The following is a 288,358-nucleotide window of genomic DNA, read 5'->3' as shown; positions in this document are numbered from 1 at the left end:
GAGGGCAGGTCCTGGGTTGGACTTGTTAACTCTTTATCCCAGTATTTGAGTTAAGTACTGAGACCATAAGCATTCTGTAAATATTTGTTGGACAAATTAAAAACAATTTTGGATGGTCCATATAAAAACAGAAATATATTTGAAGAATCATACATTGTTGAACTCTGTTATAAAAGACAGCAATTCTGGGTGAAGACTATAGAGGCAAGAAGGGCCATTGTTTGAAGGGTGTTTTACTTTGCCGGGGCTGCTGAAACAAAGCGCCACATCACTTAACAACAGGAATTTATTGTCTCACAGCATCAGGGTTGAATCAAGCAGGATCATGTTTCCTCTGAACTCTATAGCAGGCTGGCGGTAGCTTGCCAGCAATCCAGAACTCAATTTTTGCTTCTGTCACTTGCCTATCTCTGTCTTCATCTATTATCTGATGTCTCTGTGTCAAATTTCCTTTGCTTATAAGGAGTCTAGTCATAATGGATTAAGGCCCAACCTCTTTCAATTTGGCCTGGTTAACAATATCTTCAAAGATTCTTTTAACAAATGGGTTAACATTGACCAAATGAAGGGTAACTTGAACATTATCTTTGTGGGAAACATAAATCAATGCATAGCAAAAAGTTGAATCAATGCCATGTTGAAGGGTATAGAATGGGGAGCAGTTCCCAGGGTCAGGAGAATAGACTTTCCAGGAAAAGTGAACAATGTATGCGAAGGCAATGAGTTGTAAACTAGGATGGTGTGTGCAGAAAAGAACAGTGGCTTAAAGGAGATGCAGAAAAAGATGTAAAAGGATTTAAATTGAAAAAAAAAAAGGCCCATAAACAGGATGGAGAATGACTTGCTCTGCAAAAACACGAGTGAAAACGGTAGCTCCTTCAACTTAAAAAATATTAGCTCTAGCAAATATAAAATATATCCTTATGTTAAGGCATCCTGAATTGGTTACCGCCGTTCATTCAATTAGGAATTCATAGATCTGGCATATGTATGTGACAGAAGACTCCTTATTTTAATACCTTTGAGAACTGGAGCATTTGCCATTCAGAAGCTGTATATCAATCAAGGGCTACTGCTTAAGAGTTTCCTCTACTCTCATCCTTTGCAGAATTTCTTTCTCTGGTAAGCAAATTTAGACATATCAAATTTATAGTCCAGGTAACATATCTGTGTTATTTTAGTGCCGCTTGTAGATCTTACTCCTTTGCTTTATTCTCTAGTGAAGCCCTAGAAAGAAAATAGATTCATCTTCCTTAGTATGAAAGAGTGTGTCTGAAATTCTACCACTGATTTTGAGTAAAAAAGAGGCTATTACTTTGGGTCACTTTATTGTCATGGTTATGTATTCAATTAGTATTTCCTTAGTGCCTACCACATGGCAGACAGTAGCAATAGAAAATCTGGTGGAAAGATATAAAAAATAACAAGTTAACTTTTAATAAGGATAACACCTATGAGGACAATACAATAGAGTAATGTGATTTAAACAGAAAAAAAAAAGTGTGGCACATGCGATGATCTCAGTTTAGAGGCAACATTTCAGCGGAGATGTGAATGATAAGAAGAAATCAACCAGAGAAAATGTGGGTAAGAATATTCCAAGTGGAAGAGAGCAGCAAAGACAAAAATTCCTAGAAGAAACAAGCCAAGCATGTTCTACAAACACAAGTAGATCAGTGGAGCCACTGTGTAGAGGAGGGGATTTTCTGGTATGAGATGAGATCATAGAGGGAAGAGAGAATCAGATTTGATAGGATCTTCTGATCCACAGTAAGAATTCAGGACATTATTATGAAAGTATAATCATTTTAGTTAACATTAAATACAAAATTTCTTAAGTGAAAATTGGCAGGCTTTTCCTAACACCATATAAGGAATGGGTTCATCAATGTGTTGCATCAGTAGAAGCAGTGATCCAATTAGGGCTTCCTAGTTGTACTGGGAACCCAGATATAGAGAGGAAAATCAAGGCGTGTGTAGGGGCTATGGGAGGAGAAGGGTGAGTGAAAATAGAGGACAGCACAAAGTTTTTCAGGTTCAGACTTAATAGTCCCAACTAAGTGAATTCATTTTTGAGCATTCATGATTTGTGGTCACCCAGTATCAGTGTTTCATTCTTTTGGAAATAGTAGCCAGAAGATCCTTCCGGGAATAATTCCTCACCCACCCTTAGTCCATGGACTTTGGCTGTTGTTGACTCCACCCCATATCTTTTGGAGGTGTGGGGAGGATGGCATGTGTGGTTTTTACCTGATTAGTACCGGCATTTCAATGCCCTGACTGGCCATACTGTTTGCTTCTGATTTGAGCACATGCTCCAGTCTGGGCTAAGGCATGACACTCCAAGACATTGGTTCTAATATCTGAGAAAGAAAATTCTTTTTCTTCTGGACTTCAACATAGAAGGTTGTAAGGCTGTAATAACTATCCAGACTAGTCACCATCTTGCTAGAAATGGAACCTGAAAACAGGCAAAGATGAAGGAGAGTAAAGCTGAGCAATAGAGAAAGACTAGATCTTAGAAATACAGTCTGTGGTCTCGATGAAGCAGACCTTAGCTTATGTTTGCCAGATTCCAAAAAAAAGGCAGAATTCACTCCAGATAGCTTAAATGAAAAGATCTTAATGAAAACTGATTATTTACAGAGGAGAAAGAAAAAAAATAGAAAATAAATAAAGAAGGATGGGGTGCTTAAAATCTAAGAAAAATGGAATGTTGTTACCATTTCCAGAGCTGAAGTTCTTAGGGAAAGAAATAGTGTTATTACCCAGTAAAGTTTCTAAGAGTAGAGAAGTGCTTTCTGGGGAATTTAGTGGTGGAGAGCTAGAGATTAAGCCCTGAAGGATGAAGGAGTAGAAGAATATTCTAATCTTTTTCTCAGCCAGATTTCCAATATCTGTCTGATACCTCCCACTGTCCTCATCCAACCGAAAGGAACCTGGCAAAAAAATCGGTAGGGAGCAGGGACTCATAGGTATCAGCCTCCAGTGTCATAGAGCTGGCTAAAGAAAGGTGGAGAATGCATGGAGAGTGGAGCAAAAAGAAAATAATCTGCACAAAATTAAATAGACTCTTATAACTTTTCATATATATGAGGTAAAACATTCCCACATAGCTCTCCCATTTTAATTGGAAGTGAGTGTTCTGTCTCTTGTAATTAAAAAGGTTCTCACTGGCAAATCCTTGGATCTTAAAAATTAGACCAGCCTTACCCATGCAGAAATCTTTTATTACAGTGTATCTTGCTCTGCAGAGGGTCAGCGTAATCTTGAAACATCTAGTAATACAATTAGGAAATGAAATGTATGTACACATTGTTTCAGTTTTTCTGCAGGGACCAGCAGGGAAAGAGATCATGAGTCAATGCTTCCTCCCTATCTGTTAGACTGAAATATTAAGAATGAGTGGAGTCGTTGGAATATTTTCATGTCTAGTTTAATGTGGTTGGGTAAATATTCATATGATAGCAGTTTCTTTTTACAGAGAGCTCAGTGGGAACTCTTCTCCATATTAAATGAGTCCAGTGGGCCATTTAAGGCTGCAAAACAAGAGATGGGAATGTTTCTGTGAGATGTAGATGAATGACTGCATAAACCTTAGGTCTCTAGACTCAGGAAAGTTTTTGCTTGACTTATTCAAGCTGGAATCTTGTATTACAATGTACAAGTGATAAAAGGTAGCAGATTAATTCTAAGCTTTCTCATCTGGAAAAGAGGTTGCAAAGTCTACCTCTCTCATTTTGCAGATGGGGGAAATGTGAGCCAGAGGGGTGAAGGCTCTTATTCAAGATCATACAGTTCATTAGTGGCAAACTAGGATTAGACCTCGAATTTTCTTAGTATTGTACATTTCTTTCTGCCATGTAATGTTATACTCAGAGGATAAAAATATGACCTGGGTTTAAATTCTAGCTCCATAGCTTTGTAGCTGAATTTGTAAGCAAGGCTCTTACCTTCTCTGTGAAGAAATATACCTAGTAGAGAGCTTGGAACCTAGTTGACTTTTCAGTCGTTAGTGTGCCTCCAGAACACACTCCATGATTCTACTGACAGATATACACTTTCTTTTCATATATATACTTTGTATAATCGTGTCCAATCAAGTTGTTCTTTTTATAATCAGATAACGATGTACCTAAATGAGGTCATTGTGGATATATACATCTGAATTCAGATGTAACACTTCTGTACAAATCACCAGAATCATTAATACAGTGCCTCTCTCTGCTGTCTGAAAATGTCAGCATGTAAAGATGAAACAAGCATAGCAGTGTCCACACTTGCTCATTATTGAACTTTTGTGGTTAAGGTAACTAGAACTTTATGGAAAACACTGAAAACTTCTCTGTTCAGAGTTAACAAGCAGGCTTTTCCCTTTGGTAATGAACTACAAACTGTCTTGGGTAATCCAATAAAGAAAAGCTGGCAGTATCTAGGGCCGCCTACTTTTTAGGATTGCAGCAGAATGGCTTGGTTCAGCCTTTATTTTCTGTTTTACGCCAACGTGGCAGTAAGGACTAGGCAGCCATTTGCCATTTTTAGTGGTTTGTTCTCTCCTGATATGACAGCAACATTGGGCCATCAGGTCGGGTTTGATTTACTCAGTAATGAGGCTTTAGGGACAGTTTTCTCTATTAATCTCTTATTCCACTTGAGCAGCAGCAAGGGAGGTTTATAAATGCTGCTATTCTGTTACTCCTCGAAAGACTTGCTGATCATGTGAAATGTCAATGTCACTGTTATTTCTTTGAACTTGAGTTATTTTAGTCTTGTTCCTTAAGCCCTAAATGAAGTTCTCAAACCATAAATAAATGTAGTAATTGGCCCAAATCACAGTGACACGGGCAAGACTTTGATACAGTGCTAAATAGTCATGTGCTCCTCTTACAATCAAAGCACTTCAAAGTTGAAACAAGGCCTTGGAGGTCATTTGCTCCAACTTGTTACTGTACCCTCTAGTTAATGCTGTGACATGAGTATCAAAGGTCACCTGGTACTTTGATATATTTTTTTAAATGGTTTGAACCGCCTTACCTCTCCTCCTGTGGAAGTACAGAGCTCTCAAGAGATTTTGCAAATTCCCCCAGGCTTACATTCACTTGTCACCACTCTTTTCAATGAATACATATCTTAATCCCATTACTTTTCCTTAAACATATTTATTATGAAATATAAATATATACAAAAAAGCAATATATTTCAAAGTATATTATAACAGGTAGTTATAGGACAGATTTCATAGTTTGATGTGGGTTACAGTTCCATAATTTTAGGTTTTTCCTTCTAGCTGTTCCAAGACACTGAAGACTAATAGAAATATCAGTATGATGATTCAGCAGTCATACTCATTTGTTAAATCCTGTCTTCTCCTTTGATCCTTCTCACAACCTTTAGAGGTATTTGGGCTACGCCCATTCTAACATTTTTATGTTGAGAAGGGTGTCAATAATATGAGATAGGGGGATGAAACTAGTTGATGTTCTTGGAGAGGCTGGCTCCTCTGGATTATGGGATTTACCTGCCCTAGGAACAAATCTGGAGGTTGTAGGTTTCTGAAAAGTAATCTTAGTGCATGAAACTTTTGTAGAATCTCAGATACAGTCCTAGGTGTTTGGTTTGAAAGGAATGGTTTTTGTTGGGGTTTGGCAAATCATGCTAATTAGCAATATTTAGCTGAAGTTAGCATAAGAGTAGCCTCAATAACAGCCTCTTGACTGTCTTTGAAATCTCTTATCCACTGATAACTTATTTTGTTACATTTCTTTTCCTCCTTTTGCTCAGGAAGGCATTGTCGATCCCATGGTGCTAGGGCCTGGCTCATCCCTGGGAGTCATATCCCATATTTCCAGAGAGACTTTAACCCCTGGATGTCACGTGCAACACAGGGGGAGTGTAATGATTTTCCTTTTAGAGTTGGACTTAGAGAGAGACAGGCCACATTTGAGCAACACAAGAGGTTTTCTGGAAGTAAATCTTAGGCATAACTATGCACAGATCTAGCTTCTCTGCTACAGAAATAAGATTCACTAAAGGAAGCCTCAAGATGAAGGGCTTGACTTATTGACTTGGGAGTTTCTGAAGTTTGAGACAGTATCCGGAGTTTTCCCAGTGGTAAAAGCACAGTCTCTCAAGGGATTTTGCCAGTACTTTGTAACTATCTGCCCAATATACTCTGGGATGTATCTGGTTATGACATTAAGTTATACAGAATTACAAGCCCTCATTCCCATTTTGGGCTCCATGTGTTTGGGTTGTTTAAGAAAGCTATCCAGATAGGTTGAGTTAGATTATATACTACATAAAATTTAGGTTTTAGATGACCTAAACCTCTCTTTCTTTGGTCTCATTTAGTAGATGAGGTTTTAAACTACTGACAATGTCATCCTTACCCTTGTATTTTGATTTACCTTGGTCATGACCCAATCGGCTTCATTTTTATCTTTGATGCCTGAGCTCTTTTTCAGTTTCTTTGACAGTTGTTGTATGTAGCAATTCTGATTTTCAGATACGCAAAACATCTACTCGGAGTCTTAGGTGTTGCTCAGGTACACAAAGTTCCAGGGAGATACCAGGTTATACATATACAGCACAGCATCTCATTTTCTAGAAATGACATTTACAGCTCCAGACCTAATGTGACTCTGTAAGAGCCTACAATCTAGGCGCTAATTTTCTTACAGGCATTTTCTAAAAAAGACCATACAATATATGTTCCTTTTTTTTCTGACTTATTTTGTACCATACCAGGTCCCTAAAGCTCATTCACCTCATTGCATGCTTCATGACTTCATTCATTTCTGTAGCTGCACAATAGTCTTTCATATGTATACACCACAGTTTGACAGTCTACTTCTCAATATATCCATTAGCCACCTCTATCCATTGGTCATCATGTATAATATCCACAGTCAATAATTCATGGCTCACATTATCCTCACTTAGTTGTACAATCATCAACATTCTCAATTTTAGACAATTTTTATTGCTCCAAAGAGAAAAAGTGGCTGATAAACACACCCTCACCAAATACAAAATCCAAGCCTCCCCATAACTCTTGTCTTTCATCCTGACTCAATTATTTACCCTGGTGTTGCTGTCGTACTGGTGACATCCTGTTAAATATCGACCATTGCCTGCAATACTGGTTTCCCATATACCCCTCTATTATTGACTCTTTGTACAAGATTCATACCTTTGATACAATTCATGGAAGAACTTATTTATATTTGTAGTGTTAATTTCTGCGATATATGACTCTATACAACCCCTTTCAATCATGTTCATCTTCAATGTGGCAATATTACTTAAAGAACTACCTTCAATTCTGTCCATTCCCTTACATTTAAGTTCAACCTCATTAGCTAACCATTCACCCATTTCTAGCTTCTGGGTATCTCTAGGTCCCCTATATTCCATACTATAAGCTTCTGAGTTTTCCTTTACCAAGGTCATAATAGCGAAATCAGACAATGTCTATCCTTTCGTGTCTGGCTTGTTTCAACAGCACTATGTCTTCAAGGTTCAGACATGTTGTCATGTGCTTCAGGACCTCATTTTGTCTTACTGCTGCATAATATTCCATCATATGTATATACCACAGTTTGTTTATACACTCTTTGTTTGACGGGCACTTGGACTGTTTCCATTTTTGGCAATTGTAAATAATGCTGCTATGAATATCAGTGTGAAAATGTCTGTTTTGTTTTGCTCCTTTCAGCTTTTCTGGGTATACACTGAGTTGCCATGGAAATATGGAAAGAATCAATAAAACTAAAAGTATGTTCTTTGAGAAAATCAATAAAATCAATGGACCTCTACCTAGGATGACTAAAAAGGAGGGAGGGCATAAATAAATATAATCAGAAATGAGAGACGCATAATTACCATAGACCCTAAAGAAATTAAAAAATGAACAACTATATGTCAAAAAACTAGAAAAGTTAGATGAAAGGAACAAATTCTTAGAAACATATGAACAGCCTACACTGTCTGATATTTTTCCAAAGAGCAAATAGAGATGGCTAAAAAGCACATGAATAGATGTTTACTTTCATTAGCTATAAGGGTAATGCAAATAAAGACTACAATGAGATATCACCTCACACCTATAAGAATGGCTGCTATTAAACAAACAGGAAATTACAAATGTTGGAGAGGATGTGGAGAAATTGGAACACTTATTCACTGCCAGTGAGAATGTATAATGGTACATTTGCTGTGAAAGGCAGTTTGGTGGTTCTTTAGAAAACTAAATATCTATCACTCCCTTCAGTTTTGCCAATGTTTGCCTCACATACTTTTGAGCTCCTTGATTGCAAGCATAAACATTTATGATTGTTATCTTATTGATGAATTCTCCTTTTTATCAATATTCAGTGTCATTTGTTGTCTCTTATGATGTCTTTATATTTTATGTCTATTTTGTCTGAAATTACTGTAGCTACTCTTGCTTTCTGTTGGTTACAGCTTGCATGGGACATATTTTTCCATCCTTTCACTTTCAATCTATTTGTATCCTTGGGTCCAAGATGAGTCTCTTGTAAGCAGCATAAAATTGGATCATATTTCTTGATCCATTCTGCCAATCTATATCTTTTAATTGGTAGTTGGTGAATTTAGTCCATCAATATTTAAAGTTACTACTGTAAATGCCTTTCTTAAATCTACCATCCTATCTTTTGTTTTTTGTCAGATCTGTATATCCTTTTTCCTCTATCTCTTCTTAGCCTTTACATTACCCTTATTGGTACTTTTCTTTGTCCTCTTCCAGACCTTCTTCTGTCTTTTTTTTTTTCAGTTGAAAGAACTATCTTTGGTATTTCTTGTAAAGCAGGTCTCTTGTTGACAAATTCTCTCAACCTTTGTCTGTGAAAATTTTCATCTCTCTCTCACGTTTGAAGGATAATTTGGGTAGATAAAGAAATCTTGGCTGGGAGTCTTTCTCTTCCAGAATCTTAAATATAGCATACCACTGCCTTCTTACCTCCATGGTAACTCCATTTGGGGTTCATTTAGATTCTCTGATGAGCATTTTTATGCCTTTTATAATGGTTGGGAAGGTTTTTCCCATTATCTCCTCAACTAATCTTTCTAGCCTTTTACTCTTCTCTTCTCCTTCTGGGACACTGATGATTCTTATATGTGTATGCTTCATGTTGTCCATCTTTTCCCTGAGATCCAATTCAAATTTTTCCATCTTTTTTTGCCATTTGTTCTTTTGGGTGATTGAATTCAATTGCCCTGTCCTCTAGTTTGCTTATTCTCTCTTCTGCCTCTTCAAATCTGCTGTTGTGTGTCTCCAGTATATTTTTAATGTGGTTTACAGTATCTTTAATCTCTGTGATATCTGCTATTTTTCTACTTATTCTTTCAAATTCCTCTTTATGGTCTTCTAGTGTCTTTTTTGTATCCTTTATGCAATTATCCAAACAATTGAAATTATTTAGGAGATTTTATGTACATCCTTGATTCGTTTTTCCAGAATCTGTATCTCCTCTCATGTTTTAATTTGGTCATTTGGCTGGGTCATATCTGCTGGTGTCTTTATATGCTTGTGATTTTCTGTTGACTTTGAGGCATTTGATTTATCTTAATAAAGTCATTTTGGATGTTGATTTCCCTCAGTCATCTCAGGCTTTGTATTTGCTTGGATTAGCATTGAAAGTCTCTTTTTGCACTTGGTTCACCAGTAATTCCCCACCAAACCAAGACCCAGACCTCATGCAGGGGATGTAACTCTACTTGACAATCTGTTTGAAACTGTACACATGCGAAGTTTGCCAGAGTGCACTTTCCATTCCTCCCAGAAGAGTGCCATCTGTACCTACTCTTCCCTTCAAGTCCACCCTCCCCTGACTGGGGCAGCCAGGTAAGCTGGAAGGAGCAACTCCGCCCAGGTCCACTGATCCCAGTGCATGCTGAAATCTGCCAACCCTGGGACTGTGGGGTGGACAGTGTGCACCACAATGGAGATTCTGTTTGTAGGCCTCATGGGACTTATGGCCCCCATATTCCCACTTGGAATGATTTTAAGTCATGGGACTGGGTATGTCAGGTGTCCCTGTCCACAACCTTCCTGGAAATGCTTGCTGGCTAGGCATGGTGTGGGGCACAGGGCATGGGGTGGGGCATGGCACATGGCATGGAGGCATGGGGTATGTGAATGGGGTATGGGGGGGGCAGGGTGCAAGTGTGTAAGAATACAGGTGGGTGGGGTATATGCAGGGCATGGCAAGCCAGTGCATAGGGTGGGGCCTGAGGTGCACAGGTGTGCATTATGAGGGTAAGGGCACATGGATGCAGGGCACAAGGGGCATGTGAGTGGAGTGCAGCGACATTAGGCATAGTGTACACAGTGGGTGGCATGCATGGACACTGCATGGTCATGGGGCATGTGGTGGGGGGGAGGGGAGCAGCATGGGGCAGTGCATGAGGGGCAGCACATTTGGGTGCATGGGATGCAGTACCTGTGGGCCCCAGAGCATGTGATGTTGGGGCTAAAGGCACAGCATGGTTTGCTTCCTTATCCCTGCCTCCCCAACCATGGACTGCTGAGAGCTTCATGTCTCCACAGGAAAAGGGGAGCAGTAGGCTCTGTGCACTAGTTGGATGGTCTTAGGAGCAGGGAAAGCAGGTTTCCTGGCTTCCAGGTTCCCCAAGGAAGTTCAGGGCTGAGGAGCTGAGGGATCTAGTATCCCAAGCTAGCTGTAGGGACAAGCACTTTGCTGGGCGTGCCTCTTGTGCCTGGTGGAGTCCCAGTAGAACCCACTCACCCTTTTCTTTTATTCTCAGTTCCTCAGCTTTTTCATCCAGGACTTCCCTAAATAGTGTAGAAGATCCTCTCAGGTTACTCGCATTGTGGAGCTGCTGTCCCAGTCATTTATCTGTCACTTTTCAAGTTCCCTGGAGCAGGGATGAATTCAGCCTATCCTATACAGCCATCTTTGTGGAAGTCTCCTCCATTGCTTTTTTTCTCTTGTCTCAGGCATGCACCAATGAGACCTGGTATTCTGCACTTTCTCTTGATTGTTTCCAAGTACTATTTAAATAAGGTATTTGTGAATATAGGAAACCTTTTTAAAGACTCTGTGAGAGTTGTGAAAACAGAGAAAACACCTTCTCTGTTGTGTAAACAGAGCAAACACCTTCAAATGAAAATTAAGATTTCATTAAGGGTCTCATCTGAAAAATTAGGCATACCCATTAAGGCAAGTTCCTAAATATACACCATTATTTCCCTGAAAAACATTCTGCTACTTCCTTTTCTATCCTTCCTCTTCCTCTTATCTCTTCCTTCTCTTTCACGTGTTCAAAAACTTAAAACTAGAAATGCAGAAACTTATTTTCCTCCTTAGGTTTTAATCAGATGAGAATATTGAATTTTTTAAGTTTAAAAGCACTACCCAGAGGCACTAAGATTAATAATCACAAAAAATGTAATAAGGTGGAACTAAAAGTCTTATCATTCCAATTTTTTGAGATCCAGTCTTAACCTGCTGAATCAAGAATGATATGGGGGTAATTCTCCATGTTATTATGCTAATAAAGGTATTTGTAATAAATGTAGATTATGAGAAACTTAAGCTAGATGTAAAGACTTTCATTTTCTAATGGGTTATGGATTTTGGAAAAAAGGAAGGATTAATATTTTTCCCTCAGTTTTTACCTGGTTATTTTTAATCTATATAATATTTTTGTTTTTTCTTTTAAAAAAAAAACTATTTTCTACCTCATCTCCCCTCCCAATTTCCTATGGAATTAATTTTTGTGTATGCTGTGAAGTAAGAGTCGAAGTTCATTTTTTTCGTGTGATATCTTATTGAGTAGCAGTGCTTCCTGAAAAGGACTATCCTTTTTGAGCTGAGTTTCAGTGGTGCACTGTATTGAATATCAACTGTTTTTATAGTGGTGTCCATTTCTGGGCCATTAACCGCTATGTCTATGTTTTCATGAATACCATGCTGTCTTAAATACTTCAGCTTTATAATGATTCTTGATATTTAGTACTTTAAGGCAGCTAGCTTTGCTCTGAATTTTGAAGATTACTTTGGCTATTATAGGTCATTTACTCTGCTGTTTAAAAATAAGCTTGCAATTTAGACTAAAAATCATCCTAGGATTTTTTTGAGATTGCATTAGGTCTATAGATGACATTTCGAGAATTGATGTCATCACAATCTTGTGTCTTCCAATCCATGAACATGAAATACTCCTCTGCTTCTCTCAACAATGCCTATAGTTTTCTCTGTATAAATCTTACACATTTTTCATTAGATATACCCTGAAGTCTTTTTTTTTAAATCCTTTTGGTATTACTGCAAATAGTATCTGTAAAAGTAATTTACAATTGTCTGATACTAATATCTAGAAAAAGAATTGTTTTCTATATATTGACACATTATTCAATAACCTTGAAAATTCCACTATTTCTAACAGTTTCTTTTTAGAACCATTTTGATAATTCCTGTGCATGAACATATCATCTCTAAATAATGGGAATTGTACTTCTCCTTTCTGATATTTATGACAGTTTTTCATTTTTGTTCCTCATTGCTTTTCTCTTGTTTCACTGACCACTGACTGCATTATTTTCAGTAACATGGTTAATAGAAGTTGAGGGACTAGCCGTTCTTGCTTTGTTTCTAGCAGACTCAGAAAGAAAATGTCCAGTGTCTTATTATTTGATGTTTCTGGTGGTATATGTGTGTGTGTGTGTGTGTGTGTGTGTGTGTAAATATGTCTTTTGTAAATACCACTTCACAGGCTGAGGAATTTCTCTCTTATCTCTACTTTGCCAGGAGTAATTTTGTTGCTGTTTAATGAGTATATTGGAATTTATCAAACACATTTTTTATATTTATTGTGAGAGTATTTTGGGCTTTTTTCCCCTTTTTTCTGTTAAGATGGCACATTTCATTGATGAGATTTTAATATAGCTACCAGTTGGTGATCCTATAATAAACCTCACTTTCCCAGATGAAATATAAAAATTTTTATGTAAGACTGAATTATAATTCCTTATATTATATTTAGGGTATGTTGTTCCTTAGTTCATGGGAGATATTGGGATATTGGCCTATAATTTTCCTTTCTTATAATTCCCAATGTCAGGTTTTAAATTCCAAATTGTGGTAGATAATAAAATGAGTTTTGAGCCATCTCCTCTTTTTCTATTCTCTGGAAAAATCTCGTGTAAGAGTATACTGTTTCATCCTTAAGCATTTAAAACCATCTGCTCTTGGAGCCTGCTTAATAAGAAAGGTTTTAAATTACATATTTAATTTATTAGTAAGTACAGAGTTATTCAAATTTTATTTTTTCTCATATCGATTTGGCAAATTTGTTTATTGTATCTGAATTGCCAAACATTTACGCATAAAGTTGTTAAAAATATTCTTTTATTACCTTTTGAAAATGTGTAGAATCTGAAATAGTGTCAACATTTCATTCTTGATATTATCTATGTATTTTATCTATTTTTTGTCCTAATTAGTCTAGTTAGGTTTTGTAAGTATAATTAATGTTTAAAAGAATGACCTTCAATTTTGCTGATTTTTTCTTCTACTGAATGTCAGGTTTCTATTCCTTTATTTAGTTCTTTCTTTATTTTCTTTGGATTTAATTAGATACTTTTTGCTAGCTTCCTGAAAAGAAAGGTTAGATCATTATTTTCAAACTTCCTGGTTTTACAGCATATACATTTCCTTCTGCATGTTATAACAGCTTTATCCAGTGGTGTCCTGGCCTGCAGGAGCCTGTCCAGCTGAAAGGCCAAAGAAAACACTAGGCACATACTGAGACATGAATTTTAGTATGTACAGGAGAAATTAAATATCTCTGGAGGCAGCGGTCTGGAGTGTCAAGTCAGTGACCCACAAATAGGCGATAATCAGCAGGGCCAGGCATAGGGGCCCAGACAGACATTCTATTGAGTATGAGAGCATGGGGAAAGTAGGGGGTTTCTTTAGTAGTTACATTTCAAGGTTTCTGGGAGCATGCAAGGTGTATACTGACCATTTGCACATTTGTTTTTGTTTTGTTTTTGCATGGGAATCAAACTCGGGTCTCTGGCATAGCAGGTGAGAGTTCTGCCACTGAGCCACTGTCACACTGTCATGCACATTTCTTTTTTTCTTTTGTCTTCCCTAGGGAGACTGGCTGAACTGTGACTAATTGTTTAAGGTCACACAGTCTGCTGCGTGCTCCAGTTTCACAGAATCTTAGGGAAGTGTTGGGGCCCTAGGCTCCCACAGACCACCGCTAGGTAGCAGTTTGTGCAGATCACAGGACAGACATTGCATCCACCCTCTTCAGCAAGATTACAATAGGCAACAGATTATGAACAGACTGGCACATAAAGAGAGAAGTCCTATTAATAAGCGGTGCCAGGGCCAGGACAAAGAATTAAATCATTTCGATGGAGAATCATTAGACAAATGTTCAATATTTTGTATATGATTTAAAACTTGTATATAATTTTTAAAAAATGATTAAGTATATATACACAACATTGGATAGTCACTTATATACTGTGGCCTAATACCTAAATTTTGAGTGACCCCAATACTCCATGGGCTTAAGTTTCTCAACCAGTGCAGCTGCATTGACCCATGGCCAGTTGACCTTATTTTCCTCAATTTTTAATGCTTGTGATGCAGGCAAGAGCAAGTTATTATCACTACCTTGTTGTGGTTGCAGCATTGCTGGTCTTTTAAGTGCATTAATAATGCTTGCATGGATCTCGCAGTTACGGCATGGAAGCAGTGGCTTGGGGCCTTGAGTTGAGGCTGGTGAGAATTGGATATAATGGATGGGTTCATTGTTCCAGACTGTTTATTATTATTTGTAATTGTTCTTTTAAAAACCAATTCATTGTTTTTAATTAACCTGGCCACTGTAGGGTTATAAGGTAAATGAAACGTCCATAAGATATCATATTCAGTGGCCCAGGCTTGGTTAATTGTCTAGTAAAAGGGGTGCCGTCATCGCTGCAACATGCATAGGGACCCTAAAGAAAGCACTCAATTTTTCAAGGCTTTTTATCACACACAGCTCTTTGGTTAGCCTTTTCCACATTTCCTTCCCCATATGTGGCAGCCAACAACAGTCCATTGTTTTTGCTTTCATATGGCCATTCACACTGCCAAATCTCAGTATACTGCCCAATTATCTATACAAATAGTTGGTGCATCTCCTGATTCATGAACAGTGACCATTTATATAGCCCTTAACTCAGTCCACTGGCTACTCTGCAGAGTTTCAGTCTTCCATTAGGTTGTGTTCACATTAGGCTGCATGGCTACTGCCATCCAGGTGGCAGGTTGCCCATGGACTGATCCGTCTGCATACCACGTCCGTCTGCTGCCACATCCGTCAGTGGTGGGCACACAGATAGACACCTTGGAAGGATGAGCAAGGAGGGACAAAGTCTTTCCCACATAGGGGACTGGTCCTAGAATATAATGCATTTCTGTACTTAAGGGGCTCTTGTTGCAGACACTATGTTGCAGCAGATAGGCTTTCTACTTGATTAATGTGCTAAGTTGAGCACTCCCTGAATGGAGTGGGCATCCATCTCCGAATGGGGAGGACAGTCTATAATGTTACAAGGCACTTCTGGGTTAGTCTTTCAACTTGTAATAAGCAAGTTGAAATAAACAGAAAGTTGAAATAAATAAACAGCAGCACACAGTTGTTTTTCTAAGGGGCCATATCATACTTTGGCTCTTTTCTGAAGTTGAGACCAAAAGCCAATGGGAACCCACTTTGCCTGCTGCCTTTGCCTCAAACCCCAGCCAAAGCCATTATTGGTACTGGCTACATTTAATTTACAGGGCACATCTGGATCCACCTTCCTTAGAGCTTGTGCTTGTGTGAAAGAAAGCTCAGTTAGCCTTTTCAAAGGAAGCCTGCTGTTTTCTCTTTTAATTATGGTATAAAAGGTTTCAGGATTTGTGGTAGATGGGGTACAAATGGTCTTCAATAACGTAATATGCTAAGGAAAGCCATTAACTGTTTAGGAGCATGTGGGGTGGGGTGATTTTGCACTTTATTAGCAACAACTGAGGGAACAGTTTTAGTCTTATCAGACTAGACAACACCCAAGAATTTGACAGAGCATTCAAGCTCTGGGCATTTGTCCTGATTTATTGCCCATCCTCAGCTTTCAAGGTTTCTAATTTCTAATTCTGCAAGAGAGTTACTAGTTAGCATATGAATATTAGTATAATGAAAAAGAATGACCTATGGTGGAGATTTTTACATTTTTAAATTTTGGGCTACTAAACTATGACAAATAGTGGGATTATCAAGGTTTCCTTGCAGTAGTACAGTTAATGTCCACTATTGGTTTTCCTTCAGTTAGGCTTGGTTTTTAAGGAGAAGATGATATTGTTTATCAGACTGTATCTTGACTTTCTTTGCATGGTCTGGCTGGCAATGCTGGGAGGGTTTCTGGGATCTTTTTTAATGTCTCTTTTGTTGAAGATGAAGTTTTGACCTGTAGCTGACTGCAAGTACTTTTAGAGTAAAACCATGTAACTGACAAAGAAATATGATTATTTCTGTAACATGTCACATTTTTAAATGGCTAAAACTATAATTAGCAGCACTAGATTGATGTTTAATACTTTGCAGATTAGTAACTAATAAAAGGTTAGAAAATTTATTTTAATTTTTATAACATTACTTAAACATTTTTTATGCAATTTACATCAAATGAATTTAACTGTGTTCGCACTTCATTTTTTACAAGAATGAACAATTTTTTTGTAACTGTTTGGAATAAAAGAATTTTCAGGGTTTGAACTTGAACAAGCAAAATATCAGAAGTTGTCAGATTTGAAACAATATTTGGTTTTGTGTTTAACTAAAGTTTAGGAAAAAACCTAACTTTTTTAAAAGTAAGACTTGATTTTTTAAATATCTAAGGACATGATAAAATTAACATAGAGTACAAGAAGCTGTTCAGATAAAACACAGACTTTCTGCCTTTTACACTGATTATTCAGAAAAAAAATATTTTTAACCTTCTACTAAAAAAAGACTAATAATCCAAGGAGACATCATTACTTTAATAGAGAGAAAATTGAACTTTAGTTTGCTTCAATAGATTATGTGATATTAAGGTGTGAAAAATTTTTGATGGACTCATTAAGTCTTACCTGACTTTGACAGTAAGAAATAAATTTCCTTTTCCATGAACACTCTGGAACTTTCTATATCTATTCAAGTTTTGTCCTACAATTTTTCCTTATTGCGTAATAACTAATTATCTAAGATAAACTTATTTTCTTTTTCCTTTTAATAAAAACACATCCTTTTATCTTTTAGACTCATTACCAAAATAATTATGGAAACTGTTTTCAGCAAACATTTCACAATATATAATTACCATCCAAATTAAACTTGTCAGAATAATGCTAAATAATTAAAATAGTTTAGTCAATGCATTTTTGAAACAGTAATATACAATTTTTAAACAAGAATTTGCCCTTCTCCAAAGTTTCACGATCATTACATATTTTTTAAAAGTCTGAACAAAAGACATCTAGTTTCATTTGTGATTTACAAAACAAATTTAATTGCAAGATGGTATTGACATTTAAAACCTCATTCTTAGGCTACTTCTCACAGTTATTTAATTTATTGCACAGCCAGGCAGCATCACAATGGGAAATCAATTTTTAGGGGACTCCTCAAAATTTAGACCAATTATTAAAAATATCACCCAAAGGAGACATAACCAGCACATCCTAGGAGTTTTCTATGGCTAGGCAACACTGACAAAAATCACGAAGACAAAACATTAAGACAGGAATTTTTCAAAGTCAATAAGATTTTAAAGTAAATACAGTGTTAACAGACAAAGTGAAAGCAATCACAGATTCATAGAAGACGAAATACCCTATAGTTACCTAGCACAGCGAAAGTCTTAACTTTAAAATTGCCATCATATAAATGTGCTTAGTTTCTGTCCACAGTAGAAGCCTTGCCAGAATCTCTAGCTTCAGTCCTCCAGGGAAATCCCTGGGCAGGCTAGGCATGGAGCTGAGGGATCCAGTAGGACATAGATTAAGGCTGAATTTCCGGGCAGCAAGGGGGTTCCAGTGGGGTCTCCAAGTTTATACTGCAATCATGTCTCTAGCCATACAGAGGCCTGACTGACCCAGCATTACAAAGGAGGAGACATGTCTCTCAATGTGAAGGTTTTATTGCAAGTGTACTTTTCAAGGAACTGGAGGAATTTTCCCAAAACCTCTCTTTGTCTAGCAAACTGGCAAGTTAATACTTCAAAATTCTCATTAACATGGCATGGCCTTTTATTTAATGCCTCTTTCAAGTCTGCTTGGGTTATCTGCCTGCTTCTAATTAATTTCCTCTTCTAGGTAGTGAACCACAGCTTTGGCTGTCAGAACCTCTACTGTAGCCAAATGCATGACCCCTAATGGGGCCATGTGATGCCGCAATGAATTGACAACTTGCATTTTTCTTTTGAAATCCTAACTGTCCTGCAGCCTCCTGCAGGATAATTAACAGTTCAGCCAGGAAGTTTGGACATCCCTTGGTGTTCCCACTCGTCCAGAAGGGCAACCTCTCTCCCCCACATGAAGGTTACAGGCCATCGCAGGATTCCCCTGGGGAGTTTCCTTTCCTGGAATCATGCTGTCAGTAACCAGAGCCTCCTTGGTCTCCTGGCTGGCTCACCAATTGTCCTGTATGGGAAGAGCCTGTCCAGCCACACAGGCACAGACTGAGACATGAATTTATTAAGGGAACTTATGCACAGGAAAAATCAAACAGCTCCAGGGGCAGCGGTCCTAAGTATGGAAGCTAGCACTAAGAAAACAGGTGATTATCAGCAGGACCAGTTATGGGGCCGGGACAAAGACATTCAATTGAGTATGAGAGCCTGAGTCAGGTAGCGGGCTTGTTTGGTAGGTAACAGTTACATTTCAAGGTTTCTGGGAACATGCAAGGAGTATACAGACTATTTCCACTTTCTTTTTCTTTTTTCTTCCCTAGGGAGGTTGGCTAAACTATGGCTAACTGTCCAAGGTCATGCAGGCTGGGGCATGCTCAAGTTTCAGAGAATCTAAAGTAAATGCCCAGGCCTAGGCTCTCACACATTTTGTTATGCCATAATATTGTCATCCAGTATAAAAATATTTCCACATTTTCATTTTTTATATTTTTCTTTGACCCATGGGATATTTAGGAGTAAGTTTCTTAAAGTCCAAACATTCAAGATTTTTGGTTATCATGCCATTTTGTAGTACCATTGTAATGGCACTGTGATTATAAGAATATACTCCCTATGCTTTCAATTGTTGACAATCATTGATACTTGATGTTTCCTATGCACTTGTGAAAAATATTGTGAAGTTTTACAGATCTTCTATTCTTTATTGATTTTTGCTGTGCTTTCTATCCTTTTCTTACAAAGATATGTTAAAAACTCCAAATATGACTGGGACTAGCTATTTTCACTTATAGCTCTTCTACTTTTACATCATATGATTTAAAGTTATATTATAAATGCAATAAGTTTAGGATTGTTGTTTCTATCTGTTTAATGGACACTTTAGTTATTATGAAATGTTGGTGTTTATCTCTGTTAATTTGTCTTGGCTTAAAGTAGCTTTTGCCTTATATTAATACAGTTATGTAAGGGTTCTTTTAGTTAATGTTTGCAAAGTATGTTCTTCTCATTGTTTTACTTTTAAGATATTTGGGTCCTTAGTTTTAAACTACACCTCTTTCAGAAGCTTATAGTTCCTTTTATATTTTAATCTATGGGTGATTTTACAGCTCTTTTGAGGCATAATTTACATGCAAATATTTGTGTTTTGACATTTTTATGCACCCATGAAACCAACACCACAATCAAGAAAGTGAACATAATAAGCACCTGCAAAAATGTCCTTTTGCACTTTGAAATTATTATTCCCCCTTCCAGATAACATAAATTAGTATTCTGGCATTGTAGAATAGTTTTCAACTTCTAGAATCTTATAGACAAGCAAAGTCTTTACATTATTTTTGAATCTGGCTTCTTTCACTCAGCAGAATTATTTTAAGATTCATCTATGTTTTTTGCATATATAACTAGTTCAGTCCTTTTCATTGGTGAGTAATATCCCATTGTATGGATATACCATAATTTCTTTAGCCATTTGCCTGTTGAAGGACATTTGGATTGTTTCCAGGTTTTGGATATTACAAACAAAGCTGCCATGAACATTTGTGCACAAGTCTTTCTGTGAACATGCATCTTCATTTCTCTGTTATAGAAGCCTAGGAATGGTAAAACTGGGTTGTGTGGTAGCTTTATGTTTAACTTTTTAGGAAACTGCCAAATTGCTTTCAAATGTGTTTCTATTTTGCCTTACCATGACAGAATGTAAAAGTTGCATTTTACATATCTTCATCATATTTGGGAAGGTCATTTTTTATTTATTGTAGCCATTCTGGTGGTATGTATTGATACTGATAACATATCGTGGTTTTAGTTTACATTTATCTAATAGCAAATGATGCTGAGCATCTTTTCATGGCCTTATTTTCCATTTTCATATCATTTTTGGTGAATATATGTTTAAATTTTTGCCTATTAAAAATTAACCTTGTTTTCTTATCATTGAGTTGTAGAAGTTATCAATATATTTTAGCTACAAATTCTTTTTTGGATATGTTTCAAATATGCTTTACTCCTAGGTGATTATAATAGTGACTTTGGAAGAGCAAAATATTTAAACTGTGCTGAAATTTAACGTATTGATTTTCATTTTATACTTTGTGCTTATATTCTTGTATTAAAGAAATCTTTGGCAAATTTAAGTTTACTAATACTTTTTCTATATTTTCTAATGAAAGTTTTAAAGCTGAAGATTTTACATGTAATCCTGTCCTATTTTGAGTTAATTTTTACATGTGATGTGAGGAAAGGGTCAAAGTTAATATTTTTATATATTTATCCAATATTTCCAACACCATTTGTTGAGAGATAATTCTTTTTTCATCACTGAATTGCTTTTGATACTTTGTCAAATCAATTAGTCACATGTATGTTCATTTCTGGAATCACCATCCAGTTCCATTTTATCTATAAATGTCTCTGTGTCAAAGTCTTGCTGTCTTGATTAGCGTAATTTTATAAGAAGTCTTAAAATCAGGTAATGTAAATACTGCAAATGTGTTCTCCTTTTTCAGGGTTGTTTGTGGCTATTCTATATCTTTTGAATTGCTGTATAAAATTTTAAATTATCTTAATTTTTACAAAAAAAGCCTGCTGACATTTTTGACTGAAATTGCATTAAATTTATAGAAAATTTGGGAGAGAGATGATGTTTTAATAATATTTAATCTTTTGATCCTTGGATACAAAATAATTATTTATATTTATAAATCTTCTCTAATTTCATTCAGCAATATATTTTCAGTTTTATGTGGCTTTCTTGCAGGCTTTTGCCAAATGTTCCTTAATAAATATTTCTTGTTTTCAGATGCTAATGTGTGATTTAATTTTTTAAAATAATCACTATTTTTTCCTAGAATATAATAAAATCAAGCATATGTTCTATAACCTTGCCATACTCACTTATTAGTTCCTTTATAAAACTTTCATATATATAAAAGTTTTTTTATGTAACCTTTATAGAGTTTCCTATGAAGATGATGTTATCTGAAAACAAAGAATTTTCCTTCTGCCTTTCCAACCCGGATTGTTTTTATGTCTTTATCCTGCTTATGGCATGAACTAAAACCTCAATAATACTGAATAGAAATGGTGAGACAGCAATTTTGGCTTTGTCCCAAATTTTAGGTTTTAGTCTCAATTTTAGGTAGAAAACATTTAATAATTAAATATTAACTATGATAGTATAGGTAGTTTTTGTACTGTTATCTAAATTCCCTTTATTAGATGAGTAAGTTCTTTTGCATCAGGAATGGATTCAGAATTTTGGAAAATTTTTTTCTGCTTCCAGTGATATGATCATGATTATGTGTTTGTTAATATGGTGCACTATAGTAACTTTTATTCAAGTGTTTATTTGCCCAGCATTTGGTATTTTCACTATTTGTTATTTTATCCATATCTATACTTGTATAATGATACCTCACTGTGGTTTCAATTTGCATATCCTTAAATGCTAATTATATTCATGGATATCATTCCCAGGAAAAATAAAACATGTTCATGCCAAAATGTTACACAATGGTCAAAGTGGTTTTATTCGTGATAGCCAAAACCAGAGAGCTACACAAATGTCCTGAAGTTGGCGAGTTGTTAAACAAGTGGTTGCATATCCATACCATGGGATACTACTTAGTAATTAAAAGGACTGAACTACTGATGCATACAAAATTTTGGGTAAACCTCAAGGGAATTATGTTGAGAGAAGAAGGCTGATCTCAAAAATTACATATGATACAATTCCATTTATATCACATTTTAAAAATAAAGATTTAGAGATGGAGAACTGATCAGTGGTTGCCTGAGTAAAGATGTGGGGATGGATTGGATGTGGCTACAAAGGGGTAGCATGAGGCAACCTTGTGTGAATGCTACAGTTCTCTATCTTGATTGTGGTCACAGACACATGAAGCCAGGTGTGTGGTAACATTGCTTAGAAATATACACACACACACACACACACACACACACACACACGAGTGCATGGATACCTGCTAAAATCTGAATAAGCCCATGGACTATACCAATGTCAGTTTCCTGGTTTCAATATTGTACTGTAGTTATTGAAGGTTTTACGCTCAGGGGAGGCTGGATAAAGGGTACATGGGACCATCCTATTCATTTCTTGGCAATTTCCTGAGAAACTATAATTATTTCAGAATAACATTTTTTAAATAAGAAAAACAAGTTGTCTTTTATATTCACTCACATGTTCAACCTTTCCAGTGCTCTTCATTATTTTTGTGTAGATGCCTATTTTCACCTGGTCATATACCTTGTGCCTGAAAATTTTCCTTTAATTTCTCTTATAGTGCATGTTTATTATCTATCAGTGAGGGGTACTTTCATTTTTGTAAGTCTGATAATTTTTTATGTTTGAAAGACATTCTCACTGGTTATTGAATTTTAGGTTAATAGATTTTTTTTCTTCTCTGATTTTAAATATGTTGCTCCATTATATTCTGGTTTTCATTGTCTCTACCAGGAAATCTTCTGTAATTCTTATCTCTGTTATATAAATAGTGTGTTTCTTCTGGTTGCTGTTAAGATAATCTCTTTGTTATTGATTTTGAGCAATTTGATGAAGCGGTACCTTGAAAAAGTTTTGATCATTTTTCTTTTGTCTGGTGTTCATTATGTTTCTTGGCTTACACTACAAGCTTTTTAGCATTATTATCATCATTTAATGTTTTTTCTGTCTCCTCACCCCTCTTTTCTAGAGATTCCAATTATATGTAAATTAACCTGCTTGAATTTGTCACTGAAACTCAGTACTTTCTTTTCAGTCTTGATTCTTTCTGCGGCTAATAAGAGCAAACGTTTTGTCCAGTAAAAAATAGTTCACTATGAAGCTATAGGTGCTTATGAAGTGACTGTAGTACTGGAAGAATGGGGCTCTCAATTGATTCTCCAGGAGTCCAGGTAAAGCATCATCTTAATTATTGCTCAGGGATCTAGAAACTGTCACTGTAACTCAACTCCTGAATCATTTGAGGAATATGTGTTTGCTCAATCCCCTTCTATATTGCCACTCACCCTCAATGATGCTAGGCGGAAGACAGCGGGGACTCTGCTACTTCTTCTGAAAAGCCAACAAATCCATAGGAAGAAAACAAAAACAAACAAGAACAAATGCAATGCCTCCACAACGACATTTTTCTAGAAGAATCAGCAGAAAAAGAAAACGTGGTGCCTGGACCTCATTTATACCTTTCATATAATACGCATGAGTGGCCCGGGTCACATCTGAAACGCTTGCCTTTATGGGATCCAGAAAGTGTACTTTTATCTTTTCATTGTTTGTGGCACAGGGATACACACTAGAAAAGTGGCTGTACAGGGTTTCCAAGTCCAGCACATTTTCATTCTTGACAGGTAATTCTAACACATTAGGAATTCTAGGTTGACAGTTATGCTTTTCAGTTCTTTGAAGATATTATTTCCTTCTCTTTTTCTGGTTTCTAAAATCCATGTAAGAATTCAGTCTTCAGTTAGATATCTATTTCTTGTAAATAATCTCTTTTCTCTGACTTCTTTTAAGATTTTTCAATATGTTATGCAGTTTCACTTTCTTGTGTCTAGAGGTTTATTTATTCTTACTTTTCCTTCTGTGGATTTGTTATGTATTTTAACTGATGATTAGTATCTTTCAACAGTTATGAATAATTCTCAGCCTGTACCTGCAATTATTGCCACTCTGTATTCTTTTCTCCTAGAACTCCAACTAGATGTACATTAGACTATCACATTTTCTTTTCTGTATCTCACAACCACGCTTTTGGATTTCTACTGTTTGTCTCTTAGTGATGAAATATGTGTGACATCTTTACATATTTCCTACAGTATACTAACATTCTCTTTAGTTGTGTCTAATCTATAATTTCATTTGGCCACTTAGCTTTTAATTGTTTAAGTTTTTCATTTATAGAAGTTTATTTGATTTAAAAAGAATACTTGTAGTTGGTCAATTTCAGTCATCTCTTGTTTCTTATTCATGATTTGTTCCCTCCTTTGATTCCTTTAAACATAATAAATATTCTTTTGTTTTGATTGTGTTTATCCAATAACTCTCTGAGGTGTGTGCATATGATTCTTTTATTTATTAGTTTGTTCCTAATTACTCCCCTAAAAATTCTGCAAATGTTTATTATAAGCCCTTGCCATTTATAAGTTACTTTTAGGGACTCTTTTGGCCTGGACCGAAGGTATGTTCTTCTAGAGAAGACTCTTGTTGTCAGTTTTCTGGGGATATTATCAAACTGGGACCATTCAAGTCACTTATTAGATGTGCCTTATTTTTTATTTACAATTCCAGCCTGGATCCCAGGCTTTCTTGCAGGTATTGAATCTTAAAATATTTCATTTATCTCTTTCCTGTAAATCCAGAGCTAAGTCTAAATCTCTCAGTTTTTTATTTTTATCCCTCTGTAAGAAGAAGAATTTTTCCCCTTGTTTAACCTTTAATGTGATTGTAGACCTCAGCGAATCCCAAATTTATGCAGATGTTATCTAACCAACTCTCCATTCTTCATATATTTAATATTTTCTCTCTTTACCATTATAACCTTTTAAACCTGAACACCTAGTTTCCCAGGAATGGCAAATGTCATTACAAAACCTTAATTTTAGCACTTGTTTATACCTATGAATAAAAGCTCATGCTTTTTGCCACTACAATTTTTATTATTTTGGCAATGATTTTGCCTATTATTTATATACCATTTTAAGTATTTCGTAACAAGACAGTTTCAGGAAACCTGAAATAAATTAAAATCACAATATTTATTATATATTCTTAGGTATGACCACACTTCAAAGACCATTTCTAAATAACCCTATTTGGGAAGATTTCACATTAAATCCTCTTTCAATGTTACAGCTATTTTAGGAATAGAAATAATTATTAAATTCATAACCACTAAAAAGAAGCAACCCTCTAAAGTTTCAGTGCGATAAATAAATGATTATAGTGACCCACTGATCTTTGGGAAATACTTGGTGGTTGTTGCTGTTGTTGTTTGTGCATGGGCAGCCACTGGGAAATGAACCCCATGAAATACTTTTTGAAGTGAATATTGTTGTATAAAAATATATGCTCATTAAAAAGAAACATAAGTACAATTGATACTTCAAGTGAACCAAGTCATTTTCTTGTGACATTAGATCTGGGTTTGATCATAATGATACAATTTAACACTTCTAAAAAAATTAGTCCCAGTACTGTTTCTTTTACTCTGCTATTAATGATATAGATGGACTAAAGAAAAATGAAAAATTGGAGAAAGTAACTTAAAGCTGTCTTATAAAAAATGAACAGTAATGATTGGTCATTTTGGAGGGATATCTAAAGAATTATTTTGAAGAGATAGATACCCACATATCTCCCTTAATTAGAGCTTGGTGTGTACTGAATATTCAATATTTACTTGTATGTTTTTATATTTTCACTATGTATTTTTTTAAATTACTTTTTAAATTCTTTAAAAATATATAACAAACAAACACAAAATTCTTAACATATGATCTTAACATATGATCTACATATAATCAATAATTCACAATATCATCACATAGTTGCATATTCATCATCATGCTCATTTCTTAGAACATTTACATCAATTCAGAAAAAGAAAAAGACAACAGAAAAAAATTCATACATACCACACCCTTTACCCCTTCTTTTCATTGATCACTAGCATTTCAATCTACTAAGTTTATTTTACCATTTGTTCCCTCTATTATTTAATTTTATTCCATATGTTCTACTCATCTGTTGATAAGGTAGATAAAAGGAGCATCAGACACAAGGTTTTCGCAATCACACAGTTGCATTTTGAAAGCTATATCATTATACAATGATCTTCAAGAAACACGGCTACTGGAACGCCAGCTCTACATTTTCAGGCAGTTCCCTCCAGCCTCTCTATTACTTCTTTTATTTTAAGTTGAACATTTTAATAATTTTTAAATGATTCTTTTCCTTAGGCATTCAAAGATTTACTGTACTACTTTTAATAATTTTCCTATATTTTTGCAGATTATAATAAAATTAAACGTCATCAGGGAACCATTGCTTTGTTTTGTTTTGTTCTCTTTAGGGAACCATTTTTTTTTATTGATTAAAGAAAAAAAAGGAATTATCACAACATTTAGAAATCATTCCATTCTACATATGCAATCAGTAATTCTTAACATCATCACATAGAGGCATGATCATCATTCCTTAGTACATTTGCATCGATTTAGGAAAAGAACTAGCAAAACAACAGAAAAAGATATAGAATGTTAATATAGAGAAAAAAAATAAAAATAATAATAATAGTAAAAAAGAAGAAAAAAGACAAACAAACAGACAGACAAAAAAAAAACCTATAGCTCAGATGCAGCTTCATTCAGTGTTTTAACATAATTACGTTACAAATAGGTAGTATTGTGCTGTTCATTTTTGAGTTTTTGTATCTAGTCCTGTTGCACAGTCTGTATCCCTTCAGCTCCAATTACCCATTATCTTACCCTATTTCTAACTCCTGATGGTCTCTGTTACCGATGACATATTCCAAGTTTATTGTCGAATGTCGATTCACATCATTGGGACCATACAGTATTTGTCTTTTAGTTTTTGGCTAGACTCACTCAGCAAAATGTTCTCTAGGTCCATCCATGTTATTACATGCTACATAAGTTTATTCTGTCTAAAAGCTGCATAATATTCCATCGTATGTATATACCACAGTTTGTTTAGCCATTCGTCTGTTGATGGACATTTTGGCTGTTTCCATCTCTTTGCAATTGTAAATAACACTGCTATAAACATTGGTGTGCAAATGTCCGTTTGTGTCTTTGCCCTTAAGTCCTTTGAGTAGATACCTAGCAATGGTATTGCTGGGTCATATGGCAATTCTATATTCAGCTTTTTGAGGAACCGCCAAACTGCCTTCCACAGTGGTTGCACCATTTGACATTCCCACCAACAGTGGATAAGTGTGCCTCTTTCTCCGCATCCTCTCCAGCACTTGTCATTTTCTGTTTTGTTGATAATGGCCATTCTGGTGGGTGTGAGATGATATCTCATTGTGGTTTTGATTTGCATTTCTCTAATGGCCAGGGACATTGAGCATCTCTTCATGTGCCTTTTGGCCATTTGTATTTCCTCTTCTGAGAAGTGTCTGTTCAAGTCTTTATCCCATTTTGTAATTGGGTTGGCTGTCTTTTTATTGTTGAGTTGGACAATCTCTTTATAAATTCTGGATACTAGACCTTTATCTGATATGTCATTTCCAAATATTGTCTCCCATTGTGTAGGCTGTCTTTCTACTTTCTTGATGAAGTTCTTTGATGCACAGAAGTGTTTAATTTTGAGGAGCTCCCATTTATTTATTTCCTTCTTCAGAGTTCTTGCTTTAGGTTTAAGGTCCATAAAACCGCCTCCAATTGTAAGTTTCATAAGATATCTCCCTACATTTTCCTCTAATTGTTTTATGGTCTCAGACCTAATGTTTAGATCTTTGATCCATTTTGAGTTAACTTTTGTATAGGGTGTGAGATACGGGTCTTCTTTCATTCTTTTGCATATGGATATCCAGTTCTCTAGGCACCATTTATTGAAGAGACTGTTCTGTCCCAGGTGGGTTGGCTTGACTGCCTTATCAAAGATCAAATGTCCATAGATGAGAGGGTCTATATCTGAGCACTCTATTCGATTCCATTGGTCGATATATCTATCTTTATGCCAATACCATGCTGTTTTGACCAATGTGGCTTCATAACATGCCTTAAAGCCAGGCAGCGCGAGACCTCCAGCTTTGTTTTTTTTCCTCAAGATGTTTTTAGCAATTCGGGGCACCCTGCCCTTCCAGATAAATTTGCTTATTGGTTTTTCTATTTCTGAAAAATAAGTTGTTGGGATTTTGATTGGTATTGCATTGAATCTGTAAATCAATTTAGGTAGGATTGACATCTTAACTATATTTAGTCTTCCAATCCATGAACACGGTATGCCCTTCCATCTATTTAGGTCTTCTGTGATTTCTTTTAACAGTTTTTTGTAGTTTTCTTTGTATAGGGTTTTTGTCTCTTTAGTTAAATTTATTTCTAGGTATTTTATTCTTTTAGTTGCAATTGTAAATGGAATTCGTTTCTTGATTTCCCCCTCAGCTTGTTCATTACTAGTGTATAGAAATGCTACAGATTTTTGAATGTTGATCTTGTAACCTGCTACTTTGCTGTACTCATTTATTAGCTCTGGTAGTTTTGTTGTGGATTTTTCTGGGTTTTCAATGTATAGTATCATATCATCTGCAAACAGTGATAGTTTTACTTCTTCCTTTCCAACTTTGATGCCTTGTATTTCTTTTTCTTGTCTAATTGCTCTGGCTAGAACCTCCAGCACAATGTTGAATAACAGTGGTGATAATGGACATCCTTGTCTTGTTCCTGATCTTAGGGGGAAAGTTTTCAATTTTTCCCCATTGAGGATGATATTAGCTGTGGGTTTTTCATATATTCCCTCTATCATTTTAAGGAAGTTCCCTTGTATTCCTATCTTTTGAAATGTTTTCAACAGGAAAGGATGTTGAATCTTGTCAAATGCCTTCTCTGCATCAATTGAGATGATCATGTGATTTTTCTGCTTTGATTTGTTGATATGGTGTATTACATTAATTGATTTTCTTATGTTGAACCACCCTTGCATACCTGGAATGAATCCTACTTGGTCATGATGTATAATTCTTTTAATGTGTTATTGGATTCGATTTGCTAGAATTTTATTGAGGATTTTTGCATCTATATTCATTAGAGAGATTGGTCTGTAGTTTTCTTTTTTTGTAATATCTTTGCCTGGTTTTGGTATGAGGGTGATGTTGGCTTCATAGAATGAATTAGGTAGTTTTCCCTCCACTTCGATTTTTTTGAAGAGTTTGATGAGAGTTGGTACTAATTCTTTCTGGAATGTTTGATAGAATTCACATGTGAAGCCATCTGGTCCTGGAATTTTCTTTTTAGGAAGCTTTGAATGATTGATTCAATTTCTTTACTTGTGATTGGCTTGTTGAGGTCATCTACTACTTCTTGAGTCAAAGTTGGTTGTTCATGTCTTTCCAGGAACCCATCCATTTCATCTAAATTTTTGTATTTATTAGTGTAAAGTTGTTCATAGTATCCTGTTATTACCTCCTTTATTTCTGTGAGGTCAGTGGTTATGTCTCCTCTTCCATTTCTGATCTTATTTATTTGCATCCTCTCTGTTCTTCTTTTTGTCAATTTGCTAAGGGCCCATCAATCTTATTGATTTTCTCATAGAACCAACTTCGGGTCTTATTGATTTTCTCTATTGTTTTCATGTCTTCTATTTCATTTATATATGCTCTAATCTTTGTTATTTCTTTCCTTTTGCGTGCTTTGGGATTAGTTTGCTGTTTCTCCAGTTCTTCCAAGTAGACAGTTAATTCCTGCATTTTTGCCATTTCTTCTTTTCTGGTATAGGCATTTAGGGCAATAAATTTCCCCCTTAGCACTGCCTTTGCTGCGTCCCATAAGTTTTGATATGTTGTGTTTTCGTTTTCATTCGCCTTGAGGTATTTACTAATTTCTCTTGCAATTTCTTCTTTGACCCCCTCATTGCTTAAGAGTGTGTTGTTGAGCCTCCCCATATTTGTGAATTTTCTGGCACTCTGCCTATTATTGATTTCCAACTTCATTCCTTTATGATCCGAGAAAGTGTTGTGTATGATTTCAATCTTTTTAAATTTTTTAAGACTTGCTTTGTGACCGAGCACATGGTCTATCTTTGAGAATGATCCATGAGGACTTGAGAAAAAGTTGTATTCTGCTGTTGTGGGATGTAATGTCCTATAAATGTCTGTTAAGTCTAGCTCATTTATAGTAGTATTCAGATTCTCTATTTCTTTATTGATCCTCTGTCTAGGTGTTCTGTCCATTGATGAGGGTGGTGAATTGAAGTCTCCAACTATTATGGTATATGTGTCTATTTCCCTTTTCAGTTTTTGCAGTGTATTCCTCATGTATTTTGGGGCGTTCTGGTTCGGTGCATAAATATTTATGATTGTTATGTCTTCTTGTTTAATTGTTCCTTTTATTAGTAGATAGTTTCCTTCTTTGTCTCTTTTAACTGTGTTACATTTGAAGTCTAATTTTTTGGATATTAGTATAGCTACTCCTGCTCTTTTCTGGTTTTATTTGCATGAAATATGTTTTCCCAACCTTTCACTTTCAACCTATGTTTATCTTTGGGTCTAAGATGTGTTTCCTGTAGACACCATATAGAAGGATCCTGTTTTGTAATGCATTCTGCCAGTCTATGTCTTTTGATTGGGGAATTCAGTCCATTAACATTTAGTGCTATTACTGTTTGCATAATATTTTCCTCTACCATTTTGTCTTTTGTATTATGTACATCATATCTGATTTTCCTTCTTTCTACAATCTTCTCCATACCTCTCTCTTCTGTCTTTTCGTATCTGACTCTAGTGCTCCCTTTAGTATTTCTTGCAGAGCCGGTCTCTTGGTCACAAATTCTCTCAGTGACTTTTTGTCTGACAGTGTTTTAATTTCTCCCTCATTTTTGAAGGACAATTTTGCTGGATATAGAAGTCTTGGTTGGCAGGTTTTCTCTTTTAGTAATTTAAATATATCATCCCACTGTCTTCTAGCTTCCATGCTTTCTGCTGAGAAATCTACACATAGTCTTATTGAGTTTCCCTTGTATGTGATGGATTGTTTTTCTCTTGCTGCTTTCAAGATCCTTTCTTTCTCTTTGACCTCTGACATTCTAATTAGTAAGTGTCTTGGAGAACACCTATTTGGGTCTATTCTCTTTGGGGTGCGCTTCAATTCTTGGATCTGTAATTTTAGGTCTTTCATAAGAGTTGGGAAATTTTCAGTGATAATTTCTTCCATTAGTTTTTCTCCTCCTTTTCCCTTCTTTTCTTCTGTAACACCCACAACACGTATATTTGTGCGCTTCATATTGTCCTTCAGTTCCCTGATCACCTGTTCAAATTTTTCCATTCTTTTCCCTATAGTTTCTGTTTCTTTTTGGAATTCAGATGTTCCATCCTCCAAATCACTAATTCTATCTTCTGTCTCTTTAAATCTATCATTGTAGGTATTCATTTTTTTTCCATCTTTTCTACTTTGTCCTTCACTTCCATAAGTTCTGTGATTTGTTTTTTCAGTTTTTATATTTCTTCCTTTTTTCAGCCCATATCTTCTTCATGTCCTCCCTCAATTTATCAATTTCGTTTTTGAAGAGGTTTTCCATTTCTGTTCATATATTCAGCATTAGTTGTCTCAGCTCCTGTATCTCATTTGAACTATTGGTTTGTTCCTTTGACTGGGCCATATTTTCAATTTTCTGAATGTGATCCATTATCTTCTGCTGGCATCTGGGCATTTAGTCAGATTTCCCTGGGTGTTGGACCCAACAGGTTGAAAGATTTTTCTGTGAAATCTCTGGGTTCTGTTTTTCTTTTCCTGCCCAGTAGGTGGCCATCATGGCACTCGTTTGTCAGCAGGTCCCACCAATAAAAGGTGCTGTGGGTCCTTTAACTTTGGAAAACTCTCGCCGTGGGGGAGGTTCACCAGCCGAAGCGGCTTGGAAGAGTGCCAATCCGAATCTCCCAGCCAGCCCGGGGATCCAAACGCAGGGAGGGTCGCCGGCCACCGCAGCCCGGGGGAGCGCCCATCTGAATCTCCTAGCCAGCCCGGGGCACCAAGCATGGTGGGAGGGCGCCAGCCGCCGTAGCCCGGGGGAGTGCACCGTTCCCAGCCGGACCGGAAGCCACGTGTTTGGAAGGGACCCCGGTCACTGTTCTTCGCGGCCTGGGGATCTTCGATCCTATTCTCCCAGCTGATCCGGGGAGCCACGCGTGGGGGGGCGCCAGCTGCTGCGGCTGAGGGGACCACCTGTCCAATTCTCCCAGCCAGCCCAGGATACAGGGAGGGAGGGACTCAGGCCACCTGCCTCCCCGGCCCGGGGAAGCCCACGCCCCTCGGCGATCTCACTGGAGCGGGTTCTCCCAGCCAGTCAGCTGTTCCAGAATGGGGTACGCTGTCTTCTTGATCTCTGTCGTGGCTCTGGAAGCTGTTCTGTATCGTTCCTACTCCCCTAGTAGCTGTTCTGGAGGAGGAACTAAGATCTGCGCGTCTCACTAAGCCGCCATCTTCTCCGGAAGTCTCTTTTCACTATACTTTTAATTATCCTACCTTTCAACATCCATATAAAGTTTGGTATAACAATAATTATTATAATTTTGCTCATTATTTTCCATTTTATGGACAAATAAACTAACATTTACAAATGCACATGGCATGTATAAGGTATTGAATTGCAGATGGCCTGGAATCTACGTCATTAATTTTTTTTTTTAATTTTTTTTATTAATCAAAAAAAGAAAAGAAATTAACACAACATTTAGAAATCATTCCATTCTACACATGCACTCAGTAATTCTTAGTATCATCACATAGATGTATGATCATCATTTCTTAGTACATTTGCATCAATTTAGGAAAAGAACTAGCAAAACAGCAGAAAAAGATATAGAATGTTAATATAAAGAAGAGAATTAAAATAATAATACTAATAAAATATATATATATATATATATATATATATATATATATATATATATATATATATATATATATATATAAAGGAAAAAGAAAAAAAACAAAAACAAAAGGTACAAACAAACAAAGAAACAAACAAAAAACTATATTTCAGGTGCAGCTTCATTCAGTGTTCCAACATAGTTACATTACACTTAGGTATTATTGTGCTGTCCATTTTTGAGTTTTTGTATCTAGTCCTGTTGCACAGTCTGTATCCCTTCAGCTCCAGTTACCCATTATCTTACCCTGTTTCTAACTCCTGCTGGTCTCTGTTACCAATGATATATTCCAAGCTGATTCTCAAACGTCGGTTCACATCAATGGGACCATACAGTATTTGTCCTTTAGTTTTTGGCTAGACTCACTCAGCATAATGTTCTCTAGGTCCATCCATGTTATTACATGCTTCATAAGTTTAGTCTTTCTTAAAGCTGCATAATATTCCATCGTAGGTATATGCCACAGTTTGTTTAGCCACTCGTCTGTTGATGGACATTTTGGCTATTTCCATCTCTTTGCAATTGTAGATAATGCTGCTATAAACACTGGTGTGCAAATGTCCGTCTGTGTCTTTGCCCTTAAGTCCTTTGAGTAGATACCTAGCAGTGGTATTGCTGGGTCGTAATCCATTCTGTCATTCTATGTCTTTTGATTGGGAAATTCAGTCCATTAACTTTTAGTGTTATTACTGTTTGGATAATATTTTCCTCTACCATTTTGGATTTTGTATTATATATATCATATCTGATTTTCCTTCTTTCTACACTTTACTCCATACCTCTGTCTTCTGTCTTTTCGTATCTGACTCTAGTGCTCCCTTTAGTATTTCTTGCAGAGCTGGTCTCTTGGTCAAAAATTCTCTCAGTGACTTTTTGTCTATAAATGTTTTAATTTCTCCTTCATTTTTGAAGGACAATTTTGCTGGATATAGGAGTCTTGGTTGGCAGTTTTACTCTTTTAGTAATTTAAATATATCATCCCACTGTCTTGCATCTTCCATGGTTTCTGCTGAGAAATCTACACATAGTCTTATTGGGTTTCCCTTGTATGTGACAGATTGTTTTTCTCTTGCTGCTTTCAAGATCCTCTCTTTCTCTTTGACCTCTGACATTCTAACTAGTAAGTGTCTTGGAGAACGCTTATTTGGGTCTATTCTCTTTGGGGTGCGCTGCACTTCTTGGATCTGCAAATTTAGGTCTTTCATAAGAGTTGGGAAATTTTCAGTGATAATTTCTTCCATTAGTTTTTCTCCTCCTTTTCCCTTCTCTTCTCCTTCTGGGACACCCACAACACGTATATTTGTGCGCTTCATATTGTCATTCAGTTCCCTGATCCCCTGCTCAAGTTTTTCCATTCTTTTCCCTATAGTTTCTGTTTCTTTTTGGGATTCAGATGTTCCATCCTCCAGTTCACTAATTGTAGCTTCTGTCTCTTTAGATCTATCATTGTAGGTATCCACTGTTTTTTCCATTTTTTCTTCTTTGTCCTTCACTCCCATAATTTCTGTGATTTGTTTTTTCAGATTTTCTATTTCTTCTTTTTGTTCAGCCCATGTCTTCTTCATGTCCTCCCTCAATTTATTGATTTGGTTTTTGAAGAATTTTTCCATTTCTGTTCGTATATTCAGCATTAGTTGTCTCAGCTCCTGTATCTCATTTGAACTATTGGTTTGTTCCTTTGACTGGGCCATATCTTCAATTTTCCGAGCATCATCCATTATTTTCTGCTGGTGTCTGGGCATTTGATCAGATTTTCCTTGGTGTGGGACCTGGCTGGTTGAAAGGTTTTTCTGTGAAATCTCTGGGCTCTGTCCCTCTTTTCCTGCCCAGTAGGTGGCGCTCGCGGCGCTCGTCTGTCTGCGGGGCTCACCAGTAAAAGATGCTGTGGCTCCTTTAACTTGCCAATCCGAATCCCGCAGTCGGCCCGGGAAACCGCGCATGGAGGGGGGGGTCGCCGGCCTCTGCGGCTTGGGGGAGTGCCGGTCCAAATTGCCCAGCTGGCCCGAGACGCCAAGCGTGGGAGGGCCCCACTATCCAACGTTCCCAGTCAGACCGGGGAGCCACGTGCGTGGAGGGGACCCCAGTCGCCAGCCGCCCCGGCCGGGAAAACACGCGCCCCTCAGGTATCTCACCGCAGCGGATTCTCCCTGCCCTTTCAGCCGTTCCAGAATGGGGTACGCTGTCTTTTTGGTCTATGTCGTGGCTCCGGGAGCTGTTTCATATTGTTTCTGTTTCTTTAGTTGCTTCTCTGGAGGAGGAACTAAGACCCTCACGTCTTACTAAGCCGCCATCTTCTCCGGAAGTCTAAGTCATTAATTTTAATTCTTTACAAAATATGATAGCATTGACTTGAAACTCTTAGGGAATAAGCTGAACTCTGTGAGCTTCTTAAACCACTCTTTATGCCTTTTAAAACATAGCTTGATTTCACAAGAGATGTCCTGCACTCCCCATTATCTCTGTTTAGCAATTTCAAGATTTAGTAGAAGAAGGTTAGACAGAGGCCAAATTGAACTTCCTGGGGTAAAGATATAGTATCTGATTAATAGGGCATGTCATAATTCAGAAAATTACAATTACACACATGAAAATAGACACAGTGGACACTCACAGTGAGACTGCTGATGTCAGTGTTTCTGTCTAGGGAGATGCAGACTCATGGCATTTATTTTGTGATTTTGAGTAGTGCGCATTGCTAATTCAAGGTACACATACTAAACTTATGGATTTATCTAACCCCTCCATGTGGAGGTAACAAAAACCATCGCATCCCAGGATGCATTCCAGAGAATTTTCATAGGGCATCTGTGTCCAGGGAGGATTTGGGGAAGAGTGTTTTGTCAGTGATAGGAGTGTTAGTGATGAGTGTATTTCCACTGAGAAGATGATTCAAGATCATGGCTTTATCAGAAACAAAATATTGGTGCTTTATCTAGGAATAAACCAATATGGTTCTCACTCATGAGAGGAATATTTGTTAATGAATGATAAATCACTGTAAGCATTGCAACTGCTGGATGGTACGGCCATTGCTCCTGGGTCAGGAAACAAACTGACTGCTTCCTGGAGGGAGATGTGGTAGAAAGGAAGAAGCTGTGATGGATAATTAGTGGCAGACAGCTGAGAGAAGGGAGAGAATCTCAGAGTTTAAAGTTTATAGCCTAACAGTAAGGAGGTGTGATACTTGGTCTGCTTTGATGCCAAATAATGTCTTTAATGTTGGTCATTGGAAACCTCTCTGATTTATAAAAGTACTTTGATGAAATATTACCTGATCATTTTTTTCTTTTAATAGAATTTTATGTTACTAATAAATTTGGAGTTTTAAAATATCCAATTTAAAAGACTTTTGCGGTCCCTAAAGAAATTCCTTTTCTTTCTCTAATTCCCTCTTAACTTTTCTTCCATATTTCGTATTTTTCCCAATTTTGCTACACAAATGGTCTTTTAATAAAGTACTTGAGAGGAGTCATGATTCAATAAATTAAGCAGGTGGGCACATGCAGCATGCATATCTGTATATTAAAGCTTCCCTTTTTACATTTTACTCTCTGACCCTCGGCCTCTGGATCGATTTTAGCTTTATTTTTATATTAGAAAATAGATTTTTAACACTACTTGACTTTTTTTGAAACAAGACCATGACCAAATTCATTACACATATTATGATTAAAATTACATATCCATATATATATATGTGTGTATATATATATATATAATTATCCTAAGTTTTCATGGTATTTTAAAGATAAAAATAGTCACTGAATAAATGAGCACATATTAAGTGCTCATTTCTAATCATAACAACTCTCTGAGGTAGCTGGAGATATTGTTTCTTTTTTGACAGTGTAAAAATATGAAAGTTAAATTGCCCGAATTTAATGACTAGTCAATAGTAGATCTTCTATTTGAACCCAATTTGAATGTCATTTCAGCATCCAAGCAAGTTTGTGCAGTTTTATTATCTCTGGCTTTTCTCCATTAAGGTAAGCGTATCTTATGAACATGACACTTACAGAAAAAGAGTAGCAATTTATAGAATGTTGGGATTAAAGGCAAGAAAGAGCAGGTGACAGATTCCAAGTTTCAATTACACCTAGTTTCCACTGGTACTGAAGATGGTCTGGGGGATTCCAGAAAAGTATATCTGAAACTATCTTTTAATTTTGTGCAGCATAAGTAGAAACAGAATAAAATAACATCAATAAAAATAAAAGGAGGTAGATGGCCAAAAATAATTTTACCAACATTAAATTAATGAAATTATATGTTTTTTGCTCTAAAATATTGCATTTTCTCTAATATGCTATTGTAGAAGGAAGGAAATTTAATTGATCATGGAATACTCTTTCCCATGATACATGTCACAAAGTGTTCATGGAACACATGTAAGAAAGCAATGCATTAAGCCGTGTGATGGTCAGGCTCAGGTGTCTCCTTGGCCAGGTAATGGTGCCCAGTTGTCTGGTCAAGCATCACTGGCCTGTTACTGCAACGACATTTCATAGACTTAAACCATCACTAAGCAGATTTCCTTTATGGCTGGTTACATCTTCAGTCAACTAAGGAGAGCTTCTTCAGCATTGAGAGACATTTAATCCAATCAATCAAAGGCTATTTAAAGGAGACGTGATGACTTCAGCAGTCAGAAGAGAGAACTTTCACCTCTACTTCAGCCAGCCAGCTCCCCTTCAGGAATTCATTGAGAACACTCAGCGGAGTTGCCAGCTTTCAGCCTGCCCCATGGAATTCGGACTCATGCATCCCTGCAGTTGCATGAGACACTTTTAGAAAATCTTATACTGTTTACAGACATCTCCTGTTGGTTCTGTTTCCCTAGAGAACCCTGACTAACACAAGCTATTATCCAACTATGCTAGGAAATGAGAAAAACAAAGATTTATGCAGGAAAAAATAAGAAAAAGGCATCTAAAATTTTATTCTAAATAGACTTTTGCAATATAACCAGAGTACTCTGTCATTTAGTCTTCTAATTATAAAGAACTCTGTGCCTAGAATCCCAGACAGAAAATCCATTCTATACCCTTATCCTCCATCAAAACTGGGTCACAGACCTTAAAGGAAATCACAAGATGGGTGACAGACTCTCCCCAGTTCTCAATCTCTCAGTGACTATGCTCAGCACGATACTGTTTGTGGAGTACCCTATAGATATATTTAGGAGAGTAAAATAAAATAGCTTAAGAAAAAAAATTCAAAGATCTATTTTTGTATAGCTTTCCAAGGTGGTCTCCTCCTTCAGGAGCAAGAGTTCTGGGAATTGGCAACAGAGGTCATGGTCCATGAAGAAACTTGACACTTCAGTTTAATTGAAGTCAGCACAAATAGACCAATAGTTGGATCCTTTCTGACCCCAGACGATTAAGTAGACAATGTTACCAATACATTGTGGAACCTTTGCCCTGACCTCTCTTTTGCTTCATCTACTGCTGTTTTATGACATCACTGTGTTTGAATTTTTGCCTAGGATGGAATGATTTTATTTCTCTGTATTTTTTTTTTCTTTTCCATACTGTAAGATTCCCCTCAAGGTAAGTAAAGACAATCTATGTCTTAGGTAATTAATGTTTAGCAATGCAGTTTTTAACAGCTTGTCCATAGTGAGGCTCATTTCTGCTTCTGGATCATTCCCAGGGAGGTTTAGGATGGAAGCAATGCGCAAATAAAGGAGGAATAAAAATATTAGCAGGATGGTGCTTGTGCCCACTCAGTTCCCTCGGATTCCTTTCACAATTCTCTCATGGCACCTATCCCCCAGCTGCTGCGGGTACTTCAATTGATAGCTCACCGCTGCAATGTTTCTTTGAAGATTGTCCTTGAGAGACTGAATCTGCCTCACCTAGAGATGCTTTGGTTTTACATCTCTCCCCACTTCTCTTGCTTCAAGTCAGGACAGGCTTTAGTGCAGTTTTGATTCCAGAAATTCCTGAGAGCTCATGCAGAATTTAAATACCATCTGAACTCCTATTCTTGCTTAGCTCCTTCAGCTTCCCTGTTGTTTTCCTCTCGCTCCCTCATTAGTTTCTCCCGAGCACCTTCCCTCAATAAATCACAGGCACATAAACCACTCAAGGTTCTGTTTTTAGATAATCTACCCTAGGATGGATGTCGGATAGAGAAGTGTAAGAAACAGAGAGGACAATGCATGCAACCCTGACACTATGAATTCTGGAACCAAGGAAGATCCAGTGTTCTGTTTTTCTAGCATATTGATTCAAACAGAGGGAAGCTTAGTCAGATGCTTGTAAGTCATCAATAAATGCATCAGACTGGACTGACAAGACTGAACTATTAAGTAACAGAAAATGGAGGTTAAAAGAACAATGTAGGACTGCTAAAATGAGTTTCACTTCAGGTTAGGATGTCAAAGGATATTTACTGCCCCCCACCTCCAAAAAACACTCAGTTTAATATAAGACATTGTTTTATATATGAAACTGTCAAAGAACAGTGGATGAAAGAAAGCCCAAAACTGATTCTGATTTCAAGAGAGAGGATCCCTTTATAAATAAGGAGAGAGGCCTGGTTTTCTTGGGGGGAAATTCTCCATGTAGGTATAGGATAGAGGAGATTTTCCAGAGACTTTGTAGAGTTCATTAGAAAAAACATCAAGATATTGTCAATGGTGAGGGAAGTTGGGAAAGTTTGGAATTGAGGTCCAATGAAAGCAAAAATAATCCACTTAATCTGGCAATTCGCAACTCCTCACCTAACTTGTCTGAGAATATGATTATGAAGGTGGGCTAAACAAAATAAAATACCCCTGCAGTCTTGAGTTTCCTCACCATGCTTGGAACAAAATGCCTTGCAGCTGTTGACTTTGAAGGTGGAACTATCATTCAATGCCCTCTTGGACCAAATTCTGATAAAACTGAAGAGAATAGCTCATCATAGGTAGAGGGCCAAGAGGCACATTAGTTAATGGTTGGGCTAACCAGAAATTACTTTAAAATATTAAAGCTGCAGCTCAGTTGCAAATCAACTTGAATCCATACCCTAGCTGCCAGGCATAGTAAACAGCTCACGATTTCTGGGAAAGCAAAATCTAACAAAGCAGATAAAAGCAGTAATATACATCAAATTCCACTATTATTCTACATGCAATATCCTGTTACAATACAAAAGTATGAAGTATGCATCAGATCTTGGAACTAGCAGTCAAGGACTTTAAAATAACTATTTTAAATATGTTCAAGGGCTAACAAAAAAAAAAGATGAAAAGAAAAGCTAAACAGATATAAATTACCAGTCAAAAAAGGGAATCTATAAAAAAAACAGTCAAAATTCTAGAAATAAATATAATATCTGAATTGAAAAAAGAAACAAAAACAAAATTAAACAAGCACCAATAAAAATCTTTAAATGGCCCAGGTTCGCTTCCCAGACCATGCACCCCGTCCCTCAAAAAAATATAATCTTTGAATGGACCAAATACAAGAATGGAAACTGCTACATAAAAGAAAAGTACACTTGAAAACAGGTCAATGAAAATTTACAGAAAAACTGAATAGAGTGAAACTAACCTGTGGGACAATGTCAAGCAGTTCAATATACATGTAATTAGGGACCAAGAAAAATTTAAAAGAGCTTCAGAATTTTGCTGACAGTATCATCTCTCTAAGGTCTTACCTATATGTGATTGTATTTAAAAGGTCACCCAACAATCTCCCTGGCGGCATGGGAGATGACCACCAGGGATGAGTCCAGCCCTGGTACCATGGATCAGCAATGCCATCCTGACCAAAAGGGGGCAAAGAAGTGTAACAGATAAGGTATCAGTGGCTGAGAGAGTTTAAATAGAGTTGAGAGGCTACTCTGTAGGTCACTCTTATGCAAACTTCAGTTAGATATTATTATAATCATAACTTGCCAAACCCCAACCAAACCCATTCCTGCCAATTCTAAAAAATACCTAGGGTGTTATATAAGATTCTACAAAGGTTCTATACACCACGGTAACTTTCCGAGAAACTTACTGTCTCCAGATGGGTCCCCGGATCAGATAAGTCCTAAAACCTAGAAGGCCCAACCTCTCCAGAACATCAACTAATTCCATCCCCTTATCCCATATTATCCACAGCCCCTTCCAACATGAAAAAGTTAGAATTGTCATAGTCCAAATACCCCTAAAGAGTAAGAGAAAGATCAAAGGTGAGGGTAGAGTTATATAGAGAAGGTCAGGTTTAACAAATGAGTATGATTGCTGAATGTTTATACTGATATTCCTTTTAGCCTCCAGTACCCGAAAGCAGCTAGAAATAAAAACTTAAAATTTTGGAACTGTAATCCATACCAAACCCCGAAATCTGTTCTATAACTAATTGTTGCAATGTACTTTGAAATTTATTGCTTTTTTTGTATATATGTTATATTATTTTCCACAAAAAAAAGAAATAAAAAGGAAAAGTGTAACAGAGAATATAGAATTAACAAATGAATATGATTGCTGAATCATTATATTGGTATTTCTTTTGGTCTCCAATGTCTTGGAGCAGCTAGAAGAAACAATGAAAATTCGTGAAACTGTAACTCATATCAAACTTTAAAATCTGCTCTGTAAATTACTTGTTAAGACATACTCGGAAAATTATTGTTTTTTTATATATATGTTATATTTCACAATAAAAAAAGTTAGAAAAAAAGAACACCCAAGGCATTACTACCAATCCTTCAAAAATAAAAATAACTCTAAAAAAAAAAAAAAAAAACTGTAAAAGGGCAGGTGACAGTGGCTCAGCAGGCATCAACAGGCAGAGTTCTCGCCTGCCATGCCGGAGACTTGGATTCGATTCCCGATGCCTGCCCACGCGAAAAAAAAAAGACTCTAAAGAATACTATGAGCAACTGTACACCAACAAATTAGATTACTTAGATGAAATGGACCAATTCCTAGAAGCACACAAACTACCTACACTGACTCAAGAAGAAATAGAAGATCCCAACAGACCAATAAAAAGTAAAGAGATTGAATCAATAATCAACACCCCCCAAATAAAGGAAAACCCAGGACCAGGTGTCTTCATAGTTAACTTTTACCAAACATTACAACAAGAATGAATGCCAATCCTGCTCAAACTCTTACAAAAAATTAAACAAGAGGGAACATTTCTTAATTCATTCTTTAGGCCATCACTCCCGTACAAAAGCAGATAACTATATCACAGGAAAGGAAAATCACAGACCCATATCTTTATGAATATAGATGCAAAAGTCCTCAACAAAATAATAGCAAACCAAATCCAACAGCAAAATAAAAGAATTATACACCAAGGTTAATTTGGATTTATCACAATTATGCAAGTTTGGTTCAACACAAGAAAATCAATTAGTGTGATACATTACATTCACAGAAGAAGGGAAAAAACAAATGTGATCATTTGTTTGAACAGATGCAGGGAAGAGTACTGGACACAATTTAGCACCCCTTCTTGACAAAACACATAAAAGATATATATGACATATATAAAAATTCCACAAGTTGTATCATACTCAATGGTGAAAAACTGAAACTTTCCCTCTATGATCAAGAACAAGACAAGGATGCCCACAGCCACCACTGTTATTCAAAATTGTGCTAAAGAGTCAAATAACTAAGATTAAATTTATCCAGGAATATAATGAACTTGCACATGGAAATCTACAAGACATTGTTAAAAGAAATCAAAGACCTAAGTAAATGAAGGATGTTCTGTGTTCATGGATTGGAAGCTTAAATATTAAGATGTCAATTTTATGTAAAGTGATGTACAGATTCACCACATCCCAATCAAAATTCCAACAGCCTTCTTTTCAGAAATGGAAAAAAAAGACATATCATCAAATTTACACAGAAGAGCAACTTGTTCCAAATAGATAAAACTATCTTGAAAAAGGAAGTTGGAGAATTTGTACTTCCCAATTTTAAAATTTATTATAAAGCTAAATTAATTAAAACAGCAAGGTACTGGCACAAGGACAGAAATATAGAGCAATGAAATCAAACTGAGAGTTCAGAAATAAGCCCTCATATTTATGGCCAATTGATTTTTGACAAGGGTGCCAAGTCCACTAATGATAAAGGAATACTTTATTCAACTACTGGTGCTGGGAAAATTGGATATCTATATGCAAAAGAATGAACGTTGCCCCCTGAACTCATATCATACTTAAAAATTCATTCAAGAAGGGCCAAAGACCTAAATATAAGAACCCCAAACTACAAAAGTCCAAGAAGAAAACAGAGGGAAGCACTTTCAGACATTTGTGTTAGGCCATGGTTTCCTAGATTTCACACCTGTGTTACCTTCACACAGGCAACAAAAGCAAGGCTAAATAAATGCAACTTCATCAAAATGAAAAACTTTTGTGCATCAGAGGACTTCATCATGAAAATAAAAAGACAACCTACCTAATGGGAGAAGATATTAATACCCCTATATACAAAGAAATCCTATAACTCAACAACAGAAAGACAAACAGCCATATCAAAAATGGGCAAAATATTTGAATAGACATTTGTCCAAAGATAAACAAATGGCCAGAAAAATACATGAAAATATGCTCAATATAATTAGCCATAAAGTAAAGGCAAATGCAAAACCACAATGAGATACTATTTCTCACCCATTAGAATGGTTACTATTAACAAAATGGAATACGAAGAGTGTTGAAAGTAGAGAAATAGAAATACTCATTCATTGTTGATAGAAATATAAAATGGTGGAGCTGCCATGGAAAACAGCTTGGCAATTTCTCAGAAATTTAATAATAGAATTATCATATGACTGACAATATCCAAAAATATTGAAAGCAGGGCTTTGAACAGATGTTTGCATGCTGATGTTCATAGCAGCATCAGTTATGACTGTCAAAAGATGGAATCAACCCAAGTGTCCATCAATGGATAAATGAAGAAGCCAGTTATAGTACATAAATAAAATGAACTATTACTTGGCTGTAAAAAGGAATGAAGTTCTAATACTTGCAACAACATGGGTGAGCTTTGAAGACACTTTGTTGAGTGAAATAAGCCAGGCACAAAAGTACCTGTATTGTACCTGATATGAAATAATTAGGACAAGCAAATTCATCAAGTCACAAAGTAGAATGCAGGCTGCCATGGATCAGGGCAGAGGTAGGGAATGGGAAACTAATGGTGAATTGGTACAGAGTTTGTTTGGGTTGATGGACATTTTGGGCAATACATGGTGAATATAATTAACACCACTGAATTATATATTTGAATGTGGTTAAGAGGGAAATTTTAGGGTGTCTGTTAACAGAATTTCTTTTTTTAAAAAGTAGGACTGTATAACACAAACAGTAAAAAGTTACGTAAACTATGGACTATAGTTAAAATATAACACTATTGTTTCATCAGTTGTAACAAAGACACCACACTAACGCAAAGTGTTTAATAATAATAATAATAAACTTTGCCAACCCCTGGCTTATCTGAATGGGAAGTGGACATCTTGCAACTTTCCCCAGGTTCCTATTCCAGCCTTTCCTTGCATGGCCCTGGGGCCCTGCAGCTCAGCTTCACTTAGTTGCATGCTACTGAGAACCACTCTCTTTGAAAGAGAGTGTCTTATTCAGAAACAATAAAGGGGTGTTTCAAAGTAAAAGCAATACTTAGTGCAGAGAAATTGATTTCTAAATGGAAAAATTGCATACAAATTGTTATCTGGAGAAGACATGATATGAAGAGATTTAATTAATGTAACTATTGTTGATAAATATTGTTTTCCTGTTTCCAGGCATATGGTAGTGTGGTGTGAAAACCAGGAACAAGGCCACAGGCCTCCAGGAAGTTTCTGCAAAGTTAGAACAGGCTGAGACTAAGGACCCATAGTTTCGGGAAGCAGGTTTTATTTGCTATGGCCATAGGGCTCAGCCCAGTAGCCTCTGAAAGTCTGAGCCCCGAACAAAAGGCAACCTTAGCTTTTATAGACTCTTTGACATGTTAAAGACAAGGTAAACAATTGGCTGATTTAAGTTGAGAATGGCCCAGAGCTGAACCATTGAGGGGCCCCCACCCCAGGAATGTCTTCTCTTGCCTAGGTGCATCTTCACCAGTTCCTGAAGGATAGGGGAGGGGGTGTCTATACCAGGAAATGTGGCTTATCTCCCTTGCCTGCAAGGAGAGGGGGTTTGGGGATTTTCCACAGAGAGCACAGCTAAACCAGAAAGAGGGGAAGGACTGCCTGCTACAGTAGGATTGCATGTCCCTACACCATCGAAGTCTGGCATTGCCACGTGAATTTTCTATTACTGTGTGACAGCTTACCACCATTTTACAGGTGGAAAACAATACTCATTTATCATCTCAAAGTTCTGTAGGTTAGAAAACTGGGTGGGGGGAGGCGGGGCCAAGATGGCGGCTTAGTAAGGTACGTGCGTCTTAGTTTCTCCTCCAGAGCAACTACTAGGTGAACAGAAACAGTGCAGAACAGCTCCCGGGGCCACGGCAGGGAATGGACACACAGCGTACCCCAGTCTGGACTGGCAAATCTGACTGCGAGACTCGGCTGCAGTGAGATCCCCGAGCGGCGCACGATTTCCCGGGCAGCGGCACCTGTGGCAGCCGGAGCTCCTCCCTCCCTCCTTCCCGGGCCGGCTGAGAGTCTCGGAGAGGCAAGTTTCCCAAGCTGCGGCGGCCGGCGCCCCTCTTTTACGGGCGGCTTCCTGGACCGGCTACGAGTCTCGGATCAGAGGGCTACCCAAGCCACGGTGGCCCTCTCCCCCTGATGGCTTCCTGGTCCGGTAGCGAATTCCCCGGGCCCGCTGCGGCCGGCGACCGACACCCCTCCAGGGAGAGGAGGGAATTTCCGACAGTGGCAGGGACTGGGTCCAACCAACCACCAATAGGGAAATTAATAAAGGAGCCACAGGGTCCCCTCAAGCCGCGGCAGCTGACGCCCCCACCACGCGCGGCCCCCCGGACCAACTGAGAGAATTGGATCGGAAATCCCCCAGGCCGCGGAGAACGGTGACTGGGGGGATCCCTTCCAAACACGTGAGACAAACGTGTGCCACGAGCGCCACCTACTGGGCAGGATAAGAAAAACAGAACCCAGAGATTTCACAGAAAAATCTTACAATCTTGTTGGGTCTGACACCCAGGGAAATCTGACTAAATGCCCAGACGCCAGCAACAGAAGATAACGGTCCATGCTCAGAAGATTGAGAATATGGCCCAGTCAAAGGAACAAACCAATAGTTCAAATGAGATACAAGAGCTGAGACAACTAATGCTGAATATACGAACAGAAATGGAAAACCTCTTCAAAAATGAAATCAATAAATTGAGGGAGGACATGAAGAAGACATGGGCTGAACAAAAAGAAGAACTAGAAAAACTGAAAAAACATATCACAGAACTTATGGAAGTGAAGGATAAAGTAGAAAAGATGGAAAAAACAATGGATACCTACAATGATAAATTTAAAGAGACAGAAGATAGAATTAGTGACTTGGAGGATGGAACATCTGAATTCCAAAAAGAAAGAGAAACTATAGGGAAAAGAATGGAAAAATTTGAACAGGGTATCAGGGAACTCAAGGACAATATGAACCGCACAAATATAGTGTTGTGGGTGTCCCAGAAGGAGAAGAGAAGGGAAAAGGAGGAGAAAAACTAATGGAAGAAATTATCACTGAAAATTTCCCAACTCTTATGAAAGACCTAAAATTACAGATCCAAGAAGTGCAGCGCACCCCACAGAGATTAGACCCAAATAGGCGTTCTCCAAGACACTTACTAATTAGAATGTCAGAGGTCAAAGAGAAAGAGAGGATCTTGAAAGCAGCAAGAGAAAAACAATCCATCACATACAAGGGAAACTCAATAAGACTATGTGTAGATTTCTCAGCAGAAAGCATGGAAGCTAGAAGACAGTGGGATGATATATTTAAATTACTAAAAGAGAAAACCTGCCAACCAAGACTTCTATATCCAGCAAAATTGTCCTTCAAAAATGAGGGAGAAATTAAAACACTGTCAGACAAAAAGTCACTGAGAGAATTTGTGACCAAGAGACCGGCTCTGCAAGAAATACTAAAGGGAGCACTAGAGTCAGATATGAAAAGACAGAAGAGAGAGGTATGGAGAACAGTGTAGAAAGAAGGAAAGTCAGATATGATATATATAATACAAAAGGCAAAATGGTAGAGGAAAATATTATGCAAACAGTAATAACACTAAATGTTAATGGACTGAATTCCCCAATCGAAAGACATAGACTGGCAGAATGGATTAAAAAACAGGATCCTTCTATATGGTGTCTACAGGAAGCACATCTTAGACCCAAAGATAAACATAGGTTGAAAGTGAAAGGTTGGGAAAAGATATTTCATGCAAATAACAACCAGAAAAGAGCAGGAGTGGCTATACTAATATCCAACAAGTTAGACTTCAAATGTAAAACAGTTAAAAGAGAAAAAGAAGGAAACTATATACTAATAAAAGGAACAATTAAACAAGAAGACATAACAATCATAAATATTTACGCACCGAACCAGAATGCCCCAAAATACGTGAGGAATACACTGCAAACACTGAACAGGGAAATAGACTCATATACCATAATAGTTGGAGACTTCAATTCACCACCCTCATCAATGGACAGAACATCTAGACAGAGGATCAATAAAGAAATAGAGAATCTGAATATTACTATAAATGAGCTAGACTTAACAGACATTTATAGGACATTACATCCCACATCAGCAGGATACACCTTTTCTCAAGTGCTCATGGATCATTCTCAAAGATAGACCATATGCTGGGTCACAAAGCAAGTCTTAAAAAATTTAAAAAGATTGAAATCATACACAACACTTTCTCGGATCATAAAGGAATGAAGTTGGAAATCAATAATAAGCGGAGTGCCAGAAAATTCACAAATACGTGGAGGCACAACAACACACTCTTAAACAACGACTGGGTCAAAGAAGAAATTGCTAGAGAAATTAGCAAATACCTCGAGGCGAATGAAAATGAAAACACAACATATCAAAACTTCTGGGACGCAGCAAAGGCAGTGCTAAGAGGGAAATTCATGCCCTAAATGCCTATATCAGAAAAGAAGAAAAGGCAAAAATGCAGGAATTAACTGTCCACTTGGAAGAACTGGAGAAAGAACTGCAAACTAATCCCAAAGCACGCAAAAGGAAAGAAATAACAAAGATTAGAGCAGAAATAAATGAAATAGAAGACATGAAAACAATAGAGAAAATCAATAAGACCCGAAGTTGGTTCTATGAGAAAATCAATAAGATTGATGGGCCCTTAGCAAGATTGACAAAAAGAAGAAGAGAGAGGATGCAAATAAATAAGATCAGAAATGGAAGAGGAGACATAATTACTGACCTCACAGAAATAAAGGAGGTAATAACAGGATACTATGAACAACTTTACGCTAATAAATACAACAATTTAGATGAAATAGACAGGTTCCTGGAAAGACATCAACAACCAACTTTGACTCAAGAAGACATAGATGACCTCAACAAACCAATCACAAGTAAAGAAACTGAATTAGTCATTCAAAAGCTTCCTAAAAAGAAAAGTCCAGGACCAGATGGCTTCACATGTGAATTCTATCAAACATTCCAGAAAGAATTAGTACCAACTCTCCTCAAACTCTTCAAAAAAACTGAAGTGGAGGGAAAACTACCTAATTCATTCTATGAAGCCAACATCACCCTCATACCAAAACCAGGCAAAGATATTACAAAAAAAGAAAACTACAGACCAATCTCTAATGAATACAGATGCAAAAATCCTCAATAAAATTCTAGCAAATCGTATCCAACAACACATTAAAAGAATTATACATCATGACCAAGTAGGATTCATCCCAGGTATGCAAGGATGGTTCAACATAAGAAAATCAATTAATGTAATACACCATATCAACAAATCAAAGCAGAAAAATCACATGATCATCTCAATTGATGCAGAGAAGGCATTTGACAAGATTCAACATCCTTTCCTGTTGAAAACACTTCCAAAGATAGGAATACAAGGGAACTTCCTTAAAATGATAGAGGGAATATATGAAAAACCCACAGCCAATATCATCCTCAATGGGGAAAAATTGAAAACTTTCCCCCTAAGATCAGGAACAAGACAAGGATGTCCACTATCACCACTATTATTCAACATCAGGTTGGAGGTTCTAGCCAGAGCAATTAGACAAGAAAAAGAAATACAAGGCATCAAAATTGGAAAGGAAGAAGTAAAACTATCACTGTTTGCAGACGATATGATACTATATGTCGAAAACCTGGAAAAATCCACAACAAAACTACTAGAGCTAATAAATGAGTACAGCAAAGTAGCAGGTTACAAGATCAACATTCAAAAATCTGTAGCATTTCTATACACTAGCAATGAACAAGCGGAGGGGGAAATCAAGAAACGAATCCCATTTACAATTGCAACTAAAAGAATAAAATACCTAGAAATAAATTTAACTAAAGAGACAAAAAACCTATATAAAGAAAACTACAAAAAACTGCTAAAAGAAATCACAGAAGACCTAAATAGATGGAAGGGCATACCGTGTTCATGGATTGGAAGACTAAATATAGTTAAGATGTTAATCCTACCTAAATTGATTTACAGATTCAATGCAATACCAATCAAAATCCCAACAACTTATTTTTCAGAAATAGAAAAACCAATAAGCAAATTTATCTGGAAGGGCAGGGTGCCCCGAATTGCTAAAAACATCTTGAGGAAAGAAAATGAAGCTGGAGGTCTTGCACTGCCTGACTTTAGCCATGTTATGAAGCCACAGTGATCAAAACAGCATGGTATTGGCATAAAGATAGATATATCGACCAATGGAATCGAATAGAGTGCTCAGATATAGACCCTCTCATCTATGGACATTTGATCTTTGATAAGGCAGTCAAGCCAACTCACCTGGGACAGAACAGTCTCTTCAATAAATGGTGCCTAGAGAACTGGATATCCATATGCAAAAGAATGAAAGAAGACCCGTATCTCATACCCTACACAAAAGTTAACTCAAAATGGATCAAAGATCTAAACATTAGGTCTAAGACCATAAAACTGTTAGAGGAAAATGTAGGGAGATATCTTATGAATCTTATAATTGGAGGCGGTTTTATGGACCTTTAACCTAAAGCAAGAACACTGAAGAAGGAAATAAATAAATGGGAACTCCTCAAAATTAAACACTTTTGTGCATCAAAGAACTTCATCAAGAAAGTAGAAAGACAGCCTACACAATGGGAGACAATATTTGGAAATGACATATCAAATAAAGGTCTAGTATCCAGAATTTATAAAGAGATTGTTCAACTCAACAACAAAAAGACAGCCAACCCAATTACAAAATGGGAAAAAGACTTGAATAGACACCTCTCAGAAGAGGAAATACAAATGGCCAAAAGGCACATGAAGAGATGCTCAATGTCCCTGGCCATTAGAGAAATGCAAATCAAAACCACAATGAGATATCATCTCACACCCACCAGAATGGCCATTATCAACAAAACAGAAAATGACAAGTGCTGGAGAGGATGCGGAGAAAGAGGCACACTTATCCACTGTTGGTGGGAATGTCAAATGGTGCAACCACTGTGGAAGGCAGTTTGGCGGTTCCTCAAAAAGCTGAATATAGAATTGCCATATGACCCAGCAATACCATTGCTGGGAATCTACTCAAAGGACTTAAGGGCAAAAACTCAAATGGACATTTGCACACCAATGTTTATAGCAGCATTATTCACAATTGCAAAGAGATGGAAACAGGCAAAATGTCCATCAACAGACGAGTGGCTAAACAAACTGTGGTATATACATATGATGGAATATTATGCAGCTTTAAGACAGGATAAATTTATGAAGCATGTAATAACATGGATGGACCTAGAGAACATTATGCTGAGTGAGTCTAGCCAAAAACTAAAAGACAAATACTGTATGGTCCCAATCATGTGAATCGACATTCGAGAATAAACTTGGAATATGTCATTGGTAACAGAGTTCAGCAGGAGTTAGAAACAGGGTAAGATAATGGGTAATTGTAGCTGATGGGATACAGACTGTGCAACAGGACTAGATACAAAAACTCAAAAATGGACAGCACAATAATACTTAATTGTAAAGTAATCATGTTAAAACACTGAATGAAGCTGCATCTGAGCTATAGGTTTTTGTTTTGTTTTGTTTTGTTTTTACTATTATTACTTTTATTTTTTTTCTCTGTATTAACATTCTGTATCTTTTTCGGTTGTGTTGCTAGTTCTTCTAAACCGATGCAAATGTACTAAGAAACGATGATCATACATCTATGCGATGATGTTAAGAATTACTGATTGCATATGTAGAATGGTATGATTTCTAAATGCTGGGTTAATTTCTTTTTTTCCGTTAATTAATATAAATAAATAAATAAATAAATAAATAAATAAATAAATAAATAAATAAATAATAGGGGGAACAAATGTTAAAATAATTTAGTTTGAAATGCTACTGATAAGGGATATGGTATGTACAATCTTTTTTTCTGTTATTGTTTTATTTCTTTTTCTGTTGTCTTATTTTTTTCTGAATTGATGCAAATGTAAGAAATGATGAATATGCAACCATGTGATGATATTGAGAATTACTGAATATATGTAGAATAGAATTAAAAAAAAAAAACTGGGTGGGCTCAACTGGGTTCTCTGCTTAGGGTCTCAAAAGGCAGAAATGAAGGTGTCAGTTAGCCTGGGTTTCTACCTGCAGACTCTGGAGTAGACTTTGCTTTCAGTCTCATTGAAGTTATTGGAAGAATTCTGCTCCTTGCAGTTGCAGAACTGAGGTCCCCAGTTCCTAGCCCGCATTTCACTGGTGGTTGTTCTCAGCTTGCAGAGGCTGTTCTCTGGTCCTTACATGTCCCCCCCACCCCCCACTCCCAACTTCCTTCTTCAAAGCCAACAAGGGCACATCAAATCCTGCTTTGAATTTCTCTGACTTCCCTTCTGCCTCCAGGGAAATTCTACTTTTAAAGGACTCCTGTGATTAGATTAGATCCATCCAAACAATCTCCCTTTGATTAACTCAAAGTCAACTGACTAGTAATCTTAATTGCACTTGAAAAATATCTCTGGCCATATAAAGTAAAATAATAGTGAGTGTGATATTTTATCATGTTTGCAGAATCAGAAATTAGGGTTGTGAAGTTTGGGGGACTGTATCATAAAATTCTGTCTACCATATTTAACTAATAAAATATGAAGCAAAATGGTATGGTTCACCTCCCCAGGGATGCCTTTATGAGCTGTGAAGTATTTGCTATCTCTTTTTACTTTGCCCCAGCTATGAGGAATACACTATTCTAATAGGAATGTCTATTCTATTAGCCTGTGTTTTGAAGTGAGATGACAGAGTAGAGATTCCAACCAACCTGTGTTTGATATGAATGGGAAATAGATATTTGATTGTAAGAAAAATTGAAGTTAAATTTACGTATAATAAAATTAACCGAACTTAAGAGTAAAGTTAAATGAGTTTTAACAAATATATACACCTGTACATCTGAATAATCAACATACCATTCAACATATATAGCATTTCCATCATGTTAGGATATGCCCTTACTATCCCCTTGAAGTCAATTCCCACCATTAGTTTTGCCTGTTCTTGAACTACATATAAATGTAGTCATAAGGTATGGATAATTTTCCATGTTGTTTCTTTCATGCAATATAATATTTTTTAAAATTTAGTCCCTGTTGTGGCATTTATGTGGTTCATTATTTCTTATTGCTAGGTAGTATTTTATTGTATGACTATATCATATTTATACTGTACTTCCATTGAATGGCATTTGTACATTTTCTCATTCCTTTGACTATTATGACTAAAGCTCCTGTAAAAATTATTGTACAGTATTTTCATTTCCTTTTGTTAAATATTAGGAATGGAATTGTTGGATAATATAGGGTACATGTACACTTACTTTATAATAAACTGTTAGTTTTCTAAACTAGGTGCACATGCAACGTATTTGGGGTACATTGTTCAGTTGCTCTACAACTTTGCCAACATTTGGTATTATCAATTTATAAAAATAGACCTTTTTAAATTTTATACCTTGTGTTCTGTTTCCTGACTAAATTCACTTATTAGTTCTAGAGATTTTTGTAGATCCGTTTTTTGTGCCATTCTATATTAATCAAAATAATGACAGTTTTACCATTTTATTCATTGTATGCTACTTATTTTTTTTCTTGTATGCTATATGGCAGAGTCAGCTTTCATTATTTTTACATGTGAGTATCCCATTATTGCAGCACCATTTGTTGAATTTTTGTTTGCTTTTTTTTTTAATTTTGTTATCTTGCTTGTTTGTTTATTTTTTGCGAAGAGCATGGGCCAGGAATCAAACCCGGGTCTCCAGCATGTAAGAATGTACCACAGATTGTTGTTCTGTTAAACAATAGAAATTTATTGTTTCACGGTTTTGTGGATAGAAGTCCAAAATCAAAGTGCCGCCTGCCTCCTGCTTCCTGAAAAGCCTGTGGCACGCTCGTGGTGGCTGGCCAGGAAACCATAACTCAAACTCTGCCACTGCCACATGGTTCTCTCCCCATTTCTGTCCTCCTGACTCTCTCCTACTACTTGTGTCTCAATTTCCTCTGTCTATAAGGACACAAGTCCTATTGGATTAAGGTCCACCCTGATTAAGTTTGGCCTCATTAACTAATGACAATTTCAAAGATCTTCCTTACAAATGGGTTCACATCCCCAGTGCCAGGGGTAGAATTCCACATGTCTTTGCAAGGAACATGAGTCAATCCATTACACTATCAACGCACTACTTCTCAAACTCACTTGCCTCATATGAACATGTGCCAACTAATATTATGTTGAAATATTTTCTTGAAATGAAGTGATAAAATATATAAAGTCAATGTCATCTGGTACTTACTATATTTTCATTTAGCGTTATTAGTCTCATAAACATCATGCTGACCACATTAATACACTAATTAAGGGAATGGTCTCCTTTTACCCCTCAGTTTATGGTAGTTAAATGCTTTGTTCTTCTCCTATTCCAAACATCAATTATTTTTACACCCAGACATGTCTATCATGAGGATGAACTTTCAGTGTATCATCTAGAACCCAACTATAGTAAAAATCTATTTTGTCAAAATTTTGATGTTACATGAAAATAATCAGGGAACCAGCCTAGTACCATAAGTTCATGACAAAAATTTCATTTTCCGTTTTCATTCACTGTGCCACAACCAAACTGAAGTCTTTGAATATTTGCCATTCAATATCATCTCTCTGAAATATACCATCCTCCTTTTTAGCATATCCCTAAAATGTAGTACCATCAAATTGTTGATGAACACATGCTGGGGATAGATAGATAAATGTACATTGGATAATGGGCCTCAATAAGCTCAGTTGGTGGAAAGAATCAGCATAAATGTTTTTCCATCTTCATTGTCTATCTCTTCTACATTAAACTTTTTTTGCAAGGAGACTAAGACAAATTTATATGCTAAAACTGAATAAGTCCTGTTGTGCTCAATGGACCCTGTAAATGGACTCTGTGGAAATTTAGAAAAAATGTACTATGGAAAATTTTACTTTCAAAAATAGCCACAACAATATCTTCCAATCCACTTCTTCAATGTGGTCAGGAAATTCCTCCTAACAAGAAGGGGTCCATGTGCCTCTCCTTGAATCTGGATGAACTTATAACCAGTAACATGTGGTGGAAGTGATGCTGCCTAATTCTCAAGTCTAGGTCACAAAGGGTGATGCAGCATCTTATCTCTTCTGGGATACCTATTTGGGGACCCCTAAACTCCATGTGAGACAACTTCCATGAGGTTGTCATGTTGTAAAGAAGCCCAAGTCATATGCACAAGCCACATAGAGGTGCTTCATTCAACATCCACAGCAGAAGTTTCAATCAATAACTAGGATCAATTTCCAAGTAAGTGCAAAACAAACTCTACACACGATTGCAGTTCTCAGCAGTTGAGCTGCTCCTGTCTTTGAGTCTTCCCACTTGAGCCCCCAGACAGCATGGATAAAGCCCACCCCCACGAGGTGTTTCCAAATCTCTGACCCACAGAATCTGTGAGCATAATACAATGGTTATTGTTTTACACCAGAATTTTGGGATCATGTGCTATGTAACAACAGTAATTAAAATAGGCTTCTTGGAAATAGATGCATTTCCATAGGTAACAATATTTTTCTTTCTCTATCCTTCCCTATCCAGCTTCTCAGAGTTGCAGTGGACTTTGAATAAAGGAAAAATGAAGTTCATGGTGTGAAGCCTCTGAGATTTTTGGATTGCTTTTACCACGGTAGAGCCTAGCTTACACTAATTGATGCACAGGGCAAAATATAAGGGAAAGAGAGGGGAGAATAAGTGCAAATGACAAAGAAAAATGGTAGGATAAGGAAGAAAATTATTATTATTTGTTATTAATGCTGGTTTCTAGAGGGAAGGCAACTTGATATTGGGTACATTTCAATCCAAAGGAACAGCTTAGCAAAATCACTCTGCAGTTTAGTCCACTGTTTGACTAGTCCAGACTGTACATAAAGCATTACTAATCAACTTTTCGGTTCCAATTTTAAATTAGAGCAGAGAGCTAAAAATCATGAAACATTTGAGATAATCCTGTAGCATTAAAGAAAGAAACTAAATAAAACAGAAAAACAGAATTCATAAGAAATGGGAAATGCAGAGAAAAGACAAGAGAGCTCAAAACCAAAGTATAACCCATTCTTTTTCTAGTTCTTGAAGACATAGTTGGCTTAGGCTCAGAACCTAGTGGCATCCCTAGAGAGGTGTTAAAATCCATAGTGATTATTATTATTGCAAGAAGCCCAGCAAGGGCATACTGAGCCAATCCCCTTCTATAAACATGTACATCTGAAGCAATATCTCATTCATGAAAAATATCAGAGTTTGTGCCACCATCAAAAAATTTAAAGGAAAAAAAAATTCTAGTCGTTTAAACATAAATCTGCATGATATATTGGCTACCAAAGGAACTTGTCTGCTAGCACATTTCATTCTCAACTAGGAATAGGCATGTAAATATATGGAAAAGGAAAATTCTTCCAGTGGCTTATGAATGCAATCTAATGGTTTGGATGGATGGTAAAGAACTTGACATAACAAATCATAACAAAGATACCTATGGAAAAAATGTGAATGGGTTTGTTGAAATGGATCCAACATTTGATATTTCTTTATCATATGAGCCTTTACCAAATATTCTTCCTAAGAATGAAGCAATTAAGAAGAGGTAGACAAGATTAACAATCAGCTTCCTTTCCCAGTCCTCTGGAGCTTATTCAATGGGCTTCTGAACTAAGCAGTCATGAAAACTATGCATGGATTCAATAATAAGGACTTTCCTATGCAAGATTGATTTTGTCTATTGCTATTCAACTTGCAAGCATCTACAAGCAACCTTTGGTTCCCAAAATGATAGTATGACTCAATGGAAGAAAAAAGCTGGGAGAGTGACAGGTTGACTACAGTGGACCTCTATCAATTACTTAGGAAATAATAATTTATCCTATCTGGAAAAACATCTGGGTTGGTGTTGTTTCTTCTCATCCATCATTCTTTTGCCTGAAACATCACCTGCAAACTTATTGTATGTCTTACACATCATAATGATGCAAAGTGAACCAACTTTACAGGGAAAGTATGGGGCAATGATACTAATGGCCTCGTCATGTACCTTATCAATCAAGGGGACACACTGATAGAATGGTGGAATCACAATGGAAACTCAGTTAAGCTGTAGCTGGGAGGTAATATCTTATAATGTTGGGATGCTGTGAAATAGGATATATAGCATACAATTTAGGATGGTGTGGTAATTTGAAGCTGAATGGATTATAGTAGATCATGTTCTTAAAGCTAATCCATTCCTGTATGTATAAACCTATCATCCCTGATTAGGAAATTTCCACTGAGGCATGCCCCAGGTGGGTCTTAACATTTTTACAGAAGTCTTTTATAAGAGGATGAAATTCAGAGAAAGACACAGAAGCTAAGAAAGAAAGCCCCAGAAACAGAGAAGAAGCCACTGAAGCCAGAAACTGGAAGCAATGAAACCCAGAAGAGAAGGGAGAGATCAGCAGACATCACCCATGCCTTACCTTGTGACAGAGGAGTCCCAGATCACCAGCAGCGTGTCTTCAAGAACAAAGTATTGTCCTGATGATGCCTAGATTTGGACATTTTCATGGCCCCAGAGCTGTAAGCTTGAAAACTAACAAATCCCCATTCTAAAGTCAACCCATTTTATGTTATCTGCATTTCAGCAGCTTTAGCAACCTAGAACAGATGTGTACATAAATCCAGGCACCAAAGGGCAGAAATAGAGCTCACTCCATTTATTACTACCGCTTGTTATCTATCGGTGAGGTTTTAGCTTTTAGACTACATGACTCTGAGTCTTGCAGGCTCAGATACCCTAATGCTTAATGTGGAAATGGTTTCACAAGAGGACTCAATACTGTTCCAGAACACATGTTCTATTTAACTGGAAGCTTGATGTTCTATTTGTCTATTTCAAGCTCCTCCTGTCAGTGGTAATGAGGAGAGGGGAAAATGAAGTTTCTCATAAGCAAACAAACATGTAGTAGCGTGGAAACCACTCAGATGATCCACAGAGATGTCACCTTGTACTACTCCATCCTATGTTAAAAGTTAATGTAAAAATGCAGCAAGCATATATGAACATGGCTTAGATCCCTCCAAAATGAAGTTGTGGATCCTTCAACCAGTTAAAAAATATATATATGCTACACTGGCTATGAATTAGCAACCACAGAAGGCTATCTGGCTATTTCTTCTTTTCTGGGTGCTGTGACTAAGTGGTGTGTATGGCTTTGCATATAAACAGACCAAGCAAGCACTATCCATCAAGTGGAATGTACTTGTTAAGGGCAAACAGCTTAGTTGGAAAGCCTTGACCATACTTAATTCTTGGAGGCAACAATACAATCATTTCTCACCTGCCTACATGACATGGTGCACTACATAGAGAGAGAGAGGCATGCTTTGACGCTAGGGATATTCTCTCACCCTTTTTTATTTATATGACTTGTCAAAAGGCTAAAGTGAAAAATGGACCAGCCAGCAATGGGGAAAAATGAGCTTGGGGATTATGAGTTTCAGTCAGCTTTGATAATGTCTGGAGACATTTTCATTAAGAAATAGCTGAATGGGGAATGATATTGCCTTAAAAAAAAGGCCTGGAATGTTTCTTTTTCTATTCCCTGAATAAGGTTCCAAGGCTCTTTCAATATGAGGCACTGCCTATGAAATCCATGGGGGTTATTAACTCTCCAATAAAACAGATCAGAGAGAAGCTCATTTTTTAGGTAAACAACTTCTGCCCTGGGATTTCTCCAGCAGGGAAGAGCATCAGGGGATTCCACCCATAGGGTTCTATGCAGCATAAAGCAAGTAACCAGTTTTAAGTCACTCTGTGCTTTCTACCGGATGCCAAAAAAAAAAAAAAAAAAGAAATTCTTGTAAATACCCGGTTCAATAAGCATCTATCCATTATTCCATCCATTCATCTCTCTATCCATCCAGAAAACCAACCACTATAATTCTAACTCACTTACTTATTAAGGGATTATAATACATCCATTATTATATGAAATTTTGTGGGAAATATAAGAAACATAATCAAAGGTCAAATAACAATATGAATTTTAGAAGAAGATAAATTCATCTAATCCAGCACCATCTTTGTGAAGATGGTAAATGAAAGCACCAAGTAATCAAGTGAAAGAAGTAAATTTTACAGGGGATACACACAATTTTGCTATTTCCAAGGGAGAAAAGCACACAGGGCTATTTGCCATAACCAAGCCTCGCAGCAAGTTAACTGTGGAGCCATGGCTAAGACCCAGGCCACCTATAGAGTAGGCAACTGCTCTTCCTGAAATTATAATCCAACTATGGAGAAAGAACCTACATACATGGGCCATTTCAAAACAACAGTGTGTGACACTAATATATACATATACACATGTACTTAAGTAGGTTGAATAAGGAAGTACTATTTGAACCATGGTGGTAAATAGGATTTAGACAAACGTAACGCAGAGTAAGAGATGTTAGGTTGAGGCCCATGGATAGAATAAGTGTGATATGTTGGTGGGGCTATCAGGGGTGGATGGTTTGAATTTTCTTGCTGCATCAGAAGGTGAGGGCTGGCAACATGAGAAAGGAATACCCATTTACTGATGACAAAGTTCACAACTGGTATGCTTGGGTAACTATTAGGTGTTTTCTTGCTGTTGTTTTTGTCCAGGGTCTTTCTTTTGATATGAAAACCTTGTCCTTCAAATGATTTATTGATTTTATCCAGCTGCTTTCCTTTTCGTGAGATGCAGGAAATCAAGGTGCCTTTGCATTCATTCTCCACTTAGCATCTATAGGGCACTGCAGGAAGTGGATATGTGTACTAAATGGAAAGGAATCTTAGTTCTTACAGCCTTACTGTATCGTTTCCTCCAGTACAACTGGTTACTCTCTCCTACTCAGCTTTCTTCAATCTCTTTTGGCAAATTTTAACCTTGCTGATCTACATGGCAGACCCCTACAAATTCCTAACCTGCAAATTAATGCTTGAGGCTGAACAGAGATCACATTAAAAACTTCACACTTCACAGAGTCCAGCTCAGCAGGAGTAGTCAGAATCTTTAAGCTATCCTGAAGAAATGGAAACAGGCTACTGTTGAATAGAAGCACATTAAAGCATGAGCTAGAGGAGCTGTAGTGTGATATTAAACTTAATTCCCCCAGGCTTAGAGATGTCTTGGATGCAATCAATAATAATAATAATATAATTATTATTTTACTGTCTTGTCAAAATATGCCTTGCATATGCATTAATATGGCATTATTTAGCAAGAAGAGTGTTAAGTTATAATCTCATTTTCATCTAACAGAGTGTTCTGAACCAGAATTAATATTACAATGGGATCATTTCCTAAGGGGCTTTGATGAAGCAAGACTCATTCATGTCAGAGTGTAAGTGGTCTTCAGATATAATTACTCATAGCACACTTCTTTTCTTGCAGTGCATCCTATTAGTAAAATCATGTCTCTGGGAAAATATAAAATAGATTAGAATTGGCAATTGGAGAGTCTAAAGAAATTTAACTTTTTTGAAATTTATTCATTCACTAAGTAATTTATCATAAAAAAGGATACAAAATAATTTTAATTGACTATATATGGGGTCCAATGCTCCTGTTCTCAATGCCTCACAGGCCTACCGTCTGAAATTATCTTCTCATACTCTCACTATATCATCCATTTACTCCTAGCGACTAGCTCCTGTTGATTGGAATTTGGTGGTGTTTTAACAGAGTTACCGCGAAGTTCAATAGTCAAGACTGAATATTTGGTCGACATATACTGCTAACACCTCACATCTAATTCCTAGTTCTCTTTGATATTCAATGCAGTGGGAGCTGTTGGTTGCTTCTTTGTCATATTCCTCTTCTGCATCAGTAACAGAAGCCTGACTTTTAAAAAAATCGGCATTAAGCCCAGCTTCATAGAATGAATTATTACTTGTTAATCAATGATGAGAATTCTGTTCCTTTCTTCCAATAGCAAGGCCAAAGGTGGTCTGAGACTCACTATAGCCATTGTGAAAGAAGAAATCATCTAGAGGCTTCCAGGAGAAAAAAATCTTCCTTATAAAAAGAGAGTGCCATAGAGGAGAGGAATCTTCCTCACCCTGACATCCCTAACCCCCAACACTTTTCTTCCTGCTTTAGATAACTGGCATAAGAAAGATGATGCTTGGTGTCACAGCAGCCTTGTTGTCAATATGTAAAATAGTATCACAAATACACTTTAATGGCAGACAAGCTAGCAGATGTCACAGTGATGAGACAAGGGACAATGACATCCTAGAATGGATAATGTCAGGACAGATGAAAATAAGTGAATGGAGTTGAGTGATTTTTAGTAGAAGAAATCAACAGAACTTGGTACATGTCTAGAAGTTGACACTGCAAGAGAAAGAAATAATGCAAGTTAGCAAGATGACTCAAGAAAACAAAATAGAATGAGAGATAAAAATGGACTTTGTAAATACATCTGATAACATCGATTTAAGATCCAGACAGAGGAGAGGAATCTATAAAGAAATCTGATGAGCATCCAGAGAGGAGGAGTTAAATTGGAGTGTGTGGTGGCATAGAGTTAATGGAAGAAATTGTTTCAAGTTTCTGGGACTGGTCAACATTAATAAATGCTGAGAGAGGTAAATAATTTCATTTTTTCAAAGTGCCAACAGATTCAGTAATGAAGAGGTTCTTGATGCCCTTGGTATGAACAATGACTTTGAGACTCTGATCCGGAGAGTTACACCAGAAACTTTGAGAGACAACTCTCTTCTTTTTTTCAATTGTCATCCAATTGTCTATTAGTAGTCACCCTATCTAGAGGATTCATTGAAGATAGCAGATGTCAGTACTGATGTTATGATTCGTCCTAGGAGCATAGGACCTGCATATGAAACAGGAAATATTAATATCTTTTATAGCAGATAGATATGGGAATGAGATCAGATATGAGAAGGAATCCAGACGCCAAGTTCCAAGGAAGAGCCATGGACTTGAAATCTGGGGGTAATTCAGAATAGAAGTTTGTTAGAATCAGAAACATCCATGGGGCTTGGGAAATAAGGCAGGTGCCTGCATTAATATTTCATCTCATTCCATGTTCTTTCCTTCGAAAACTCATCAACATACATGATTTTTTTGGTTATGATTCTCAAACTTTCCAATCATATTCTTTTTCCAAAAACGAACAACACTTAATGTTTTTCTTTGTTTTAGACAAAACTTAAATATTAATAAAGCTAAAATTAAAAATGTATTGACTGCATTTTTCTATACATTATATTTACAGAACGATTCTGACTTTACTTTTCTCAGTACTGTTGATCAGGAGGAAGGACTTGTCTACAAGACTTGCTTTTTCCTTCTCAGTACAGAGGACAAAGGAACTGAGGCAAAGAAGGAAGCTCCCCAATCCCTACACCTTTGTTTTCACTTGAAACATATCTAAACACAAATGGAAAGTTAGGCTTGGATATAAAAAATCAGACGGCCACCCTGCATTAGAATTTTGTTTCATTTGAGGAAAGCTGTCCCAGAAAGGCCAAGAATTACTCCTCATTTGCACGGATTCCAGGAACTTCCAGCTGGCTTCAAAGCACAGAATGTTCTGTCTGGAAGGACCTGCCCTCTTTACTGAGGTGGATGCAGAAATGAACTCAGTACTCGTGCAGCACCAGACTCATGATAGAAAGATCATGTTGGAATTAAAGTCTACCAACTAAGTGCAAAATTCCATACCTGTGGAATAAACTAAATAAATATTTAACGTATGAAATTTATGTATGCTACAGAACTAGGGCAAACCACAGTATTAATCAAATAGACCAAACACATTAATTTCTGTCGGGTATAGAATGTGTGCCTATGCCCAGGGAATAAGTCTTACATCCATTGTACCTCTCCATTCTACGTTTTCTCCAGGTCCAGAACACAAGAGCATCTCTTGTCCCCTGGAGGCTCTGAAATACCAGAAACTTTATTTTTTAAGCATCTAGAAATTATGATTGCAGGATCTGAAAGCTTAATGTTATAAGCAAAATGTCATTTTTATGGAATAATAAAAACACTGTTTCTTCCATTTCTAGTAACTCATCTAGGGAAGCCACCACCACATCCTCAATGATCACCACATGGGAGTGACGAGCTCCACATCCTTGAGCTCCATGTCTTGCACTTCCGTGTTCTGCCTTGGTTATTTAGGGTACTGCTGTAAGCTGTTCTCTCTCTTTTGGAGAAAGATAAGATTTTCCAGATTCTATCTTATCAGCCAGCTCTTCTGCTAATGTTTTGTTTCAGCAACTGAAGAGTCAGAGGTAATTCCTTCAGTGGTTCTGTTTGGGTCATGTAAAACGTTAATGACATCTTCTCACAACTCTTGTATTGATGTTGCCCCATTTCTAATTGCCTGTTTGTACAGCCCGATAACATCAGAGGTGCTTTTGCATGCCAGCATCTTTGCTTTGCAGATCCAAAAGTTTGAAAATTTTTCAGCCTCAGAAGTACTGGACAATATGATAAACATTTCTTTAGAAAGTATACCCCCCTTGATGACCCGCAGACATTCTGTCAGTGTTGTTCATTTTATTGCACAGTTCAAGCTGTGACTTCTCTTCCTCTTCTTTTTTGATGCTCTTCCAGGATAAGTATTCATTCTCTAATATTTTTCGTTTTGTTTCAAGTTTCATAAGAGGCTGTTTATAGATATTTCCTTCAAATTTCTTCCATTCTTATTTCTGTTCCCTTTGCTCCTCTGTTGCCTTCTTTTAAGTATCTGGGTTAGTTTGGATCCCATTTGGGACTTCTCTTTTATTTTGTACCACCAGCGTGAGTTTTGGAAGCTGTCTTGTTTGGAAAATGATTTGGGGGGAAGACACTTTTTCAATGTGGAGTCCAAAGTCTGCACATTTTGTTGAAAGCCATTGTTGGCTTTATAACCATTGATTCCATTTGCCCTTACATTAGGGGTGCCAACTGTCAAATGAGATGTCTGGTTTATGGCTTTTGATTTTTGCAGTACACATGATGCTCAAGGCCTAAAACAAGGCTGAGCAGACTTCTGATCTTACCTGATGTTTGCATGTGCATAATCATTTTCTCCCTGAAGTAAATTAGGGTATGCCCTTGTTTGGTATGTTTTAGTTTCTGATCAGTAACAGGATGTGACTATATGTTAGCTTCATTTGGCCTTTCATGTTTATCCCATTAACCTTTATGTCCTGGATCTTGGCCAATGGTTTCTTGGATGCCTGAGTCCTAAGAAGGGTCTGAACAAAGTAAGAGGGAACTGTCCTTGGGGGTTTTTCTACTGGTCTTGCAAGATCTGTTCCTCTAGAGGGTTGCTGTGACTTTTCTGGTGGAAAGCTAACTTGTGTTTTTCCAACAAATAGTTTAATAACTCTGTCTTTCAGAATGCCGCTATTCATAGAACTTGTGCCCAAGACTTGTTTAGGAGCCAAACTGTCCTTGGTTGGATAACAAGAGTTAGTCTTTGGCTCACTTATGTTTACAATTCAAGCTCTGGCTTCTTCTTGTAGTCTGATAAGGTCTGGGGCAGTTTGTCTTTGTTTGTCCCTTTTAGAAAGCTGCCCAAGGATTCATTTCCAATATGGATACAGTCCACAGAGTATGCAGTTAGCAGTTCCTTGGTCTGCTACCTGCTTTTTGGTGGTTTTTTTATTCCTGTACATTGTGATCCCACAAGTTTTCTTGACAGTTCTCCTATAATGGGTGGTTTCTCTTCATGCTGTTGCTGATTATTGCTGAAAGGCTTACAGTTTGGGTTAGAAGAAACACATCCTGAAGTTTGCCTTTTATCCAAAGGTTTTGGTAGACCCAGCTTTGGCTTCTAGGGCCCTATGATATTGGCAGGTCTTGGCAGGAGCTTAATGCTGATGGATCTTGTGGCTTTGGCAGGCAAAACATCAACATCAAGATTAATAACAACTTGTTTTGGTAATTTTAGAAGGTGCTGTATTTGGGCAGTTATTCTTGGCTTTTAGATAAGGCTTGGTGTTTTGGCACTTCAGCTTTCCCTTGGCTGGTAGGTGCTCCTGCAGCTTTCTCTGTCACCTGTCCAAGGAACCACCATGGCTTCTCCCTGGCAATTTCTCCCAACAGTATCTTGACTTTAAGCTTAAACCCATATATATAACTTCTTAGTGGGCATCTTCTCTTTGACTTTCTACAAACTCCAAAATTTCAATCTTCAATTTGAATCATTGTCTTTTATTTTCAAAGCTGCTTCTCATTTTCTTTATTTCAAAGTCATTTTTTTCTTATTAAACATTTTATTGAGAAATTTAACATACACACAAAAAAGCAATAAATTTCAAAATATATTGTACCAAATAGTTATAAAACAGATTTCAGAGTTTGCTATGGGTTACAGTTCCACAATTTTAGGTTTTTTCTTCAAGCTGCACCGAGACACTAGAGACTAAAAGAAATATCAATATAATGATTGAGCAGACATACCCAGTTGTTAAATCCTATCTCCTCTGTTATAACCGCTCCTTCTCCTTCGATCCTTCTCCCAATCTTTAGGAGTATTTGAGCTTTGACCATTCTAGCATTTTCATGTTGGAAAGGGGAATCAATAATATGGGGCATGGGTATGGAACTAGTTGATGTTCTTAGAGGGGCTAGCCCCTCTGAGTTTTAGAACTTATCTGGCCTAGGAACCATCTGAGGTTGTAGGTTTCTAGAAAGAAATTTAGTGTGTGAAACTTTCATAGAATCTCAGATAAAGCCCTAGGTGTTCTTTGAATTAACAGGAATGCTTTTGGTTGGGGTATGGCAAACCATGATAATTAGCAATATCTAGCTACTCTGTGCAAGAACAACTTCCAGAGTAGCCTCTCGACTCTATTTGAATTCTCTTAGTCACTGATATATTTCTTTTCCCTCTCCTGGTCAAGAAGGAAGGCATTGTCGATCTCACAGTGCTAGGGCCAGGCTCATCCCTGGAAATTATGTCCCACATTTCCAGGGAGACTTTCACCTCTGCATGCCATGTCCCACATAGGGGGAAGGGGACAGTGATTTTCCTTGCAGACTTGGGCTTAGAGAGAAAGAGAGGCCACATCTGAGCAACAAAAGAGGTTTTCTAGAAGTAACTCTTAGGCGTAACTATAGATCAAGAGCTTGGTCTATTGACTTGGGAATCTCTAATGTTTGAGACAGTATCAGGGGTTTCTTTGGTGGTAAAGTTTAATAGTTCCATACTGTTTCTCTAGTTCCTCATGGGATTTTGCCAATATTTTAAAATTATATGTCCAACATACTGTGGGATGTATCTGGGTATTACATTAAGCTATACAGAATTCCAAGCCCTCATTCCCATTCTGAGCTCCATGTGTTTCATTAGTTAAATGAGCTATCCAGACAGGCTGAGTTAGATTATGTGCTCTAGAATCAGGATTTGGACAATCTAAACCTTTCTTCCTTTGGTCTCATACAGTAGGTGAATTCTAAAATACTGACAATGCCATTGGTACCCCTGAATTCTGATTTACCTTAGTCATGAGCCAATCAGCTTTGTTCTTATCTCTAATTGAAGCCTGAGCTCTTTTGAAGTTCCTTTAATAGTTGTTGCATCTAGCAATGCTGACTTTCAGAGCTACAGAGCTCCTATTATGAGTCTTAGGTGTTGCACAGGTACCCAAAGTTCCAGGGAGATACCAGGTTCTCCATATATAGCACAGCATCTCAAAATCTAGAAATAACATTCACAGCTCTGGACTAAATGTGATTGCTATAAGAGCTTACAATTTAGGCCCAATTTTCTTATAAGTATTTTCTAAGATACCATATAATATTTGTTATTTTGTTTCTGGCTTACTTTGCACCACATCATGTCCTCAAGGTTCATTCACCTCCTTGCATGCTTCATGACTTAATTCATTTCTGTAGCCACACAACATTCCATCATGTTTATACACCACAGTTTTCCATTCTATTTCTCAAATCAGTGTATCCTTCAGCCACCTCCATCAATTGGGCATCATGGAAAATATCCAAAGTCAACAATCCATGTTTCACATTATCTTCACTTAGTAGTATATTCATCAACACTCTAAATTTTAGACAATTTTTTCATTGCTCCAAAGAGAAAAATAACCAATAAATACAACTTCACCAAATAGAAAATCCAAACCTCCCCTTAATTATTGTACTCCCCTGACCCCAGTTATTTATCCCTGGTATTACTGTAGTACTGTTGATGTCTTCCTGCTAAATACAGACCACATCATGCAACAGTAGTTTTTCTCCTAAATTTATTATTGACTATTAGTACAAGTTTCATACCTTTGAAGTAGTTAATGAAAGAACTTATTTATATTTGTAGTGTTAATCAATGGGATACATGACTTTGAACGACCCCTTTCATGTTCACATTCAATATGGCAACATTTCTTATAAACCCACTAATGAACTGCCTTCACTTCTATACATTCCCTTAAGTTCAACCTCATTAGATAACTATTCACCCATCTCTAGTTTCTATGTATCTGTAGGTCCCCTTATATTATAAGCCTCTGAGTTTACCGTTACCATAGGAAAATCAAACAGTGTGTATCCTTTTGTGTCTGGTTTATTTCAATCAGCATCATGTGCTCAATGTTCATGTTGTCATATGCTTCAGGACATAATTTTGCTTTACTGCTGCATAATATTTCATCATATGTATATACCACATCTTGTTTATGCACTTGTTTCTATCTTTTGGCAATGGTGAATAATGCTGCTATGAATATCAGTGTGAAAATCTATGTTTGTGCCACTGTTTTCAGCTCTTCTGGGTATACAACAAGTAGTGGTATTGATGGGTCACAGGGCAACTTGCTATTTAGTTATCTAAGGAACCACTAAACTGTCTTCCACAGTGGCTATATCATTACACATTCCCACCAGCAGTGCATGTGTTCCAGTTTCTTCACATCCTCTCCAACATTTGTAGTTTCCTGTTTAACAGCAGCCGTTCTTTTATGTGTGAGGTGATATCTCATCGTAGTCTTGATGCATTACCCTTACAGCTAATGAAAATGAGTATCACTTCATTAGCTTTTTAGCCATCTGTATTTGCTCTTTGGAAAAATGTCTATTCATATCTTTAGCCCATTTTACAATTGGGTTGTTTGTTCTGTTATTGTTGAGTTGTATGATTTCTTCATGTATACAGGATATCAAACCTTTATCTGATGTGTTATTTCCAAATATTTTCTCCTATTGAGTTGGCTGCCTCTTCACATTTTTGACAAAGTCCTTTGAGGCATAGAAGCATTTGATTTTGAGAAATTCTCATTAATCTATTTTTTTTATCAATGCTTGTGCTTTTGGTGTAGAGTTTAAGAAGCCACCTCCAATTTCTAGGTATTGAAGATGTTTCCCTATATTTTCTTCTAGGAGTTTTACTGGCTCTTATATTTAGGTGTTTGATCCACTTTGAGTTAATTTTTGTATAGGGTATAAGATAAGGTCCTCTTTCAAACTTTTGGCTATTGATACCCAGTTCTCCCATGCACATTTATTGAAGACTATTCTGTTGTTGTTGTTCAGTGGATTTGGTGACCTTGTCAAAGATCAATTGACCATAGATTTGTTATTCTATCTATTGCACTTTTGATTCAATTCTATTGGTCAATACTTCTATATGCCAGTAGCAGTTGTTTTGACCACCCTGGCTTTATAACAAGCTTTAGAATTATTAAATGTTAGTCCTCCCACTTTGTTCTTCATTTTCAGGACATTTTTAGTAATTTGATATCTCTTTCCCTTCCAAATGAATTTGATAAATAGCTTTTCCATGTCTTCAAAGTAGGTTGTTGGAATTTTTATTGGTGTTGCATTGAATCGATAGATCAATTTGAATAGAACTGACATCTTGATTACATTTAACCTTCCTATCTATGAGAAGGGACTGCCTTTCCACCTATTTAAATTATCTTTGAATTTTTATCAATGTTTTGTAGTTTACTGCATACAGGTCCTTTACATTCCTGGCTAAGTTTATTCCAGGTACTTGATTCTTTTAGTTGCTATTTTAAATGAAAGTATTCCTTGTCTCCTTAATTAGATCATTGCTTGTATAGAAAAACATTACTGATGTTTGCATATTAGTCTTATATCCCATCACTTTGCTGAATTTGTTTATTAGCTCAAGAAGCTTTCTCACAAATTTGTCAGGATTTTCCAAGTATAGTCTCATGCCATCTGCAAATAATGAAACTTTTACTTCTCCTTTCTGAGTTTAATGTCTTTTTTTAATTTTTCCTGCCTGATTAATCTAGGTAGAACTTCTAGTACAATGTCGAATAATAGTGGTGATAGAAGCCATCTTTGTTTCATTCCCATCTTAGGGGGAAGGTTTTCAGTCTCACACTGTTGAGGACGATGCTGGGTATGGGTTTTTTTTATACATGCCTTTTATCATATCAAGGAATTTCCTTTGATATCTACTGTTTGAAGTGTCTTTATCAGAAAAGGGTGCTGAATTTTGTCAAATGCTTTTTCAGCATCGGTTGAGATGACCATGCGATTTTTCCCTTTCAATGTGTTTATATACTATATTACATTGATTTTCTTTTGTTGAATCATCCTTGCACTCCTGGTATAAACCCCACTTGGTCGTGGTGTGTAATTATTTTAATGTGTCACTTGATTTGATTTGCTAGTATTTTGTTGAGAATTTTTTCATATATATTCATTAGGGAGATTGGCCTGCAGTTTTCCTTTCATGTAGCATCTTTATTCGGTTTCGTATTAGAGTAATGTTAACTTAAAAAAATGAGTTAGGTAGTGTTCTTTTTCCTCAATTTTTTTAAAGAGTTTGAGCAGGATTTGTGTTAGGTTCTTTTAGGAATGTTTGATAAAATTCCCCTGTGAAGCCATCTGGCCCTGAGCTTTTCTTTGTATGAAGATTTTTGATGACCGATTAGGTCTCTTTACTTGTGATTGGTTTGTTGAGATCTTCTATTTATTCTCAAGTCAGTGCAGGTTGTTCTTGGGTTTCTAGAAATTTTTTCATTTAATCTAAGTTGTCTAACTTGTTGGTGTATAGTTGTTCATAGTACCCTCTTATGATTTTTTATGTTTCTTCAGGTGATGTGGTAACAACACCCTCTCATTTCTGATTTTCTTTTTGTTTTTGTTTTTCTTTTTTTTTTTGCATCCTCTCTCTTTTTTTTCTTCATCTGCCTAGCAAGGGGTCAATCAATTTTACTGATTTTTCTCAAAGAACCAACTTTTTGCTTTACTGATTTTTTTCTATTTTTTTTCTCTAGTTCATTTATTTCTGCTTTAATTTTTTTTATGTCTCTTCTATTTGATTTGGGGTTAGTTTGCTGATCAACCTCTAATTCTATGAGGTGAGCAATTTATCTTCAATTCTTGCTCTTTCTTCTTTTTTAAATATAGACCTTAAGACAATAACTTTCCCTCTCAGCACTGTCTTTACTATATCACATAAGTCTGATACGTTGTATTCTCATTTTCATTTTTCTCCAGATATTTACATATTTCTCTAGCAATTTATTCTTTGACCACTGGTTGTTTAAGAGTGTGTTATTTAATCTCCATATATTTGTGAAAGTTCTGGGTTTTTGATGGCTATTGATTTCCAGCTTTATTCCATTGTAATTAGAGAAAATGCTTCAAATCATTTCAATTCTTTTAAATTTATAAAGGCCTGTGTTGTGTTGCAGCATATGATCTCTCCTAGAGAATATTCTATGAACACTAGAGGAGAATGTATATCCTGGTATTTTGGGGTGTATAAGATATGTATATGTCTGTTAGGTCTAATTAATTTATCTAATTCATTTATCAAAAAAGTGCTCTATTTCCTTGTTGATCCTCTGTCTGGTTGTTCTATCTATAGATGAGAGTGACATATTAAAGTCTCCCACTATTATTGTCGAAATGTTTATTGCTCCCTTCAGTTTTGCCAATGTTTCCCTCATGTACTTTGGAACTCTTTGATTGGGAGCATAAATATTTATGGTTCTTATTTCTTCTTGGAGAATTGTCCCTTTTATTAATATATAGTGTCCTTCTTTGCTTCTTATGATATCTTTACATTTAAAGTCTATTTTGTTTGATATTAGTGTAGTTACTCCTGCATTTTTTGTTACTGCTTGTCTGGAACAGCTTTTCCATCCTTCCACTTTCAATCTATTTGTATCCTCGGGTCTAAGATGAGTCTCTTGTAAGCAGCAGATGGATGGATCATACTTCTTAATCCATTTTGCCAATCTGTATCTTTTAATTCGTGGGTTTAGTCCATTAACATTCAGAGTTATTATGGTAAAATAATTTCTTGAATTTATCAGTGTATCATTTGGTTTTTATTTGTCAGATCTATATATTCTTTTCTTCCTTTCTGTTTTTATCCTTTAAGTTACCCTTACTGGTACTCTTCAGTTTTGTGCCTTTTTCTAGACCACCCTCTCCTGTCTTTTTTTCATCCATCAGAATGACCTTTTAATATTTCTGTAGGGTGGGTCTCTTGTTGAAAAATTATCTCAGCCTTTGTCTGTCTGTGAAAATTTTAATCTCTCTCTCACTTCTGAAGGACAACTTAGCTGGACGAGGAATTTTTGGTTGGATGTCTTTCTCTTTAAGGATCTTAAATATATCATACCGCTGTCTTCACATCTCCATGGTGCCTGTTGAGTTGTCTGAGCTCAGTCTTATGTGGTTTTCCTAGTATGTGGTGAGTCATTTTCCTCTTACCACTTTCAGGACTTTCTGCTTTTCTTCAACATTTGACAATCTTATTAATACATGTCTTGGGGCAGTCCTATTTCAATTTATTTCATTTGGGCTCATCAGATTTCTTTGATTTGCTTATTTATGTCTTTTATAAGGTTTGGGACATTTTCCTCCATTAAATCCTCAGTTAATCTTCCTAGCCCTTTACTTGTCTATTCTCCTTTTGGAACACTGATGAATCTTATATTTGTGTGCTTCATACTGTCCATCATTTCCCTGGTATCCAATTCAAATTTTCCATCTCTTTTCCCATTTGTCATTTTGTGTGTTTGAATTCAATTGTCCTGTCCTCTAGCTCAATTATTCTTTCTTCTGCCTCTTCAAATCTGCTGTTGTGTGTCTCTAGTATATTTTTAATTTGTCTACAATATCTTCCATGTCTGTGATAGCTACTATTTGTCTATTCATTGTTTCATTCTTCTTTATGCTTTTCCAGTGTCTTTGTGGTATCCTTTATGTCATTAGTCAACCCACTGAATTGATTTAGGAGATTTCTTTGAACATCTTTGATCAGTTATTCCAAAGTCTATATCTCCTCTGGTGTTTTAATTTGGTCATTTGGCTGGGCCATATTTGCCTGCACCTTCATATGCTTTATAATCTTCTGTTGGCATTGAGGCATTTGATTATCTTGATAGGATTATTTTAAAAGTGGTTTTCCCTCACTCACCAAATTTTTGTATTTGTTTGGGTTTCCGGTGAAGTTCTCTTTTTGTACTTGGTTTGTCATTATGTCCCTGCAAAAGCAAGGCCCCAGGCTTCATTTAGGAGATGCAACTCTACTTCAGGATCTGCTTGAAGCTACACAGATGGCATTTTGCCAGACTGCACTTTCCATTTCTTTCTAGCAGATGCTGCTTTTGGGCCTCCTCTTCCCCTCGGCCCCACCTCCCCCAGAATGCAGCAGCTAGATGAGCTGGATGGAGACCCTGTGCAATTCCAGCCAGGTCCACTGGTTGAAGTGCACACTGAAAGCTGCCAAGCATAGAGCTGGGGTGGGCAGTGTGCACCTCATGAAGATTCTGCTTTGGGACCTGATGGGTCTGATAGCTCTCAGGCTCCTGGTTGGAATGAACTTGGGTCATGGGACTGGGTATTTCAGCTGTCCCTGTCCACAGCCAGTGCAAAAATGCCTGCCAGTTTGGTGTAGCATGGAGCAGGGGACGTGGGATATGACACAGGTTTGTGGGGTGTGGCTTGAGGGCACAGGACAGGGTGCAGGGGCATGGGGTTGGGGACATGGGACACAGGGTGCAGTGTAAGGGTGTAGGGCAATGGGGTTCAGGGGCATGGGGCCATGGGGTGCCAGGCTATGAGGCAGGGTGTGGGACACAGGGATGTGGCATGGGCCACAGTGGCACAATGGCACAGAGCACAATGTGGTTTGCTTCCTCATTCCTGCCACCCCAACCATGCACTCCTGAGGGCTCCAGGTCTCCACATGGAAAGGGGAGCTGTAGGCTCTGTGCACTAGCTGGATGGTCTCTACAAGCAGGGAAAGCATGTTTGCTGGCTTCCAGATTCCCCAAAGGAGCTTTGGACTATGGAGCTGAGGGGGCTGATATCCCAGCTAGCTGCAAAGGGCCGTCACTCCCCTGGGCAAGGCCTCTTGTCCTTATTGGAATCACAACAGAGCCCACTCACCCTGTTCTTTGTGTCCAACTCCTCGGTTTTTTCATCCAGGACCTCCCTATATAGTATAGAAGACCCTTTCAGGTCACTTTGCAACCTGAAACTGCTGTCCCAGTCATTTTTCTGCACTTCTCTAGTTGTTCCATGAATCAGGGTGAACTTAGCCTTTCCTAATCAATGTCATTTTAGTTCATCTAGTTGACTGAACAGGAAACCAAAAAGCCATGTGTCTTTCCCTCTCATTGTCTGCTTCTAATAATGTACCAAGCCCTTTAATTTCACTTGTTATACACCACTCAACCCCATTCATTTATTTTCATCTTCATTGACATTATCCCATTCTTGGTCACCATCACTTCTTGTCTGATAATTGCAATATATGCTCACTTGTCTGCCTATCACCAGAACTGGTTCCTTACAATCGCTTTGCCAATTGTAGCCAGACTGATAAGTTCAACATGCATAATTAATGTTGTCATTATCTTTATTAAGATGCCTCAAAGACTTTTCAAGACCCTTAGCATAAGGTATTTTCTTAACACAACGTTTCCTACAATCTAAACCTAGCTTATTTCTGTATATTATTTCATACTGTTTTTCCCTTGCTTCTAACTCCAGCCTCACTATTGTTATTTCAGTTCCTTTCTACCTTAGGGCCTTTTAATATTGTCTCCCTCTGCCTAGAACACTCTTATCAGTATCTCAACCATACTTCTTTTTTCTTGGTTAACTTTATGTTTTATTTTCTATCTCAGAAGCTATTTCTTCAGACAAGGAGTTTTTGTCTTCCCTAATTTTGATTTAGGTGCTGGATATGTACCATACTATACCTTAAACTTCTCTTAAGAAACCACCCATGTTCTACTGTAATTAGACTTATTTTCTTGTCCTCTATAGACTTCAAGAAACCATGATGTATCCTGTCTAATTCATCAATGTGTTTTCAGTATATAGCATAATAAGCACAGAAATTCTTAATACATACTACTGAATAACTGATTAATTGAAAGCTAACAAACTTTGTCTTTGATTCAGCAAAAGCCCAACAATACTTTAACCCATATTTGGCTTTTCACAGCAGTCATGTCACCATCCATCAATGCTAAACACAATGTAGTTATCCTTGATTTATGAGGGAGCTCTTCCATTCTGAATCCAGGTAGAGCTTTGCAATCTCTAAACATGCAGCCACCACCAACCACCTGAAGTTGGCATGTGGGCTAAAACTTGTTTTCCATCTATTGGCTAGAACACTAAGTCAAAATCCAAATGGGTGATTATATGGCTTGGAATTGTGTACTCCTGAGAAAAAGATGTTCTCAATCTTAATTCCTATGGGTGTGAACCCATTATAAATAGGGTATTTAACGGGTTGCTACACCAACTGAATTAAGATAGGTCTTAACCCATTACTGGAGACCTAGCAGAGAAGGCCACAGGGAGAAAATGCCAGGAGTATCCAGAAGATGGAAGTCAGCAGAATGTGGAAGAGAGGGGAGACACCACCATGTGCACTAGTATGTAGCAGAAAAGCCAAGGAATCCCAAAGTTTGCTGGCCTACCAGAAGATACTGACCCAGGGAGAAAGCAAGCCTTCTAGTCCCTGAATCTATGAGTTAATAAATTCCTATTGCTATGCCAATTCATCATATGGTATCTCTTTTAGCAATAAGAAAACTAAAACAGTGACTTATTGTCCTTAAACCTGGCCTATGTTTATGGGTCTTGTTGTATGTTGGCATCTCAGTTCTACTTTCTAGGAGGCTTAAAATATCTGCTTCTCATAAAAGAGTATAACTCTAGATTCTAAAAAAATATTATTAAAAAAGCCATTTTTTTTCTCAACAAAGCTAGATGGTAAATCTTGGTAATCCATGTTTGGTTTCTGAGAGTCTTGACAACAAATGGAATTTAAAAAAAAAACAAAAAACTAGGTCACTGAAAAGTCACATTTGTTCCACAGAGACTTACTAATGATTTACTGTATGCTCAAACAGGGCTGTGGTTATTCTGGAGAATCAAGCATCACCTTTGCCCTTTAAGAGCTCACCCTCTACCCAGGGAAAAAGTCATGTTAGGAGATAATTAAAATAACAGGAGATGAGTGCTGTGAAAGGAAGGGCCAATAAATAGTGTCTAGGAAGAAAGGAAAGCTCCACTGAAACAGTGATATGGAGCAAGTCTCCAAGAATCAAATCTTAGTGCTTCTCTGCTTTACAATACTCTGGTCATCCATTCAGGTCCCCATTTCCTTCAAAGCTATTACACTCCACTTCCCTCTTTCCCTAAATCTCCAACACTTTCCCTTGCACTATTCACTTTCTGTTGATGGCTTTAATCCCTATTTCACTGAAAAAAGGAAAGCATCTAGAAAAGAACTGCTGAGAGCTCCCAACACCATTTCTGTGCTGCTCCAAGGCCTATGTCACATGATCCATTGATACCCACAGGATATCATTTCTTATCACTGCCCCTCTCCCAGCCACACTCCCACTGTGGACACTACAGTCCATTCACACTGGCCTTCTCCATATTCCTCCAAACCACTAGTCACATCTTCCTGCCTTCACACTTCTGCACTTGTTGCTTGTTCTGCCTGAAACTCCTGACATCTGAAGGGCTTTTCTATCAGTTCATTGAAATCTCATCTGCATTGCTATATTATGATTAACCTTCCCTGAACAAGCTGAAGAAAACACATCATCTCCCTACAATTTCATACCCCCCCCAACCCTGCTTTATTCATCTCCATAAACCCTTAAAGAGAGTCTGCATTCTCTATTCAGTTTATTTTCTCTGTCCCCCAACTAAAAATAAACTCTATGAGGGCAGAAATGCTGTCAGATTTCTTCACTGCTATCTTCTTATTGCTTAAACTGAGGCTTTGTATAATAAATGCGCAATAAACATTTTTGAATGAAAGAACGAGTGAATGGGGGTTAGTATACACATAAGTTAGGTTCAGTAAATAGCATTATCTAGATATATTAACATTAGATAAAGTAATAAATTGATATCAGATAAGTCAATGCAGGGTAGAGAATATCCAAAGTTTGTAAAACAATATTTAACAAAAACTTTGCCCTATTCATCTTTGTAGCTCCAGTATCTTCACCAGCATCTGGTAACTATTAGATAAGCAGTAAATGAACGAATGAAATATAAATTCAGTACATTAAATCCATTAAAATGGTGCATGGGTGGTTCAATGGTAGAATCCTTACCTTCCATGCAAGAGACCCCAGGTCCAACTCCTGGACCATGCACCACCCCCTCCAAAAAAAATCCATTAAGTCCATTCAAGTCTGTGAATCTATACTTGAATATTCACGAACAGGCGGGTGTATGTTCAATAAATAGTCGTATGAGGCATGTTTTAAATCTTTGGGTATAGTATGTTTCTAATATTTAAATAATATATTTTGGATAAGTGAAAGTATAGAAAGAATGACTGTAATGATAAATAAAATGGAGCAGTGGTTAGCTTTAGGTTATGATACAAATATGTGTTATCTATTACTTTTTATATTTTTATATTTTCTGCAATTCTAGCTTTTAAATAAAAGTCAAAATAATGTTCTGAATTCACATTATGCTTAAAAATGATAACTGAAGAAGGAAAAGGAAGGAAACAATTAGTGATTTGAGGCCTAAGATTACCTTTTCACTATTAGTGTAGCTTCGTGAGCCATTGGAACAGTTGGTATTTATGTGGCATACATAAAGCCTGAGCTGCCATCAGCAGTTTTCAGTATGTTGCTTGAACTCCTGTCAAGTAATGGGATATTCATTCACCTTCATCAGGTATAAATTTGGAATCTCAACTCAATTTAAAAATATTTATCAAGCTCTTAACATGAGCCAGGCACTCTGCCAGGCATTGAGTCACAAAGGTAAACAAGATACAATACATGACCTTGGAGCTTTCATTTAGACTGAAGAGAGACATTTAAAAAAGCAAAAGTGAAAGCGAAGACCACCAAAATTCAGTGTGATTACTATAATGAAATCTGAGTGAGGCAGGGACTGTGTTTGTCTTGTCCACTTTTGTATCCTTCACACAAAATGCAGAAGGCAATCAATAACTATTTGTTCAATTGCAAGTTAATGAATAAGTGAAGCCCTAGAAGTTATTCACCAGGTACACAGTATTGTGAAATGGAATGCCCTCTTTAATTGAAATATTGGTTCCTAGTCTTTCCTAAAGGCATTTCCATTAATGCTAATAATTAGGTCTGGCTTAAATGGAGTGATCTTATCATTAAAAAGAAGGATCTCACTAAACAAATGCTGCATTCAGGAGGCACTGGAGAGTAGCTGCTGATGGAGAACTTCTTCAGGAATCTCTGTATAACCTACAGATGGTTGTCCTTTTCATCTTATTTCATTATCTAGTCCATTAGGACACCAATAAGCTGCTGGATGAATATATGGGATAAATAGTATGTAAAGGGAAAGGAGTATGGATTTTGAAGTCAGAAAAGCATTAATTCTCATCATAGCTCCTTAATATGTAGCTGTGTGACCTAAAGGAAATTGCTTAATGTCTCTAAGCCTTAGTTTCTTCACTTTTAGAAATGAAGATAGTAGGTACATATCAGGATTTTTGTGGAAGTTAAATGATACAAGGAGTGACATTTTTCACCAAAATTAGAGATGATAAAAATGGATTTCCTTTCTTATTTTCTCATCACTATTTTGGATGGAAACTTGCTATTGTAACCCATCAAAAGTTACTGACCAATTAAACCCAAGAAAAAATAAGAAAAGATGTGGCTGTGGCTTGGTAGGATAAAGATGATTCATTTGGATCAGGATTCATTCTCAGCCGTAAAGGGTTTAAGGAGATGCCTTATAACATTGAAGACATGATAGGAAATGGACAACTTTATCAGCTACTTAAAAATACCAGGTATGTTCATACTCAGCCAAACTTTTAATTTGAAAGAAATTGGGGTTCATGAGCTTATTTGAGTACCCTTAAAACTCGATTCCACTAACATGCTATTATATAAACCAGAAACAGATGTAATAAAACTAAGTATATAGATGCTCCCTGTTGCAGAACTTACTGATTGTCCCAGCCATGCTCAGACAGGTGCAATATTACCAGCGTCATTTTCTGTGCATAGTAAAATTGATATAAACAGCAGCTCAATAGAAGAGATACAATTTGCAGTGAAGAGTTTATAACACTTGTCATAATGGATCTGTCAGAAGAAAAAATGTTTACAGTTCATTGCAGAATATAAAATGTTTGCTAAATCAGCAGTAAAAGTCGAAGCTCAGATAAATTTGCAGCAAGGGTAGGAACACAACACATCATAACATAAATACAGCCAGCAGGAGGGTAGGAGCAAAAAAAAAAAAAAAAGCAGCAACAACTTAGTTCTGAGCAGGATTTGATTTATGTCATAAATAAATATAAGGAATATTAGGAAGATTAGTGCATTAGAATGTTAATACAAATCAAGATGTCCAGTGCCATGTGGGATTGCTTGCACAACAGTAAACTGTGCCAACATCAGGTAAGTTGCTGCAGCTTCTTACTGAATTCATTTCAAGCTGGGAAGTTTCTGTATGAAGATAGCAATATAATAATAGATGGAGGTATTTGCAGTCAATTGGAATTCAACTGTGTGGACCATTGCCTGGCCATTGATTCAGTTCTTAGATAAGCAGGGTTCTGCTGGTTCTGAGTTTCAAAACAGGAAAAAAAAAGTCTATAGCAGAAAAAGTAATACTGTTTTAGGAATGATTCATCTTTGTTCATGAGAAGTTAAGAAATACATCTAAAGGTTCTTTGTCCTCAAGTTCACAGGCAAAGTCTGGCAGCCATGTTCTTCCTCTATGAATCTGCCTTCTTGGCTAAAGCTTTAGGCTTTAAGGATCAGGCAAATCATACTGTCTTTCAGACTATGGAATTGCTTGTGATTAAGGCAGTGTCTATGTGATGAGATCTGTAATACGTATGCTCCCTGGGGCACTGTCCTCTGAGGCTCACCACTGGACCTGGAGCTAGAGTACACACTCTCCCTGCTCCCAATTGCTACTTCCAGAACATTTTTCCTCTCATTTCCATAAAAGTTCTCACAACCCAGTTTTGTTGTCCTCACCTGCATACCGCTGGGTCACTCCCACATTCCTTGAACATTTTAGCCCATGGTTTGCTGTCTCCATCATTGCCCCACCATAACTGCTTGTGATTATAGATTGCCTAAATGATATTTCCATTATCTTGGACTTCCCATTCTTGGCCTTCTCTGATCCAATGTGCCCTCCACCCTACGTTAACCACTCATTGTCAGAGTCATTTACTAGCCCTATTTATTATCTGTAAATACAATCCCTTCATATTCTAAATTTCAGGTACCCCACCCTTAAACAATCACCACTTATCTTTCCAAGTCACTCCTCCAAGGACATGACTAGTAATTTTTCCACTGTAGCAGGACCTTCAATCTTTTGATTCTACCTCCTTTTCAATGTCCCCCATTTCCCCTACCTTCCATGTCCTCACTTTGATTTTTTTAAAGTTTGGATTTCATGACCCATCATTGTAATAACTGTCTTAATTCTCTTGCTAGTTTCTCACTTCATATAGTTACCTGACAATGTTCTAATGCTATTTATATGCAATTCTCTTCCCACACCCTTGATGAACCCCACAGCTCAACATGACTAGAGAAAAACACAACCATCTTGCCTGGTGTAACTTCAGTCTTGACCTCTTGTATTAGTCAGGGTTCTCTAGGGAAACAAGACTGACAGGAGATATCTGTAAATATTATGGAATCTTTAAAAAAAATGACCAGTATGACCAATCAGTACTGATGCTGCTGCTCTAGTATTAGGTGTTGCAATTTAGAATAACATTAAACTTTTTCCTTCTCTCCTTGTTCATATCTAATCATTCAGCACGTTCTATTGACTGTATATTCAAAATACATTCAGAACCAGATAAAATCTTACCCATTTGTACTGCTCTCTTCCTGATCCTAGCCACAGAAAATTCTTTCCTAGAAACTATAAAACCCTTGTAACTGTTCTTGCCCTGTGTGTTCAACTCTTTTCTAAATCACAGTGAATAGAATTCAGGTTTTGGAAATAAATGTTCAGAGCCAGAGCTAATCGACTTTTGACAAGAGGACTGTTTTAGTTTCCTATGCTGCTCAAGCAAATGCCAACGCAATGGTTCAGCTTAAACAATGGGAATTTATTAGCTTAGAATTTTACAGCTAAAAGAAAGTCCAAATCAAGGCATCATCAAGGCAATGCTTTCTCTACGAAGATGCTAGCATTTTAGGGTTGGCTTCCAGTGAGTCTTGGCTCCTCTGTCATATGGCAAGGCACATAGCAGTGTCTCCTGGTCCTTCCAGTTTCTTCTGGGTTCTGTCAATATGTAGCCTCTTTCTTTCTGTGACTTTTCTCTCTGTGTGTTGAATTTCATTCCATTTATAGAGAACTCCAGTGAAAGGTGAAGGCTCATCTGGATAGAAGTGGGACACATCTTCTTAACAGAAATAATCTCATCAAAAGTTCCTATTTACAGTGGATTCACGCCCACAAGAATGGATTAAATTAAAGAACATGTGTTTCATACAGCTTTATACCACCACACTCCATCCTCTGGACCCCCAAAACACATGATTTTCTCTAGGCAAAGGACATTAATTCCATAACAATAGCCCAAAAGCTTTAAGTCCTTTCAGAAATAATACTTAGTACAAAACTCATCAAAATCAGTTATGGGAGTGGTCTGACCTGGGGCACAATTCCCCTTCTTATGTGGACCTGTGAAATCGAAAGAACAAGTTATCTCCTTCTGATATAAAATGAAGGGACAGGTATAAGGTAAACATTCCCATTACCATAGAGAGAAGTTGGAAGGAAAATAAGTGTCATGGGTCCCCTGAAATTCTGAAACCCAGCAGGGTATGCTCAATATATTTCAAGGTCTACGGGTCATTGATGAAATGATGTCTTGCTCTCTAGGTCTGATGAAGCAGCAGCCCCATCTCTTCCAAGTGCCTACTCAGTGGTCACACTCTTTCCAAACATTGGGATGAAAACTCCACCTTCTCTGAGCATTGGGGCTGCAACCAGGTTCTTGGCAATCCCTGGGGCACAGGTTCCACCCTCTCCAAGCACTGGGGTGGCAGCACTCTTCCTGAACAATGGGGCAGAATGGTCACCCTCTCCAAGTGCCAACACATACTCACCCTTTCCACACACATGGGTGGACTCACTCTCGGCCTGAGAAGATGTCTTTGGTCCAGACCTCAGCTTCCATGGTTCTGCCCTTAAAGTGATTTTTCCTTCAATTTGTCCCTTCGCCAGCCTTTTTCATCCAGGCTGGTAGTAGTTACATTCATATAAATTCCATTAAAAACTTGTTGGTTTTTCATGTAGCTCACAGGGACTCAAGCCATCAAGACAGTAGAACTTTCCATATAGTCTTCCTGGTTAACTGCATTTCCAATCCTGACTTCCATGAAAATTGTTGACTGATTCCATGCTAAATTAAACCTTCAAATGGGGTATATTTTTCTGGGGCCTTGCTTTTCAGAAGCTCAGAATGTTCCAAACCATCAGTGTCTGGTTTCTTTGTACCTAGGGCTTCTGTGTTCAGCTTATTCCTTTCCTCTCTCATTTTCTTATAAGCTGCAAGGATAAACTAGGCTACATTTTTTATACTTAGCTTATAAATCTCCTCAGCTAAATATCCAAGTTCATTGCTTTCAAGTTCTGCCTTTCATCTGATATCAGAACTCAATTTCACTAAGTTCTCTGCTACACTGAAACAAAGATTGCCTTTCCTCCAGTTTCAGTGTCACATTCATCATTTCTGCTTAAGACCTCACTGGAAGTACGTTTAGCATTGATATTTCTATCAACAGTCTCTTTAAAGATATCTAGGCCTTTTCTGTCAAGCACCTCACAATTCTTCCAGCCTCTACCATTACCGAATTCCAAAGCCTTTGCTACATTTTTGGTATTTGTAGCAGTAGCACCCTACTCCTGGTATAAAAATCTGTTTTAGTTTCCTAGGATGCTCAAGCAAATACCAAGGCAATGGATCACCTTAAAAATGGGAATTTATTGCTTCTGGCTTTGGAGCTAAAAGAAAATCCAAATCAAAACAATGATTTCTCCCTGAAGACTGTGACATTCTAGGGTTGGCTATCATTGATCCTTGCCTCTTCTGTCATATGGCAAGATACATGGCAGTGTCTCCTAGTCTCACCCTTCTCTTTTGTCAGTATCTATCATCTTGCTTCTTGTGTTTTCCTTTGTCTCTCTTTCTCTTCTGAATTTCATTCAACTTATAAAGGCTTCAGTAAAAGGATTAAGACCATCTGGATTGAGGTGGGCCATAGCTTCTTACCTGAAGTAACCTCATCAAAAAGTCCTACTTACAGTGCATTCATACCCACAGGAACGGATCAAATTTAAGAACATCTTTTCTAGGGTACAACCAGCTAGAAACCATCACAAGAACCAAGAACATTCAATGGGAAAATAACAGTTTCTTCCACAGATGGTGCTGGCAAAATAGTATGGCCACATACAAAGGAATGAAAATGGACCCTTACTTCATACCATATACAAAAATTGACTCAACATGGACCAAAGATGTAAATATAAGAAATAAAACTATAAAACTCTAAGAAGAAAAAAAAAAAAAAAAAAAAAAAAAAAACTCCAAGAAGAAAACAGGAAAATATCTTTAGGATCTAGAATTAGGCAATGGATTCATAGACTCTATAACAAAAGCACAAGCCACAAAATTAAAATAGATGAATTTGCTGTCATCAAAATTACAAGCATTTTTACTTCAAGAGATATTATTAAGAAAGTGAAAAAAACCTCCAGAATGGGAGAGAATATTTGGAAGCTATATATTGATAAGGGTTTAATATCCATTACATATAAAAAAAAACCCTAGACACAACAACAAAATACAAACAACCCCTATAAAATAGGCGAAGGACTTGAACAGAAATTTCTCCAATGAAGACAGGCAAATGGCCAATAAACGCAAGTAACAATACATAGCATCATTAGCCATTAGGAAAATGCAAATCAAAACCACAATGAGATACCACTTCAAAACCACTAAAATGGCCCCTATTAAAAAATTGGAAAACAATAAATGTTGAAGAGGATATGAAGAAATAGGAACTCTCCTCCATTGTAGGTGGGAAGGTAAAATGGTACAGTTGCTGTGGAAAGCAGTTTGGTGGTTCCTTAGCAAATACAGAATTACCATATGACCTGGCAATTCCACTTCTAGGTATATATCCTAAAAAATTGAAAACATATTTGGACTCTGATATTCATAGTGGTATGATTCATAATGCCCAAAAGATAGAAGCAACCTAAATGTCCATCAAAGGATAAATGGATAAACAAAGCATGGTATATACATATAATGGAATACTACCCAGCCATAAAAAGGGATGAAATTCTGATACATGTGACAACATGGAAGAATGCTGAAGACATCATATTTAGTGAAATAAGCCAAACACAAAAGGATAAATATTATATAATCTCATTCATATGAAATAATTAGAAAATGTAATTTCATAGAGTCAGAAATTAGAATACAGGTTAACAGGGACAGGGTTAGGTAATAGGGAGTTACTGCTTTATTGATGCAGAATTTCTGTTCAACATGATGGAAATTTTTGGCAATGGATGTTGGTATTATATAATTCACATCACTGAATTATATATTTGAATGTGGTTAAGAAAGAATTTTTAGGGTATATGTATATATGTTACAGAATAATAATTTTTACAAAACTATGGAACTGTATAAAGAGTAAAGCCTAATGTAAATTATGACCTATGGCTAGTAATATAATTATATTGTTTCACCAATTGTTACAAAGACACCACACTAATGCAGAATGTTAATAATAAAGAAAACTACACGTCGGATGGGTGATGTGGGAGCTTTGTACCTTCTGCTTGATTTTTTTCTGTAAACCTATAACTGTTCTAATAAATAAAAATACCAGTAAAAAAACTACAGATAGAGTGTTCCTTTCAAGATACGAGTGAGATCATGTTACTTGTGCTGAGAGACCTCTCAACCGTTTTCTGTCTCATTCTCACACACTGTTCAGTCATTACATGTGGCCCACTATGGGAATTGGTGTGACCTTATCAAGGCAGTTTTTTGCAGCTGAGGCAGTTCTTGAAGGTGCTTGCAGTTCAGAACAATCCCAGTAGTTGCGGCATAAAGTTGAAGGAGAATCTGGGTGGCAAAAAACAATGGCCCAACAAGCCCTAATATATTTGAAGAAAATGAAACTTCTATACTTCCTCTTATTCTAGAAATATCTTTAAACTCATTATATATAGCATACAGTGCTAAATATTAGAGATATAATGAGAAAGAAAACTTGTTCTTTGACCTTGAAGAGGTAATAGCCAAATGAGGCTGAAGACTGGTACATACACAAATATATAGAAGCTGGTGAGTTTTAGTTCAGAAGTAAAAAGAAAGTGCTGTGGGAGCACAAAGGACAGAACAAACAACTCAGCCCGGCAATATGGGAAAACTTCACCTTGGCTTTACCACTCATTTGTACCTAAGTAGCTGAGCTGTTTTTACAGACAGCTAAAAGGAAATTGCTTGCATAATATATCATTTTCAATAGGTGCTCATTGAACCTTTTTAAATTGTTGTTTAGAGCAATGCTTTGTCTCCAGACAAAAGTGTGCCCCAAATTATCCATTTAGCTTACGGAATATAGCAAATCAATTTCTCATTTAAAAATTACAAAGATTTAAGTGCGTGTGTGTCAAGGGATAGTATATTCTTTGACTCAGAGATATTTGAAGATAAGAATCTTTAAGTAAAAAGGTTTATTATAGAAAAAAACCAACATAACATTTTCAAACTGATTCAACATAGTGGCATGAGTAAAAAGTAGTTATTCATGCAACTCAACAACATGTACGTTGAAAGTAGATAATGATGAAGCATTACTGAACTTGATACATCTTTATGCTCATAAAAAGCAGAAGTCAGACTGATGGTGTGTCTTGAAGCTCTGATTTGATCACTGTCTAAAGCACAAATACTTTAATTACTGATGTCAATGTATATTGCTGAACTCTTGCAGTTGCCTTCAAATACTTAAAGACAGACTACCTGAAAGTTAGCAGAAACTGAGTAAAAATAAAGCCTGATTTAGAAATTTGTGCCATGGGAAGCAGTAAAAGAGAGGCTTTAAGCCACAGGGTTGTGCAGCTTATTTATACTCTCTGAGCCTGTTCCCTATCTGACAGAAAAGAAAAATAATACTCTCTTTAAAATTTGTGATATTTATCACCCTAATACCAAAGCCAGAAAAAGATAACACAAGGTAAGAATATTACAGACCAATGTACCTTATGAATGTAGATGCAAAAATCCTCAAAAAAAAATTGCAAACTTAATCTAATAATACATTAAAGGGATTATACACAGAGATCAAGGGACATTTACCCCAGGTATGCAAAGGTGGTTTAACACAAAAAAATCAATTGATGACATACGCCGCATTAGTAAAATGAAGAGGGATAAAACACATGATGATTTGAATTGACACTGAACTACATTTGACAAAATCCAGCATACTTTCTAGAGAAAAACACTTAGAAAACAGGAAAAGAAGGAAAACTTCCTTCACATGATAAAGGTCATATAAGAGAAACTAACAACTAACATTATACTCAAAGGTAAAAGACTGAAAGCTTTCCCTCTAAGGTCAGGAACAACACAAGATACCCAATAACTGTGTTATTCAACATTGTACTTGACGTTCTAGACAGAGCAATTAGGTAAAAAAAAAAACAAAAAAAAACAAGAAGTATAAAACATCCAAATTGGAACAGAAAAAGTAAAAGTTTCCCTCTTTTCAGGTGGCATTATCCCATATAGCGAAAAGCCTAAAAAGTCAACAATGAAGTTACTAGAGCCAATAAATGAATTCAACCAAGTTGTGGGGCCCCAAAATCAAGATGTCAAAATCAGTATTGTTTCTATACACTAGCAATGAACAACCTGAAGAGGAATAAAAGAAGCTCCATTTATAATAGCAACTAAAAGTATCAGATATCCAGGGATAAATTTAACCAAACATGTAAAGGGGCATTACATAGAAAAGTGTAAAACATTGTTATAAGAAATCAAATCTGACCTCAATAAATGAAAGGACATTTCACATTCATGAATTGGAAGATTAAGTATTGCTAAGATGTCAGTTCTCCCTAAAGTGATTTAAAGATTCAATGTAGGGCAGGCCGCGGTGGCTCAGCGGGCAAGAGTGCTTGCCTGCCATGCCGGAGGACCTTGGTTCGATTCCCGGCCCCAGCCCATGTAACAAAACAAACCAAACAAATAAAAAATAAGAAAATGTTTAAAGATGTTTCCCTTTCTTCCTCCCTTCCATCCTTCCTTCCTTCTCTGTCTTTCCTTCCCTTCCTCCCTTTCTTTAAAAAAAAAAAGATTCAATGTAACAGCAATACAAATTCCAATGGCCTTCTTTACAAAAACAAAAAAATCTAATAATCAAATTTATGTGCAATGATAAGAGTCTTTGAATAGCCAAAAACCGCTTGAAAATGAAGAATGAAGTTGTTAGGACTCACATTTCCCAATTTTAAAATTTATTATAAAGCTACAATAATCAAAACAGTATGGTACCAGCATAAGGACAGACACAGACACAGAGAATAAAATGATGGAATAAATTGATCGAATTTAGAAATAAACCCTCACATCTATAATCAATGGATTTTTGAGAAGGGAACCGGGTCTACTCAATGGAGAAAGAATAGCCTCTTCAAGAAATGATCCTGAGGAAACTGGATATCCAATATACACACCACACTCAAAAATTAACTCAAAATGGATCAAAGACCTTAATATGAAAACCAAAACTATAACCTCCTAGAAGAAAATACAGGGTGTAACAATCTTCAGTACCTTATGTTAGGCAACGTTTCCTTGGACTTGACACGAAAAGCATGAGCAAGAAAAGAAAAAGTAGATAAATGGGGCTTTGTCAAAATGTAAAACTTTTGTACATCAAAGGACTTTATCATGAAAGTAAGAAAACAACCTACAGGATAGGAGAAAATATTTGCAAACCATATCTCTGATAAAGGATTAACATCAGAATATAAAAAGAAATCTTACAACTCAACAACAAAAAGACAAACAGACCAATTTAAAAATAAGTAAAAGACTTGAATAGAGAGATTGATCCAAAGAAGATATACAAATTGTTCAATAAGCATGTGAAAATATGCTCAGCATCACCAGCCATTAGGGAAGTGCAAATCAAAATTACAATGATGAATTAAGTATCAGCTCCCTATTCTCTTGTGTAGAATTTCTATTTAGATTGATTGTAAATTTTTGGAAATGGATAGTCATAATGGTAGCACATTATTGTGAGTTTAATTAGCAATGCTGAATTATATTTGTGAATGTGGTTGAAGAGGAAAGTTTTGGGTTGTGTATGTTACAGAAGAAAAGTCGGAAGATAAAACATGGGATTGTATAACACAATGACTCCTGTGTGGATAATGGATTGTGGTTAATAGTACAAATATAAGAATGTCTTTTCATGACTTATAGCAAGTGTACAACCTATTACAAGGTGTTAATGATAGGATGGTATATGGGAAAGATATACCTAATGTAAACTATGGCCTAGAGTTAACAGTAATACTTTAATATTCTTTTTTTTTTTTTTTCCTTTGCATAGGCAGGCACTGGGAATCGAACCCCGGTCTCCAGTATGGCAGGCGAGAATTCTACCACTGAGCCACCATCACACTGCCCTACTTTAATATTCTTTTATCATTTGTAACAAAGTTACCACACTAATGTGAACTTCCAACAATAGTATATATGGGAACATTGCATTTTTACATGACTTTTCTATAAGCTTGCAACTTCTCTAATTTAAAAAAAATAATGATAATTTACAAAAAGGCATGTTGAGTGAAAGAAACCAGACACAGAAGTACTACATATTATATTATCCCATTTATATAAATGAAACTATAAATAAAGCTATAGAGATAGAATTAGATTGGTGGCTATAGAGGGCTGGGGAAGGATAGAGGGATTGAAAGGTGACTGCTAAAGTATATGGGGTTTTTATTTTTGAAGTATTAAAATATTCTAAAATTGACTGTGATTGTATACTTTGGTTATATTTTGTGGTATGCGACTATATGTCAATAAACTTGCTTTCTTAAAAAAGAGGAATGGGAATGTATTATTAAAGCCATGAAAACAAGCTTAAACACCTCTAATCTAATCTACACAAATCCCTGGTTGCTTCTTACTTTGTTGAAAGTTCTAAAAAGAATTCCTCCAATGACATAATCCTTGTTCAAAACAGCTGGACATTCACATACTAAAGTCTACCCCAATTTATCAAAGAGTACTCAGTGTTGTGGTTAATAGTACAGAAAGGGAGTTTCAGAACATAAACCTTCATAGGATTGCCGGTTATTAGAACAGAAAGTTGCCTTAGATGTTTCTGAATATCTGCTCTGCCCGCTTCATTTTACAGGCGAGGAGACTGAGATGCCAGAGTTCTCCCTCTCCTGGTACTTAGACTAGCACTCAAGCAAGACATGGCACGTGGGCCACATACAAAGCACAACTGACATCAGCTGCACTGACTTGCTGAGTTCGGAGTCACCTTCAGTTCATAAGGTAACCTTTTTGCATTTTTCTATAGATTCTGAAATTGTTTACTTTAATGTTATCAGAAAGATGTTCTGTGCTCTGTGACTTCAGAAACATTTAAATATGTACATTTAATATGTATATATTAATATATGATTAATATTAATTATACTTAATTATACATATTAATTACACATATGTATTATACATAATTATAATTAATGTGTATAATATATAATGTGTATATGTATATATTAAATGTACATATTCAAATACATGTGTACATTTACATATTAATAGGTATATATATGTGTACTCTATATAGCCTACAGTACCTCCCATGCCCTCAGTTTTCTAACACTCATTTCAAAATGAGCACAGTCCCTACTATGTCACTGGACATACAGAGATTACTCCACAATTTAGTCAACATCATCATTCCCCCCTTCTTTATTTCTAAGAGATAATAGCTTCTTTGATGTCAGAGTCTGTGACTTGTCTTTGACATTCCAAATAACTCCATAAACGCTGATAGATTTAAGAATTGTAAAGGTTTAAAAGTTGACAAAATTTCAGTAACTGTTTTTCCCGATGATTACTGAATATCCCCCATTTATTGAACACTAATGTGGTCCCACCAAGCGCTGTCCTTTGTGCTACATGTTTATTTACTCTTCTAATCCACATATCAATCTATGAAGTAGGTACTATTATTATGACCATTTTATCTATAAGGAAAGGGAGTTACAGATACTAAACAGTTTGCAAAACTTCACATATGCAGTAAGCATGAATGTGAGGGTTTGAACTCAGGCCCGCTGGGTACCCCTGACTCTATAATAAATTACCTCTAAACTACAGAGAAATTAATAAATGTTTTACCCACAAGACTATCTTTAGAAGGATGGGAACAAAATAACCTGGATGCTTGCTCTTTAGTGTTTATCACTTCTTTTTTATTTCTTCCTCATTCTTGGATCTCTGTTTTCTATACCACATTATCAGAAACCATGACCATATAGACACATTAGCATCCTTGGCCCTTGTGTGATGCCGTTGAAGGTTCCTGTTCCGAGTGGGAACATTCTCCTCAGAGTCTTGCCTGCCCTGGTCAGCAGCAGAATCAGCAGCTATAGACAGGAGGGCCGGCGAAGAAGCTTGATTAAATATAAATGTCTGTGGAATCATATTTAAGGTAAGCTTTCTAGGTCACTGCCGTTGGGAATAGAAAATGATTTTGGGGTGAGTGTGAGATTAATTGCTAAATAAGTTAGGGTGAAAAATAGAGTACATGGCACCTATGGGCACAGTGAATTCAGCAACTGAGAATAATAATATTCAGAACAGTTTTAACAGTTTACCATGTAAAATATGCTATAATATCTTTTGTTTATTTTCTCTCATAAAAGAAAAAACATCTCAGCTAGGAAGACTGTAAGTGAAACATGTATAATAACTTCCACTAATGGCACCACTTAAAATGAAATAGAAATTTCCTTTTCCACTCACCTAACTCTGTAGCCATAGACATAAACAAATAAACAGAAGACAAGAGTTAAACTCATTGGAACTTATGCTTGAAACTTTCTATAAATTTTTGAGCCTTAAGGATAATTTGAAGGGATTTCCGGTTCCCACCAAAATGAAGTAGCACCATTCCCTCCCCTTACAGCTAAAGCCCTGGACATCAGGTAACTCCAAAGACGGGAAGGCTGCAAAAGATGGAAAGAAGGCTGTCTAGGGACCTTGGGACTTGATAAGCAACAAGCTGCTGAGGTGCCAGGGTTTCCTCATTGTCTCTTATATATATACAGGGCATTGTGGAAGCCACCAATTTGGAATCCATCAACAGACTGAAAAAAAAAAAAAACTGCGAGAAAGGTCTCTTTCCCTAAGCAAGTGACCAGGAAAAGGGCAGCCTAAGGGAGTAATCTTTTAGGCAACCTTTTAGGCAATCTCTACTCAAGCCAAATACCCAAGGAAAACTCTCCTCCAACTCCCTATCCCACCATAGCTAACTGAGGAGCTAATGTTTCATCTTAACTTGTCACCCTACGGAAGCAGGCAATGGGGCTATTATTCTCCTCCGCTTTGTGATGTCAGCACAAAGAGCTGACCTTTCATTCCCTGCACCATCGAAGCAGGCAGCACCCTGCTTTCCCATCAGAGTAGTGGCTGCAGGGTCCAGTGTTAGCTGAGCCTCCTCCCCCACCTAGCAGCAGAGGGGATTAACAAAGTGGTGTGAGGCCAAGAAAGTCCACACTCTACTTTCTTTCCACTGGTATCAGCCAAACCCCAGAAGTAGAGGTTGTTGGGGGATGGAGAGAGCTGATTGCCCACAAACCACCAGGTACCAATGAGGATGAAAGAAGGAGCTTGAGACGGGGCTGCCTAGTACTCCAGTCTCTGCCTCCCACTGGTGTCAGAGGAGCCAGAGGAGAGATGAGCCTTCACTGCTGTCTGGTATCTGTAGAGCAAAATACAGTGTGGTGAGGTGGGGCTAGTTGACACTCAGGTCCCCTCCCACAGTGATCTTAGGAGGGCACAGTGAGGAGCTTACCCTGACCTTTACCCAGCATCAAGGCAGAAGGAGGTGGTGGGAGTTGGGATAGTCAGCACTCTCCTTCCCCCAACTGCCCTGGTATCAGTAAGGAGCTGAGCTACCCTTGCCCTGCAGCAACAAGGCAGGGAGAGTCAGCATTTCATTTCCCCCCTCACTGTCAGAGAGTGCCAGTGGGATAGGAATCTACAGCTTCATTTGGAGGCAACAAGATGGTACAAGCTGATGCTATATTTTCTAATAACTGGAGCAACAACTAAGAAAATTATGCAAACTGGTATCCCCTAAACACTATTGAATAAATCAACATGGGATCCCAAAGATATTTTGAGCCAACAAGATAATGTTGTAAAAGTTTAACTGTTACTTGATTGCTAAAAAAGAAAATTTAAAAAGTAGAGATGGAGAATGGAGTTTGAGTTTGTGGAGGTGAAACAAATGAGAAAATTAAAGGGAAAGAATGAAAAAGGAGGAAAGTGATGTTACATGGATTGTTGTATAGGATTCTAAAAAGGCAGAAATATTACCTAATCTTTCTTCACCTAGCACAGGGTTGGGTCCACGATGTCCATTTATTCATTTCCAGCTGACATGGAGTATTCCCATTCCCATTTCCAGAAACACTTCCATGACTTTCAACTATTATCACCTGCATTTCTTTGAGGATTTTCTCTTATTTTCAAGTCCACTTTGTGCTTATGCAATAGTCTGGAAGTTTCAGGGTATTAAGGTAATGACCTCCCCTTAATCAAAGACCAAAGGGAGATGGTATATAAACACTTTAATTCATCCTTCTACCCTTAGGGTGAGAAAATTCTGATACTATGTTCTACATAGTTTCCTAAATTGTTCTCAGTGAGAGTAAGCTCCAATCCCTGTAGCTTCATATCAGCTATGTTTCCTTCCCTGTTTCAATTCCTTTCTCCGCTACGGGTGTTTCCTTTGCCTCCCCAAAAATGAATTGCACTTGAATCTGACTTTGGGTCAACTTCTAGAGGAACCCAAGCTATGGCATCATTCTACTAATATCTATTAAACATTTTCTAACTTCAGAGCATTACTGTATGAGTTGCTGCAGTTTTGGAAAGAACAGTATAAAATAGTCTTTTTACCCACAGAGTTGTCATTTTAGTGGAAGAGAATCATCTTGTTAGCAATGATGTGATTTTAATTGTGTTAAGTTCTGTAAAAGAGAAAAGAATTCTTTACAGAACTTAACACAATTAAAATCACATCATTTTAATTCTGTAAATTTTAATTTTACATCATGTTAAGTTCTGTAAAAGAGAAAAGAGATGAACATAAGGACAATCTAATGCTAGTGAAAATAAATAAAGCACCGTGGATTAAGCATAATCCCATTTGGAGTCATTAATCTAGGTTTGAATCCAATCTTATAAACAGTTGTTCTCTGCCACCCCAACTTTTCCTGGAAGGCCTGTCAGATGGAACATTAAAATAGCACATGTGTTCATTCATTCATTCATTCATTTAGACACAAATTTAAAATGTATTAAGTCTAATATGTGTTGGCACATGTAGGTATGACAGTATATTTTGAAGTGTTGACTCAAATAGGACATAATATCAGGCAAAAAAATTAGTGTTGACCTAAATAAATAGAACAAGAGAAGACAGTGAAGTCCCTGGTGACTGGAGGAATAGATTTCAGCATTGCAGGACTCATCCCCCCAACATAAGGAGGAAAATATCAGGATGAGAAGAAATATTATTCTCTCAGTTTCCAATAGAATATTAGAAAATCTGAAAGATTCGTAGAAAAAGAAAAAGAAAGTCGTAAAATATACTTGGCAAGTACATTTCAATTTATTTCACTTCATTGTTCTTTATCTATCTCATCTAAATAGTCCCTTTAACTTATCAGGATGGTTACCGTGAAGCATCCAAAGGGGGCTAAGGAAGCAGGGACTGTACTTTGCTCAATGACAGAATCAAACCTGATTCTTACTATGCCTCTGCAAATGTGCTTTTCTAAACCCCCAAATTGTAGCACCCTCATATTTCTGCTGTGATGAGTGAAATCCAAATCAATTTAAAAATCATTGCACTAAACAGCAAGAAGGAATTAAATCATCCCTTGGAGAGTGAGAAGAGATTCTAATATCTGTTTTATTGAATCACTTAATTATTTTTAAAGAGAGAGAGGAGCCTAATGTTTGAGAAAAGTCTTAAAGCAAGTAGAATAATTCCATAAGGCCTCCCCTTCTTGTGTGGGTCAACTAAGAAAATTCCTCCCTTAGCTTATACCAGCATCAAATGAAGCTTTTTTTTCTTTGTAACTCTTCCCTGGCATTCTTTTACCATATATATCATCACAATGCTGGGAGAGAGCAAAGACATCATTGGTTTCTTATCACAGGTTTTCATAATGCCCTGAATTCCCCTATTTCTAACATATTTACCACAACTGAAATGAAATAATTATTTAGAGAGATTATTGTTTAATATATTTCTCCACTGCTAAAATTTGGCCAGCCTCACTCATTAGGACATCTCAGAATGGTCATCGTAGAGTGTCCAATTTTTAAAAAGTGTTCTGTACAAAATAGAGTTCAAGAAATACTTGTTGAATGATGAGTAAAATGCAGAGAAAGTTGTTTATACTAATACATCTCTAATTTTAGCATATGTGAAAACCCTGGTTTCTTTCCCCCTCCCCCAGTCAGGCATTTTGATTAATTACTTTTGGACAGAGCTCATGATTTTCATTTCTAACAAGCTCAGGAGCGATGGTCAAGCTGCTGGTTTGGGCACCACTCTGAACAGCACTGATCTACATAATGGTAGATGACTGTAAGAAAGATAAGGTTCTGGATCTACACTTAAATTGCAATGGCCTCCTCAGCCGATTTGAGAAACTGAGCAAAATGATCAGGGATTTCTCATGGCCCATATAAAAATTGAAACACTGTATAAAATCGGCTTAGGCTAATGTTGTGGTCAGGTTCATGTGTCACCTTGGCCAGGTGGTGGTAAGTCTTTGTCTGGTTGGGCAAGTGCTGGCCTGTCTGTTGCTATGAGGACACTTCATAGAATTAAATCATGATCATGTTGGCTACATCCACAGCTGATTTCATTTGTAATCAGCCAAGGAGCGTGTCTTCTGCAATGAGTGATATTTAATCTAATCAATAGACGGCTTTTAAGGAGGATTCAGGATAGACAGCCTCTCATCTCTTCCTACTTCGGCCGGAGAGCCTCTCCTGTGATGTTCATCCAGACCCTTCATCGGAGTCATCAGTTTCACAGCCTTCCCTACAGATTTTGGAGTCTACATTCCCACAGTTACATGAGATACTTTTATAAATTTTACATTTATGGATATTTCCTGTTGATTTTGTTTCTCTAGAGACCCTAACTAATACAGCTAATAACAGACCCAGGTAGCACAAGGGATTATGAAATTCCCTGAATATTTTTATGCCAGACCTTATCTATCCATAGTGCACATCTCCTAGTATATCTCCAGTGGTAGAGGTATTTTCACCGAGATTTCATTTCTCATTCACTGCATCAGCTTCTGTCTTATGGGCCACAACCAAGTTGTTGTCCACCATTGTCTGCCTCCTAGGATTTCCAAACCACTGATTTGTTTCTGAGTTTTAGAGGACAGTTTCCAAAGAATCTGAAGTCTATGTTCACCTGCCTGATATCCATCATCTAGATACTGATGGCCAAATACCACATGCCAATTAAAATCTACGAGTATGTACAATCTTTTACACCACATCTGGTTAATATGTCTTTCTGCAAATTCCCTCACTATAATTCTCTGTTCACTTTATCCATTTTCAGAAAATTCTGGATTTAGTTCATACATCATACATTTACTGGGATCATACAATATTCCTGGCAGAATTGACACTCTAGTAGCTGTTCAGAACTGAATGCATTACAAGCTACTCCCTAAAGGATCAGAGACTCTCTCATAAGACTAATGTAATACAAGAACTGCAAAAAATACTAAAATACCAGAGAGACCACTAAACGGTTAACTTCAGAGTTTCTTTGTCCCCATTTTATTCTGTAACACAAAAGAGAACCTCTGTTGCTGTCAACAAGTGACCTTTCAACTCTAGTTGATTTGCTTCAATAGATTCTACCTTCTTTCCTTCTACCTCCCGGTTAAAACCCACTGACCCTGCTTTCTAGCTGGTGCTTCAATGTACTATCATAACAATCTAGGGCAAAGAATCAGAATGGATATTAAGAAGTTTCTGGACTTAAGATGGTTAGTTTTAACACCCAGTACACCAGGAACAGCAGAACTGAAGAAAAAACTTGTAGGGATTTCCTCATCTCAATTTTAAAATGGTTCCAAGAAGGTTTAACCATTCTATCAAATGAGCTCACAGTAGCCTTAGCTATGCTCTATCCATGAGGCTGTGATGGAACTTGTCATGCCCAGATGGGGTTGTAGCATTAACAGCTGCCTTCCTGGCCACAGGCCCAGCCACATAATCCACTAGAATATTTTATACCCAGTATTTTGCAGGAGTCATCTCCAACCCATGCTTGATCATCTCGCCTATTACATACTTTTAACTTCCATTCAAGTTCCTGGTTTTGTCCTATTCCCTTAAACTTGCACCGGAGATATTTACTTGCTTTCTGCTTCCTATCTTCCTTCCTGTATCCGAGGTTTAGACATCAGGCATATTTTGTTAGTAATTTATAGGCACCTCTATTAGATATGTTTCACAGTGCTTGTGTATTCACATTCCATTTCATGGAAAATCACCCTCCCTACTATTGTGTTGTCTTTTATACTATGTGTCTTTACTTTTGATGGACACCTCTGGTTGCACCACACAGTAGAAAAGTCCATCTGGGGGGTTGACTTTTGAACTGTGAACTGTTGTACATGGATAAAAATGATAAACTGGGTCAATTAGTTTCTTTCCTATTAGAATATACTAATTTGGAAAATCAGTGCCTGGAATTATTTAAAGAAAAGAAGCTGGACAAATTATTGATAGTTGCTGCAGTGTAGAGGAAGGAAATGAGAAAGTTTTGGGGGAGAAAAGCAATAAATAAGCTGAGGAAGTTGGAAAATAAAAGGTAATCGTGGGAAGATCACAGTGGCTTAGCAGGGAGAGTTCTTGCCTGCCATGCTGGAGACTCAGGTTCGATTCCTGGTGCCTGCCCATGTGGAAAAAAAAAAAATGTAATAGTGACACACAAGAATGCCATGCAATTGCTATGATTTCTGTTCCTGTTCTCAGAGACAAAAGGGGGCTGCAGTTCTAGCTTTTTGATTATCATAGAAACTCAGTTTAGTCTTGCAATAAGACTCCCTTTGCTGGAGCTGGACTTTGGGTAGATGTATGTTCCAGTAACCAAGGAAAACTGAATGGAGTAACCTTTTCTCACACTAATCTTTAGTCTTCAGCTCCAGAATGGTCTGGAGCACTACAATCAGCCACTCTTTTGACTGGGACATTATAGACATTACCTGGCCATCAACTGATTTTTCTGGACTACACAGAGCACATTTCATCCAAATGTCTCCAAGTTTCAAATCTTAAAAAAAAAAAACCTTCTAGCTGGGCTTTCCAAGTATCCTATCTGGCAAAGATGGGCAATTGAGGAAAAGTAGACTTGGGTTTTTTACTCCAATATTCTAGATTGCCTTTACTACTATCCTAAATTCTTTAGCCATCATAAATTTCTCAGCATTCTGATAGAACTGAAGAAGTATCTAAGTGTCAGAGACTGTCATACATCACAAATACCACATTAACAAAGTTCACCATCATCCTGAGTTCTGAACTGGGACTATCTATCCTCTCTTTGATTTGCACTTTATACTGGAAGTGGTCGCCTCTCCTTGTTATCTCCTCTTTCTCATTTTGTTCCAGATACTCATCTATCAGCAAATCACATTAGCCCTGCCTGCAGTCTTTAGTAAGTGGGATTTCTCTACATCAATTTTATGTTCACCTCCTGTGTTAGTCTTCTTACTTCTTTCCTTTATGGACATTGACAAAATGTTTCTTTTCCTCCTCCACATTCCTTTAAATGAGAAAAGTTACCACTTGTCTATATGCACCCCAAAGTATAGTCATAGAGAGTTGGAAGGGGAGGTGCTGAGTTGTCTTTATTTCTTCACTCTCACTATGTATAAGCAAAGAGGTCTGCCCTTCTTCATCTAATCTGGCTGCACTATAATTTTGGCAATGGTGTAAAGGAGATTGCTCTTTGAGGTGAGAGACCGCACTTCTAGCAGCTTGCCTGAACTGCAGTAGGTATATGAGGGACACTCCCTGTATAAGAGGAGCACTGGAGGAAAAAGAAAATGCAGAGCCTGCAAAGCCGTGGGGGAGTTCTCCAAATCACACCCTCTCCCTTCAAATATGCATGACCTGATGAGGCGGAGAAACTGTTCTGCTCTGCTACAATATCCGTCCCCATTCCCTTTTCTACACATGTAAGCAGCAAGCACTTATTGTCAGATTGTGACCCTGGGGAAGTCATTCATTTCCACTTGAACCAGCTGTTTCAAATAACGTGTGCATGTTGCATTTACCAAAGGAAAATTACACCTTTTTTTCCCTTCAATTCACTGAGGAATTTTTATTTGGAAAACATTTACTTGTATCTTTCAGCCATGGTGATAGATTTTGCAGCAAACTTCTCACTATGAAAAAGGAGCTCCAGCAAACTCCTAACCTTCTTCAAGTTCTACTGTGAGGCCAGGAGAAGAAGGCATGAAGAATGGTGGAAGGCTAGCAAAGTGTTCTTCTGAATGCGAGCTCATGAGGGCCAATTCTTAACACATATATTGAAACAGCATGTCGGAAGGAGAACATCATAGGGGTGGAAAAGTCAATGTAGGCTTCACATCTCGGATTTAACATTTTAAGTTACTAGGTCTTTCTAATCCATCTATGTCACAAACAAATAAAGCTACGCTTCAAGGAGGTGTATTAGTTTCTAATAATTAAAGTTGTTAGCTACAGATTTAAACATTCAGAAAAATAACTTATGCTCTTTTAATAAGACAATGAAGCTTAGAGATCATTAGGAGTGAGAGCACTAAAGATTGTTTTTCCAGTTCAGGAAATAGGATTGCATTAAGTGAGGCAGCAATATTCTATATTCCCACTCTCTTTTGCTAGATCAAACGTATCACAAGTAATCTACACTTCAAGGACACTTGTATTATGAGTACAGTGTCTTGAAATAGTCTTGGTGGGCAGTGGATATTCTATAAACATGTTGTTAGTAAGTAAATGCATGAATTAGGTCTAAAGAGAATGAAGATAAGCAAAGGTGCAGTATTCATTCAATAAGAGATGACTAGATGAACAGCTTTAGGTGCGTTGAAAGATGTAAATAAATGAAGGAGATACTGTCTTTGCCCTCCAGCATTATTTGGTAGTCAGAGCATATATAGGGCATTTTCCAGGAATCATGAGTCATCTTGTGACTGGACCATCAAATTTGGGGAGATGTGAGAATTAATGTTAAATACATTTGTAAATACAGAATGATATAATCTAATAAAAGACTGAAATCTCAGAACCATTGAGAATGTCTGATCCAGAGGAAAGGTTGATCAGATAGGAGAATTAGGAGGCTATACAATAGCCTCATTTCCTAATTTTCCAACTATAACCTACAGGACAGAAAGGAATGAATGGTAGGGTTCTGTGATCTATTTCCTTACTTGGACCAGAGTCACATGGGTTATATTAAAAAAATAAATAGACTAGTGTGTGGGTTTGTGTAGGTAGTGATGAGCTGTTCATCACCTAAAATAGCATGGGATAAAAGTGGTCAAATTTGGCTTTTTTTTTTTAACAATTGGAATTTACAGGATGAAAAGAAAGGAAAAAAAATGTTCATGAACTGCCAGTGCTGAAATGGAGAAGCACTTAACCTAGGTACACTGTGCAGGAAGAAGGGCAGGCTTAGATGAAAAGATGAAAATTTTATATATGGAATAAAATGAAATAAATTAGACTGAAAAGAAGAGAACAGGAAGCTTCATAATATGTTACTGAGTGAGAGGAGGCCAACTTCTATCAAGGTTATGGAGAAGAATGTCAAGAGGAAAATGTGACTTTCAGGAACTGTTCTGGGCAGATGGGCTTTTATGCTTCTTCTGCATAGGAAAGAGGGGATAGGATAAGTGCAACTTTCCTTCTTGGGAATTTGAGTGATGCTTAGTGATGGATTGACATTTATTGAGCTCTGACTCCCATTGCCTCTATTTAAAAGACTTTTTTATACATTTATTCAGTTATTCCCTGGCCATAGACCTTGTTCTAGTTTGCAAGCTGCCGGAATGTGATACACCAGAAATGGAATGGCTTTTATAAGAGGGAATTATTAAGTGGCAAGTTTGCAGTTCTAAGACCATGAAAATGTCCCAATTAAAGCAAGTCTATAAAAACATTCAAATTAAGGTACCAACAAGAGGTTACCTTCACTCGAGAAAGGCCAATGAAGTTCAGGGTTTCTCTCTCAACTGCAAAGGCACATGGCAAGCATGGCGACATCTTCTAGCTTCCTCTCCAGCCTCTTCCTTCATGAAGCTCCCTGGTGGTGTTCTCCTTCTTCATCTCCAAAGGTCACTGGCTAGTGAACTCTGTGGTTCTCTCGTCATTCTGTAGTAGTTCTGCAGCTCTCTCCTCATTCTCAAAAAAAGTTCTCCTCCAAAATGTCTCCTCTTTTTAATAGGATTCCAGTAAACTAGTCAAGACCTAAATAGAATGAGTGGAGACATGTCTCCATCTAATCAAGTTTAATACCCACTGCTGATTGAGTCACATCTCTGTGGAGATAACCCAATCATATTTCCAACCTATAGTACTGAATAGGGATTAGAGGAAACCATTGCTCTCACAAAATGGATTAGGATTAAAACATGATTTTTATCTAGGGTACATAAATCCTTTCAAACCATCACATCCACTAAAACTTTTCCTTAGTCACTCCTGTATTAGTTTCCCATGAGTGCTACAACAGATTATCACAATCCACACGGTTTAAGACAACAGGAACTTTTGAAGGTTAAAAGTCCAAAACCAAGATGCTGGCAGGGCCACAGTTCCTCTGGCGGCTCTAGGGAAAAACCCTTCCTTTGTCTCTCTTCTAGCTTCTGGTGATGGTCACATCAGTACAATTTATTGTTCTGTAGTCACATTGTATCCTCATTTTCCGTCTTCTCTTCTCTCTGCTTCTTATAGGGACAATTGCCATCACATTTAGGGTTCATCTAGATAATACAGGATGACCTCATCTTAAAATCCTTAACTTCATATTTCAAAGGCCTTTTTTTTTTTTCAAATAAATTTACATGTCAGATTTGGGGATGTGGACATTTTGCCAGTCACCATTTAACCTATTTATCTCTTAATAATGCTTAAGATAGATTCTGTCTGAAAAGCTGAAGAAGTGCTTTGATTAATCCCACCCTTTCAGCAAGAGAACAGATGCTTCTTTTTCTTCATAACCACCTCCCCTTCCTTGATTCCCAAGCCTGCTCAATCCTAGTCAAGATTATTACTTTTTTCCTGTAAAGAAAATCTCAAGGTAAAAATTAAATAAGATCTCACCATTTTAGCTTTTGAGGGAACCTTGCATATAATATCCAGGCATTCCATTTAGGGAAACTATAATGCCAAAGAAATTCTCTGATTTGTCCTCTAGTTTAAAGATGCTTAAAAGCTGGAACTATATTCTTATTTTATGATTGTATTTTCTATGCCTAGTTATTTCAGGTATTTAGTAAATGCCTTCAGTTTTATGTGCTGCATTGAATTATCCAAAATTTTTATTACTTCCTTCTCTCCCTTTCCACCTCTCCCTCTCTTTCTCTCTCTCTCCCCGCTGCCTCCCCTCTCTCTCTCTCCCTTCTCTCTCTTTATCTCTCTCTTCTAGCCCCTCATACACACATACACACACACACACCTACTTATATCTATGGTGATCTATGGTTTAGTTCCAAACAACATAATGTCAAGATCCATCACTTTCCAAAATAAAGTTTAATTAAGTGGAACAATCATCTTCCACAGCCTATTTTAAGAAATGGGTAACATAAGTAATGATTAATTCTTCACTAATTTGCCATTTCCAGAAAATTTTTTCACCCTTCCAGTTCTTTTTCGATATAGCCAACTCAGTAGTAAACTATGTCACTGTGGTAGTTAGGTTCAGGTGTCAACTTGGCCAGGTGATGGTGCTCAGTTCTGTTTTTATAGTCTTAAATCATCAATATGTGAAGTTCATCTATGGCTGACGAACTTCAGCTAAGGGGAAGTGCATTCCACAGTGAGTGAGGTTCAATTTAATTAGCTGGAGGCTTAAAAGAGAGAGGTCAGAAGAGAGCTCAGCAGCTCAGCATACCTAATCTCAGCACTCGCAGCTCAGCCCAGACATTTGGAGATGCAGAAAGGAACCACCCCTGGGAAAGCTGTGGGAACACAGAAGCCAGGAGAGAAGGCCAGCAGACATTGCCGTGTGCCTTCCCATGTAACAGAGAACCTCAGAGGAAAGCTAGCTGCCTTTCCTCTGAAGAACTATAAATATTTAACTAAAAAAATCCCCTTATTAAAAGCTTATCCATCTCTGGTGTGTTGCATTCTGGCAGCTTTAGCAAACTAAAAAAAACAGTTGCCTATTGGCTGGGATAGAAATTCAAAGGGTACAGAATACCACATAAAGTTGTCTATGATGTTTTGCTGATGTTTATGCTGAAACCACTATTCATTTCAAGACAGAAGTTGAGAGATTTCACATCTCAACTGAAATTAAAAGGTTAAAATGATCTAAGGGGGATTTAAAAAGAGTGAGAGAGGTTTCAAACTTTCCTTCAAACTTTGAAGGTATTTGGAGGGATGATTGAGGACAGTGAAAAATACAATAATCAATACATTTACAAAGGTATTTCCAATTTGCAAAGCACCATCAAAAACATTATCTCATTTTATTCTCAAAACAACACAGTGGGGTGGGCCATGGTAGCTCGGTGGCAGAATTCTCACCTGCCATGCTGGAGACTCAGGTTCAATTCCTGGTACCTACCCATGCAAAAAAAAAAAGGGGAGGGGGTGGAGGGAGAAAAACGACACAGTGTGGTCTTTCCAAAAGATAATAATTTCTTAAATTTGCAGATGACAATATTGAGACACTGAGGACTAGCCAGAGGCATTTGGGCTGAGTTTCTTCTCTTGCACTTAGGAAGCTTTTACATTATCCTTGGTTGCATTTAAAACTCAGTTGGAGGAAAGGTAGAAGGGATGTGATGTCATTTTTTTCTTAATAGCCAGGAAGGGTGACCTTTGAGAAGAGACCATGTGCTGGTGGTGCAAGCAGTTAACTGAGACCTGCATTGAAAGTGAATCTGGCTGAGCTAAAATGGACTTAAAGCAATTCTGTTTTGCTTTTGAAGTATGTTTTTATCTTGGCAAAGACAAAGATCCCAGATTTTCAATATGCTTTGGCAGGTCTTAGATCCATGATAGCCCAATCCAATTAAAGGATGTATTCACTTCTGCCATTACCTTTTTTCCATGAGGTTGCTCTGCAAAGATAAAAGCAAGGTGGCCTGTAGAAATCCCAACTGAAGATAAACAATTCTGCCTGCTGATTGACATCATCACTGTCTTTGGTGGGCTGGCTAGTTATTCATTTTCTAGGGCTTATAGGAGTGATTGTTTGCTGAACAAATGGAAGAAAAATTGAAAGTATCAATATTTATCTGACTCAAGACTTCCATGGAAAAAGTTAAGACCAAAGAGTAACTTAATGGACATATTGGTCCATCCCAAACCACAAAATGAATATATGAAGCACACATTACTTGAAGTCTTAGAAATTTCACAGTTATTTAATACTATTTGGGAAACAATTAAAAGCCTTGACCTTATCCCATAATGCTCTGGGGAAAAAAAGGGAAGGGAACTGAAATCTGAGTTACATGTGACCTGACAAACAATGTTACGTGTGCTAATGGGAAACTTTCATTTAAACTGACAAGGCAGAGTGGGATAATCCACGGAAAAGGGATAGAGAACATGAATTCTAGATGTTTCCAGTAGTTATTATTGTGTTTGTCCTAAATCATGTAATCTTTATGAATTTGATACAGAGGAACAAAAGAAAAGGATTACTTTGTTTAGGTTAGGATTCTAAAATCCATGAAGGGGCCCTTATCCTGTTGAAATTGGTTAAATAATATGCAACCCCAAAACACTGATATTATGCCTCTGACCTGAAGCTTAAACCACAAACTTCATTACTTGCCCTTTCTCTTAGGACTTTCCAGAACAAGCCAATTCACAATTGAGTGATAAGAGTAAATCCCATTTTTCATAGAGATTCTGACAACATGTAAAGCCTGGGTAATCCAGGAGGCCAGGAAAACTACAATTTCTAAGAAATTAAATCTCGCACTATGTCAAAAGTTCTTGCCTCAGTGCAGCCCCTGTTTCTTCACATTAGCCTACTCTCTGGAGACAAATGAAGAAGGAGTGGGACAATGTATGTATAGTAGGGATTACTGAAGCTTTACAAAAATATTTGACAAAGGAACAGGTATATAAAAATATTATATTTTAATTATCATTATTAGTAGCAGCAGTATCAGCAAAATCATCTTGAAGGGACTAATAGGTAGTCTTATTAAATAGTCCCTAGTTTAGCAACTTTGATAGCAGCTGTTCTAGTTTGCTAGCTGCCGGAATGCAATATACCAGAAACGGAATGGCTTTTAAATAGGTGGATTTAATAAGTTGCTAATTTACAGTTCTAAGGCTGAGAAAATGTCCCAATTAAAACAAGTCTGTAGGAATGTCCAATCTAAGGCATACAGGGAAAGATACCTTGGTTTAAGAAGGCTGATGAAGTTCAGGGTTTCTCTCTCAAGTGGAAGGAAACATGGCAAACAGAGTTTCTCTCTTATCTGGAAAGGCACATGGTAAACATGGTCAGGGTTCCTCTCTCACCTGGAAGGGAACATGGTGAACACAGCGTCATCTGCTAGCTTCTTCTCCTGGTTTCCTATTTCATGAAGCTCCCTGGGCGACATTTTCCTTCTTTATCTCCAAAAGTCGCCGGCTGGTAGACTCTGATTCTCGTGGCTATGTCGTTCTGCTCTGCTCTCTCTAAATATCTTTCATTCTCCAAAATGTTCCCTCTTTTATAGGACTCCAGAAACTAATCAAGACCCACCCAAATGGGTCGAGACACATTTCCCCCAATCCAGTTGACAACCACTCTTGATTGGGTTACATCTCCAGGGAGAGGATCTAATTACAGATTCAAACATACAGTATTGAATAGGGATTATTCTGCCTTTGTGAAATGCGATTTAGATTAAAATATGGCTTTTCTAGGGGACATACATCCTTTCAAACTAGCACAGCAGTCTCTATTCCAAAATGACTCAATATGAACTCTGAATCTATTAAGATCTTATAGCAAAGGTAGAATATATCTAGCTGGATATCCAGTGCAAATGATCCCATCAAACAAGACAGAAGATAGTACTGTTCTGTAGGCAAATATTAGACATAGGTTAATAATGCACAGAATTATTCAGGCTGACTATGATTTTGATCATCTTCCCCTTAAATCACATAGATGTCTACTGGAAACAGTAAAGATATAGTTCTAATCCTGTATTCCCTCATTCAAAATATTTGTATTAGGGACATTCATGTGTCTGTGTGATCCTCATTCTTTTTTAGTCTTTCTGAGGGGGAGACAAATGTCAACCAACTGGTCCTGTGAACAAGCAGGACAGGTTGAACTGACTGGCCCCAAGAAGTGCACTCAAAAGTTCAATTTTTCAAATTGAACTTGGTACCATAAGACCACAAGCTAGCTGGGAGGCTACATTGGTGGCACTGCCCACCTGTGCCCACCAACTGATGTAGGTCCCACTTGTGGGGAATCAACAATGGCAATAAATAAAACAAAACACATTTTTTCCAGGGCCACTACTGTATACGTCTTACACTGCAATTTTTGTCTGGAAACTAGGCATTAACTCGTTTTCCTCCTGAAAACATGGTGACATCACTTTAAGTGTCACTACAAAAACCTGCAAGTATTTAAGGAAATAGCACCAGTAGATCATTTAGCCCTCAAATCGCTCCACAATAAGGCTACCCTTGTTTACTTGGGAGGCTTAGAGGAAAAATTGATTTGTCATTTTTGTGCACCTTGAAGGCAGTTATCTCGAAGCTGGGAGTCATCCACTTAGAAAAGAAGGTCAGAATTTTTCCATGATTTTAGCAGTAGCAATCATTACATCACCCCAGCCATGAAATGCATATAAGTCAGCCTAAACTCAATGGACAGGGCTGTAATAGATGATCAAATAACCCTAGATTTCCTACTCATAAACTGAGGCAGATCACTAAGACATCCTTCCGTACCTGCATTAAAGCCATAAGTCAAATGGAAAAGTCAATACGGAAACTTAAGGAGAAAGCCACATTGCTTTCTAGGTTAGATACTTAAGTTTCTGGGATTTATTGAACTCCTGAGGATCCTGAGGTTTATCGTTGAGGTCACCACAGCAGGTTGACTTTGTGCTACTTGGAGTCCTAATAGAAACCTTTATTCAGTGCTCTCAAGGACAAATTGAACTGACTTAGTCAGATTATCAGTGGCCAGCATGGTGTTTTACTCATGGGAAAATTTAGCCAGAAGCCAAGACAATGTAAAAATGAGGAGTAGATATTTTAGGGATACAAATCTCCATGAGTTCTTCATATTTCTGTATGTCTTAACAATCAGAAATTCCTATGCTCTGGGTTGTCTTTTCATAGATATTTATGGAGCAAAAAGCTTTGGAAAATTAGATAATATCTTCCTCAGAGAAATGGGGTGGGTTGTTTACTGTATAATATAATAAACTTGACTTATCCCTTCTGGGCAAAGATTGGGGGTTCACTATTATCAAAGATTTGGGTTCCCTAAGCTTGGGGTTCATCTCCTGTGAACACACAGAGTATTTTGCTGTCACTTAGCCATCTTTATGTTACCTATGGGACTTGGGGCTCTGAGAACCAGTACAAATGTTAATACTCTGGATATTACTATTGCTGTGAGTAATAAAGTTCTTTGTCTCTGACCTAGGAATCTCATGTCTTTTGCTATTATCTGTGGACCTGTAACAGGTTACCTTTTAGCTTGCAAGTAGGGTAAAAGCTGACAAAGGATAGACAGGGTGGTGGAATTCTACCAGCAAATGTTCTTATCCTTGTACTTCATTTGCAACCTCAGTTTTGTGATAGCTAAGTTATTTTTAGTGAACACACACAATTACTCTTAAAAAATTCAGTCTCCAATGTGAAGGCTGATTTCCTCTGAGACCACAAAGCACAGTTTTATCTTCTTGTTAGGGAGATAGCTGTATTTATAGATTGTGACTGTTTTCTACTAATATTAGATAAATTGGATGACTGCCATGTGTCCTTTCCAGGAGTGGATTTATGAGAAAACTTGCAATGTTTGTGTTTAAGTTTTCTAGGCTGCTCAAGCAAATACCATGTAATGATTTGGCTTAAATAATGGGAATTTATTAACTTACAGTTTTAAAGTAAAGCCCAAATCATGATATCATCAAGGCGATGCTTTCTCCCCAAACACTACAGTGTTCTTGGGTTGGCTACTGGAAATCCTTGGCTCTCTGTCATATGGCAACCTGTCTCCTGGTCTCCCTTCTCTTCCAGGTTCCATTGATGTAGCTTCTTGCTTCTTGTGGCTTTCTCTGTGTCTGTCTGAATTTCATTATTTTATTGAGGACTCCAATAGGAGATTAAGACCCATCCTGATTGAGGCAGGACATATCTTAATTGAAGTAACCTCATCAACAGGTCCTACTTACAATGAATTTACATACACAGGAATGGATTAAGTTCGAGAGTGTATGTTTCTTGAGTACATACAGTTTCAAACCATCATAGTCTGCAAATATTATTAAAACTCTTTTATTTACAAAATATCCATATTCGTCAGGATGGTCTAGGTTTATGCTGACCTTAATCTTAGCGGCATAAAACATATAGCTTATTTCCTACTCAGATAAATTCTACTACAACTCCCCAGGACATAAGTCTTTTATGCAGTGGACTTAGTTACCCATGATGGATTTCAGGTTTCCATTTCTACTCCCTCCACACCTGCCTCAGGAAGGGGAAGAGAATGTTGAAAGATTGCATAGGGGCTTTTCAACATGAAAGTGACACATGCTACTTCCTCTTAGAGTCCATAGGCCAGAATTAGTCACATGAACTCATTAAACTTTAAAGATCCTGAGAAGTATAGTCGTCAATGTGTCTAAGAAAGGTAGTGGTTTATACTTTTCTACAAAAACTAGAAAAAAAATACTTTTATATTCCATAAGGCAAAGAAAGTCATGCTTGGGTCATTATTGGCTCCCAATGTCTACACATGAGAAAGAAATGAAAATGGCCATTAAACACCTTCCCCTTCAGCTAAAATAATCATCTGGTTATTCTTTGGCAAGGGTGGGCTGCAAGCATTGTTCAAAAACACTATGATATATTTCTCTGACAATATAGGAAGCATTACCAATTCTCAGCCTTGGGTATATTTAGGTAATTATTTCAGAGACTGTTTTAAGTATTTTCATATATATTATACTTATTCGATCATCCCCAGTTAGATTTAATTATTGTTCCCATTTTTTTTGTTCCCATTTTTAAAATGAAAATTAGTTAAGTTAAAGAAAGCTCAAGTGACTTGTCCATGGATTCAAAGTCAATGGATTGGGAGTCTAGATTCTTAACCACCTCAAAAGATCACGTTATAATTTCCACATATCACTAGTCATTCATTTGGTAGGTACTATAAGTAATTGATATCTCTTAGAATCCTACAAGGTCAGTCTCATTATTAAATAAATGAACCTAAGTGTGATCTGTTCCCACGTGTATAGTCAGACCCAAGTTCAGAAAATCTTAGAATAAGAAACTGGTTTTGGGATTCAAGGGAGTTGAAATCTATAGTCAATCTGGGCTACTTTTTTGCTTCATTCTTCTTCAGAATTTTCATCAAGAAGACTAGTGAAAGACTTTGGGGTCTTGGTTATTTGGCTTAATTTGCCTAATTTTCCAGAGTATACTGGAACCCAATCCATATTTTAAAATCAATCTTTCAGAACATAAATGGATTGGGTATGACTATATTTAAGGTAGTAATCATAAGATGATAAAATTAGATTAGCAGAAATTCTTAAGTTTGACTAGTATTAGATATACAAGACAATAAATTGGCTACTTGTTAAGTAATAATGATTTTTGTTAGCACATATTTTATCAAAGCAATTTAATACTATTTTCTGACAAGATTACAAACATCTGGTTAGCAAGGTAGAATATATATTTCTATCATCACAATATTTATGGGGAAACTGTGGCAGACGTTAAGCGGTTTATTTATTTTTAATGCAAATTAACCACACACCATATATGCCAGTTTCAGAACATAGAGGGAAATAAGATATTTCTTAGATGTCAAAGTACTTGCCCTCTCCACAGTCAAACAGCAAATAAGTGATGGACTAAAACTGACTTGAATATTATTTGATTAAGATTCCAGTAGGATAATATTTTGAAGCTCTGGTTCTGACCTACTAAAATTAATTATCCACACAAAGAAGAGTTACAGTTCATACTGGTTTGGTTCATGATTCAACTCATAGTTAATATTTCAAGACAATTAAATAAGTTCATTGACTTATTCCTATTATAGATGCATGGTTTGGTTGTGAGCAAGTTGCTAATTAAATTAGAGCACATTTAGGAAAGAAATAGTACTGTTATTTTTTCAGAGATTATTATGTGCATGCCTCCATCTCATTTAGTCTTTATAACTCTATGAGATACCAGTACTGTTCCCATTTTACAGATAAGAAAATTAAAACTTCAGCTTGATTAAAACCTTCCTATAGTTACCCAATCAGAATTGGTGAAGATCAAGGCTCTCCTGTTTTATAATTTTGATGCCCACAGATCTTTCATAGTACAGAGTCTGCATCCCATGTGTAAGATATTGTGGCCACTCTATATATGCAACTATTTCTGATTAACTCTGAACTTGTTCTCATTTAGAAAGAATATTCTCTGTGAAGAACTTCATGTTATGTTCCATCTTCCCAGATAAGACAGAGTGAAGTCTTCAACAAGAAACATCTTTTAAAATATATAGTTTGGCGTAAAATTTTAATGGCACCTTAAACTGTTCTCTATGATAACACATCTGTATACCCTGGTAAGATCTTTCTGATTGCATCTGTTTGCTGTCATACAAATATAGTCTGAATATTATAGAAGATGCCTTAAATCCCTAGGGAAAATCAGCTCAAATTCATGGAAATGTAATTTAGAATAAGAAAAGAGCACAGAATTCATAATTTTACATCTGGATTTGGGAGAATTACCACTTAGATTCAGTGCTGACCCTGTTTCAGGAGATTTATCTTGACATTGAGAGCTTTTTTTGTATCACTATCATTCCTTCAAGTTAGGATGTTATTGCATCTTTCAGAGAATTGCACACTAATAAAATTTAAGGGAATTCATCAGGTTTCTAGAGCGTTTAAATTCCACACGTACAAACTGTTAGCTTTAAATAAGTCATGTAAAACTCTATTTAAATGATTCAGCCTTTCCCTGAATATGGGAAATGGGAAATGTTATTTGGTAGTTACAATAAAATGGCTTGAATGGCAAGGAATAGATTAAACTTGTTCACAGACACTGAGCAGAGATAGTAAGAGGTGATTTGAAAGTGTAACAGTGACTTGTGATGGGCCATGCGTTTGCCACACTAGAATGTGCGAAGGTGTTAGTGAGCATGGGTGAAGCCAGCAAGTGTTTCTCCATCCCTGTGAACCAAGCACTCACCAGAGGTTCCTCCCTGCTGGACTTTCTCACAGCTGCCCTGTCTACAATTCCTCAGCCAGCCCACAAGGTGCACAGAATAGAAATACATCAAGGAATGTAAATTAGGAATCTTTGCGGAATAGGTACCTGGAAGACATACTGGCAAGATGGTTGCTAACCAACAACCAAGATTCATACAAGAACAGGCCAGAGGTTCAGAGTCTAGCTTTGGACTGACACAGGGCTGGATTCCATCCCTGGTTGTCTGTTGGTCCCTTATGTTATCCTGATTAGGCAAGCCCAGGTGCTTTGAGTTTCAGTGTCTTCATGTGTAAAAGAAGAAAAACAGTAGTATATATCTTACAGTGGATTAAATTAGGCCACATATGTAAAATGCTTAGCACAATGCCTGGTCCATTGTAAGTTCTCAATACATTTTATTTAAAAACCAATAAAAGTAACAATTTTTTTTTTTTTTTTTACTTCTTAGGCTACAGAAGCAATGCTTGCCAGCATTCTAAACACTTGATCAATCAGTTCTTGTTAAAGTTCAACTGTGCATCTGAGTCCGTCCTTCCATAGCTGAAGTCCTGATGCCCCCCACACTTGATGATCTGACAGACTTCTCAGGATACATATAATTTTACCTAGTCTCTAAAATTCATTGAGTTTTCCATACCTCTGGGCCTGTAATATGTTACTGCTTCCCAGACAACTCCCCACGCTACAAACCCCTGCCTGTACTGTGCTCTAGGGAGAGGGCTATTTCTAATTCTTCCTGTCTCCTTTAGACTGTTGTTTAGTGTAAAATTCTCCCTGTGACTGATAAACGTCTCCATCTATATGCTCTGTTAATTACTTTCTAAAACATCTGCTTCTTGTCAGGCAAACATGCCCCACGTGTTCCTAAGGATGACTTTCATTTCTAGAAAAAGCAGATAAATCATTCTGTAATACAGGGGATAAGAATATAAAGTATCTACCATTTGTTAGACAACTATTACCTGTCAGAAACTTCTCTAATAATCTGTTCTAATTCTTAGCAACACTATGGGATAGATATCATCTGATCCATTTACACATCAAGAAAAGTAAGGATTATAGAAATCCAATAATTTGCTGCATAAATTAAATTTGAATACAAGTCTGCATTACTCAAAAGATCTTAGGGCACTGGTTTCTGATTTAACATTTCAATGGTGGGAAGCTTATGATGGGACATATCACCTCTCTTTTATATCAACAATGGAAACCAACAGCCCCATCATTATCACAAACACCACATGAAATCCACACTGATTTTAGATTATAGGGCATCACTTTTCAGTAAAGGGTTCTTTATTCATTAAGCAGGAGGGCAAAATAAATGTGGTAGGCTATATCCTAAAATGGCCTACAAGATTTCTAGCACTTGATGCTCACACCCTGTATAATCTCCTCCTCTTGAGTAGAGTGGAATGTAATAGTATCACTTCCATGCTAATATGGTAAAAGGGCTATTGCAGATGTCATCAAGGTCCCTAATCCGTTGTCTTTGAGTTACTAAAAATGGATAATTTAAGTTGGGAGGCCCTGGCCTAAGGGTTAGTCCTTAAAAGTGGCCAGATGGATCCAAAATGAGAGATTTCTCTTGTTGGCTTGAAGAAGCAATCACCCATATTGGTGAATTGATTATAGAGAACAAAGACCTGAGGTTAGCCTCTAGGAGCTGAGAGTGGTCCTTGCCCAGGAGCAAGCAAAAAGGTGGGAACTTCAGTCCTATAACTACATGGAATTGAGTTCTGCCAACAACCAGAAAGCTTGAAATGTCCATAACCTCAGATGAAACAGAAATGCTGGTAGGACCCTGAGATAAGATCCGAGCTAAGCCATTCCCAGACTTAAGACCCATGTATATAGTTTTAAGCTGCTGACTTTGTGGTAATTTGATGCACAGTAATAAAAAGCTAATACAATAAGTTAAATGCAAAATGAGTGATAGATGGTAAGTGCTATAGGAGTTCAGCAAAGTAGAAATAAATCCATTTTGAGGGGAGAAATGGTAACATTGTTGCAGAATAAGAGTCCTCAACTCACTGGGGTTTGATGCTCTCCATGGAATTTTTTCATTCTATGTCTCCTTTGTTATTTTCCTAGGTTGGTTTCCCTGGAAGCAGATCCTAAGACAAGGATTTATGTGTGCAAAATTCATTATAGAAATGTTACCATGGGCAGCTGGAAAGAAAAAAAAGAAGCCAAGCAATGGGGTAGGGGAGAAAATTTTAGGCAAAATCCCAGCTGTAGCTAGGGAAATGTGGAGTACAAATTGTGCTGTAAAGTTTATCCTTATGTAAAGTAAGGAGGTAGGGATTTCATATTCTGGCAGCAACTCTAAGGGCCAACCCAGGGCAGACATTGCCAGCACTCTACATGTATGAGCAAATCACAATGCAGCTGCAATAACTCAAAGGTAATCTTTGGAAGATATTTGCAGGTGTGGATGGTTAGAAGAAAAGTCAGAAGGGTAGCATGAAAAATTTCCAGAAATTTATAAAATGATTCAAGTGAATCCTGATGAGGCACCAACAGGGTCTATTATGCTTTTGAACCTTTGAAATTATTACAATTAGCCTAATGACTCTAGAGTACTATTTATAAGACAAATAAGCAGCAAACTGATTAAGTAAATGTAACTTTTAATACTACTTTGACTGCCATTCACTAATTATGACCATGTCCCAGACATTCTTTCATTTAATACTTACCACCACCTTATAAAATTAGTTCTGCCAGAATCCTCCTTTTATACCTGAGATCATTTTGGTTCAAGGAGACTAAGTAACTTGTCCAAATGTAATTATCTTATAAGTAGATGAACTGGAATTTGAACTTTTTGAGTCAAAATTTTGTGCCACTCAACTATGGTAAACCACTACCACTTTCAGTAGGTTGGAATTAAGAAGCTGGCAAAATATTGGAATTAAGAAGCTGGCAAAATATCTCAAAATAATAATAATAAAATATGTTTCCTATGTGCCTTAATAACTCTTTCAAGTAGTTTATATAGATTAACTCCCTTAACACAGGCTTCAAAAAAAGTATCTTTATCACTTCTTGGGTATAGCGTGTCATTTACTTTGGTCTGACAATAGTCCATAATGAGGAGCTCTTGTGCTTATACTTGATTTTTCTCTCTCACATTCTCCCTCCTTTCCTTTCTCTTCATTCCATCTTATTTCAATTTATTCCTTGACAAACTTTCATTGAACACCAAATCTATGCCAAAAGCCCCATTGAGGTTAGTGAGTTATGAAAGATCAATTAAATATGAAACCTGCCCTCAGGGAATTTATAATATATTACTGAAAATCATATGAGTGCATAAATGCTAAAAACATAAGCTATAAAGGAAGGTTCGGAGAGATTACTCTGGATATTCAAAGTAGGAAGAAATTGTACTTGTTAGCAAGTTGTTGATGGTTGTGCTAGATTTTGAAGGGTACAAAGGAGTTAAGATTTTTTTGTGATGGAAGGGCAAACCATTATAGGTGGGAGGAAAGCTATGAACAAATTCATGAAGGTAGGAAGCAGCTTGAGTTTCCAGTATCCAGGTAATTCAGTTTGGTTGTAGCAAATAAAGCAAAGGATGGTGCTATGGAGTTCAGGACTAGACTGTGAATCCTTATTTCCCAGTTAGTAAATATAGGCTTTAATTTATGCTTAAAGTTCAAAATACCAGTTTATAAAACCTCGTTGGATGAGAAAATCATCAGAGTTTGAACAAAAATTAAATGCATAGCTTTATTCAAGATGACTGAGTCCCTTCCTTGATGCCAAACTTAAGGGATTTTGAAAGAGTTTTTATTTTTCTGTTTCACTAAACACCAGAGAAGAAGATATTATGAGTTGAAGTAGCTCTAAAATATTTTCAGATGGCCAGTGAATACCTGTCATGAGATTAGGTTTATTTTTTAAGTCTTTTTAATCTGCTTACCAATTTGCAGTTAGAAAACAACTAAAGCCACATTAAGTTTGAAAGCTCAATAATCTTTGCCTCCCTCTTAGATCAGCATCACTTCTACTGAACAAGTTCATTTTTGAGTCTATTCAAGGAGGAGATAAAAACCTTAATTTATAAAACATTCATTAATGACCTGAAATGCTACCACAGAAAAAGTGAGTTTTGCTTGTGGAATGTGGAATTGAGAATAGAAAACAATAGACCTATACTATTAGCAATTCCACTGTATGTCAGTAGCTATAAGAATACAGATTTAAGTCTCATCATCTCAAACTATAAAGCACCCAAAGAAGATAGATTTTTGACTGTTTCCCAGGATGGCAATTAAAAAATCCAAAGTCAAGCTTCCTTCATTTGAGAAGATCAAACACTAGAAACTGTTACCCACTCTACGCCTCTAAATGCTAATATGTAGGGTGAGCATGTAATTTATTGTCCAAACAGAGACAGATTTGACAAAGAAAGCTATTAATAAATACAACTGGGTGAGGTATACATTGAACTCTTATAGGAGAAGACTGGGACATGCTGCCACCCTATTTAGCAGCTAGAAGAGCAAGAATATATTTCTGACCCATTGCTGGGTTTGGCAATAGGCACTGTTTATAATTTCTGCCAACTCCCAGGACTTTGGAAAAGAAACTGAGTAGGGGTTGTGGGTGATGGAGAAGTTTGTGAGTGCTTCAAATTCTCTTTCTGGCCATACCTTATTTATACTGGCCTAGAGGGAAGTGTAGATAGATAGATAGCTCTCCCTTGGAACCCAAGGATCATGAGATATTATTGTTCCACAGAAGAAAAGATCATAGAAAGAAAAAGAATCACACAAATTCTTATCTTGATTAAGAAATATATTGATCGTGATTCCAAATATGTATGGAGGTAACTTAATTCCCTCCTCATGGTAGTTATGTAATTTATGAGAAACAGACCTTTGATAATAGTAGAAGAAATTTATATTCCAAGAAATGTATCAGTGTTTCTGACATCTCTATATCTTCTAACATTTGGGCTCTCAGAAAGGAAACATGGTATAACGGAGAGATCTTCGTGGAGAAATTTTATTTCAATCCTAGCTCTGCCACTCACTAGCTGAATGACTCTGGGTTCGAGTCTTAACTTATCTGGACCTTAGTTACTTCATCACTTCATCTCACTCTCAATGAGCCAAGCAATCTGAAAAGCACTTTTTATGGCTCATCTCATTTTAAATGTCATAAAAGCCCTTTGAAGGGTCAGTTTTATCTCCATTTTCAGATGATAAAACTGGTTATTCTATCTCTAACCTGTTTCCCTGCTTGTTTATGTAACTGATCATCTATATATTTATAATTTCCAAGGGCAGAGATTTTCTTTTTTCCTTTTTGGTTACTGTACACAATAAATCACCGTTGAATGAATAAAGCTGAAAAACTTGCTAAAAGTGACATAACTATTCAGAATTGGAATTAGGAGTTGAACTCCCATGTGAGGTTTAGAGCTGTATGTACCCCAGGAACACACACTCTTAAATGCAAACCATTACTGTTGGTGTGAACTCATCGCAAATAGGACTTTTTGATGAGTGACATCAGTTAAGGTGTGGCCCACCTTAATCAGGATAGACCTTAATCGTGTTACTGGAGTCTTTTATAAGCAGAATGAAATTCAGATAGAAAGCAAAAAGCTGAAATTCAGCAGAACCCAGAAAAGGAGGGACAGGCTAGGAGAGGCTCTATGATTGCCATATGACAGAGGAGTCAGACCAAGGATATCCAGCAGCCAGCCCCAGAGCACCAGGGTTTGGGGAGAAAGCACCACCCTGATGATGCCTTAATTTGGATTTTTTTCTAACCTCAAAACCAAGATTCATTAAATTCCCATTGTTTAAGTCAGTCCATTGCACAGTATTTGCTTCAGCCAAGGAAACTAAAATATCCCATAATATGAATTCTAATCTAGGTACTTAACTCTACACTGCCTCCCTAGCTGATAGTGCCATTCTGAAAATTACATGAGCCATATACCAGGAGTGCAACAAATGTTGAACTCGCTTCACTTTCTTCCCCTCAGATCTGTGCCTCGTGGATATACTGGGGAATCATACTGGGCAACCAGCATGCTAGAAAACAGACTCACATTACCCCACCCAATTCTCAAGGGACTCTTTCATACCAAAGAGCTCATGTAATGATTTACAATGGCTTAATATCTCTTTCCTTGGCAGGAAATCTATTTAGAAAAAAAAAAAACAAATTAAAATCAGTTGCCTGATGCATTTATGGGATCTGATCCAGGAAAATCTATAAAGAAATAACTTTGTCAGAAGCAGTTTCTATCAACAATCTAAACTACCCTTTCAATTTTTCTGATTAGATTAGACACTTGACATATTATTATCATTATCATTATTATTAATGACAATAACATTACCACCTTCAAAAGGCATCACCTTCAAAATGAGCAATGTTTGTAGTGTTTCCAAGATGTAAATTTGAATCTCACATGACAAAAAGCTAGTACGTATTGTGGCTACATAACTTTTCATTCCCTTCCAGTATTATATAAGTAACTCTTATGATGTGTCATAAAATGGTTTTGTAGAGGAAAAAAGACATTTTCTGATCTGGCCAAATTGGAAGGTGAATTGGACTATGACTTGGGAAGTACATGATTATCCATGGGATTTGATTTGGGAGAAAGCTTAGTTGGCATTTTTTACTCCAAAAGATAGATACTTTGAGGAATATTATGGTCTTCTGTGCCACAGAAGTTTCCAGAGTTGAAATAGTCTCTCTATAACAGCATATCACAGCATGTAAAGAGGTCTCAAAGTCAATAATTTAGGAAACTTGGCATTAGAGACCTCTTTATTGCAGTACTGTTCTTACACTGCTTAATAAATTAAGGTACATTGCAAATCACCATTAAAAGGATTCTGTCTTCAGCAGCTTCCAAACTTAACTGACCATAGAACTTTTTACGTTTTCAGTAAGTCAAATATTTCATGAAAGGTTGGCATTTATTATTGTATCCATAAAAAATAGCATTCCCTTTATTTGGGGGAATTATTCCTTCCCTAGCCCAAATTGCAGTATTGTTGGGGCTGCCAAATATAGACTCTACTCTCTTACTCAAATAGGAGGGCTGGCGTGATAAGCTATATTTTTGAAAAAAAAATTTCATCTCCTTCCCTGAATAGGTATTATTCTTCCCCATTCTCTTGTCATTAGACTTGCTGAGGTGACTTGCTTTGGTCAAGAAATATGAACAGAGTGTCCTGTGAGAACTTTTTTCAATTATTTTTAATTCAGTTTTACTGAGATATATTCACATACCATAAAATCATTCAAAGTGTACAAACAGTGGTTCACAGTATCATACAGTTGTGCACTCATCAACACAATCTATTTTTGAACATTTTCAATACTCCAAAATAAAAATAAAAATTAAAGTACAAGTAAAAAAGAACACCCAAAACACCAGATACCTTTTATCTCCTCCTGTTATTTATTTATTTCTGTCCTTATTTTTTATTCATCTGTCCATGCACTGAATAAAGCTCACATCAACCATAAGGTTTTATTTGTTTTTTTTTTTTTTTGGGGGGGGGTGCATGGTCTGAGAATCGAACCTGGATCTCCCACATAGAAGGTGGGCATTCTAACTACTGAACCACCTGTGCACCCAACCACAAGGTTCTCACAATTACACAGTCACACTGTAAAAGTCATATAGTTATATGATCATCTTCAAGAATCAAGGCTACTGGATTAAAGTTCAGCAGTTCCAGGTATTTAGTTTTAAAACACTAAAAACTAAAAAGGTATATCTATATAATGCATAAGATTACTCTCCAGAATGACTTCTCAACTGTATTTGAAATCTCTTAGCCACTGAAACTTCATTTTATTTCATTTCTCTTCTTCCTTTTAGTCAAGAAGATTTCTCAATCCCATATTGCCAGGTCCTGTTTCAACCTCAGGAGTCATGTCCCACATTGCAAGGAAAATTTACACCCTTGGTAGTCACACCCCACATATGGGGTGGGACAGTGAGTTTACCTGGATAGTTGGCTTAGAGAGAAAGGCCCCACCTGAGCAACAAAAGAAGTTCTCTGGGAGTGACTCCTAGGCATAATTATAAGTAGGCTTAGCTTCTCCTTTGCAAGTATAAGTTTCATAAGGGCAAACCCCAAGATTGAGGACTTAGCCTATTAAATTGGTAGTCCCCAATGCTTGTAAGAATATCAGGTCTTCTTCAGGTGGGGAAGTTTAGTATTTCCACATTTTTCTCTCAAAAGGGACTTTGCAAATAATTTTTAATCTTCTACCAAGCTTACTCTGAAATGTATCAGGACATCAAACTAACCTGTACAAACGAACAAGATCTCACTCCTTATTCGTGGTCCCATGTCCCATTATGGTGTTTGAATAGACTGACCATACAAGTTAGATAGTATAATACAGAAAATATAAACTTTGCACCAAATAAACATCCCTTTCTTTGGTCTCACATAGAAGTTAAAGTTTTAAAATACAGTCAATATCATTCTTTACCCTTTAGTCTGATTTACCTTAGTCCTACCCAGATCAGCTTCATTCATATCTCTAATTGAAGCTTGGCCACTTTTTCAGTGTTTGTTTTAAACAGTTGCTGTATGCTTATGCTGTATACAGTTGCTGCATGCTGTGCTGACCTTTATAGCTATAGAACTCTAGCTCTGTTTCTCAGGTGTTACACAAATACCCAATGTTCCAGGGAACAACAAGGTTATACACAAAGAGTTCAGGATTTCAGAATTTAGACATAACCATTATAACTTAGAAATAGACGTGACTGCTATAAGAGCATACAATCTGGGAACCCTTACAATAGCATTCCCCTGATAACTGTGCTCTCAGATTCAATTCTCAGAGTATGCACATTATAGTTAATCCATATTAGTGAGGTGTTTTAATGTTTGTTTTTTTTAATTTCTGGCTTATTTCACTCAACTGTCCCCAAAGTTCATTTACCTAATTGCATGCCTCACAACTTCATTCCTTCTTGCAGCCGGTAAATATTCCATTGTATGTATACACCACAGTTAACTTTTCATTCATCTGTCAATGTACCTTTAGGTCACCTTCATCCATTAAAATCATGAATACTGCCACCTTAAACATCCCTGTAAGAACTTTTAAGAACCAATGTGTGGTTCACCATTTTTCTGTTCCATCTTCCATGAGACAAGGATTGTATTATATAGAAGCTGCACTGTCAGCCAAATTAGAACATGTTCTAAATGAGGAAGAGGAAGAAGTGGGGATTTTTTTATCATAAAGTCATACTTTGGTAAATCTCATTATTGTTTAAAAATATTTCTCATAGGTATCTCAATTGAAAATAGGATATTTGAATAAGAGTATCTTGAACATATCTTCTTCTTGGCATCATTCGGTGATGCTAAATTAGCTTCTTCAGAGCTAAAGTTAGTTTACAATAGTTCAATTAGGGTAAAGTACAGGCTGAACTAACTAAACTAATAAATGCCTTTCATTTTTCACACTAAGGCATTGAGAACTGTATAAAAATACTTGAATTTGTCATCTGACTATTTAAAATATTGGGAGGCCAAATTTCTACATCACATCATATTGAAATGCACAGATTAATTCAATTCACAGCATGTTTGCCACTTAAAAGCAATGTGTTTTCTAATTTCCTTAATTGCTGAGTTTCAGAATCATTTGAGAAAAGGCGATATTAATGCCCGACTCACAGAATTGTCATGATATTAACTAAGTCCTGAATGTAAAGAGGATATTTCAATGCCTGTCATGCTGTAATTAACACATAAGTGATTAAGACATGGTATTGATTGTTAAATGAAATAATAATAATATTTCTGATTAGGAGTAACCATCTCTCTTCCTGGAATCACATAATCTTTTTCACTTTATCTTATATTGCTCATATAACCTCAGTCTATATATAATGTGGATATGTTTTCTCCATAGAATTACACTGGAAGTTCCTTCTGAACAAGTAGCATGGCTTTGAAAATAAATGCATGCCTCAGAGATATTGCAGATTCCATTGCAGACCACCACAATAAAGTGAATATCACAATAAAGTGAGTTACCCTAATTTTCTGGTTTGCAAGTATATATAAAAGTTATGTTTACACTATACTGTAGTCTATTAAGTATGCAAGAGCATAGTGCCTAAAAAATCTATGTCTATATCTTAATTTAAAAATACTTTATTGCTAGGCAGTGTGACGGTGGCTCAGTGGCAGAATTCTCGCCTGCCATGCCAGAGACCTGGGTTCTATTCCCAGTGCCTGCCCAAGCAAAAGAAAAAAACAAAAAAACTCTATTGGTAAGTTTCCTAGATTGTAAGCTCTACAGCAGACACATCTTTTCAGAGTTTCACTGGATATTTCTAAATTCTGAGATTCTGAGCTCTTCGTGTATAACCTGCTTGTTCCCTGAAACTTCAGCTATCTGTGTGACACCTGAGACACAGAACTGGAGTTCTGCAGCTTTGATAGTCAGCATTACCCTATATAATATAGCAACTGTTAAAAAAGGCTGAAAAAGTGGCCAGAATTCAATTCGAGATATGAATGAAGCTGATCTTGGTAGGACTAAGGTAAATCAGACTAAAGGGTAAAGGATGATACTGACTATATTTTAAAACTTTAACTTCTATGTGAGACCAAAGGAAGGGATGTTTATTTGGTACAAAATTTATATTTTCTGTATTACACTGTCTAATTTAACTCGTTTGGTCAGCTTATTCAAACACCATAATTACATGGAGCCAGGAATAAGCAGTGAGATCCTGTTGGTTTGTACAGGTTTAGTGTGATGTGCTGATACATCTCAGAGTAAGCTGGGCAAAAAAATAAAGTATTTGTAAAGTCCTCTTTGAGGGATAAATGTGGAAATATTAAACTTCCCTATCTAGGGAAGACCTGATATTTTTGCAAGTATTGGGGTCTGCCAATTTGATGGGACAAGCTTGCCATTATTAAACTTATTCTTGCAAAGGAGAAGCTAGGCTTACTTATGATTATGCCTGAGTCCCTGACAGAGACTTTTGTTGCTCAGGTGTGGCCTCTCTCTTTAAGCCAACTTGGCAGGTAAATTCACTGCTCTCTTCCCTCCCCACCTCCCACCACCCAGGACATGACTCCCAGGGGTGTAAATCTCCCTGGTAATGTGGGAAATGACAATAGGAGATAGGCCTGTCCCTGGAATCAAGGGCCTTGTTGATCAAAGGGGGACAAGAAATGAAATGTAATAAAGTTTCAGTGGCTGAGAGATTTCAAATAGAGTCAAGAGGTTATTCTGGAGATTATTCTTATGCAGTTTTTGGTGTATTGGTGTGGCTGGAGGGAAATATCTGAAACTGTTGAACTGTAATCCAATAGCCTTGATTCTTTTTCCTTTTTTTTCTCTCTAATAGCCTTGATTTTTGAAGATGATAGAATAATTGTAGAGCTTTAAGGCATGCAAGTGGGAGTGTGAAAACCTTGTGACTGACACACCCTTTATCCACGCCATGGACAGATGAGTAAAAAAATAAAAAAGATAAACAACCGTGGGTATGGGGGTTATGGGTGTTTTAGGTGTTCTTTTTCACTTTTATTTTTATTTTATTCTTATTTTTATTGTTTTTGGGGTAATGAAAATGTTCAAAAATTGTAATGATGAATGCATAGCTTTATGATGATATTGTGAACCACTGATTATACACTTTTCAGATGATTATATCTCAATAAAAAATCATTGAAGACAAACTACTTTATTGCTAAAAAATATGTTAACCAATATCTGATCCTTCAGAGAGTTCTCATTTTTTGCTAGTCTTGTCTTGCTGTTGATGACTGCTAACTGATCAGGGTGGTAGTTGCTGTAGATTAGGGTGGCTGTGACAATTTCTGGAAATAATGTATCAGTGAAGTTTACCATATTGATTGACTCTTTCTTTCATTGAAAATATCTCCGTAGCATGCAATGCTGTTTGATGGCATTTTACCCACAGTAGAGCTTCTTTCAAAATTGGAATCATAGCCTTAGAATTGTAAACTTTTGACTTACTAAATTCCCCTTTTTGAAAGTCATTCTGTTTCTGTTATATTGCAATTCTGCAGCTAGCAAACTAGAAAACTTCTAATTCTCCCGCAATTTCCATGATAGCTGTAGTTACGTCCTTCACTGAAGTTTTGAACCCCTCAAAATGTTCCATTAGGTATGGAATCAACTTCTTCCAAACTCCTGATAATGTTGATATTTTGGCCTCATCCCATAAATCAAAATGTTTTCAATCGAAAAGAAGGTTTTTAGTGTATTTTGTCCAGGCCATTCAGAGAAATCACTGTCCATGTCAGCTATAACCTTATGAAACATAGTTCTTAAATAATAAGACTTGAAATTTGAAATTACCTCTTTATCCATGGGCTGCAGAAGGGATGTTAGCAAGCATGAAAACAACATCAGTTTCATTGTACATCTCCATCAGAGTTCTTGGGTGACCATGTGCATGTCAATGGACAGTAATATTGTGAAAAAATCTTTTCTTCTGGGCAACAGATCTCAACAGTGGGTTTAAAATATTCAGTAAGCCATGTTGTGAACAGATGTGCTATCATCTAGGCTTTGTGTTTTTCCATTTACAGAGCCCAGGCAGAGTATATTTAGCATAATTTAAGGGCCCCAGGATTTTCAGCAATGCAAAGGAGCACTGGCTTCAACTTAATGTCACCAGCTGCATTAGCCCTTATCAAGAGAGTCAGTCTGTCCTTTGAAGCTGTGAACGCAGGTATTGACTTCTTCTCTCTAGCTATAAAAGCCCTGGATGGCAACTTCTTTCAATGGAAGACTGTTTCATCTACACTGAAAATCTGTTGTTTAGTGTCGCCACCATCATCAATTATCTTAGCAAGATTTTCTGGATCACCTGCCCCAGCTTCTACATCAGAAATTGCTACTTACCTTTTAATTTTATGTTATAGAAATGTTTTTTTTTATGTTATAGAAGCTCATGAACCAACCTCTGCTAGCTACAAATTTTTCTTCTGCAGCCTTCATAGAATTGAAGAAAGTTAGGGGATTGCTCCAGATTAGGCTGTGGTTTAAAGGAAGGTTGTGTCTGGCTTGATCATCTATTCAGACCACTAAAACTCTCTCCATATCAGCAATGATGCTGTTTTGCTTTCTTATCATTTGTTTGTGTTCATTGGAGTAGCACTTCTAATTTCCTTCAATAACTTTTCTTTTGTATTCCCAATTTGACTCACTGTTTGGCACAAGAGGCCCAGTTTTCAGCCTACCTTGGTTTTCAACATGCCTTCCTCAAGCTTAATCATTTCTAGTTTCACATTTAAAGTGAGATATGTGCAACTCTTCCTTTCACTTGAACACTTAGAGGCCATTGCAGGGTTATTAAGTGGCCTAATTTTAATACTGTTTTGACTTAGGATATAGGGAGACCCAAGGAGAGGAAGTGGGCAGAGTGGTCAGTACACATACTCATTTATCAGTTAAACTTTCTACCTTATATGGGTGTGGTTCATGGCACCTCACAGCAATTACAATAGCAACATCAAAGATCCCTGATCACAGAGCACCATATCAATATAATAATGAAAAACTTTGAAATATGGTGTTAATTACCAAAATGTGACACAGAGACATGAAATGAGCACATGACATTGGAAAAATGGCACCGATAGACTTGTTTGTTGGAGGGTTGTCACAAACCTTCAATTTGTAAAAAATAATAACAAAATTTTTTTTAAATGCAGTATCTGTGAAGTACAATAAAGCAAAACACAATAAAAGGATGTATGCCTGCAAATGCTTCATGTGCAGTTACTACAATCGCAGAAACAGATGAATTAACACCCTAAATATATGACAATATACTAAGTTTTGCTCAGTTCCACAACAGTGTCACCTTTAAAGGAAGTTGTTTATCACCTAAGCACAACATGGTGCCTTAGAGAATAATTTGGATATTTGATAAAAAACACTCAGCTTTTTTCTTTAATTTTTCTCTACCCTTTCCCTCTGCCTTAAATAAGCAAGCTGATTAACTGCAGAAAATTGAATGTTACTGGCTGTCCATATCTTTCTGTGTTGTGTACTTGTGTGTGTGTGTGCCTGTGTGTCTGTGTGGATAAGTCATGTTTAAAATAGACACCTAAAGATATGTGATATTACAAACGGAAAACATACAGGACCACTCTATTTCGCATCAAAATCACTAATGTATTTCTTCTCATTTCTGAAAAGGTGCATACATGCCTTGGGAAGAGGATTTGTTCTGACGGTTCTTTATAAAATCAGTATTTGTTAGGGGATGTTTGAAAACTTCAGAATAGTACCATTTACACTTCAAACATTTATATAAACAAATTTTTCTTCTCTCTGAAGAGAAAATCTCAAGTAATAGTTAAAGTTAGGGTACCTTTGATCCTTGGCTTTTTTTTTTTTTTTTTTGCCTTGAGAGTACACTGCATTTACAGCTGACATTTTTTATGTCTTCTTTGGAACTGCATTTCTTATAGACCCCCTGAATCACCACAGAGAATCACCATGATTAATCAATGAAGACCAGAGACTTGAAAAAGTCATCTGTGCTCAGTTTCCTTTGATGCAATACCTAAACTTTGGGTCTGATTTTTATGAATTTGATGTCTAAATTGGATTATAAGCAGAACTTTTTTATATAGAATATGTGGAGCATATTCCACATATGCAGTATATATGGTGCATTGTGGGGACACAGGCTCAGGTACAAGGGAAATCTTTACTTGAATGACTGCTTTTTACTTACCGTACAGCATAAAGGGTCCAGAGGAGCAAAGGAAGAGACCTAATCATGGCCAGTCTCCTAGGAATGTCAGTTCTCCAATCAGAGCAGATGGATGGCAGCTTCCCATGCCCCATTTTGCGTTGGAAAGGACAGACCCATCTGTGCTGCCAGGGATGGGTTATTTCTATGACCCTGGGAAAGGTAATAAGGTTTCCTGCCCTGATAAGCAACTGGAGCTGCTTTTTCCCGATTTTCAGGTTTAAGATCATGTCAGACCTTTTCATTAGAACTAATTCCCCAGCCCTGGAATGGAAACATACTGAAACATCTATACACAATTGAAAAGGTGGGGGGGGGGAGGGGGAGACAGGGGCTGGGAGTGGCTGCTAGGTGTGTCCTCAAATTCCCCAGCAGAATGCTGCATCTTTAGGGTTAGGCACTACCCAGATGAAATTTTTAAAAATTCTATGGCAAAGAACTAATTACAATTAATAACACAGCTATAAAATTTTAATGTTAGTGGGACACACAGCCTTTATAGAGATACCACTATTATTTTGGGGCAGTTTTTAATGAGTGGAGGTTTTGAATAACCTGTTATGACCATCTCAGTGACAGATGTTCAACGACTGGCAGTTTGGGGTTTCAGCAAATGAATCTAGAAAGACTTGTTCACTTCTGAAATGCTCAAACACATTTTCTCTTTTCAGTTAATGGAGTCTTTGCAACAGATGTATAGTTAAATTTTCCTTCCTGAATTCCCTATTATAATTAGAATACCTTTCAGGAAGCAAAGAACAGAGAGAGAGAGAGAGAGAGAAAGAGAGAGATCAGGCACATCATTGCATATAGAAAATCTTCTTCAGTTATGGCTAAGCTAATGTTTCATTCTTTACCTATTTGTGCTAGCCCTTTATGATCACTATTACCCATCTTTAGATGCCATCTGGACCCCTCTAGGAATGCAATAGTGGTAGCTTTTATAGAGTACTTAATAAGAGTTCCTGTAATAGATTGAAATCCAAGGAAGTTTTTTGTTTTTTGTTTTTAACTTTTCCCTTCATCAAAGATGTTCTCATATTACCACGTTTGAGTACAGCCTAAACTGCAAACTGCTTGGTCTCTCATTTGGGTCAGGATAATGTTCTTAATTAACCTCCCACATTGTGATACAATGCAATTCTGTAAAACACTGAAATAGGAATTCTTATTTTTAATTGAGTGAGGAATCATTTGGAGAATCCATAAAAGCTGTGAAATTTCTGTCTGGAAAAATACATGCTTTTTCACCAAGTTCAGGATAATAGATCCTCTGATACCCTTTCACTGATTCCAAGTTTTGAAAAAATCTCTTTGCAATACATCAATTTGGCAATAAGAAATTTCTAGGGCGACTTCTTAGGCTTGGTTTATATAATTCTAGGAATATTGATTTTCCATTTAGCTGTTATTAAAAAGTAAAAATACTTTCCAATAATAGTGGACAATCTCCATTTTCATTATAGTGCAAAGTATTTTAATTTGAAATCATTACAATTAAACCACCAGACTCAGATCATAAGGTCTAGTGGAGTCAGAAATATTTATCATGTAAATAACAACATGAAAAACTGAATACTGTTGATAAGTGCTTAGCATAATACAAATATGACTTTCCACTTACACTATTATATTCGTCAAGTTGTGATCCATAGATTGCAAGACTTGATAATATGGCATTATAAGGACTCAGCAGATTATATATTATTATACTTTAAAGTATTATTTTATATTTGGGCCTGATCCAGTTACTTGGGAAAGTGAACACCCAAATGAAATGATCTGAGGATTTATGGGTATATTAATTTTTCAACTACTTAAACAAATATCATACCATGGGTTGGCTGAACAACAGGAATTTACTGCCTCATGGTTTGAGAGGCACAAGGGTTGCTCAGGAGCATTCTGGCTGGCTGGCCATCCTTGGGTTCCTTGGCTTTCCTACCACATGGCAATATCCTCTCCTTTCTCTTCTGGGTTCTGCTGACTTCCAGCTTCTTGCATCTACCCTTGGCTTTTTTTTTCTCTTTATGTCTGAATTCTATTCTTCTTAAAAAGGACTACAGAAATCCATATTCAAGCCTAATCTAATTCAGTTGGCTATACCTGAACTTGAAATAGCATCCTCAAGAGTCCCTATTTACAATGAGTTCACAACTATAGGAATAGATTAAGATAAAGAACATGTTCTTTTTTTCCTGGGGTTCATAACTCAACCTGCCATTAATAGGTATTACAAATAAGACAAAATAATGTGTAACCAATTAAAGGATAATTTTGCATATCAAATTTTGGAGAAGTTAGAATAATATTTTTGAAAAAGGAAGTCATAGAATATCTTGGTGTAGATGATATTTGAGTAAATAGAAAGTAAAAGGAAGTATTATCTATACTATATTATAGCAGTTCCTCACTGAAACAGACAAGAGCTCAAATTAATTGAATTAAACCTTCAAGGCCTCTGTATCTGCACCTCTGGCCCCTGCTGTCATGTTTGCTCCCCATTTAATTTACTTAAGGTTATAAGGTTGTCTTTTTCTTAGCATATGATTTTTTCACCTGTATATTTTCAATTACTAGAATGTCATGATTAAATAAATTATATATTTTTAAGCAAATAATGCAAAAAAGGATAAAGGAGAGATAGAGATGAAATATATACAAAAACATTAAAACATTTAGAGAATAATAGGAATATCAAGTGTTTAATTTTCCAAAAGTAGAAAAACAAATTTAAATTAAAAGGAAAATAATATTTGAGGAAATAATGTTTCAGAATATCCTGGAATTAAAAAAAAATAACATGGGTGTTTTTCAGAAAAATGAAAAAAAGTTTTTAAATAAAACAGGCAATAATGATAAAATAAATAGAAATAATTTTTTTAATTAAAACTTCAAATCTTAAAAGTCTGAAAGAAGTAATACAGAGTAGATTAAAACACACCATCATACACAACCAGACAAAGTAAAACATTAAAACATCAGAAATAAATGAAGGTGTGCAAAGTTTCCAGAGAAAAGAACCAGATTACTTAGGCAGAAATGTGTATCATGTTAACATTTGCATTATCATCAACTATGCAGTTACAAGAAGAAAATTAAGTACATTTTTAAAGTATAAAGGGAAAAGAACTAATAATTTTGAATATAAAATTTTATATGCACCTAAATTATCATTTAAACTTGAAAATCAAATAACAATATTATAAGACATACAAGGCCTGTTACTGTGAAAATGCTTTTTGAAATTACTCTCAGAGGAAATAATCTAGAGGTCAGTAAAACTTTTTCTCCAGGTGTTAAGTATTTTAGGTTTTGTAGGCCACATACAGTTCTCATTGTTCTATTTACAACTCTTTATATATAAAAAGCATTCTTAGCTCAGGGATGTACCAAAAGATCTGTGGATCAGAAAATATAGTGTAAAGACCCTTGAAACAATCCAATGAAAAGAGAACAAAATTCCGGGAGATAGAGAAACTAAAGAGGATCTAATAACTTAAAAAGCATTGCAATAAAAATCTAAAAGCGGAATGAAAACTCTCCCAAACTTCTTCACACCATGGCACATATAAAACATGAGAAAAATGGAAACACAAGAATAAATGGATGACACTGTTCATGCACAAGGGGATCAGCCAGAAGACTTGGTCATATCTACACACATCCTAAGCCTTTGCTGATCAGTACTGAAGAGAACCTGTAATACGAGGGCACACTGACATACCAATTGGGACAGCTCTGCTCTGTATTTTACCACTATGCATTAATTGGGGAGGGGTCTAGTTTGAAAAAGAGCAGAGAATGCTTAAAGTCTTCCATGGCTTTTATTTGTTTTGGTGAAAGCTAAGCATGAGGAATTTATAGGGCACTTTACAATGTAAATATGTGTATCAATAGGTTAGCAAAAATCACCAAAACAATAAAAATTGAATATATAACTTCCAAGTCATTAGATTAAAAAATAACTCTTTATAGGGGAAGTAGGAAAGGATAACACAAAGAAAGTATAAAGAGAAAACATGAAATAAGATTTATAAAAAGTCTTGATAATACAAACTTGTGATAAAAAGATCAAGAAGATAAATAATTATGATCATATATACTAGTAGCAATATATTCTCATATGTATATGGCAAAAACTAATAAAACTGTAATTGAAGTAGGAAGAGAATAAATCAACATTTTAGTTAGCTATTTTAACACATTTCTCTCATAAATGTATAAAGCATAACCAAAATAAAGTCCAGACTATTTGTATAATGTGATTAATAAGATTTTCCTCTCTTTTCACCAAATAGACCACAAAGAGCCATCTTAGAATACTGAAGAGAATCAATCAATAAGACTATGATCTCAGGCCATAATGAAATAAGACTTGAAATAAATAGCAGAAAAGGGAATATTTAAAATTGTATTTCTGGAAATGTTAAAAATCTAAGACTAATTTTTGAATTAGAGAAGAAGTCATAAAGAAATACAAGTATGTAGAACTGAAAGGAAATAGTAAATAACAAGATTTGACCTATTTAGCCATTACAGCAAACACTGACTGATAGTCCTCACTTTCAGGTAAAGTATGTAAGGAAGCTGCTGTCATGGTACAGGATCTCTGAATATCAGAAAGACAAAGGCTTTGTTCTGGAATGGAGACACCCACATAGGAAATGTAGCTCTTTCCAGGGAGTATGTTCACGCTGATAAAGCAGTCTGGTATTCTGTGTGCTAGAGGGGTAAATGCATGTGTATAGGCATGTGTGTGAGAGTGCGCATGCATGTGTGTTTGGGTGAGAGAATAACCAAGTGGCTTAGTATAAAAGATAAATTAAGACTGTTTTTAATCTCACTTTTTCTTCCCATCTTTTCTTTGTAAGAGCTGACTCTACTTGGATAATTTTCCCAGTTTCCACCTTTATTTTAGCCCTGGGATTTATAATCTCAGCTGTGGCTTTTATGACAATGATACAATGATCAACACTGTTACCCACCTTCTGTAGTCCCAAAATTCAAAAACTCTCTCACCTGCTGATGGCCTTTCTCTGGTTAGTAACACAGTTACCAGAAAAACAAATGGTGATTCCCTTGACATGCACATCTACAACATAATTGCCATTCTCATTCATATTTAAAGATATTATTGTAATTGCTAGAATTTGATTTATTAGCATGGTTGTTTTAGAGTAATTTGGTTGACAATAGGAAAGAGTGAGAATGTGAGATTTAGAGAGAGAAAAAAAAAATAAGCTTGTGGGACAGTTGTTCAACTTGGCCAGAGAGATTAGGGAATACTACTTTGGGGAATATAAGGTCTGGCAAGAATTATGTCATGTTAGTAGCTTAAAATAAGCCATGATGGGAGTATTTAAACCTCAAAAATCAGCAAAAGCTATAAATCAGGGCTCCGCAAGATCCCTTTTTGAAGATCCATGTGTTAAATGTTTACCCGCATAGTACTGATTGTAGGAAAACTGTAACATGATATTAGAGAGTTTTCCTTTCATGAATAGATGTGTGTGTGTCGATTTGAAACTGCTATGTACCCCAGAAAAGCCTTGTTCTTTAACCCTGATTCAGTACTGGGTGGATCTTTTAATTAAGTTGTTTCCATGGAGATGTGACACACTCATTTGTGGGTGGGACCTTTTGATAAGGAGGCTTCCATGGAGATGCATCTCTACCCATTCATGGTGGGGTTGCTTACTGGAGTCCTTTAAGAGGGAACCATTTTAGAAAAAGCTACAGAGCCACTGGAACCAACAGAGCCCATACAGCCAGAGACCTTTGGAAATGCAGAAGGAAAACACCCCTGGGAAGTCTAATGAAATGAGAAGAGGAAGCTAGCAGACATTGCCATGTGCCTTTCCACCAGAGAGAGATAACCAGAAGACAAAAACCCCAGTTGACACTAGCTACATGCCTTCCCAGTTGACAGAGGTGCTCCAGACAGCATCAGCCTTTCTTGACTGAAGGAAACCTCTTGTTGGTGCCTTAATGTGGACATTTTCATCGTGTTAGAAGTGTAAACTTTCAGCTTAATATTGCAACTTAATAAATTCCTTTTTAAAAAGCTATTCCATTTCTGGTATATTGCATTCCAGCAGCTTTAGCAAACTAAAACAGTATGTATGAAAGGGAGAGAAAGCAAGAGAGAAACAAGAACAGAAACAAAATTTCATATTTTTCCACACTTATTCTACGATTTCACAATGCTAGATAAACTTAAAATATCAACTCAATCAACAATTTTATATATGTGACAAATTGTATTTTTCTCTTATTCCATAGTAGCCAGGCAGCCATATGCCACCTATGCTACAATTCTGAGCTTCCCTTGTCTTCATTCTGCCCATATGACTACATGTACATCAACAGGATTTGAGCTGAAGGATATGCACAACTTCCAGCCCATTCCATAAAGCTTTCCACATATCCTCCAATATGACTTTTTTCCCCTACCCATGGACTGGAATAGCAATGACAATAACCATATAAACCTAGGAAGCCAAATGGTGATATCTATTTCTGAATGAATGCCTGGAATAATCTGCTCCAGACCCTCAAGCCCTGACCCCCAACCTCACTCACCTGGAAATCTGCATGACTCTTATGTGTAAGAGAAATAATTTCTATTGTGCTTGATGCCTTATATTTCATATCAATTTGTTAGAACAGTTTAGCATATCCTAAATAATGGAGTATGTCATACACACCAAGCAAATGAAGGACACCTCAACAGACTGTTTTCCTCTAATTATTAATAGCTATGTAGAAGCAGCCAGGAATGATAAACTCAATCAATAGTTGTGAACAATAGCTGTGACTCTGTAAGACTGCCTTGCCTCATCAGCAGTGGCCAATTCTATTTCAATTATGGATGCAACTTTGCTTGTTGGGAGAAGAGAATGGGGATCTAGGAAGTGAGGTTAGAATTTGAAACTAAACTCTGCCTGCTACTAACCTCCCAGATACATAAATCAGAAGAGTAAAGGGATAGTGACAAAAGAGGAAAGGGAAAAACCTAGAGGGAGAAATCTAGGGGAAGATGTGGTTTTTTGAAAGACCAATGCTCCATGTTGATCCACTGTGCATCTTAAAGGTCAAAATCAAGACTCTTGAACTAATTGTATTAAAAACCGGGTTTGATTCCTGAACCATGCACCTAAAAAAGAAAAAAAAAAAAAAAAAAAGCAGACTCTCTCTGTGTCTGGGATGATTGCCACCTGCCATTTATGAACCATTGCTCCTTTCCTCTCCAGGAACTCATCTGGAAACTAGGAACACCAATAGGCAAAATAGGTAGCAGCATATTTGTAAATCATAGATTATTATGATTTAATGTGAATTAATGAAGCCAAAGGGAAGAAGCAGATATGTGGGAAGTGGTGGGGGTCAAATGCTATTGCAAAGCTACTACAATAGAATGAAAATAGCATGCTCCTTCCTGGTGGCTGTATCAGGTCTGCCAAACTGGACATCGACCTCACTGACTGGTAAAGAATTCTCACTCCCTCTAGCAGTTCATACTTTTTTTTTACTTTAAAGTTGGCATGCTCAAACTCACTTGTTATCAAAACATCCCTTCATTTGATTGCCATGATAATGATAATGACATGATAATATTAACAACAAAATAATTAATATTGGTATAGCATCTCACCACTTGCATGCACTCTCCTATAGTCCAATTTTGCACTCAAAATAATCTTCTCACTGGTTATTGTCATTTTGCTCTCCTTCCCCATCCATTCTTCACCCTCCCTGCTCTGTTCTTTGCCCTGGGTAGGGTGGAGAGGGGCTAATCCCTAAAAACTGTTTCATCTAACTCCACAGATTCTGGCTTACATTTGGGTAAGGCCAATGAGAGGCAGTAGTCAAGAGGCCAGGAGGAGAGAAGGGTCACATGGCTTATTTCCTCATTTCTTCCTACTTTTGTTGTGTTGGTTTTGGCCCGAGATGCAACCTTTTATGACCACAGCTTCTTCCTGGCTACGGATCCTCCAAGGCTTCAGTTTGCCCTGGACTCCAACACACAATGTTCTTTCTTAACCCTTTGGGTGTTGACGTGGTAGTAGATTCCAGCTGCAGCCAGCTTCCAGGAGTTTCAACATCCCTCAAAGTCTCCCTAATCCTCACCTCTGTAAATATTACCTTCATTAAGTTATCTTTGGATAAATGACTTAATGAAGTCATTTATTTAAATGACTGGAATTCTGTTTTCTACCAGGACTCTGAATGATACAATAGATTTTATTTTCTCTCTCTCTCTCTCTCTCTCTCTCTCCCTCTCATACACACACACTCATACATACATCACACTACACACACCCAGAATTTTTACAGTATTTCATCTTCGCTTCTATGCTTGCCACCCTGTTTTAGTTTGTGAAAGCTGACAAAATGCAGTATTCCACAAATGCGCTGGCTTTGACAATGAGGTGTTATACGATTTATATATTGTGAGGCCATGAAAATCTCCAGATCAAGGCATCAACAGGATAGTACCAGAACTCCGATGGCAGGCTGCCAGCATCCTCTGCTCCTCTGTGATATGGGAAGGCACAAAGCTAGTGTCAACTGGTCCTACTCTCCCAGGTTTGGTTGCTTTCGACTTCTGGCTGCTTCAGCTTCTCTGGTTTTTCTTTCTCAGCTTCCATGGTTTTCTTTGTATTTCATATCATATAAAGGACTCCAATGAGAGGACTAAGACATTATTGGGGCATGCATCAAATGTCCCAGCCACAATAGGTCTACACCCACAGGAATGGATTAGCTTTAAGAACATGATCTTTTCTGGGATACATGCACATTCAAACTATCACACACTTCAACTTCATTATCTATATCACTCACCCTCATTCACTAAACTCTAATTGTTCAACGTTTATTGATCATTTACTATATGTGAGAAACTGTTCTAGGTGATAGAGAAACAAAAGCATTTTGTTCTTTCATGTGATTTATATTTGGGAGGTAGAGAGAGAAGGGACTCAACAATAAACTGTAGCATCTAAGAGAATTAGATAATATTAGACAGTTAGTGCATTGAAAATAATAAAATTACATGACATATAGAAAGTGACAAGGTGGCCCAGTTGAGTTCTCTCTGAGGAGAGGACATTTGAGCTAATATCTGAATGATATGAGTTTATCATTTTAGACCTTGGGATATGATATGCCCAAGATTGTAATGAAGCTGTTGTGCACTAAGAAATAAAAAATAAGATCATGGTGGCAGGATCATACATAGCAAGAAGGGAAGTGACATGTGATTGTAGAATTTGGCAGAAGGGAGTAAATGTATGGTGCTTTTTGCCATGAGAAGAAGTTTGAACTTTATAAAGGGTTTTCTTTTTAAATTCTGAGGGTACCACTGGAAGTACTCAAATCACTTTTTCAAGTTTTAAAAGGACTGCCTATAAAAAAGGAGTTATACTCCAATCCCCTGTTTTATTCAAAGAAGGAAGGAAGATTTAGTATGAATGGCTAAGGATTCTTCTGCCTATGATTTTCAGGGATTATGCACTCTCTTTCGGGAAGAAAGACATCTAAGCAAGTGTTTTGAGGGCTCAAATGACAAAACCATATTCCCAGTCGCTTTGTGTAGGATTTTCCTCCCATACTCTCGCTTTGCTATCACTATTACTATCATCGAGTTCCTTGATACATATTGTACTATAAAGAGATGTTGTGAGTTATTCTGGGTTATTCCAACATGAAAATTTGTAAATCTGAAGTCTCTGCATGTAAGTGATACTCAGAGTGGTCACACATGACCCTTGGATATAGAACTCTGTTGTTGGTGTGGCCACTCAAATCTTCTCAACATACCCACAGCCCTCTTAGATGCCTGTTTCATAGTCAAAAGGTCTGTCGGGTTCGGGTCAGCCAAGGTCTACCCATATCATATTTTTTGCTTTACTTAGTTAATATCCTAATGCCACATCTGATGTTAAATAATTTCTAACCTAACATTTGGGATACTTATGACAGCCTCTCTCTTTTATGTCAACCAAAGCACTGCAATATAAATTAGTCCCTCTAAACTGCTTACCCCTGTAATTAACTCTGCGCTAGGAATAGCTGTTTTATAACTGCTAGAAATCAAAGCACTATGCCACTGAAGTATTCACTTGCCAGGAGACCATGACATTCATCCATTAAATGGATGATGCTTAAAACAAGCCTCTTCTCCTTTTCTCTTTGAAAGATTGCTTCACTGAATGGACATTGCCTTGAGTTGCATTAAGGGAAATGGGAGTTGAATCAGCAGCATTTGTGCAATGTTTAACTCCTATTACTCTGTTCCCATGAGCATAGGAATTTGCATGGTTAAGCAGACTAGAGGCCATAATGATAGAATTCAGAGTGGGTTGGCAGCACCAGAATGTCTAAGAATGTACTAAGCCCATAGGCTCCATTTTTCTGAATTCATCTCGTAAGAAATAGTCAGTGCTTTTGAGGACAAGGCTAATAGCCCCTAATTCCTTGGGTGTTCATTATGAAATGCTATTAGTCATGCCAAAGTAATTTGCTATTAATACGGATGTAATACACAATGCTATCAAAATTTCCACTGTAATGCAGCCTTCATAAATGTCTATTACCTTCTCAACAGCTTCTGTTTCCACAGTTTGTATTAACCTCTTTGAAGATGAGTGAACGTTATTCTGCACAGCACAGTGTAGCTGCAGATGGAGTAGGGGATGAGGGAGCATTGGTTACTCATATAGATCATGTCTTCAATTACACACATATGGTACATGATCAGATCATGGGGGTCACACAAATTATGTCTCTTAATTATCAGAAACTCAATAGAAAAAGAAAATATGTGTACCTAATGCTTACATTTTTTGGCACTAATGCTATCAATTTAATATGTTGAGGATAGCTGCTTGAATGTTCCTTGTTTTATGCCTCTGATGAAAGTACCATTATTTTTTGTACTTGAGACACAAGATCAAGTTAATGACAAATGCTAACAAATGTAAGGGATTTGAACATGGGGATTTGGAAGAGAAGAGTTCATACTTGAACAGAAACAATGTTGAAATGCAGACAATTAAAAGTTTATCTTCAGTCTTTTAGAAGACTATGAACAGCGTAGCAAATGCTTTTCCCAGTTTTTACTTTCTCAAATACCATTCTTACTCATTGCCCAGTTGACTTCTGTTCTTCTTATACAGAGGCCTATGTCTTATTTCCCTTGTTGGATTGTGAGTTTAAGGTCAAAAAGCAAGCCTCATTCATCTCTGTTTCACTGTCAGTGCCTAGCACACCATTTACAGATTAAGTGCTCAGAACTGTTTGTTGGATGAAACTATGAATAAGTGGTAAAGTAAAACTATATTTGAAATTATAGAATAGCCAACTATTTTGAACTTTAAAAATGGTGATTTATATTGGTTCATTATCATACACAGTCCTAAGACAAATAAGTTAACATACGCTCAGTTTCTCAAACAGATCTTCTATTTTCTTAAGTTGTATATTCAAAAATGTTATGCTTACTTCCTATAGTAAGTGATTCTGGGTACTCTTGGCCCTGTCAAACATTCAAGAAAGGAGTATAAAATTTTTTCTGCTGAGCTTGCAAAAATTGACTAATAAAACAGATGACACTTTGTACATATAATTTGAACATACCAACATTATCCAATTCTTAATATACAGAACATACTCATATCCTATTTTTTTGGCAAAAAAAACCACATACACATACACACAAAAAAAAGATTCTTGGCCTGAAAAGTAGTGCAAATAGATGTCCTAAATCTTGAAATATTTGCATGGCACTGACACTAGATTTATTTAATGCCATGACTTACACACATTTTAATAGATTCCCAACATGAAAAAGACAGTGAAAGAGTTTGGCCTGCTCAAATAAAATGATGAATAAATAAATATAGCAGCTAATAATAAAAAGAAATGTGACATAAATAACGGTAAGCTGAAAAGTAATTGTAGAAGTTTATGGTTATTGGGCTGAATCTAAGATGATATTAAATTTCTACTGGCATTTCAAGAGTTGCCCTAATTAATCAATTGGTAATTGCAACTGTGATTACTGGCCGTGATTATGATTAATTGCCAATACTGATTGATCCTCCAATAATTCTGTCATGTTCTTCTATATGGAATCTCTGCTGCATTAAGAGGATTTGTGAGACACAGTTATTAAAAGCAAATAATCAAACTCTTCTCATTTCTCATTATGGAACTGTTCTCATTATGGAACTGTTCTCATTATGGAACTGTCCTCAGGGGACAAGATTTGTGATGGTGGAATCATGGATAGCTTCACAGTAGGAGAAAGCCAGGAGAGGACAGCATTATGCCAGAGATGATTTTAATAAAAGAGCCTCATTATGGAGATCAAGTGTATATAATATTTCATTGATGATGGGCTTACATACATTACACCCCCTACTAGTTGAGCCTCCTTTCATTATAACAGTGTGATCTCTTCTGTCCACCCCAATCACTATCTTCTTCAGTCTCATGGGTGGTTAAAATAAATATCTCTGTACTTTTTCAACTGTCACATAAAAAGTGGTGCATTATCCAGTTCTTTAGGCAAATGCTATGAATGGAAGGTCACAAGCTGAGGTAATATTTCTGGGCTAACATAAAAAATAGAAAGACTGGAAAGATATTTGCCTTATATTTCATTAGCCTGAGCCAGGTGGAGGTAGACATAAGGGAGTGGTGGTGCATATACAGCCTAAAAGATTCACTTGCGAGAGTGACAGCTCCCCCCAGTCACTGATAGAATTTCTCTTAGAAGTAACTTGGGGGAAAAGTAAGCTCACTTAGAAAATACTGAAAATATGACTCATTTTCAATGAAGATGAGAACCAGAATATATCCTGTACATGCTACAGCCTGAATCATTTGAAAGTGCTTGATCCAGGTGGGTGGCCATTAAATAATCTCTGAATGAGTGAACAAGTGTACACACTTCCGCAGGCTAAGACCCAAAATGCATACATTTACATGTTGCACTACTTGCATTTCAATGTATTACATGTATTTAATCCTCCTAACAACCCTATTAGGTGGTGCTATATTGATGTTCATTTTACAAATGTGGAAACTTAGCAGAAAAGAAAGTAACCTAATCAAACCCACATAATTAGTAATTGACAGCTGAACTAAAGGACTGGAGCTTAGTTCACTACTGCACCAAAGCACGTGCTTTGAAACAACTGTGATATTTGCCTGATTTTCAGAATATTCCAGAAGGCAAAATACATTTTTCCTACATCATAAAACAATGGCTTAAACTACCTGAGGTTAAAGCAGAATTGGGTTTGAACCCATCTGTCTGTTGCCATTACCCTTTCCTCCCTCCTTTTTCCTGGGCCCTGTCTCCACTTTCTGTCTCCCCTCTTCCCCTGTGTGAATGTTCTACTCAGAGAGGTTGATCTCCCAGATCTGCCCCAGGCTGCCTTCATTCATAACTTCATGGCCCTGGATTTGGCCCTGGATTAGTTCCCTATTGCTGCTGTAACAAATTAGCACAAACTTTGTGGTTTAAAACAACACAAGGCTTATGATCTTACAGGGCTTATTATCTTACAGGGCTTATTATCTTACAGTTCTGGAGGACAGAAGTCCACAATCACCTTCAGCAGGCTGAAGTCAATGTATCAGCAGGGCTGGTTCATTCTACAAACTCTAGGGGAGAACCGGTGTCCTTGCCATTGTAAGCTCCTAGAGTCTGCACTGTTTCTTGGCTTGTGGCAAGAGCTAGCAGCATGGTGTCATCCCATCTCCTTCCCTGACTTGGCCTTCATCATTCCATCACTTTCTTTAAATCTGCTCTCTTAGCTCCCTTTATAAGGACCCTTGTGATTAATTGGCCCACCTAAATAATCCTTCATTATCTCCCCATGTCAAAATCCTGAATTTAATCATATCTGCAAAGTCCCTTGAGCCATATAAAGAAATAAGTTCACAAATCCCAAGGATAAGGATTTATCCTTTGGGGGGGGGGCATTATTCAGCTGTCACATGCCTGTATATGGTCTCCTCATCTGGAATGCCTTTGCTCTCCAATGCCTTCTGCCCTTCAGTTTATTCCAAGCACACCTGTTTGTCCATTCTTGGGATTGATCTTACATCTTTAACTTAAAAAAGACAAAGGGCCATGAATTGAAGGTTTTTCATGACAGTGTTCTCTATGCTTGGCAAATTTTGTAAGTCATTCAATATCATTCAATTAGAGACTATGTGACTCTTGCAATAATTATGAAAATGATAATGAAAGATTAAGACTTGCTTGTATTTTAAGTGAAAAAACAGGACATAAAATAATCTCAGCCTTTTAATATTTATGCATTTGAATGAGACTAGAAGAAAATATAGAAATGTGAAATTAATTTATGAGAAGTTACGAGTATTTTATTTTACTTTCTGCAGTATTATTATTTTACTTCCAACTTCTTATCTCCTCCATGCGACCTCTCATTAAACAGTCTGTCTTTGCTAATTTATACTTTATAAAGTGTATTTAAAAATTTATTTTACTTACAGCATTGCATTCAGGAATCATTTCTACACTACTGGAGTATAAGGTCTGGATTCCCAAATCACTTAGCATATAACTGAACAGTCAATGAAATAAGAGACCTATAAATTATATTAAATTCAAAAACTAGTTGAAGAACATACACCATGCGTAGTGCTACCTTGCCTGGACTAGTCCAATTTATGCCTGTCTTCCTCTTTCACTCTCGAAAGTATCCCTCTGTCATGGTTAGGGACAGGTGTCAACTTGGCCAAGTTGTGGTACCTGTTCATCTGATTGGGCAAGCGCTGGCCTGTCTGTTGCAATGAGGACATTTCATAGGATTAGGTCATGATCACGTCAGCTACATCCACAGCTGATTCCATTTGTAATCAGCCAAAGGGGAGTGTCTTCTGCAATTAGTGATGCTAAATCCAATCATGGGAAGCCTTTTAAGGAGGACTCAGAGGAGACAGGTTGCATTCCTGCTTTGGCTGGTGAGCCTCTCCTGTGGAGTTCATCCAGTCCATTGGAGTCGTCGGCTTCACAGCCTGCCCTGTGGATTTTGGACTCTGCATTCCTACGGTCACGTGAGACACTTTCATGAATTTTATATTTGCAAATGTTCCCTGTTGATTCTGTTTCTCTAGAGAACCCTAACTAATACATCTTGGTACCAGGAGTGGTTCTTAAGGAACAGAATCTTAAAAATGGGTTTTTATGAATGGTTTTCTACTCTGACTGGGCTCAGAGACACTAAGGACTCTGATTCCCGTAATCAGAATGACACTCCCAATCCATGGACTGAGTTGGCAAAGGAGATAGTCAAAATATCATCATTCGATTCTCCTAATGCTTCGCTTGTACGAAGCCAGACTCTGGGGGATAATGTTTTTGACACCTTTACAGAGTTTTGTAGAAATAAGAGTTATAGAGATGTTGGTTGGTTGTTGTTAGATACACTGTCTACATTAAAGGGTGAAAGGGATGGGCTTAAGGCTTCAAACAAGAAGCTTAAGTGCCGTCTGAAAGATGTAGAGGTTTCTATGAGTATCCTGAAGGAAAATTTTATTTCCTGTAGCCGTAGACTTGAGATCTCTGAAAATCAGACTCAGAATCTTATAGTTAGAGTAGCAACTTTACAACGTAAACTGAAATCTCAGTCTTGCATGGTGTCTGCCGTTAAAGTGAGGGCATTGATTGGAAAGGAGTGGGACCCTGAAAAATGGGATGGTGACATATGGATTGATAATGATGTTGGGGGTGAGGTTGAAACCCTAGACCATGCTGAGCCTTCTTTAGATAACCCTGTAATAGTCTGCCCTGAGGACATAGCCGCCCCACCTCCAGCCTGCCTTGAGGAATTGGCCACCCAACCTCCTCCTGAAGGGATGCTGCATCTGGCCCCTCCCACATCCAAAAAAGAGGCACAACGCCTAGTTGGCCTTTTTGGATTTTGGCGACAACACATTCCTCATTTGGGTGTGCTACTCCAGCCCATTTATTGAGTGACCAGAAAAGCTGCTAATTTTGAGTGGGGACCTGAACAAGAGGAGGCTCTGCGACAGGTCCAGGCTGCTGTGCAAGCTGCTCTGCCACTTGGGCCGTATGATCCAGCAGATCCAATGGTGCTGGAAGTGTCAGTGGCAAATAGAGATGCTGTCTGGAGTCTTTGGCAGGCCCCTATAGGAGAATCACAATGCAGACCCTTAGGATTTTGGAGCAAAGCCTTACCATCTGCTGCAGATAACTACTCTCCTTTTGAGAAACAGCTTTTGGCCTGCTACTGGGCCTTAGTAGAGACTGAACGCTTAACCAGGGGCCACCAAGTTACCATGAGACCTGAGTTGCCTATCATGAGGTGGGTGTTGTCTGACCCACCAAGCCATAAAGTTGGGCGTGCACAGCAGCACTCTATTGTAAAGTGGAAATGGTATATACGAGATAGAGCCAGAGCAGGTCCTGAAGGCACAAGTAAGTTACATGAAGAAGTGGCACAAATGCCCATGGTTTCCACTCCTGCTGCCACATTACCTTCTCTTTCCCAGACCAGAGCTATGGCCTCTTGGGGTGTTCCTTACAGTGAATTGACTGAGGAAGAGAAAACTCGGGCCTGGTTTACAGATGGTTCAGCACGATATGCAGGTACCACCCGAAAGTGGACAGCTGCAGCATTACATCCCCTTTCTGGGGTGTCCCTGAAGGACAGTGGTGAGGGGAAATCCTCCCAGTGGGCAAAACTTCGAGCAGTGCACCTGGTTGTTCATTTTGCTTGGAAGGAAAACTGGCCAGAGGTGCGTTTGTATACTGACTCATGGGCTGTTGCTAATGGTTTGGCTGGATGGTCAGGGACTTGGAAAGACCATAATTGGAAAATTGGTGACAAAGAGGTCTGGGGAAGAAGTATGTGGATAGACCTTTCTGAGTGGGCTAAAAACATGAAGATATTCGTGTCCCATGTGAATGCACACCAGAGGGTGACTTCAGCAGAGGAAGATTTTAATAATCAAGTGGATAAGATGACCCGTTCTATGGATACCAGTCAGCCTCTTTCCCCAGCAACTAGTGTTATTGCCCAATGGGCTCATGAACAAAGTGGTCATGGTGGTAGGGATGGAGGTTATGCATGGGCTCAGCAACATGGGCTTCCACTCACCAAGGCTGACCTGGCTACAGCCACTGCTGAGTGCCCAATCTGCCAGCAGCAGAGACCCACACTCAGCCCCCAATATGGCACCATTCCCCGAGGTGACCAGCCAGCTACATGGTGGCAGGTTGATTACATTGGACCACTCCCTTCATGGAAGGGGCAGCGATTTGTTCTAACTGGAATAGACACATACTCTGGATATGGGTTTGCTTTCCCTGCACGCAATGCTTCTGCCAAAACTACTATCCGTGGGCTTACAGAATGCCTTATCCATCATCATGGTATTCCACATAGCATTGCTTCAGATCAAGGAACACACTTCACAGCAAATGAAGTGCGGGAGTGGGCACATGCTCATGGAGTTCTCTGGTCTTACCATGTTCCCCATCATCCAGAAGCTGCTGGATTGATAGAACGGTGGAATGGCCTTTTGAAAACTCAATTACGGTGCCAACTAGGTGGCAAAAACTTGAAAGGCTGGGGTAATGTTCTCCAGGAAGCTGTGTATGCTCTGAATCAGCGTCTGCTGTATGGTGCTGTTTCTCCCATAGCCAGGATCCATGGGTCCAGGAACCAAGGGGTGGAAATGGGTGTGGTGCCACTCACTATTCCTCCTAGTGATCCACTAGGAAAATTTTTGCTTCCTGTCCCTGCTACCCTGAGTTCTGCTGGTCTACAGGTTTTAGTTCCAAAACAGGGTGTGCTTTCTCCAGGAGAAACAACAGTGATACCAATGAACTGGAAGTTAAGATTGCCACCTGGCCACTTTGGGCTACTTATGCCTCTGGATCAACACACCAAGAAGGGGATTACATTATTGTCTGGGGTAACTGACCCTGACTATCAGAAGGAAGTAGGACTGCAACTACATAATGGAGGTAAAGAAGAGTTTTCTTGGAATATAGGAGATCCCCTGGGGCGTCTATTAGTACTGCCATGCCCTGTGATTAAAATCAATGGAAAACTGCAACAACACAATCCAGGCAGGACCACTAATGGCTCTGAGACTTCAGGAATGAAGGTTTGGGTCACCCCACCAGGCAAAGAACCACGGCCAGCTGAAGTGCTTGCTGAGGGGAAAGGGAACATGGAATGGGTAGTGGAAGAAGGTAGTGATAAATATGAACTTCGACCACGTGATCAGTTACAGAAACGAGGACTGTAATGCTGTTTTGTTTGTGTTATACTATTTAAGTTGTAAGATATCAAGTTTAAGAATGAATGTTGCCCAAGGATTTGCACCCTATTCTGGAGAGATTTAATGTGTTTCCAGTTATATGCTGGACAGTTGAGTATTGTCAGGTAAAAGAAAAAATGTGTGCTTATTTGTTTTCATTTGGAAATTAAGTATGGTCTAAGGTGATACATACATATATATATATATATATATATATATATATATATATATATATATATATGCCAAGTTGACAAGGGGTGGACTGTCATGGTTAGGGACAGGTGTCAACTTGGCCAAGTTGTGGTACCTGTTCATCTGATTGGGCAAGCGCTGGCCTGTCTGTTGCAATGAGGACATTTCATAGGATTAGATCATGATCACGTCAGCTACATCCACAGCTGATTCCATTTGTAATCAGCCAAAGGGGAGTGTCTTCTGCAATTAGTGATGCTAAATCCAATCATGGGAAGCCTTTTAAGGAGGACTCAGAGGAGACAGGTTGCATTCCTGCTTTGGCTGGTGAGCCTCTCCTGTGGAGTTCATCCAGTCCATTGGAGTCGTCGGCTTCACAGCCTGCCCTGTGGATTTTGGACTCTGCATTCCTACGGTCACGTGAGACACTTTCATAAATTTTATATTTGCAAATGTTCCCTGTTGATTCTGTTTCTCTAGAGAACCCTAACTAATACACCCTCTTTGTACAATAAATTATGCAATTGCCCTAAATATATGCCAGCTGTTTGGCAATAACAGCGAGTCTTGGTTCCTAATCTCAGCAAATAACCAGTAGATAATTTAAGTCACAGAGTGGTGGGTAGAATAATCACCCTCAAACATGCCTGCAGACCTAATCCTTAGAACCTGTGGATATGTTACTTTGCACAGCAAAGGGGAATTAAGTTTGCAGACGCATTTAAGTTGGTTAATCAGCTGACTTTAAAACAGGTGGATTATCCTGATTATCTAGGTGGGTCCAATATAATAACAAGTATCCTTAAATCAGGAAGAGGGAGGGAAAGGAAGAGAATAAGAAGGAAATATGAATAAGGAAGAATGATCAGAGATGGGCCACTGCTGGCTTTGAGGTTAGAGATATGGGTGGGTGAGCCAAGACACGCTGGTGGCCTCTAGAATGTGGAAAAGGCAAAGAAACAGCTTCTCCCCTAGAGCCTCCACACAGGAAGGCAGCCCTGCCAACGTTCTCAGCCCAGTCTGTCAGACTTCAACCTCGGGAACTATAAGAGAATATTCTTGTTTTAAGCTATTAAATTTGTGATAATTACTAGAGCAGCAATAGAAAATGAACTCAGACTTATAATTCTACCTGGAGCAAAGGATCATGGTGTAGAAAGGGCAGGGTATAGTTGCGGCAGGGGAGCCAGCTGGAGGTGAGTAGTGGACTTGTGACAGCACCCACAGCGCTGAGGGTGAAGTGAGAGCACAGCTGGGTGCTGTAGCTGCATTACTGCAGCAGGACAGGAAAGGCGGCTGGGCTACTGTACCAGGTTCTCCAGTCAGTAGGTAGACAACTCTTTTCTTTGACAACGTCATCATCATTTTTAGTTACAAACCTGTCAGTCAATAAAAATTGCTTTCTATTTCTTTTTTCAACAGGATAACTGACACTAAGGGAGATGTCTCTGTTGGTTGCCCTGGACTGAGGGAGGTCCTGATGAGGACTTTTCAGTGATCCTGGGTGAACTGGGATCACTGATTACCCTAAATGCAGCATCAGATTTCAATCAATCCCCTAAAATAGACCCATAAGTGAGAATGTTTAGCATAAATAGCAATAAAAAGAAGATAGGCATTAGCAAAAACAGCCTTTAGATTATTCAGGACATTGTTTATGAAATTGGCTATTCGTCCTCCATATAAAAACAGAAATAGTATAAGCTTACTTTTGAGAAATAGTGCCATGTTAAAAATTTTAGTGGACTGCCTGTTACTAAGAGAGGACACAAGAAGGGGAATGACCGACATCAGCTGTTTACTCACGGGGTGATGGAAATGGCAAATGTGTCACTTGTCAAAATGTGTTTCTGAGAGGGCCTATTTTCTGTGGGATACCTCGGGGAAGGGCCAGAGTCAGGAATGGAGGAGGCTAAGTGAGTGAGGATTTCACCCTGCACTCTGCTTGGACCACAGAATCTCCATGGTCCCTATTATAAAAGTTCATTTGCACAGGGGCTCTTTGATTGAAATATATGTTTTTATTTAAGACTATTATGTTGCAAATAGGGAAACAAAGCGCCAGAGAGGAAACTGATCTGTTCAAAGTCATACATTAGGTTACATCCTAAGGCTCTTGACCAGACCCAGTTGCCTTTTTGTATTTACCCATAATTGTCTCAGGAAAATACAGCAGTGTGGTTCTTTTTTCAGAAGATCTTGTGTGATGTCTGAGTACTAAAAGAGGTAAACAAACACCATCTGCTTAATGACCCAGAAGGTTGGGTGTTCCACATGATTTGTTATTATGCAAAATCATAACATCATTAAATGTTAGAGCCAGAAGGGATCATTACCAATCTTCTCATTTTACAACTGGAGTCCAGGGAGATTAAGCATGATTTGTTGAGGTCACCCAGCTAATTAATGGCAGCATAAATACTAGAATTCCAAGGGAATTTCATTATACCACCCTTCTTTCTTTGGTGTCACTAGAAGTTTTTATTTTGCTTTCTTAAATGAACACCTTTCATAGTTATACAAGACCAGTTTTCTGGGGAGAAGGCAAGAATTACAATAAAGCATACTATAATATAACATACAAGTAGTAAAGCTGATCAAGTTAACCTGCAAGAGTTCTCTAAGACATCTGACGATTTCAGAAAGAAAAGTCTATTCCAAAGGCTATGGTGATTCAGTGAAGTCATTCCATGAATAGAAAGAGTCTAGGAGTCCGATTCACTCCTGAGGAAGTAAGAGCTGTACTATTCAGGATTGTGAGAGAGAAAATATAGCATGTGCTGGGTTGTCAGCAAAATCATATCTGATTTAAGAACCTACTTGCAAGTGGCAGTGGCTGAAGAAAGAAGTTGAGATTGCTGTTTTCCTGAGGAAAAAGGAACCACAGGGGGGGAAGGAACTGCCACTCATGGAGTAGTCTCTCTACTTTGAGCCTCTCCCAGATACACCAACTCTTCTTCTTAATGGAAACGTATGGAACAATTTGACCTACATCCTACAAGATAGATCCACCCACTTCTAACTGAACTTAGAACTTGATCAGTCGTTAAAAAGAATGAGTGTTTCAAATAAGACAAAGTAAGGAATACAATATGCAAAGTCTTGTGCTGGGTGCTTTATACCTTATCTCAGTCAATACATACAATAGCCTTTGGAACACATCTTGTATTAGGACTCTCTCTAATTGCTAGTGACAGAGTCATAGACAAGCCATGTTAAGTAAAGTAAATAAGGGATTGAGAGTCTCATATAGCTGAAAATTATAGAAGTGTTAAAGCCCTTAGGGAATGTGAATCTCAGATGCTTGCATTTTTCTTTCCCTCTATGTCTCTCCTGTCTCTCTCTAAGTGTCATGGCAAAATTAAATCAGGGCAGGATGGAAGAGGCCTCATGGCCTCTGAGAGGTCCTGGTTTAAATCACTGGAGTAACTCCAAGGATGCTGATTAGCCTGGCTTGGGTCATATGACCATTCCTAAGCCGATCACTATGTCTAGGTAAGTGGATTACATGATTGATCAAACCTAAGCATGTGAACAATCCTATGTGAACAATCCTATACCCAGTGTGGAGAAGAGGACTGGAATGGGCAAGCCCATAGAGAAGATGTAAATTGGGGAGGAACGGTTTTCAAAGAGAGTTCTCTTACAGAAGAAAGGACTTTATAAACCAGCAAAGATGAGTGCAATTTGTATAATTAGAGTAATTCTCCCCATTTAGAAATGAGTAAATGAAGTACCAGAATTTTGCTGTTAAAGTTTGTACAACTGTACATACTCAACAGACCAGAATTGGAACCCAGTTTTAACTGATTACAAAGCCTCTTCTCTTTCCTCTATAAGTTTGACACCACTACATTATTCATAGACCCTTGAAAGAGACAGCTTTCCTTCTCTAGCATTAGAAATATTATATTCAATTTAATAATAGCTCTCAAATAACACTATTGAATTGTAGAAATGATTGTCCTAGGGGGAAATAAAAAATTCTTGTTTCTCTGGAAATTGTTTAGCAAGGAGCGTGGCTTTCACTGTGTTTTAAATTTGTTTTTAAAGGGAAATAAAAATCTTTTAAGGACATTGGAAAGATCTTTTAGTAGCTTGAAACAGTTTTCTACATGGTCTGAAGGATTTTCTCACCTAACAGCTCAACATCAAAAAATTACTGTCTTAACTGCTCAGATGGAGTAAGACAAACTTTCACTCTTATATAACGTTGCTAAGATTGCAAATTGGTCTATCCTTTTTGAGAGGGGAAATTTGGCTGCTGAAATCAAAATTCTTTTAAAAACAGACTGCACCTTTACAATTCATTTTAAGAGATTTAACTTAAAGAAATAATTGAAAGCATGTTTGTTTGATTTTACAAGGATTCTTCAAGTGTTAAGAGATAATAAAGAAAAAGAGAAAGCAATTCAAACTGTTATAGTGGACATTCTAAATAATTTATGACAATGATAATAAAACTTATCATTTGTTCAGCCCATGCAATGGGCCAAATATTGTGCATACTATACTAGGTACTTATTTAACTAATTTCAAACTCACAATTGACAACCTACAAATCAGGCATTATTACTATTTCCATTAATTTCCTCTTTGGTTAAATAAAAAACAAAACAAAGCTGTGACACAGAGAGATTAAGTTAAATGTCAGAGATACTCAGCTTTCAATGAACAGAGCCCTAACTCAAATACAGTTTTATCTGACTTTAAAACACACTCTCTTAACTACTATGCAATATTGTTATTGATGCATTTAATGGAAAACTATCCCATGATTAAGGAATGATTTTATAGGTCTATATAAACACAAAAAGGTATTCATGAATATTATTCATTTAATAAAAGCAGGTAATATTTTACAATGCAAAATGGGGCCCGCATTTTATATTCTGAATTAACATTTATTTGTATGTATTTATATATACCAACTTGTTAAGCAATACTATCTTCATGTTATAAATACATTTATACTTTCCTCAGATTATTTTTCTATAACGAATGAATTATTTACAAAGAGTATAAATACTTTCCTAATTATAAGAGTAAATTTTTTCCCTTTATATAAATACTCTCCTCACTGTTTCTGATATTTTGTCAACTTTGATAATTCATTTATCAGATATTCTAGCCCTTGGGATTTAGATCATTCTCTATTTGTACCCAAAGCTTCCCAATAAGGAAGATCTGCTATCTAGAATATTAGGGATCTGCTTAATGGCATAACAAAATAGACTACCTAAGGTGGAAAACCCTTACTTCTAACTAAATTTTAATCCTTCCATCAGCAAATGCTAAGAATAAGTTTTTAAAAATGAGTTAATCAAATATTTTTCAACCTCCGGAAAGATCCAGGGTTCATTCCATTTTGGTAAATGATTAGGCTTTCTGCTTAATCCCCTGCTGAATTCACATTTTGCTAATCCTGTGCTGTTTTCTCAATGATTACAAAGCTCTGACTCACTAATGCTCCAATATAAAAAAAAATTATTATTATTATTCTCTTGACCAAGAATACTTTTGAAAAAACCTGCAAAATATTCCTCTGCAGTTTAAAGACATAGGAAAGACTATACAGCTAAAATTTTAAAAAGGGAAAGAAGCAGCTTTATGATTATTTTCTCAATCATAAGGCAATTTTGAAGGGTTTTCTGTCTTTCCTGTTACTGAAACCATAAAGAAGATCTAAACTGTTTCCAGCCTTCTTCTTCCAACTGCTGTACTTTAAGGAATACCAAGTAAGGGTCAAAATCCCATCCAAATTCAACACTCTCCATTGACAGACAACCGATGGACAGGAAACATGCTTTTTTCATGAAGGAGGCTTTCAAATTGGATGTTTAAATTAAATATGTGTCTTAGGTTGCACAATGACATTCTACAACACCCACCCTATAACTTCAATCCATTTTTCTCCTTCCTGATCTTGCAAGTCCACGGGGATTCTTGCCCCAAATCCTCGAATAACAAAGTAGCTTTTAAAACGCTCCTGAGGTTATTGGCCTAGTTGTTAAATCTGCTGCCATCATTTGGTGACAAGTGAATAGGAGAGTACAAGGGCATTCACAACTCTTAAAGTCTGGATTCTGATTATATTTTAAAGGTGCAGAAAAATCCCCTCTGCCTTTTCTCTAACACCTGTGCAACTCTCCAATACCCATATGGATACCTTTTCTTCTATAGAAATCTAAGCACTCCCACCAACAAAATTACAGAATGACTCACATTCTACTTTGAGATTCATGGTAAAATTTGAGATATGTTGATGTAAGAAAAGTGATGCACCACAGACTGAGTTGATAATTTTCTGATAAGATGAATCTAAGAACAGAGGTTAGATGAATGGGGTTATGGTTTTTAATATCTGAAGTGTTTGTAAGCACTCTCTCCACTCTGACTTCCTGTCCACCACAGTTTCCCCTACGACAGATGTTTCTGTGCTACCTAGAAATTTCCTGATTTTACATATGCACACTTGGAAAACACTTTCCTTGCTTTAAGGTCATTGTAATAGAGCTACACTATAATCAAATCACTAAATATAAAATCCAGAAGAAACTCTAGTGATTATCTATCCCATTTAAGAGTTGTCAAAATCTACAGATATAACAACCTGCCACCAATAACCCACTTTTCAGCCCTCCCTGTCCAGTTATTGCCCACGGCCCATACGGCGACACATACTACACTTCAGTTTATTAACCTGAAAATCCAGGTTCTATGAAGAAGTATCCTAAATGTAACCGGTGCCCTGTGGAATCTACTCTTTGTGTAGTGTTAGTCCAAAGAAAGAGCGAGACTATAACTGAAGCGATTCCAATGTTTACTTGGTCTCTGGAGAAAATGCCAAAAGATGGTGGCTGGTGGACAGTAATGGTCAACAGAAAGGAGAAGACATTTTAAAACAGTGGTTCTTAAAGGAGTGATATGTCCCAGTGAGTTCTGACAATGACTGAAGATATTTTGGGTTGTTACAGTTAGTGGGAAGAGGCCAGGAACACTACTAAACACACCATAATGCACAGTTCAGCCACTCACGACAAATATTTACCTAGTCAAAAATGTTAATTTGTTGCCAAGGTAAGAAAACCTATTTTTAAGTACATTAGAAACCTTCTCTCCATTTTTCTATCTGTATTGATTATTAGGTTCCCACAACTCCTCCTCCTTTCTCTCTCAACTCCTATTACTGATTCTCTTAATGCCATCTACACCAGCTTCAGATTCATCACTTTATTATTTCTGCAAGTTTCAGTACATCCTAAACATCTTAAATGACTGCACTAAACAGAGGACTCTCTATACTTTCATATCCTGACTCCTGGCATGATTGAAATTGCAGACTAACTCCAGAAGTTTCCATGCAAATAGATGAAAATAATTTTCCTTGCATATGTGACAGAAACCAGGACATGAAAAGAAAGCAAGAACAGGAATTTTAGTCTAGATTTATGGATGAATGTGAAGATTCAAAGGGATGTGAAATCATCTCACCAGTCCATAAAGGGACCCTTAACTGAGGCAGCTCTACCCTAAACTCTGCCCAAGCCAGAATTAAAGGTTAGAATTTGTAGGAACCAGGAAAAAAGAAACTCCTTGGTCCTACGGTCTTATATAGCGTGAAAGTACATAAGGAAGGGAATTCGATGCAAAAGGAAAATTAAGGGGAGAAATAAAACTTTATGTCTAGAAGATACATAGTATGTGTTATGTGCTATTAGTTTCAATACAAAAACCTATGAAACAAAGATCTTAAAATGTTTCTGTACCACAAGAACCTACCTATAGATAAGCAATCCTCAGCCACTTTAAGTATTTTTTAGAAAATGTGCTATAGAGCATTTGGTTTATACAGCAAAATGGTATTATAGGGAGACTGATATGATATGAATAAGTCCACTAACTTTAAACCTACTGATTTTTGATATATAAAAGATCCCAATGTGTACATTTACCCAAAGAACTGATATAATTTTAAAAGTTAAGGCTTCTCATTATTTTAATAACAACTTTGAAATCAGAATACCTTAAAATAAATTTTGGATTATTGGAGTGTGAGTACAGAAGTACTAATCATGGTCTAATATACAAAGTTACTTTTGAAAAACCTTTAAAAATAAACTACATATTAGACTATAGTAGAATGTTTAATAAATTATTCCACAAGTATTTAATTGAATATTTTTGCCATTAAAAATCACATTTTTGAAGAAGGGTAAAGAGTGTAGGAAAAGGCAGGGTATAAAACTTATCTGATTCCAATTTTATTAAAAATAAACATAACTATGCATACATACTTAGAGAACTTGTTAAAAATGTCAAAGATGGGGCGGGCCGCGGTGGCTCAGCGGGCAAAGTGCTTGCCTGCTATGCCGGAGGACCTCGGTTCGATTCCCGGCCCCAGCCCATGTAACAAATACGGAGAAACAGAATACAATAAAACAAGAAAATGTTTCCCTTTCTTCCTTCCTTCCTTCCTTCTATCCTTCCTTCCTTCTCTCTGTCTTTCCTTTAAAAAAAAAAAAAAAAAAAAAAAAAAAAAAAAAATGTCAAAGATGGTAATGTCTGTCATTAGGCTGTATAATTATAAATAGTTTTTCATTTTCTTTATTTCCATACTTCCAACAGTTTCTGCTATAGTAAGATTTTGCTTTTAAATAAGGAAAAGAAGTATTGTGTTTAAAAAGGCCCTACAGGTAAATTGCTCTTTATCTAATGGATTGTTGAATTTCCATATCAGTTCCATCTACTCTATCTTGGAAACAGGTAGGAAAATGGATCTGTAATAAATGAAGGAAGCACATAGCAAAAGGCGGCCAAATCCATAAATCCCTTTGCTTAGCAAAGCAAGTTTTGTGGCTGCAATGGTTGGAATCAATTACTGTAGACTTTCCTATTATAATGTTGACAGAGTCTCAACTTCTAGAATTAGAGCTTGGGAAGAAGTCACTTCTACTGGGCAGAGGGGCTAAGAAAAAAAGACAATTTGATCAGAAATGACTTCATTTCACGAGTCATTATGCTGTTACCTTAGACTTGAAGATAAGCAGTTTAGGCAGGGTCGTGAGTTAGCAGTCTCTTGGGACCCTGCTCTCTAATTAATGTGGCTCTCAAGAACTGAGCTTAGTTCATTGCTCTTTGGGACTGTTGGAAAGGAAGGCATGTTTTTCTCTATTATCAGCATTATTCTAGTTTTATTAGTCCTGTTGTATATGTGGTACAAATGGGAGTTTATTTTTGGCCAGGGGTTTGGCCAAGATAGAGAAATCTTCAGAAGAGTTGAGAATAGATCAATTTTCTAATGTAGGGAACCCCGGGTCAGGCCATCCCTCATGTTTTACTTATATAAAATGGTGTTTGCATTGTTTTTGTGAAGTAGTGCACCTATCAGAGGGGCCTTATCAAAGCCCTTCCAATTACAAAAGTTATCTGAACATTTGAACTTTGAAAAATGTTGCTCGTGATAGTAATTGTCTCATCATCCCTTGGAGCTAAGGAAAAATAGCTATATAAAGCTTTGCAAAGAACTGCTTATAATGTACCAACCCATATATGTGACTAATACAGCAGTCCAGACATTTCTTCTAACTTGCACATTCTTATATCTAATGGACTACTAGAAATCTCTACTTGAATGTCTCATACACAAGTCAACTAAAACTGACCTAGTCTAGATCTTCTCTTCTAGTATTTTATCTCTCCTAGTCAAAGCTACCCATTATCAATTAAGCAAGAAACTTTGGAATTCTGAACAACTACTTTTATGTCAATAGCAACAGCTGGTTTATCAGCAAGGCTTTTTGATTTTACCTCCAAATTAGATCCAGGGACTGTCCACTTCTATCTCCTCTTTCAGCCGCTTGGTACAGAGGCTGTACTGTAACCTCTCTAGCTCTTTAGTTGGTTGTGCATTCTTGCCCCACTCAGATCATTTCCCATAGAGCATCCAGAGTGTTTCTTACAAATTATAGCCCAGATTCAACCACTCTGTTGGTCATAGCCTGTCAATGTCTCCTTATTGCATCTGGACTACAACACAGAAACGTTAATAACAGCTTATCATGATTTGATCTTTGCTTGCCTTTAAAATTTCCCTTTGGCCACTTCACTCTTCAAGCATTACCCTCTAGCCACCTTGTGCTCCTTTAATTTCTTCAAATACAGTACTGTTTTCCCAGCAATAGGGCTCTTCTCTTTAAGTTTATGTCACTTAGTCTTTCCTGGCCAAATGCCAACTTGTTCTTCAAATCACACCTGAAATAGTACTTTCTTAGAGAGGCCTTCTCTGACCCTCCACTCTATAGCACATCTCCCACCTCAAGTTCCTCCTCCTTTTCTTTTGGAACACATAATCTGAGATGTACCTATGCTTAAATTTTATTTGTTGCTTCTATGAAAGTAAAATTTTATTGGGAATCCTGCTTTTTGTCATTGTTGTTTGTTTTCTTTAAAATGGCAACCTTAATCTGGAATAACTTCAGAGAATAGGGGAATTGAGAAGGAAATTAGTTCTGAACAATATAGGCTATGACTTCTTTTGAACAATGTCAGCTATGAGTTGGATGCCCTTCCCTCCCCAAGGAATTGCAAGATGACAAGTATTGAATGAGACTTTGAAAAATTCAGCACTGAGTTGCTGAGAGTCAATAGATTCTAATTTCAGTTGAAGACAACCTTTCTGCTACCAGATGAGGGTATGGCAGAGGGAACAATAATTGGAATTCAACCATAGCACCATCAAAAGAAGATGATGACTGAGTGCTCAGACCTGGAAAACTATTGTAGAGGGCCCTGATTCAGAAGCAGTAGAATGAAGTTCAGACTATTGGAAATGGTTAGAAGAGGTTTTGCTGGGGGCAAATCATAATCAAGATTTCTAAACCATGTTGAACTTTGTGGCAGCCAAGAGGGATTGCATGGATTCTCACTGCTGCTGATGATTATTAAGGCCTGAAGACAGGGTTCAGGGAAGGTTGAAGCTATGAATTTCCTATCTAAAATGCACAGGTAGAACAGGGGAGAAAGACATGTTGCTTGTGAAATATTATCATCTTGGGGAGGGTTGTCAATGACCATCTGAAGTCCTTTGTGGATGTGGATAAAAATTATTTCAGTCCTGATCAGTAACTCACCATTCAGATGATCCCCATGTGGGTTTCCTTTGTGTTCTCATCATTCTGGACGAATTAAATTGAATATATACCTCAGATAGTGCAAGACTTTAGAGGCTGGGCCCCTTGCTCAGTTTGCTGAGGGCCAATTAGTGATCTACTGTCCTCATAAAGTAAGGGTGTCTACGAATGTATTTTATTCCTCTTTTTGTCAGAAAACTTAGATCTTGTAGAAGAGATTAAGCCATACCATTGTGCTGGTTTGAAACTGTTATGTACCCCAGAAAAACCATGCTCTTTCAATCCAATCTTGTGAGTGCAGATCTTTATTGTAAGTGGGATCTTTTGATTAAGTTGTTACCATGGAGATGTGACCCACCAACTGTAGGTGGGATCTTTAGATTATTTCCATGGAAATGTGACCCCACCTAATCAAGGTACTCTTAATTATTTTCCTAGAGTCCTTAAAAGAGCTGACACAGAAAGCAAACACCTGGACACTGACATTTGCAGATGCTTGGAGAGCCAACATAGAAAGCCACTGGAATGAGAAGCTGAAAGAAGTGCAACCCAGGAGATACCAGCCATGTACCTTCCCAGCTGACAGAGAGACCCCAGACATGATGGGCCTTTCTTGAGTGAAGGTATTTTCTTGTTGATGCCTTAATTTTGACATTTTTATGGCCTTAGAACTGTAAACTTGTAACTTAATAAATCCCTTTTGTAAAAGCCAACCCATTTCTGGTAGCATGGGTTCTGGCAGCTTTAGCAAATCAAAACTACATCCAAAAGGGAAACTCTCTCTCCCCAGCTCCAAAGCTTGGAAGAAGACTTGTAAATGGGTATGGTCAGCCTGAACCAGAATTACTTCAGGTAAGCCCCAGAGCATTCCAGCACCCCTCAGAGGGAGGGGATTTGACAATAGAATGCTCCATGGAAAGGCAAATTTATATACTGGAATGTCTTTGTAGTGCTGTAATGAATGATAGAGAGGAAAGTATGAGAAGGAAAGGTGTAACAATGGGTGATCAGGTTTAATTTCTCTTTGTCCTCTTCCCTTTGTGTGGTCCCTCTACACACTGATTAAAGGAGTTTTTAACTTTGATTGTAATCTTTACCTCCTTCTCTCTCTAAGGAGAGTTCTATGTGGTTGCTGAATTTCAAGGTTGTTTGTTTTTGGTTTTGTTTATTTTCTTTTTGGTTTGTTCATGTTGCATAAACTGGAAATGGAGAGAAAGAAAGCCCCCAAAAGAAGCCAAATAAACTAAGTTAATCTATATTAAAAAAGAAAAAGAAAAATTAAGAGAAAGGAGGGAGTGGGGAGCAGGACAGAAAAATTATGTGTTGGAAATTAGGGAACTGCTGGTGGGGTACTGGGGTGTTAGGGGAGAGGATGAGAGTCCAGGATAAGCATGTGAACAAGAAAACTGGGGGAGAAAAAAGACCTTTTCAGAAATAGTGTAAGAACTTTTTCACTTATATCTGTGACATTTTGATTCCTTGAAGACGACTTGTTCAAAGATAAAAAGCAAATATAAAATGATAAAGATGACATTGTTATCCCCATTTACAGATGAGACAGCTGAGAGCAAGCGGGGTGGCATAGTAAATAGACCAGAATTCAAATCCAATTTTGTCTACAATCAAATCCAAAGTTTTTGTTCTTTCAACTATACCACACAGTTTCAAAACAATTTCAACAAGCCAACAAAAATTTGTGGAGAAAAGTTTTAAGGAAAGAAATTTAAAAACTGACCAGTTCTCTTGTATTTAGTTGTCCTCTTCATCTGTCAGACTTCAAGGCTAGTTTTAGGATTAGCAGCATCTGCATCACCTTGGGAACATGTTAGAAATGCAGAATTTTAGGTCCCAAACCAACTCAGTCAAAGATTACATTTTAACAATATCCCATATAATTTGCATGCAATTACATTTTCAGAAACTTGAGTCTTCATTATCCTTGGCCTCATTCTATTACTTTCAGACTGGACAATCCACATTAGTTCAAGACAGGAATTTCCACCTTAGAATATGTCTGTTAAAAAATTTTTAAAAATCATCTATATTGAGCCTAAAGCGCCCTCACTCTAACTCCACCTGCTGAGCCTGTAACTTCTACCTGGAAGCCATTTGAAAAAAGCTTAAGCCACAACTGTGAGTGAATAAGTGAGTACTCCAAGTTTGCAGTTTGCAGGGCTAGCTTGGCTAGTGCTGTTAAGGGGAGGTCCTCATAGATCTACATAAGGGAAATCAGGAGCTGAAACTTAGACTTGAAGCCTCTCTTGCTTTCCTGCATTAGCTGACCCAGTTTCCACCATGCAGACACAGATGCATGGTTTTGCTAATTTCTTGGACTCATGTCCCCACCAAGGTAATTCAAATATGTCTCCTCTTGCTACTAATAATAATTTAAGAGCTTTATTGCACCAGAAATCAAATCTGGTGGCCCAAGAAAAGTAGACTTCGGATACAAATATGGATTATATTTATAGGGGCCTTATTTTCTCAAAGGTAGGGTAGAGTGCTGTCTTAATGGCTCAGATACTACATTGAAGTATAAGAATAAATATAAAGTATGCTTTTTCACCTGCTGAAACCCAGGCCTTGGTGCTGTCTGATTATGTGTCTTCACCATAAGTCACCCTCAACAAAGAAGCCACTTTGTGTTACACAACCTGCAGAGACTTCTGTAGGCTGGGCTTACAGATGCAAACATATTTTTATAGTTTGTTTCCCTTCTGCATTATTTCAACTCCTACACTACTTACATATTTATAGAAGCCTCCGGTGATTCTAAATGATGTTGTTCAGTTTAGTTTCTTAATAATTTCCTTGGTTTTATGCTAACATTCCTGCTGTTGATTGTTCTCATTTTAATTATGCTACATTCTAAGCAGTTCTTCTGGGAGCGGGTTGATGTTTTCACTGCAAAGCCTTACAGGTAAAAATAATTTTTAAAATCCTGTTGGAGCAAAACTCCTGCCATTTGCCCTTTGGCAGGAGTAGGTGGATGGGTAGATCCCTTTAAATACTAGAAGAATCATGTTACTTGACTGTAGGAGCTGATGGCCAATTGTAGTGAGTTAGCAAATGAAAATTAGGGAAGCTAACACTTACTGGACACATACTTGATGCAGAGACTAAGTTAGGGGCTTACATTCATTTACGATCATTCATTTAACCATTATCATAACTTTATAAGGTTCTTAATATGAACAAAAACAAATGTACATCACTATTACAATGTATTAATAGGGTATTATATGGGAAAAATAGTTAATATAAACTAATGTTTATAGTTAAAAGTAACATAGTTATATACTTTTATTAATTGTAAAAAAGGCACTATGCCAAAGCTAAATGTCAATAATAGTGGGAATATAAGGTGTGTGAGGTTTTTTTTTCCATCAGAAGAAATGGAAATGTTCTCATATTGATCGCAATGGTGAATGCATATGATTATACCAAGAGCCACTGAATATACAGTTAGGATGGTTAATATGGTGTGTGAATAAAAGTGTTTTTTTATAAAGAATTTATGAGGTATATGTTATTAATATGTCTATTTGAGGAACACTGAAAAAGAAACTTAGAAAATCTCAGTACTGTCACTAATTAAAAAACATGTTGCAAATAAATACCCAAGCAGTGGTTAGGAAGGAGTCTTGTCTGACTCCACAGCAGATGGTAACCACCCCGCAAAGCTTTCTTTCAAGTGATAGTAAATTTGAATACCTTCATAAAAGTAGGAAACAAAAAAGCACATCTATTATTCCCAACTTTTCCTTGCTTATCAGCATCAGGGATATTTATTTAAGTATTTTTTAGTTTAATTTTTTCTCCTACTTGTCTGAAAAAAACATGGTGTCAAAAATAACTTCAGAATTAAGAGTACTGATTATGAATACTTAATTAGTTAATTAACTGTGCTACTGATGACCCTGAGCAAATTACTTAAGCTCTCCAATTCTCAGTTCCTACATCTGTAGGTGAAAATATCTGAGGATTGTAGGTATCACATGAAGTTAGCATATAAGACATCTGGCTAGTTTGAAATGATGTATGTACCCTAGAAAAGCCATGTTTTAATCCTAATCCTATTTTGTAAAGGCAGACATTTCTTCTAATCCCTATTCAGTATTGTATGTTTGAAACTGTAATTAGATCATCTCCCTGGAGATAACAATCAAGAGTGATTGTTAAATTGGATTAGGTGATGGCATGTCTCTACCCAATGTGGTGGGTCCTGATTAGTTTCTGAAGTCCTATAAAAGAGGAAACATTTTGGAGAATGAGAGAGATTCAGAAAGAGCAGAGAAGAACGATATAGCTGTGAGAAGCAGAGAGAATCAGCCAGTGACCTTTGGAGATGAAGAAGGAAAACACCTCCTGGGGAGCTTCATGAAACAGGAAGCCAGGAGAGAAAGCTAGCAGATGAAGCCGTGCTCGCGTGAGAGAGCTAAGCGAGAAATCATGACTGTGTTCACCATTTGCCTTCTCACTTGAGAGAGAAACCCTGAACTTCATTGGCCTTTGTGAACCAAGGTATCTTTCCCTGGATGCCTTTGATTGGACATTTCTATAGACTTGTTTCCATTGGGACATTTTCTTGGCCTTAGAACTATAAAGTAGCAACTTACTAAATTCCCCTTTTTAAAAACCATTCCATTTCTGGTATATTGCATTCTGGCAGCTAGCAAACTAGAACAATGTCTAACAGTACTTTTCTTTATTTGTGTAATCAATTTATTCTCCCTATTCTCTCTGTTTTTTACCTACACAGCAATAAGCAAAAACTTCCATAGTTTTTCCCTTGTGGATAACACCAATGGCCAATAGGTGCCCCTAAGACTGGCTAACAATCACTCCATGAACCCCATCTCTTGCCGAGAGGTCACCTTTAGATCCACAGGCCTCCTTGCTGCTCCTTTATCACATCAGAAACATTTCAGTAGGTGGGCTTTTGAGCTGTTTTTTCCCCTCTGCCTGGAATGATCTTTCATAGCCATCCTTCGACTTTCCCCTCATCATTATCAATTTGTTGCTCATATGCTACCTTTATAGTGAGGACTTTCCTGACCATCCCATTTTAAATTGTACATTACTAATATAAAAAATAACTTCAGAATTAAGAGTACTGATTATGAATACTTAATTAGTTAATTAACTGTGCTACTGATGACCCTGACTCTCCCTGCTCCATTCTCCATAATAAATTGTATGTTTTATGTATTTTGCTTATTGTATGTTTTCCTCATCCACTCTATGAGGGCAGAACTGTGTCTCTTTTTTTACTGGCTTATTCAGTGTCTAGGAAAGTGTCCAGTACATGTAAATGCTCAACAAATATTTATTGAATGAATGAATGAATGAATGAGCAAAAATGAATGACACCAAAATGACACTTTTAATTGAAAAATCAAAGTAAAGTTCACTCTAGAATATGTTGAACTGAAAGCTTCATGGAATTAGATGAAAGATTCCTGAAATATTACTAAAAGAAGAGGAACACTGGTATGATAATTTTTTCGGATGGCAGTGGGAAAGCAACACAGCATGCTTATATTTTAAATTTGTATGATAAATAAATTAAAATTCATTTCAAAGGAAAAGGAATTGAGTATGCACTATTTCTTATCTTTGAAATTCTGTAGCATCTGCTATGAATATGCATTGTTAAATTAATCCTATAATGCTTTATGGCCATTTTTTCCATTTTTGTTTGGGTTGTATATAGTAGTATAGCATGGAGTTAAAGAATTTGAGCTCTGGAGTCTAATAAAACTGAATCCAAACTCCAAGCCTCTCTTAGGTGTTTACACTGGGTCAAGTTAGCAAACAATATGGGTCCTTTATCTGTAAAATGGTGATAGCAGGAGTCCTACCTTTTAGAGGCATTGGGAGGGGTGAAAGTAGTGAATACATGGAATAAGTGACTGGCTCACAATATTTGCTCCACATAGAAGCTGTTCCAAAATATTATTCTTAATTGAACCTTTAATTGTTATCCCATTTTTCATATACTGGTGCTTTGATTCTCCTCCTATGCTACAAATTCCTTGAGAACACAGGTCACATCCAGTTCTTCTGTCATGCCTTCACCCTTAGTACATGACCTAGCAAACAGCAGACACCCAAATATAGCATATTTGACTGGCCATCATCTCCATGATTTTGTGAAGTACTTCTTGATTAGAAAAATGACTCTGTGATTTGAAATTATGATTTTGTGTGTGTGCATCTGGTAGAATTTTAACTGGGTTGAAATTCGAGACTTGGAGAATATCAAAGGACTTGGATCTGGCATTCTGCCACATTGTGATAGTTTTGACTTTGAGGGAATTACCCAGATGAACTACAGAGAGTGGCAGTCCAAGGCATATGATCTCTATCTGTTTTCCTGTTATGGATGAAGAGATGATAAAAACAGTGTCATCTTGAGCATAAAGTCTGTTTTCCTGTTATGGATGAATAGATGATAAAAATAGGGTCATCTTGAGGATAAAGTAAGATAATCTTAATAGAGTTCTAAATACATGTTTACTTACATGGTATATATCTAAAGTAAAACAAAAGTAAAAAGTAAGACAAAAGTAAAATTAAAAATAATAAACACATATTCAGAATTTTTAATTTTTAATAAATTTTCATTTTACTTTTGTCTTCAGCTTCCATCACCTCCCCTAAGAGACTCATCTTGACTTACAGGTGTCTCTGGACCCATCTTGCAATAGTGTTTTCTTACCACTAAAGACCTCTTTATCACATGGGAAGGGCCTTAGATATATACCATGTAAGGAGACAAAGAATAGAAATGACATGTTCACATCTGCCTAAAATGAAATGTCTTGAAACAATACAACCAAGAAGATGGTACTTAATATATTTCCCAAAGCTATAATCAGAGTCCCTGAACATGCCATGAAATAATGGGAAGAGTGATGACAAGACATGGAGAGAAATTCAAGAAAGATAAAAAATTCTTGCTCAGGGGTTTGTGGTCATGAGAAGTTGAACGCTGTCGGTTGTCAACCTCCAGAGGGATCCAAGTAAACAGGCAGCATTCTATAGGGATATTTGCATTTTTATATGAGCAATGTTTTAATGATGTCACAGAAAAAAGTTAACTAACTTCATTTTTAATTAGTTTCAGTGTGGAGGAGAATTAAAAGTGGTTGTATATAGAAATTACTTAATTAAAATGGATAAACGATATTTCAAGTGCATAATATAGATAATCTCACTAAATTCTACTCTTGGCTATATCACTGATTTAATTACTAGGAAGAGTTGCAACATATTATCCAGAAGAAAAAGAAAGCGTGACCTTCTCTTTTTATTATGATCATACAACAGCCATTCTGAGTCCTGGGTAAAAATGTGTAGTGGATATTGAAGGTAGGAAATGTTTATTATTCAATGCAGGAGGCTGCAGTGACATTTCTTATCATTTCAGCATAACTGTGCCTGAGGGTCTGTAAATAGTATTTGCCAAAGGCAATTTTACACATTCATAATACTCTTTGATGTCTGGGCTAGGGCCAGCTGACAGAGCCCCCAGGCTGTCTTTCTGCTTCTCCCGCAGGCTGGTAATCAAGTGTGGGGGTTTGTGGAGAAACAAAACAAGCCCAGGAATTGCATTTAGTAATTTCTGAATTAAATTTACCTTAAGGAAGCCGATGCCTAGCAGGTAATGGCCATTTAATATGTTACTGAGTGAGAGGAGGCCAACTTCTATCAAAGTTATGGAGAAGAATCTCAAGAGGAAAATGTGACTTTCAGGAACTGTTCTGGGCAGATGGGCTTTTATGCTTCTTCTGCATAGGAAAGAGGGGATAGGATAAGTGCAACTTTCCTTCTTGGGAATTTGAGTGATGCTTAGTGATGGATTGACATTTATTGAGCTCTGATTCCCATTGCCTCTATTTAAAAGACTTTTTTATGCATTTATTCAGTTATTCCCTGGCCATAGAGCTTGTTCTAGTTTGCAAGCTGCCGGAATGTGATACACCAGAGATGGAATGGCTTTTATAAGGGGGAATTATTAAGTTGCAAGTTTGCAGTTCTAAGACCATGAAAATGTCCCAATTAAAGCAAGTCTATAAAAATGTCCAAATTAAGGCACCAACAAGAAGTTACCTTCACTCAAGAAAGGCCGATGAAGTTCAGGGTTCCTCTCTCAACTGGAAAGGCACATGGTGAACACGATGATGTCTGCTAGTTTTCTCTACAGGCCTCTCGTTTCATGAGGCTCACCTGGGGGCGTTTTCCTTCTTCATGTCCAAAGGCCTCTGGCTGTGAGGGCTCTCAAGATTCTCACGGCTCTGAAGCTTTTTCCAAAATGTTTCCTCTTTCAAAGGATACTAGTAAACTAATCAAGACCCACCTGGAATGGGTAGAGTCACATCTTCCTCTAATCAAAGGTTAATACCCATAACTGGGTGAGTCACATCTCTGATGAGATCATCTAATCAAGCTTCCAACCTACAGTGCCAAATAGGGATTAAAAAAAAGGCTGCCTCCACAAGATGGATCAAGATTAAAATATGGCTTTTCTAGGGGACATAATCCTCTCAAATCAGCACAGATCTATATAAGGTTGGTGAGAAAACTGAGTCGCAATAGATTAACCAAGAGCACACAGCCTATAAGTGGTGGGTTGTTAAATAAAATGCTGCACTGATTTCCTGTCATTTACTGATATTGTACTGATATTGTAAAGCATTCAGGTACCAGATTACCCCTCCCACCTCCCCACTCCAATCACTCTACATAAAATTACTCTCTTGTATTTTTTTCCTAAAATGTATCATTTTCTGCAAATATTGTCTTTATGTAGTTAAATACTTATAATTTGTCTCTAGCTAGCAGAATGTTAAGTTTCACGACAGCAAAACTTTATTTCCTGCCTTCTCCAGCACACCAAAAATCTTTCTGGCACAGAATAAGGGGTCAGTAAGTATTTATGCAATCCATTAATTGATGACATAAGAACAATATGCTTCAGAAAGTGTTCTCAGAGGCAGAATGTGCACTCTTTCTTTTCCTAAGGGTAAAATTGTTAACCAGACATGAAATTTAATTCCCCAGTAACATCAAAATCTGAAAACTGCACTGTGCTCCAAGTCAGTTCCAACATTATGATCATCTTACTTTCTGAGCAATCCTAGGGAAGGAATCTGCCTAGCAGGTATGTTTCCTAATATCTTAGTGTGACATGGTGGTAAAACAGATACTTTGGAGATAGATGAGGTTTATTCACAGCTCCCGTAACTTTGGACAAATTATACGGTGTTACTTCTCTTTGAGTCCTGGTTTCTCTCTATGTGGCATGGAATTTTAGAGTCTACCTTTCCCATCCTCATATAATCAAGTAGATGGTTGCTTACACTCCCATCTTGTAAAACTTAGTCTTTGTCCTTCCACCAGATTAATTTGTCTAACATACAAACTTCCTTATATGACTTCCATTGCTCAAGTATGTTTTGAATGAAGTCTAGTCTCTTCAACCTGGCATTCAGGTAATTCTATCTTCTGATAGTCCTTTATCTATCCAAATTTGCCTCCCTTTCATGCCAGACAAAAGCCTTTCTGATCTTCCTTATATACAGATTAGTCTTTCCTCCAGTTGTTTTGTGCACCCAACTATCTCTCTTCTGCATCAGCAGTCCTATTCCCACCTGCCTGTCTTAACCTAAATCTACTTTCAAGATGCAACTCAGATTCTGGCCCTTGTCCCTATCCAGTTCATTAATTTTTCTCACTATCTGCCCAATGAGCTTGTGATACCAACTTTTTTTCCTTGGCTACAACTTCGTGGCATTGTGCCTTACTCTTTGGCAGTGCCTACAGAGTAAATTTATCTCTCATACTAATCATCATCCACTGACAGAATTTTCTTTCTGTTGTATTTCTTGCAGTATTAGACATACAATATTTTGTGAATAAATAACAGACTGATAGCTACCTGTGCGGCTTCATTCAATTCTCTGCTTTCTAACAACAACAACAAAAAAAAACAATTATTTTTCAGTGTGGAAACTGCAGTGATGTGCTGTCTACAACCTGCTTTGGGGGGTCTTATTCCACAGCTGCTGAGAGGGCAGGTAGCTGACTGCTATGACCTGTAAGCACCTTTCAGAGACTGCCTCTGAAGTGAGTCACCTTGACCCTTCCTGGGAGTAATCACCCATGACTAGTTTATACAGTAGTATAAAAGCTTCGCACCTTTCCCACCAGTCAGAACAACTCCGAAAGGTCACCCATGCTTCAGAGACCCTGTTGGTTGCCTATAACCTAAATTGACTTTGAGTGGCTGCCCAAATTCTCCCTCTCTCCAATCCTGATTTCTTCCTTCTCTTTCACTGGCAAGGGCACTCCCTAAAAAGCCTCCTGCACCCTAAACTTCTTCTCAAAGATTGTCTTCTGGGCAACCCAATCAGCAATACTCAGTATTCATACATTTCATTATAACATTATATTTTTCAGTCATGAGAAGAAAGGGGGATGTGGATAAGGATGGGATGAGATGTTGTAAGAAGAGATACAATCAAAAGTGATTATTAGTAGAAATCTGTGAACCTTACTGTGGTGAATTGAATCATGTGCCCCTGAAAGAAAAAATGTTCTTAATCTTAAATCTCATTCTTGTGGATGTGAACCCATGGCAAACAGGATCTCTTGAATATATTATTTTTAGTTAAGGTGTGGCCCAACTAAATGAGGTTGGGTCTTAATCTGGTTTACTGGAGTCCTTTATAAGCAGAAGAAACATAGAAATAGCTGGAGAAAGCCAGAGGAAGGAGCCAGAGGTCAGAAGTCAGCAGAAAGCAGAAGAGAAACAAGAGGCTATCAACACATCTAGACTTCCAGTGTCCAGACCAGAACACCACAGTTTTCAGGGAGAAAGCATTACCTTGCTGACACCTTGATTTTAGACTTCTAGCCTCAAATTCTCAGCCAATAAATTCCCAGGGTTTAAGCCAACCCACTGTTTGTTGGCTGGGAAACTTAAGACACTTGTTTTTATATCATTAGAGAGTTTTGTTTTGTTTTACTTGTTTTTTTGTTCGGTTGCCTTTGCTTAGATGTTTATCTGTTCTCCCTTCAGTCCTGTATAACCCTTATAAATGTAGACATCATCATTTAAAAAAGAGATAGATATGAATATAACAGAAGAAGAAAATTAAACTAAGAATTGTGGTTGAACTACACAATTGCAATAATGAAATGAGAACACATTTTTAAGCCTTTCCATATTACATGAAACCAATCTCCAGCCTGCAGGATAATTGATCCTATAATTTATTTCATCCAAGAGTATGCATGTAATGTGTCATAATTGCCTAAAAATGCCCTCCTATGTTTTTTTTTCAGCATACACAGGCACTGGGAATCTAACCTGGGTCTCCAGCATGGCAGGTGAAAACTCTGCCTGCTGAGCCACCATGGCCTGTCCCCTCTTAAGTGATTTTATTAATTCAACCTTGAACACTCAAAATGGTTTAGAATAGGAAGAGTACATGTTTTGGTTTGTTAAAGCTGCTGGTATATTTGGTGTATTACCAAAATGGATTGGCTTTTCTAAGGGTGATTTATTAAGTTACAATTCTAAGGCTATGAAAATGTCCAAATTAAGGTCCAAAAAGAGGATACCTTCACTGAAGAAAGGCTGATGGTGCCTGGCATTCCTCTGTCACAAGGGAAGGCACATGGCGACCTCTGTTGTCCTCCACTCCCAGCTTCTGGTTTCACAAGGCTCTCTCATTTCTTCTTGTCTTCTATCTTCTGCTGGGGCACTTCCTTTCCATATCTCCAGGCACCTGTGGCTTAGTTTCATCTCTGCTTTCTGTGTCGGCTTTGAGCTCACTCTCTCTCTCTCTCCCTGAGTACTATTTTTTAGGACTCCAGTAAACTAATTAAGGCCCACCTTGAATGGGTGGGGCCACATTTCCATAGAAACAACCTAATCAAAATGTCCCACGCAACAGTAGATCTGCCTAGACAAGATTGGATTAGAAGAATGTGGCTTTTCTGGGGTACATAACAGTTTCAAACCAGCACAGTACATCCTGCCTTTGTGTGAGATTTAAATTTATCTGTAGTTTTAAACACTCCAGCATTATGCACCATATACACTTGACCCCTCTGTGAAACCAACTGCATGCAGTCACTTTAGCTTTGCTGACTAATTGGCTCAGTTTGCCAATAAGTGCATTGCCAATGATGCCACTCTTTAGTTTTATAAACAGTCAGAAATATTCACTCAAAATAGATAGCTCCCTACCAACCATCTTTGTAAAGATGAACACCTTCAGTGGTGAGAACAAGCATTTCAATCCCTTGAAAATAACAACGGCGATGCTTTTCTTCTACTCTGCCTCCCTGATGAATATTAAGCCTCTTTTTCTTGAAAAGAAAGAACAAATCAAGCACAGAATTTTCATTTCTCAGCTTCATGTTAGTGGCAATGGCAGGTCTGAAAGTGTCTTTGGGGGCAGCCTTGATGCCTGTTTTTCTTTCTGAGAAAAACTGCATTAGACCAAAAAATGCCCCTGAGGTTTAATTATCTTTCTATATTATTTTCCACTACAAAGCCACTTACTCTTTTATTATGTTGCTATGTTGAAAAAAAATCTTTAGTGATGCATTTTTTTTCTATGGTAAAGGCAGTTTGACTTCAGAGATGGAATACTCAGCCTTTCTTGTCTTTGACAAAAAGGGCTGAGTGATCTGAATAGTTTCAAGGTTACATGGAGGCTTGGAGGTCAAGACGGGATGTAGAAAAAAAGAGTCTGGGGAGAAGAATTTGGGTTTTTGCCTCTTCGGATATTTTGTTCTCTTCCCTCAGTTTTTAGGCCTGTTTTGGTTGATTTTAATAGAAATTACATTCTTTTAGGTTATATAAAAATATTTTCTTTTCCATGAAGTTACAGGTTGTTTTCATGAACCTGAAAGGCAGGAATTCAACTGGATCTCAAGAATAGGCCAAAGTGAAAAATTATAAAATGATAAGGAGCCAAGTGAATTCTCTTGACCTTCCACCTTTGCTCCTCTTTACACATCTGTTGTTGTGTGTTTTAAGTTTTTATCTCTTCCCAGGTGACTCTTTACCAGTCCACCTTGTGGGGGACATGGCTACCACCAAGCATGGTTAGCTTTTTGTCTTGACCCCTCAGCTAGTCTGAGACTCTCGCAGTCCATTAATTTTAAATTTCCAAGGAAGGATACTGGTTTATCTAGTCTGTTGGGTCCATTGTCTCAATCGTCTATAAACTGTGACCAGGAGTTAGGATAAAGATGCCAAAGTATGGCTGCTCCCATTTCAATTTTATGAAAAACGAGAATGGAAAATGTAAAGAAAAATAATCAGAGAAGTTTCCTAAGAAAGAAGAAAGAAGGGGAAGAAACAAACACTAAGTATTTGTATTACTATTTGTATTACATTTGTTAATTATTAACCTGAAAAAGAAGAAAACATAGGAATGAAAGTTTCAGGCTTAAAGCTGAACAATAGAATTTTTATTTTGAGCAATATACGTCTGAATTGGCATTAGCCTGTCAGAGGAAATGTCTTGAAACTTATTCATACAGTTCACTTTCCCTCTGTCCATTTGTTCATGCACCACTTCTTCTATTCATTCATGCTAAGAGTCCTTTTATTTCTTTATTGATGGGATATAGAATTAGAAGCAGGTAGAAGCATACAACCAAGAAATGAATCCAAGATAATTTTCAAGAATATGTTTGTTAGGCAGGGTATGCTAAGTGATAACACACTGCCAAAAAAAAAAATGCACCAGATAGTGCCGAATGGGCAAGGATGACATTATTCACAGCTACTGTGGTAAAGGAGAGTAGAACTAACTCTGGACACAAAGGAGACCACACACTTCTTAAGGACTGGGAAATGGTTGGAAGATGATGGGCCTGGTGTTGGACTCTGGAATGGGCAAGTGATTTACTGAGGCTGCAATTAGGACCACTTAGTTCAGAATGCTTTCTTTTGTTGTAATGAGGTCATCTGGAGACTGTAATGGCCAGTGGGGAGGGAGGATAATGATAAAGAACTACCTTTTCAGGAGCCTCTCAGGTGCCTGGATATTCTAATTGCTGGAGTGAGGTAGATCAAGGGCCTGGAGTCAGGGAGAAGCATGTATAAAGCTTAAGCTAAAGGGAAGCTGAGTCAGTCTTAGTGAACACTTTTACAAACCCACAGTCACAATGGTTCAACAGAAACTGTTTGTCCTCATTTTGTCAGTGTCCTGTTTCGACTGGAGGTAGGGAAGAGTTCTGCAGCTATTCAGAGATCTCGACCCTTTCTATGTGAAAACGCTGTTATTCTCTAGACCCTCGGTGTTCTGCTGGATTTTCTGCATTTGACCAGATGATGAACAAAAAGAGAACTGGAGGATCTTGTGAAAAGTGTTAAAGACCAGACCTGGAGATAACAAGCTTCACCTACTCCCATATTGTTTTTCAGAACTCCCTCACACGGCTGAGCCCAAGTGCTACGGAAATGTGGTATAAAATCTGCCCATACAGGAAGAAAGAGGGCCAGTACTGCCTTTACACCCTGGGCAAGAGAGGCCCTTGTTCTGAGCCCAGCTGTCCAGGCAGAGCTGTCAGGCTTTCCTTCAGCTGCATCACTTCCTATGGGCTCAAGGGTCCACGGTTGCCTGAGATACTGGAATTCTCTGAACAAATGTCCTTGTGATCATTTCCAAAGACAGCTTGATGCTCTTCCCTGGGTTCTTCTTCCCAAGGTCAGTGTTTCCTGCTTTGTGAGCATCCCTGGGCCTCAGGAGTGGTCAAAAGCTTGCTGTGCATCAGGAATTTGAACAAAATTTGTATGTGCAGACTCGGTGCGCATGCTGCCTCTCACAGTTCAGAATGTTCCAGAGGGTGGAATGAGAAGGGGAAGTCATGTTACAAGGGTGGGGTCTTAGACCTAGGCCTTTCCACTTTGTGAAAAATGCTCCCCAGTTTTCAACATGAAACTCTGAGGAGTCCAAGAATTCTCAAGTCAATTTGAATTTTCCATGTTGCTACGAATGTTTTCGGAAAAGGTAGGAAAATAGAATGTATTTTATTTAGCAGGTTGTCAGTTTGGTTTATAACTCTTAAACATTGAGATGTATTGTATGTGGGTCTCTACCTGTACTCTTGTCCCAGGCCCCCAAATATTAGGGATGTTCCTTTGGTAAGCTCTAGCAGTCTCTGCTACAGTGGACAGCCAGTGTGATTTTATGCTCCATTTTACATGATTCTAGATGGAAGAGGAAACTTTAAATAACTAGTTTCTATTGGACAAAATCAAAATTTAATTGCTATATCTCTCCAAGTCTTACTCAGTTAACCATTTCTCTTCATATACCCTAAGCACTTTGACCTAATAGAATTTCTGATTTTATTTAATAATAATTACTATTTTTGAGCTCATAATATGTGTCAGTACTACACAAGTGAATTACACGCATTCTCCCATTTATTTCTAACAACTGTAAATTAGATATTATAACCATCTGACAGTTTAGGAGACAAGCTGGGGAAAAAAATTGTAGGTCTAGAATTCAAATCCAGGTTTAACTAATTAAAAGTTTGTGCTCTTTTTAAGCACCATTATCTTATATTGGATCGACTCTTGGTTGTAAAAAAGGCCAGAAACCACTAGGTTTTGATTCCTGAATAATCCTTTCACAGTCCAACAACGTAGTGTAAATAAACACTTCTAGTGATAAACTCCTCTATCTATATTAATAGACTATGAACACTAGCATATTAAAGCAGCAGTTTTAAAGTTATGAATAGTGAAGCATTTTTTTATTGTGTTCAGTAAGAAAGAAAGTGGGTGGCATTCAGCCAAGGGACTTGTACAGAAAACACTGTCCTTTTAATTTGATTTGATATGCTGAGTATCTGGATATTCAATATTAGTGGGTCATGCACATGAAAATCAAAGTGAGAAAAATAACTTCAAATGCAACTGTATTCAAAATTTAAAGACTCCAATTTGCTGAGTTGTTTTTGTATTTGTTTCACATTTCTCTATATGAAATGTTCAGGGAACATTTGAGTAGAGTATGGAGATATGTTTTCTCACAAGTACCTTCAAACCAGTCCCCTGTGGAGGTGTGGATGTGTTTCTGTAAATGGCATCACCCTCTAATTGATTATCCAGAAGGAGGCATTTCTGAGAATGAAGGGGAAGCTACTGATGAGTACACTCATAAACTGAGATAGTCCTAGACAAGTGGAGATTATGTTCACCCTCATCATAAATAAAAAAAAATAGACCAGGCTGTCTGTTGATGAGTTCATTTATATGACAGCCCCACAAAAAGGCAAAAATCAGTACAGAACACAGATCAGGAGTGGTCAGAAACTGAAGGAGGGGTGAAGGGCTGACTACAAAGGAGCATGAGGGATCTTTATGGGGTTGATGGAATTGTTCTATGCCTTGACCATGGTAGTAGCTACATGACTACATACACTTCTCAGCGCTCATATAACTGTGCACCAAAAAGGGTAAATTTTACTGTATATAAATTAAATCCCAATTAAAAAGATTATGTCAATTAAATTAAAAATTTCAGGAGGAGCCATTCTTCACTTTTGTGGCTTAAGCACTGCCCTTTCAAAAAAAAAGGAAATAACTATTAGATCCACTTCATGACAAAGTTTAAAAAAACAAACAAACAGTACCACTCTGGGATTAAAAGAGAAAAACTTGAAAAGAAGAAGAGTCCTCGTCCCCTACACCCCCTGGAGCTATGGGATTTTACAGACTACAGAATCACAGTTGTTCTGTTCAGTGGAGACAGCAGCAGTGAGGGAGCAATCAGGAGGATGTGACCGAGGCATGTGGCACAGGTGCTGAACCACAGAAGTGGACATGGTAAGATCTAGGAAAATTTGGCAAGGTTTGCCCAGTGGACTAGCCAACAACAATGCAGTTTTGTTCATGAGAATATTTGAGACATCTCTGGGTCATCTCATAAATATTTGTGGGGTTTAATTTATAGATGGCTAATTCACTGAGAATAAGAGTGAGTTAAATATGGGCTATTCATATAAATGTGATCACATTGCAACCCACAGACCAGGTCAGCAAAGCTGGAATTATATGAGAGGTGAGGTATATTAGGGATCATCTTAATCTTCTTCCATGACACCTTCCTATCTCAGTTTTATCTTTGTCATGTTGGCTTTAACATCACTATTACATTTATAGAACACTAAGCTCCCAAGGTCCTTTGAAAATGGGTTGGTCCACAATTGCTTTATTTTATTTCTGGTCCTAGCTTTTCCATTTCAAAAGGACAAATTCTTCAGTTTTCGCAGAGTACACTGAGACAGTAAGACTCATTATAGTCTAAAATCCAAGGACACTACAATTATATTTATATTTGAATGTCCAAACTAAGTGGTACCATTGTTAAACATTAATGGAAAACATGGAGAGGGGCTTCAAATCCTTGCTCAACTCTTTCCTGTGGGAACTTACACACTATTTCCACATGTGCATATGTAAAAACAAAGATTCATAGAACCTTCTCCTTGTAGTTATAGCGTTGTTGCCAGATTAAATGAGAAATACATTTTAAGCAGTTAGCACCAGCATTTAGCACATGATAAGCATCCAATAAGTGTCAGCTGTAACATGAATAACTAATAGTAACAGTACAGGTATTTCTAAGTTATACTACCAACTCTAGCAACATTAACGAGAAATATCATCAACCACATAAACTGTAGCACTGAGTCAATTAGTACAACTCTCTAAGGACTTAGGCATCAAAACTTCACAGTGACACGGTTCTCATTCTCATCCAAAAGATAAACAAAACATTGTGGTGTATATAGAACTGTAGGTGGCATAGACAGCAGCCTCGTTGCAGGGTTTGTTGCTAACTCCCTGAAGACTTTTGCAGAGAACGTGACAGAATTTTTACCCCCTCCCTAAGACTTGAATGCTTAGGGAGCATATATGAGATATGTACCTAACTGGGGATTTTTAGACATCCACTAACCAACCTAGGCTCAAAACCAATTAAAAGGAGATTAAAATGATAATAGTTGGAGAAATCTAGGAAGATGGGGGAAGTTGTGCCCCCAATAAGCGTGTACACAATCCAAATGCTCCTGGGCCATAGTAGCTGTGAATGGCAGTGATGTCATATAGTAACACACGTAAGTCACATTTCACTGGCATGGGTGCTGTTTGATTGACTCAGTTCTACCACTAATTCCCCAGTGACGCAGTTTAAGCATCTCCAGGGGGGTGTCTTACAGGGTTTTCTTCTCTGTTGTCATCCACTGTTTTCCCTGGTGCTGAACTTCTCGCTGCTGCTGCCATCCATGGCCTTGTGCATGCACATTACTAACTGCTGCTATCTCCAGCGCTTACCCAGCTGCTGCAGAAACAGCATTACATTCCCTTTAGTCTTCCTCTGATGGAGTCATGCGAAATCCTGCACAAAAACAGTATTTTTCTTTTTCCTCTCTTTGGAACAAAGGGCTGCTTATGGCCCATTATGCAATATCTTTTACAGCTTCTCTCAAAGGCCTCTCTTGCCACAGGTCTGGGTATCCCTGCGCTCTGCCTGATTTCACTCCTGCTTTCTATGCAAGAGATCACTTTCTTCACCAATTGACAAAAGTGTTCTAGGCAAAACAAATTCTAAATGCCTGCCCATTCATTTAATAGATATTCACTGGCATGTTTGAAATGTCAATTAGACTTAGGCCAGGATCCCTAGAATATACAGATGTAAAATCTGTGGAGCGAAAGAAGCTATGAAGCACTGTGTTCACTCCGATATTCATGCATTCTTTCGCTCATTCATTCATCCTTCAGGAAACAGAGTGATCCCCTTCTTTGAAACGTAATAGTGAACCAAATAGATGTTATACTTTTGTGTAATTTACAATCTAAGGAAATGGCTGTGTATTTGTCAGCAACAGATAAATGCAGGTAATGCATCTGTTAAAATACAGAATTTGAACCCCACGCTGACTTACTGAAGCAAAATCTCTGTGCTAGAGGTCTGAGGTCTAAATCTGTGTTCCATTATTGAAGGAAAAAGGCAGATGGAAAGCACCAGAAGTAGAACAGGTTCTGGTGCTCTTGGTCAGGAAAGTCACCTGACCATAGCAGAGGCCATAGCAGAAATAAGGAACTGTTGGAGAGGAGCTTTCCATCAGGTAAACATGTGGGTTGCAGGAGCCTAATGACTGAGGTAGTTCAGAAATTTCCCAACAGTTCAATCTTGAGATTTACGCTGATCTCAAGGTAAAGCAGGCCTTGCTGAGGCTTGACAGTCTTATTCTGATTATCTGGAGACTGCATGTTATGAAGAGTCCATTGTGAGGATGACAGAGGTGGGATTTATCAAAGTAGAGAGCAGCAGCCTCTTGCATGTTGTAAAAACTCTTTGAGACCCAATAGGTTGGGTAAGCTATGACTTTCCTGTTTGGGCCTGGGAAGGAATAGAAGCCCTAAGAAATGTACTCTACAGAGCCATCATCTCTAGCTTTTCTCCCTTCATTGGGATGGAGCTCTGGCTGCCTCTTAGGCAAGACACATGACTGATTTATCTATCACTCTTTAATAATAGTTAATTCCTACCTTGTCTGTTAAAATATTTCAGCAACTCCCTTAGGCCAGATAAATCTGAGCAAATTTGAATTAGATGCCTTAGCAACATCAGTCATTCAAAAAGCTTCCAGACAGAGCAATCCACACCATCTCTCTCATAATAGAGGAAGGGTCTTGAACAAAAATGCTTAATGGCCTTTCTCCTTGTCTCTGGGGCAGAATGGGATCCATCTGTATTATACCTCAGTGGGGATTTTTTTACAGCCCTTAGGAAGAATACATTTTATGCTAAAATGCAGTTGCAAGGTTTTTTAAGGTAGCTGTGTGAAGTTCAGCTTTTAACAGAAGCCTGTTAGAAAGGCAGAAATCTGATCATGTCACTCTTCTGCTAAAACACTTTAAAGGCCTCTCACCACCTACTGAATTGTAGCCTACCTTCTCTTGCTAAAATGTAGAATCTACTGCAATTTAATCAGACACACCTTTTCCAGTCTTACCTCCACTTCACATTCCAACTTCATTAAAGGGCTAGCTTTAATGAATCCTGAACCGTGCCTGAGATTACATTTTTTCTCTATTGAGAACACCTTCTTTCTCTGCTTCCAATTTTGCTTACTGAAATTCCACCCATCTGTAGTGGGTTGAATAATGGTTCCCCTTAAATCCTAATCCCTGGTCCCTATAACCATGACCTTGATTTGAAAAAGGGCTTTTGCAGATGTAATTAAATTAAGCATCTCAGGGTGAGACCATCCTGGCTAAGACGGGGGCTTAAATCCAATGACAAATCCTTAGAAAAGAAGAAAAGACACAGAGACCCAAGAAAGACTCAGAGAAGAAGACACTGTAAAGATGGAGGCAGAGATTGGCGTGCTGCATCTACAAGACAAAAAAAAAAAAAAAATGCCAAGGATTATCAGCATCTACAAGACAAAAAAAAAAAAAAAATGCCAAGGATTATCAGCAAACATAAGAAGCTAGGAGAGAAGTATGGAATGGATCATCTCTCAGGGCCGCTTGAAGGAAGCAACCCTATTGAAACGTTCCTGCTACTTTGTTACAGAAGCCCTTGGAAACTAAGACACCACACTTTGGAGCCATTCTCAAATGCCACCTTTCCTATTATGCCTTCCAAACCCAGAAATGTATACAATATTTCCACTTACAAATTCTCATAGAGCCCTGTACTTTCCTCATCCTATTACCATATGTACACAAAGTCTTTCAGCTTGGTCTCTGTCCCATCCATCTTTCTATTCGGCAACTATCTGGGTCAGTGTCCTAAACATAGGAAATTGTCAGCACATATCTCATTTCATTGAATAATGATCTCTATTTCTACTCCTCTCTTTTGGTGACTGTTTCAGTTTGTAAGCTGATGGAATAAAATACACCAGAAACAGAATGGCTTTCAAAAAGGGGAATTTATTAAGTTTCAAGTTTACAATCTAAGGCTGTGAAAATGTCCAAAACAAGGCATCCAGGAAGCCAATGGGTGTAGAATACCTCTGTCAGCTAAAAGGCACATGGTGACCTCTGCCAACTTTTTCTGCTCACTTCATAAGGCTTCTCCTGTATCTCCAAAGGTCTCCAGCTGTGTGAGTTGTATCACCACTAAAACTTTTTCCAAAAGGGCTCCAGTAAGCAACCCTACCTTGAATGGGTAGAGACACAACTCAATGGAAGCCATTTAATCAAAAGTTACCACCCACAACTGGTGGGGCACATCTCCATGGAAACAATAAAAAAGATTCCACCCAGCAATACTGAGAATTAAAGAACTTGGCTTTTCTGGGGTACACAATAGATTCAAACCAGCACAGTGACCCACATTCTTTTTTTTCTTCCTTGTTTGTCTCTTTTATATGTTGAGTAGCAAACTCCCTCCGATGCCAGTAAGAAATGAGATCTTCAAACAAATGCCAAACTTTACCGTAAATTTTAAGGGAATGAAGTTTGCTTTTAGCTTGTAGGAGTAGAGAATGTTTGTAAAGCACTTGGGAAAGGAAGATCTCACTATGCATGTTAATTACTATATATTATTAATGATTTCCATTCATGCAGGAAGTTTTGGAGTATTAACTAACACCCACAAGAGAATCCACGTGCCAGGTTCAGAAACTTAGTTAATGGAAACTTGTGATGAAATTTTAAATGTCATATTCTCTTTAGGTTCTAAAGTTAACTCTAAGGATAATGGATTTCCAGTTAGAAATCTGGCCAAAATAGCAATGACATATGGTTTGAAGAAGAGGAATAATTATATCACTTGTTCACATTTGGGCTCAATTTTTGTTTGCCCTCACAAGAAGAAAAACAATTAATTTACTTTTGCATTGATAACATTTCTTTATCCAAATTTACCAGCTTTTGGTGATTAATGAGCATTTTTTTTCCTAAAGCCAATTTTTTTAAATGCCTGGTGATAAATGAATGATGATAAAATCTTACCTCTGTCTTAAGACTTTTTGTAACTCCCCTCAGGAGACCATTTTCTGATATTGTGCAGCCAGTGTCAATTTGCAAAACTATGTAGCTTCCCATGAGCTTTTAACAGGATCAGTGCTGAAACAAGGGTTGAAGGTTCTTATTTATCTTTTGCAAAGACAGTTAAACAGTAGGTATCAAGATGTAGAGAATGTGACTGAAGAAAGGCAGGAAAATGTGCTTTCAGTTCTTGCAATCTCCCTAACTCAAGAGATTTAGGCTATTGAAAACAAAACAGTAATCTTTCTCAAAATGTGGTAATTCCTGTCAGCATCTATTTTACAGAAACATAAGAGCATAAACAAGTGAAAACACAAAACTTTAGGGACAACTCCTATCTAAACCACAGGAGAATTTTAGAGAAATTCAATTTTATTATTTTTCTAAGCATACACAGTTGGATTTAGAAACCGTAAAAAATATTTCTGATTCCAGATTCTATTTATTTGGAACCAGCCAAATAAATATGTTTCATTTAAAGTTAGGACATTTTTCCACACAGTAAACATATCTAAAATACTAGGCAAATGTTTTTCTTTTGAGTAGGATTTTCTCCTCCTCAATTTTCTTTTAACATTAATTATTAACTTGTGCTTGAAGTGCAAAATAAATAAATAAATAAATCTCAGACCAGAACCAATTCAATAAAATAGATATTTACATTTAGGAACTTAATCTAAATAGGTTCATATATTAAAGATTTCACTTAGTTACATTACTTCATTAATTCATTCAGCAAATATACTGTAAGCAATGTGCTGTGTGCTCAGATTGCCAGAAATTCAGCACTATAGTTTGCCTTCAAGAGAACCAATGTAACTTTAACCTTAAACATAACCCTAACCTTTTCCTGATCACACATAAACCATAAATCACAGTACACAATGGTAAAGTCTATGAAAGAAGAAAAAAAAAAGAATAAAAAATAACCCAAAGAGAATGACCCAGGAGAAAAGTTTGGATTTTATCCACTGATAGAATGATGCCCCACACACACACCAAAAAAAATGTAGACTACTTATCTTGGCATTGGGAAGTCACTGGATGATTTAAGATGGCGAGAACATAAAGTTGTTTATAATTTAGAAAGATTATTTGGAAACAATATGGAGAGTAAAATGAGGATAATGAACACTGACAATGATACAGATGAAAGATGACTCATTTCTGATCTAAAGTAGAGTGGAAATGAAGAGAAGTATGACTGAATGAATCAACAGGTCTTAACATGATATGTGGGGCACATGGAGTGTGAAGGAAAAGGGTGTTCTAGAGAGACTAGCTCTCAGAAATCTAGGTTTGGTGATAAAATGAATGATGGCATTATTAACTAGGATTTTTAATACAAAAACAGGTTAGAAAAAAAACGGATTGGGGCTGTTTAGGAAGGAGAGAAAGCATGTGTTCAGTTTGGTATCTGAATTGGAAATGTGTGTGGAACATCTTTCCAAGTAGAGATGTTCAGGTACTAGTTAAATAATTGGATCTTTTACTGAAGAGGGACCAGATGGTGATTCAGATTTATGAGTGTCTTTAAACATAGATTGTAATAGATTTGTTTGTCTTTTAAATGAGGAGGGCAAATTTAGATTTCTTAGAAGCACTAACAATCTCATGTATACATGGAGCAAAGAGTTGCTTACATAGTATCATTTCTTGCTTCCGGAAATTCTTCCTGATATAAGTTATTTGTTGCATAGCTCTGCGTTAACAGGTCTAAAGTTGGCAATCCTGGAGTACATCCTTATCCACATTTTATAGAATGAACAAGACTGACAATACCCAGCAGGATGGCTACAGAGACCAAAACTGGGACAAATGTAATCACAAGATGGCAGCAGAGGGCCAAAGGTCGGAAACCATTAGGCTGATCCTGAACTGAACTGAAGTCCAGTTCAGTTTGGGACTAAGAGAGATATAAGGGGTATATCTGAAAAATGAGAGAGAAGGGACAGGACTTGATCTTAAATGTCTGGTACCCATATTTTTCGGAAGGCTTGCTAAGGTGTGGATTTTGATTACTGTTGATTTAATGAAAGTTAAAAGAATTATACATAGAAGAAAAAAATGCAACAGGAAGTGAGAAACCGATTTGTTCTGACCACTATTAATCGAAGGTCACTGGGTTTTGAGTCGCAAGGTCAGTTACATTTCTTGAATCTTCTGCATTTTGAAATCAAACGATATACTAAGTTAGTAAGTACTATGGCAGATTCCAATAGCTTTATTTTTTTAATTTTGAAGCAATTAAGCTCCCATGGCTCATCACTGTCCACGGATTTATACAGTAACTCTTGGACCTGTATTTTTGTCTGTCTGTCTGTCTCTGTGTGTGTGTATGCACCAATAATTGAATAAGTTAAATGCAAGAATGTATGCCTGATATGTTTCCAGAGCTATATGAACTGGACATAAGATACAATTAAGTTGTCTACACAATACCTAATTCAAAAGACTTGAATTTGGAAAACATTTTATATCATTTAGAATTTTTCTTTGATGATATTGATAATCCAACTGACTATCTTAAACTATAAATAAAAACTTTTAACTCTAGGAATGAATTCAACTCAATTAGAGTTGAATCCTGATACTTGAAAAATAGCATCAGGCTCAGGTTTTAACTCAATTTTTTTTCTCAGGGAGACTTTCCCTTTGCAGTAAACAAAGCCTGACAAATAATTGGCACTTCATAAGTATTCACTGAAAGAATGAATGATGGTGAGCTGCATCTTACTAAGAAACTAAAGAAGATTCTTTTTGCCAACAATCCCAGCAAGAATCCCACAATTAGTTGTATTGTCCTGGTATAGGTCACTTGTCATCATTGCACCATATGTTGTGGTCAGGGGAGTGAAATGTATTGAAGGGTTGGGTGTTAGTACCTGAGGTATGAGACAGATAAGAGTGCAATTTGATAAAGCATATGTTTTTAGAGCACGGATTTTTGTGACTGATGACCTATTCAATACTCTGAAGGACTGAAAAGATTATATACTTCTCTGTTTTCAAAGAACCCACTCTCTACTAAAAAAAATTATCTTCACACTCATAATGGCCTGGTTTACTTGATATTATTCTCCCTTTTACTTCTGAGATTTCAAAAACCTTCCACTAAATAAGCATCATAAAACCTTCATGTGAAACTCCATCACTTTCTGTTGCATAATTATGTATACAACCTAATATTTCCCCTTTTAACCACACTCAGATACGTAATTCGGTGCTGCTAGTTATGTTCACAATGTTGTGCTACCATCACCACCATCCATATATGGTATTAGAAATTTATTTAAATCCCACATCAAATTTTCATTATTAAAAATAAATGTCTTGGTGCCTGCCCATGCAAATAAATAAACAAATAAATAAAATGTATTCTGGGCCATGGTGGCTCAGCAGGCAGAGCTCTCGCCTGCCATACCAGAGACCCGGGTTCACTTCCCAGTGCCTGCCCATGTAAAAAAAAAACTGTATTCTGTACTCAATAGTATCAAAAGTGTGTGTTTTATAAATTTTTTAAGATTAAATATTACATTTCTCTAAACAAAATTCTCTGAAGGGGAAGTTCTTCTGTAAGTCAATATTTATGACGTCCAGAAGAAAATACATATAAAAAGTGATAATTTGGAAGACATAAAAATAAAAGTAAAAATGTCAAATCTTAGTCTAATTGTGATCATGCACAGTGAACCATGTGTAGTTTATTTCTCATGGTAAAGTCAAATGTTCTGACTTACTAAGAATTACAAAGTGCTAACTCACAATGATGCCAAAAGTATGTAGTTATTTGAAAGCTAAGTGGAACTTTGTTCTAGTAACTTTCTCATCAGCCAAGGTCTTGGCTTAGGATGTTTTTAGTAATGATGTAAGAAAACAAAAGGATCAGTAACGTAGCACGGTTTGCCATCAACTGGAAAGAAATGACAGGTTTGTCTATCATAGATTTTACAATTGAAAAAATTAAAACAAGCCAGCAAGCCAGTTGATAAGTGACTCTTTAGACTGTGGCAAACATCACTAGACTTAATTTTGTGCAGAAGGACATTTAAAATTTACCTCAGTATTGATGTCTCAACAATTGTTACATTAGAAAATCAGTTTTTAATATTCAAATAGCAACTACAAAGTTTTGATAAGGGAAGGACCCATTGGGTCTGTATTTATCAAAATGTAGAGCTGATTTATGCTATTTGTGTTACATAATTTTATAGGGTGAATTTTTTTCTAAAAAAAATCATATTTCAACAAATGATTCAACTTAATATGTAGGCAAATAATAGCTATCAAAGTACAAGAATACAAGGTGAAATTTTTCATTGATATTGCTAGGTAAACTTTAACTCAGCCACAGCTGAAATATCACAAATATTTAATTAGTGTGACCCAAATTAATGAGGTCAAGTTCTGCTGCACTGTCTCTTCAAAATCAGACAGACTGACTTCTGCCAGCAGGAGGAGCTCTTTGCTCCCACCCTGTTACTCCAAACTCAAATAGTACTGGCATTAGCATCTCATCATGGGAAATTGACATAATTAAGCATCCTTCAAAGAAAAATAGACTCTGATGTCTCTAATGCTATTAAATATTTACTGTGCACATCATGGCAGTAAATTCCCTGACAGAAAGTGATTTTACCAAAGTAGATCAAATGAGAACATCACATCGCCTTGTAGCAAGTGTATCCAGCTCCATAAATTATTAAACACTATATATTTATATGCATAAAATATAAATGTAGTGGCTGCACAGCATGGAAGCTGAGGAGTCTATGAACGTATGTCGGGAATATGTTTCCCAGTGTTCCTTATTCTCAGGTCAGACACGAAGCATGCCATGCCTATATCAGCAGGCAGGGATTCCCTGACACTGAATGTTCACTCCAAGCTGCAATTACAATGAAGAAAGAGAAAAAAGTTATAGAGGTAAGTGGAGTCCTCTTGTACAGAAATCTCAAATCAAAGGAACCAAGAAATGATACTGAATTAGTGAGCCAAACCAAGTTATGTCAAGTACAAAATCGACCTCTTGACAGGTAACTCAACTCACGGGCAAAGAAGCAAACAAGTTTGGCCAATGCCTGTTGAAAAACTGAGGTCATTTGGAAGACTGAGCTGATCAGAGCAGCAAAGCTATATTTTCTTGAAATCTCATTAAATTTTAACTTATAAGTTCAATTCTGGGTTCTAGGAGAGCAGAGGTGCCAGACATTTACAAAATAATTTAATTTTTTAACTATCATTTTAAAAACCTAAAATTTTGGTGAAGACTAAGAGAAGGATTTGTAGTTTAACCTCCCATCAGAATTATGTACTGCAATTACTCAGCTGGATAAATACGATTCTAACCATTCTCAAATAGAACCTACTAGATTATGAAGTTAGCTAGACACAGGTATGGCAATTCAGAAAAAATCCTTCAGGGCACCATAAAATAAAAATATATGTGAAAGGAAGAAATGAAAAATACTACTATAGTTCAAAGTCTACCATATACTACCATAAGAATTTTACCTTTGTTGTATTATTTAATTGTTAAGAGAAATTTGAGGGAAATAATATTATGATCATTTTTAAATGAAGTTCATTTAAAATGAAGTTCATTTAAAAATAAAGGTAGATTATGTTCAAACTCAAAAAAAAGGTAGATTATGTTCAAACTCAATTCAAAGATCCATGCTCTATTCCTTTTTTAATGCTGCTTCTTTAAAAATAAGAAACTCTGCTATCTGAATGTGCAGATTTTTTTCCTTGTTACCTTAATTTTAAATTGGTTTATGAAACTTACTGTGAAAACACAGGTTTTACAATGATTATTTGAATATTTTATTTAAATATGCCTATGGTTAAACTAACTAAGATATCGAATTTTGGTGCTTCTAAGAGTATTGTTTGTTTTCTTAAATAAAAATAATTTTAAAAATAAATTGAAATAATACCCAAATAAGTAGCAAAATGAATAATATTTCAGACTTCAGATAGGAACGTGCAAAAGTAAAATAATAAAGCAATTTGCAGAATCTTCTTCTAAGAGATGTTTTATTATGGCACTGTTACACCCACTTGTCTACACCATTATCTCTAAGATCATTAGAAGTAAATAGAGGAAGAAACAAGGGGCAATAAACTTACGAGACTATGTATTTTTTTTTCCTTAGAGCTCTAACCTCAAAAAAGACACAGTATTTCCACTGATCACACCGAGATCAGCTCTGCTGTAACTTTCTCAATATAATCATGATCTGACAGGTTTATAAATTTAATTCTCTACAAATAAAAAGCGTGTCCTAATGATGATGCTTCAACAATCTGGGATTATCTCCAAGGATCTGAAGTGTTTTATAACTTCTTTGGGAGGTAGTTATATTTTTTCTGTAGCTTATTATTTAGCTTTTATAATAAGTAATTTTAAAGAAGGTGCAATTCCTAAAACAATTATAATCATTCCTCTACACACTGTTTGCTCTTTTTCCTGGTTAACACATAAATGTGTGCATGCTCACTACAGATATTTTGTTGAGTACAGACAAATGTAAATAATCAGAACCAAAAATCATTCAACATGAAAATAATTGTTAGCATTTTTGTATGCCTATTTCCCATTTTTTCTATTTTCATTTTTGTAGAATTTATATTACATACATTATATAAATATATATTTATATGTCATTTTGTCTGGTATTTCCAGCAAATATTTTTAGAATTTTTCCCATGTCACTGCAAATTCATGTAGGCACTATATTTCATGTTTCATTAATGTTCAATTACCTCGACGTGAATTAACACATTAAAGTCAGGTTTTTTTTTGTCCCCCGATGTAAATAATGCTTGGATTAATATATTTATTCAAAACTATTTATCCACATTTCTAGTGATTGTCAGAGCATTGCTTCCCAGAAAGGAAATACACTAAAAAAACTGAGGTGAAACAAATATTTAAGCATTTCATTTGGAAAATTTCCTGACATGTATAAGAGTAAAGAGAAATGCATAATAAATGCTCATCTAGCTCCTCACTTATTTGTCCCAATTATCAATATTGTGTCCCCTTAGGTTTGATCTATTCCTTCTCTTGCTCTTTTTTATTGTTGTTTTTATCACTTTGCAGAAGCATTTTCTAAAAAAAAAAAAAACAAAAAACAAGCACTTTACATAATGGTTAACTCATTATGTCATTTAAAAATTAATACCTAAAAATTTAAAAATTAACAATGATTTCTAAATGTCATCTAATGTCTAGCTCATATTAAAATTTTCCAGTCTTCCTAAAAAAAAATATTGATTTATCCAACTGGTCAAGTCAAATCAGGATTAAGCAAAGTTTCACCAATTGTATTTGGCAGTCATCTATTTGTGTTTCTTAAATCTCTTTTATGACAATTCCCACATTCCACCTTATTTTTCCATGCCACTAACTAGCTTCAGAAAACAAGTCAGTTTCCCAGCAGAATTTTTCACACTCTGGATCCATCTGACTGCTTATTCATGGTGTCATTTAACTTATCCCTTTATTTTTTGTTTTTCTTATAAACCAGAAGTTAAATGTGAAGGCTTGGCAAGATTACTTCCTAGGTGCTGCTGTATCCTTCATATTACATCACATCAGCAGGCACACAAAGTCCTGCTTCTAGTGATGGTAAGATTATTGGTTTTGTGGTTTCTGCCTAACCATCCCCTGATCCCCATTGAAAACTAACATGTTTTTCTTGATCAATAAGTCATCCATGGGGTAATACTTTCTCCAATCAGTTCTCTGTTAACTTTTCCTCTAGTGGCTTAAGCAATCATTGATGATCATTGCCTAAATCAGTTACTTCATTAAGGATGGCAAAATGGAAATACAAGATTTTTATTCATATTACCAAACTGCTTTCCTGAAAAATTTAATCACCCATATAAAGGTATAATTATAGCTTTCTCAGCATTTCCTTGCCAGCATTGGGTATTATTTTTTAGGAAAAGTTATTGTTTGACATATACATTTTAAAAATAGATTAAGTATGTTTTTATTCCCCACCCCACTCCGTCTTCTAATATCATATCAAAGTTTAATTAACATAAACTGACGTGATTGATGAGGCTTATAGAATTTTATTTGCAAATTACATAACAGATATCGTTTCAGATTTGTGTTTGTTGTTGCATATAATCTTTTAATCGAGATTACATAGGTTATTTATAATAAACTGTATACTCAGTACTATGTTACTTTGCTCTTAAGATTTTTGTTATGACTCATGACTTTCCAATATTGAAGTGCTTTTGTTTTTTCTTTGCTCTCTTAATAATAGCCAAAATATTCAGAACTTATTTTGCTTCATATATTGTTTTAAGTACCTTATATAGATAATCTATTTTAATATTCATGGCACCTTAATTATCAGCCACACATTGGAGATGGGGAAACTGAGGTATAGTAGAGCTGATACAGAGTAGACCTACACTTGAAGTCACATAATCCGTCTCTAGAACGTGCACATTTAACCATGATGCTATGCGGTTCCTTGGTTACCTATGGTATATCTTTGAGTTGTTTTTCACAGGGGATATCAAAATATCAGATATATAGAATATCAAATAATGACTTTTTTCTTTAACAAAAAGGTGACAACTGACCTCGGTATTGATTTCTTAAATCCCACCTTTACTTCCCTTAAAACCGTGTTGGTAAGGATTTTAAATAATGTTCTTTTTGGCAAAACAAATGTTAATAAAAAATAATGCATTTTATGATCAAGTAAGTAGAGAGTTAGTTTAAAGGAAGTTAAGCAAATCATTGTTTTTGTTTGGTTAGTTGGTTGGTTTTGTTTCATGTAGGAGTCAGCAAACGTTTTCTGCAAAAGGACAGATATTAAATATTTTCCACTTCAAGAGTCATGCAGTCTCAGTTGCAAGTACTCAATTCTGCAAGAAAGCAGTTATTGACAATCCTTAAATGAATGGGTATGGCTGTACTCCAATAAAACTTTATTTACAAAAACAGGCAGAGGGCATATTTGGTGTTGGGCTGCAGTGTACAGACCCCTGATTTTCTTTTTAACTGATAGGATTCTCAGAGCAGTTAATCTATTATTATACATTATTCCTTGTCAAGAGGGCCCATATACAGATGACATTTTATAAATTCCTTGGCCACAGGGTCTTTTCCTACAGAGTATCTCATTGAATTAATGTTTGCTAGAAGACATTTTGGAAAACACTGTACAGTCTTTTTTCCATTTTATTTCAGTTTAGCACTGAAGCACTGTTTAAGGCTAATCCCCTTGCTTCTTTAAGAAAATCCATTTTTTGGGTTTTCAAAAATAAAAAAATATATATATCTGCCTTGATACTTATGAAGTACATACAAATTTAAAATGTTTTCAGTATGGGCATTAGATAAGATATAGCAGTGTGCTAAAAACATGAACTCCTAAACATAGTGATTTATGAACTTAATAGCAGCCCATTTCTCACTCGCATAAAATCTGGTCAATAGGCATTGGTGAGGGGGCTCTGGTCTATGTAGTTTATTTAGAGATCCTGGATTTCCCACCTACAACATGAGTCATCCAAGGTCACTCAGCCAGAAAACAGGGCAAGAATGGGGGCGGAGAATGAAGGAGATTTTTATATACCAGGCCTGGAAGTAGTGTAAATTAACTCTCCAAAATCCCCATGGCTAACAGTCACATGCAGACCTAACTATAAGGGAGGCTTGGAAATACAGCATTGCTGTGTATGAAGAAGGTTTGATTAAAAAAAAAAATAGTTGGTCTCTTCCAAATTAATTGCAAGGCTATTTTTATTTCCTTGGCTGCTCAAGTAAAACATTTAAGCAATGGGCCAGTTTAAATGGAAATTTATTTGCTCATGATTTTGAGGTGAGGAAAAAATCCAAATTAAGGCATCATTAAAGCAATACTTTCAACCATGGCTTTCTGAGGCTGGTTGTCAGTGATCCCTGACCCTGGGCTTCTCTGTCACAAGGCAAGGCAAATGACAGCCTCTCTTGGCCTCTCCCTTCTCTTTTGGGTTCCACTGACTTTCAGATTCTTGCCTCCCTTCTCTTTTGGGTTCCACTGACTTTCAAATTCTTGACTCCACTGGCGTCCTGTCCTCCGTCTAAATTTTATTTTTCTTTTAAAGGATTCCAGTAACAGGATTGAGTCCCACCCTGATTGTGATGAGCCATACCTTAACTGAAGGAGCCGCATCAAAAGGTCCTACTTACAATGGGTTCATTCCCACAGAACAATTAAATTTAAGAATATCTTTTTCTGGGATGAAAACCACCACAAAGACAATAACCTATTTTCATACACTTTGATGGAATATTTTGAGTCTTTCTTCTACAGGTATGAATCTTTCCTAAGCTCAGTGAAATTTTCTCATGTTTATTATGTCTTCCGATAGTATTCTCATTTTGTAGTTCTGCATTGCAAATAATCATAAAATAAGTGGTTTAAAGCCATACACATTTATTATCTCAGAGTTTGGGTCAGGAGTCCAAACACAGCTTAACTGGGCTCTCTGTTCAGGGTTTCACAAAACTGTGATCAGGTTGTTGGGTGGGCACTATTTTCATCTGGAGGCTCAACTGGTGAGCAGTCTGTTTCTGGGCTTACTCAGGCTGCTGACAGAGTTCATTTCCTTCTGTAGTTGTGTAGCTCTAAGAGCTCCAGGATCTTTCTAGCTATTGGCTGGAATAGCAGCTCCTAGAGGCTAACTTACTACATGGGCTTACTCAAGATGGCACTTACTTCACCAAGCCAATTAGAATAATCTCTAGGCAGAGACTGCTAGCAAGGAGTCTTCTAAAATGTAATGCAATCACAGCAATAACTTCCCATTATGGTTGCCATATTCCATTGGTTAGAACCAAATCACATATCCTGTTCACAATCAAGGGCAAGAGATTATATAAGGGTGTTAATAATAGGTATCTGGAATCATGGGGACCACCCTAAACTCTGCCTGTCACCTCTTTTCCTGGTCTCTTAGTGAATATTTGAAATGTGCCTGTTTGCTCTCCATTCTCTGTCATTCACATAAATGCTATTTTTTCCTTCATCATTTCATTTTCTTCTGAAATTATAAAATTCTCAACGATATGTAGCATATTACTGATTTATTTTCTCTACTGTCAGTTTTTAACATACTTTTTTCTAGTGTGAATACTGATTCTTAAACATGCATCTTAAATTCCCTGGCAACTTCTCTTTTTTAAGCCTACCTTATTTCATTCAGCATTCATCCCAGGCGAGGGAGTATAGCATTGTGGTTAAGCTCACAGGCTCTAGAGTCAAACTTGCTATGTTACACTTTTGGAATCTTGGGCAAATTACTCTACTTCTCTGTGCCTCTGTTTCTTCATCTATATTATTATCTATAATCACAAGGCTTCTATGTAAATATTATTCAAGAAATCTGTCCCCAGCATGTTCTTCTCATATTTATCATTTAGACGCTTCTCTTAGGACATTTCATCTCCCAAACCCATTTCCTTATCAGGTGCCCAGACTATCAAGGATGCATTTTGTTTTCAACTATATTCTTTTACATCCACCTTTCTTGCATCGGGGGAGTTGTGATATCAGTGGATTACATAGGCTGCATCTGCTTCTTTTGGGTGTGGGTCCACTGTTGTTCAGATATGCATATATTCACAATCCAGAGATCTAAACTGAAGGTATGTCCCCTATTTGGGACATGCCATTTTTACAAAAAAGATAAAAAAGCAATATAAATGAGAAAAAACACCCGATGCTTCTTAAAGTTTTCTACTCAGAAACAGCATGCTGTCACTTGTGCTCACATTATATTGGCCAAAGTGAGTTACTTGCCAATTGCAACATCAATGGAACCAAGAAGTAAACTCCTGCAGGACGCACGCACATGTCAATGGATGGGAATATATAATCCTTTCAAAGGAATAATTTAATTTGTGAATATTGGAAGATTGGTAGTAACAACACAATCTGTCACAGTTTTCCCACCAAGTCACAAATATTCACTTCCCTCTATTCTGCTTTCAAATCTACTCATCTTTTTCCCAAGGAAAATATTTCAAAGACCTATTCAGTCACATTAGGCTAAAACCCAGGGTTTCTTTTTAATCTCTTCACTAAGTCTAGATATGATGTTCTAGATTCAGAAACCAGTAAAAGAAGATATTATGTTATCTGTCCCTACTCATCCAACGTAAAATGGTGAAACAAGGACAGAATAATATCAATAAACATTCCTATTATTAAAAAGAAAGAAAAGGAGGCAAAAATCAAGCAGTGACATAAAATAATTCTGAAATTTAACAGGTTCTACTGTCAGCTTGGCCAGGTGATGTGCCCCGTTGTCTGGTTTGGCAAGCACTCGCCTGACCATTGCTGCAATGATATTTCATGGCTGGCTGATGAACCAGAAGGCTGGTTTATTAAATCATCAATCAGTTGAATGTAACTGTGGCTGATCATATCCATGATCCACTAAGGGCACATCTCCCGCAAAAAAGATAATCCAATCAGCTGAAGATTATTAAGAAAGAAGAGAGACTCTTCAGTCAGAGAGCCTCTCCTGTGGAGTTCTTCAAGACCTTCATCAGAGCTGCCAGCTTCACAGCCTGCCCTATGGATTTTGGACTCTTCCATTCCCACAGTTGCATGAGACACCTTTATGAATCCTGTATTTACAGATATCTCCTGCTGGTTCTCTTTCCCTAGAGAACCCTGACTAATGCAGATGGGTTCTTCATTTCCCATTACTGCTGTTGATTGTATTTATAGAGGGCACTATAGGAAAGAGCCCCTTCTCAGGCTTCTTGCCCATAAAAAGTTGACCATCACAACTTATATTTGTTGTGATGACTCCATCTTATATTTTTAAAATCCACATTAGGGGCTCTTTAGTCTTTTGATCTATTAGGATCTGCAGATTCCAATCAATGCTGTATGCCAATAAGTCTACCTAAAATTATCTCAAGGATACATCTTGCTCTTTACACCTCATTAAAAGTACGATGAATGTATCCTGCTTCTGTGTCTGTAATCTCTTTCCAGAACCATTATGTACACCAAAGAGAATTTCCTGGAGTCCACCTTGTCCACTTTGAAAATGTAAGCAAATGCTTTATGGGCCTACACTTGATTTGGTCTTTGCCCTAGTTGGTGCCTTAATTGACCATTACTGCTCTGTTTTCAACTTCAACTTTGATTTACTGGTGGTGAGTACTAATTGCATCTTTCTATCCTTCAAGTGCACGAATTTCTATATTATCACTTTTACCAATAATATTTAGTACAATCCTGCCAGTTCTTCTCTTTGAAGTGCACCTAATAATGGAAACGGCAAACTGGTAAAATTCAGTTTGCCTTATTTGTTTGTCTAAAGTCATAAAGTATGTTGTTTGCCTTTCAACTTATCTCAGACAATAATTTCATCAGATGTTTTGCCATTGCATAACATTCCTATTTGGAAAGAAAAAGAAACAGAGGATAACAGAAGTGAATTTCTAATCTCTCTTAACAGTTTCATCACAACACAACACCTGGCCCTGAAACCCATGTAACATATTTTAGGACACTTTTTTGTTGCATATGTTTGTTTTTTAAGCGTGCCATATCTAGGTACACATTTGCACTTAGTCACTTTTGCAATATTAACAAATGAACTCAAAATCTCAGGGGAGTAAAAGAAAAACTATTTGTTTCTCATATGTCAGTTGAGGGTCAGTGCTGAATCTTCCCTACTCAACTCCTGCGCTTTTCCTATGCCAAAAGAGTATCTAGACTGGAGCTGCTCCTTCAGCAAGACTCCACCATCATGAAAATCCTTTGAACAGAGGTGGGTTGAAAAGAGTAGCAGCTGAGCGATCAACTTGCAGCTGACATATAACACATGTGAGAAATAAATCTTTGTTTCTGTAAGCCACTGGGATTTTGTGGCCATTTGTTATGATAACAAAGATGAATATATAGATGTACATAGTGAGAAAGAAATCTATGGGAAATGGAAAAGGGAATTTGGGCAAAGTGACAGAGAAACATACATCTGGTTGATCAGAAGTTGGTTTCCACATAATAGAAAAATGAATACATAACGAAGTATGTGTGTGTGTACATGTGCATATATATGAGTGTGCAGATAGATAATATTTTTAGGGAAGCTCCATATCCCAGAGTCAGGAGTATAACTGTTAAGTGAATCAAATTCTTTTTGGACCGTGTTCTAGCTATCTGTGCTATTCTGGGTGAGGGGAAGAAAAAAAATGTTGCATGTGTAATTTAAAACTGTTCTTCTCAATTAGTCTTCATTATGTCATTATTAGACCTTCCTTTATGGCCTTTTCTTTCATTCATAGTCTGGTTGTAAACATTTGCTCCCCTTTTTAAAATTTCCCATGAGAATTTTTAGGGAAATTTATTGGAGTGCACATTAAGCATTATTAGTGTGATTCCATTTTAAGATATATTAATTTTTAAAATTTTTTTGGCTGGTGTTTTCACCTTTATTTGTTCTTAATAGTGTAAGCAGGTCCTCTAGTTTGTTAGCTGCCAGAATGTGATATACCAGAAACAGAACAGCTTTTAAAAAGGGGAATTTATTAAGTTGCAAGTTTACAGTTCTAAGGCCATGAAAATTACAAATTAAGGCAAGGTTATAAAACCGTCAAAAATAAGGCATCCAGGGAAAGATACCTTGGTTTAAGAAGACAGATGATGTCCTCTCCAGGAATCTTCAATATCTTCCCTGGAAGCATCTTCCTTCTTCATCTTCAATAGTCTCTGGCTGTGTGGGCTCTGTTGGCTCTGTAGTTTTTTCCAAAATCGTTCCCTCTTAAAGGGCTCCAGTAAGCAACCGCACCTTGAATGGGTGGAGACACATCTCCATGGAAGCTACCTAATCAAAAGTTACCACCCAAAACTGGGTGGGTTACATTTCCATAGAAACAATCAAAAATATATCACCCAGCAATATTGAATGAGGATTAAAGGACATGGTTTTTCTGGGGTACGTAATAGCTTCAAAACTGCACATTCCACCCTTTGGAGCCCAAAAAGGCATGTTCTTTCCAAAATGCAAAATACATGCATTCCATAACAAAACAAAAAGCCTTAAAACATTTCAGTAACAATACAAATACAATGCAAAGTCAGAAACAGCACAAAATCTCATCAAAATCAGCTACAGGCATGGTTTGTCCTAAGAAAAAATTCTCCTCAAGTTCTGGACCTGTAAAACTCAGAACAAGTTATCTGCTGCCAATATACAAAAGAGGACAGTCATAGGATACGTATTCTCATTTCCATAGGGAGAAATAGAAGGAACACGGGGATCACTGGATCCATACAGTCCCTAAAACCTGCAGGGTAAACTCCACTGGATTTCAAAGTCAGACAGTCATTTGGGACTTTAGAAAGCAGCAGTTCCACCCTTTCTAAGGGCCTATGTAGCAGCCTTGCTCTCTCGATATGCTATCATGGATTTTGCAACACTGGGGCTCATTGGGGGGACCACCTTTTTCTCGGATCCACCTTCTCCATACATTGGGGCCACACTAGGGCTCTCTGCCATTTCTGGGCCACCACACACACAACCCCTTCAGAACAAGGGGGTGACAGCCAGGCTTCCCCCAATCTCTGGCTTGCGTGCTCCACCCTCTCTGAGGCCTGAGGTAGCATAACTTTTCCTGATCAATGAAGTGGAAGGCCCACCCTCTGCTTTGGGGGCAAATTCACCCTGTCTAGGTGTCTGGGTACACTTTCCTGGCCCAAGTTTTCCTCCAGACCTTAGCTTCCATGGTTCGGTCTCTGAAGTATTTTTCCTTCACTTTGTCCCTTTTCTGTTGCTATTGGTCCAGACTAGCAGTGGTTCCATTTATACAGCTCCCACAACACTCTTGTTGATTTTCTATGCAATGTGCTGGAATTATATCCATCAGATAATAGACTTTCCATACATCCCATCTTCATAGCTCGATCTCAAATCTTCACGTGTCCTATACTGGCTGACTACTTCCATGCTTGGTTAAATCCTTATGTGGGGCACTATTCTCTGGGGTCTCACTTTCTGGAAGCCCAGAATTTTCCAGAACACCAATTTCTGCTTTCTTTGTACCCAAGAGTTCAGTTCTCAACTTATCTCTTTCCTCTCACACTTTACTATAAGCTGCAAGGAGATGCCAGACTGCATTTTCCACATTACGTTTGGAAATTTCATTGGTTAAATATCCGGGTTCATCACTCTCAAATTCTGCCTTGCATTTACAAAGAATACCTTCCTTACAGTTTTCAATGACACATTCATCATTTCTGTCTAAAGCCCTATCAGAAGTATTTTTAGAGTCTACTTATCTACCAACAGTCTCTTCAAAGCAAGTCAGGCATTCTTTATCAAGATCCTCACAACTCATTCAGAATCTTCTCCTTATCCATTTAAAAAGCTGTTCAAACACGTTTGGTATTTGCAAACCACAGCAGTACCCCACTTCTCTGGAATCAAATTGTGTTCTAGTCTGTAAAATGCCAGAATGCACTATAGCAGACACAAAATGGCTTTTTAAATGGGGAATTTATTAAGTTGCAGGTTTACAGTTCTAAGGCTGTGAAAGTATCCAAATAAAGGCAAGACTATAAAAATGTCCAAATTAAGGCATTCAGGGAGTATCCAAATTAAGTTAGGACTATGAAAATGTCCAAATTAAGGCATCCAGGAAAGATATTTGGTTCAAGAAGGCCAATGATGTTTTGGGGGTTTCTCTTTCAGCTGGGAAGACAGGTGGCGACATCTGCTAGCTTTCTCTCCAGGAATCTTCAATGGCTTCCCTGGGGGCATTTTCTTTCTTCATCTTCAATGGTCTCCGGCAGTGTGGGCTCTCCCAGCTCCAAAGCTTTTTCCAAAATGGTTCCCTCTTAAAGGGTTCCAGTAAGCAACCCCACCTTGAATGGGTGGAGACACATCTCCATGGAAACCATCTAATCAAAAGTTATCACCCACAATTGGGTGGGTCACATCTCCAAAGAAACAATTAGAAAGATCCCACCCAGCAATATTGAATGAGGATTAAAGGACATGGCTTTTCTGGGGCACATAATAGCTTCAAATCAGCACAGCAGGGTATTGCATATTTTCTCCAATGATGTAGTTTTCTTACTTAGAAATAGAATTAATCTCTTGGGGACAGAGAACTGTAAGTTCAGGGCCACTGTCAGTGACTATAATCATCTTTCTTAAGTACTGGCATGTTGGGAACTACAAAGAAACTTGTTTCGGAAAGGACAGACTTGGTTCTTGGCACTGTAACATTTACTTTCCCTCCAACATGTGTTCCATTTATGATAGGGAAGAGCTCTGTGCCCCCTATGCCTTTGCTTACACCATGAGACACCATCATACCATATGTCAGGGGAGATTTATCGCCTGTTGAATTCACCTGGTTTTTTTTCCTTCCCCAAGAGCTAATATGAGCAATAAAGAACACAAGCTCATGAAAAGACATAACTCTTTTTGTCAGTTGTGTCACTCTGATTCAATACATTTATGTACAAGTAGACAGCAGTTTGCTATTGTGGTGCAGCTTCAGAAACTCTGAGTCCCCCTCACCCCGCCTTCCCAAAGGAATAACTGGAAAAACAGTCACTTTGTCATATTCAAATTTCACCAAAGCAGAGGACGCATAAGCTGAGAAGCTAAGTCTTTCACAAAATCCAGCACTGTCAGTTGATTTATAGTTTCATTTCAGTATCAAGCTCTTTTTCTGAAGGTTGAAGAGGAAAATTGGATCAACCTTTTTCTAACTCACTTTTTCTTCTTTTTAACATTTTTTTAGTTAGACAGGTTGGAAGCATCAGCTGCCTTGAAGAATCAGTTTTTTAGTGTAAAGGAGGAATGTTTGTTGCCACATTCTTCTTGGAATAAACAGGACTTTCCCTAGGCTTTGTTTGGCCCCCAATTTTTCCTACACTGGTATTACAGGCAATATGTCAGCAAGTATATGACATATATCGAGAATGAGGACTGCAAGATTTACCCAGAGCTAAAATAATTTCTTCTTGGTGGAAATGACCAGGTTTTATGGGTAAGATTTTATAGTGATATTCAGAATTAAATTCTTAAAAAATCTATGATAAAAGTAGATATATTTTAGATATTGTTTCCTTAGTATCCCCCAAGGAAGGAAAAGGTGTTAACTACTGCTTCTACCAAAGGCCGGGATTTGGAAATTCATAGAAATATTACGTAATAAAGATCAAGAAGAGAAAAGAGAAAGAGAAGGTGAAGAAACTGTACAGAAAGGAAGCTGACCTTCAATAAGTCAATATTTGTAAGATTCTTACTACAGTATAGTGCACATAGTAAATGTTATGCTTGTGTGTGCTAAATAAATAAGCTCTCTCTTGTCCCTCCGAGTTGAGTGGTTTACAAAAGTAAATCAACTACCAAAATTTAATTGATATTGGGAACATTTTCTCTTCAATCTTGGACACTGGTATCGTTAGCACATTGGAAGAAATTTATCATTTTTCCCCCTTTTCACTTCATCTTGACAGGTCCTATTGATGATGATGAATCATTTGTGCATCTGTTTCCCTTTTTCACCCTAATTGCATGCTGACACTGGCACACATTTTATGCCTTTTTAAAAATTTAGTGGCAGTAAGCAATGTCCTTGATGTTAGCACAGTTGCTTCATTTTTGAAATACCAAATAACACTGTGAGGCCCCAAGACTCACTGATGGCAGGAAGAAGAGATGAACTGGGGAGATGGCTCCATTTCCAGTGGAGCTAAAAAGTTCACTCAAGTCCATATTCTTATTGTTAATAGTAAAAATGCTGCTTAAGTGTTTCTTTCTGATTTCCCAGGGCTTGCACTGTGAACTAAGAGCAAGTTTGGCACTTTATAGGGTTTTTAAAGGGCAGGTGTAAGTGTCTAAGGCTGTAAACTAATTTGATATTTAGAAATGAAAATTGATCAGAGATGGATGGCTGGTAGAATGGGGAGGGGCTGGCAAAAACCATAGAAAAAAAATTTACAGTTTTGGGATTGCAGAATGAACTGTCAAGATATCAAAATGTAATTAAGTCTCTTACCTGTTACTAAATACAGGTACCTTTTCACAAGTCTAAACTGTTGCATCAGTGGATAAATATCCTGGAGCTGGCAACATGTCACATGAAAGTTTTCTTTCAGTGCCTACTATGTGGGGTTAATTCTGAAGAATTTTTTATTCCAACACATTAAAGAGGAAGAATATACATAGCTTACAACTAAAAATTTCACTCTAGTCCTTATTCTTCTTGTTTTTGGATAACCAGATTATTTTTCTAACATAAACTGTTAGACATTGCATATGAAGATGGAGAGATTCTAGCTGAGCTTAGTCCTGAGATACAGGCTGTTGAAGTTAAGAGTTAGCTCAGGAAGTAAGCACTGGAAAGGCATGTGCAGTAAACATGGCATAGGATCTTGGTGAGAGACAATCCAATTTAGTGTTTATATCCTACCTTTGTCACATTTAATTATGGCATCTTGGGCTGCTGTTGAACTTATTTGAGCCCCAGTCATCTATCTAATTTCTAAAGTGGATAAATAAGACCTTTTGGAGCTCCCTCTCAAGGTTATCATCAGAATCAAATGAGATAAATGTGAAAGCAATTGAATTGTCAACAGTGAAGTAGTTCAAATGTTAATCTTCATGATGCATTGATTTGGTTATCATTTATTGAATTTGTGTAAGATGTTAGGTTTTGTGATATAATCTGACAGTCAGGTACATAATTCACATATGTCATCTAAACTTTGCAATAATCTGAAGGTGTTGGTAAGATTATCTCCATTTTACAGATAAGGAATCGAAATTCAGATGTCAAGAAACTTGCGTAAGGCCAATAGTTGGCAAGTGGTGGATCAAGTTTTAGAATTCACATCTGTAGGAAACCAAAACCATTACTCTCTAAATCATCCCATGCTTCTTCTCTCTTCCACCTACTTCAAAATCATTGCATGGATCTGTCAATCCTCAAATAAATTCTTAAGATTGTAGGCCAGATGCTGGCACTGAAGAATCCCTTATTTGAACACTGGTATTGAGCCTCCTTGACACTAATAGGACTAAGGTCCTCATGTTTCAAATAAACCTGCATCAAAGAAGCCTATCAAAAGAGAGAGATCACGTTTTATTTCCCACAATAGGATTATGTTTAGGTTTAATGTTGATGCACCAGTTAAGTGCTCACTTGGAAAATCAATACAACACTGTGTGCTTGGCTGGCTCAATACCCCTTAGTCAACATTAACAAAAAATACCAACAAAACAGTGCATTGTGTCTTTTTATTGCTGTTGTTCCTACAGCTCCAGGCCTTTAATAACCATTAATCAATCACATTTACCCTTTCTACAAAGTAGCAAGTATTTAGTTGATTTAATAAGTGGGAAACTGAGGCAAGTTGGAAAATTACAAGATATACCCCTACACCTCTGTCCCCCAAAAAGGAAAACAAATGCTTCTGAGAGAATATTAGTATAGCTCATATAGCACTGAGCAGAAACCAGCTCCAGTAGTGCTTTTCTTCTCTCCTCTACAGGACCATGATTGTAGAGGTGATAAACATTAAGTCTACAGGTCTGTAAGCATTTACTTTAATTAGTAGCTATCTGCAATCCCCACAGAAAGCAAACATCAATTACAGCAGTTACATCAATAGAAAGTTGAGAACAGAGCTCCCTTGATGAACAAAGAAGAATTATGTTGCTATTTAATACAAGTGGAAGGTCAGCACAGGAAAGGGTTGAGAAAGTGAGATAACTACAACTGCTTTCTCCACAAAATGTGGATAAGAGTCTTAAAGGTTGAGAAAGGGTGCAATGAATGGGGACTGTGCTAGTCTGAAAATGTTACGTACCCCAAAAAGGTCTTGTTCTTCTAATCCTGATACAGTATAGTAGGATGGAAACTTCAATTAGACTGTTTCCATGTAGACTGACCCACTCAACTGTGGGTGCAACCTTTTGATTAGATTACTTCTATGGAGATATAACGCACTCATTTGTGGGTGTGACCACTTGATTAGATGGAGATGTGACTCCGCCTATTTAATGTGGTTCTTGATTAGCTTACTGAAATCCTTTAAAAAGGGAGATATTCTGGAGAAAGCACAGTTGCTTCAGAGCTGACACAGAGACATTTGGAGATGCTTGGAGTGCTGACAAAAAGAGCGGATGCCTAGACATTGGATGTCTGGAAATGCAGAGCCCTGCAGACATCTCCATGTGCCTTCCCTTGAGATGCTAAGCAATCCAGGACCCAAAGTTTTGGCCCAGAGAAGCCAAGTAAGGGCCCATAGATGCTTAGAGAGGAAGCTGGAATAAGAAGCTGGAAGCAAAACGGAACTAGGGACAAGAACAAGCAGATGCCAGTCATATGCCTTCCCATATGACAGACATCAACTTTGCTAGAGTCAAGGTATCTTCCTCTGGATGCCTTCATCTGAACTTTTTTACGGCCTTAGAATTATAAACTTGTAACTTAATCAATCCCCTTTTTAAAAGCCAACCATTTCTGGTATATTGCAATCCAACAGCTTTAAAAAATTAAAACAGGACAGCTCACACCATATTCTGTGCATGGCTGATTTATAGCCCATTCCTGTTAATTACCAGTCTTCCTAGTTTAGGATCTTATTGATTGTAAACTGCATCACCAATTTAATAAGAATTTTGTGAGGAGAAAATAAAAGGGACAAAAGAAAACTAACTCATTTTATGAAAATATTGACAATCAGGTGAATTTCAATTTAGGAAATGTTAAAAAAAAAAACTTTCTGCATTTTTAAATCAAGAAATGCAATACTGATGCCTGATTAACACTTCTGCAGAGGGCCTCAGTAGAAACTCTTGGTAGTTTTATATTTTAATTCTTTTTAGATTACAATATCCTGAAAATATTTTAATAAAGTAGTCATACAGCTATAACTTCCAAGGGGCAAACAAGGAGGCAGGCAACGGAGCATTAAGTCAAGTGAGGGGGAAAGTCAGGACATTGGTAGCAGAGTTTGTCTTGTTATATGTTGGTAAAATGACATGGTATAAAATTTAGGACTGAAGCAGACTACAGCCTTTTGGTTTTAATTTAAATTTGTCTCCTCCCATCTTTAGTACAATTTTGTTGTCTTTACAAGGATGCCTTACAACAAAGGCTATGTAGGATAGAGTCTTTTTACTTTTGAAATTCATATTAGCCTGTAACCATTTATCAAGTGTGTATTACATGTCTGAGGCTGCAACGACAGCACCATTTAATGTAATCCTCATGCCAACTCTATTTGTTAAGTTCTTTATCTCCATTTTGCAGGTAGGAAAACTAGAGCTTTGGTAGGGCAAGGGATGTGCTAAAGATCATGTGATCAGTAAGTGACAGAAAAAATATTTAAGTCAAGATAAAGGGATTCTAAAGCCCTCACCTTAAATCTCCACATGTGGCAAATGTTGAGCTCTGCATCAGTTAAAATTTCTTGATTGTTAAGCATCAGAAAGTGGTTATGACTAACATAAACAGAAAAGGAAAGCTACAGGGGCTGAAGAGAAAAGATGGATGGAGAAAAAAGATGCTTGGGGCACCCAAGTTGCAGAAATGATTGGACAATGTATTCATGTATTTACCTTTGCTATGAATGTACTTCAGTTTCAGTCTTTTGGTCGTTGTCAAATTTCTGAGAAAGGGTACACAAGTATCCAGGCTCGAACCCCCTCCCCACATCCTAGTTATGGATGGATAATGGACCATGATTGACCAGTCCTTCCAAACTGAATCCAACAGTGAGATGCAACTGACTCCCTAAGCAAACCATATATCGTCAACGGACGAGAGAATGGATGATAGACACTAAAGCGTCATATGACCTCTATAAAGTCTTTGTTGTAAGGCATCCTTGTAAAAACAACAAGATTATACTTAAGATGGGAGAAGACAAATTTAAATTAAAATCAAAAGGCTGTCGTTTGCTTTGGTCCGAAATTTTATACCATGTCATTTTACCAACATATAACAAGACAAACTCTGCTACCAATGTCCTGACTTTCTCCCTCATCTAACTTAATGCTCCATTGTCTGCCTCCTTGTTTGCCCCTTGGAAGTTATAGCTGTATGACTACTTTATTAAAATACCCAAATTTTCATTTAATTTCTTTAACCTGTAATTTTCCCTACATTTTATCAGATAATTATTGATGATCTACTAGGTGTTAGGCAATGCACTCAACAGTGAATACAGTTTGGTTACTATCGGACAAAAACCCACAAGTAAATATATCATTTTAAATTGTTTGAGTGTATCAAGTGACAAATTAATATCATCAGAACATATCATTATATCTCTTCTACTTGGAATATTAATGTTTTTTCTTTGCTCAAATAAAAGATTGTACTCCTTTAACATTCTATTAATCATAATTACAACCTCTGAATAATACACATACATACACACATACACACACACAAACACATATCTTTTGTCCATATAAAGACTTACCAATATTAAAGACAATTATAGGTACCTCCAAAGTCATATTTGATAAATGTACATATTTTTAAGCCAATGAAATATAATATCAATCCATTACCTGAACTAAGTAATTGGCATTTAATTCAGTTCCAGTGCAGAGAATGATTGCCATCTCTACTAAACCGTTTGGACAAACTTTTGACTAAGTGACCTATTGCGGGAACTGACATCCTAAAATCATCCTAAAAATTGGAAAATCAGGGTATTGAATCAGTGGAAATTTAAGGTACATTCAAGCCCCAGAATTCCATGTTTCATTATAATTATTTAATTATAGAGGGACTAAGCAAACTGAATTCCAGTAAGTCCACAAATAACAGAAAATTCCTTCATCTTACAAGCCAGGACAATGGAATGGCAGATTAATGTAAGTAAATTAATCCATCTGTTCATTCAGTTGAATCTCTATTGGTTGCATGAGTTCTCAGGATACACAGCATGAATGGACTTTACACAACATCAAGAGGAAATGATTCTTATCATGTTAAAACTATTCATTAGCCAATACTAAATACGATATTTCAGGAGAGATTTATATTTCACTGAGATGTGAATACCAAGTCTGGACATTGTTACTCTCTATCTGATCAAGTGATTTTGATTAATGTCGCTAATAGTTTTATTGCTCTTATCTGTTGGAGGTTTCCCAAGAAGTCTTCAGAAATACCTTGGGGATGATGTTCTCCTTCTTTTTAAAAAAATATATACTATAAAATTGAATTATTAGACTATTTATTTATGTTCCTGACTTGAGACTGATGACTAGTAAGAACAAAAAACTAAACATTACTATTCAAATTTCCAGTAAAGAAGGAACTGTCTTCAGAAAAAGAAAAAGAGAGAGCAGAGGAACTTTTCTTCTCTAAGAATGAGATCTTTAGACATGATATCCAATATTTTTGAAGTTTTGCTAATTCAATATAAAGTAAGATATTTTCTTTCTCTTGGAACTTAGAATGAAAACTTTCCCATGAGTATCAGCCTCGCTTTGAAAAAATTATTATACATATTTAATTTCTAACTTCTTAGTTTGTATTAATAATTCCATATTAGTCAGGATAAAAATAAACAAATCATCTATAAAATAACAAACTTTATCTGTCATGGGGTGCTGCTGCTACATCAGTTAACACCACCAAGTGGGGAACCCCTGGGTCCTGGATTCTAACCATTCCTTTTTGTTAAATCATGCTTGGCTCTGATGTGAGTAAAGATATTGGGCAGATGTTATCAAATATGCTTCAATGAGAGGGGATCATAAAGCTCTTAAGTCATTTATGCTTCTAAATGTCAAGTAACTAAATTGATATTCCCATCTGCTTGGAGCCTTACTGGGGAGAAAGGAAAATGAGGAATGGAAATTCTAATTTTCTTTCAAAATGACTTCAGTGTGTTATCACGCCAGGGACATCTATTTTTGATGTTTCAAGTTTAGAAAAGAGGGATGGATAACTTTAGAGGCTCTTTTAAATTTTATTTCTTTGAAATGCCAAATAATTGTGCGCATTCTCCACACCCTTGGTTGAAAGCAATGGGGTTGTTCTTTAAAAAAAAAGTGACAAAATCTTAGGTTAAAAATTGCAACCAGCCTGCCATTGTTGTGAGTTCTTTACATACATGCCTTTCTTTCTTCCTCATTATCACAGTTGAGGGCTCTTTTTTTCTTTGCCTCTGCCATCTCTACCAGCATGACCTCAACTTTCATCACAGGATGTGAGTTCAGTACTCTATTAACCATTCTTCAAGTTTATGCAACAAATAGTTTAGAAGTGTTGGAGCTTAAGACTCTATAGCATTAAAAAGAATGGAAAACCAAACTAATGAGACCATTATTGTTGGCCTCCAAAAAAGTGTTTGTAGCTAATATTTTCTAAGTACTTACCTTAAGCTAAGTGCTGCTGCAAGTGATTAAGATGTAAAATAATTCTTTAGTCCCCTAACATTGTGATGTAGCTAGCATTCTTATCCCAGATGAAGAAAATGTAATCTGGAGTGGTTTAAAAAAGTTCTTCAAGATCACAGAGCTAGTCAGTGACAGAGCAGAATTAGAACCTGGACACTCTGGCACTTAACGTTCATATTATTTTCCCATTGCTGCTATAACAAATTGCCATAAACTTAGTGGCCTTACCAATATAAATGTATTATCTTACAGTACTGGACGTCAGAAGTTGGAAATGGGACTCATTGTCCTAAAACCAAGGTGTCAACAGGGCTGCGTTCCTTTAGAGCATCTAGTAGAGAATCTCTTTCCCTATGCTTTCCATCTTCCATGGCATACTCACTTTCCTTGGCTCATGGTCCCCTCCCTCTGTCTTCAGAGCCCACAATATCAGCTTAATCCTTCTCATGCTGCCATCTTTCTGGATTTCTCTTCTTATTCAGTCTTCCACTCTTAAGGGCCTTTGGATCCACCCAGATAACCCAATACAATTTCCCTACTTTAATGTAACTGGGTTAACAATTTAAGTCCCTCCGCAACCTTAATTCCCCTTTGCCATGCAACCTAACATACTCATAGGTTAAAGGATTAGACAAGGATTAGGGTTACCTTTGGGGTCAATTGTTCTGCTTTTTACAGTTTAACCAATATGCCACACTGCCTCACTGGAGATTATCTAATAATATTCACTGACGTTTATGGTACCAGGTTAGCTTTCATTACATACATTTACATGTTGTCTTCACAGAAAGCAGGTAGTCTTCTCTCCTATTAACAGATGAGAAAATGAGCCCAGAGTTGAGCACTTTATCCACAGTGTATGACAGACAAAGAGTAGGGTTTGAATCTCCATCTACCTACTACAAAGCCTTGATTCTTTGCTGTACTGTGAACCTTTTTATTAATTTGCCTACTCTAGGATTAGAACTTTTAGTTAATAAAGTCATTGGAAGAGAAAGACAGAGAGAGAGAGAGAAAGAAAAAAAGAAGGGAGGGAGGGAGGGAAGGAAGGAAGGAGAGAGGGATGGAAGCAAGGAAGGAAGGATAAAGAAAGAAAGAAAGAGAGAGAGCAAGGAAGAGTGAGAGAAGGAAGGAAGGGAGGAGGGAGAAAGAGAAGAGAGAGAAAGAGAGAGAAGGAGAGGAAGGGAGGAAGGGAGGGAGGGAAAAACAGAAAGAGAGAGGAGAGGAACATCAAAAAGCACAAATTAACCCATGGCATGCCACTGACTATAAGGTACATCTTGATTTTAGAGATGTTAAAACATTGCAAAGCAATATACATTTTAGGATTAATGAAATATTTTAATACTAAATATACTAAGATTCTAATAATTGGTGGACTCAGGAACGTGGCTAGTTGGGGACCTTAGGTGGAAAGTGCTGGCCCTGCATTTACCCTGTCTCATAAAGCCAGCCAGGATCCGGTGAGAAATGGTGGTCATGAAAATTATCATATGCCTGAGAGAAAAATAAAGCTAAGGTAGGTTCATAAGAAATAGAGTGAAAGCAGATTGGAAATTCGGCAGTAGACCTCAGAGGTCGCCAGCTAGATAATCCATATCTATATAGAGGTATATTTAAAACACAAACACAGAAATGCATTTTATGGTATGCAACATGCACATAAGAAAATAATATTTTTACATAAGGAAATAATATTATTATACTTAAAATTTTTAAAGGATTTTGTAAGAAATATAAAAGAGGTGTTCATATAAAATTAAGAAAAGCTAAAGTCCTTACAAACTCTCATTATCATCTCTCCAGCAGTAATAACTACACTAACAATCATTTTTTAACACATATTTTAAACCTACTCACAGCATGGAGAGCTATGCAATTTGTGTGTGCATAACAAAAGTGGTATCCTACTATATGTCATTTTTCATAAATTGCTTCTTTCACACAATCATATATTATGAATCTTCTTCATAAGTACATTCAAATATATGTTGTTAAATAGTATGGATGGATTATTTTAACCAGCCTACATCATCTCATGTGTGTGTTTCACTGCATGTAATACACAACTGTTGCATAAATATTTGTTAACATATGCTTTTGTTTTCCATCTTTTCATTGTTTATTCATGATCTTTTAGAAAAAATTCTTAGTTGTAGATATTCAGAAAACTAAATTCTTAGTTGTGCCTTCTATCTTAATGTCCTGAGTTGACAGTGATAAACAATGCTAATTGTATACAAGGGGAAGTAGGCAGCAGCTGCAAATGTATGTTTGACTTGATAACAAGTTTTTTTTTACCATCATATTTTTATTTGATTATTTTACATTGATAAACCCCATGAAATAAAATCTTGGTTTTGAGAAAATTCTGAGATGTTATTCAGTCTGACTTCCACCCCCACCTCATGCAGCATCTTTTCCTGTAGACTTTTGTGCCTTTTACTAAGTTGCTTTCTCTGTTGGAGATATGCTTTGCCTGCTTCATCTAAGTCTCCCCTTTGCCCTTCAAAACTCACCTTGCTGCACCTCCAAGAAACTTTCCCTGATTGCCACGAGGAATTGAGATCTCTCTCATGCTCCCAGACCACCTCATTCGCTTCCTCATGCAGAGAAAATCTGTCTTCCTCATTCATCTCTTTGTTACCAGTGTGTCGCAGGTTGTCCAACACTTTTATGTGGAATGAATGAATGAATTAGTAAGTGCATTATTGTTTTTCTCTTTGGTTAATATGTATATCTGATATTTCAATAGACATATGTGCTGTAGAACTGTTGAGATTCTGGAGTGCTGGTTGAAAGAGTATTACTTAACTTTGGGTAACCTTAACCAGTAATGAAGAATCAAGGTTGTGAAAGAAGAGAGAGGTGGTCATCTGTGCAAAGCTGGCTCATTTGCTTCAGCAAATAGATGGAAATTTCATTCTGTTTGCTATCTTCATGTGAGACCACACAGCTCAGGTCTTCAGTATCTTTCTCTCAATAAAGAGTTGTCTTAAGGAAAGCACTCTGCAGCTGTCAGGAGAATGTCCAAATGAGTCACTGATTTACCATCAGGATGGCCAATTCCCCATGCTAATGGATTCACCAATTTTTTAGGGTCACTTAGAGTTCATCTTCCTGTCATACAGCATACACTTTGGCTAGGAGCTTTGAAACAAAGAATGTCCCTTCATCGTGACCTAAAGCCTCTCTGTCTCCAGGTTTTAGACTTTAGGAAAAATTAGTGTCTTTCACTCAAATGAGTTCCAATGGGGCTCAGGGTTAAAAAATTCACCTCGATATTTCCTCCAGATTAAGTTCTGATGGTAAAGACATTCTGTGAGGACAGCTGAGATTGCATTTATGTGTGAAAGTCTGAACTCATCTGACAAATTCCAGGTAGTACAATCTAATCCAGGATGATAATTATTCCTTGACATAAAATTTATAACCAGAGACTCCAAGAAGGTATCTCATCCTACTTCAGAGGAACCTAAAGGAATTGAACCTGGGTCTTCCACTTGGCAGGCCAGAATTCTATCACTAAACTACCCTTGTACCCTCCTGCCTGTTGATCTCAATAGGATTCCTTCTAAGGGATAAATACCTGTGGCCACCCAGCTAGAAAATGACAGGAGTCAAAGCTCAAATCCAAGCCTAATGCCCTTGCCACTTAATGAGAAATACATTTTTTCTTCTCTCTTCCAGACTGTGACTGGAGGTTTGTACAACTGCTCAGAATCATGGGCAGTCAGGATGCTGAATGGTTAGGGCAGTCCTTATAAAAAGCCATCCTGTATCTTGATTACCTTCTTTATTTTCAGAAGCAGTGCAGGGTAGCATTTAAGTATGAGGATTCTGAAAACAGGTTGTGTGGTTAGAATTCAGGTTTCATCTCCTTCTAGACAGATGATTTTAAAGGTAAGTGCTTAATCTCACTGTGCTTCAGACTGATATATTCAGTCAGCGGCTAGTTAGTTTGCCTTCTGAAAGCTCTCAATTTTAATTTATTAATTTGTACAGTGGTATAAAGTCCTGGTTCCTTTACCCCAACTTGTGATAGCCTGAAAGGCCACTAGAGCCCCAGAGCTGCTTGCAGGGTTGCCTGAAGCCTGCATGGACACTACATTGCAGCCCCAACTTCCCCTGCTTTCCCCCTCTTTCCATATGAGTGTTAATCTTAAAGCAGTCCCTAATACATTTTTGCATGTCAATCTTTAGCTGAGAACTCCTGGGGTTATCAACCTGAGATGTCAACTGAATGTACACCTACACAAGTAGGAAACAACATAGGCACCAGTTATTCATTTCAGCATTAGATACAAGAACAAAATTCTACACTCATTAAATAACACACAATGCAATATCACACAACCAACAGAAAGAATAAAAAAAGACTTCTGTGAAATAAGCATAGATACTTCCAGGATATATTTTAATAGAAAAAATGAAAACAAAAACCAAGGTGCAGAACACTGTGTGTAATTTGCTACTTTTGTGTATGAAAGAAGAGGAAATAAAAAAATAAAAATACGCATTTGCCAATAGTAAATTAAAACGTTTACATAGAAAGGATGGGTGTGAATGAGTGGAAAGGAACGAGATGAGACCAAGAACTCTCTGAATTTTATAATAATTTTGAACTTTGAAACATGTAAACATTTCACATAATAAAAAAAGAATATAAAATAAATTTAGAAGAAAAATAATAAACATCAGCTTCATTGTCACATGTAAGCCTAAATATATTTTAAATTGACAATATATACAGGAATCACTTAATTCAAGACTGTGCATCATAGCAGTCTGCCAGTTTAATCTCCTTTTTTTTTTGTATGTTCTATGGCGAGGTCACATTTCATTCTTTTCCCATGCAAGGATCCTGCTATTGCAGCATTATTTGTGGAATTTTTGGTTGTTTGGTTTTTTGTCTGTTTGCTTATTATTATTATTATTATTATTATTATTATTGGAAATGCATGGGCCAGGAATTGAACCTGGGTCTTCCACCTGGCAGGCCAGAATTCTACCACTAAACTACCCTTGCACCCCCCTGCCTGTTGATCTCAATAGGGTATCTTCTACGGATAAAAGAAATGGAAATGATTTCACTTTTACTTAGTGGAATCTTTGTTAACAACAATGTTGATATATTTTTGTCTGAGTATATTGTAAGATAGAGTAAAATAACAAAATGCTTTGGTATCATTAAGAGCAAAGAGAAAAAGATGTAAGTAAAATAACAGACAGTGTTTTGAAAAGCCTTGAAATGCTAATTTTGAATTAGGTATATTTGTGAGCTCAGAATTCAAATATATAAATATTTATGTTGCACACAAGCAAATGTATAATTCATATATTTTTAAATCTTATATAGACTTTTATAAGATGGAAGATGGCTGACTAGAACAGCATGAGATTAGCACTGCTCCACAGAAAAGTTAGGGAAGGAACAGGAGGGTGACTGAGGCAGCAATTCAGGAGTGTGGCTGACCTGGGAGAGCCTTCAGCACCACGTGGGGCAACCCTGGTTGCAGAGGCCGAGGAACTGAGAGACAGAAAGCTGGAGCCTGGCATGGAGGTGTAGAATGGCAGAGTCTGCAGGAGTGCATAGACGGGAGCCCGGGACTAGGAAGTAAGGCAGGCCATGCTTACTTAATTGGTGCTTAATTGGGCATGCTACCCACACCAGGGCAGCCCCATGACCAGCGGCTCACCTACACCCCATACATCTGAACCCCCTCACCCATTCCCATTCCCTATGCTCCAGGCACCCCCCCCCACCAGCTCCCAGTGCACGTACCTGTCCCCCACCCCCACCCCAAGTGCAGCCCAACCCACCTCTCCTGCACCCCTCCTGAGCACTACCTCCCCCTCTCTGTTCCCTGCAGGCTGTTGCCAGCGCATAAAGGTGGCAGGCACTAACCTCCATACTTAAGCTAGCCTTGTCCCCCATCCATAGTGTCGCACAGCCTCACCCCGCCCTCCTGGAGCTTAGCACATCCATTTATGGCACTCTCAGGCCCACGCATGCGTGTGGGCCCCCAATCACATCATTTATTCTGAGAACTGCACGTTACAGCAGTCCAAGAACTGCACATGCACACAGCCCTGAGGCTCACCTCCCAGCTCTGAGAAAGTGCTGACCTGCACAGCCAGGTCACATCTGCCCCCCAATCCATGAAAGAATAAAGCCAACCTGCTGCCACAGCTCTATGCATGCACACAAAGAGCCCCATGCCTTAGACCAGTGCACACCAGGATTATGTCCCCCAGACTTGTGCACCCACACAGCTACAACCTTCCCGGCTGCTGGGTGCCTACATTCACAAGCACCAGCATAACATCCCCAACCTGGAACAAGACCTGCCCTGAAACAAATCACCTTACTGAGTGCTCCACCCTGTGCTCTGCTCCCTGCTGTACATCCATCCTGCAAGCACAAAGCCTTAGACTACTGAAAGAAATCAACTCCCGAAGTAAATCAATCCAGCAAGTGAAAAAGACAGCAGAAGATCACTAAGCATATCACAATGCAGACATATACAGCCTTGCCTAACACCCAAATTAAAACACTTGAGGGACTTCCTGGAAGATGGCGGCTTAGTAAGACGCGCGGATCTTAGTTTCTTCTCCAGGACAGCTACTAGGGGAGTAGAAACGATATAGAAAGCGCCCAAAGCCACAACAGAGATAAAAAAGACAGCGTACCCCATCCTGGAACGGCTGGCTGGCTGAGAGAAGCAGCTCGGGTGAGATCGCCGAGGCGCACGGGCCTCACCAGGCGGGGTGGCAAGCGGCCGGAGTTACTCCCTTCCCCCTTCCTGGGCCGGCTGGGAGAATTGGAGAGGCGGTCCCCTGAAACCAAGGCGGCTGGCGCCCACACCACGCGCGGCCCCCCGGACCAACTGAGAGAATTGGATCGGAAATCCCCAGGCCGTGGAGAACGGTGACGGGTGGGGGAGGCCCCTTCCAAACCCGCGACTCCCGGGGAACGTGCACTCTCTTGGGCGGGCTGCTGCCGCTGGCACCCTCCCGCCACGCTTGTCGCCCAGGGCCGACTAGGAAATTCGGACGGGCTCTTTCCCGGGCTGCGGTGACCAGCAAACCTCCCTGCGTTCGGACCCCGGGCCGGCTCAAGCTGCTTCGGCTAGCGAACCCCCCGGACGGCGAGAGTTTTCCAAAGTTTAAGGTCCCGCAGCACCTTTTACTGGTGGGACCCGCAGACAAACGTGTGCCACGAGCGCCACCTACTGGGCAGGATAAGAAAAACAGAACCCAGAGATTTCACAGGAAAATCTTCCAAACTTTTGGATCCAATATCCAGGGAAATCTGTCTAAATGCGCAGACGCCAACAGAAGATAACGGATCACGCTCAAATAATTGAAAATATGGCCCAGTCAAAGGAACAAACCAATAGTTCAAATGAGATACAGGAGCTGAGACAACTAATGCTAAATATATGAACAGAAATGGAAAACCTCTTCAAAAACGAAATCGATAAATTGAGGGAGGACATGAAGAAGACATGGGCTGAACATAAAGAAGAAATAGAAAAACTGAAAAAACAAATCACAGAACTTATGGAAGTGAAGGACAAAGTAGAAAAGATAGAAAAAACAATGGATACCTACAATGATAGATTCAAAGAGACAGAAGATAGAATTAGTGATTTGGAGGATGGAACATCTGAATTCCAAAAACAAACAGAAACTATCGGGAAAAGAATGGAAAAATTTGAACAGGGTATCAGGGAACTCAAGGACAATATGAACCGCACAAATATACGTGTTGTGCGTGTCCCAGAAGGAGAAGAGAAGGGAAAAGGAGGAGAAAAACTAATGGAAGAAATTTTCACTGAAAATTTCCCAACTCTTACGAAAGACCTAAAATTACAGATCCAAGAAGTGCAGCGTACCCCAAAGAGATTAGACCCAAATAGGCGTTCTCCAAGACACTTACTAGTTAGAATGTCAAAGGTCAAAGAGAAAGAGAGGATCTTGAAAGCAGCAAGAGAAAAACAATCCATCACATACAAGGGAAACCCAATAAGACTATGTGTAGATTTCTCAGCAGAAACCATGGAGGCTAGAAGACAGTGGGATGATATATTTAAATTACTAAAAGAGAAAAACTGCCAACCAAGACTCCTATATCCAGCAAAATTGTCCTTCAAAAATGAGGGAGAAATTAAAACATTCTCAGACAAAAAGTCACTGAGAGAATTTGTGACCAAGAGACCAGCTCTGCAAGAAATACTAAAGGGAGCACTAGAGTCAGAACTGAAAAGACAGAAGAGAGAGGTATGGAGAAGAGTGTAGAAAGAAGGAAAGTCAGATATGATATATATAATACAAAAGGCAAAATGGCAGAGGAAAATATTATCCAAACAGTAATAACACTAAATGTTAATGGACTGAATTCCCCAATCAAAAGACACAGATTGGCAGAATGGATTAAAAAACAGGATCCTTCTATATGCTGTCTACAGGAAACACATCTTAGACCCAAAGATAAACATAGGTTGAAAGTGAAAGGTTGGGAAAAGATATTTCATGCATATAACAACCAGAAAAGAGCAGGAGTGGCTATACTAATATCCAACAAGTTAGACTTCAAATGTAAAACAGTTAAAAGAGAAAAAGAAGGACACTATATACTAATAAAAGGAACAATTAAACAAGAAGACATAACAATCATAAATATTTATGCACCGAACCAGAATGCCCCAAAATACATGAGGAATATACTGCAAACACTGAAAAGGGAAATAGACACAAATACCATAATAGTTGGAGACTTCAATTCCCCACTCTCATCAATGGACAGAACATCTAGACAGAGGATCAATAAAGAAATAGAGAATCTGAATATTACTATAAAGGAGCTAGACTTAACAGACATTTATAGGACATTACATCCCACAACAGCAGGATACACATTTTTCTCAAGTGCTCATGGATCATTCTCAAAGATAGACCATACGCTGGGTCACAAAGCAAGTCTTAACAAATTTAAAAAGATTGAAATCATACACAACACCTTCTCGGATCATAAAGGAATGAAGTTGGAAATCAATAATAGGCGGAATGCCAGAAAATTCACAAATATGTGGAGGCTCAACAACACACTCTTAAACAACGAGTGGGTCAAAGAAGAAATTGCAAGAGAAATTAGTAAATACCTCAAGGCGAATGAAAATGAAAACACAACATATCAAAACTTATGGGACGCAGCAAAGGCAGTGCTAAGAGGGAAATTTATTGTCTTAAATGCCTATATCAGAAAAGAAGAAAAGGCAAAAATGCAGGAATTAACTGTTCAATTGGAAGAACTGGAGAAAGAACAGCAAACTAATCCCAAAGCAAGCAAAAGGAAAGAAATAACAAAGATCAGAGCAGAAATAAATGAAATTGAAAATATGAAAACAGTAGAGAAAATCAATAAGACCAGAATTTGGTTCTTTGAGAAAATCAATAAGATTGATGGGCCCCTATCAAGATTGACAAAAAGAAGAAGAGAGAGGATGCAAATAAATAAGATCAGAAATGGAAGAGGAGACATAACTACTGACCTCACAGAAATAAAGGAGTTATTAACAGGATACTATGAACAACTTTACGCTAATAAATACAACAATTTAGATGAAATGGACGGGTTCCTGGAAAGACATGAACAACCAACTTTGACTCAAGAAGACATAGATGACCTCAACAAACCAATCACAAGTAAAGAAATTGAATTAGTCATTCAAAAGCTTCCTAAAAAGAAAAGTCCAGGACCAGATGGCTTCACATGTGAATTCTACCAAACGTTCCAGAAAGAATTAGTACCAATTCTCCTCAAACTCTTCAAAAAAAATCGAAGTGGAGGGAAAACTGCCTAATTCATTCTATGAAGCCAACATCACCCTCATACCAAAACCAGGCAAAGATATTACAAAAAAAGAAAACTACAGACCAATCTCTCTAATGAATACAGATGCAAAAATCCTCAATAAAATTCTAGCAAATCGTATCCAACAACACATTAAAAGAATTATACATCATGACCAAGTAGGATTCATCCCAGGTATGCAAGGATGGTTCAACATAAGAAAATCAATTAATGTAATACACCATATCAACAAATCAAAGCAGAAAAATCACATGATCATCTCAATTGATGCAGAGAAGGCATTCGACAAGATTCAACATCCTTTCCTGTTGAAAACACTTCAAAACATAGGAATACAAGGGAACTTACTTAAAATGATAGAGGGAATATATGAAAAACCCACAGCTAATATCATCCTCAATGGGGAAAAATTGAAAACTCCCCCTAAGATCAGGAACAAGACAAGGATGTCCACTATCACCACTATTATTCAACATTGTGTTGGAGGTTCTAGCCAGAGCAATTAGACAAGAAAAAGAAATTTTGATACAATGCATCAAAATTGGAAAGGAAGAAGTAAAACTATCACTGTTTGCAGACGATATGATACTATACGTCGAAAACCCGGAAAAATCCACAACAAAACTACTAGAGCTAATAAATGAGTACAGCAAAGTAGCAGGTTACAAGATCAACATTCAAAAATCTGTAGCATTTCTATACACTAGTAATGAACAAGCTGAGGGGGAAATCAAGAAAAAAATCCCATTTACAATTGCAACTAAAAGAATAAAATACCTAGGAATAAATTTAACTAAAGAGACAAAAAACCTATATAAAGAAAACTTAAAAAAACTGCTAAAAGAAATCACAGAAGACCTAAATAGATGGAAGGGCATACCGTGTTCATGGATTGGAAGACTAAATATAGTTAAGATGTCAATCCTACCTAAATTGATTTACAGATTCAATGCAATACCAATCAAAATCCCAACAACTTATTTTTCAGAAATAGAAAAACCAATAAGCAAATTTATCTGGAAGGGCAGGGTGCCCCAAATTGCTAAAAACATCTTGAGGAAAAAAAACGAAGCTGGAGGTCTCGCGCTGCCTGACTTTAAGGCATATTATGAAGCCACAGTGGTCAAAACAGCATGGTATTGGCATAAAGATAGATATATCGACCAATGGAATCGAATAGAGTACTCAGATATAGACCCTCTCATCTATGGACATTTGATCTTTGATAAGGCACTCAAGCCAACTCACCTGGGACAGAGCAGTCTCTTCAATAAATGGTGCCTAGAGAACTGGATATCCATATGCAAAAGAATGAAAGAAGACCCATCTCTCACACCCTATACAAAAGTTAACTCAAAATGGATCAAAGATCTAAACATTAGGTCTAAGACCATAAAACAGTTAGAGGAAAATGTTGGGAGATATCTTATGGATCTTACAACTGGAGGCGGTTTTATGGACCTTAAACCTAAAGCAAGAGCACTGAAGAAGGAAATAAATAAATGGGAACTCCTCAAAATTAAACACTTTTGTGCATCAAAGAACTTCATCAAGAAAGTAGAAAGACAGCCTTCACAATGGGAGACAATATTTGGAAATGGTATATCAGATAAAGGTCTAGTATCCAGAATTTATAAAGAGATTGTTCAACTCAACAACAAAAAGACAGCCAACCCAATTACAAAATGGGAAAAAGACTTGAACAGACACCTATCAGAAGAGGAAATACAAATGGCCAAAAGGCACATGAAGAGATGCTCAATGTCCCTGGCCATTAGAGAAATGCAAATCAAAACCACAATGAGATATCATCTCACACCCACCAGAATGGCCATTATCAACAAAACAGAAAATGACAAGTGCTGGAGAGGATGCGGAGAAAGAGGCACACTTATCCACTGTTGGTGGGAATGTCAAATGGTGCAACCACTGTGGAAGGCAGTTTGGCGGTTCCTCAAAAAGCTGAATATAGAATTGCCATACGACCCAGCAATACCATTGCTGGGAATATACTCAGAGGACTTAAGGGCAAAGACACAAACGGACATTTGCACACCAATGTTTATAGCAGCGTTATTTACAATTGCAAAGAGATGGAAACAGCCGAAACCTCCATCAACAGACTGTGGTATATACATACGATGGAATACTATGCAGCTTTAAGACAGGATAAACTTATGAAGCATGTAATAACATGGATGGACCTAGAGAACATTATGCTGAGTGAGTCTAGCCAAAAATTAAAGGACAAATACTGTATGGTCCCACTGATGTGAACAGACATTCGAGAATAAATTTGGAATATGTCCTTGATAACAGAGTCCAGCAGGAGGTAGAAACAGGGTAAGATAATGGCCAATTGGAGTTGAAGGGATACAGACGGTGTAACAGGACTAGATACCAAAACTCAAAAATAGACAGCACAATAATACCTAATTGTAAAGTAATCATGTTAAAACACTGAATGAAGCTGCATCTGAGCTATAGGTTTTTGTTTTGTTTTGTTTTGTTCTTACTATTATTACTTTTATTTTTTTCTCTATATTAACATTCTATATCTTTTTCGGTTATGTTGCTAGTTCTTCTAAACCAATGCGTATGTACTAAGAAATGATGATCATGCATCTATGTGATGATGTTAAGAATTAATGATTGCATATGTAGAATGGTATGATCTCTAAATGTTGGGTTAATTTCTTTTTTTCCGTTAATTAAAAAAAAAAAAAGAGAAGGGATAATTGGAGCTGAAGGGATACAGACTGTGCAACGGGACTGGATATAAAAACTCAGAAATGGACAGCACAATACTACCCAATTGTAATGCAATTATGTTAAAACACTGAATGAAGCTGCATGTGAGGTATAGGTTTTTTGTTTTTGTTTTGTTTTTTTGTTTTTTTTTTCTTTCTATTATTGTTTTAATTCTTATTCTGTTGTCTTTTTATTTCTTTTTCTAAATCGATGCAAATGTACTAAGAAATGATGAATATGCAACTATGTGATGTTATTAAGAATTACTGATTGTACATGTAGATTGGAATGATTTCTAATTGTTTTGTTAATTCTTTTTTTAATTAATAAAAAAAAAACACTTGAGGAGACACAGACATTGGAACAACTAATTAAAGATGTTCATACAACTCTATTTAATAAAATAAGTGGGATAGCAAATGACATAAAGGAGATCAGGAAGACAGTAGAAGTGCCCAAAGAGGAATTTGAAAGAATAAATAGAACAATAGCAGAAATCACAGAGATTAAAGACTCTGTTGACCAAATAAAAAACATACTAGAGGAACACAATACCAGATTTGAGAGATAGAAGAAAGAATAAGTGATATAGAGGACAGGATAATTGACTTCAAAGACTCAAAACAGGAAATGGCAAAAACGATGGAAAAAAACTGAATGGGAACTCAGGGAAATGATAGACAAAACAAACCACACAAATTTAAGAATCAATAGTGTCCCAGCAGGAAAAGAGAGGAGTAAAGGGGACGAGTAGTTGAGTATATATTGGGGGGAAACTTCCCAACCCTCATAAAGGACACAAATATACAAGTCAAAGAAACCCAAAGAACTCCAAACAGAATAAATCCAAATAGGCCTTTCCCAAGGCACATACTATACTGACCAGTCTGTCAAATGTTGAAGAGAAGCAGAAAATCCTGAAAGTGGTAAGAGAAAATCAATCTATTACATATAAGGGAAATCAAATAAAACTGAGTTCAGACTACACAATTAGCATCCTGCAGGTGAGAAGGCAATGGTATGATATATTCAAGATCCTGAAAGAGAAAGACTTCCAGCCAAGAATTCTATACACAGCCAAACTGAGAGATTAAAGCTTTCACAGGCAAAAAAAAGTCCTGAAAGAATTGATCAACAAGAGATTGGCCCTACAAGAAATACTAAAAGAAATTCTGCCAGCTGAAAAAAAAGACAGGAGAGGGAGGTCTGGAGGATGGCATGGAATTGAAGAGTATCACCAAGGGTAATTTAAAGAATACTAAGAGAAAGAGGGAAAAGAATATACAGATCTGACAAATAAAATAAAACAGGTAAGATGGTGGAATCCAGAAATGCCTTTTCAATAATAACTTTGAATGTTAATGGACTAAACTTACCAATTAAAAGATACAGATTGGCAGAATGGATTAAGAAACATAATTCAGCAATATACTGCTAACAAGAGACTCATCTTAGACACAAGGATACAAATAGATTGAAAGTGAAAGGATGGAAAAAGATCTTCCACACAAGTTGTAATCAAAAGAAAGCAGGAGTAGCTAGACTAATATCAGGCAAAATAGACTTTAAATGTAAAGACATCATAAGAGACAAAGAAGGACACTATATACTAATTAAAGGATCAATTCACCAAGAAGATATACCAATCATAAATTCTTATGCTCCCAATCAAGGAGCTCCAAATTACATGAGACAGACACTGGCAAAACTGAAGGGAGCAACAGATCTCTCAACAATAAATAGTAGGAGACTTAAATATACCACTTTCCTTTATAGATAGAACAACCAGATGGAAGATCAATAAGGAAATAGGTAAGTTAAATAACTTGATAAATGAATTAGACCTAACAGACATATAGGGGTTATTGCACCCCAAAGTACAACATAATACATTCTTCTCTAGTGCTCATGGAACATTCTCCAGGATAAATCATATGCTGGGACACAAAACAAGTCTTCATAAATTTTAAAATATTGAAATTATTCAAAGTACTTTCTCTGATCACAGTGGGATGAAGCTGGATCTCAATAACCACCAAAAAATGAGAACATTCACAAATATATGGAGATTAAATAACACACTCTTAAACAATCAGTGGGTCAAAGAAGAAATTGCTAGAGAAATCAGCAATTACCTGCATATGAATGAAAATGAGAACACAACTCATCAGAATTTATGGGACACAGCAAAGGCTATGCTGAGAGGGAAATTTATTGCCTTAAATGCCTATATTAAAAAAACAAGAAAGAGCAAAAGTTCAGGACTTAACAGCAAACCTGAAGGAACCTGAGAAAGAACAGCAAACTAACCCCAAAATCAAATAGGAGAGAAGAAATAACAAAGATTAAAGCAGAGATAAATGAATGGGAGAACAAAAGAATAATAGAAAGATTCAATAAAACCCAAAACTGGTTATCTGAGAAAATCAGTAAAATTGATGGGCCACTAGCAAGACTGACGAAGAAAAAAAGAGAGGATGCAAATAAACAAAATCAGAAATGAGAAGGGGTGCATTACCACAACCCTGAAGAAATAAAAGAAATCATAAAAGGATATTATGAACAACTATATGCCAACAAACTAGACAACTTAGATGAAATGGACAAATTCCTGGAGATGCACAAACAAGCTACACTGACTCAGAAAGAAATAGAAGATCTCAACAAACCAATCACAAGTAAAGAGATTCGATCAGTCATCAAAAATCTTCCTACAAAGAAAAGCCCAGGGCCAGATGGCTTCATAGGGGAATTTTATCAAGCATTTCAGAAAAAACTAACACCAATCCTGCCCAATTTTTTCCAAAAAAACTGAGGAAAAAAGCTCTACCTACCTAATTTTATGATGCTAATAACATTTTAATACCAAAACTGGGTAAAGATGCTGTAAGAAAGGAAAACTACAGGCCAATCTCCCTAATGAACATAGATGCAAAAATTCTCAATAAAATATTAGCAAATCGAATTCAACAACACATTAAAGGAATTATACACCATGACCAAGTGGGGTTTATACCAGGAATGCAAGGATGGTACAACACAAGAAAATCAATTAATATAATACAGCACATTAACAAACCGAAAGGGAAAAATCACATGATCATCCCAATTGATGCTGAAAAAGCATTCAACAAAATTCAGCATCCTTTTCTGATAAAAATATTCCAAAAGAAAGGAATCAAAGGTAACTACCTCAATATGATAAAGTGAATATATGAAAAACTGATAGCCAGCATTGCACTCAATGGAGAGAGACTGAAAGACTTCCCCCTAAGATCAGGTACAAAACAAGGATGCCCACTGTCACCACTATTATTCAACACTGTGCTACAAGTTGTGGCACAAAGACAGAAGCATTGACCAATGGAATCCAATTGAGAGTGCAGAAATAGACCACCAAATCTATGGTCAACTGATTTTTGACAAGGTCCCCAAATCCTCTGAAGAGGGACAAAATAGTCTTTTCAATAATTGGGCATGGAAGAACTGGATATCAATAGTCAAGAGAATAAAAGAGGACCCCTATCTTACACCCTACACAGAAATTAACTCAAAGTGCATCAAAAATCTAAATATAAGAACTAGCACCATAAAGCTTCTAGAAGAGAATGTAGGGAAACATCTTCAAGATTTATTATAGGAGGTAGCTTCCTAAACTTTACACTCAAAGCACAAGTAACAACAACAACAAAAATAGATAAATGGGGACTCTTCAAAATCAAATGCTTCTGCACCTCAAAAGACTTTGTCAAAAAGGTGAAGAGGCAGCCAACTCAATGGGAGAAAATATTTGGAAATCACATATCAAAGGTTTGATTTCCTGTATATACAAAGAAACCATACAGCTCAACAATAAAAGAACAAACAATCCATTTATAAAATGGGCTAAAGATATGAATAGGCATTTTTCTGAAGAGCAAATACAGAAGACTCAAAAGCACATGAAAAGATGCTCATTTTCACTGGCTATAAGGGAAATGTAGATGGAGACTACAATGAGATAGCACCCCACACCTATAAGAATGGGTGCTATTAAACAATCAGGAAACTATAAATGTTGGAGAGGATATGGAGAAATTGGGACGCTTATGCACTGCTGGTGGGAATGTACAATGGTGCAGCCACTATGGAAGACTGTTTGGCAGTTCCTTAGGAAACTAAATATCAAGCTGCCCTATGACCCAGCAATAGCACTACTTGGTATATACCCAGAAGAGCTGAAGCAATGGCACAGATATTTGCACACCGATGTTCATAGCAGCATTATTCACAATCACCAAGAGATGGAAACAAACCAAATGCCCATCAACAGATGAGTGGATCAACAAATGGGGTATATATATACAATGGAATATTATGCAGCAGAAAGAAAAAATGATGTCCTGAAGCACATGACAAGATGGATGAGCCTCAAGGACATATTTCTGAATGAAATTAGCCAGACACAAAAGGAGAGATACTGTATGATTCCACTTTTATGATCAGTATAAAGGTATAATCAGAGACTTATAGAAAACAGGGGACTTAGAGATACATAGAAGCTAGAGATGGGTGAACCATAAGCTAATAAGATTGACTTCCAATGTAAGGGAATAGATAGGAGTGAAGGAGATTCTCTAGTGGGTCTAGAAGTAATATTACCAGATTGAAGATGAACACGATTGAAAGGGGTTGTATATGCCTATGTGTCCCACTGACTCACACTAGAAATATAAATGAGTTCTTGTAAGAATTATTTCAAAGATATGATTCTTGTATAAAGAGTGTTTAAGTCCAGGGTACAGGGGGAAAACTGCTATTGCATGTTATGAACTATGTTCAAAAGGAAACCATCAACACTACCACAGCTACAGCAGATGTAAATAATGGGCTGAGGGACAAGAGATAAGAGGAGGTTTAGATTTCCTATTTGGTGAGGGTATGTTTATTGATCTTCTGTCTCTTGGGAACAATAAAATTATCTAAAATTGAGAATGTTGATGGACTGTAGACTTTGGGCCCTCTACATGATGCCTGATAAATGCAGGTGGCTGAAGGATGCACTGACAGAGAAGTAGAATGGTGAATGATGGTGAATACGTATGAACGAAGGCTGTGCTGCTACAAAAAGGAACATTGTTGTGAGGCAAGCAACGATGTAAATGAGCATTTGTGATATTTGGTGAGACAAAATAAGCCAGAAACAAAAAAACAACAATGGTATGGTCACCTTTAGAAAATGCTTACATGAAAAGAGGGGCCTAGATTGTAAGCTTTTAGAGTAGATGCATTAAGTCCGGAGTGCTGATTATTACTTTTGGATTTCTGAGCGGCTATTTTATGTATATGACCTGATATTTAGAGATACGAATGAAGCGGAACAGGTTGGGGTTAAAGTAATTCAGAACACAGGGGTAAGGAAGACAGTGTCTGTATTTTAGAACCACATATACTCTTTGAGACCAAGGGAAGAAAGGTTTATTTGATCTGGAACTGAAATTTTCTGTACTGTATAATCTAATTCAACCTATCTCTATAGTTCATTTGAACAACTGAAACACAGGGAGCACAGAATGAGAAAGAGGTCCTTTATCCTGTATAGATTATTGTAATACCTGGAAACATCCTAGAGTATATTAACCAGATAATCAAGAAGTATTGGAAAAGCCCCCTGAGGGAGGGGAGAAAGACTATGGATTGATTAAACCTTACCATCAGGGAAACCCCTGATACTGTGTCAAATTTTAGGGACACTCAAATCAGTAGGCCATGCCCTCAATTATGAGGCTTACTCTTCTGAAGCTTATGTAGGCAGTATAGAAGCTTACACTATCTATTAGGCGTGCTTAAGAGCTACTTCTGGAGGACCTCTGTTGTTGCTCAGATGCCGCCTCAGTCTCTCTAAGCCCAACTCTCCAAGTGAAATCATTGCCCTCCCTCCTACATGGGACATGACATTCAGGGGTGAAACTCTCACTGGTAACGTGGGCACTGTGGGATCAACAATTCCATCCCAGCCAAATGGGAGAATAGAAGCATAATTAAAGTATCAGTGGTACAGAGAGTTCAAATAGAAGCAAGAGGCTACTCTCTCTGGAGGTTGTTCTTCTGCAAGCTTCAGGTAGACCTTACTATCTATAATAACCTGCCAACCCCCAGCCAGGACCATTCCAGCCAATCCTAAAGAACACCTAGGGCAATTTATAAGATTCCACAAAGGTTCCAGGCACTAGAGTAACTTGCCAGAAACCTACAACCTCCAGATGGGTCCCTGGTCCAGATAAGTCCTGAAACCTAGGTCAGCCTCTCCAGAACATCAGATAGTTCCATTTCCCTACCCCATATTAGTGACAGACCCTTCCAATATCAAAAATTTAGAATTGCCATAGCCCAAACCCCAATGTGAGGTATAGAAAGATCAAAGGTGATGGTCGAATTACACACAGAAATGGGATTTAACAAATGAATATGAATGCTGAATCATTAAACTGATATCTCTTTTAGTCTCCAGTATTTTAGAGCAGCTAGAAGTAAAAACCTAAAATTCAATTAACATGGCTACTGGAACACAGCTCTACATTTTATGATTGTATAATGATAACAGCTTTTGCAATGTGACTGTGTGACTGTGAAAACCTTGTGTCTGATGCTCCCCTTGTCTACCTTATCAACAGATGAGTAAAAGATATGGATTAAAAATAAATAAACAATGGGGAAACAATTGTTAAAATAAATTTAGTAGACTGAAAGGCTAGTGATCAATGAAAGGGAGGGTTAAGGGATTTGATACGTACGATTTTTTTTCTTTTTCTTTCTTTTTCTGAATTGATGCAAATGTTCTAAGAAATGATCATCATGATAAATATACAACTAGGGATGATATTGTGAGTTACTGATTATATATGTAGAATGGAATGATCATATGGTAAGAATGTTTGTGCTTATATGCTGGTATGTTTAATAAATAAAATTAAAAAAAAAAAACAAACCTAAAATTGTGAAATTGTAAACCATGTCAAAGTCTGAAATATGTTCTACAACTAATTGTTGTGCTGTGCTTGGAAATCTATGGCTTTTTTGTATATATGTTATTATTCACAAAAAAAGAAGGGAAAAAAAGTCGATTGTGATGATAAAAAAGTATTTAAGACTGCTATCCTCCTATATTCTGGAGCAGCTAGAAGGAAAAATCTGAAAGGATCAGATGGTAGCCCATGACAAACTCTGGGATCTATCCTGTAACCACTTTTTAAGAGTGCTTTGAAAACTATTGCATTTTTATTTTTCTGCTTTGTTTATATGTTATACTATACAATAAAAAAGTTCAAAACCATATATAACATGTAAAAATATATTATAAGTATATCTAAATAAATACAGAGATAGAAATATAATAGGTGTTTATTATCTCAGTAATGTATATATTAAATTCAGAAATCACAAACATTCCCATTCAAAATTAACATTAATATAATAATTAATATTTTACAATATATATGTTGTATACATACATGGTGGCTTCTAACTATGCGCCCCAGAAAAACATCCTCTTCACCTTAATCCATTTCTGTGGTTGTGAACCCCTGTATTTACAAGGATTTTTAGATGAGGGTAGTTCAGGTAAGATGTGGCCCAGTTTAGGATTAGGACGGGACTTAATTCTATTACTGAAAGCCTACATGGAAGTCCACAGAGAGAGATAGAGAGCTAGAGGGAACAGTCAGTAGCTGAAAGGCCACAGAACATGGAAAGGAAAGCAGAAGCTAAGAAGTCTGCCATGTGCACTGCCATGGACAGAAAAGCCAAGGACCAGGGATCACTGGCAGCCAGCCACAGTATGCCACAGTTTTCTGGGAGAAAGCATCTACTTGATGATGCCTTGATTTTGGACTTCTATCCTCAAAATCGTGACCCAGTAGAATTCGTTGTTTAAGCCCAATCATTGCATGGTATTTGTTGTAGTAGCCAGGAAATGAAAACAACATGCATATATATTTGCATTCATATATCTTTATATATATCTATCTTTATATATATATATATATATATATATATACTATAAATTATATACTTCAAGAATTATTATATATAAAAATATAAATATATTATATGCATATTAAATATGTATATTAATTAAAATGTATTAAAATATATTAATACACAATATTAATATATTAATATATAATAATTATATGCATAATTATATAAAAATAACTCTGTCCTTTGAAGCAAAAACACATCAGAAGCAATGAACATACCTATCACAAAGATCTTGGTTAACAACTAGTGTGCCTTGTAGAAATGGCTATTTTTATTCTGGGTTAATGAGATGTAAAGGTGAGTTTGGCCAATTTGTTCTTTCATAAAGCAAAGGAACCCTCAAAAGGACTTAAGACCAACTTGAAGGGGGAAGTACTACTGATGAAATTTCAAATTTGGGTTAATTAAACCATAAAAATGTGGTGATTTATTACAACATACTATGATAAATGTATAATAAATAAATAACAAATTATAATAAATTATTTTTTAAATTCATGAAGCTATAGTGATTCTAAAATAAAAACAAATAAATGAATGAATGAGAAAAGAAAGGGAGATGTAAGGGAACCACTGCATTAAAAAAGACAATTAATATGAAAGATAGGAGAATTAGAAAAATATTACAACTTTGAGACCACTTATGTAATAATTCACACTGTCAAGGATTATTAATAGATGTAAAAATCACTGGGTCAAAGACTGTTTGGGGAATGTATACCATAGGATGTCAAAGTTTCATTCCACAGCCTGCTTTTTCATTACTAATTAGAAAGTATACTTTTTAAAATGAGTTGCTATCCCTTATGGCAGACAGATTCTAAGGTGGCCCCATGTCCCCTGCCTTTTGGTATCCAAGCCCTTGTGTGGTCCCCTCCCTATAAGCATGGGCAGGACTTGCTACTTGTTCTAAGTTATAAAATATGGCTAAGATGATATAACATACAGGAATGGTTACATGCATGTGATTACATAACTTTGTAATGTCTGTCTTGGTGAAAAACTCTCTCCCACTGCCTTTGAAGGAGCAAGCTACCATGCTGCAAGCTGGTCTGTGGTGAAAGCCACATAAAGAATAAATGAAAGCTGCTTCCAGTCAATAAGAAGCTGAGGCCCTCACTGTAACAGGCTTCAAGGAACTGAATATTGCCAACATGCACATGAACTTGGAAGTGGGTTGTTTCCCATTTGCACCTCAGTTGAGATCCTTGCCCTGGCCAAACATATTGATGAAGGCCTTCTGAAATACTGAATCAGAGAACCTAAATAAGCTATGCTCAAGCTTCAGACCACAGAAACTAGGAAATAACAAATGTTTGTTGTTTTAAGTCACTAAGTTTGTGGTACTATTGTGATGTCCCCTTGACCAAGTGATAAAACAACATCACTAATATTGACACATTATAACAATATGTGCTACATGTCATCTCAAGTGAGTTTTCAATATTACCTATTAAGAAAGTACCTTGCCAAAAGCATTTAATTCAAAGCTTAACTCCTTAGTCAACTTTCAGATTGTAGGAAACAGAGAGGATAGAAAGGCAAGGTAAATGAAAACATTAGGAACCTCAGAGTAGTCAGAGGGTTGAGAATTCTTTATGTCAAATAGCCTGAACTCTACAAAATGTCAGTGTCATAACAAAAAGGGAAGGGATACAGGGGGGCTATCTAGATTAAAGAGATGACAGAAACAGATGCACAAAATATAATGTGTGTGCTTTGATGTGCTTACAGGTTAAGAATTAATAAAAGTAGAAAATGACCCATAGAAAAAACTTTTGAGATAATTGGAGCAAGCTGGAATTTAAATGAGAGTAGGAAATGCTTGGTAATTTCCTTAGTTGCATTATTGTTGTTACATGAGAAAATGCTGTCATTATTATAACTTGGAACTAATTAAGCATAATATACATGATGTATTAGTCAGGGTTCTCTAACGAAACAGAACCAACAGGAGAGATCTGTAAATATGAGATTTATAAAGGTGTCTCACACAACCATGGGAATGTAAGAGTCCAAAATCCGTAGGGCAGGCTGTGAAGTTGGCAACTCTGATGATGGGTCCTGATGAACTCCACAGGAGAGGCTCGCTGGCTGAAGATACAGTGAAAAATTCTCTCTTCTACCTTAAAAGTCTTCAACTGATTGAATCAAATCCAACTGATTGGATTATCTCATTACATTTAAAATGGGAAAAGGGGGGACATGAATTGTTGGGGTTTGTCAGGTTAAGTCAGAAACTTTGGGAGCTAACTCTTTCTTGTATGTAATTTATTGCCTTAGATCAGTTCATAAACTTTGGGAGGCTAGCTTCGAGGTCAGTGATTTTTTTTTAATACTTAGCAACCTTTTTATTGACTGTAGTAATTATTAGATTCCATCTTGTATGGTAGGGTGAAAGACTTAAGTCTGCTGTTAACTTCCCAAATTATAGCCAAGTCTAGCAAGCTCATGTATTTTACTTCAGGCATTTGTTTAAGGAGAAACAAAGTTGATAGAAAAGCTAAGACCACTTGTTAGAGCATTTGTTGTGCCTGAGTAAGATGATCTTATGACATACCTGTAGAGGTTCTCCGCCAGTTCTTCATGGGAGAGGGATTTATGGGACTGCAGAGAAGCAAGGGGTTATAATAGATCAATAAAATACTGGGGTGTAGATAGGGTAGATCCTGAAAACTGGCAATTTTAATCACTACAAAGGTGTGGACTGTCAAAAATTTAAAAAGTGCTTTGTACTACTAAAAGATGGAATTCATCATTCCCACCCATGAAATAGAAGTCTCCTTCTCTCCCTCTCTCCCTCTCCCTCTCCCCCTCTCCCTCTCCCCCCCCCCCTCTCTCTCTGTGTATATATGTGTGTGTATGTGTGAGTGTCTCTCTCTCCCTTTTCCCTTCCCTCCAAAAAGCAGTCACAAGTTGATATTCTGATTGCAACCCTTAACATCCTTAGCATTTGTAGATTAAAGTGAAGTAAACTGATATTTTTACTTATTTTTGTTTGGAGGAGAAGAGGTGGCTTTCTCAATTGATTAGTTGTAGTTTACAGATTGAGGGATGATTGTAAAAGTATTATCGTTCAAAACTGGGCCAGTATAAGTATGTAAAGCGAGAAAATATTCATTAATCATAACAAATGTAAACCAGTTTTTAAATATAATCAGTTTCCAAGATTTGACCTTTTAAAATAAACTTTCAAACTTTGAATGGCCTAGGAGGAAAAACAGTCACAATTCTGGATTTTTCATCTTGGAATGGAAATACTTTGAAATAAGGTCATGTGATGAACTGGGATTGTGGAATGTCTATTTAGAAAAATGGAACATAGAAAAAGAAATGGGATTCATTTGAACACATTAAAAGAGAATTAATGTACTGTTAGCTTGGCTGGAATCTAGCTCCAAAGTAGTAACTGTTCAGTTCTACCAAGGTCTATCCTGCATTTCCCCAGATGTGACACTGTCTGACATGTACAAATATAGATGTCTCTACTTCAAGGAGGTATGCGTCTGAGAAGGCAGGCATGTAGGCAGCCTGAGACACATTGAGTAAAGTGCCTGGCATTTACTAATAGAATTGCAGATGGGGACAGAAGTGTTTTAATTCAATTATGCCTCAAGACCTAAGGAAGTGGCTTTTACTGATTCCCTCAAGTGGCATTTTAGGCTTTAGTAAATGAAAAAAAAAAAAAGCACTACCTTTTCACTCTATGTCTGGTTACTTTCATGATTCCTTTGTTCTGAATGCCTACTATGTGTCGGGTAGTTTATATTCCTTGAACTAACCGTTTCTTGTCATGCTAATGATATAGGCAATATGTTTTCCACTTTACAGACAGAAGAAATGGAAGATGTAATCAGTGAATTATCCTCTTATATTTCACAGACAGTAAATTGTGCAGTATGTAACAGTGAGACCTTACTCAAGACCACCTGACTCTTAAACATGTGATTCAGGCTTATTCAACAGAACGTCGTGAGGCAATGGGAAATTTTAACCCTAAATTCAACTCTGTTGGCTCCCTGTGATACAGGGCGTAAACATGAGCACATCACACATTACAGATAACATTATCACTCTGCATGTAATAGTGATGATGAGAAGCAGCAAATAAATATTGCATATGGTACTTATCATTAGAGTAGATTTACAAACAAGAAGTGAAGGAACTGTTACATATTTTGATAGTAGTAGTCATTGACTGTATGTTTTTATTAATAAAGAACTACTCAACAAATGGTATACGACATGTAAATTACATCTCATTTTAAAAATACAAAAGAATGATAGTAATCCTTTTGGAATTGGATGTCTTACCTTACAAGACTTTCACAGAAATCAAGTCAAAGTAATTCAATTCCTATCATAGAATTAAGAAATAAAAGGACTTGGGGGATAGTCTCTAGTTCAGTGGTTCAAAGATTTTTAGAGTAGGATGATCCTTTATTAATGTCAACCTGTTGACTTAATAGGATTTGTCCTTTTATCACACAGTTCCATGAAAGTGCCAAATTTAGGGAACTGACCTAATCCAAGTGGTCATGGAAGACTTTCTGGAGGAGGCATAATTGAGTTGGCATCTGTAAGAATAGTAAGAAGTAACCAGACAAAGCAGGGGTGGAGGTTAGGAATAGATTTCCAGATGATGAACAGAGGGCCCCCATGATGAGAGTTTCCACAAAATGTAAAATACCAAACAATTTAAGAGCTGCCAATGTGAAAACAAAGAAGATGGTTGCGACCTGATGCTTAATCCTAAATGGAATGGGAAGTCTTTGAAGTGTTAATAGTATGGAGAGGACAGGATTCGATCTGCATTTCAAAAACAGCACTCTGGTTAAGGTCCCAAGATTGAACTGAAGGAGGTCAATAATGAAAGCAGAGCAGGTATACCTCTAGTAAGTGAAAAATGGTCGAATATACTATAATCATTCTGAAAATTTTTACAATGTATTTTTTGCATTTGGTGTTGTACCGGTTTGAAGCTACTATGTAGTCCAGAAAAGTCATGCCCTTTAATCCTCATTCATTATTGCTGGGTAGGGTCTTTTTTTTTATTTCCATGGAGATGTGACTTACCCAATTGTGTGTGGTAACTTTTGATTAGATAGTTTCCATGGAGATGTGTCTCCACCCATTCAAGGTGGGGTTGCTTAGTAGAGCCATTTAAGAGGGAGCCATTTTGGAAAATGGTTTAGAGCTGGGAGAGCCCACAGGGCCAGAGACTTTTGGAGATAAAAGAAAATGTCCCTGGGGAAGCCACTGAATAATCTGGGGGAGAGAGCTAGCAGATGTCATCACATGCCCTTCCAGCTTTAAGAAGTGTTCAGGACCCATCGGCCTTTTTTGAGTCAAGGTATCTTTCCCTGGATGCCTTAGTTTAGACATTTTCATGGCCTTAGAATTGTAAACTAGCAATTTAATAAATTCCCCTTTTTAAAAGCCATTCCATTTCTGATATATTGCCTTCTGGCCGCTTTAGCAAACTAAAACAGTGTTTAATCAACTTCATTGAAGTATAACTTAAAGAAATTACACTGCACCCATTTTATAAGCTGTGATAATGTAGCCACCAACACAATGAAGATATAGGAACATTCCCATCATCTGGAAATTTTCCCTCACAATATTTGTAGTTAACCCGCCATCCCCAACCTGGCCAATCTCTTGCTTTCCACCACTACAGACTAGTTTTGTCTACAGTGTGATACACATACATACATTTATATATTTTGCATCTTGCTTCTTTTATTCATTATATCTTTTTAGAATATCATTCATAGTGTTCCACGTATCTGCAGGTTTGTTTTTTAATTTCTAGATGTTAGTACATGTTATGGATAGCCCATAATTTGTTTATTCATTCACTTGCTTCATGGAGAGTAGACTTATTTCCAGTCTTAGGCTATTATGAATAAAACTCCTATGAACATTTGGATATAATTCTTTTTATTGGTATATGTTTTCATTTTTCTTAAATATTTGAGTGGAACTGCTGGGCTGTATGGTAAGTATATATTTAGCTTTTCAGCTAATTATTATGAAATAATCAAACTGTTCCCCACACTCCTTAAACATTTTATATTCTAACTATGGTTGAGATTATACTTGCTCAATATCCTTCTCAACACTTAGTATTGTCAATCTTTTTATAGCCATTCAAGTGTGTGTGTGTGTGTGTATTGAATTTAATTGTGATTTTAATATGAATTTCTCTGGTGATTAGTGATGCTTACTATCTTTCCATGTGTTTACTGGCCTTTTGTGTATCTGTTTTTGTGCTGTTTGCCAATTTTCATAATTAGTTTTTTTGTCATTTTATTATTGAGTTGTAGGATTTCTTTATATATCCTAAATACAACCCCTTGTCAGATATATAAATCGCAAACATTTCCCCGTTCATAGCATATCTTTAGTTTGCTAAAGTTGTCTTATGAAGAGCAGATCTTAATTTCGGTAAAGTCCAATTTATCAATATTTCCTTTTCAGTTTTCATTCTTTACACTATGTAAGACATTTTTGTTTACCTCAGGGCTACTCTGAGTTTCTTCTACATTTTCTTCTATAAATATTATTTTAGCTTTTACATTTCAGTTTATCTATGAAAGTTTAATTTTTATGCTAACATGAAGTAAGGGGCTGGAAAGCTTTTTCTTTTCTACTTAAATAAACATAAAAAAAAAACACTATTAGTTGGAAAGACAATCTCTTATTAGTTGAATTTACCTTAGACTTTTTGTCAAAATTCATTTGGCCAAATGAGTTTGGGACCTATTTCTGGACTCTTAGTTCTATGCCATTGATTTGTATAAGTATCCATATGCCAAGATCATACCGCCTTAATTACTATAGATTTATATTAATTCTTAGAGCCAAGAATGTAAATTGTTATGTTTCCCAGCTGCTAAAAAAAAGTACCACAAGATGGACTGGCTTAAACAATGTAAATTTACTGGATCAGGATTATAAGGTTAGGAGAAATCCTAAATCAAGGCAATGCTTTCTCTCTGAAGATTATGGTATTCGGGGACCAGCTACTAGCAATTCTTGGCCCTTGGCTTTTCTTGTCACCTGGCAATAGATATGGCAGTGTCTACTCTTTTCTCCTTTGGGTTCTATTGACTTCCCACTTCATTCTATGGCTTTCTTTTTCTGTGTCCAGTCCCCTTTGCTTATAAAGACTTCAGCCATATTTGATTAAGGACCATCATCATTTAGTTTGGACATGCCTTAGCTAATAACATCTTTAAAGATCTTATTTTCAAATGGGTTCACACTCACAAGAACAGGGTTTGGGGCATAAATAAGTCTTTTGTGGAGTTCATGATTCTATCTTCTACAGTTGTCCATTTTTTTTTCATTTTATAAAATTCTTTGTCTAATCACTTTTGCTTTTCCATCAACTTCAGAATCAACTTTTTTTTTTAATCCTGTGGTAACTGTCACTGTGATTGCACTGAATCTACAAAACAATTTGGGAAGAATTGACACCCTAATATTACTGAGTCTTTAAATCTGAGAATTTTGAATAGATAGGTAGATAGATATTATAGGCTGTCTTTAACTATCCTCAGCAATGTTCTTTTTAATTTCAGTGTACATGTAATGCGCATATTTTCTTAAGTTTATCAGCATTTCATATATTTAAATCTTATTATACTGGTATTTTTTAAATGAGATGTAATTAACATGTCATATACCATTTGTTCAGTAGTTCTTTATTAATAAAAGCATACAGTCAAGTAATGACTACTACTATCAAGATATATAACAGTTGCTTCACCCCCAAAATTTCCCTCATGCCCTTTGTATCATTCCCTTTTTCCACCCATCAAAACTGGAAATAAGTAATCTCTTTTCTGTACCTACTATTAGCCTTTTAATGGATGACATATGAATGAAATCATACAATATGTAGTCTTCTGATTCTAATTTCTTTCACTTAGCATAATACATTTGAAACTGTAATGACTGAGATTGGTATTGAGATTTGAGATTGGATTGATATACTCCATGTTGCTGAATGTATCAGTAAGTTCATTTTTATATACTGCTTAATAGTATTCCATTTTATGGATGTACCACAATATTTTCAATGATTTACCATTTGAGGAATATTGGAGATATTTCCAGTTTTTTGTAATTATAGATAAATCCACAATAAACATTCACATACAGTTTTTGTGTCACTATACATTTACATTTCTCTTGGGTAATTATTTAGGGGTGAGATTTCTGGTCTATATTATAAGTATATAGTAAACTTGACAAAACACTGCCAAACATTGTTTTCAGAGTAGTTTTACTTTTATACATTTCTGCTAATAGTGGTCAAAAGTTAACAGTTCCTCCTTGTCTATGCAGCACATATCATTTAAAAAATATTCATCCATTTTAGTATGTGGATAATTGTACCTTATTGTGATTTTACTATTCATTTCTCTAATGGCTAATGATATTGAACATCTTTTCACATGCTTCTTTTCCAAACATCTCTTTTGATGAAGATTCTTTCCAAATTTTCCCCATTTTCTATCTGATTGTTTTCTTATTGAGTTTTGAGAATTCTTTTTATATTTGGCATACAAGGTATTTATCATATACGTATTTTGCAAATATTTTCTCCTAAGCTGTGGCTTTCCTTTCCATTCACTTAATGATGGTTTATCTCAACAGGAACTTTTAACTTTGATAAAGTGCAATTTATAAAATTTTATTGAACATGCATTTGGTGTTATATCTAATCATAATCCAATTTCACCAACATTGTATATTATTCATTATTTTAGATGCTTTGTGTTTTTAGGTTTTACATTTGAGTTGTTTTTTATAATGTGAGGTATATATATCACTAGTTCATTGTTTAAACACCACTAGTTCTTTCATTGAATGTCCTTTACATTTTTATTGAAAATTAAGTGAATATTTATTTATATCTACTATCTTTGTAAATGAACGTGTTCATATATATGTATTGTTTCTAGATTTCTAGATTATCTATTGTTTCATTGATCAATGGGTCCAAACTTGCACTAATACAACACTGCCTTGACTACTTTGTTATGAGTTCTGATGTCATGTAGTGTAAGTCCTCCAAGTTTGTCATATATCAAAACTGGTACTTCTAGGCCTTTTGTCTTTCCCTTTAAAATGAATAATCACACTATCAATTTCTGCAAAAAAATTATGTTGGGTATATATATATATATATAATTTTGGAGAGAACTGACATCACAAGCTTATTGAATCTTCCATGTCATCAACACCGTACAACTCCTGATTTAGATCTTCTTTGATTTATTTCATCAATACTCTGTCATTTTCAGTATAATGATCCTACACATATTTTGTTACATTTAAACCTATGTAAATTTTATTCATTAGTGCTATTGTGAATGACATTTTTATTTTCTCTCCCATTTGCTTACTGCTATTATACAGAACCACAACTCTATTTTGTGCTTTGACCACGCATCCTGCAACTTTGCTATCACTATTAGTCTAGTAACTTGTCTGTAAATACTCTGGGATTTTATGAGGTAATAATGTGGTCTTATTGTGTTGCTTTATCGTGTTAGCTGGGTGCTTCAGCGAATACTGGATAGGAGTGGTAAGAACAAACATCCTTTTTTAAAAAAGTATAATGTTAGCTGTAGGCTTTTAGGAACATACCCATTATCATATTAAAGGGATTTTCTTGTACTAATAGCATGCTCAGAATTTTTAACGTGAGTAGGTGTTTAATATTACAAAAGGCTTCTTTCGCATCTCTTAAGACTTTGGTAACTTTTCTTCTTTAATTTGTTGATAGGACAAACTACACTGATTTAATTTCAAAGTTGAACTAACCTTGCATTCACTCCCGCATGTACAGTTTAAGGACCTCATCAGAGGACTCAACACAGCTGGGGAAAGAACTTAAATGTCAATAGCAATTACCAAAACTGAAACACAAAGAGGAATGAGAGAAGAAAGAAAAGGACAGAGCACCCAAGAGTGGAACAATGGAAAATGATATAACATGTGTAATTAGAATTTAAGAATGAGAAAAGAGAGTGTATGTGTGTGGAAGGAGAAATATTTAGAGAGATAATGACTCAATTTTCCACAGACAATGAGTCATTAAATCAAAAATCTAAGAGGTTCAGTGAACCTCAAGCAGGAAAAAAAAAACAACAAGAAAATATACATTAAGACACATTATAGTCAAAATACAAGGAAACAAAGATATCTATAAACTTGGAAGAGAAAAACCCAAAGAAAAATTTTACATCACATATAAAAGAACAAAAATAATTATCATAAGAAATTTCCCAGAAGTTATATAAGCCAGAAAACAATGGAGTAACACCTTAAAAGTGTTGAAAGAGAAAAAAAGAAATTGTCAATCCAGAATTACATATCCAGTGAAACAGTTCTTAAAAATGAAGGAGACATAAAGACTTTTTAGGCTCACAAAATGTGAGATTATTCATATCCAGGAGACCTGAACTACAAGAAATGTTAAAGAAAGCTCATCACACAGAAAGAATAAGATAACACAAAAACTATTACTATTAAAAACTCCCATCTACTTTGTTTTTTTGCTGTCTTATTATTGAGTGATAGGAGCATTTTGTATTGTCTGGACACAACTCTCTGTGTGTAATCACAAATTCCACACACATTTATACTCGCATACACAGATACATATATGTAAGCATGTATATATTATATTATAATTTTTCTCATATAATGAATATGTTATATGCATATATAACATACAATTGAAATACACAATAAAAACAGTATGTAAGCCAGAGGAAGGGAAACAGAGTCACCATGTTCTGTTATGAAATACAAATACTAGTTAACATTAAGCTTTAATAAACCAGTGATGCATATTATAATTTGTACTGTTTTCATTCAAAGAAGAGTAAAATTGCTCAGAATTTCTCTTCTAGTGTAGAAAAATAAAGGTTAATAAAATATAATAAAAAGTAATAAACACAAAGTAAACAAGAAAAAACATAAAAAGAACAGAGAAAGTTTATATAATATGGCTTACTGAAACACAAACATAACAATATTTATATTACATATAAAAAGATCAAGTGCACTATCAAGTGCAAAGATTGCTAGACTATATCTAAAATTCATAACAGAAAAAATTAAAAGAAATTATAACCCAACAGTATGCTTCACATGCAAGAAAAATCTTAAACACAAGGATAAAGTTTAAAAAAGAAAAGTTGTCAAAAAAAAGATATACCATTTTAAAACTAACCAAATATAAACTAGCACAGCTATATTAAAGTCATACAAAATAGATTTTAGGAAAAAAACATTTTTAGATGTAATTCATCATAATGAATAAAAGATTTAATTCACTGGGAATTTACAACAATTCTATAAACAGATTTTCTAAATACACCATATAACAACATGAAAAAAGTAATGAGACATAAACAAATCTGCAATCAGTCAATAATTGATAGAATAAACATAAAAACAGTAGTGTAGATGTAGAAGTAACATAATTATAAGCTTAAAATAATGGACATGTATTAGTTAGGGTTCTCTAGAGAAACAGAATCAACAGGGAACACTTGCAAATATAAAATTTATGAAAGTGTCTCACATGACCGTAGGAATGCAGAGTCCAAAATCCACAGGGCAGGCTGCAAAGCCGACGACTCCAATGGATGGCCTGGATGAACTCCACAGGAGAGGCTCACCAGCCAAAGCAGGAATGCAACCTGTCTCCTCTGAGTCCTCCTTAAAAGGCTTCCCATGATTGGATTTAGCATCACTAATTGCAGAAGACACTCCCCTTTGGCTGATTACAAATGGAATCAGCTGTGGGTGTAGCTGACGTGATCATGACCTAATCCTATGAAATGTCCTCATTGCAACAGACAGGCCAGCACTTGCCCAATCAGATGAACAGGTACCACAACTTGGCCAAGTTGACACCTGTCCCTAACCATGACAGACATATATAGAGCAGTGCACAAGTAACTGCAAATTGCATTTTTTTTTAAAAGACATGGAATCTTTAAACGAACCATCTGCAGGAAGCTATAAAGCAAATCTCAACTCATTTAAAAGAACTGAAACAGTGACAACAGTGAAAGCTAGATATCATTCTTTTAAAAAAATTATATAATTAGAAAGTTTCCATGTGTTGGAAAATTTTCAATTGTGTATATACATATACACATATATAAATTCATATAGCTTATATTTCAAAATAAAATGAAAATAGTGTCATGTACAAAGTAACAGCATCATATATATACATATACACATCTAGTGTAATATATACACATCTCTCTATATATATATATACTATATATAATATTCAGAACTGAATGATTCTAAATATGCCAGATATCAAATTTGTGAGATTAAAACTGGAAATTCATAAATGAAATAGAAAACCAAACATTATGAAGGGTCAGCAAAGCTAAAGTTCATTCTTTGAAAAGACTGATATAATTAATAACCAGCTGGCATGATTAATCAGAATTGTGGAGAGATATTGTGACTGACACTAAAAAAGAGGGACAGAAAGAAAAAATTAAATAACCAATACAATAAATGAAAAAGGGGGGTTATCTCATGTCTCACAAACATTTAAAATATAATCACTGGGTGTTGTGAATAAATTTATTCCAAATAAATATGAAACTAGATATGAAATAGATATTTTGACAATAATGCAACTCATAAAAATTGACACAAGAAGAAATAGATATATGAATAGTCTATCTCTATTAAAGAAAAACAAAAAATTCAAAATATTCCCACAAAGAAAATCCAAGTCAAGTTGATTTGTTAATTAATATTCATGGATATGCAAAATAAAATCAAGATAAAATGTTATAACAGAACCACCAAAATAGCTAAAATTAAAATGACCAACAATTATAATCTGTCAAGGATATGGAGCAATGGAAACTTTCATGAACTAACTATAGGATTGTATTTTGGTAAAATCACTCTGGAAAATAGTTCAGTTATTTAAAGATGATGAATAGATGTATACCCCATAATTCAGTAATTCGACCCCCGGTATATAGCCCAGAGAAGCACATACATGTGTTCTCATGAACAAATACAAAATTATTTTTAGCTAGGTTACTATGATAGTCCAAAATGGAAACAACCCAAACGTCCATCAACGACATAGTGGAAAAATTGTGATGGATTCCTAAACAACATTTAAATGAATTAACTACAACTATGTACATTAACATGCTTTAATCTCACAAATACAATGTCGAGTAAAATAAGCCAGTCTCAAACTATACACATTGTATTATTACATTCCATGAAGTTCAATGACAAACATAACTAAATTATTTTGTTCAGGAGTACATATATAACTGCTAAAGGTTGGTTATATGTATGCTTGATTTTCAATAATTTATTTGAAAATAAATTAAATTTTATATTTCGAAATAGAATGGAAACATATCTCAAAATGAACATTAATAAATCAGCATTTATATAGCATGAAAACATTAAATTTCAACAAATGACTTGCAAGAATTCTACATATATACAATCAAAAAGAGCATGGAGAAAAATTTAAGAAAATACCTAAATAAATGGAGATTTATACCATGTTCATGGATTGGAACACTGAATTTTAAATGAAAGATAATTTTCTACAAAAGACTTATGCGTTCAATGCAATCTGGATAACATTTCAGAAGAAATTTTTGTGTAAAATTGGTGTACTGATCCAAAAATGCACATGACATTTACATATAATTGCCCCCAAAGCTAACCAGGTCCCAATTTCTAGAACCTACGAGTGTTACCCAATGTTAAAAAGTGATCTTTGTAAATTATATCACATTAAGACTCTTGAGATGGGGAGATTATCCTATCTTATCTGGATGAGCCTTACATGCAATTGCTACGATCCTTATGAGAGAGAAGCATAGGGAGATTTCACACAGAAGAGGAGACCATGGTGTGATGTGCTCATTCCAGTTGAATTCAAAGCACGCAACTCTAGAAGCAAGAAAATAATTCTCCCTAGAAACTCTAAAGGGAGAATGGTCCTGCTGATGACTAAATTTCAAACTGGTTAAACTGATTTTTTTGTTTTTTAACATGGGCAGGCACTGGGAATCGAATCCAGGTCTCCAGCATGGCAGGCAAGAATTCTGCCACTAAGCCACCATCGCAATGCCCAGGTTAAACTGATTTTAGACATCTGACCTTCAGAGTTGTGGCAGAATCTAGGTGGGTTGTTTAAAAAATTGAGACAACTTGTTACAGGAACCATAGGAAATGAGTATGTATGGAATTCCAATAGACCAAGAATAGCTAATATATATATTGAAGAACATGAACATATTGGAACAATTTAATTTACCAATTATCAAGACTTATGATAGAGTTAAAAATTTTAAAAATAGTATGATATTAGTGAAAGGATAGTCAAACAAGTGGCACAAGATATATAGCCCAAGAAAAGGCCCACCCATGTAAGGATATTTGATTTATGATAAATTTGTGCAATGCAAAACAATAAGGAAATGATAGTCTTTTCAATAAATGGCACTAGACTAATTGGGTATCAATATGGAAAATAATGAAATTTAACCCCTACATTTGCAAAATCAATTCTAGGTAGATTATAGAAATAAAAAAGACAAAACTCAAAATGATTTAAAAGGTATTAGGGGAAAATATCATTATGATCTTAGAGAAGGGAAAATTTCCTCTGCTATGACAGAAAAAGCACTAACCATAAAGAAAAAGGTGATAAATTCAACCATATTTAATTTAAGAATTTAGTTCATCAAAAGTTACTATTGAGAGTGAAAATATAAACTACAGAGAGAAGATATTTGCAATGAATAACCATTCAAAGCCTATATTTTATATATATATATATATATATATAAGAAAACAGGAATTCTTTCATATAGCTTATAAGACTATAAATTAGTACAGTCACTTTTTAACACAATTGGCATTATCTAATAAAACTTAAATTATGCATAACCTTCAATTATATACCTATGCATATAATCAATATATATATATGTTACATATATATGTAACATATATATATAATATCTACAAATTACTAAGAAAAAGAAAAGCAAGAAATTTAACAGACTTATGGGCAAATGTCCTGAAAAAACACTTCACAAAATAACACATTCGAACAAGCAGCAAACACATGAAAAAGTCCTCAACATTAGTCATCAAGAAATGCAAATTAAAATTCAAGAAACAATCACGCCACTACTTTAAACCCAGGAGAATGGTGACATTTTAGAAGACTGAAATCACCATTTATGGGAGAAAATATAGAGAAAGCAGGAATTCTTTTATATAGCTTCTAAGACTATAAATTAGTACAGCCACTTTTTAACACAATTGGCATTATCTAATAAAACTTAAATTATGAATAACCTTCAATTATATACCTATGCATATAATCAACAGCAATGGTTGCATGTGGGCACCAACGGGTAAGTCCAAAATATTTATCATAGCATCCTTTATGTTAGAACTACAGAAATTAAAAACAACTCAAATGTTCATCAAAAATAGAATGGATAAATACATTGTGATATAGTCAATTGAATCCTTCATGGTAATAAAATGAAAAAATCCCTATTCATAAATATGGATGAATTTTACAAGCATAATTGCTGAGCAAATATCCAAATATGAAATAATCCTGTTGAACAGCTTATTCTATACAAAGATCAATGAGGAACTAAGGACACATACGTTTGTGATAAAACAATTAGAAGAGCAAGATATTGATTACCTTGGATGACAAGATTAATGAGGTTGCAATGATGTGTTATAGGGAAGGAGTTGCAGGGGCAATATTGCTTAAGGGATGCTGGCATGTGCAATCTCTTAATCTCGGTAATAGGCATTACCTTTATTATAACATGACATGATTTACATTCACATATTCTTCTGTGTATGCGTAATATTTCATACATTAAACAATTATTCTTTATTAAAAAGTAAAATAAATACAGGAAGGCCAGTTAAGAGGCTACTGCATTTCACAAAGGGAGAGAAGAAAGTAAACTGAAGAGGATTCAAAGTAAAAGGATTCAAGTGATATTTACATACAGAAGGGATAGGGATGGGGAAAGTAAATTACTTTACCATGTTTCCCAGTCCAAGTAGCTAAAGTTTATGGAGGCTTACTGCCTGTATATGGTTCAATGTAGAGGCTGAGTTTCATTTTTTTTCCCATATGGAAACCAAATTAGCGTAGTATTATTTCATAAAAGTTATTTAAACTTTACAGCAATTCTATGGGGTTGGATTTATTGTTACCTTCATTGTACAAGTGAAGAAATTAAGATACAGAAGGGTTAAGCAAGTTGCCAAAGAGCAGCACAACATAATAGCCAGCTTGTATTTTCAATTGCAACTAAATGACTTATACTAAAGAGGTCAGCATTTACTGAATAACTGTGTCAATGCATGAGCTAAGTTCCTTCAACTCATAACCTTAGCTAAATCGTTCAACAAACTGCTGAGCAAGTCCTACAATTACCGCTATTTACACAGAAAGAAATGAGGAGGTTGAAAGCAAATAACTGGAGTAAGGGGTAAAGTCTTAAACACAGTTGTTACTCTCCAAAATCAAGACTCTAAACTATTAATCTCTGCTGCTTTGCAAATATATGCTAAAAGTGATCAGACATTTTAAATTATAACGTCTACTTCCCTACTGTAAATCATTGACAGGTTTTTCTTTGAGGGGGTAGGTTTCAATATAGCTAAACCTTGCTCGAAATATTCTAAATCATAAAAAGAGGTTAAAACAAACTGAAAGCCTCAAATTTGTAACATTTATTTCCTAATATCAGCTTTTTAAATACTATTTGTACATTGATACTTATAACCATAATGTGAATATTTTAATGTTCAATTTACCTCAGCCTTTTAATTCTGCTTTCTTGCTTTGCTATAGGATTCTCTGTTATGGCCCAAGATGCAGATTCAATTCAGATTCTGCAAACAGCTGCTGTGAACTCACTACATTCTCCAGCCACTACATACTTCAGCATGACTAGATTCTACTGTTTCATGACTCCTGTTTTACTGGTTTTGTTCTATGTCTCTGCTACTTTAGCTTTTAGTGTGTGGAATAAATCTCTGGCATTCGGATTTGCAGGTCTTAATTCTTTGGCATTAAAAAAGAATTATTGCCTAAGTGACGTGTCCTCCTGGCACTCTAACCTTTAAGGCCCTGCTGAGCTCATTATTATTTGAAGAAGCAGATACCCAACCTCATCAGAATGCTCTGACAGATGCTTTCGATTTTGCTTGACATCAGACACTTCACTTTCTGACATCCTTAGTTTCTGAGAATATCAGTGGCTGCCTCAAGCTTACATTTCATCCTCACTGATAGCATCAATGCGAAGCATGCAAAAATGCCTCTCTCAATATTGCATTCATCTGTCTACTACACACATCTTTGTTGGCAAAGTCTGATGAATCAAACGAACTGCACATAACTACTTACGATAGCAAACTCATTAGATTAGATCATTTTCCAAGAGGTGTGTTTATATTCAGTCTTCGCATTACAAATGTCCCCTCAACTTATATATCTATTTATTTATGTATTCATTCCTTCAACAAACACTCACTGAACACCTATTTTGTGCAACACACCATGGAATGTATAAGAATGGAAAATCAAAATCAACAGGAGCAAGAACAGTGCATGACCCATAGTAGGTCCTCAAAAAGCATTTGGTCAATGAATAAATAAATGAGTGAATTAACACAATAGCAACATAGATGCTGAATAACTGCATAACTTAATCAGGAATTTGCTTGACTTTTCTCATGGAGAAACCCTTCACTCTATCAACTCAGGGCCACTGGTTACTGAGATTTGCCTGTGATTATAGAATAAAAGTAAAGGGAATATCTGAAGCCCTGTTAAGAGTGAATGTCAATATCTAAGACTAAAGAAGTGGGAAAGTAAGGAAAGGATCTTTAGAAGAATCAACAAAAGAGAACAGAAAAGACGGAAAAAGACTAAAACTATCTCATGGTGTTAAGGTGTGCAGAGAGGGTATCAGCCGCTGAGCTGATGAAGAGGAGTAACTGGTAAGAGTATGGAACTGGTTCTGACAAGAGCAGCAAGTTCTACCAAACTCACAGTTTTCCAGTAGTTTTATGTGCTGTTTAGACCTTGCTTCTTGCTTAGTATTATTCCAGAGAGAATGAGCCAAAAAGCATTGTTGAGTAGTGTACTAACATAGTGACAAACATAACTTATACTTAAGGTACTTGAGGTCCATTCCCACTTTGATTCTTTCCAGAAGAAAGCCTAAGCAGAACATTCATTTCTGGAAAATAGAGCCAACTGCCAGTGAGATGATGAAAATGAAATTTCATATCAGCGTATTCCAGTATTTAATCAAAAGTCAAGGAGAATGTATACTCACTATTTGATATGTCCTCAAGTCACATTCAGTAAATTTACAACATTCAGCTTCTGATCCTAGCACTCTGCAGAAACAGCTTTCATAAAGGGTTTCAGTAACTTTCTATTTATACAAATCAAAAAGCATCTTCTGAGTTTTTACCTCATTTGGTCTCTGCAGTGTTCAACATCACTGACCATTTCATTTTTCTTAAAACATTTGCTTTCTTTGCATCTATGCCACAATGTATGTAATGTATGCTTGCCTCTATTTTTTTTTTTTTTTTTTTTTTTTTTTTGCTGCTTAGCATCTGAATTTCCTTCCTTTATTTGGAGAAACCTTTTTTTGAGGCAATGATCTTCCTCCATTTTGGAAAACTCTTTTTATCAGCCTTCCTGACAGCTAGGCAGAAGAATGCATCCAGCTCTCCCACTGAGACACATGTGCCCCACACTTGGAATTGTAATTGATGATGCAAACCAAAGACAAGGAATCATAATTGGTGATGCAAACTAAAAGCAGGAAATAAGCAGAATTCATCCAGGAAACAAAGGGCAGCAGAGGTGGCCTTTAACTGAAAGATCCAGGGGTAGCAATCACAGAGTTTCCACTGACGGAATCTGATGTCCAATGTTGGGATTTTTTTTTTTTGGTGCAAACCATGGTACCTATGGCCAGCAGAATTTCTGTTTTGTCATCGTTCAATTGTTTGTTTGTTTTTGGTATGCTATATGCCCGGGGTCACATTTCATTCTTTTTCCATGTAGGTATCCTGTTATTGCAGCACCATTTGTTGAATTTTTGTTTGTTTGTTTGGGGGGAAATGCATGGGCCAGGAATCAAACCTAGGTCTCTCACATGGGAGGGGAGAATTCTACCACTGAACTACCCTTGTACCCCCCATCACGAGATTTTAACGGTTCTTCAAAAGTGCACTTATTAAGTCATATACCATGCATCATGTCTGCTATCCTTACTGACTCCATGTCAATAATGCCAAATTATACACACTTAAAATAACTGCATATACAAATCTATATGGAGAGATCAAAGTTCTTCTTTCCTTCCCCTTCTCTGTGTTTTCCCACTCCCATTAAATATTTCAACTATAATTTTGTTAAGATTTAGATGACATGTGAAATGGTCAATCGTACTTTTACTGACATCTCATTAAGAAGGGACTGAGAATCTAATTTGGGTTAAATCAATTTAATTATAGAGTTAGAAAAATCTTAAAATAAACTTAATTCCATGTTATAGACAGACCTACATCACCTATAATATCTCTGACATGTGGTGGTTGTTCCTTCAAACCTCAAGTTTTACAAATACAATTAAAATTAAAAACTTAGATCCAGAAGTAACCATAAAAGCTATTTCAACTCTACACCTTTACAGAAGACCAAAACCAAGAGAGGTTAAATGCCCAGCCCACAGCTGCAAATTCATTAGTGGTTGATATTTGGCTCTAGATTCAGTGGTTTCTCCCTGACCTTTTTGCTCACTCTGGAGCTATCTATAGCTGACTCTAACTATTAAAACATTTTTGTTTATAATGAAACATCTAAGAAGGAGGTTAATACGTCTTTGAAAAGTGTGTTATTAGTTACTTTTCCCAGTTTCTGACAAGACTTCCCCAGAATGAGGATTTCCCTAGTTCCTCCAACTTGGTTCTTCTCTGTGGTCACACTCTACTCACTGTCACCATTCTTGGCAGTCTCCTGGACACATTCCAGTTTATTCTATCAAGCAGTAGTTAAAATTGTACATGACAGTTATGTTGTACTCTCTCCAGCTAAGAATTCGTCAGGAATAGGAATTCTCATGAATGATGAAATGGCTGAGTCTGAAGTGACTCATAAAAGCCTGGAAGGAATCTCAGTCTGTTGGGAGTAGTTTAATAAATATGGTGTTGGGACAACTGTCTCTGAAGGAGGATAGTGAATGCAGCCCTGTAAAATGCCAGCTGTCTGAGACACACAAGAAAATCTTTTCTAACAATTTGTGGGACTTTAGGGACATCGTTTAAAACCCTTTGTGCCTGTGTTTGCACATGTGTAAAATAAGCCATATGACTTAAATTGTCACTAAGGATTTAGTAAATTTGTAGTAGAACGAACAATGCGCTCTGATTCTAAAGAGCTGATCCACCCATGGCTTAACTCTATTATTCACTATCTGTGTAAATATGGGCAAGAAAATCATGTATCTGGCCTCTGTTTCTTGGTCTTTAAAATGAATATGCAGACATGGGAAGCAGAAGAGAAAGGGGTCATGGGAATTTTCTAAACCTATAAGATTATATCTCACATGACTCTGAATTACAGGTTGCTATTCTGTTATTTTTATTGTCATATTACATACTCTTCATTGCTCATTGTATTTCTCTGTGCCTTGTGTGGTGCCTGTTTCATAGGCTGTCAGCCATCATATTTACACTAACTATTAACAATCATGGAGGAACTAATGAATAATTATTCTAAAAGTCAAATAAGATAGACTCCAGATTTTTCAACCATCAGGATTTTCTACTGCTTTTTAAATATTATCTTCATCAAATATTATAATGCTCATCAGGATTGCAATGACATTAATTCTAGGTTTTAGTCATCTAAACAACAATGCACCCAAGACTTGGCAGCCCTCAAATTCAAGTGTAGTTCAGCTGATAATCTGTGGGAGCAGTGTAACTAGTATTGGCTTCTAGGTTCAATCCTTGGCAATGTATGGCCACTCCTATTACCTTTCTAATAGAAAGATACCACAACCTTACTAACAGTTGCCCTTATGTCCCTAACACAGTCCTTAGAATTTTTTCCATATGTTGTTTTCCCATTTTAGTTTAAAATATTCAAACCCATAGACAAAAAATGAAAGAAAAAAAATGAAAGAACTTTGCAATAAATATCCATATTTCCTTCACCTAGATTCATCAGTTGTTAACATTTTCCACATTTTCTCTTCTGTATACACACACACACACACACACACATACCAGCACACTTATCTTTAAAGAGCCTTTGGAAGTAAGCTGCAAGTATGCACACATCAGGACACTTCCTCCTTAAATACTTGAGCATGTATGGCCAAAAATTACAATACAATCATAAAACTACCATACATAATTGATCAAGAATATTTCCATATTAAATGCTCTTCTTGGCTCATATTAAAATTTATCTGTCTCCAAAATATCTCTCACAGATTTTTTTTTCCCCGATTTGGAATCCAATCAAGCGTCATGCTTTAAATTTGGCCTTTACGTCTCCCAAGTCTCCTTTAATCTACAACAGTCCCTGCCCTAATTTTTCTTATTAATTTTACTAATATTGTCATTGTTAGGTGCCAATGCCAGTAATCTTTTAGAATGCTCCATATTCTAGAATTGTCTTATTGTTTATTATTAATTCCAGGTTTGAAAAATTTGATAAGAATACTAATTAAGAGATACTGTACATTTCTTATTGCACTACATCAGGAGACACATGATGTCAGATTATACCACTGCTACTGCTGTTAAGTTTAATAACTCAGGAGAGTGCCCTCCAAGCCTCTCCACTGTACTAGCACTTACTTCCTTTTATAATTACTAAATAATTAAGGTGGGACATGTTACACCAAGACTGTATGAGCACTGTTTCCCAACAATATGGATTTAGAACCCACTGTTGATTTCTTCCTGAAACACTTAACACATTTGCAGTTGCAAAATATTCATTTTCATATTGTGCCATCCTTTCCAAGTATATTAGTTGGTACTTTTAAAAGAAGGGTTTTCTCTATTTAGTTGAGTTTTACTATGGGCCTATTTTTAATTTTTTTTTTAAATTCAGGGTATTATAACACTATTTTTTTTAAATATTTCAAAATTTCCACTCTGTACCCACCAAGCATGGTGGGTACCCTTCTTTCTTCCCACTATCCCCTGATAACCTTTCATCTGTTTTCTGACTGAATGAATTTGCTATTTCTAGATATCTCATAGAAGTGAAATCATTCATTATTTGTCCTTACATGCCTCAACATAATGTTTTCAAGGTTCATTCATGTCACGGCATGTTTCAGAGCTTCATCCTCTTCGTGGCTGAATAATCTTTCATTATTTGTATGCCTCTCATCTTGTTTGTCTATTCATTCACTGATACACAATTGGGTTGTGTCCAGCTTTTGGTTATGGTGAATAATGGTGTTTAGGAACTTTGTTTCATAGCAATGGATTGGAATTGGCAATGGATCTGTGTGAGTTCCTGTTTCATACTCTATGAATACCTACCAAGGAGTAAAATTGTGGAGTCATATGGTAATTTTATATTTTAACATTCTGAGGAACTGCCAAATGCTTTCCTTAGTGCCTGGACCACTTTACACTCCCACCATCAACGCATGAGGGTTCTAATTTTCCTGCATCCTCTCCAACACTTATTTTCCGATTTTTTTTAAATTTAATAATGGCTGTCCTTATGAGCATAATTTGCATTCTCAATTGCTAAGGATTTTGGACAGCTTTTCATGAATTTATTGGCCATTTGTACATCACCTTTGAAGAAATGTATGTTCAAATCATTTGCCTTTTCATAATTTGGGTTGATTTTTCGTTCTTGAGTTATATGAGTTCTTTATAAATCCTGGATATTAAATCCTTTTCAGATATTCAATCAGTAAATATTTTCTCTTATTCAGTGGATTATCTTTTCCCTTTCTTAATGTTCTTTGGTGAACAAAGGTTTTCAACTTTAACAAAGTTGAATTTATCTATTCTATCTTTTGTTGCTTATGCTTTGGGTGTCATATCTAAGAATTCACTGTGAAATCCAAGGCCTGCATGTTGTTTTCTAAAGTTTTTATGGTTTTAGCTTATTTTAGGTCTTTGATCTAAGTCCTTAGCCTTAACTTTAGTTTATGATGTAAGGTGGGGTTCTAACTTCATTCTTTTGCATGTGTACACTGTTTTCTCATAGCAATTTGTGGCAGAGACCATTAAGTCCCCACTAACCTACTTGATGCCAATTATCCACAGTTGACCAGCCAGGCCTGCAGATGGAAGGGAGGAAGCAGCCTACCTGGAGACACAGGTCTGAACACTGCAGCAGCTTGATCCGCGGTATCTCCCTGTTCCAGCTCTGGCTGGGGACTCACCTGGAGACCCCTTCACGAGCTGGGAGGCCAGGGAGGGCAAGTCCACGGATTACTGCTGCGGCTGGGCCGCGGCCATCAGGGGGCCAGCCCTACCAAGTCTTCTGCAAGGGGCTCTCCCGCATCCTGTTTGCCTTCTTTGAGTTGGTCTGGAAGCCGCACAAGAACTTTTCCTACTTCAGCGTCACAGACTCATGAGCCCCGGCATCTGCTTGCAGAAATAATTTCAACAGCTCGACTAAAACGCCTGCAAGATGGCAACCGAGGCCTGACAGCTAAGTGGGGCAGTAAACGAGAAGCCCGGCAGTCTCGCGAGATTTCCCAGGAGCCCCTGCTCCCCGCTCGGCGCGGACTGCTTACGCGAACGAGAATGGGTGTAAGCTCGAGGTTCTGGAAGCGGAGAATTTAAATTAAGACCGAGCGAAATATTTAAGAGGCCACGCAACAAAGCAAAAACAAGACTAAGTTAGGGGTGTGATAAAGGGCACAGGTTGTGTTATAAAAATGGGAGCCTCCTAAACTTTTTAGAATTTGTTTTTAAAACATATTTAAGAAACTCATGGCCAAAATTAAAATAGGAAGCCAGTAAACTTCAGCAATTTTAGATTGGACTGTAAACAGCAAGAAAGAAGAGAAAGAACCTGAACATATTAAGGATATTGTGAGATAGGAACACGTTTCTTTATCCCACAAGGGTACATGTTGACAACCGGAAACTTCAGGTGAAAAAACAATTGAAACTACACAGGAAAGGCATTCTCCAAATAGCAGACAACCTAAAATGATGCAGGATTTTGAGTGATTGTAGGAATATCAGAAAATGAGCTCTATTTCATTCCTACAGACTATTTCAAGGACAATGTCAAGACCTCAGAGCCAGAGAGGAGAAATGCTGTCACAGCACAAATGCTGTTCAATGAATCAGTTTCAAATAAATAATCATAATAATGTAGTGCTACTTAAGTTTTTTCTCTTTTAAGGAAATATTTAATTATGGTTAAAAAGTAGAATGCAAATGTTTCTTCGTTAGCTTTGATAGTATAAAAAATAGGGTTGACAAGTGAAGATAATGAAGGGGAAGGAGAAAAAGTAAATGGAATGATAACGGTGTTGTTGTGAAGTGGAAGAGGTATTGTGTGTTGCTGAAGGGAAAAAGAGGTATTACTTAGAGGATAGCGTCAAAGTCTAAAGGAGTATGTAATTATATTAAAGAAAGAGGGGAGTAAGGAAGAATTGCATGAAGTCAATAGGAAATGTGTAAAGATGAAGAGTTCACGTGGGATGTCTCAAAAAGAGAAACCAAGAGTATTTGAATGTATAAATAAGAGATTTTTAGTTTGTTAAAGAGTTTGGAAGTGAATTCATAATATGTAGAGTTGAAATGAAGCAAACGAAACTGAGGCATTTATAAACCTGGGAAAAACGAAAACTTCTTAATGAACTATACTGTAGACATCAGTGTGAATAATACGCATCATGTAAGGCTGGTTATTATTTTGTAAACACTGACCACTGATTCAACAAGAAAGGATTATATAACATTGGAGGAATGGGAGAGGGAGAGGTGTGTGTGTGTGTGTAACTGGGGAGACGGAATCGAAATCTAATATTTAAAAAGTCCAGAAAGAGCAACATTAAACATGGTATCTGGAAAAATGGAGGTAACTACAATAAGAATTAACTAAGATAAGCACGATTGGTTCTGGAGAAAGGAAATCAGGGGTAGTTAGAGGAAAAGCAGAGGAGTACTGTATTTCACTACAGTCTAATGGTATTTGATTTTTTTTAAAACTTTTTATAAGTATTTTCTTTAAGCAAAGTTAACTTAAATACATTTAATTTTAAAACATCAATTGGTCATAAATAACTAGGTTTATTTCTAGACTCCAATTCTATTCTATTGGTTTATATGTCTATCACTATGTAGGTACAATAGTGCTTTGAGTATTGTGGCTTTATGGTAATTTTTGAAATCACAAAGCAAGACTTCGAACTTTGTTCTTCTTTTCCTAGATCGATTTGGTTATTGAGGACCCTTGGTGATTCCAAATCAATTTTAGGGTCAGTTTTCCCATTTCTGATAAAAACGCTGCTGAGCTTTTGATAGGGGTTGTGTTGAATCTGTAAATAGCATTGGGCAGTATTAACATCTTAAGAATATTTAGTCTTCCAGGCTATAACCTTGAACGTCTTGTCATTTCTTTAGGTCATCTTTAATTTCTCTTAGCAGTGTTTTATAGTTTTCAGTGTACAATTCTTGCATCTCCTTGGTTAAATTTATTCCTAGATTCTTTATTCTTTTAGATGCTATTGTAAATGGCATTCTTTTCTTAATTTTCTCGTCTGATTGTTCATTGCTAGCATATAGAAATCCTCATATTATTATCAAGAGGAATTTGATTTCTTGAAACTTATGGTAGTGATCATCATTCATTGTTTTTCATAACCATGTAATTACTGCACTCTTGTCTATGACATTCCTTCAGAATGATTTCTCCTTATCTCCAGCTCCACATTCTGAGCACTTAGTAATGTGGTCCCAAGCCATATTACTGCTTAAGTGTCCATTGATTTTCATGACTATTGCTGCTCTTTAGTGGCCTTCATTGTCTTTTGGTGACCACTCATTTGGCTAAATGTATAGATACAACTATAGTGCAACGTTGTTACAATTTCTAATTGGACAATTCCTCTTCTCAAATTACCTAGAACACCACAGAATGTAATACTAAGCTGATCAACATTCAAACAACTTGGTTTTACTTTATGTTGTCTTTGTATCCTTACTGGTCAAGCTAGTATGTTTTAAAATGTTTTGACCATGACTTATGGTATGATTGTACATCATAAATCTGTACACACACACATATTTGAAATTAAATTATCACTCATTATGAAATGATACTTTCTCTATAGATATTTCTATTCTGTTTCTCCTATCTGATTTTATTGTTAAAATGCTGCTAGAAACCACAACTTGATTTCTCATATTATTTATTGGTCCCGACAGGCAGCTTCCAAACCACAGAACTAATTATAAAGATTTGTTTCTTCATGGTGTCATGTATATGTGAGATATTTATGGATAGACCTCCAAACAGATTTTGTCTTTTTTTTCCTTGGTAAACCAGGATTCAGTATAAAGGACTGCTTATGTTATTTCAATTCTCCCTTTAATAGGGAAAAGAGGCCAAGTGGACTGGTTCAAGTATGGCTTACAAGTTTACTATAATAGTTATTGAATCTCATTAAAAGGCATATCACTTCTTAAAATATATATTTATTAAAAATTGAATAAACAAGGACCTCCTTTTGATTATATTATTTCGCAATCTTCATAACTTTACTCAACTTTGGCATTTTGAAAGTCAGAGCCTCCACCTCATGCAGAATAACTGAGGTCCTGTTTTATGAGAAGACATAATTTATTTCACAGGTATTCTCTTCTTCCTTGGTGCAATTAGTCCTTGATTGGGACTGATGGCATCATATATTATGTAACATTTCAGCAAACTTGGAAAGAGATTCCTTCTGAGTTACTGTCATAAAAAGCCAGTGACCAAGATTTCTCAACGTGATCTCTTCTAGTAATGAGTTGTTTCAAACTCTAAGCACATCACAGGTATTCAACCCATTAGCTCATTTTGAAGAACAGGTTAGGATATTAAAGACCATTGTGTGATCACTGCTTTCTTCTAAAAGTTGTGTCTGTAGGTTATCAATTCAACAAGCAACAACAGACAAACACAGGACATCTTTCTTCAGTTAAATATCAAGATAACCAAGCTTGTGGTGGACTCCATCAGCTATAAATGGGTATCTTTGTATTTTTTAACCTCCCAACCACCTCAAAGTAGCTGACACACCAGAAAATGGTTCATGAATTCCTTACAAAAAAGCACACATTCATGCTCATCTTTTTTTTCAGCTAAGGCTTGCCATGCTCCTTCCAAGAAAAAGTCAGAGGATGAGCAGATTCAATAATTTTGTGTAATAATGTCCTCCAGGGACTTTTCTTTGTGTGTGTGTGTATGTGTGTGTATACCTTGAGAAAATGGACAGGCAGCCAAAGGGAGCAAATATTCCTTGTTCTAGATGCCAGAAAATGCTTAATAAGGCAGTAGATTCACTGATGCCTAGGACAGTTAATGTTTCTTTGAATCAAAGATAGACTTTAAAAAAATTTTAAATAAATCTCTAATGGAGACATATGTATGTGTGCACATTCAAAAGCACCAATTTTTCAATAGTCACAATCAAATCAAGATGAGAACTGATATTAATTGAGTGGAGATGAGGTGTCTGGCACAGTGGTGGGTGAATCACATGTTACTTGTCCAATACTCATGACCCCAACTTCACAACCACACATTTTTTTTTTCCATTTTGCAGATGATGGAACAGTATTAGAGAAAGTTGTCAGTATTCCAACAGAACCAGGCATTTGACAAAGTACTTTAAAACAAATTATCAACTGTGTTTCTTTTAAGTGGTATATAATGTGGGTCTTTATGGTCCCATTTTATAAATGAACAAACTGAGACAGAGACCTATGGCCTTGGATAGCAAGCCTAGGTACCTTTGACACAACAGCTTTGAGGACATTTGTTGAGGATCTGATATTTATCATAAATTATTCTAAGCCCCTTATCTATCTTATTCCATTACCTTTCACACCAAGCTTGTAAAGTAGGTATCATTATATCCGTTATTATAAATAAGGAAACTAAGTCTTAGATTAGATAATTTGCTCAAGATTTTATAACTAGTGTATAGTGGAACCAGGATTGCAATTTAAGTCGACTGGCCAATGGTCTTCTCTAAAATCCTTGCCTTTCGATGTAGGTAATGATGCATTCTTTGGCCTCAACCATGAATCAATTCTCTTGAAGTTAATGGCAATTTCATTCTTACCATGTGCCTTTTTCTCCTTGTGTTTAGAATGGGTATAATAACAATAATATCTACTGCATGTGGCTATTGTGAGGTTTAAGTGAGTTAACCTGCCTAAAACATTTAAAACACAGTCTAGCACGTAAGAATTACAGAATGAATGCTACCTATTAAAGCAATCTAGGCTATGATGAACATCTCATTTGCTAAAACTCTTTCTTGACTCTGGCAAGTGTTTTTGGTGTACATGTTTTATCTCTGGTATTGAACTCATTATATCCATGGACAAGTGCTAGAAATACAAACCAAATCATCCAACTTTTTTTGTGATATTCGCAGGTGCTCAAGGCATAGGTCTCCCCAAGATGGCTTTGTTATCTGTTGCTCCTCATATCTGCAGGCTCCTTCCTGAGAGCCCAGTTGTCACAGTGACACTGACAAGCACTGACAGGTTTGAAGGCTTCCCCTGGGAGTTTCTCTGTCCAGCTGGGTTCTGCCATTAGCAATCACAGTGTGAGTGCTGTGTGTTGGCTCTTGCCTGCTGGTTACAAGTCAATCAGGTCCTTCCCTTGCAGCCAGCTATACTCTGGAGCCTGCAAACTGACAGAATAGAACAGAACTTCTTTCTCTTGGAATAGCCCAATCAAGCCAAAGGTCCTAACTATCAGTTAAGATTCTTTAACCTTTAGCAGTAGAACTTATTTTACCCCTCTCACTCTAGGGCATTTTCTGAACTGTCACATGCATCTGCATATGAGGTTTTCACATGTGTCAGGCAGATTCTTAGGGGAGAGCTGAGTCAAACTGAGGGAAAAGAGGATGAGACTTTGGGATGGTAGTCAGTGGAGGTGGATTTTCACTTAACTAGGTGAGCAGCTGGTTTTGCTCCTAAAATCATGGTGTATCCTATCTACACTGGTAATTGTTGATGGCATCTAGAACTTGATGCATTATTACCTTGGTGACATAAAGTCTCAAACTATGTGGGTCTAAAAAAAACTCCAGTGTTGTCACTAGGGATAGTTGAAAAAACTTTTTGTGATATTCTAATCCATCCCACGCAATTACTCTTTCTACCTGTACTTTACATGGAAAAAGTTTAAGTTTAGCATAGACCAGTCTGAATTTGAATCCCATTTCTACCACTTAAACCATATAATGTTGGGTCAGATATTATAGCTCTTCTCTAAGCCTTTGTTTTTTTTTCTTTTTGTGATCTCTAAAATATTCATGACTCTAATTATATTTACTGCAGAAGTTGTTTTGAGACTAAAAAGTGATAATGATTATGAAGAAGTTAGAAAATACTATATTATCACATGACTGGCTTCTGTATATCATTCAGAACATAGTTCAAATGTCTCCATCTCAGAAGAGTATTCCGTAATCCCACCCCATGTTTTCCCTTCTTCCTTATCATGCTCTTTCTGATTTCTCTGTTGATGGCTATTATAACACTTACTGCCTGAAATAATTTTATCTCATTATTTATACATTTATTTAAGGCTGGTTACATGTTTCTTGCGCTTACCTCTTTGTGTTGTTCAGAGCAGCACTTGATATTGATAGGCATTAAATAAAAATTGTGAATGACTAAACGACTGTTTTAGCTTCCTGTGGTTCCATAATAAATTTGTATAAACTTGGTGGCTCAAAATTACAGAAATGTATTGTCCTAGAGTTCTGGAGATCTCAAGTCCAAAATCAGTATCCCAGAGGCAAAATTAAGGTGTCAGCAGGATCATGTCCTCTCCAGGAGCTCCATTCTTGGTTGCTTCCAGCTTCTGGTAGAATCTTACTAAATCTTTGGGAAGTTATATTGACCTTCTTTCCTTTCCTTTCTTTTTCTTTCTTTTTTTTTTTTTTTTCTTTTAATTTTAGCGCTATGATTGCCATTTGCTCTGAGCCTTTTTCAGGCCTCTTCTTAATAATGCTCAGTGAATCCATAAGTAATTATCAAGCACAGGCTGTGTTTTGGTGAAGAGGGCCAAAATAATTATAACACTAATCTAAAATGCCAATTGCTAGGTAATTATTCAGCTACCACCTGATAATTAACCTGTATTTTCTGTATGATCTACCAGCTAACATTTCAATTAGAACCTAATGTAGGTTACTTAGTGTCCTTGAAGGCTAGAAAAAAATATATAACTCACTTACCCCAAAGAGGGTTTGCTAATATTTAATTGATTAATCATATTGAATTTGATTTATAGGACTCTAGGTCATTAGGATGGCAGGTATCTCAGCTAATTTCAATTAATTTAGCACTTTCTTAACATTGGGTAAACAACACAGAAGTGGAATGTAATCAACACTGTAGGTGGAAATATAATTCGTACGCTTTTTATAATAGCAAGCTCTGAACTGTGTTTTACACTTAGAATGCTGAAGTAATTTCCTTTTACAGAAGAATGTCAAGGAACTCCTACATAATAATCTGAATCATCCCAATATGGAGTGTTGGCCACAAGTTTATAGGCCTTCCAGTTGGGATTTCTGGGAAGGTATATCACTTGATGGCAGATAATTAAGTCTGCAAAACTTTCAGAAAGGCAGTTCAATGTCATTCAACAGGACTAAGCTGAAATTGGATTTGTCTGTCTAAACAAGGCGCTTAAAATGAAATTGTTAATCAAGTATCTTTTAGCTAAGCCCCTCTTTCACCTGTTCATTTTTGTCTGTGGGAAGATAGAATTGCAAAAATCAAAACTGAAGAACTGTCATTCCTTAGTGCAATTTCGGGTATCTCAAAGCTGCTTTCTTGTTAATCCAGCGGACTTATTTCCTTGGAACAGTAGGCAGTGAGAATGGGTTGCATGAAAACTAAGCTTTAGCCTAAGACAGTTTGATTCAACATTGAAGAGATGGAGGCTTTGGGTGTTTGCTGGGACAGAAATCTGGGAAGGATAAAGAAGCCAAGTTTTCCCTTTTTCCTGCTTATTGCCTTTGATCAAAAGAAAATGCAATGATAAAGTCACAGAGTGTTCTAAGGAAAATGTGATTTGACATTGTTATCTAAGCAGTTCAGGAATATTTCCTGTTGAATAAAATAAATTAAATCTGTTTAATTGCATTTCTCTCATTTGCCCCCTGAGATGGTTAGGTTCTGGTGTCAACTTGGTGAAATGGCCATCCCCAGTTGTCCGGTCAGGCAAGCACTGGCCTGACCATTGCTGCAAGGATATTTTGTGGCTGGTTGATAAACTAGAAGTCTGGTATATTAAGTCATCAGTCATTCGATTGCATCTGTGGCTGGTTAAATCTACAATCAATAAGGCGTGTCTCCCACAATGAGATAATCCAATCTGTTGAAGTCTTTTAAGGAGAAAGAGAGACTCTTTCAACTGCTTCTTCAGCCAGCGAGCCTCTCCTTTGGAGTTCATCCAGATCCTTCATTGGTGCTGCTAACTTCACAGCCTGCCCTATGGATTTTGGACTCTTCCATTCCCATGGTTGCATGAGACACCTTTATAAATATCAATTTTACAGATCTCTCTGTTGGTTCTCTTTCTCTAGAGAACCTGACTAACACACGTCCCTTTTATTGTTAACCCAAATAACAGTATCTAGCATGGTAAGCAGAAAAAAAACAAAACAAATGACATCAATAACATAATTCATATGACTATAGTTAAACATATCAGAATTCTAGACTGAGCAGGGAAATTTTGTGCATATTGCCCAACATCTCTGAACCTTTGTTTCCCAAGCATGAATTCTAGAGCCAGGCCACATGGGTCCAAATACCAGCTCTGCCTCTTGCCAACTTTGTGACCTTGGATAAATTGTTCAATCTTGCTGTTTCTCTATTTGTAAAATGTAGATAACAATAGTATTTATTTCACAAATTACTGTCTGGAGTAAATCAGTAATGCATAAAACATTAATAAAAAAAGAATCTGGCATACAGTAAGTACTCAATAAATGTTAGCTGCTATTGTAGCTGTCTTTGTTGTCAAAGAGGAACAATTATTTCAACCTCCATGAACTGTGGATTATTAATCCCAGTGTCCATCATACAGTAAACATTTAATCCATCATATGTGCTGTTCCTCCTACAAATGGATTCAGCTGTCCCTTCCCTTTCTCCTCAATTCTGTGCTTCCAAAGAAGTCACCTCTCAGAGACTATGAAGCATTTCTATGATCGAAAGCATACATATGGCTTTACTGTGTTTCTAGTTCTCATCCTCTTTCTTGAAAGAGTTTCTTTATATATGCTTCTTGGGAAAAGTCAACTTAAAACAGTGATCTGGAGCCACTTTAAAATGCCTGAAGCCATAATACTATATATTGCATCATACACATTTTAAGGAAGATAAAATAAAATAAAACCTTCCTCCAAATTGGAGATGACTTAGAGGATATTATTATACTGACTGCTGAGACTTCCAGCTCCTTCTTCAGCAGCTACAGTTCAAAGTGTGCACTACTTCCCCCATTTATCCCCAAAAGACGCTGATGGATTGGAAAAGGGAATTTGAAAGAAAAAATACAGAAGTGTCCTCTCTCTCTCTCTCTCTCTCTCTCTCTCTTTCTCTCTTTCTCTCTCTCTCCTGTAGTCCCAAAAGCATGATGACTTCTCCAGCTCTAAGGACTGATTCCAAAAGGCACCAAAGAGCTGTGAGTACCCAGAGGAGATTCTGGCTAAGTCTGCTGGGGAGAGTAAGAGAAGAGATGATGTCCGAAATAGTCTTTTGATAAATCAACATTCAGGAGAGGGGGAGGATATAATAGTTTGGTAGTGAGAATAAAGTATTCAGAGCATGGAGGTACAATAGTGCTTTCTCACGTGACATCTTGATCTTGGAAAAATTTTTATTATATATTTCAATAAAGTGAGAAGATGAGACGCAGACAGATGTTCCTGAAAGGAAATGCCTTTGGATTATGTGGATGCCTTAAGACACAATTTCTACAAGCCTCACCCTCAAGGTGCTTGTGTTTGAACACTGGATACAGACAAAGAAGCAAATACAGTTATGGGTGATGAGTTTAAGAGAAGGAAAATACAGGATAGCAGAAGAACTAATCTAGTCTAAAAATCAGGGAAAGGCTTTCTGAGAAATTTGTCATTTAAGCTGAGTCCTGAAGAAAGAGTTAAAGAAAAACTTGGTCTCCTATTTATCAACTTGGAAGGTAATTCTAAGTATTTAGGCATAATGGGCATGTGTGTATGAATGTCATATATGAATATATTCATCTCCTTTTCAAAATTAGGAAAATTAATTCTCACTTGATAAATCCAGTCTTACTAGACCAAACTAAAAATATGACATTCATAGAGATCTACAAAGTAAACATGGACCTTACTGATGTATCAATAATAATCCCTGCAATAAGTTTTTTCTAACACTAAAATTCTACAAATCTTTAATAGGTACATAAAATGCTATAATCAGTTATGTGCATTTATGTATCATTTATAAGTTTTCTTGGAATACTTACTGAAATCCTCACACTGTTAGTTCACATAAGAATTCCTGCTAAGTTTTGGGAAAAGAAAAAACAAAAATTGTTCACCTAAACAAATATAGATAATACTGCAGAACAGTTCAGCATATCACTCTAGAACCATGCTGCCTGGGTTTGAATCCAAGCTCAAGTCTCACATTATTATAAGTGTCTTTCTTAGTTTGCCAGAGCTTCTATGACAAATACTCCAGTTTGGCTGGCTTAAACAACAGAGAGTTATTGTATCACAGTTTTGGAGGCTCAGCCAGTGATTTCTCCAAAGTCTGTGGCATTCTGGTGGTGGCTTTCCAGAGATCCAATAATTTAATCTCTGCCTCCATCACATGTCAATCTGTCTTCTTTTGTTTCCTCCTCTAGCTTCTACTGAATTCTGCACTTGCTCAGTAGTCTGCTGATAACTACTCTAATCAAAACAGAGTCTCAGCTGGGCCTCAGCTTAACTAATAACGCCTTCATAGGTCCTGCTTACTTATGGGTTCACACCCAGAGAACTGGTGTGTTAGGACTGGAACATGCTTCTTGTAAGGGACATGATTCAATTCCCAACAGTCTTTAAGCCTCAGTTTCTTCATCTGTGTAAAAGGAATATATAATAAACAGTAAGAAAAATCCCTATAAAGCTCTAGGGCTAGTGATGAGCATATAGTTACCTATTATTCAGTCCCCATTCCAATTCTGAGCTATATAGTATTCACCCCTAGAAATGGGGACACTGGAGGTCATGAAGTTCAGTAACTTGTGCAGGGTCACAGAGTGGAAGAACAAGGCTGCCAAGTCAGATCTTTGGATCCAAGTGCAAGGCTCCTTCCATAGAAGAACATCTCTGCCTATCACTAAACGATGCTGTGGGGTCTGATAACATGAGGCCTGTGAGAGCATCCAGCAAGGTGTTTGCCGCATCCTCCTCACTCAGGAGTGGTTTACTGAATTGAATGGGAAGAAGAATCTATCTTCTTGCCTTGAAACATTAAAAACCCAAAAGTTCTCATTGACAGAATCATGACACAACACTAAGCCATGATCTATTGTGAGCTGAGTCCAAATAATTTGTTACCGATTGCAGCCAGAGTATCAAAGTGTGTGAACATAATGCATTTTTTTTTAATGAAGCACATTCAAGGTTATTTTCATTATATCTTTCTCTTCCTCATTTGCATTCTGATACACTTTCTTGATTGGTTGCAGAAGGGGTGGTGCTATTCCGGAAATTGCAAATAAGAGAGTACTGATGTCATCTGTCAGGTATGTCTGGTGGTGAAAAAAAAAATAAGTACAGCTGCTCTAAATGATGGGGAGAGTATGGTCAGCCTCTTAGCAACTCTGCTTAACACCCAAGCAGTACTTTTCAGTACTTTTCTTTGCTCTTTGGGATTAATACTCCCCGCCTTCATGTTTGTTGGGTTAATGTGAACCCTCAGAGGAGTCATGGCCCAGAGCTGTTTACTCTGATCAAACTTCTGCGGCAGCCTACCAGAATGATGTTCCTGCCGGGACTCAGCAAGACCGACTCTCCCCAAGGACTCACAAGCCTGGCACCCCTTGGTTCTTTCAAGCCTGACCTGCAATGGCAGAAGCCACTGGAAAAACAGCAGGGTGCAAAGGGGAAAAAACATAATGTTATACAATCTGCACCAACTCAACTCCTTGAAAACCCATTCCTAGGTCTCCAGAACTAGATTGAAGTGACAAGGAGGGGAGGCTACTCTGACATGTATCAGGAAGGTGCCTTGATGGTGACTGACAGCTGGTTAAACAGAGGCCTAATTGAACCCTATGGTCTCATAAATAAAAGACAAGTTCTCTAAGCCAAAGGCAAAGGAAGTGGCTGCTGGACTTACTGTCTTCATTTCCCCAACAGTGGCCGACAGATTGCCATTTTACAGGGGCACCCACTGCCAAAGGGTTTTCTGGGTTTTGTTGTTCCTATAATTAATTCCTGACCCTAGAGCCTCCAGCAAGAGGCAGATCACGTTAAATAAGGCACATAAATAAGGCAGTGCATTGACTGCCACTGTTTTTAAGGAACTGCACATAAAGAATAAGGATAATGCAAATCAATGAGGCATTCCAATATCTTGAATCAGAAATTTCCTGTAGAGGGAGCTCTCACAAATTAGAAGCCTGCAGGAAATAATCCCTTCTTCTTTAACCCTGCTTAATAAATGCTACTCAGTATTTGTTAAATAATTGCTGGAATTGTGACAGGTGCTTTACATAAACTATCTTTCCTCACCATCACAAAACTGGCACCTGGTCATTATCATCCCCATTTTGGAGATGAGTAAACTCAGACATTACTTAGATGCTGTGCTGGTTTGAAAATATTATATAATCCAGAAAAGCCATGCTTTAATCCTGACCCAGTCTTGTGGAGGCAATACTGTAGGTTGGAAACTTTTGATTTGACTATCTCCATGGAGATGTGACATGCCCAATTGTGGGTGTGACTTTTGATTAGATGGAGATGTGACTCCACCCATTCCAGGTGGGTCTTGATTAGTTTACTGGAATCTTTTAAAAGGGGAAACATTTCGGAGAGAGTCAGAAATGACTGAGCCAACAGAAATTTCAGAGCAGAGCTGATACAGATGCGGGCCCGCGAAGAACAGAGACATGGATGTTTGGAGATGCTTGGAGCCCAGCAAATACTGCCATGGGATGTTAAGCAAGCCAGAACCTGGGGAGAGCCAAGGGAAGCTAAGAGAAGAAGGCCAGTCCTGGAGAAGCAAAATGAGGAACCCCCACAGGAACAGAGGCTGAAAGCAGTGGAGCCCAGGAGCAAAGGACCAGCAGATGCCAGCCATGTGACTCCCCAGCTATAGAGGTGTTCTAGACCCATCGGCCTTCCTTGAATTAAGGTATCTTTCCCTGGATGCCTTAGCTTGGACAGTTTTACAACTTATTAAATTCCCTTTATAAAAGGCTTTCCAGTTCTGGTATATTGCATTCCGTGTTTACTATCTAAAACAGATGCCTGAGGAGATTTACCCTAGGATAGTGAGTAGTGGGGTGGAGGCTTGAATTCATATCTGTTTGAGTTCCATAGCTATATACTTTCTGCTGTAACAAATTGGCAACATTTATGCCACACTTTCTCTGTACTACAGTTTCTGAAAGTGCATGCTATTAACAGGGACTCAGGGACTCCAGTGGTCATATCAGTATCAATAATTATAACAATGATGGTAAGGGCGAGGCTGAGGTGAACGATGACAGTTTCGGCAGTAGCATAATGTTACAAGGTATCATCTCTAGTTCGTTTGCTTTTCTTTTCCTGAATCTCCCTTTCATTTACCCTCATTCCAGCAGAGTAACCTCTGTGCTTTTTCCCCAGTTCAAAGGAAGCTCCAGTGCCAAAAGCAGAAATCTTTGCACCTTAGATTTTAACAGGCAAGCGTGGAACAGGAAGAAGATTCAGGATATAGTCAAAATATCTTAGAGAGAAATGGGCAGTAAAAAAAAAAATCCCCTAAAAGAAGAAATGGCTCCTTGGTACACTTAAGCGGTGGGAAAAGGGGCAGTCATAGAAAATAGGCTCATGTACTCAAGACTAACCTGGAAGCTGTAGACAGTCATATAAATGGAAGTGTTCATGTCTCGGTGAAAAATGAGTAACCAATGACCTGAGACAAGAAGGGAGGCCTCACCTGAACTTCCCCAACTGCTGGTTAACAATTAAGGTTTGGAACCATGGCACAGCCCGGGAACAGAGTGGTGAATACTCCTGTGGTTGGGCTTGGCCATGTGACTGTCTTCGGTCGGTGGGATGTGAGCAGACAGAAGATTATGGGGTTGGGCTTCTACTCCAGTGATCTCCCAGGAAGAACTTCCCTGGGGAAGCCACTGCCCCTTGGACCTGGGCCCCGAATGAACAAAAGCAGAATGAGCCAACATCTAGTTCAGTGAGATATGCATACCTAGATGCACATCGAAATATTAAACCCCAGGTCTAAATGCAGAGCCACCCAAGATGACCCATAGACATATGGGCAAGAAATGAATGCTTGTTGTTTTAACATTGAGATTTTGTGGTGTTTGTTACATGGTGAGAGCTAACTGATACGAAGAAAGATTATCCAGCTGATCATCTCTTCACTTTTAGATTATATCTCAGGAACCAAAGATTGGAGGAATGGATTATGAGAGTGAAGTCTTCTAATATGATGGTATAGCTGGCTATTTCTGAGGTGTACATAAATCAGGAACTAGAAGATGAAAGGAAACGTTTAACTTAGAAGCCTAACACTGTATGGGAAGCTATACTTTCCTGAGTAAAGTTCCATGGAATAAAAGAGCGAAGACATCTCTACTGAGCAATAATTGTAGGCATTGATTTGATTTGGGAGATGGACATTCAGAACAGTAAGAATTTGGGAAGCAGTGTTAATTAATGTAAAGATTTGAAGGAATAAACGAATAAGAATCTGTATGTGCTTCAATTCCTTCCCCTGCAAAATACAGAGAATCATAATATCTCCTTTATAGAGAATTACTTATTCCTTCATTTCACAAATGTTTATTAATTATCCATATTTGTTGATATTATATGTCAACATGGTGGAAAAAAGAGAGAAACCCCTGATCTCATGAAGCATATTATCTGGGAAGCTAGACAATATTCCTAAAACAAAATAGTTACAATAACTACAGTAAATATAATTATAAACTGCAAAATTTGTTATAAAAATGAAAATACATGGTGCTTATAATGTACTTAGCCTGGTGCTTGACATATTGTTGCTCAACAAATGATGGTGTTAGTAGGTGGTATGGCAATTATGATAGGGCAAAAACGATCAGATAGGCCCAGGTCTTCCAGGGATGTGGGATTTTTTTTCTCTCTTTTTAAGTTTGCTGAAGGTAGGCATAAAGCCACTGAGAAAGATTTAAATTGGTGTAAATTAATGACGAAGCATGTGTGCCAGTTTGAAAATGTTGTGTACACCAGAAAAGCTGTGTCCTTTGATCCTGATACAATATCATAGGGTGGAAACCCTTTTGGTTAGATTATCTCCACACAGATGTGACACTCCCGATTGTGGGTGTAACTTTGTAATATGATTATCTCCACGCAGATGTGGCATGCCCAACTGTGGGCGTGGCCTTTTGGTTAGCTGGAGATGCGACTCTGCCCATTCAGGGTAGGTCTTGATTAGTTTACTGGAGTCCTTTAAAAGAGGAAGCATTTTTGAGAAAGCTCAGAGTGGCTGCAGATGCTTGGAGAACAGTTGCTTCCTTGCTGACAGAGACACTGAAGTTTGGAGATGCTTGGAGTGAGGGGATCCAGTCATTAAGTGAGGGGATCAGTTAGGAAGAAATGTCTCTGAAATATTCCTGACATTTCCTGTGTATTGGAACCTAGGGGACTCACAACAGATGCTTACAGCTGCTTCATGAATTATACAGTACTGTCTTGGGCCTGATAAATTAATATAGTATAATGAAGGCATTGATAAAGAACAGTAGGATGGTTAAATTTCAGGGTACTGTTTCTATTTCTACTTTTCATACCTATCTTTCTCTTTGCTCAAGTCACTTAATATTGCCGGGTTCCATTTTTCTATTCTATAAAATAATGAGGGTTAAGCTAGATTTACAGTTAGGTCTTACATACCTTCAACCATCTATGATTATCTAACCATATTTCTTTTATTTTTATTAGAGAAGTTTCAGGTTTATAGAAATTCATGCATAAAATATAAGTTTCCAATATTATTATTAACATCTTATTAACACCTTATTATTAATGTCTTACATTAGTGTGTTATATTTGTGGCAATTGATGAAAGAACATTTTTATAATTGTAGCTCTTAACAACAGCCCATGGTTAACCTTAGGGTTCAGTGCTTGTTTTGTAAAGTCCTTCTGATTTTCTTTTTCTTGAAATAATTTTTATTCTAGCAGCATTTATGAAACCCAAAATTTCCCCTTTTATCCACATTCAAATACATATTTCAGTGTTGTTAATTACATTTACAATATTGGACTACCATACCACTATTCATTACCAAAATTTTCCAGTATCCCAAATAGAAACTGTACAGTTTAAGCATTAAATCCCCATTCCTTCTCCTTACCATGCCCCTGGTAACCAATATTCTAGTATCTGACTATGAATCTGTGAATTCTAATTATTTCATATCAATGAAATCATGCAATACTTGTCATTTTTTGCCAAGCTTATTTCACTTAACATGGTGTTGTCAGGGTTAATCCATATTGTTGCATGTTATACAATTTCATTCCTTTTTATGGCTGAATAATATTTCTCTATGTTTTAATGCCACATTTTGTTTGTCCATTCTTCACTGGATGGGCACATGTTGCTTCCATCTTTTGGCCATGATGAATAATGCTGCTATGAACAACCATGTGCAAATACATATTTGAATCACCACTTCCAGTTTTTTAGATATATAATTAGAAGTGGGATTGCCAGGTCATATGATAATTCTATACTTAACTTTCTAAGCAACTGCCAAACTATCTTCTACAGCTGCTGCACCATTTTGCATTCCCACCAACAATGAATGAGTGGTCCAATTTCTCCACATCCTATTCAACACTTATTATTTCTCATTCCTTTAATATTAACCATTCTAGTGGGTGTGAAGTTGTGTCACATGGTGGTTTTGATTTGCGTTTCCTAAAGGCTAATAATGTTGAGCATATTTTCATGTGCTTTTGACCATTTTTATATCTGTGGAGAGATGTCTATTCAAGTCTTTTGCCCATTTTTAAATTGAGTTTGTCTTTTTGTTGAAGAGTTTCTTTATATATTCTGGATATTAAACCCTTATCAGATAAGTGGTTTCCAAATATTTTCTCCCATTGTGTAGGTTGTCATTTTAGTTCCATAACAAAGTCCTTTGATACACAAAAGTTTTTCATTTCGATGTGGTCCTATTTATCTATTTTTTCTTTCAGTGGCCGTGCTTTGGGTATAAAGTCTATAATACGATTTCATAAAGCAGGTTCTGAAAATGCTTACCTATGTTTTCTTCTACAAGTTTATAGTTCTGGTCCTTATAATTAGATTTTTTTTTATCCATTTTGAGTTGATTTTCGTATATTGTTTGAAGTAAAGATCTACCTTCATTTTTATTTTTCTTATTCTCTAGTCCCTCGAGGGACTTTGCCAATATTTTTTAATTATCTAGCCCAACATCTCTTGGATGTATCTAGGTGCTACAGTAAACTATCCAGAATTCCAAGCCCTCATCCCCATTCTGGGCTCCATGTGTTTGAGTTGTTCAAATGAGCTATCCAAACAGGTTGAGTTAGATTACATGCCACAGAAAATTTAGGTTTTAAACAAAATAAACCTCTTTTTTCTTTGTTCTCATACAGTAGGTGAAGTTCTAAACTACAAACAATGTCATCCTTACTCCTGTTTTCTGATTTACCTTAGTTCCCACCAGATGAGCTTTGTTGTTATTTCTCATTGAAGCCTGATGTCTTTTTTCAGTTTCTTTAATAGTTGTTGTATATAGCGATGCTGACTTTCAGAGATGCAGAACTCCAATTCTGAGTCCTAGGCATCACACAGGTAGCCAATGTTCCAAGGAAATAGCAGGTTATATATATATATTGCACAGTATCTCAAAATCCAGAAATAACATTCACAGCTCTAGACTAAATATGATTGCTATGGTAGCTTACAGTATTGGCCCCAATTTTCTTACAAGTATTTTCTAACAGACAATACAATATTTTTTCTTTTGTTTCTGCCTTATTTTGCACCACATAATGTCCCTAAGCTTCATTCACCTCATTGCATGCCTCATGACTTCTTCCCTTCAGTAACTGCACAATATTCCATCATATGTATGTTGTTCACCATTCTGCTTCTCAGCCAATGTATTTTTCAGCCACCTCCATCCATTGGGCTTTGTGTATAATGTCCACAGTCAACAATCCATGTCTCACATTATTCTTACTTGGTTGTACAATCATCAACGCTCTCTATTTTAGACAATTTCCATTGCTCCAAAGAGAAAAATAACTAACTGATAAACACACCAAACTCCAACCTCACTTTAACTCTTGTCCTTTCCCCCAGTTATTTTCCCCTAGTACTCTTGATGTCTTCCTGTTAAATATAGACCATAGCATGCAATAGTTTTAGCCTCTATACCCTGTCTATTATTGACTTTTTGTACAAGATTCATACCTTTGAAGTATTTCATGTAAGAACTTATTTATATTTGTAGTGTTAATCACTGGAATACATTGTTCTAAACAGTTGTGTTCACCTTCAATATGGCAATCTCAGTTATAAATCCACTAATGAACTGCCTTCACTTCCATCCATTCCCTTACATTTTCCAAACTCATTAGCTAACCAATCACCCATCTCTAGTTTTTGTGTATCTATAGATCCCCTATATTCTATATTATAAGCCTCTGAGTTTATCATTATCAAGGTTATAATACCAAAATCATACAGTATCTATCCTTTTGTGTCTGGCTTATATTAATCAGCGTTATGTCCTCAAGGATCATCCCTGTTGTAATATACTTCAGGACCTCATTTCGTTTTACTGCTGCATAATAATCCATCATATGCAATCAATACATTTTGTTTACTTGTCTGTTGATGAGTAGGAAACTTAGATTGCTTCTATCTCTTGGCAATTGTGAATAATGCTATTATGAACGTTGGTGTGCAACTACCTGTTTGTGTCAATGCTTTTAGCTTTTCTGGGTATAAACTGAGTAGAGGTGTTGCTGGGTTATAGGGCAACTCGATATTTAGTTTTCTAAGGAACTGCTAAACTGTCTTCCACAATGGCTGTACCATTATACATTCCCACCGGCAGTGCGTAAGTGTTCCAATTTCTCTAATTCCTTTTCAGCATTTGTACTTTCCTGTTTCTTTAATAGCAATCTAGTCTTGATCTGCATTTCCCTTATAGATAATGAAAATGAACATCTGTTTATGTGCTTTTTAGCAATCTGTATGTACTGTTCAGAAAAATGTCCATTCATATATTTAGCCCATTTCATAATTCGGTTGTTTTTATTTTGCTGTTGAATTGTCTGATATCTTTATGTATACAGGATATCAAAACTCAATCTGATACTTATTTCCAAATATTTTCTCCCATTGAGTTGGCTGTCTCTTCAACATTTTGACAAAGTTCTTTATGGCACAAAAGCATCTTATTTTGAGGACTACCTATTTATATATATTTTCTTTCATTGTTTGTGCTTTTGGTATAAAGTTTAAGAAGCTACCTATTAATAGGACTTGAAGATGTTTCCTTTATTTTCTTCAAGGAGTTTTATGGTACTAACTCTTATATTCAGGTCTTTGATCCATTTTGAGTTAGTTAATTTTTGCATAAGATGTAAAGCAAGGGTGTTTTTTCATTCTTTTGGCTGTTGATATAAAGTTCCCACATGGCCACTTATGAAAAGACTATTCTGTCCCAGTTCAGTAGATTTGAGGAATTTGTCGAAGATCAATTGACCATAGATTTGGTGGTCTATCTCTGTACTTTTAATTTGATTCTATTAGTCAATATTCCTGTCTTTGTACCAGTACCATGCTGTTTTGACCACTGTGGCTTTATAATAAGCTTTAAAATCAGGAGGTGCTAGTCCTCCCACTTTGTTCTTCTTTTTTAGGATTTTTTTTTAACTGTTTGAGGCCTCTTTCACTTCCAAATGAATCTGATAACTAGCTTGCCAGGTCTTCAAAGTAAGTTTTTGGGATTTTGATTGGTATTCCATTGAATCTGTAGATCAATTTGGGTAGAAATGACATCTTAACTACATTTAATCTTCCTGTCCACAAGCACAGAATGTCTTTCTATCTATTTTGATCTTTGATTTTTTTAGCCATGTTTTGTAGTTTTCTGAGTACAGGCTTAAGTTTAAATTTATTCCTAGATACTTGATTCTTTTAGTTTCTACTTTGAATGGAAATTTTTCCTTAATTGTCTCCTCAATTAAGTCATTGCTTGTAAATAGAAACATTACTGATTTTTGCACATAAATCTTGTATCCCACCACTTTGCTGAATTTATTAGCTCAAGAAGCATTGTCATACATTTTTCACAATTTTCTTTTAGTATTGTGTCTGCAAATAACAAAAATTTTACTTCTTCTTGTCTGATTTGGATTTTTTTATTTCTGTTTCCTGCCTGATTGCTCTAGCTAGAACTTCTAATGCAATGTTGAATAGTGCTGAATAAGAGCATCCTTGTCTTGTTCCCAATCTTAGGCAGACGGTTTTCATTCGCTCACCATTGATTTTGATGCTGGCTATGGGTTTTTCATATATGTCTCATATCATATTGAGGAAGTTTCCTGTGACTCCTACCAGCTGAAGTCTTTTTATCATAAAAGGATGCTAAATTTTGTCGAATGGTTTTTCAGCATCAATTGAGATAATCATGTGACTTTTTCCTTTCAGTTTGTGTGCCAGTTTGAATCCATTGTGTATCTCAGAGAAGACAAGTTTTTAAATCTTCATTCAGTATTGTTGAGTGGGAGCCTCTTAATTATTTCCATGGAGATAGGACCCACTCAGTTGTGATTGATCACTTTTGATTAAATGGTTTCTGTGGAGGCGTGGCTCCCCTCAAGCAAAGTGAGGTTGTTTCCTGGAGAATTTTAAGATGAAATCATTGGAAAAAGCTTTAGAGCCCATGCAGACAGAGACCTTTGAAGATGAAGAAGGAAAATTCCCCCAAGTGAGCTTCATGAAACAAGAAGCCTGGAGAGAAAGCTAGGAGACATTGTCATGTTCACCATATGCCTATCCAGGTGAGAGAGAAACCCTGAACATCACTGGCCTTCTTGAACCAAGGTATCTTTCCTTGGATGCCTTAGATTGGACATTTTCATAACCTTGCCTTGATTTGGACATTTTTACAATCTTAGCACTGCAAAGTTCCAGCTTAGTAAATTCCACTTTCAGAAAGTCCTATCATTTCTGGTATATCACATTCTGGAAGCTTGCAAATTAGAATAGTTTGTTAATGTGCTGTAATACACTGATTGATTTTCTTGTGCTGAACCACCCTTGCATTCTTGATATAAATCCTACTTGGTTGTATGGTATAATTCTTTTAAAGTGTTCTTAGATTCAATTTGCTAGCATTTTGTTGAGAATTTTTTGTATCTATATTCATTAAGGAGTTTGGCTTGTAGTTTTCCTTTCTCATAGCAACTTTACCCAGGTTTGGTTTTAGAGTGATATTAGCTTCATAAAGTGAGTTAGGGTGTGTTCCTTTTTCCTCAAATTTTCTAATATTAGTATTGCTATTCCTGCTTTCATTTAGGAACAGCTTGTTTGGAACATCTTTCTCCATCTTTTCACTTTCAATCTAGTTGTAACCTTATGTCTAAGATGAGACTCTTATAGGCAGCATATTTCTTAATCCATTCTGCCAATCTGTATCTTTTAATTGGGTAGTTTAGTCCTGTTATCATTCAAATTATTACTGTGATGGCATTTCATTAATCTACCATCTTATCCTTTGGTTTTTGCTTGTCAGATCTGTATATCTGTAAGAATTCGAGAGCTTTGCCACACAAAGGAGGACTCCAAGAGACGTTCTCTCATGGAACATGCAAGGGGTTTATTTACCACACATGCATGGGGCTCACTGAACATGCAGGAACAGAGAGCCCCGAGCCTGAGTTTGGAAAAGCTTTTAAGGGGTAAGATGAGGGGGGTGGGGGTCGAACATGGGTCACAGGTGCTGTTTTGCAAAAAGCAGATAACGAACAGTTTTACAACAAGCACTTCTAACAGTTTTACAGCAAGCATTTCTTGAGCATGAGTCATGGGAGTTGCTTTCTGCATGAAGCAGATAGCCGCAGTTTTACAACAAGTAATTTTGGCGCAAGGAGTCATGGGGGTGGCGAGAAGCAGATAACCGCCCTGGAAAAGTCCCGGATTGTTTATCTTCAGCCTGATGGGGCCCATAATTCTTTTCTTTACAATTCTTAACTCACACCAAATGCATAGCCGTGAATATAAAATGACACAAATGCTTTTGCTGGATATTTCAGAAGCTAAAATATATGTAAATAGCTAAATTAAGCAGGAAAAATTAGCTACTGTTAAGCTTTATAAAATCCTTCTTTACATATCCTTTGTACTTTATCTCTTTTTACCCTTTCAGTTATCCTTCTGTTACTCTTCAGTCCTGTGCTTTCTTCCAGACTTCCCGCTCCTGCTTGTTTTTTCAACTGACAGAACTCCCGTCAGTGTTTCTTCTGGGGCCTGAACTTGTTCTTGTGAACAAATTCTCTCAACCTTCGTCTGTCTGTGAAAATTTTCATCTCTCCCTCAACTTTCCAAGGGCAACTTACCCAAATAAAGAATTTTTGGCTCAAGGCCCCTCTTTTTCAGGATCTTAAATATATCATACCAATGCCTTCTTGCTTCCATGGTGCCTTTTGAGTACTCTGAATTCAGTCTTACGTGGTTTCCCTTATATGTGTGAGTTGCTTTTCTCCTGCCACATTCAGGACTTTCTGTTTCTCCTCGAAAGAGAATGGTGTATATGTCTTGATTAGCAGGTGTCTTGGAGCATCTGATTTTGATTTATTTTATTTTGGGTTCATTGGGATTCTTTGATTTGCATATTTATGTCCTTTATAAGATTTGGGAGGTTTTCTCCCATAATCTCCTCAACTAATCTTCCTAACCCTTTACTCATCTCTTCTTTTTCTGGGGCACTGTTGATTCTTACATTTGTGCACTTCATGTTGCTTATTATTGCCCTGAAGTCCGATTCAAGGTTGTCCAACATTTTTGCCATTTATTCTTTTGTGCATTCATATTCCATCACCCTGTCTTCCAGTTCACTTATTCTTTCTCCTACCTCTTCAAATCTCCTGTTGTGTGTCTCAAGTATATGTTTTACTTTGGTCTACAGTTTCTTTCATTTCTGTTATACCTGCTATTTTTCTTTTTATTCTCTCAAATTTTTCTTTATGCTCTTCTAATGTCTTCTTGATATCCTTTATGCAATTTAACCAACCCATTGAATTTATTTAGGAGATTTGTATGAACATCTTTGATTAGTTGGTCAAAGTCTGTGTCTTCTCCAGAGCTTTAACTTGGTCATTTGGCTGTGCCATATCTGTCTGTATCTTCATGTGCTTTGTGATTTTCTGTTGGCTTTGAGGCATTTGGTTATTTTAATAGAGTTATTTTGAAAGTTGATTTTCCTCTGTAGTCTAAGGTTTTGTTTTTGCTTGGGTTTGCATTGAAGGTCTCCTTTTGCACTTAGTTTGTCAGTAATTCTCTAAAAAACCAAGCCCCATACCTCACGCAGGGGACACAGCTGTACTTGAGGATCTGTTTGAAGCTAGACAGGTAGGCAGTTTGCCAGAAAGCACTTTCCATTTCTTCCCAGCAGGCAGCACTCATGGGCCTCTTCTTTCCCTCAGGCCCACCTCTCCCTGACTGTTGCAATCAGGTGAGCTGGATGAAGACCTGGCACAATTTCAGCCACATCTGCTGGTTTCAGTGTGTGCTGAAATGCCAACCCCAGGGCTTGGGAGTAGACACTGTGCATCTCATCAGAGCTTCTGCTTGTGGGCCCCATGGGTCTAGTGCCCCACAGACAGCCACTTGGAAAGAACTTGGGCTATGGAACTGAGTTTTTCACCTGCACCTGTCCAAAACCAATCAGTAAATGCCTGTTGGCCAGGTGGGGCACATGGTGTAGGGACATGAGGAACAGGGCATGGCACAGAGGTGCAGGGCACAGCGCAGTGGTGTGAAGTGCAGGACAGGACATGGGGCTACAGGGTAGGAGTGGGGATGGAGGTGCAGGGCATGGGGCGGGGAGGTGTGGGGGAATGCAGGGTCAAAATGTGTTGCACAGGGGCCTGGGGTGTGGGCTCCGGGGCATGGGACCTTGAGGTGTGAGGTTGGGTCATATATCACAGGCTCGCATGGCATGGAGCAGGCAAATGGATGTGTGACTTGGCACAGCACAGAGTTGTGGGGTACAGGGTGTTGTGTGGGGATGTTTGGCACATGGCTCTGTGTTGCAGGGCCACAGGGCACAGTATGGGGACTCTGCATGATGTGGGTACATGGAGTGGGGCACTGTGCTAGGGCATGAGGGAATGGTGTGCGGTACATGGGTGTATAGGACTCAGGGGTGTGGGGTTGTGCAGTGCCAGGGTGCAGGGTGTGGTGTGGCTTACTTCCTTGTCCTCCCTGTCTGTGCACTCCTGAGGGCTCCAGTCTTCCATACGGAAAGAGGATAGTTCACTCTGTGCACTAGCTGGATAGTCTCTATTAGCTTGGAAAGCAACTTAGTTGGCTTCTGGGTTCCCCAAGGGAGATGTGGATTACAGAGCTGAGAAGGTTGATCTCTCAAGCTAGCTGTGAGAACAGTCACTTTTCTGGGCATGTCCTCTTGTCCCTGGTGGCATCACGACTGAGCCCACTCACCCTATTCTCTGTATACCAGTTCCTTGGCTTTTTTCATCTAGTGAAAAAGACACTCCCTATATTGTGTCAAAAACCATCTCATGTCACTTGTGCCCTGGAACTGCTGTCCCAGTCATTTTTCTGTCACTTCTCTATTTCTTTCATGGATCAGGGCTGAACTCCTCCTCTCCTATTCCATCTTCATTCTTTTGCATATGGTCACCCAGTTTTTCCAACACCCTTTGTTGAAGAAAGGAAGTATCCATTGAGTGGACTTAGAACTCTTATCAAATACAAGTTGGCCACATATGTGAGGATTGATTCTTGAACTCTCAGTTGAATTCTGTTTGTTTATATGTCTGCATTTGTGTGAGCACAATGGTGTTTTCATTACTGTGTGTCATGGTGTGGTAGTTAGAGTCAGTTGTCAACTTGGCCAGGTGAAGTTCTGTTGCTATGGACATGAGCCAATGGTACATGAACCTTATCTGTTGCTGATTACATCTGCAGTCGGCTAGGAATGACGTTTGACTTAATTGGCTGGTGCTTAATGAGAGAGCAAAACGTAGCACAGCCAAAGCAGCTCAGCATACTTCATCTCAGCATTCGCATTTCAGCCCAGGCCTTTGGAGATGCAGAAAGGAATCACCCCAGGGAAAGTTGTTGGAAACCAGAGGCCTGTAGAGAAGTCCAGCAGAGATTACCCTGTGCCTTCCCACATAAGAAAGAACCTCAGTGGAAAGTTAGCTACCTTTCCTCTGAAGAACTAACAAAATAAATCCCCTTTTATTAAAAGCCAATCCATCTCTGGTGTGTTGCATTCTGGCAGCTAGCAAACTAGGACACATGGTAAGATTCATGTGTCAACTTGGTCAAGTGGTGGTACCTGTTTGTCTGGTTGTGCAAGTGCTGGCCTGTCTGTTGCAATGAGGACAATTCATAGAATTAAATCATGATCATGTCAGCTGCATCCACAGCTGATTCCATTGGTAATCAGCCAAAGGGAGTGTCTTCTGCAATGACTGATGCTTAATCTAATCACTGGAAGCCTTTTAAGGAGGATTCAGAAGAGACAGACTCTCTTCCTGCTTCAGCCAGTGAGCATCTCCTGTGGAGTTCGTCCAGACCCTCCATTGGAATCGTCGGTTTCACAGCCTGCCCTGCGGATTTTGAACTCTGCATTCCTACGGTTACGTGAGACACTTCTATAAATTTTATATTTGTGACTGTTTCCTGTTGATTCTGATTCTCTAGAGAACCCTAACTAATACACTGTGGGTTTGTAATAAGTCTTTTAGATCATAAAGCAAGAGTCCTCCAACTTTGTTCTTATTTATCAAGATGGCTCTAACTCCTTGGCACCCCTTACCCTTCTACATAAATTTGATGGATTGGTTTTTCCATTTCTGCCTAAAAGGCTGCTGGGATTTATATTGAGATTGAATTAAATCTGAAAATTACTTTTGGTAGAATTGATATTTTAACAATAGTTAGTCTTCAATGAACACAGCAGGTCCTATTTCTTTAGCTCTTCTTTGAGGTCTTTTAGCAATGTTTTATAGTTTCCTGTGTATAAAACCTTTCCATCTTTGGTTAGATTTATTGCTATATATTTTATTCTTATAGTAGCTGTTGAAAATTGATTTTTTTCTTGATTTCTTTTTCAGATTGTTCTTTAACAGTGTATAGAAGCACTGCTAAGTTTCGCATGTTCATCTGGTTCCTAGTCACTTTGCTGAATTTATTTATTGGCTCAAGTACCTTTGTTGTGGAAATTTCAGGATTTGGTGTATATAGGACTCTGTCATCTGCAATAGGGGAGAGGTTTACTTCTTCCTTTCCAATTCTGATGCATTTTATTTTTTTCTTGTGTAGTTGCTCTGTCTATAACTTCTAGTACAATGCTGAATAATAGTGGTGAAAGTGAGCATCCTTGTCTTCTACCTGATCTTAAAGGGAGAGCTTTCAGTGTTTAACCATTAAGATTGCTGTGGGTTTTTCATATATGCCTTTTATTATACAGGAGATATGACTGCCCATTCAAGGTGGGTTTTAGTTTTAAGTTGCAGTCCTTAAAAGAGCTCACAGAGAGAAAGAGAGCCCAGAGCCGATACAGAGATCAGATACCTAGACACAGACATTTGGAGATGGTTGGGGAAGACAGAAGAAACTTAGAGAGGAGGCCACTGGAACCAGAAGCTGAAAGCAACACAACCCAGGAGCAGAAGACAAGGAGATGCCAACCATGTGCATTCTCAGCTGACAGAGAAACCCCAGATGTGATTGGCCTTTTTTGAGTGTATGTAACCTCTTTTTGGTGCCTCAATTTGGACATTTTTGCAGCCATAGAAATGTAACTTGTAACTTAATAAACACCCTTTGTAAAAGTCAATCCATTTCTGGTATATTACATTCTGGCAGCTTTAGCAAACCAAAACAGATTTTAGTACCAAAGAAGTACGGATTGCAAATACCAAACATGTAAGAATAGCTTTTTACATCAATAAGGGTACAATTCTGGATGAATTGTGAGGAGGTGAATAAGAAATGCTTGGAGTGCTTTGAAGAGATTGTTGGTAGAAACATGGATGCTAAATGTTCTTCCAGTAAGGCCTTAGATAGTAATGATGAATATGTCATTGCAAACTGGAAGAAGGGATATCCGTGTTTTAAAGTGGCAGATAATTTGGCAAAATTGAGTCCTGGGTTTGGATGCAAGATAGAATACTTAGCTAAAGAGATTTCCAAACTAATCATGGAAAATGCAGCCTGGTTTCTTCTTGCAGCTTATAGTAAAATGTGTCAGGAAAGGAATAAGCTGAGAACTGAACTCTTGGGTATAAAGAAACCAGAAAGCGATAGTTTGGAAAATTCTGAGCTTTTGGAAAACAAGACCTCAGATAATATTGTCCCACACGAGGATTTAACCAAACATGTAATCAGTCGGCCATGTCAGGAAAAGCCAGGATTGGAGACGGCATTATCCAGAAAGGATCTGTGAAAAGCCCTGTTGTCTTATGGTTGATTCCTATTTGCTGTATGCTAAGTCAACACTTTTTTTGTTGAGACCTGTATGAACAGAATCACTAGCATTCTGGACTAAAAGGGACAGGAAAAGGACAGATTGAAAGAAAAATGACTTCAAAGGCAGAACCATGGGAGCTAAGGTCTGGAGTCTGGAAATCTTGAGCCAGGAGGGCAGATGTAGCCATACACATGCAGTGGAGAAGTTTGTCCCTGAAGACCAAGGGTGGGCCCTCCATGTTGACGTTTTAGAAGAGTTGAGTGTGCCATGCCTCAGAAAGGATGGAGCACATTCCCTGGTGACTGAGGAGAGCCTGGCACCCACCCCATTATTTTAAGGGGGTTGAGCATGTGCTCCAGAGATGGCAGAGAGCCCAGGTGCTCCCCCAATGCTTAAAGAGAGTGGAGCTGTGAACAAGGTGGTCTCCTCAGCGTTACCTAATATTTCAACCCTCATCCCAGTGTTTGGAGATAATAGGACTGCTGCATAAAGCCCTTGGAAAGGGTGGGACTTCCACTTTCTCAAGCCCTGAGGAGGAAGCGTCATTCTATAAATGATTCTTAGACTTAAATTTAATGGATTACCCCCTGCAGGTTTTAGGAACTGTTTGAAAACTTTGACCCCTGTTTTACTTTCAGTTCCTCTCTATGGCAATGGAAGTGTTTCTCCTGTGTCTGTCCCTCCTTTCTACATTGGCAGCAGATAACCTGTTCTGAGCAGTACATGTCCACAGCCAAAGGAGAATTTTGCCTTAGAATAGAACATACCTGTAACTGAATTTTATGAGATTTTGTACTGCTTTTGCCTTTCTACTGTATTTGTATTTTTATTGAAGTGATTTAAGGCTTTTGCGATATCATGATGGAATGAATATATTTTGTATATAGAAAGCACATGTTGTTTTGGGGTCCAGAGGAGAGAATGTGCTGGTTTGAAACTTGTGATGTACCCCAGAAAAGCCATTTTCTTTCAATCCCAATCCAATCTTGTTGGGGCAGACCTATTGTTTGTGTGGGACCCTTTAATTAGGTTATTTCCATGGAGATGTGACTCACCCAGTTGTGTGTGGGACATTTTTATTAGATGGACATGTGACCTTGCCCATTCAAGGAGCATCTCAGTTAGTTTATTGGAGTTCTTAAAAGAGCTCATGGAGAGAAAGAGAGCTCAGAGCCAATATAGAGGGCAGATGCCTAGACACAGACATTTGGAGATGCTTGGTTAGACAGAAGCTCAAAGAGGAGGCCACTGGAACTAGGAGCTGAAAATACTGCAACCCAGGAACATAGATCCAGGAAAGGCCATCCACATGACTTCCCAGATAACAGAGAAGCCTTGGATGTGAGCAGCCTTTCTTGAGTGTAGGTATCCTCTTCTTGGTGCCTCAATTTGGACATTTTCACTGCCTTGGAATTGTAACTTGTAACTTAATAAATCCCCTTTGTAAAAGCCAATCCATTTTTGGTATATTGCATTCTAGCAGCTCTAGCAAACCAAAACAACTTGCTAATATTTTGTTGAAGATTTTTCTATCTATGATTCATAAAGAATGATGGTCTCTAATTTTCTTTTCATGTGATTACTTTGTCTAGCTTTGGTATGAGGATGCTGTTGGAGAGTATTCCCTCCTCTTTAATTTTGTTAATGAGATTTAACAGGATTGTCTTGAATTCTTCTTGAAATATTTGGTAAAATTCATCAGTGATACCATCTGATTCTTGGCCTTTCTTTGCTGGGAGGTTTTTGATGGCTGATTTGATCTCTTTACTAGTTATTGGTTTGTTGAGATCTATTTCTCCTTGAGTCAGTGCAGGTAGTTGGTTTGTTTCTAGGAACCTGTCTGTTTCATCTTGGTTGTCTCATTTGTTAGTACATAGTTGTTCATAGTATCCTCATATAGTCCTTTTTATTTCTGTGGCATCTTTAGTAATCCCCTTTATCAGTTCTGATTTTAGTTATTTGTGTCATTTCTCTTTTTTGTCAGTCCTACCTAAGGTTTGTCTATTTATTAATCTTTTCAAAGAAACACTTTTGGTTTTGTTAATTTTCTCTATTGATTTTTATTCTCTAAAACATTCATATCAACTCTAATCATTGTTATTTCCTTCCTTCTCCTTGCTTTGGGTTAAGTCTACTCTTCTTTTTTTACATCTTCTAGTTTTAAGGTTAGGATAAGGTTTGTGATCTTTTTTTCTTTTTTAATATGTGCATTTAGAGCTACAAATTGCCTTCTCAGTAACAACTTTGCTACATCCCATAGGTTTTTGTATGTTGTGTTTTTCTCTTTTCCTGGAGATAGTTCCTAATCTCCCTTGTGATTTCATTTTCGATCTACTGGTTGTTTGAGTATGTTCAATTTCCACATATTTATGAATTTTCCCTTTCTTCCTCTGCTATTGATTTCTAATTTCATTCCATTTTGGTCATAGATGGTACATTTTATGATTTCAATATCTTTGAAATTTAATGCAACTTGTTTTGTAAGCTAACATAAGGTTTACCCTGGAGAATGATTCATGTGCACTAGTGTATTTTGCTGCTAATGAGTGAAGTGTTCTCTATATGTCTTTTAGGTCTAGTTAGTTTAGAGTACCATTCAAATCTTCTATATACTGATCTGATGTCTAGATGTTCTATCCGTTATTGAAAGTGGTGTATTAAAGACTCATACTATTAATGTAGAACTGTTTATTTCTCTCTTCAAATCTGTAAATATTTTATTTATATACTTTGAGGTTCTGCTTTTAGATTTTGAATTTACCCCTTTACCAGTATATAATGTCTTTATTCCTTGTAATAGTTTTTTATTTGAAGCATATTTTAGCAGATATTACTATAATATATTAATTTACATCCAACTCATGATGTGACTGAAATTTTCTTGAATGCCAGGAGCTAACTAAACCAAGACAACTAATGCACAAATACCTTTTACAGTCTTTGCAAATTGTCTTTCCCTTGGCTGATGCTCTCCTTCAGAGTAAAGCCCCCCTATCAAGAAAGTCAGCCCAAGGCAGATGTAAAGCTCATGCTTGTGCTTGCTAGTGACCTGGAGTTCCTCTGTTTAAAAGAATTTGAGTGCCCCAACTACTCCCCAGGAAACAGAACTTCTTCCTCTCCTGGGTGTATACCACCAGGACTTAAAACAGCTAAATCTTTTCGCTAAGCTGCCCCATTAAGTTGGTTCTTACCCTACTTTCTCTGTCTCAAGTTGCTTTTGCCTGGAAGGTAAACTCTGGAAGGGGAGTACACGGAAAGGCTGTTTCTCAAGTCAGTCTTTCCCAGCTAGATCAACATTGGGACCCACAAAAGGAGCAGCACTGGTTGGCTCCAAACTGCCCTAGGGAGGAGAAGGGAAAAGGATCGGGAAGGATGCCAGGAGCCTCTCCTATGGCCCTTTGAAGCTGGTTTCCCTGATCTCTGCTTGCCCACTAAATGCAGCTCTCTGTTTTCTGTAGTTTTGAAGAAGCATAATATATTTAAGTCTACGCTGCCCCTTTTGCCTGGGGTGGATTGGAACAATGATTGCCTCCAGAGTTTTGAAATAGCTAATCAAAAGCAGTGATTGCCTACCAGACCACACACCCCTGGATCTTGTTGAACTAGCTCTTTACACACTACTCTGGTACCAGCAACTTACACCAGGGGCCAGGGTTTGAGAGCCTCACCTGTTTGCCATGAGGCTGGGGGATGGACAATGGTAGATGCCAGGTGGAGAGGACAGTTTCTGGTATTTAACACAATTTGACAGCTTCTTCCTCCTGCCTTTCCCTGGATGCTGCACACTATTCTACTAGATTCCAGACTTTCAAAATAGTTGTTTCAGACCATCCTGTCTGCTTACTAATTGTTGTGGTGGAGGGACTGATTCCTGGAACCTCCTACTCTGCCATCTACCCATAATCCTCCTCCTGTCTGACCCTATCCCATTGACCTCTGAAATGGCTATGTATGTATCAGTTACACATTCAAAAAAAAATGTTTGAGAATTTAAGATAGGCTTGGGCCTACAGATTCATCTTTGCTCTTGTACCCATATCACATCCTCAGAGGTACTTTTTGTGAGATCACATACCAAAGCTTCAGAATGTATTTCAGGGGCAAGATGGTGGCATAGTGAGGTGTGGACTTCAGTTCATCCCCCAGAGCAGCTAGTAAATATCCAGGAATGGTATAGAACAACTGCTGGGTGAACATCAGTGACAGGATGCACAGAGTATACCAGTCTGGACCAGGTGGCACATCTGAGATCCCACACAGAACTGTAAGGCTGGTGCCCCTCGGTTCCCCAAGGGGAAAGGAAACAGACTTTACTAGCAGCAAGGCTTAGCTCAACCAAGCTTCAACTGTGGAATTAATTAACAAATTCTGACTACTGAAAACATGCTCCAGTACAGATAAACTTGGAATTAGAACTCAAGGAACCAGGGGTTTTCACCCCAGCAGAGAGGGGTCAGAGCTGATGGGAAAAAAAAAAAATTAAAAAACAGAGTATATTTGAGTTGGACAGCACAAGATATTGGAACAGGGATGGTCGCCCATAAACGGGGGCACATAGAGCCATGTACCAACTTAAACTCTTGATTGACAAACCCAAGGAGCAGGGGTCTGGCTCTAAAAAGCCTTTTGTTTTTTGCTTTTTTTCTACCTTTTAACAGCTCATTAGATAGAACTGGAAGACTTCTCAGGCTCCAGCACTATCCCAGGTGAGGGCAGAATTAAGCTTGCCTGAGAGAAAAAAAACAAGTCAGTTGAAAAGATTTAATTCCCTAAAAGGGGATAATACCCCCAAGAGAAAGGTGGGGCCCAGTTCAAGTGAAATCCCTCCTTAAGAAATTCAGGCTGCAAGGACTGGAAAACTGAAGCAATTAAAGCCAACTTACTACCAAACTCTGTCTTAACCACACCCAGGGCAGGGAAAGTCTGCTGAAGTTAAAGGCACCACATCACTTTATGCTGGTGGGAAGTTGCAGGAAGATAAGCACCACGTGCTGGGTAGGATAGGAAAAGTAGAGAGTCTAGAGGCTTCATAGGAAAGTCTATCAACCTGCTGGGTCTCACACTCAGGGAAAACCGATGCTGGCTACAATCTCTTCCTGAGATGTGGGCTTGTTGGTCTGGGAAAATATGATTGGGGTCTGTAATATCTGAGGAGAACCTCCTCAAAGGAGAAAAAAGGCTCCATATAGGCAGAGCCAATAATTGAAAAACAAGAAGTAAAATCTATGATCAGTTAAGCAGAATCTATGCTAGAGGTCTAATACAACTTGAATTGAATGTCAAAGAACAGAAACAGAACAAAGCCATCCAGCAAGAACATCATAGGTAAAAGTGTGAAACCAATTCCAGAACAAACTAATTAAGGAAGTCAAATGCCTAGATGCCTGCAAAAATTAATGAGTCATAGTAGGAAAATTGAAGATTTTCCAGTCAAAGGAACAAATCAATAACTCATGTGAGATACAAGAGTTGAAACAATTAATTCAGGATGTTTGAAGAAACATGGAAAATGTCATCAAAAATCAAATAAATGAGCTGATAGATGTTATAAAGAATATATTGGTGCTATAAAGAAGAAATAAAAGTTTTAAAAAACAAATCACTGAACTTATGGGAATGAAAGGCACAGAAGAAGAGGTGAAAGAAAAAAATGTAAACCTACGACAATTGGTTGGCACAAGAAAGGATTCATGAACTAGAGGACTGGGCATCTGAAATCCAACACACAAAAGAAAATAGAGGGAAAAGAATCAAAAGATATGAGCAGGGTCTCAGGGAATAGACTGATAACATGAAGTGCGTGAATATATGTGTTGTGGCTCTTCCAGGGGGAGAAGAAAAGGGAAAAGTAGGAGAAAGTCTAATGGAGGAGATAATCACTGAAAATTTTCCATCTCTTATGAAAGACATAAAATTACAGATCCAAGAAGTGCAGCATGCACCAAACATGAACAGATCCAAATAGACATACTCCAAGACATTTACTAATCAGATTGTCAAATGTCAAAGAAAAAGAGAGAATTTTGAAAGCAGGAAGAGAAAAGAAATCCATCACATACAAGGGAAACATACTAAGACAATATGTGGATTTCTCAGTAGAAACTATGGAGGTGGGAAGGCAGAGGTATGATATATTTAAGATTCTAAAAGAGAAAACTGGCAACAACGAATTATATATCCAGCAAAATTGTCCTTCAAAAATTAAGGGGAAATTAAAATATTTTCAGACAAACAATCACTGAGAGAATTTGTGACTAAGAGACTGGATCTGCAAGCAATACTAAAGGGAACACTACAGGAAGTTAGGAAAATGCAGGAGAAAGAGGTCTGGAGAACAATGTAGAAATGAAAACTATCAGTAAAGGTAAAAAGAGAACAAAAATATATTGCATATAAAATCCAAAAGGCAAAATGGTAGAAGAAAGTATTGCCTTTACAGTAATACATTAGATGTTAATGGATTCAATTCCTCAACAAAAAGTCACAGACTAGCAGAATGGATTAAGAAACAGGACTCATCTATATACTATCTACAGGAGAATCATATTAGACCCAAGGATGAAAATAGGTTGAAAGTGAAAGGTTGGGAAAAGATATTTCACACAAAATAACAATAGAAAAGAGCAGGGCTAGCTATTCCAATATCCAAAAACTTAGACTTCAGATGTAAAGCAATTAAAATAGACAAAGAAGGACACGACATATTAACAAAAAGAACAATTCAACAAGAAGACATAATAATAATAATAGTAAATGTTTATGCACTGAGCTAGAGTGTTCCAAGTACCTGAGGCAAACACTGACAACGGAGAATAGAAACCTCTACCATAATAGTTGGAGAATTCAATTCCACACTCTTATCAATGGATAGGACAAAGGGCAAAGGATCAACAGAGAAATGGAAAATTTGCATAATATGATAAATAAACTAGACTTTAACAGACATTTACAGAGCATTACACCCTACCACAGCAGGATACACATTTTTTTCAAGTACTCTGGATCATTCTCCAGGATAGACCATATGCTGGGTCACAAAGCAAGTCTCAATAAATTTAAAAAGATTGATATCATACAAAACACTTTCTCAAATTATAGTGGAATGAAGTTGGAAATCAATAATAGGCAGAGGGCCAGAAAATTCACAAATATGTGGAAGCTAAACAACACACTCTTAAACACCCAGTGGGTCAAGGAGGAAATTACAAGAGAAATCAGTAAATATCTTCAGGCAACTGAAAATGAAAGCACAACATATCAAAATTTATGGGACGCAGGAAAGACAGTGCTGAGAAGGAAATTTATTGTCTTATATGCCTATGTTAAAAAAGAAAAAATAGAGGAATTAATTGTTCACTTGGAGAACTAGAGAAAGAACAGCAAACTAACTTCAAAGCAAACAAAAGCAAAGAAATAATGAAGATTAGAGCAAAAATAAATGATATTGAGAACATGAAAACGATTGAGAAAAACAAAAAAACAGAAGCTGGTTCTTTGAAAAAATCGATAAAATTGATGGACATTTGGCTGGGCTGACAAAAAAAAAAAGAAGAAGAGAGAGGATGCAAATAAATAAAATCAGAAATGGAAGAGGAGACATAATCACTGACCCCAGAGAAATAAAGGAGGTAATGAGAGGATACTATGAGTAACTATATTCTAATAAATAGACAATGTAGATTAAATGAACGACTTCCTAGAAAGGCAAAAACAATTAGCATTGCCTCAGAAGAATAGATGACATCAACAAACCAATCACAAGTAAAGAGATTGAATTAGTCATCAAGAAGTTCCCCAAAAAGAAAAATGCAAGACCAGATGTCTTCACATGTGAATTGTACCAAGCATTCAAGAAAGCATTAGAACCAATCCTGCTTAAACTCTTCAGAAAAATTGGAGAGGAGGTTAAGGTACCTAACTCATTCTATGAAGCCAACATCACCCTAATACCAAAGCTAGACAAAAACACTACAAGAAAAGAAAACTACAGACCAATCACTTTAATGAATATACATGCAAAAATCCTTGAAAAAAAATGCAAATTGAAAAGAGCAGCACATTAAAAGAATTATACACCAGGATCAAATGGGATTAATTCCAGGTATGCAAGCTTGGTTCAACACAAGAAAATCAATTAATGTAATACACCATATTAATAAGTCAAGGTGGAAAAACCACATGGTCATCTTGATTGATGCAGAAAAGATATTTGACAAAAATCAACATCCTTCCTTGATAAAAACACTTCAAAGGATAGGAATAAAAGGGAACGTCCTCAACATGGATATATTCTTTTAAAAAAACCCACAGTTAACATTATCCTCAATGGAGAAAGACTGAAAGTTTTCCCTTTAAATCAGGAACAAGACAAAGATGCCCACTGTCACCATTTATTCAACATTGTGCTGGGTGTTCCAGCCAGAGAAATTAGACAAGAAAAATAAAAAGGAAATCATAGGTATCCGAATTGGAAAGGAAGAAGTAAAACTCGCACTGTTTGCAGACAATATGATACTATATGTCAAAAATTCTGAAACATCCACAGCAAAGCTACTAGGGCTAATAAATGAGTACAGCAAAGTGGCAAGGTAGAAGATCAACACCCCCAAATCAGTATGTTTCTATACACTACTAATGAGCAATCTGAGGAGAAAATCAAAGAAAAAATTACATTTATAATAGCAACCAAAAGAATCAAATATTTAGGAATAAATTTAATTAAGGATACAACCTATACACAAGAAATTGTGAAAAGAAATCATGGAAGACCAACATAAATGGAAGGCCATACCGTGTTCATGAATTGGAAGACCAAATATGGTTAAGATGCCAATTCTACCAAAATTGATTTATAGATTCAATACAATACCAATTAAAATCCCAACAACTAATTTTTCAGAAATAGAGAAACCAAGAACCAAATTTATTTGGAAGAGCAGGGTGCCCCAGATAGCTAAAAATACCTTGAGAAAAGAAATTGAATTTGGAGGTCTCACACTACATGACTTTAAAGCATATTATGAAGCTACAGTGGTCAAAGCAGCATGGTACTGGTATAAAGATAGATGTATTGACCAGTGGAATAGAATAGAGTGTTCAGAAGTAGACCCTCTCACCTATGGACAATTGATCCTTAATAAGGCAGTCAAGCCAACCTGCCTAGGACAGAGCATCCACTTCAATAAATTGTGCTTGGAGAACCTGATATCTACATGTAAAAAAATAAGATAATCTGATATCTATATGCATATCTCACACCCTATATAAAAATTAACTCAAAAATGGATCAAAGATCTAAGCATTACAGCTAAGACCATAAAACTTTTAGAAGAAAATGTAGGGAAATAACTTATAAATCTTCTAATAGGAGGCAGTTTCCTACACCTTATACCCAAAGCACAAGCATTGAAAAAACACACAGATAAATGGGAACTCCATAAATTAAAAGTTTTGTGCATCAAAGAACTTTGTCAAGAAAGTAAAAAGGCAGCTTACACAATGGAAGACAATATTTGGAAATCACATTTCAGATAAGGTTTTAGTATACAAAATATATAAAAAATTCTTCAACTCAAAAACAAAAAGACAACCCTATTAAAAAATGGGCAAACAACATGAATATAGCACTTCTCAGAAAAGGAAATACAAATGGCTAAAAGGCACATGAAAAAAATGATCAACTTCACTGGCTTTTAGGGAAATGCAAATCAAAACCACAATGAGATATCATCTGACACCCGCTAGAATGGTCATTATATAAAAAAAAAAAAAACACAGAAAACGACAAGTGTTGGAGAGGAGGTGGAGAGAAAGGCACACTTATCCACTGCTGGTGGGAATATAAAATAGTACAACTCTGGAAGGCAGTTTGGTGGTTCCTTAGGAAGACAAATATAGGATGGCCATATGACGCAGCAATCCCATTACTTAGTATATATTCAGAGGACATGAGGGCAAGGACACAAACAGATATTGGATACATCGATGATTATAGATGCATTATTTACCATTGATAAGGTAGGGAAACAACCCAAATGTCCATCAGCAAATGAGTGGCTAAACATGCTGTAGCATATGCATATGATAGAATATTATGCAGCTTTTTAAGACATAATAAAGTTATAAAACACGTAAAGCATAGATGAACCTTGAGGACATTATGCTGAGTGAAATTAGCCAGAAACAAAAGGAAAAATGCTGTATGGTCTCACTAATATGAAATGACATTAGGAATGCCTAGGAGTTTAGGAATGCCTAGAGTGGACAATGATGGTGATTAAAGATACAAATAAAAAAATGTTTTTGCATGAAGGAGAACAAATGAATGAATGTTAACAGTGAAAGCTGTTGAAAATGTTTAGTATACAGGTAAAAGTACCATCAATGCAAGGTAGAGTCTATAGTCAACAGTAACATTGCAATAAGCTTCCACTGAATGTAACAAAGGCATTATGCCAAAACTAAATCTCAACAAGCGGGGTTAGGAGGGAGGAGCATTGGGGCATGGAGAATGGATCCTTTGTGGAAGAAAAGGAAATGTCTTTATATAGATTATGGTGGTGAAGACAAGTCTATTTACTTAGTTTGGATTGTGTGATAAGTGAATACAACTTTTAAATGAACAGAGAAGCAAGTGCCTGAGAAAATGCAGAAAAAGAGATGTACCTATTCCTGTTGGTAGGGAAACTGAGAGATGCAGCCCCTTAGGGGGCAGTGTAGTGGTTTTACAGGAGGCTAGGGGTGGGGTTGCCATAGGATCCTGAAATCTCATTGTTCAGTATATTCCTGCAGAAACTGAATGTGGGGACAAAAATGGACATTTGCACACTGGTGTTTATGGCATCAGTGTTCATAATTCACAATTGTTAGAGGTGCCTAAGGATAAAATGACTGAGAAATGGAAGGGGAACTATGGGGTCTACATACAGCAGACTAGTGAGTGGCTGCAGGGAGGAATGAAATTGTGAGGTATGCAACTACATGTATGACATTTAAGGACTGTATGTTGAAGGAAATGTCAGGAACAAAAAGACAAATATTATCATGCCTCAATCATATGGACTAACTATAACATAAAAACTTGATGAACTGAAGTCAAGAATATGGATTATCAGGTTGGGGCCTATTGTAAAGGACCCTTGGTTGTAAGCTCTTACAGCAGTCAGATATATCCAGGAGGTGTAACTGTTATTTCTAAATTCTGAGATACTGAGCTCATCCTTCCCAGAAACTTCGGGTATTTATGTGACACCTGAGACTCAGAGTTAGAGGTCTGAAGCTATGAAAGTCAGCAGTACCCCATACAGGAGCTCTTTTAAAAGTTGGAAACGTGACCAAACTCCGAATGGAACTATGAATGAAGCTGATCTGGATAAGACTAAGGTAAATCAGAATACAGGGTAAAGGATGATATGGGTCATATTTGAAAACTTCAACTTCCATGTGAGACCAAAGGGAGAGATGATTACTCAGTGCAAAATTTATATTTTGGGTAGTCCATTTCCTAACTTAATTTGTATTGTCAGTTTAATTGAAACACCATAAGTCATAGAATCATGAATAGGGTGTGAGATTTTTGGTTTGTCCAGATTAGTGTGATGCCCTAATATATCCCTGAGTAATTTGGCCAGTGAATAAAGAAGTATTTGCAAAGTTCCCTTAGGGGACTTTGGAGAAAGAAGGAAATATTCAACTTCCAAATTTGGGGATTTTCTGATATTCTCACAAGCAGTGGGGACAAACAAATCAATAAGCTAAGACTTGATCTTGGGGTTTGCCCCTATGAAGCTTATTCCTGCTAAGGATAGGCTAAGCCTACTTGAAATTAGGCCTATGAGTCACTCCCAGAGAACCTCTTTTGTTACTCAGATGTAAGTAACATCTCTAAGCTGACAAGGCAAATGAACCTATTGCCCTCCCCACTATGTAAGACATGACTCCCAGGGGTCCAAATCTCCCTGGCAATGTGGGACAGAACTCTCAGGATGATCCACGACCCAGTATCAAGGAATTGAGAAAAATTCCTTGACCAAAAGGGGGAAGAGAGAAATGAGACAAAATAAAGTTTCAGTGGCTGAGAGATTTCAAACAGCATAAAGAGGTTATCCTCGAGGCTATTTTTATGCGTTATATAGATATCTTTTTTTAGTTTATGGTGTATTGGAGTGGCTGGAGGGAAGTACCTAAAACTGTTGAGCTGAGTTCCAGTAGCCTTGATTCTTGAACAGATTATATAATGATATAGCATTTACAATGTGACTGTGTGATTGTGAAAACCTTGTGTCTGATTCTCCTTTTATCCAGGGTATGGACAGATGAGTAAAAAAAAAATGAATAAAAAGAAATAAATAATAGGGGGGATAAGGTGTAAAATAAGTTGGGTAGATGGAAATACTAGTGGGCAATGAGAGGGAGGGATAAGAGGTGTGGGATGTATAAGTTTTTTCTTCTTTTAATTTCTTTTTCTGAGTGATGCAAATGTTCTAAAAAAATTATCATGGTGGTGAAAACACAACTATGTGATGCTATTGTGAGCTAATGACTGTACACCATGTATGGACTGCATGTGTGTGAAGATTTATCAATAAAATATTTTTAAAATAGGGTATTTTGCCATAAAAGCTTTGATATACATGATGACATCAAAATTCAGGTTTCTTAAATGAAAGAGTTTGATCTTAACCTGCTATTTTTCATATAAAAGTAGTTATAAAATTATAGAAAATACATTTCTGCTGCAGCTGAACTTCTAAATTTAAAATAAATGAGGCAAAGCTGTTTTATTGAGTTATTCCAATAACACTTATTTGTTTTTAAAGGGGCCCTTGTCTAAGGATAATCAGAACTGTAGAGCTAAGAAAAATAATAGAGTTCATCAGGTCTGAACTATTATTTCACAAATGGAAACATTCTTAATCTCATATTCTCCCAGTGCCAGTTGGGATCTGCTTTAGATCATCTCACTCTATGGCTCTCACTGTTATGAAAGGGTGAAGGAAACACATACTACATGTGTTTGGACCACATACTACATGTGAAAGACAGTTTCGTGCCATTACATTTTGACTTCACAGTCTCAGAGCAAAATAGATATTTATGTTTTATAGATGAGGGAACTGAGATTTAGAGTTCACTTAGTTGAACATGCACCCCCAAATTTTAAGTGGCAGCACCAGGGTGTGAAACCACCTATTTTAGTTTCCCAGCTGCTAAAACTAACACCATAGAACATGTTGGCTTAAACAATGGAGATTTGTTGACTCACAGTTTCAGAAGCTAGACTTGCTTCCTCCTGGAATCTGTTATCTCCTGGCTGGCGCGCAATCTTTGAGGCTTCTTGGCTTTCTCTTCACATGGTGATGCTCATGACAATGCCTTCTTTCTCTTCCTGGCTCCTTTGATTTCCAGCTTCTGGCTGCTCCCTGTGCCTTTTGTGAGTGTGTTTGCATCCAGTTTCCTTTGATTCTGAGAACTTCAGCTATATTGGATTAAGCACCCTCCCTTACACAGTTTGGGCACGCCTTAACTAAGAATGATGTGGAGAGCCCCAGGAGTTCTCAGAGGAGTTGAGACCTCGAGCAGGGGCTGATGCCATGAAGTTTCTTGACTCAGATGCAGGAAAGAATCAGAGGACTAGTCAGTGTGTATAGTCAAGGAATCCAAGGACTCGTCAGTGTGCATAGTCCAAAACTTTAGTGCGTAGTGAAAGTACATGTTCGAATGGAGTGATTGCAGGC

General features: G+C 37.0%; 3 long non-coding RNA genes and 2 pseudogenes across 14 annotated transcripts; 2 read left to right on the top strand and 3 right to left on the bottom strand.

Annotated features, from left to right (window-relative positions):
- The first annotated feature begins 55,164 nt into the window (after positions 1-55,164).
- Positions 55,165-122,346, top strand: LOC143644883 (uncharacterized). 3 transcript variants are annotated; one of them, XR_013156925.1, is made up of 7 exons: positions 55,165-55,310; positions 89,017-89,162; positions 90,141-90,330; positions 109,818-109,977; positions 112,728-112,837; positions 120,573-120,688; positions 122,029-122,346. It is a non-coding gene; the product is annotated as an uncharacterized LOC143644883 (long non-coding RNA). The 3 variants fall into 3 exon arrangements; XR_013156927.1 differs by lacking the exon at positions 112,728-112,837; XR_013156926.1 differs by lacking the exons at positions 112,728-112,837; positions 120,573-120,688; positions 122,029-122,346 and adding an exon at positions 111,082-112,585.
- Positions 63,016-64,145, bottom strand: LOC143644882 (cytoskeleton-associated protein 2-like pseudogene; annotated as a pseudogene).
- On the bottom strand, positions 64,042-65,160 carry LOC143643960 (cytoskeleton-associated protein 2-like pseudogene; annotated as a pseudogene).
- Positions 76,906-247,149, bottom strand: LOC143644884 (uncharacterized). 9 transcript variants are annotated; one of them, XR_013156932.1, is made up of 4 exons: positions 246,738-247,149; positions 177,118-177,231; positions 156,823-156,900; positions 76,906-78,630 (listed from the first exon to the last, which is right to left on the bottom strand). It is a non-coding gene; the product is annotated as an uncharacterized LOC143644884 (long non-coding RNA). The 9 variants fall into 9 exon arrangements; XR_013156936.1 differs by having other exon boundaries at positions 246,814-247,149; XR_013156930.1 differs by lacking the exon at positions 246,738-247,149 and having other exon boundaries at positions 76,906-77,188; positions 78,493-78,630; positions 177,118-177,394.
- Positions 169,129-183,506, top strand: LOC143644885 (uncharacterized). 2 transcript variants are annotated; one of them, XR_013156937.1, is made up of 3 exons: positions 169,129-169,831; positions 181,956-182,079; positions 183,312-183,506. It is a non-coding gene; the product is annotated as an uncharacterized LOC143644885 (long non-coding RNA). The 2 variants fall into 2 exon arrangements; XR_013156938.1 differs by having other exon boundaries at positions 169,129-170,134.
- Positions 247,150-288,358: the final 41,209 nt, after the last annotated feature.

The sequence above is a fragment of the Tamandua tetradactyla genome, chromosome 8 (genome assembly GCF_023851605.1).
Source record: "Tamandua tetradactyla isolate mTamTet1 chromosome 8, mTamTet1.pri, whole genome shotgun sequence".
NCBI lineage: Eukaryota > Metazoa > Chordata > Mammalia > Pilosa > Myrmecophagidae > Tamandua > Tamandua tetradactyla.
Note: the sequence above shows the minus strand (reverse complement) of the source record. Positions and strands in the feature narration are given on the sequence as shown.